Below are 220,469 nucleotides of genomic sequence, written 5' to 3' on the forward strand. Positions count from 1 at the left end.
TCTAACCTTATCTGTTCTTTTAGAAATTCTATTTTGTCCCGGAGTTCCTTTTGGGGATCAACAACAGGGCATGTCAAAGCGGGCGCAATGGGAGTGTTGGGTTCTGGAAGATAAGGAGGCGGACATTGAACTACGGGTGGCCAATCAGGATTGCGATATCTGGTTGCCTCCTCAAGATTGGTCCAGTCAGCCTCCCCCGGACCGTTCTGTGGGAAGGGGGGGTTTCTGAAGTGTCGGAGGGAAGGATACAAGGCTGGTTCCTCCTTAACAGGCGGGGCGGGGTTAGAGGCAGGGGCTGAAAGAGCGGGGGCGGAAGCTGAGGAGCGCCGAAGCTTTTCTTTAAAAGGCTTGGAAGAGGCAGAGCCCGCCTGTAAGCCCTCATCAATAACATTTTGTTTTTCCTTGTCTAAGTCATCGTCGCTATCAAAAGACATCAAGTCTTCTCCTTCATCCTTTGAAGGAGTCCCGTCCCGCAGGGGCTCGGGCCTCGGCGCCATCTTGGCGTCCCGCAGGGTATTTACAAACTCCTCACTCCGAGGGAGAGTGATCGACCCTTCCTCCGATCGGAGAGCTATCTCCCCGACCTGGATGGCTTGAGCCACCACCGGATCTTTGGTTTTCTGAGAGATAATGTCATTAATAAGATTCCAATAAGAAAATGCAGTGATCGGGACCTTTCCTGGTCCGCAAGTAGCATAATAATCCTTAAGGGCCTCCCCTACTCTTTTCCATCACCTCTTGTCAATGGTACCCTCGGCGGGAAACCAAGGGCAGAGATCTCTAATATAATCAAAAAATTTCAGCAATTGTTTAACTGTAACCTTTACCCCTCGTGCCTGTAATGTCTCCTTGAGACCTTGCACGAACAATTCGTGCTGACTAATGCCCTGTCCCATAATCGCTGCTCAACTTACCGAGGTGCGAAAAAGACGGCAGGTCTACGTCAATTGCAAGCCTCTCCTGTGCTGAGTGTGCTCTTTGTTCCTCAATCTTAATCTTAGGGCCCCTGAGCAGCGTCCTTCACTGGATCCCCCGTTCTCTGGCCGCACGTTGGGCGCCACTTGTCCCGGCCCGCGGGTAAGTCAACGGAGACCCTAGAGGGGGAGCGAGGATGAGAGGGGACAGGGGACACGAGAGATGGAGACAAGACAGGTTTCTGATCAAGTCTCGTTTATTGCGGAAGCTGCTACAACATATATACCTTAGAGCGAGAGGGGAGGAGTAAGAGGAGGGCACTGGGGCTACTTCCTTGTTGCCGGGTAGATCTGCAACAAGCCCGGGCATGTCCGTAATAGGCACTCAAGAGTTCTAGCGGGGGGGGGGGGGGGGGGGGCAAGGCCCCCCACAGCCAGGGATTTAGCTCAGTAGTTCCACCCCCTGCCTCGCAAGCGCAAGGTCCCGAGTTGGATCTCCTATACCAAGGGGAAAAAATGGACTTGAACTAAAACAAATCTCAAAGGCCTATAATTACATTTGCAGTAAACATGGACTTAATGCAAGATAACACTACTACAATAGGTGTTAATATTTGGTCAACTAATGGTTTACACATATGCTAAATACATTCTTTTCTTCTTCAAACAAGAACTAGGAACACATTAGTAGAAATCTACGTCAAAAGAAGAAATTACACTAGTATTGGTAACAAGGATCACGAAGTATGTGTGTCAAGTTGAAAACATGAATTTTAAAAGCTAGTCCATTAAGGAAATGTTGAGGAATGGATAAAACGGTATCTTGGAAAGATAATGAGGACTAATGCGCAAACAATGAGGTTGCATCTCTCAAGGATGACCCTGTATTGTGTGCGGGGGGGTCGCTGGGCCGCGCTGTGATCTCCAGTTCTCTCCTCTCTGGGGTTCCCGACCCCAGCGCTTCTCTTCGCGTGCGAGGGCGATCGTCTAAAGCCCTGCAATACAGCGAGAAGACGGCTCCACCACAAAGCGCGGGACCGGGACCGCGCAGCCCCGTCCTTCTCGGCGCGGCTTCCGAGCTTCCGGGTCCCCTCCCCCGGAGGGGCGGGCTTCCCGCCTCCCGCCGCAGTCCTCACGCAGGTCCGCAGACACACTAGAAAAGGGAGCGGCTTCCGCGCTCCACCAACTCTGTCAGGGCCATGTCTGGACGCGGTAAGGGTGGGAAGGGCCTGGGTAAGGGTGGCGCTAAGCGCCACCGCAAGGTGCTGCGCGACAACATCCAGGGCATCACCAAACCCGCCATTCGCCGCCTGGCCCGGCGCGGCGGCGTCAAGCGCATCTCTGGTCTCATCTATGAGGAGACGCGCGGGGTGCTGAAGGTCTTCCTAGAGAACGTGATCCGCGACGCCGTCACCTACACGGAGCACGCCAAGCGGAAGACGGTCACTGCCATGGACGTGGTCTACGCGCTCAAGCGCCAGGGCCGCACGCTCTACGGCTTCGGCGGCTGAGCGCTCGCCCGCCCGTGACCCTTCTCTGCGCGCGCAGTCAAAGGCTCTTCTCAGGGCCGCCACCTTTTCCCAGAGGAGCTGTGACACTGCGCGGGGTCAAGCCCGCCCTTCGTCTTTATCTCGCTTCCCAGCAGCATCTGATGCTCGCGCATTGCGGTATCGGAGCTGCATGGCCGCCTCGGCTTGCGGCGTGGCCTCGTTACCGCACTTGGGTATTGGGGTCTGGATTCGTCTCCGGTGAGAAGCTCGCTGCAGGGCGGGCGGCACTTGCATGTGACTCGGAAGTCAGGTGGACAATGTAGAGGGTAGCGCCTTAATCTGCAGTACTAAAACTTTAATGATGCAGATTAAAGTGTCTCTGGTGCAGAATGGAACAGGGGTTAAGAAATTGAGCCACAAAGGTCAAAATTCAAAGGAGCCTCACGTACCCTTGAAGGGAAGGGAGTCTTCATCTTCGAGAAATCGAAACTGAAAACAGGTAGGTACTGAAGAGATGTCTGACTTCATGTATGTGGGCATTTGAAAGTGGTTTTAGATAACTGCAAAAGTTTATTCGTATTAAATGAAAGTTTTAAAATCTGGTAATTAGATTTTCAGTTCGCTGATTTAACGAACACCATTGACTTGTCTTAGTTTCGGAACACGACTCCGAGCTTGGCCAAGAGTCCAGCTTGACGAAGTCAGACGAGCCCACAGCCTGGAGCCGGCTCTGAAATGGAGCCCTCAGGAAGTACCTTTCAGACCTCCGGTTTCTGGATGTGGAAGGGCCTGACTTCAACAATCACGACTCCTCATTCCAAAGACGACCGAATAGGAGAGGTCGTACCCACGTGGTCAACCCTGTCCCAGCTTGCCTGGGAGGCACCACATTCTCTATGCTGATTCAATGCTAAAACTCCTTTTGTGGAGGAGTGGGAGATTTTTCTTTCGTGCTTATCCATTATTTTTGCAACATCACATACCGTCTTGTGATAACTTTGCATTGATTTATTGAAGAGTGTTTGCACTTGATTACAAAGGAAACAAACGTAGTATGTTGTACATAATTTAAATATTTCTTTTTGTCGGGAATGGTGGTGCAAGTCAGAAATCCCAGCATTTTGGGAGGCTGAGGCAGGATTGCAAATTTGACCCCAGCCTGGGCCATTTAGTGACATAAACAATCTTACCATAAAATATTAAAACAGGGTTGAGGGTGTAGCTCTGAAGGCCTTGGGTTCTATCCACAGTACTACAAAATGTGTAAATTAGAAACTTATAGTTGGTTTTTAAAGTTTGTTGGCACACTTGTGACAATAATCGCATTCATCATAGGGAAATTGTATGTAATACATCAATTTTTTTTTACCCCATTTCCCTCCGGTCCCTTCAACCCTCATTCCCCTGTACCTTTACAAAACCTTGTTTCTAATATTTTCATATTTGTCTTAGAAATCTGATTTGTGCTTATATGCTGACATAATGGAACAAAACTTTTGATATTACCCTTTCCAGTTCAAGGACCATATTTTGAGAAACTTGAACCGTTAAAGTTATAGCTAAACTATTCTGGGGATTTCCTCAATGACCATAGAGCACACATTTTTTCCTCATTTTAGAAGACATGCTTAATATTTATAATTAGTCATATGCAATTTTAAGAATTGTTCTGTTGTATGAGGAAAGAGAAAAATTAAAAATAGGAAACTATCCATAAATTAACCAGGTAAATGTTAATATACACGTTTACCAATTTTAAAGGTAGATTAGAACAGTAGGGTGGTGCACTCCTGTAATCCCAGGACTCAGAAGGGTGAGGCCAGAGGGTCACTGAGTTGAAGGCCAGCCTGGTCTGCACAGCAAGACCCTGCATCAGGAACAAAAAACATGAATAGAACATACTTAGGTTCATAGTAAAGATTAGCATAAAAATAGCAAGACATTGGGTTAGCACAGCCGGTGTTGCACCTGGGTGTCAGTACCCTTGTTATCTGGCATTAACACAGCAAACACATTACGGGACAGAGGAGATGCAGGAAGGCATGGGAGTCTGGTCAGTGTCCTTACGGTGGGCAGTGTGGGAGACCTGATGAAGGGTTGATTATAATTTTTTTGGTACCAGGGGTTGAACTGGGGTCCTTGTGCTTGTGCAACATATGGCGAAACCACTGAGCTAAACCCCTGGCCCTTTTGAAGCATTTTTTAAAAAGACCTTGTGCTAAGCACAGGTCAGAAGCAGCAAACGAACTTTTTTAAGAAAGCACCAGACTGCAGACTCAGCCACAACAAATTTAAGATGGTGGATGTGGACTTCTTCACCAAAGATCAATGAAACCAGAATTACTTGGTAAAGATTGAATAAAGTGCTGTTATTGTGGCTGAAGTTCTTTTACTGTCTTCTTAACATGCCTTTTAGTTGCTATCCTTTCCCAATTGACTCCTCAAATTTTACAAAAATATTAAATGTCCTCTAATATTTTGTAGGAGTGCTTAAGAATGACTTTGTAAACAGCATGATAGTGCACACCTGGAACCTCAGCACCCAGGATGCTGAGGCAGCAAGATTACCACCATTTTGAAGTCAACCTGACTACACCCCGTGGTGTCGAGGCCAGAACTGAAGAACAAGACTCAAAAAAAAAAAAGGGATGATGGTAGAAAAGATGTGATGTGATATATATGGATAGGGCCTGTACACAAGAAGACAAGAATGACTGGCTATCATGTAAAATGTTAAGTCTCACGACTTTTTTTTAGTAATGTGGTTATTAACAGATCTTGCTCAAAACATGTGTCTTTTGCACAGTTACAAAATTAAAACGTGTGTTTAAACAGACTAAAGGATGAAGGACCAGGCGACAGGTAATACTCACGAGGCACTGCTACGCAGGGTAAAACTGTTTACACCGAGGGCTTTGGCGCAGCTGGCAACTGCGGATGTCCGCCTGAGGCTGGGAGCCCTTTGCGGGGCTGTTCCGGAGGCTCGAGTTGAGCAGGGGCCGTGGTCAGTCTGTCCTCCAATAGGCTGGGTACCTGCCCGGTCCAGGCTCTGAGTCCCCCTTAACTGCCTTAGTAACTGCACCCGGAGAGAAGAAGACAGAGCGAGAGGCACAGTGTGTGCGCACTGTGTGCCGTGGACTCAGCCCTGTGGGCCCAGTCATCCTAGCATTTTTCTTGGGTCTGAGTTTTCTGCACCAAGGGAGCGCTTGCCGGAAGTGTCCTTAGAGGCTGCCGGCCAGAGCGACTCCCATAGGAGATGACGCCAGAGAGAGGAATCCCCACACTCAGGCCAGTGGTAGGGGGCACTGAGCTGGACACTGCCAGTTTATATTGTGAGTTGAATTGTGAAAAAGGAGAAAGATAAGGTTACTATCAACTCAGTGCTGTAGTTTTAAAATAAAAGATGGCAGGGAGGGTGAACATCAGGAGTTCTAGTTTGGGCACCTTAGTCTTGGTCTCTCAAACACGCATGGGAAGAAAAAGGCCCAGCTGGCTCCACATCTGAGGTCTGGCAGGGAAACCTAGTGGGAGAGGGATGCAGGGAGTCACTGGTGCACAGGTGATTTCTGAGGCCTGCTGGCTGAGGCCTTGGGGTGGCGAGTGCAGAGATGGGAGCAGTACAATCAGGCTGTGCAGAGGCACAAGTGAGAGCTGCAGCGCCAGTCAGGCAGGGCCAGGCGAAGAACAGCGAAGAAATGGTAGGGTGGTCGGGGATGTAGCGCAGTGTTTCCGGTGCCTGACTCTCGAGCACAAGGTCCCGAGTTCGATCCCGGGTACCAAAAAAGAAATGGTCGGGGCAACTGTGCCAGGGTCCCAGGGGCCAAGCAAAAGGAAGATGAAGACTGGTACGGGCCGCTACACACGTGGTTCGTTCTGTGTTCTGGTAAAAAGCAACTACCATGAAGGCAGCAGAACTTTTTCTTTGGCGGAATCCTCATGCCAATACAGTGCTTGAAGCACATTAACTATGTTTAAGTATCAATGAATAAGCGACTAAATTAGCTTCCCAGTCCGGGTCAATGGAGCTCTCTCAACTATCCGTTTGAACGTTGTTTCACCGCTGCAGAGTCCTGAACATGCAGCGAAACCCGCAAATCCTGTGTTAGAATGCACAGTAACTCCCAAGACACCTTTTCCCATTAGGATCTAGAGAAAAGGCTTTTTATTCATTAGTGTCAGCATTTGCAGTACAGCTGGCGAGGAAAGCCAGGCGATTCTCTTTGGTCTTAATCTTGACTCCAACCAATAAAAGCAGCAGCGTTTCTAGCAAGATCTTCTTACCTAACAGCCTCTACTTGTTAACCCTAAATAAGGGTTCGTTTAAATCTGATCTTGGGAGAAATACAGGAATGTGGATGGGGGCACATAGCCCGGCAAAACAATGAAGAATGATCCAGCCTTCGTCCCTTCATGCGCGTCAGAGCTGTGGGTCTATGGCCTGAGCTTGTTCTCACCAGATTCTACTCCAGATTAAGCAAGGACCCAGTCACTGACATGTAAGCCTGTTTCTCTCCTGATTTTGACATAGTGTTACGTGAGACAGATGCTTGGTGCACATGAGGGCCAGGCTTCTTAAATTAGTTCTGCACAGGTGAGGCAGGGATGAGATATACAGGAAACGCTAGGGTAAATTAAACCACGTGTTGACCCAGGAAAATGCGGGGCACTAGGTCACGGAAGAGCAAGAAGGGGTTCTACCCTGAGCAAAGCAAATCAGCAAGAGGCTCCTGTGTACTCCGGGGACCGTAACTTTTTGCTTTCGTTTATTCTCAGGCATCTACGGGACCTTTTCCTCATTGGCGGGAAGACAGGCAAAACTACCCAAGCAGTCAGGGGGAGCGGAAACCCTGGGGCGACTTTGCAAGACGGTTACGCCCCCGTGACGTAGAGGATCAAAGACTCCTTTCTCTCACAGTGGAAAGTGGCTTCCCGTTAGTACCATCCAAGGAAAGAGATTTGTCACACTATTCTTACACAGGCTTTACAAGTACACACGTCCCTCCTAGTAGAAAAACAATTTTCCACTAGTTAGTTCCGGGACAGCGACAAGAAGACCACTTGCCTACGAAGACGAAGGGCGGGCTTGAGCCCGCGCAGTGTCACAGCTCCTCCGGGAAGAGGTGGCGGCCCTGAGAAGGGCCTTTGACTGCGCGCGCAGAGAAGGGTCACGGGCGGGCGAGCGCTCAGCCGCCGAAGCCGTAGAGCGTGCGGCCCTGACGCTTGAGCGCGTAGACCACGTCCATGGCAGTGACCGTCTTCCGCTTGGCGTGCTCCGTGTAGGTGACGGCGTCGCGGATCACGTTCTCCAGGAAGACCTTCAGCACCCCGCGCGTCTCCTCATAGATGAGACCAGAGATGCGCTTGACGCCGCCGCGCCGGGCCAGGCGGCGAATGGCGGGTTTGGTGATGCCCTGGATGTTGTCGCGCAGCACCTTGCGGTGGCGCTTAGCGCCACCCTTACCCAGGCCCTTCCCACCCTTACCGCGTCCAGACATGGCCCTGACAGAGTTGGTGGAGCGCGGAAGCCGCTCCCTTTTCTAGTGTGTCTGCGGACCTGCGTGAGGACTGCGGCGGGAGGCGGGAGGCGGGAAGCCCGCCCCTCCGGGGGAGGGGACCCGGAAGCTCGGAAGCCGCGCCGAGAAGGACGGGGCTGCGCGGTCCCGGTCCCGCGCTTTGTGGTGGAGCCGTCTTCTCGCTGTATTGCAGGGCTTTAGACGATCGCCCTCGCACGCGAAGAGAAGCGCTGGGGTCGGGAACCCCAGAGAGGAGAGAAGCGGAGGTCACGGCTGAGGCTGGGATGGGATGGGCTGGCGAGGGAAGTCTGTCCCGGAAGGCGGACCCGCCTGGCGCGGGCGACCCCTTCATTACCTAGTTTAGGTTTGTTTTTTATACGTGAAATATTCCTACGCATCACAAACATGGGGGAAACTAGTTCTTTTAATACTAGTGTTCCCCTCCTCGCCCGAGCGTGTGCTTCTCCTAATGAGTTTCCAAATGGAGAAAAATCCTTACGTTGTAAAAACAAAGCGTGGTGGAAAGAATAAAGGGAGGGTCAGTTTCAGGTTTTTCTGCTAGTGTGAGTTACGTTAACATAGGACAGATTAACAGGAAGACGAAGTTTGGCTACTTATGTAAGTGGTTATGAGCTCCATGAAAATGAGATTCTTGGAATCAGGTGATTGGGACACCCCGAGTTCCAGAAAGGAGAGTGAGGTCCTGGACACTGAGGGCAGAAGGAAGCTGAGCAGAAATTTTGAGCAGAGGTCACCTGGTCATATTATGCAGATAAGTGTCACGCGACACAAGTTGCTTTTGTGTATCTTTCTGTTCAGATTTCTTCGCTGAGGAAGAATTCTTTTTTAAGTAAATTTCCTTTGTAAAAGGAATTTATATTTTATAAAGTCATGGGTAAATTAGAGATTGTGATGGCTATTTCTCAGTTTCCATTAACTCAAAATAATATGCGGAGGGCTTATTTTGGAGGTGACACTGTGCACTTCTTCAGTGTTCTAACAGTTAAAACTGAGGGTTCAATGACCACATTAAATCGTCCATTGCTGATCAGGCCCAAAACCCCAGTCACATCATACCAGGTTAGTAAAGCCAATATTTTAACACAAGCAACCGAAATAATAACCACAATGGATCAAAGTTTAGATGTGTTCATTACAGAGCCAACAAATGCACCCTCAAGAGAAAGGCTCGAGCCTCAGAAAGGCGCATGCGTTGTCCTGGGCACTTCAGCGCTCTGGTGCTAGACCTCAGCCCTTCAAGGAGTCCTTGTCTTCCTGCAAAGAGTTGGACTCCCAGGTCACACAAGTTGTTTTATGATTCCAGAAGGTAGTTAATATTTAGTAGCATCAGTAACATTAATTTATTTTGCAATGGAAGTCAATTTTTATTGAAAAGTATTAATATGTAACAATTCGTTACAATAAATGTGCTTGTGAGAATTTTAACTGAGTTTATTCATCAGACTGCAAATAAATTACAATAGTATAAATTTACACCTAACTGAACTTGCTCAGTACCGATAGTCCATTCCCCTACAGGAGTGTGAAAGTTCAATGCAGAGGCACAGAATGCTGTTAACACTGGAAGACAAGGCCAACTTAAACTTTTTTAAAAAATCAATGAAACAGTGTAAAACACTGTTCAAAATTCATTACAAAAAAAGAAAAGGAACAAATTTCTGTTCAGTCACAGCCCGGGGACCTCTCCTCCCTCCATGTGGCTCTCACCACAGCCTCAGCCCAGGTCTGGGCCCACGGTCTGCCCTCCCCAGGGAGCTGCTCCCAGGCTTGGACAGAGACTCTGCTCTTCTGCCTCCTTGTGCCACATGACTGAGGTTATCCCACAGGTTTTCTAGTCTTCAGATGCACTGAGAATGGCGAAGAGCGATAAACCCTGTCACACATGCGAGGTCAGCTTCCCAGTTTCTACCAAAACCGCACGCTACCCACCTCCTTGTGGTACCTCCAGGGTACTCAGGAGTCTGCCAGCCTTTGGGAAGCTCAGGCGGAGCAGTAAGCAGCTGAGAGAAAGCTGGCACACACAGACCTGGGAGGTGTGCAGATCAAGAACGCTAGGCTGTGCCCTCCCTATGCCGACCACACTCTTATCAGACAACCTTAGAAAGCACCAGAAGGAACAGTGGCTGCCCCACCTGCTGCTGCATCCTCGGCAGGTCCTGGGCTGCCCAGGCAGTGTAAGAATAACTGCAATTGGAGCAGCCGACTGTCAGCTGCCAGATGAGAGAAGGTGGCCAGTTGGTCGTAGAAATACTGTATCTAATTGTTCAAAAAAGACAGGTGCAGAAGTCTGGACTTCTTTTGTTTGTTTTTTGGTACCAGGAATCAAACTTAGGACCTCCCACTTTCCAGGCAGACACTGCACCACTGAGCTACATCCCCAGCCCCTGTAATTCCTTTGTAAAGGAACCCTGATGTTCACACAAGTGGATCACAAAAATCCATGTGGGAACCACATTGCTGGATGTCAGTGCATTCCAAACTGCCCTGAGGAGGAATGTCCTCCAAGAATACATGCTACTAACCTCCTAGGCCTTCCGTGTCACAGCAAAATGACACTACTGAGATGGAGCAAGGCACGAGGTGCCCTGCTAGGGAAAAGCAGGTGCTCAGCAGCCTGGTTCGCAGCCCAGGTCCCTCCCACCTGTGAACAGGACATTGCATAGCACCCAAGAAAGGGTTCACAGAACAGCAATTGGTCACCATAGCAACCACAACAGTGTTGTGGTTGTGTTTAGATGTCCTCCCAATGCCTCATGCACTCATAGGTGGGAGTTTTGGGATGTGGCAGGATCTAGGGTGTATGATGCTGGGATTAAGGGTGTGTGATTACTAAATTAGTCCATTGATTGCTCTAGCATAATTCTGGATGCAGATAATGGGAAGGCCCACCCTCGGTGCTACCCTGCGTGTAGGTGGACCATCTGAAAGGCTGGTGCCCCTCAGGCCTGCTGCTAGTCAGAGCCATTCTGATACTCCAACCTCCTAGTTGCTAGGAGCCTGGCCAGCCTGACCCTCTGGAGCCCAATGTCTCTGGAGGGAGTAGATTGTCAAGCATGCTGTGGCAGCACCCGGGGAGGGCCGTCAAGGCCATTGTGGTAGTCATTCAGCTACAGGAGACAGCATTCCCTTAGTGTGAAAGAAGCTAGCTGGGTTAGCACCCATTATCTATAAGTTTTTGGCTACGGGTGCCATGCCAGTCCCTGTGCAGTAACCCATCTCAATGGGAGCCAAGCCACCAGGAGAAGATCTGCTCGTGCAAGATCTCAGCCATCAGTGAGGCAGTGGGACCTACTCACCCATCCATTAACAGACCCATGTGCCCCTTAGGCACAGATCCCAGGAGACCCTGAATGGCTCTCTGTCCTTAGCCTCAAGAATGCCTTCTTTTCTATCCCTGTGGATCCTAACTACCCCGTAAGTGTTCAAATTTGAATAGGAGGACCCCCAAACAGGACTTCGCCAACAGTATACTTGGACTGTCTTGCCCAGGGCTTTAGGGAAAGGCCACACTTGTTTGCAAGGGCTTTAGCTCAAGTCCTGAGAGACCTCAGCTTCAAAAGTGGAGGTCTATTGCAGTTTGTTGATGACCTCCTCATTTATACCCCCCCAAGGAGCTATCTGATAAGAACACCCTACTCAATTTTCTAGCCAAACGGGGTTATAAGGTGTCTCAACACAAGGGCCAGATTTCTGAACAAAACATGCCATACTGGGGTATGTCTGAACTTCAGGACAAAGACATTTGTCCTCAGAGAACAGAGGCAGCTTGCTGCCTGGGTTCTCCCGTCTAAACAGCAACTGAGGGATTTCTTGGGAATGGCAGGTGTCTGCGGCACAGGGATACCCCATTTTGGAGTGTTAGTCAAACCACCATATGAGGCAACTCGAGGACCAGAAACTGAACCCCTAAAATGGACTGCAGCTATTCAAGTGGCTTCTAAAGCCTTAAAACAGGCCTTGATGTAGGCTCAGCTTTAGGAATCCCAGATCTGACTAAGCCTTTTTCTTTCTCTCTTTCTGGCTGAGGGACAGGGAGTAGCCATGGAAGATGTAACTCATCATCTAGGCCAGGAAAACCAGCCAGCTGCCTACTTTTCCAAGCAACTGGATGGAGTAGAATAGGGCTACCAGTACAGCACCCTTAGTCCAGGGAGCTTCTAAGATAATTTCAGGACAAAAGAGTTAGTTCTAACCCCACATCAAGTTAAGGCTCTGTCAGAACTCAACGGACATTTGTGGATGACTGGAGAAAGGCTCACTAGATATCAGGCCATTCTCATTGAAAACCCAGATGTTCCCCTTCAGTCTTGTGCTGTTGAAAATCCTGCCATGCTTCTCCCAATCAACCAACACAAAGAGCATGAGTGCGAACACACCATTACCCCAAATTATGCCTGCTAGAAGAAAGGAAAAGAAGAAACGGAGGCCTGAGCTCCGCAGGACAGGCTTATTGCAGAGCAAACGTGACAGGGACCACGCTGGCACTGAGAGCAGACCAGCTGCTCTGTACAGGTTATGGGGTCATCTGTAAGGTTGTAGCAGCAAAGTGGCAGCCCGAACATACAGACAGGGCGTCCAGGAGAGTGGAAGACACACCCAGAAGTTTTGGAGGCAAAGTGTACAGTTTTATTTTTATCGCCAGCGGGTCAGTCTGGGACTGTCACAAAGAGACTGATCCCCCTTTGGGGCTGAGCAGAGCAGGTTATACTCTTGGGAGGGGCAGGGGCGGGCTCGCGGGACTTGAGCACTTTCTATTGGTTACATGTTGGGAGCAATGCTACATAATTTGGGGGAAAAATCATTTGATTAGCCGGGAATTTAGCTCACTGGTGCCGCCGCCTGCCCCACATATGCAAGGACCTGAGTTTGATCCCGGTACCAAAACAAAAAAAAATCATTTGATTAGGCCTAGTTCTCCTGCCTACAGGCCAGCTAGGGCATTTCGAGACATAATTGCATTTTGGCCTCTGGTCACAACTGAGACCTCAATGATCCGGTGATGCTGTGATGCTGTGATGCTCTAGGACCAGATTACACCAGCTGAAGACATCCTGGGAGGAACAAAGTCTTCATCTACTCAGTTCCTCATTGTTCTTGGATTTCCGTGGACCCCCAGTCATCTGTTACATTTGTTCCTCCTGGTGTACTGAATAAAAGCTGCAGTAAGCTGGGGGCTGTCCTCTTTGCCGCCCAGAGCAGCACTGATCAGGCCCAAAGCCCAGCTTCTTCTCCAAGTCTCATCTTTTCTACCTTTCCTGCATAATAAGTTAATTTGCCTTGTGCTGCTGTGGCTCGCAGGAGATGAGGACTCACTGCAGAGGTCCTAGTAATGTCCCCTTCCCTGTTCCCGACAGTTACACAGAGCACAGTTCCTCCGGGCCCAGCAAATTCCTCGGTTATCAGACATTACAGACCCAAGCTCAGTGCACAGAACCACATCCCATTTACATTTGGCGGGAGGTAGAAGTAATAAAACCTAGAATAAAGAAAATTCCTGAGATGCTTGAGAGGGTGTCCGGAAGCCTGAACACGTTGAGGGAATGGGGGAAAACTTCCACCAGTAGGTTTGGCTTTAACTGCAGAGAAACACATTCCCCGGTCAGGGTCACAGGGAGAGAGGCTGAGGCTTCCGGCCAGGAAATAGGCTCGAGAGGGCACAAGCAGAGATGGTGGCCCGAGGATGGGGCTCGGGGAAGCGCGGGAGCAGTGGCTACATCAGTAGCAGGGCTGTCTCTGCTGTGAGTCCCAGGGTGCTGCTGAGCTGGAGGGGGGCAGTGAGCTCTACAATTACATAAGGACAGTGGCAGCGCCTCTTCCTGAACTGCTTCCTGCTGAGTAGGGGTGTGATTGTTGGGGTTTCTGCTGGACCAGAGGGAGCCCCACTGATGTGGTCTTTGGCCACTGCCTGTGACATGGCCGCAGTCCTGTTGGTGAGAAATCTCCCAAAAAGGTTGAGTAGGCATAGCAACAATAAATCGGCGAGCAGAAAGAGGAGACAGGCACTAGCGAGGAAGAGTCCAAGATGGGCTAGTGGACTTCATGAATCCCATGAGCTCTGCTGGGACACCTGCTGTACTGCCTGCACCCTGCTGTACTGTCCCACTTATCTGGAATAAAAGTACAGCATGTTTGTGAAGCACAGGGCCTGTGCCTCCCTGGGCAGACTTTTCCTGGGGGCAGTGGATCCAGGCCCTTTTATCACTGCTCCCATCTGCTCTATCACTGGGAGTTTGGCAGTGTCTAGGTGAGGATTAAACTTTGCCTAGCGAGTAAGGCACATATGGGCACAGCATGAGCACGAGAATGGAAAGGCGGACTGGAGGAAACATGTCCAGACACTCCTTAAGGGGTTGGAAGGGCTATGGTGACCCGTGTCCTGGCCACACCACCCGAATGTTTCACAGCGATCTTCAGTGTCACTGTGCCCTGACTCCTCCAGGCGGAACAGAGACAGGAGCCCTATAACAGGCTGCTCTGGCCACTGCAGCCTCCCTACTGTCCTGGTCTCTGCAGCTCCTCCTGCTGCTGTCGGTGTTAAAGACAGGCCGCGGAAGACTAAAAGCCTTGTCCCTAACTTGCTGCACACATCAACCCCCAAAGGCCACAGAATCACCTAAGGTAATTCAGATGCTCTATGAAGAAATTCACTTTAACACTTACGACTTTAAGACTGCATACATTACACAGTGTGTTAGTTTTTTGAGACAGGGTCTTGCTGTGCAGTTTAGGCTGGCCTTGAACTCACTATGCAGCGCAGGCTGGCATCCAACTCTCCGGGAGTCCTCCTGCCTCAGCCTCCCAAGTGTTGGGATTACAGGCGTGTGTCACCACTCCCAGCTACACAGTGCATTAGTGACATACTGTAAAATACGCTTCCACTCCTTTGGTTTTGCATCAGTCACTGCAGGTAGGTTGAGCATGCTTCGTTTTTGTGTTTTACATGCATTCAACAAGCTATAAATCAGAAGACTGACATTCCCTTCGTATCGTTACAGTCAGCTAAAAATTTGCCTGCAGCCCACAGGATAGGATTTGCTTCAAGATCAACCCACAGTTGGTTGGAGACAAAGGGCACAGGGACCTGGCAGCAGGACGCGGTCGTTTCCAGCCAACGGTCCCGAGCGTCAGGGCGTCTGGTTGGCTGCGCGGGGCCCTCAGGCAGCGCCGGCTGCGAAACCTCGGTGCTGGGGTTAAGTCCCTAAAACCCGGACTTGCGGGGACCGGCACTGAGGGCGCAGCGCGTCCCTGAGCCCGCGCAGGGCCAGCGGCCGGGTGAGGGAGGGCGGCTGGGCAGGGAGCAGTGAGCAGATGCATCTGCCGCGGCCTTGGCGAGTCGTGTAGCCGCCCCGTGGCCTCCAGGAGTCGGGCGGCAGCAGGCTGGGCCGCGGCCGCACAAGGGAGCCTCGCAGGGCACGCGGGCTCAGCAGCCGGCAGCAGGGCGCGCAGGGCGCGCAGGGCGCAGCGGACGCGGAGCTGGGCCAGGAGCCCGCCGGAAGGCGGGGTTCGTCCCGGAGCCCTTGAGGAGAACACTCAGGAGCTGCGGGAAACCGGCGCGGTGACCCATTCTGCTGGCTGTTGCGTGGGGGACCCTGAAGATCCAGGATGGGAACAGCGCTCGAGACCTCAGGAGCGCCCGGTCCCAGGCCCGGCCTGGGGGGAGGCGGGCAGCTTGCGGCGGACCTGTGGCCGCTGGGAGGGGGTGGACCGCGGCAGCCACGCAGAGCTGTACCAGGTGGATCGGGTCGGCGGAGGGCGGAGGGACACGAAGGGTCACCGGTCTCCCCACTGTCCTTGCCGCTCGGCTGCCTCCAACCTTTAGTTACCTCGAGCGGCTTAAGCGCCGGAGTCTGCACCTACACATGGACGACTCTTTCCCTTAAAACCTAGAGCCCAGCCGGGAGTGTTGGCACTCGCCTGTAATCCCAGCACTGGGGAGGCTGAGGCAGGAGGATTGCGAAAGTTAGAGACCAGCCTGGGCTCCGTAGTTCAAGGCCAGCCTAAACACAGAGAGATCCTAATCCAAAAACACAAACAACCCCCCCCCCCCCCAAATTTACAGGCTTCTGTTCAATTTCTTCCTAGTTGAATTTTCAATTTAGGTATTATATAATATACTGTTTACCTTTACTCATGAGAATTTTTACTAGTGTGAAATTATCAATTTATTGGCCTTTTATTTTATTTATTTTTGGAGTTTTTGAGACAGAGTCTCACCATGTAGCCCAGACTGGCTTCAAACTCATAGTGGTCCTCCTGCCTCAGCCTCCCAAGTGCTGGGATTACAGGTGTGTGCGCCACCACACCAGGGTATTGATTATTTTTAATGAGATCATCATCGAGTTAAGAGTCTATGAGGTTGCAATAGATAATAAAGTTCAATCTTTCCCCCTAGAGACTTTGTAAAAGATTGAAGAAGATATATCACAAATCTAATAAGGGAAAACACTGTTGTGTTTTTACTTCCCCAAGAGAAATTAAGGGGAATTAATCTAGAAACAAAAAGTTTAAATAATGCTTTCATAAATCTCCTGCCACTCAAATTGAATTTTATCTCTTACAAAAATAACTTCCGGGATTTAGCTCAGTGGTTCCTGCCTGCCTTGCAAGCACAAGGTGCCAAGTTCAATCCCCGTACCAAAAAAAAAACCCCAAAACAAAAACAACTTCCATAATAAAGTGACAGTATTACTTATAAGAGTTCTTCGGGTACTAATTGCAATTACAAACATGTATTTTATCAAAATTTTTGGACAGTTTTGTGTTGTGAGCGGACAAGGAGGCCACTGGAGCCCAGAGTTCGGCCACTCTCCGACTCCGGGGAACCAGAGGGACCCGGCATGTCTGCCCAGCAAAGATCCCGAGTCGCGCCATCTCCGGAGAGCAAGGTTTACTGAGCATTTATCGCCTTCGCAGCCAGACAGGGAAGCGAACCCACGGCCTAAACTGGAAGCGGATGTGACGCCGACCGCACAGGACCCTTCTTCCACCTGGATGGCGCTTGTGAGAGCTTGGGCCAGGGCCAGCGCTGGAGCTGGCGGCGATCCGGAGAGAGGATGGCGGGAACCAGAGGGGGCGTCCTGGCAGCAGTGATGACCACAGCAGGCCGGCACCTCTGGGAAGAGCAGTGCCCAGGCAGAACCACAAGCACTGAGCCAGAGCACTGAGCCTAGGAGCAGCCCCGGGGCTTCGTCTTTTGTGCTGTGGGGAGTTCGGTGCAAACATGTGCTCATCTTATACTGTGCACAAATAACATGTGCTAATCCTGTGGTAGTAACAATATATTCTTTAGAAAACGTATTTTTATAAGTTTCTTGGAAGGGTTCACAGGAGAAGTGTTTTGGTACGAAGACCGCATAGTTGTCACGCTGTGGCCATCACACACAGGTCCACCGTGGTATGGTTATCACAAGCTAGTTTACTCCGAAGGTAACGTTAGAGCCAGGCAGAAGCAGAAGATGGTGTCTGTCCTGCTCACATCAGTTTTATTTCTATTTGTAAAAACCTTTATTTTTCTGATAATATAGACAGTTCAAGTGTCAGTTGAAGAGCAGATGCTTTATCCCAGGAGAGCGAATCCTAATTGTATCATCATCATCAGTAACAATTTTTCATAAAGTTGGAAAGAACTCATAGACTATCCTTGAAGCTCCATCGTTTACTGGATCCTTCCCATCAAAGCAATTTTTAAAAATTTATGTGAATGAATAATGCAGATGACTTTGTGGTTTTGTCTTTTGAGATGGGGGTCTCACTTTGTACTTCAGGCTGGTCTCAAATCAAGGCAATCCTTCTGCCTCAGCTCCAGAGTGCTGGGATTACAGGCCTAGGCTTCCACGCCCGGCTAATGCAGATGACTTTGAGTGAACAATTTGATAATTAGATTTACTGAAATCAAACTGAGTAGCCCAGGCTGGCCTCCAACTTCTGGCCATCCTCCTGCCTCAGCCTCTCAAGTGCTGGGATTACAGGCATGGGCCACCATATTTGGCTAAAAATTTTTTTAAGAGTAGGAAAATTTACTGGGAAATAGGAATGAGTAATAGGAATGAAGAATAGGAATAGGGAATAAGGATGGGGAATAAGGATAGCTCCTGAGATAAAAGGAAAGGGTCTCAAATGGGTCCTGCACATACAATGTTAAGGTAAAGAATATGATTTACAGAGCCCACTGTTCCTAACACAATCCTAATACAACCCCAGACACCACACGTAACTGTCACAGCCTATACAACTTATTCTTTGGCAAAACAATTTTCCTGGGAGACAGGTCTTTTCTATCTGGAGCAGCTATTACCGAGGTGCTTGGTATAGCACCAGTGCCCAGGATGACCTTGGGTTAACGTACTTCCAGTGGCTAATTCCCATCACAAATTGTCTACACTTTGAGTTTACCTTTGAAATTTAAACCTGACTAGAAAAATGACAGTAATTGTCACTGGCTATTTCCTGTTTGCTAATCTCAGACTGGTTAAAAGCCTAGGTACTTCCAGGTACTGCAGTTTAACAGTGTGGCACAGCAACTCTCAATGATAAAATCGGTGGCTCTGAAAAGAGCCTTTTGGTTTAACAGAGAATTTGAGCTTCCAAGTCCTGCGGACCTCATTTGCCCTTGGTCTTGTGGTGGCTCTCGGTCTTCTTGGGCAGCAGCACGGCCTGGATGTTGGGCAGCACGCCGCCCTGCGCGATCGTCACCTTGCCCAGCAGCTTGTTGAGCTCCTCGTCGTTGCGGATGGCCAGCTGCAGGTGACGCGGGATGATGCGCGTCTTCTTGTTGTCGCGCGCCGCGTTGCCCGCCAGCTCCAGGATCTCGGCCGTCAGGTACTCCAGCACGGCCGCCAGGTACACCGGGGCGCCGGCGCCCACGCGCTCGGCGTAGTTGCCCTTGCGCAGCAGGCGGTGCACGCGCCCCACAGGGAACTGCAGCCCGGCGCGGGACGAACGCGTCTTCGCCTTGGCGCGAGCCTTGCCGCCCTGCTTGCCGCGTCCAGACATTTCCTAAAGCCCAGCGGCGGAGTCACTCACCAGCGTCCCGAGAGGGACAGAAAGCGCTCTTTATGGCGTCGTCCGGGGGCGAAAAGGCAGCGCTGCGATTGGCCACTTTTCATTTTCGATTAGACCAATGGAAGGCGGCCGTGCGGGCCGCGGACGGTCAACGGGCGAGCCTGGATTGTGACGTCACAGAAGCACAATCACCAATCGCCGCAGACCTTCTCCGCGCCTCATTTACGTATCGCCCTCTAGATAAGGCAGCGCGGGTTGGCTGGCTCCTCATTGCTCTCCTTCTCGGTCCGAGATGCCGGAACCCTCGAAGTCGGTGCCGGTCCCGAAAAAGGGGTCGAAGAAGGCGGTGACCAGGGTGCAGAAGAAGGACGGCAAGAAGCGCAAGCGCAGCCGCAAGGAGAGCTACTCGGTGTACGTGTATAAGGTGCTGAAGCAGGTGCACCCAGACACGGGCATCTCGTCCAAAGCCATGGGCATCATGAACTCTTTCGTGAATGACATCTTTGAGCGCATCGCGGGCGAGGCGTCGCGCTTGGCGCACTACAACAAGCGCTCGACCATCACGTCGCGGGAGATCCAGACGGCCGTGCGGCTGCTGCTGCCTGGCGAGCTGGCGAAGCACGCCGTGTCGGAGGGCACCAAGGCCGTCACCAAGTACACCAGCTCCAAGTGAGCCCGCTAGTGAGTCTCACGCTGCCCACAAAGGCTCTTTTCAGAGCCACCCACTCTTTCTGAAGACAGCTGGCACTCACTTCTACTTTGCGAAGTCAAGGCTTTTGGCAAATGTGCCTTAAGGTGATGAAAACTCCACAGGGCCCAGAATAGAGTTGCTGTTGAGGTCCGGAAGGACTCAGAGCAGCCCCTGGGCAGATGTGAAAGGTGTTCTGGCCACTGGTAGGGAAAGGCAGGAAGGGCAAGGGGCAGCGCTACCCCCAGGACTGCCTTCTCGAAATCAGGACGGTAGGAATTGCAAAACTCACCAAGTGAGGTTCTGAAATAAAACGCACAGTTGTAGACGTTTCTTTAACTGGGCGGCTTAAGTGAAACCGTCTTCAGTTACTGCTAAATTAATCTTAAGGTTTTCTTTCAGCAACAGGAATTGTACAAGCCTCAAGTGCCAGGTTAGAAGGGCCAACATTTCCGCCATCAGCATGGTATCAGGCAGGAGGGGAGCAGAGCTACAGTGAGTGCGGAGCTGCAGGTCTTCAGGAGTCACAACAGCGCCTAACGTCGGAGCTTAAGGGAGACCTCTGCATGTATATTAACGTAAGCCACTGTGAGGCAGTTCTCAATACAGGCCCTGCTTCGTGCTGTAGGCCTTGAAACCTGACCCCCGTGTGGCGACGTTAGGAAGCGGAGCTTTCGAGGGTTTAGAGGGCTCATAAAAGAGGGCCTGCTCTTGCAGAAAACGGAGGAGCAAGAAGTCTGCCTCTGGGGAGTGGAGCGGTCCCTTGGCCGATTCTGAATGTGCTGGCTCCTTGATCTTGCGTTTCCCAGCCTCTAAAGCAATACGAATTTTCTGTTATTCATAAGCCACCTGGTATATTTTGTAATAGCAGTCCCAACAGTTTTAATATGCACAAAACTCCAAACTGTGCAGGCGAGAAGGAATTTAACCCCTCCGGTCAAACGCGGACGGCCTCTAAAGGGCAATTGTAGCAGCAGTTTCAGGGGAGCGGGTCTTACCCTCACAGAACTTTGCGAACGATGTACCTTATTATATTCTCTCATTTTTAAAACTACTAGGTTCTGAAATTGTATTAGTAAATATTATTAGAAAGCTCAGTTCTCGGGACATACTTTACAGGAAGTAGAAAAAAAGGCTGAAGAAGATTTTGTTTATTAACAAGAAAATGGGGGGCAGGTCAAGTCCAACTGAGATTTAGTTAGCTTTCACTTCCGGGTTGCCCCTTCTCAGATGTGCACATTGGTTTATTGTCAAGAATAAGCGTAGTCTTGGTCTGTTGTTGTTATTTTCATATATTTATCTAGATTCAATTTCTACCGTACAAGGGTTTTCCTAATTTTTAAAAATATTAACCTCATGTTTCCCTACGAGAACTGACCAGTCTGCTCCTCCGCTATTGCTGAGTAATTCGTGGAATTGAAGGCTGAAAAACCTTAAGGACTGTCTTGGTCCATTTACACTGTTATCACAGAATGTCTGACACTGGATAATTTATAAGGAACAGCCTCATTTTCTCACAGTTCTGGAGGCTGAAGAACAGAATCAAGGCCCAGCAGTTCCATATCTGGCGAATCCTGCTCTGTGCTGTGTCCTTGATGAGGGGAAAGGGCAGAAGTCGTCCCCGCCCTGCCTCCACCCAGCCTTCAGAGGGGCTTAATCCATCTGAGACCACAGTTCCCTCGGCCTAAGCACCCAGGCCCCACATGGTTGCTTTGGGGATTAAGTCTTCATTGCCTGAACCCGGGGGCCACATGCAGATCCGAGCAAGCAAGGTGCTGCAGACCTGACTCCCCCTTGGCCTCTCTTCCTCGGCAGTGTTTCCTTGAGCTTCCGTTTTATGAACAGGAAGTACTGACGCAGTACTGGCACTACTATGGCCTGAGTGTATGTCCCAGAAGTTCCTGTGTTGAAACCTAATCCCCAGTGTGGTGGTGTTAGGAGTGCATCCAAGGAATGTGTTCAGGATACCAAAATTTACAAGAAAGAGTAGAGAAACTAGACATTGCCATTATAGGGGGAAATGTGCCTGGCCTGAGAAGTGACCGCAAGTTATTAATCAGAAGTTGCTTTAGTGAACTAAAAAACCAAAGAATGTAAAGGAGCCCGATTACTAGGGAACATTTCCATAATTCTGTAATGGGATTATAACCCATCTCATTGATGATCACCACTCATCAGTTTCCCTTCACTTCTTAGAATCTCTTTCTAGATTTGAACCATACCAGACACATCCCCATGCACATATCTTCACTAATTATTGGAATTGTACTTTATTTTATGCCATTTTATATTTGACTTAATGATTTATTAATATCTGAGAAAAATTTGAGGCTTAGAAAATATTTGAAAGGTTGCCTCTATGTTATTCCTGCTCGTGTTGTTTGTTTGTTTGTTGCGATAAGGTCTTGCTATGTAGCCCTGGCTGACCTCAAACTCAGGGCAAAACTGCCTCAGCCTCCCAAGTGCTGGGATTACAGGCGTGTGCCACCGTGCCTGGCTACCTGCTCCTATGCCGACCAAGTTTTATTTCTTTACCCTCTTGTCAAATTCTGGAATAGAACCCCATTTGAGGGCCATAACCCTAAATTCATGGGTGACGCCCCTAAAAGGCACTTAGACCTGGGAAGTTTAGCCCCGTTCAGCTTCTCGAATATGTCTCCATGGACGAAGCCCACAGCCTCGGAATTTTGAAAGATTCTGTCGTTTTTGAGCACCGCCTTGCAGGTGGGAAGGAAGAGATGAAGACCACGATCTGCCGGGCGAGGACTGCACCCCCACCTCCTGCGCTCCAGGTCGCTGGGAGCTGGAAGATTTAGACGCTGATTCCTGGGCGAAAACCAGAACAGCGACCTGAGGACCGGAGCCAGCGAAGCGGTCGCACCGACACAGAGGCGCAAAGGTTCTGGCCGCTGCGTGACCGGCAGGCGGGTGCGGAGTCCTCCCCGGCTCCTTTTCGGAGGAGCGCGGAGGCTCCGCCCAGCTGCATGGGGAAGTTGTACGAATGGGAAACGGCATCGGAAATGGAGGAATAGGGACCTGCATTGCGGGAAAGGCGGTCTGGTGGGACTTACAGGGTGTCCTTGGGGCATCTTATTCCTCAACATCTACTTAATGTTTCGGACTCGTCCACATCTCTCTCCCGCAGACCCCGGGGCCGACACCTGAGACAAACACCATTTCTGAAGACACACCAAGTTCGCGAATGAACTCGTGAGAAGTCTGAACACTGATGTTCACGGCCGCATTACTTGGGGTGGTAAAAACGGGACCGCCCTGTGGGCAGCACAGAGAGGACTCGGGTGGAAGTCCTGTTTCTGGAGTCGTGTGTCCCGGCCCGCGGGTACGTCAACGGAGACCCTAGAGGGGGAGTGAGAATGACAAGGGACAAGAGACACGAGAGATGGAGACAAGACAGGTTTCTGATCAAGTCTCGTTTATTGCGGAAGCTGCTACAGCATATGTACCGTAGGGCTAGAGGGAGGGAGCAAGGGGAGGGTACTGGGGCTACTTCCTTGTTGCCTGGTAGACTTGCAGCAGGCCCAGACATGTCCATAAAAGGCACTCAAGAGTTCGGGGGGGGGGGGCAAGGCCCCCCACAGGTCCTCCCTTTAAAATTATAACTATAGTAGAAAGGCGTCAGGAGAGCCAAGCCTGTGGGGGCTGAGCCTGTCTTGGGTCAGAGCGACATACGTGTCTGCACTGTGTACCTTACCCGTCATGGGTTAACCAGAGAATCAAGGCTCTGGCACCTGTCTTAGGCGGTGCACGAGGGCTCTCTCATTGCATGGCACGCTTGCTCAGTTGCCCGTCATTGGCTTGCCAGCCCACTCACCAGGTGGGGCGAGAACACTTCGCCACGGCAAGGACCTAATTGACGGTCTGGCATTCGTCCTGGTCAGCCATTGCCAATCTATGATAGTGGACCTGTATGGGCGCTGTTTTTATTGTCTCTATCTGGGCTCTAAGAAAGGCCATGATTTTGTTGTATATTATGGGCCCCAAAGAAATAAGCAGAAGTAGGCCCAATAAGGGTCCCAGCAAAGGGAGAAGATAAGGGAGGAAACCATTGAGGCCAGTCCAGAGGGGATTTTGAGCGAATTCTTGTCATCGTCTGTTTAGATCTTCCTGAAGTTTGCAAAATTTCCCCTGACGATCCCAGATTTATTGGCATAGAAACAGCAATGTTCTTTTAGGGCTATGCAAATCCCCCCTTGTTCTGCCGTGAGGAGGTCCAGGCCCCTTCTATTTTGAAGGACCACCTCAGCCAAAGAATCAATCTGATCTTGTAAATCTGTAAGAGTGTTGGAGAGAGCTTGAACATCATTAATCAACTGGTTGGATAATTTGGCATAGGAGTGTAACGCCACTCCGACGCCAGCAGAGCCAGTGGCAAGGGCGCCGGACACCCCTAGCCCCACGAGCAAGGGGACCAGTGAGACGGCCCTTTTATGTCGCCCAGCGATATAGTCAAAGCTGGGCAAGGGCACTGGCTCATCTCCAGGAATGAGGGCGATGTCCGGGAGGACAGTCGCCACCACGCACAGCCCAGTCCAATTAGTGGGGAGGGAGGTGAACGCCAAGCTCCCTCCACAGACGAGCACGTGACCCGGGGCAGGGCAAATGGCGGCAGAGCCATTAAGCGTTACAGAGCAGAGAGAGAAATTTTGGACTCCGACAGGTATATCAAAGCTATCGTTGAGGCCCGAACTTAGATAACAAACTGAAGCATTGAACTGTACTGGCTGGACCCTGAAGGGCAGAGAAAAACTGCAATTGTAACTAGAGCTGTTGGCATAGTCAGTTTGGTCGACAACTGGCAAGGCGAGGGGCAGGGGTGTGCCAAGGGTCAAGCATAGCCAACAATCCGCAGCAAAGGCTGGGTTGGATGTATTGATCAATTGATAAGTGGCCTCTAAGACACTCAGGGTTTGGACGTCAGGGTCTGGGCCTCGAGGTTTGGGAAGGGCCAGTGGATGATAATTTAGGGAGGGGTACATCCCTTGGATGATAGTTTTGAGCTGTTTTTGTACTCGCTCTTCCCTGAGCTGATCTGAAGGCCCGCCACCATCAGATATATGAATTGGGGCCTGTGGCGGCCAGCAGACATCTTTGCTGGGACTGCCGCTGCAGGAGGCTTGGCCAAATTTAGGATATCCAGTGGGACTGGAAAAGTCCCAGTCACCCCCGACGGAGCCCCTGTAAGTTCTTTGTAGAACAGCAGTTAGATATATTTTTCCATCGGAATGTGCACATTGTTGGACTTCAGTATAACAGGTAGAATGCATCTCTGTGGCCATGGCACAGCCGATAGGGCATGGCCCTGGTTTGTCATTGATTGTTAGTATGACTTTAGGCTTAGTGACACAATCCCATTTTTGGTTATATCCTCCCGTTATCGAGGCCTCATAAACCAAGTAGGCAGTCTTGCTGCCACAATCAGTACTACGGGTGTAACTTGTGGGTACGGGCCCGCCAGAACCCCCGGCACAGTCACAGGGGTTACCATACAGGGCAATGAGCAGTTGTTCCTTGTTAACTGGTTGAAATCTGCTTTCTGCTGTCGGTGTCAGGAGCAGCAACAGGCCATGTAACAGAATCAGGGATGTCATCTTTTTTAACCTGTAAGCAAAATTTTGTCCTGCGATGTAAGCAAGGCTGGGCTGTAGATAAGAGAATTAGGCTAACCTGATTAAGCTTTTGAAGATGACCAATGTGGACATATTACAATAACATATTTAGAACTTAACCAATGTAAACATTTTGTAATAACATATTCAGTGCTTAAATATCAAGGATAACCAATGTGATCAATTTATAACATATTTAGACAATATTTGTTGTGATGTGTCTCCCATAAGATTATAATATAAAATTTACTAGGGGGTCCCTTTAATGAATTAAGACCAGAATAATCATTTTTTGGGTGGCCACTTCTATATTCATCAAAGGGAGTCCCCATAGTCTCTAATCATTTTGACAAGCAATTAAGAATATATATATCTTTTTATTTTACAACTATTTATTGCAATTCGATTATTGCATGTAGGTGACAATACAGATTACTTTTATAAAATAAATCTCAGTGGCACTTTAATCAATTAGCAACCTGGGAAGGAAGGCATGCCTTTAATTTAATAACATTTATCTGTAAGCCAATTTAACGATAGGCGAATATCTTTTGAAAAGGAAGGAAAAGAAATATTGAGCTCAACTGTATGAACACAAACAACAGACAACAGACAAACATATGAGACAGTTTATAAAATTAGGGTGCACTCAAATATAACTGGCCAAATTGAATTATACTATCCTCTTTATGATTATTAGATTATAATTATAGGCGCCATTGTTAACTGGTTGAAATTGGACAATGTTAGGTCATCGGTATCATCAATACGCTTATCAATTTGTTTCACTAAGCGTTCTGGAAGCCACCTGGCCGACTTCATTTCCTTGGAGTAAACACACACTGACCCTCGGCCCCAGATGAGTACGGGGTCAGGCCCATGCCATGAGTGGTCCAGGGGGTCTCTCCACATCACAGAGGCAAATTGTTTTTGCATCTCTGGTTGCCAGAAACGGTTAGCTGCGGATAATCCCTTAGCATCCAAATTTAAAAAGTTAAGAATAAATAGTGCATGTGATATTAGGTTTCTGGGTGACCCCTTGATAGGGTACCATTCCCCCCTTTTTATTTTATCTAATGTAATTTTGAGTGTGAGGTTGGCTCGTTTTATAATGCCTTGTCCTTGTGGATTATATGGGATTCCCGTTATGTGTGTTATATCTAATTGTTTGTAAAACAGGATTATGATATCTGGCTGCCTCCTCCTCAAGATTGGCCCAGTCAGCCTCCCCCGGATCGTTCTGTGGCAAGGGGGGGTGTCTGAGGTGGCGGAGGGAAGGGTACAAGGTCGGTTCCTCTTTCACTGGCGGGGCGGGGTTAGAGGCAGGGACTGAAAGGGCGGAGGTGGAAGCTGAGGAGCGCCGAAGCTTTTCCTTAAAAGGCTTGGATGAGGCAGAGCCCGCCTGTAAATCCTCATTGGTTGCATTTTTTTTGCCTGACTCATCGTCACTATCAAAAGACATCAAGTCTTCTTCCTCACTCTTTGAGGAAGTCCCGTCCCGCAGGGCCTCGGGGCCATCTTGGCATCTCGGGGGGTATTTACATACTCCTCACTCCGAGGGAGAGTGACCGACCCTTCCTCTGATCGGAGAGCTGTCTCCCTGACCTGGATGGCTTGAGCCACCACCGGATCTCTGGTTTTTTGGGAGATAATTTCATCAATAAGATTCCAATAAGAAAATGCAGTAATCGGGACCTTTCCTGGTCCACAAGTAGCATAACAATCTTCAAGGGCCTCCCCTACTCTTTTCCATCTCCTCTCGTCGATGGTACCCTCGGCGGGAAACCAAGGGCAGAGATCTCTAATATAATCAAAATATTTTAACAACTGTTTGACTGTAACCTTTACCCCTCGTGCCTGTAAAGTTTTTTTAAGACCTTCTACAAACAACTCATGTTGGCTAATCTCCTGTCCCATAATCGCTGCTCAACTCACCAAGGTGTAGGAAAGACGGCAGGTTCACATCAAACACAATCCTCTTTTTTCTATTTTATTTGTCACTTCTATTTTATTGGGCCCCCGAGCAGCGTTCTTCACTGGATCCCCCGTTCTCGGGCCCCACGTTGGGCGCCACTTGTCCCGGCCCACGGGTAAGTCAATGGAGACCCTAGAGGGGGAGTGAGAATGACAAGGGACAAGAGACACGAGAGATGGAGACAAGACAGGTTTCTGATTAAGTCTCGTTTATTGTGGAAGCTGCTACAGCATATGTACCGTAGGGCTAGAGGGGAGGAACAAGGCGAGGGTACTGGGGCTATTTCCTTGTTGCCGGGTAGACTTGCAGCAGGCCCAGACATGTCCGTAAAAGGCACTCAAGAGTTCTAGCGGGGCGGGGGGGCAAGGCCCCCCACAGTCGTGGTCTCCGTCGCGGGGCTTCCAGCGCCTCCCACCCGACCCGCAGGAGAACCGTGGTGTCAGCGCAAGTGCGCCTCGGACCCAGCTCCTACACATCTCCACACAGCCCTCTAGGGGGCGGCAGGGATGCACTGAAAACAATTGTTCTAACGCGAGATCCGAGGGTAGAGCCGCGAGATGAACATTTGTCAGAAGAAAAACTCACCGAGGATTCGTGCTTGCCGGCCCCATGGTGTAATGGTTAGCACTCTGGACTTTGAATCCAGCGATCCGAGTTCAAATCTCGGTGGGACCTTGCTGACATTTTTCCACTTTTCCTTCAAAACCCACGCGTCCCGCTCTAATCCAGCCGCACACGCCCGCAGCCCCGTCACCATCCCGGCCCCGAGGCTGGCGGCGAGGTATGCATAGATTCCCCCGGCTAGGGGGAAAGAATGTATTTGTTTTAAAATCCCGTTTTTTGGAAGAATGTTCACATTGTGTGTGCTATGACTCGAGATCAGGTGTGGCGCTTTGCTTCAAACTGCTGGTAGCAACCCAGGGCACGCACCCCTGAGGTCCCAGCGCCAGGCCTCACCTTTCTCGGGCATCTCCGCTCTCGGAACGGTTGCCCGAGCCCGCACGCATCTCCCCTGGTCACCATTCCTGCCACACTGTAGGCAGCACCCCAGAAAGGTAAAGTTATTGCACTGATTCATTTTGCCCTCTCGTCACTGTCTTCTCCGGAACACTCCCTCCTCCTCCCCGAGTCCCCGATCTCCATCACTGACTTAGACCTCCGGTTCTTTTCCTGACCTGGGCTCGGGACCCCGTCTGTGTTCGCCCCACGCCCTAAACCCCTGCCCACACCGCCTCATGTGTCCACTGCTCGTTCAGTAAGCTCCCTGTCTACACACCGAGCTCTCTGGGGTGCGGGGACCCTGGGTCCCGGCCGCCTTGCCGGTCTGGGCCCCGCCTTGCCTGGCGCCCGCGGACGCTTTCTGAGCGCACGAACCGGCCCGAGCGAAGGACAGCTCGTGCCCGCGTCTAGTTCAAATCCTTGTCCTCTGCTTCTTTCTGGATTATTTTCACTCTTTCCTTCAGGGACTGCAAGTCTACATCACCCAAAGAGCAAGTCTTTGCCAGAGACTGCAGCAGAGGTCTTCGAGGAGGCGGATCTCGGCTGTGCCTCGTCCTGGGGAGTCTGCTGCGTACCCGCAGGCCGGGAGGGAAGGATGCGATCGGACTGCGCGCTTTGCCCCCGGGGAAGGAAGGCTCCTTTGGCTCCACCGAGGCCCGCGGTCCTGCGGGGCCCTGCGCCCGGGCTCTGTTTTCCCGCCGCTGTGGGAAGCCGCACGACGCGGGTCTGCCTCTGGGTGGCGCCAACCACGCGCTCGCAATCGAGTGGGAGGTTTCGGAGGGCGGCGGGTCCGAGGACTTCCGCCGGGCCTTCCCGCGCCTCCTCCCTCCCGTGCACCTTCTCCGGTCTGCCGGGGTTTGGCGCTCGGGCCTTCCCGTAGACCAGTCTGACCCAGCCCCGAGGGTTTACTGCCCTCCCCGTGGACTCCTGGAATTGGGGCCTTTGCAATCAGGTTTGCAGCGAGCGTGGTTAGGGGCGGGGGCGCGGCCGTCCGCCGGTCGGCGCTGGGTCCTCCGGCGGGAGATTCCGAACACGAACACGAGGAATCCGAAGCGCGGGGTAGGTCGTGGGCGAGACGCGACGCGGGGGCTGATTGTGCGCGTGTACGCGCGTGTACTTGAGTGTGTGCTCGCGCGTGTGCCTGTGTACACGTGTGCACTTGAGTCCCCACGCGGGTCCCCAGTGAACGCCCCTGAAGGGCGCGTGAGAGGCGGTGTCCTTTAGCGCTCCTCTGGGAGGGGGGGGTCCCCTTCCCGCCCCTGTGCCAGCGTCGCACCCAGGGCAGCCGGATCCTGCAGCCCAGTTCTCCAGGCACATTTACTTCAGGTTTCCGTAAACGCCAGCGTCTCCCCTGTGACTACGGTGAAATCTCTCCACCTGCGTCCTCCAAAGCCCCAAGTGCCCCTAGTGAGAGCTAGCTTTCGGGGGCGGAGGATTTGAGGCAGACGGGAGAAAAGGCCTCGGGTCCCTCGCCCTGGCGCGACGGTGGCGGCGGCGGCGCTGGCTTTGGCCGCTGTGAGGCCCGGGGACTGGGCAGGCCCAGAGCACCCGCCCCTGGGCCCACTGGGGGAGATAGGGGGACAGGGCGGGTCCTGCGCCTGCAGGTCGGCGTGGTGCTCAATTCTGCCCAGTGCGAAGGGTGTTCGGGCCTGCGGCCAGGTCGGCAAAGAATTTAGGGAAAGAAAGCAGGGGGAGGGCCCCGGGGCCCCAGGGCCTCATGGTGTAATAGCACTCTGGACTCTGAATCCAGTGATCCAAGTTCAAATCTCAATGGGACCTTGTACGGCTGTTTTGGTTCAGTTCCACCTCTCCACAAAGTGCTGGTGATCTGCCTGCCAGTCCTGGCAAGTTTTTATCTGCAGACAGGGCTGGGGACAGAGCTCGGTGGTACTGTGCCCGCTTAGCATGCAGGAGACCCTGGGCTCCGTGCCCGGCACTGATAATAATTAGTAATAATAAACTGTCTGTCTGCAGACTTATGAGCCAAATTGGAAGCAGACAAGGAATGCCTGCCCCTTTCACTAGGGATACATTCCCAACAAAATATTGTTTTTCTTAAGCTATACAAGTACTTATCAAAAATTAGTCACCTTTTATTGATTGTATACTACTGCATATTAAATTTGAAACCAGCTCAAATCAGAAGCCCTTAAAATACACATACTGGCCATAACTAAAAGTAATGTCTTGTTGTTTTTACACCCAGGCTAACCAATCACAGGCTTTAAGCATAAGCATGTAATACATTGGGGTAAAATCATATGCAGATATGGAATAGAAATACCGTTGAAAGAAAAGCATTCATGAATTTTTTCAACTGTTAAATATAACTATCGAAGTGTATTTTTAAAAGGTGTCAAATTACTTTTGGATCCCAAAGGACAGAATTCATTGAGAGTTCGAATGTTTTCTAATGTTCAAATGCTCTCATATGCTGGCAAATGTATTCTTTGGAACAACTGAAATTTGTGAAGAAGCCTTTTAGAAGACCATTGGAAAACAGTATGTGAGAACACGAAAGTGTGACAGTCCATAGAGTTTCTACAGAAGTGGACAGTGTGAGGGCATTGTTCTCAATCCATTCCATGCTGGAACAGAGCACAGCGCCTCCTCCTCAGCCCGGCTCAGGCCCCTGAGTTTCTACATTTCAAGCGCTTTTTCCTGTGAAGCTGTGGACATCTGCTGTGCATATTTAGTTTTTGCAGGCACTCTCTGAAGCATATTTTATCAAGCTTTTGTTGCTTTTTATTATGCAAAAGTTTCCAAATGAGTATGCTTTCTTCCAAATTATATTTTGTATTAAATCACTCATCTATCTGGAACTTGACTTCGGGTTTTAAAATCACCTTTGCCTATGAACTGAAATACTAGCTTTCCATGTGTACTTTATTCATTCTCCGACTTTATCTGTTTCTTTCTGCAGACATATGGCAATGCTGTCTTCTGACCGGACTTCTGTAATACACCTTAGAGCGCTAGATCATTTTCCCAGAGGAAAAATGTATTTGACATTTTGGGTCCCAGGGGAAGAAGCAGAGAAAGGACGCTGGAGATGCAAATTTTTCATTTCATGATTTCAATCTCACAAATATGAGTAGAGAAATCCAAGGAGCTGGGCTCCAGTCCCGGGACCATTCCTACAGTAACGCTGCCGGCACTGAGTAAGCTCCCGAGCGCCCCTTGGTGAATTAGGCAGGCTTCCTCAAGATCCAGAAAATAACAACAGGTCTCAAAAGGGCTTCATTTGTCCCAGATGTGTAGTGTGTGAAAGTCTTTCAACACCAAAGGTGAGATCTGCCCCTGAGGAAGTCGAGGCTGATTCACAAACGCGGCGCTCAAAAGACTGTGTGCCCTGCGCTTCGGCTGGCAGCAGCTTGGCAGAGGCCGTCTCTGCATGTCCTGGAGCCGTGGAGCCCACAGGCCTTCCCGGGACCCCACTGGCAGAGCGGGAACAGGGCAGCCAGGAGGGAGCTCGTGCCTGAAAGCGAAGGAGCTGGGTGCTGGTGGACGAGCTCTTCTCTGTTGGCCCTTGGTGGTGGTGATGACCTAGCACAGTGAGCAGGTCCCGCGTGCATCCTGCGACCTGTGTGTGAGGTCTCAAGAATGTCCGCCGTGGACACCGACGCTGGACAACTTCTGGTGCTGAGTGGGAGTGAGATGAGACCTCTGCCGTTAGCAGCCCAGGAGCACCGCTGAGCGCAGAGTGGAAGTGCGGGCTTTCTCCAGGGGCCAGGAATGCAGAGACCAGACCATTTTTCTCCGCAATGAATTCTATCCCATCTTCAGAACCAGGTCCCCCTCTTTTGGGGACACACAGGTAGAATGAGGGTTATTTGGGAACAACCAGAGCAGACAGGCTGCGGACAAAAGGTCAAACTCAGCCATCTTGGGTTCAGGTGCAAATCACAGGTGGTTCAAGGCCGCCTTCCCAGCACGGGCTTCTGACTCACGTCCTGACCCGGGCACTGGGTTGCTCAGCGGGGCCTGCAGAGAACTCGGCCTCGGGACAGACCCTGCACTTGCGTCCTGCGGTGGAGGATGAGGGGTCCACTGCACAAGCCCTGAGCCCGTGTGCAAATGCCAGAGGGCAGCTGGGGTGGCGAGGCCCACAGGTGAAGGGCTGCGTCTCAGGGTGGGGAAGTGGGGCTGAGGGGCACTCGCCATGCTGTGGTGGGGATTGAGGACGATGCAGAGCTGGGCAGCTGTGCTTGAAGACCAGTGTGAGGACGGAGGGTGGACACTGAGCCCCTCTGCCTGGGCCTGCTCCTGTCCAGCAGGCTGCACTCACAGATCTGCTTTGGTCAAGGGCCTGCCCTCTCCTTGCATTAAATATCTGCCATTGACCCTGGAACTCTCCTCTCCCCATGGCTTAGAATTCATTATTGCCTTTAATTATATTAGCTTTCAATTTAGCCCCTGTCTAGCAGGATCTCTCGCTAGGACTCTCGACTCTCCCTGGTATAACAGCCGCATCCGCCTGCCTGGCATAACCTCACCCAGCCCTAAATCAGAGATGCCCCGCTCCTTTCCATGGGGAGCAGCACTTAGACACCAGTGCTGAGAGGCTCCGTGTGATAATTGCTCCTATGACACCCGCTTCTTGGTCTTTTTGATGGAAAGACCTAGGAAGTGCAGGTGTGTGTGCCCCTGTCACTGTCAGCGAGCACGGACACCACCTGCTCACAAGCACGTACATATCGTGGGACTCCGAGCTCATATCTAAACACCAAGTCCACCCCACCTTCATGGCGTTCTTCCCTGCATTCCCCTGTTCTGTATTTATGGGGCCCCCCACCCCTTCCATACCAAGACCTGGAGCTCCAACCACAGCAGCAGATTTCCTCACCTGCTCTGCCCTATGCAGAGGACTGTAATATCAATCATGCCCAAGGCAGGCTGTGAAGAGTTAGCACTGCAGTTGGCTAGTTTATAGAAGTGAGTCTGGCGGAAGGCTATGAGCCGAGGTCAGAGTAACTCGCACCCAGAGTCTGTTCCCACAACTAAAACCTTCAGACTAGAAGGACAGTGTTCCAATTACAACCATATATTTGGTCCATTCTATTCCTAATTCGAGAATGCTTTGTCTTGTCCTTTATGAGCCTTGTTTACATTAATTTCCATAGAAACCACAGCCACCTTTACCCCATTTGATTACCAGTAAAAGTCAGTGCCTGGGACGGGCCAGGGCCTTTGTCGGTCGCACCGGCACCGGTCGTCCTGGCACCCGCTTTCTCTCTCCTAGTTCTGTCTCTCAGTGTATTCTTTTTCTCAGGCCTGCATCACACACTGGGCAGGTGGGGACTGGAACCTGACTACAGGGGTCTCTGGCAGCCCTAGATTGCCCCTGCCATAGTTTCAGGATTGCTTTGCCCATCTATTACCGAAAAACATCCACTAAAAAGAAGTCGGCATTTGTTTACAGTTCTCCAGCCCCACCCACACCCCTCGACCCAGCATGAGGCAAACTGTGCTATACTCTGAGCACGGATCGTGTGCTTCCTCTTCATGTGTCGAAGGTGTGGAGTAGAACTGAGTTCCTTTGCCGTAGTTTGCTTTCAGTAGTTTTTTGTCAATTGAATACTAACTTTTGAAAATGTAGAACATTCACATGGCTTCAAAAGTTAAAGACAAAGCCAGGTGTGGTGGCACAAGCTTGTAAGGTTGAGGTTGAGCACTTCTGCGGCTGAGGCAGGAGGATCACACGTGAGTTGGAGGGCAGCCTGTGCTACATAGTGAGTTGAAGGCCTGCCTGTCTCAAAAACAAAACAAACCAAAAAGCTAAAGACATAGCAAAAAGTATACTCAAAGAAATGTGCTTCCCACAGCCCTCTTTTTTCAAAACTGCTACCATCTTTTTAGGTAACCAGCTTCAATATTTTCTGGTTTATCTTTGTTATATTTCCTTTTCAGAAAGAAAAAACAGGTAAAGTATAGTTTTTCTATTTTCCTTTCTTGGAAAAAATCCTGTAATATTCATCTCCCCCCCCCCCATCAATATCAACCAATGCCCTGTTTCTGGAATTTAAAGTTAGCTAAAAGGCTTGTAAGGGGTAAGGAGGCAAAATAAGGTGTAAAAGGCTTCAGGGACTTCCAAACAAGGTTATTTTCAATCGCAAAGTAAAAGAATAAAACAGTTCCATCTCGAGCACATTTGTATTAACGTGTTTCCTTTTGCTTTTTTGTACTGGAAATTCCCATTGCTTAGGGGAGTTTACATTTTCTTATCAAACTATAGACACCCATTAAAAAGTGATAGGTCTCCCACTACCCCAGGAGCTATTATGTATAGTAGCTGCCCCCTTCCTATCGTGCCTTGCCCCCTCCCCTGTGTGACGTCATGCCAAGATGGTTGCTCCCACCGAAGAATAAACCCTTCATCCCAGCATGCCCCTGTTCCCGCCTAGACAGTAACCTAATACTCGCTCACCTTCTACCACCTAGTGACCTCATGGGCTCCATTCCCTAGTCACTATCTCACTCAACCCCGCCTCAGCCCCTACAAACCCCACCCCAGTCTCCGTAAAAGACTCTCCCTGCCCCGGCCATATTGCTTTTGTCTCTGTTCAGAAACAGCTCGGCAGATCTATTCCCCTAATAAAGGCTTGTTGTGGCTTGGTCTCGTCTTGGTCTTCGGCCCTTTTACCTGACAAAAAGTATTCTGATTAGTAATGTTCTCTTAACTTCTTTGTACATATGTCTGTTAGACTTCCATTTTCTTTCTGAGTTTCTCCGTGGAATCCGGATGCACAAAGCATTCAAGTATTCCCATGTTCTCCACCACTGGCTTCATGTTTTTCTCATCGGGCTCGCAGTGTGGAGAGAAGAGGTTGAAAGGGTCTCCAGCCACGATAGCCAGCGTGCGGTAGAGGAGAATTCGCCCCAGAATTCGTGGCCGGGAACCGGAAGTGAATTCAGTAATACTGGAAGAGGAAGCAACACGGGAGAGAGTAGCGGGAGGCCCCACTGCAACAGATGGAAGAGATCCGCTGCTGGTAGCCAAGTCTCGAGCGAAAGCCTCCAGAGCGGAAGAAAACTACGAGGCGCCCTTCGCGTCCGGATGTATTCTACTCAGTAGGGTGGGCTGGTCTGTTAGATGTAAGGTGGGGTTGTCATCTTCTCTTCCCAGTGAAACTGGCCTCTCTGAAGTGGGTGAAGAGGGACTTACAAGAAGGGAAAAAGAAAAATGCCAAGAACGTTTCTAAAAGTGAAGTCCAGCCACAGAGATTCCAGATAAAACTTCAGTTCTCAAAACACAAACTAGCAGAGGATGGTTTCGATCCATCGACCTCTGGGTTATGGGCCCAGCACGCTTCCGCTGCGCCACTCTGCTGCTGACTGAGAGCCTTTGCTTTTCTCCTTTGTCTCGGAAAACGTCAGTTGTTTGCTCGCCTACGTGTCCCAGTCCCCGCCTCTCCGATCCAACGTCTCCCGGGGCCGGCCTCTTCCGGCGCAGCCAGACTCGCGGCAGGAGCTCCGCGCGTTCGTGTCTGGATCGATGACCGGTGGCGCGCGAGGAAACACCCAAGAAAGCTGTCAGGGCCAGATAGCCGCATCGGGCCGGAGGCCCTGCCGGGGACAGCGGCTGCTACCTCATGGGGTCAGCGCGGCGTGGTTAGTCTGAGTGCGCATGCGCACGGGGCAGCCCGCGCCTCCCGCCGGCCGGGAAGCGGCGGTGGCTGCAGAGGAAGAGCTGGGAAGGGTTCGGTCAGGATCCTGGGGAATCCAGGCCGCATCCCTGCGGCTCCGGGTCAGCGTTCTCCACCTCGCCGTCGCCTGCCTGTCCACCCCGTGGGTAGAGCCTACTCTGTGGCCCTGCCGCGTGCGGCTCGGTCACCGGGCCCAGGGCCAGGCGTCCGGACTTGGTCCGTCCTTGCTCGGTGCCTCCAGGGCGCCCCTCGTGCCTGGCGTTCCTCAGCGATAGAGGACGCTCCACTGTGCCTCCTATCTGGGCGTGGCGGGGCACACGGAGGCCCCTCCCACGCCGTGTTCTCCTACCCATAACTGCTGGCTTTAGTGACAAACCCTGGGCCTTGACCTGTTCAGATGGCATCCGGGCTCCTGAGCATGCGGAGTCTCGGTGGTGGCTGAGGCAGGGTGCTGCCCGGGAAGGCTGGTCACCCGCAGTGTGTGTCCACAGCAGTGAGGGCTCCTGCTGGCCGTGGGGCTGGGCAAAAGTCCCACAGTGTCCAGCTGCCAAGCTCGGTCCGCCCAGTTCTGGGGGATTGTCCCAGTTGTCCTCTTGGTGCACAAGCCTGGAGGTGACAAGACTCACTGTTTTTGATGGCAACAGCAGCTTCTGAGTACAGAAGAGTAATTCCTTGATCCCGGGACTGCTGGGCCGTGGTGGCTGTGCTGGTGCACCCAAATCCCAGATGAGGTGATTTGGGCAGCAGCTGCCACTTCCAAACACCTGGCATCTCCGATTCACACTGCAGGTTTGCCTTGCTGCTTGGCTCGAGGTTGTTCATGGACACACGGCTTCTCGGCCAGTCCACATGAGGGACAGGTACACTGGACTGGCGGCCAGTGTCTGCCAGACTGGAGCCCCAGACAGGGTGGGCTTAGTCCAGTTGGCCAAGTGAAAGTGTTACTTTTTAGTAATGAAAGAACTTGAGAAAACTCCAAGTGTATAGTACGTGAATTCACAGAGCTTGTGGGCTAGGGGTTATTATGTTATAGGCATAGAGTTTCAGTGTAGGATGATTAAAAATTCCAGGAGATGGTTTGTGGTCATGGTTGCACAAAAATGTAAATATATTTAATGCTACTGAATTATATAATTAAAAATAGATAAGCTGATGTTATGGCTGTGTCTAGATGTCCCCCTAAAACATCATGTCATAGGTGGAGCTTTTCAGAGGTGGCTGGATCTAGGGTGTGTGATGGTGGGATTAAGGGTGTGTGATTACTAAATCAGCCCACTGATTGGTTTGGCACCACCTTAATCCCAGTATCCTAGAGAGAGTATAAAGGGGCCAGAAAGAAGCTGCCAACGTTGCTTGTTGGTTTTGTTGTCTTCTGTGTGCAGTGAACTGTTTCTCCTCTGGGTCACCCCTCTGCCATGTGCCACTCTGTTAATGTGTATTTTACCACAATAAAAAAGGAAGAAAATCAGCACACTTGTGCATGCGTGCACACACACACACACACTCACACACACACACACTGGAAACCTGGCCTAATCTGATATAGTCCTCTCCTTCATGTTTCTAAGTGGTAAAGAAAGCTTTTCTTCCCATAACAAACAGAGGAACACCTGAGACTAAGATGCAACATGTGAAGTAGCCTTCACGTGAATGTGCCACACAGCAAGAGAAGAGGTAAATTCGACTAAGAGCAAAGCTTGTGCTCAGGCAGGCAAGGAGGACAGCAGGACCCGATGGCTGCGAAGGGGGTGGTAGGACAGGGACCAGCGACACAGAAAGGGCGGTGTCCTGCATGCATTGAGGACCACGGAGTTGAAGCCGAGTTGCATTCACATGGGTTTTGGATTTCTGTGAGGGAGGAGCCACACTCAGGACAGCCCAGCAGTCAGCAGCCAAGGCAGGTGGGACCAGGACAGCTAGCAGTGGCTGGGCAAGTAGCGGGGAGAGGCGAGTGAGGGTGAGCAGAGAGATTCACAGTTGGGGGAAACTGAGTCCTAGCCAGGAAGAACCATGACTTACCTCACTGAGAAAAGGGGAGGAAACATGAATTGGCTATTGTGCCCTCCTGTTATTCATTTTTTTTCAAATTTTAGGAGAAAACAGATACTTTTCTAATTTTCCTGAAGGCTCTGTATTTGTGCCGTCAAGACCCAACAACCAACATTTGAAAATCCCCGCTGTGGCTGACATCTCCAGCCTGGCAGTGTCAGCTGGGTTCACTGCATTCTTATGAATGTTTCCTGGAACCTCACGAAGGCTCACTCATGAGGCAGGTGGTCAGTTCAGCCATCCTCAAGGAAACCAGGGAGAGGTGTGTCCTCCCTTGGACTCAGGGAGCACAGTGAAAGTGGGATTTGTGCACACACAGAGGAACTAGTTCCTTCCCAGGAATGACCAGAGGCTATCATTGTCCAAATCAGTGCGTGCTGGGGAACAGAATTCAGTTTTCTGTTATTAGCAAGGGAAGACATAGCCATGAAAAACACTTTAAGATGTCACAAGTAGTGTGCATGAAGTCCCTTCTCTATTCACTGGGCTTGGACAGAATTATTTCAGATTAAGGTGAGTACCAGAAGCACCCGTTAAGTTCAGGAGCAACAAAAGCAGAGACATCCTGGGCTGTGAGTCCCTACAAAGCTCCGTCCTGTGCCCTCCAGGGAGAGGGTTGGAGGTGGTGGTTGGTGACAGCTAAGGATGACGATGAGGACAAACACCTCTTTTCACACTGATGGTTCCTGCAGGAAGGCATTTTGACCATTACATTTGGTACAAATGCCTGGTTTTCCTGTTTCTTGTCTGTATTAGCCCTCCCAACCCAAACGTTTCAATCTCTAAAGAAAAAGAGAAAAGGCAATGTACAAGTAACCCTGAACACTGAATGTATTTTCAGTTTATTTGCAAAACAAAATCAGCCATACTCACGACATTAACACCAGGCCTAAATATCCTCTTCTACACTTACAGGATGAAGGCAACTTCATCATTGATAAAAGCATCGGGGGCTGGTGAGGAAGGGAAGAAAGCCCAGATGTCGACCTAGGCTGGTGAGGGTGAGGGAGTCTCTGATGTTATCCGGTTGACCAAAGCAACACTGAATGGTTATGAAAGGGCATATGGGGCAAAAGCACACAAGCTCTAGAATGTAGGGTTAAAGATCAGGGAAACACGGCTGGGGCAAAAGCATATAGGTACCAGGATGTACGGGTAAAGGTTTGAGAAGCTGCTAGATTCAGCCTATGTCCTTCCCCCTGCCCAATAAATTGCTCATATCAACCTGAACAATGTCACATAGCAGGCCTCCTCATTCCTTGACACAACTGCTTCTTGTAATGTAAATAAAAGCCAGAGTTCTTGGATTGGCACTGCTTCTTGAAGACCTCCTCCTTCTAGGGCTCTCTGCTTGGACTCAGTCCCATCTCTGAGTAATATGTTCATCCTCTGTGCTGCCACAGTCATACACTGCAACAATTATTCCCCATGATCTTCCTCTTTTCATAATAAACAGGAGCTGAAGAGCTGCCTCACATAGCATGGTGGCTGTGAGTTCCAATGTTCCTTGCTGGCTTGGGTAACCTCTGATCCTGAACCTGCTCAAATGTAAACCTCAGGGACAAGGACAGATCTTGACTAAAAAGATTTGGAAAAAACAGACAGTAACACTCAAAATAAAGGCCACCACCATTGCTCTCTGTCAGGCACTGTGAGAAACACTGCAGAGATGAATTTGTGACACCAAGGTAGAGGCCTAGCCACCTCCACTTTCCACACAGGGACAGTCGCAGGGACACCAGTAGCTCGCCTCAGACCACACACACAATGAGCACCAGGCAGGACAAGAATTGTACCCAGGTAGCTTGGCACCAAGGAACCCAGGACACTCTATCCTGCTGGTGGAGGAGAAAGGCCCTCTATGTGCCCCCCGCCACCCCACGTTTTGACTCTGGCATTATTTATTGTCGGTTGTCCGCCCCAAGGGTGAGGACTGTGTGGCCTGGTCCTTTTTCCTCCTGAGCTCCCTGGGCACACAGAGTCTGGTGCCTGGCATATTGCTCATGGCTCACCTTAACAATAATATTTTACAGATCATTGTTGCTGCTGGTGGTCTGGTCCTCACTCACCAGCCAGACAGCACAGGCTTTCCTTGGATGGCTCCCCACAGCATCCCCACCGCCCTGCTTGCCCATCAGCAGGCAGGAGGTGCTCTGTTCCCACACTCGTGGGAGGGAGAACATGGACCCCAGGGGAAACCCCACATAGACTTTGCCTGGGCGGCCTGGGAGCCCAGTGCCAGCCTGTGCAGGGTTATGTCACAGACTCTGGTCTTGAGACCTGTGCTTGCCCTAGGTGCAGCGCCCCCAGAAGTGGACATCGAGGTCACCTCCTGTCCTTGCTCCGCCACACACATAGCCCTGTGGAGAGCCCAGGCCACTTCCCGGTAGCCGTGGACACCAAACCCTCTCCTCTCCCCACTTCTCCACCTGCTGCAGGTTTTCTTGCTCAGCATTTGCAAGGAAACGCTGGAGACAGCGGAGTCCTGCCGGCGTCAGAACACCGGAAAGCAGGAAATCCACACCACAAGGCGACCTCCTGCGAAAAGCACGGCTGTGCCCTGGCGCGGAACTGTACAGTGCACAGTGCGTCGGGACTCACAGGGCACCCAGAAATGCGTGCGATTTTCATGATCAATAAGAACACGACAAGAAGGAAGGAAAAAGGAAGGTCCCAAGGCTACGGGGCATGTAAGCTCCGAGCCTGCAGGCGGCGGTGGAGACAAAGCTGTGTTCGTGGGTGGGTGGCGCTGGCGTCCGCCCCTCAAGAAGGACCCGGATTCGGATCAGCGGGAGAAGCGGCCTCTGCCCTCTGCTTGCTGTGCGGGACGCTGGCAGCTGCCCAGGGCTGGAGCCCGCGTGGCTTCTACTCACCCGTGACGTCAGCTGCTGTGATCGCCTGGTGCCAGGGACCCGCGGGGCCGCGGGGCCCCACGCAGACCGGCGGACCGGGAGCCACGCGAGGGCCTCCAGGTGACTGGCGGGAACACCCAGGAGCCGGTCTGGTCGCGGGAAAGCCTTCAGCCGGCGCAGGCGCAACTCTGACAGGCGAGGCCTGGAGCCCGGTGGGCACTGCCCTGCGCAGACCCCAGGGAGGACGTCTAGTCAGACTCCGCTCTTTAACCTAAGATCTATGGGTTATGGGGAAGGGTCACTCCAGCACACTTTAAAGTTTACGACTAATATTTCATAATTAAACTGATTATTTAGGCTGGAGGACGTTTTCTTCATATTATAATTATTGGTGCTTTTTTTGGAGAGAGAGTTTTGCTGTATAGTCCAAACTGACCTAGAACTCGAAGCGATCATCCTGCCTGAGCCTCCTGAGTGCTGGGATTACAGGTTTGCCCCACCACACCTGGCATTATTGGCATTTAAACATAGAATACTTTGATCATTTGAAATATACCCAACATATTATAAATAGAAAAAAATAGATCCCAACAGCATTTATAGAAAAATATGCATGATCGAACTGGGCACAGTGGCACTCACTTGTCATCCCAGCACTGGGAGGCTGAAGCAGGAGGATCTCAAGTTCCAGCCCAGCCTAGGTGATTTAGTAACTTAGCAAGACCCTGTCTCAAAATAAAAAATTTAAAGAAGAACTGGGGATGTAGCTCACTGAAAAGGCTCTGGGTTCAACCCCCAGTACCATAGATAGATAAGTTTAAAGGTTGGGTTCTTTCATGTATTGAAAAATTTTGCTTTTTTTGAACCTAAATTTTCCATAGTTTATCTTCTAATGTAATATAATCTTTTATTTTCAGTATTTTTACCCCATCCTGTTTTCCCGCTAATAAGATATTGATTAACCATATTTATGAATTTCTTTCTGTTCTAGGGAGCAGAAGGCTCTATTTTTTGTAAGAATTCTTCTGGATTGGATTGTCATTGTAGTTACTTGTTGCACAAAACTAAACCCTAAAACAAATATAAATTGGAAAATAAATCCGTACTTACAAAGGTATAAAATACTGGGAAACATACTTAAAGATGGCAAATACATTTAAAGATTACTTTATGGATTCATGAGTATGAACACTAATATTTGGCATTAATTCTGTACCTGTGTTCATGTTATAATTAACCACTGAGAAATGCATTTTATTGTGCTAAAAAGTACAGACAGGTATATTTTTTCCCTCAACTCACCCAGGTTCTTGCATTTTCATATTTAAATCCCAAAGGTAAAGGGGGGAGGGGGAAATCCCCGCCCCGCCTGGGACTCAGCTATCAGGTGAGAAAGCGCCTTTGTCGGGCGGTAGTTTCCGTAGTGTAGTGGTTATCACGTTCGCCTAACACGCGAAAGGTCCCCGGTTCGAAACCGGGCGGAAACACTCCCTTTACTTTCGCTTTTTTCACCCTCTTCTGATTCCAAGGATCACAGCTCCGCGGAGAGCCCAGCAGACAAGCACCGTCTTTATTCTCTAGCTCTGCCCCAGCAGGGTGTGACCAGAGCACCCCTTCCTGTCCCGGGCCTCGGGACCATCGCCCGGAGGCTGACGGTGACGGTTCGGAGGTCCCTGTCACACTGTCCCCTCCGCTGGCCTTGGCCCGGGCGAGGGTCCTGGACGCAGTGCTTGAGGGACTGGGCGGGCGTGCAGGGCGTGCACCGTGCTTCTACGGCTCTCTGCCGGCCACGGCCCAGCCCAAGTGGGTCCGGGAGCTGGGGCAGGGAGTGGTTCAGATCGAAGTCCAGATTACAGTACTGGGGGAGGGCTGTTCTGGGAACGGAGCAAGAGGGTGTTTGGAGACAGGGAGAGGGTCAGGGCCAGGGCCAGTGTCAAGACCAGGTCGGGGCCAGGGACAGGCCCCAGGCCTCCATCCCTCTCTCTGCTGCGCTCCCAGAAATCCCAACGGAGCTGTGGAGTTTGCAAGTCTGGGCCGGGAATGCGACCACTGAAGATCTGGCGTGGCATCCAGGGGCGGCAGGGCCAAGGTCTCCTTCGGTGGCAGCTCAGACTCCGCCCCTCATGACCTCATCACACCCAAAAGTGCCGGACTTCACTGTGGCAATTAAATTTCAGCAAACGTCCAAACCATGGCAACTCCTGTAGCCCGAAGCCACCAAAATCATCTGCTAGTTACCCACTAATATTACACTTGCTAAAAGAACACCAGTTGACCAGCACAGGAACTATTCGCAAGAACAAAGCAGAGATTCCTGAAAAATTGTTGCAAGGTCACAATAGACAAATATATGGTACAATCTTTGGATTTCAGAAAGACATAACATTGGCCTCCTATGTGGGGAAGAAAAACAAAGTAGTATTGACTGTCAACATTACACCGTGATGATAAAACCAATTGTGAAGCCCCTTCCGCTGATCTGTGCTGTGACTCTGCTCTTCCTTGTAAAAGCCTGTAAACACGATGGGGAAGAGTCTCCTAGAGAGAAACGAAGCTTTGCTTTCCTAGCTCAGCCGACATTAGACTTGGGGTCGGCCGGGCGTCGGCGGACCGCAGTGGGAATTTCCAGAGCGCCGCGTGAACTCTGCCGATCCCTGCATCGAGCGGAGGCCCTGAGCTGGAGGGCGGCTGCGGCTGCGATCGCGGGCGGGTGTGAGCGGTCTGCCACCCGCCGAATCCCATACTCCGCTGGGGCCGTGTGTCTACGTAGTGAGGCTCCTAGAAATCAAGCACTCAACAGCTCCCAGGCGATGATGCCACCTAAACTGGGCGTGCTTGGGATGGATTTAAAAGTGCAATTGGGATGCAGCTCAGTGGGAAGTCCGTGGGTTTCATCCTCGGTACCTCAAAAAAAATTTTTTTTTGATTTTTAAAATTAAAAACTGCAATTTCAGGCCCGCACTCAGCAGCTCGCCCACAAAGTGCCATGACTTGAGGTTCTTGGGAACCGATCCTGGCTAACCCGGAAGTCTTGATTAGGCCGCCTGGAAAAGACCCACTCAGGCTGTGGTTTCCGTAGTGTAGTGGTTATCACGTTCGCCTCACACGCGAAAGGTCCCCGGTTCGAAACCGGGCGGAAACATCCCTCTTTTGCCTGTCGCACTGAGCTCCCGCGACTCCCTAGCCACACGGAGGCTTGGTCCCCAGGCTGGGGCGCTCTGTGGATTCCCCTAGAGCCCACCATTCCCCGTGCCAAGGCTTTTTGCAGTCCCTGACCACCACCACTTTCGGTTTAAGGTGCTGTTCCAGTACCGGCTGTGGGTAAACAATCTCCCAGCCGGACCTGGCGGCGACCTGCTCGTCCCCGAGGCCCAGACCCGGGGCGAGCTCTGCCGTCGGTGGTTTGAAATTCTTTTTTTTTTTTTTTGTTAAACAAGGAGCGTCTTCCTTTGGCTCTGCGCCCGTAAAGGACAGCGCATGAGCACCTCCTCCCGGGTGCTCCCTGCAGCGGGTCCCCGATCTCACTGCCCCTTAGCGGAGGCAGCAGAGCGCCGGGGCGCGCAGCTCGGAGAGTAGGCGCGCGCAGAGCTGAGAGCCCCACGCGCGGGAGAGCAGCAGCCAGGACACCGTCGCCCGGGAGGCGGTCCCGGACCTCAGCCCCTCCTGGCCTCCTCGGGTTTCCCTCAGCCCCTTGCATCCCCTTCCGTGCTGTCCCAGAGCTCAGGATGGAGAAAAAGGTCCTCACAGCGAGTGTCCTTCTTGCCTTCTTTGCGAATTGTATTAAAAGCAAAAATGTTAAACGACTCTGGTTCTTAGGAAATGTGTGAAGTAGGAAGATGTAGAAAGTTACAGTTCAATCCTGTTTGAGGGCCTCTGTCAATGACTTTGCGAATTCCCGGGCCTCACGCTACCACTGAGCCGCACTCCAGCTCCCTAGCTAATTTCTAAAAATTTCTAATCCTAATTTTTGCTATTTTCCATCACTACAAAGTGCCTCTGCCACTAGAGGTCGAAGTGCTTCCTTAGCCTGAGGAGCATAACACTAATTTTGTCATACAAGCACATAAATGTGGGTCAATGGGACCCATGTTTATTCTTTACAATATTTCTATAGATGAATTATTAATTTTAATTGTATGAGTTTTATTATATTAAACAATGAGTACTTAACAGGAAAAAATATTACAAAAATAAAGTATTGAATTTTTAATATTTGTTGAGTGTTTATAAAAAAGCTTGAAAATTTTCAACATCAAATGTTTTTTGGTGTACAAAGTCCAAAAAAGGACAACATAAATAAATTCTTACATGAATTACAATGAAAATACCAACAGCACTTTCCAAAAAAAGTAATCTCTACTTGAATTATCACACCTAAGGCAGCCTGCACACATGACAACACATTCCATGCACACACATCGCTTACACTGACAGCACACGTTTTGCTTTCCTGCCATTTTTGTAGGACATATTTGACATCTCACTGGTCTTGCTGTTTTGTCAGAAAGTTCTTATATTATACACCGTGTAGTTAACAGGTACATAGAATATCAATAAACTAAACTATTAAATTCTTAATATACACTGTGTTTAGCATAGACATTACCATTTTCACAGCTGTATACTTGCTTAAAAATACCTAAAAGATAATATCAGAAATAAATTTCCATATGAACTACAATGAAAATATCAGTAGACATATTCTATGACAAAATACTCCATGTCAAAAATAAGCTTTGCTTCAGGTGTCACACCCAAGGCAGTCCTCACACATGACAACTGTATGTTCCATGTACAAGTATTGCTCACATGATACCATGTATGTTTTTCTGTCCTTTCTTGTAGGACCCAGTTTGCATATTTTTAATTTTTCTGTTGTTGTAGTAGTATTGGAGCAGCTCAGTGCTACAGCCAAGTGTTGTAGCTCAGTGTCACAGCTAAGCACCTCAGCTCAGAGGCATGGCTGAGTGTTACACCTCAGAGCTGCAGCCAGATGCCACAGCTCTGAAGGCACAGCTGAGCTTTACAGCAAAGTATCCCTGCTACGGAACACAGCCCCGAGACACACTTTACACCTCAGTATTGCAGCTCTGGGTCACAGCTCTTGTAATCTGAAGACTGGAGAATTGATGGTCAGTTGAAGAGGTGGGGAAAAAACCTTTTATTACACCAGTAAGCCCCCAGTGGGCTCAGAGGAGTCTGAGCACTCCACCAGAAATGAGAGCCTCCTTATATAGGAATCTACAGGGTAGTCGAGCATGTGCAAAGAAGCAGAGGGGCGGAGCTACAGAACATTCCTGAAGCAGGGGGTGGAGCTACAGAATATTTTTGAGAGGGGGTGGAGCTTAACAGAACCTTCTTGTGAGGGGACAGAGTTTAACAGAATCTTCCTCAAAGGTCACGCAGTTCACACAGCCACAAACCATTTTGATACATCAGCACAAACTTACATTTCCAAAACAAAACATTCTGTGAAGAAAAATATATGGAGGCAAGGCAAGGGCCTGTCTTATTTTATAGCACTTCACTGTCAGTAGGAGCCAGAGACTCCTGCAGTAAGTCTCTAGTTCCCACCTGCCCAGTGTGTGATGCAAGGGTGAAGAAAATCTTGAGACAGAGTTAAAGAGAAAGCGTGAACTGGGACAGCCAATGTTCCTTTGGCAAAAGGCACTGGCCTGTCCCTTCCACCGAATTTTATTATTTATTAATCAGGGTAAAGGTGAACGTATAGATGTGCAGTACAGGCAATTACCATGGAAACTAATGCAGGCAAAGCTTTAAAGAGAGGTCAAAGCATTTTCAAATTAGAAGCAAGACAGACAAAATATGTGGTTGTAATTAGAGCACTGTCCTTCAGGCTATGAAGGGACTAAGGTGGGAATGGAGTTTGGGTGCGGTTCCTCGGACCTCAGCTCCACCTGTTATCTTGTGTCAGCCCCGCAGCTTCCTGGGCCATACTCTGGTCTCGGCTGTGGCCGTCAGCGGGGAGGTCATGCTGACCTGCGCGCTACTGCATTGCTCATTAAATACTTCAGTGAGTCACACAGCTTCAGTCAGACTTGCTTCTTAAAGGAAACCAATTGAAGGATTTAACTCTGTGCAGCCTGCACTGCTTACAGCATATTTTGGGCATAATCAATACTGGGGCTCTGGCAAGTAGATCTTTGTGATGCTGCACCTGCCTGTTCGCCTGCCAGCTCACAATTGTGCTCCACAAGTTTTTTGCTTAGTTCCCTGGGCAGAAACATTTTGGTTTTTTTTCCTCTGCTGTAAACGAACTCTTATGAGTTCCAGTTCCAATCCTCTAAGAAAATTTCACCATGGTATTTTGTGCTTGTTATTTTCTTTGTAAATTATCAAACTATTTATGCCACACATGTTTAGGATTGAGTAAAACACAACCAATGGGCAATGTTTTGTGCCTTGAGTGACATTATAGTCACCACATGACTCATAACATCTACTCTGCCTTTGATTTTGTTGTAGAAAGCTTCCATCTCGGGCTTCCATTTTTGTCAAGATTTCCCTATCAAGAGTTTTATCATGGTGCAATGTTGACATCAGCAGCACCAGGGTTTTTTTCTAATAAATTTTATTTTATATTATTCCATTTCTTCCCTCACCAGTTTGTATTTCTTTGCCATATATGAGGCGAATATAAATCTTTCTGAAACCCAAAGATTGTACTATACAATTCTCTGCTTTGAAATTACAACATTTCATTTGGAATTTCTGCTTTGTTCCTGAGTACAGTTCCAACGATGGTCAACTTGTGCTCTGTTAGCAAATGTAACATCAATTAGAAACTGGTAAACCTATTGGTGAATGTCACATTCTGATTAGTTTGGGAGATGGGAGCAGTAAGTCTGTTCACAACATTATTCTGTTTATTACTATACAAATAAGGACCCAATGGCTGAGTTCCAGGATAAATTTATAAACTGAAAGCATAATAAGTCTTTGATCTATAAGAACATAAATTTTTATCCCATGTTTTGACCCATTGCTTTTCCATGTATTTTATACTCCTGCGATTACTATGAGAAAATCTTGCTAAGTACAGCAGACCTAGGAATACTTTCAGTTCAGCTAGTGAGGTGTTCTTAATAAATACATTTTAAAATATTTCTATTGGTACTTAAAGTACCTTTTACTTGTATTTCAGCCTTTGCATATTTCATAGCATCTTGTAGTATTTTGTCTGTTACAATTTCCAACATTCAATGGCAGTGCTGGCATTTTGACCAATAGATTTCACCCCAGCCAAAATCCCCGTTATATTTTTGGATCTAGATCTAACATTGGATTATTCCATTTGGTTGTGTGACTATTTTGCACCATTTCAACTAGTCAAGTATGCACTCACATTGCTCTTTTCTTCATCATCCAAATCACGGAGGTCTGCATTCCCTGTGACTGTATCAGTCAATTCTTGTTCCATTTTACTGTCACAGGAACTTTGGCTCACATGGCCAACATCAAAGTCATTGTCATACACCAACCCTACTCTTCTGTTATGAAAATATATATTTCTCCATAATGAATCATTTTCATCATCCATGCATGAGTAATCTGGTGATTCAATTTTGACCTCCGCCAAAACTTGCAAATCTGGTTTTTCATGTGCCATTTTACTGAAGTGGGATATTTCTACCAGAAAAATCAAAAGAAAACCTTTTTTAAAAATTCTGGAGTGGCATGGGTCTAGTGGATCCTCGGTGATGCTTGGATAAGCATACACAAAACCAGTTAAACGGAGGATATCGCGTTTCACCACTTTTGCACATGTGTACACACTTTGTCCTATCAGGTTAGGTATAAATCCAAGGAGTTACCCAATGAAAAGTCCTTGCTGGAACTTGAACCCAGGACCTCCTGTTTACTAGACAGGTACTTTAACAAAGTAAGCCATGGAGCCCTATATACATTATCCCTTTGTAATATATTATTTTATTAAATTTCATTCCTCAGCCTGTCACTGTTTATTTCAGAGTTTTCTTTAGAATATGACAGAAAGATCCACCTGGGCCTCAGTCGGAATCAGAGACTGTTCTCCCTGCCAAATGAACACAGGGTTTGGACAAGAACACAACTATACTTTGAGGACACTACCAGGTGACCTGCGCTGGCCAGCAGGAAGGGATCTCACTGAGAATCAACACATCTCAGCCTCTCATAAGCTCTCATTCCATCTGTTCATTCAATGGGTGAGAAACAGGGATTTTATCACCTTTTCCTCTTACTTTTGCCCAACAATGGTTCTGCCTCTCCCATGTGCAGAATAAACACTTCCTCTCCATGTCCAATTCCTTTCTAATATCACCTCCACATCCAGGATGACATCACCTAAATCAGACAAAGTGTAGATCAGGCTCGCACAGTTCCTTGGGTAAGAATTGTTGAATAAGACTCTTCTTAATTCAGACATCTAGACCTTATAACATAACTGGCCCAGGAGGCATAATGTAACTTCTGCCACTCAACCACACTCGAGGTGCATGGCCCACAGCAACTGTGCATTCTGGCGGCTCAGGCTGCATGTCCACCACCCTCTGGAATCTTGGTGCCACTCTGTGTCATCTATCCTTTTAAGAAGACACTTCTGGCTACTTGTAGCTCAGCCTTTCTCTTAGCATACTTCCCTTCCCTCAGTAATCTGAGGGATGGAAGGTAAGAAAGGCCTCTTCATTTCACGCTACTCTCCATCCCTTCTAGTCCACACTGTCAGAGTTCAAGCACTGTAATTTTTCTTTAAAAACATGAGACTTTATGAAAGTTGTTGGAGTTATTCCCTGTGTCCTTAATTCAGTGGTACTGCCTAGCTCTCTGTGAATTCCTCCTCACTGTGCTGAAGCCTAACAGTCTTGCACAATAGCTAGCATATTTAGATTCTCCTCATTTATCCCCGCCTTTTTTCAATGAAAGGAAAACACTTTATTTGCAAACAGGAAAAGGAAGGGAGAGAAAGGAGAAGACAGATAGCAACCCTGATAGGAAAGAATCAGGGTAGGAGCTCTGGAAAGATGGAGGACTTATTTCCCTTTTCTTGGAGATCACAGCCCTGAAACAATAGTAGGAAAATGTCGAAAAACAGTTATTTCACATACTATTATGTCCAGTATCTTCCCCTCTTGTTAAGAAAAGTATAGAATAATATAAAATAACTGCCTGCCTCATTTTGTTTCTGTAATTTGCTTCACTTGCTTGTTTCACTTTTCAGAATAGCAATACCAGATGCTTTGTGGTTAACAACAAGTTTGTGGGCATGAGATAAGCAAATGCCTGCAACATTGTCTAACTGCAAACTCCACCCAAGTGAGGCCAGATGTCCACACCAAGATAACAGTCACCATGCCTCATGAGCAAAATTACATGTAGACCCTAATCTTTCTGTAAACCACAGGACTAGAATTGTATAAATGTAAGCCACCAATATAACTCCGGGCCAGTCCTTAAAGACATGTTCCTATGGGGCTGGCCTGTTAACAAATAAATTTTGTTGTTTTACCCCTGCTCCTCTGTCTCCTGTGAGTTTTTTGGTTACTCCCAGAAAAATCTACCACATTTGGTGCATTGGCCGGGAAACTGAAAACTACTCACGACCCTTGTTTGGTTGGTCACTTCAGACTCTGATGGAGGGAGATATGGCCTCCTGACCCTCCGGGTTGGGTGGCACCCCTTGGATCTGATTAGTCATTGGCCCTCTGGAGGCCTAGGACACCACCTTACTGCCAGTGGTAAGGACGAACCCATCTAAGGAGACCAAGAGGCAGGGGCAATGGTGACAATGGACACGGTAGGCCCCTGGGACCAGACCCTAGATTCTCTACTTTGTAATTGTGCTGACTTCATTCATTTGTTAAAGGGGCCTGATCACCCCCACTGGGTATTGTATCCCATTTGGTGGACATTGTCCACAATTTGACTTTGCTCTGATATTCTCTACCTTAGGAGGTCCCAGGGTGGGAATGTTTAATCTCTGAGTAATTGTGTGTGAATGTGTGAATGATGGTGAGCAGACAGTGGAAACAATGAACTGTCTCACCTGTGCCACAAGACTTAAGGCAGGGCACCTTGGTGCTTAAAGATCCCTCAAAGTCTCAGGCTTGATTGGGCCTCATCTGTGAACTGTGGATGAGTCTAAAAAAGACCAGATGGAAAACTGTTGTGATTAGTAAAATTCCTGAATGCCTGGATGGTCCTTAAAGTGCAAGTCATGCAGTCAGACAGGCACCTGAGTGGGTCACTTATGAGTGGCCACCCCTTTTTGTTTGTCTTGTGTCTCCATACAAGGGTACCCATACACACACCAACACCCTGATCGGCTAATCGTGGGGACAGGAACATTTAGTCCTACTGTTTTGGAATGCATGCTTAAGAATTTTAAGAAAGGGGCCAGGGATTTAGCTCAGTGGTTTCGCCACCTTCTGTGCATGCGCAAGGACCCAAGTTCGATCCTCGGTACCAAAAAAAAACAAAAAAAAAACAAAAACGAATTTTAAGAAAGGTTCTACTGGAAATTATGTTATTAAGATGAAACCCCAAAACTTAGAGTCTTCTGTGAGTTAGAATGGTCCAAGCTTTGCGTAGCTGGGCCTACTGAGAGATCACTAGATAAGGGTCTCGTCTGGTCTGCCTGGCTAACAGTCACCGCCCCTGGACAGGAACATCCAGATCAATTTCCCTATATTGATTTATGGCTCAACTTGTGCCACAGAATGCCTCCTTGGCTTCATATGTGCGCCCTGGAAGCAAAAAACAATATCCTGGTCCTCCGTTAGAAAGGGGACGATACTGAAAAAAACCCGATCCTTTCAGACCTGGACCAAGAGAATTTAGACTTTCCTGCTCCTTACCCGACTGACCCAGCCCTTCCCTGGGCCCCTATGACATCAGCACCGACCCCTGCGGCTCCAGCCTCGGCCTCTCCTGATTCAACCCAGCCGCTCCAAGACCCAGGTACCCCAAGATGAGGCAAATAAAAACAATGGAACCTAAGGAATGTGTCAAAAATAGCATCCAGACAGCTCAACAGAAAAAGTTATCTCCCTTGAGACTTTAACTGGACCTTCATGGCTTGGAGCCTTGCACACCGAGCCTGGGAGCCTCTCAAGCTTCTGCTCCACAGCAATCAGCACCTGATGGAACTGTTTAGTTTCCATTTTAAAACAACTGCCTGACAAATCTGCTGTCTTTCACACCAGGGACTCGCCTCTCTCAAAAACATAACATCGTTACAGACAAATCCTAGGGCTCCCCTCTGGAGGAGGTCGAGCTGCCTCCCTCCCCTTTTGAGTTGCTAAATTCACAGATGTGGAGGAGGTGGGGACAAAAACAGGAGAACTGCTTGGCTTTAGAGCACCAGAGGGTGCATGCTGTGGTCAGACTCAGGATCAAATAGGGCTTAGGCTCAAATTGGAAAAAACTAAAAAGAGAAAACAAGTAATGGATTGAAAACAGCTAAGAAATCTCTGAAGACCATGAGGCAAAATAATGAAAAAAACACAAACAAGCAAACAAACACTCTTGGCTTTACAAGCCAAGGTTGATGCTATGGTATCAGCCTGATGCTGCTGCAAAGGTCTGGAATCCAAAACAAAGCCAAAAAAACTACAACTGTGCTCTACCAGATATAAAGAGATTTTGCAAAAATAATCAAGTTACTAATTTTAACTAATTGATAAATGTATCTTAGTTTCAGTTTCAGTTGATGTTTATTTGGTGTGCTTAAAATATTTCTTGTACATTGCAAATTCTTTGATTGTAATTATAGGGTTAATTTGCTCTTTTCTCTACCTTGTTGATAAAAAACTCAAGGTTACTACCATTCTATTGGCAGCCAACCAAATTTAAAGTGCAACAATCTAAGAACAAACGAGGGACACTTTAAAATTTTAACAGCTAAAGACAAGTTTATGATAAAAAGTCTATAGTAAATGAGATAAAAAAATTTAAAAGCTATAAATAAAAGAGATATAATTTTGATATAAAAATTTTGTATGTTTGTCTTGTTAGAAAAATAAAAAGAGATATACAAGACCAGAAGTCCTAGGTATATCAAAAAGATATGCAGAAGTGATTTATCAAAAATATGTATGTTTGTTAGTTTCAAGTTTGTTATAACAAGTTTAAATATGGTTACATTGGTTGTCATCAAAGGGTTAAATTCTAAATATGTTACTATAATATGTGTGCATTGCTCATCTTCAAAGGGTTTAAGAGCCAACAGGTTACAAGATGACCTCCTCCTTTACAGTAAGTCAAAAAAAAAAAAAAAAAAAAAAGACTGTTGGGAAGGGACCAAGGCCCTCCTCAAGTTCCTGCAAGACATGGGATGTAAAATCTCATGGAAAAAAGGCTCAAATTTGTCAGACCAAAGTGTGATATTTGAGATTTAACTTACAAAAGGACAAAGGAGGCTAGGTCCAGAGAAAAAGAAAGTCATTTGTTCTCTTCCAAGACCCACAACCAAAAAAAAAGCTCTGAGAATTCCTCAGAACGGCAGGATTCTGCAGAATCTGAGTCCTGGGGTTCATGGAGAAAACAAAGTCGCTATATGAGAGGCTAAAGGCAAGGGAAAAAAACATTCCAACTTAAAATGGAACGCTAAACAAGATTCATCCTTCAGAGAACTGAAAAAGGCTTTAGGCAAAACTCCTGAATGTCATCAGACCCTTCAACTTGCTTTTAGATTTAAAAAATCATGTTGCCTTAGGGGTCTTAACTCAGAAGATGGGCCCTTAGGAAAGATCTATTGCTTACCTCTCAAAAGCTTTAGACCCCATGGCAAGAGGATGGCCTCCCTGTTTATGAGCTGTGGCTGCTGTAGTCATAGTAATAAAAGAAGCTGACAAATTGACTTCAGGGCAAGAACTAACTGTGCATACTTCTCATTCAATAATGGAGTTATTAAATAGTAAAGGCCAGAATTGGCTCTCCCATAGCCGCATCACTCAATACCAGGCACTGCTATATGAGGATCCTTGCCTGACCATGACAGCTGTAAAAGCTTTAAATCCTACAATTTACCTGCCCTCTGAAATAGGCCCACCTGACCATGACTACCTGATGACTGTTAATAAAGCCTGTGCTAGCCGACCAGACTTTCAGATGACTCCCCTGACTGATGCTGAGTGCACCCTTCTTACAGATAGAAATAGCTCAATTAGGGAAAAATTTTGCCACTCCGGGTATGCAATGGCAGCCACCGAAGAGGTGTTCCTATCCAGACCTCTTCCAACAGGATGGTTGGCACAAAGGACCAAACTATGGACATTGATTCAGGCACTCAGATGGTTAAAAGAAAAGTCAATATATACTGATTCCAGATATGCTTTTGCTACCATACATGCCCATGGTATGCTGTACACAGAGAGAGGATTGCTTAAGACAGAAAAAAAAAACAAGTTAAAAATAAAAAAATCCTACAGCTCCTTGATGCAGTTTAGGAGCCTCTAAAGGTAGCTGTCATACATTACAGAGGCCATCAAAAAAATGAAAGATTCCGTTACTCTTGGGAACTCAAAGGCAAAAAGTCTCCTTTTAAAGATATACAAAGAGACTTCACAGAAGCAGAGGCTACTGATATCTATTAGTTTCTACTCAGGGTGGATTGAAGCTTTCCCCACTAAGAAAAAGCCCAAGAAGTATGCAGGGTCCTTCTAAGAGAAATCATTCCAAGATATGGACTCCCTCTGACCATCAGCAGTGACAATGGTAAAAATAGGAAAGATGAACAGAACTATTAAGTTAGCTCTCAGTAAGTATTGCCTAGAGACCCAGGCCCCTTGGATAAATCTCTTACCCCTTACTTTGATAAAAATTAAAAATGTGCCTAACAAGGGAAAGTTCTCCCCATTTGAGATCCTGTTTGGAAGGCCATCACCTTTGATTAAAAGCCTTAGGGGAAATACACACAAAATAGGAAGTCTAATGCTTAACCAGCATCTTGAGGCTCTATGACAGGCTTTTCATCAACTACACAAATATTATGGGGAAAGGAATAATATTCCCATGGACACTGCTGGTCATTTATTTGAGCCAGGGGACCAAATTTATATAAAAGACTGAAAAAAGGACTTCCTCACCCCAGTGTTAAAAGGGCCTTATGTTATTGTTATGACAACTCCCACAACAGTAAAATTTACAAAAATCCAGCCTTGGTGGGCCAGGGATTTAGCTCAGTGGTTCCACCACCTGCCTCACAAACTGAAAATCCAGGTTCGATCCCCAGTACCAAAAAAAAAAAAAATCCAGCCTTGGGTCCATCATTCAAGAATCAAGAAATTTCATCCAGGAGACTCCTGAATGTGGCAGCCAGATCCAACAAACCTGCTAAAGGTGACTCTGCTGAGACAGTGCTCTCAAAGCCCTGCTCCTGTCACTCGGGAAGCTGACAGGTCAACACATGGCTGAAGAAATTAAAGGAGACAAGGCTCTCAAAAGCCCTGCTGCCAGGCTGAAGTATGGCTAAAAGCTCATGAATAGTTGCACCACTTTGTTGACTGGGACTGTCCTTCTCATTATTGTTGTTGTTTAGTTTTATTATTGTTTTGTTATTATTGCTGTGTGTTTAGTTCTAACTGGGTTCCTCTTTGGCATTGCTCTGAGTGCCAGTGCCCCAAAAGACTGGAGCACTTGCCACAAATGCTGGCTTGCTATCACACATTGATGTACCATCCCACTTTTCTGTGTTCTCATATGTTTAAGGTAAATACAAGACATTGGAACTTTGAACTGAGTATGTACAAGCCTAAAGATTCAAAGTTTGATGCCCAAACCAAACTAAGGTAATTAAATGAAAACCCAAAGGGCATCCCCTGCCCATTACATTTGATGGATGCCCACACCAGCCCTACAGCTGGCCAGAAGTGATAGATTGTGGAGGACATAGTAAAGAATGACAATACTGTACAATAAGGTCAGAAGGACAAACAAAAATGACTATAAAGTTCCAAAGACAACAAAAGACTTAAATAAAAAAGAACATACAATCCCCAAATTGCTATACTTGTAAAAAACAAAACAAAACAAACAAACAGAGTGTAACCCACTGAAAATAGTTATACCTAAATAACTAAAATGACAGGTTAATTCACTAACAGATGTAATGCTACAAAATAAAAGAGCCCTCAATTTATAAACTGCTAAGTATAAAAAAACTTGCCTTTATCCAGGAAAAAATATTGTTATTATACAAATCAATCAGGAGTAGTCAGAAAATCCATGATCCAACTAAAAGAGGGATTAAATCTGATAAAAATTAAGTATGGTTCCCAGGATACTAATTCCTGGTAAAATTGACAGTTCACTAAATAAAAAACATGGTTGGGGCCCTAATGGGACCCAAAATGGCTAAAGGGTCATTGACTAAAACTTAGCACTGGATTGGGAGGCTGGTGACAATCAATAACATCCACCGGCTCCTATTAACAACAGACCCGTAACTAGCCTCTGATAGCTGGATCTGTGCCCCCTTAAGCCAAATGTCATACCAGCCTCTCGGTATTACAGTGAGTAACACTATGGTTGGGGACCTGACCCTAGGGGCCTCAGCCCTGCTAATTAAAAAACCTACTGAGGCCACAGATAACAATACTGCCTTCTTAAAAACAAACTACACCTAAATGGTACCTGTGAATGTACAAATACCATTGTGTACAGGGATAATGATGTTTCTACTCCTGAAGGGACCTTCTTTGTTTGTGGAGATGGAGTTTATAAAGTTTCTCCCCCCAAATCCATGGACTCTGTGCCTTAGGAATTTTAATTCCCAGGTTGTCAGTCTGTGCCCTGACTGACATGACAAAAGTACTTCTAAAAATTGACACAATCAGAGGTTTCAAGAAGAAGAAAAAGGGACTCTATTGTTGTGTCCATAATAACAGGATTAGCCATTACTAAAAGCCTTGCCCTAGGGGAAACAGCTCTTGGTCTAGGACAACAACAGTACCTGACTTTAGGAAAAAAAGTAAAATAAGTCTGGAGGAGGTAAGTGCCTCTATCCTCACACTCCAAGGGCAAATTAACTCCTTGGCAGACATGATGTTACAAAGTAGAAGGGCACTGGATTTACTAACTGCAAGACATGGGGGAACTTGCTTATACCTAGAAAGGAATGTTGTTACTATACTAATGAGTCTAAAATAGTAATAAAATCTATGGATAAAATTAAAAAGAGGTTAGACAAAATGAGAAAATAATTTGACACTAAAAATTCAAGTTCATGAGGCAACTGGGCCCTATCTAAATGGAAACCATGGTTAGGAGTCCTTGCTGGACCAGTACTCACTTTGCTAGCCTTAGCTACAATAGGCCCCTGCGTTATTTATTGGATAACCAAGCTCATCACACAAAAAATAAACTCTATCCAGAACTACCAGATGTTAATCTCCACAAGATACGTAGAGTGCAGGGACATTAGTAATGTCAATGATGAAGAATAACCATGAATCAAAACAAATGGGGGAATGTTAAGAAAAGTAAAAAAAAATATAAAATAACTGCCTGCCTCATTCTGCTTCTGTAACTTGCTTCACTTGTTTGTTTTGCTTTTCAGAATAGTAATACCAGATGCTTTACCATTAACCACAAGTTTGTGGGCAGGAGATAAGAAAATGCCTGCAACAGTGCCTAACCGCAACCCCCACCCAAGTAAGGCCAGATGTCCACACCAAGATAACAGTCACCATGCCCCATGAGCAAAAGTACACATAGACCCTAAGCTTTCTGTAAACCGCATGACCAGAATTGTATATATGTAAGCCACCAATGTAACTCCGGGTTAGTCCTTGAAGACATGTTCCTGTGGGGCTGGCCTGCCAACAAATAAATTTTGTTGTTTTACCCCTGCTCCTCTGTCTCCTGTGAGTTTTTCAGTTACTCCCAGCAAAATCCACAACACTCTAAACAACAATTCCCATAGCAATAAATCCTTTACTAGCAGAAGTAGAAACCTATATCTTCCAACTGCAAAACCTCTTCCAATTTCAGGAGATCACAAATGAGGCTGTGGTTAACCTCCTCGGATGTGTGCTTTGTACTTGTCTAAGATTTGAGGCAGGGGAGAGGCTTGGGCAAAAGTCACATGCTCATCAGAGCAGAGTAGCTCTTGCACAACGTGCACATGCTCCATTTGAACTAGAACCCTGGAATTAAACTCCCCTGGCAGGACACTAGGTTTCTTACTTCACTGCTTCTGCAATAACTGATTCAGCTTTAAATGTTGCCAATGTAATAGGAGTGATCTCTTTTTACTCTTTACTTCTGCAATGCCTAAGCGTCTGTACAATGTTCTGTAGTCTGTACATATTTCTCTTCCCTAATTTCCTGTTCTAGCCTTTGTCCATTTCCTTTTGACCTTGTAGATTTTCTTGGTTTCTTGTTACAATAGATATTTATAGACATAAAGCCCTCGCCAGTTTTAGATAATTCAAACATATCCTGTTATCTATATATTTTTGTGACTTTTATTTTACATATTCTTGATTTTAATGTAAGCAAATACATCTTTTTTACATTATTATTTGTGCTTTTGAAATTTTAAAAAAGTTCTCTGCTGCCTGGCACATAAGGATAATTTCTTTCATGTATTTCTCGTATGTAGATGGCAAAAGTTTTACTTTCACTTGTAGATATTTCCACTCTCTAGAAAAGCATCGGGGGTTTTTTTGTTGTTGCTGTTTTTTGGTTTTTTGTACCAGGGATCAAACTCAGGACCTTGTGCTTCCAAAGCAGGAGGTGAAACCACTGAGCTAAATCCCCGGCCCAAAGCATCACTTTTAAACTTCCTGGCTGATGGGTTCTGCTGTGTGGTCCATGTTAAGAACACAGCAATGGAACATTCTGAGAATGCTGGTGTCTGTGTGCTCTCGGAGTCTGTCTCTGAACGTCCCTGCGGAAACGTCCGGCCAGTCACCTCGAAGACATCCTAAGCAGGTTCCTGCCCCAGCTGGAAGACCAGACTTTCCTATGGCGGTTGGCGGAAGCAGGACTCGCCCTGGCCTGTCCACTATGCCAGACACAGAACTGTCACTGGACAGGATCCAGGGAGGTTCACAAAGCAGGGTAAGGAACCTAGACCCACACGTTTGCAGGTTTGCTGGCTCCCATCGCAGAAAAATAATGTTCAGGACTGGCAGTGTTGGGCAATCTTCACAAAATCTTTGTAAATAGGGAGCGATAAAGGGGTCGAAGGGAGGTCAGGGGAATGGGGAAAAATAAGAACCAAGAGAGATTATGTAAAGGCGCAAATTTCCAATGATGAATGTCATTATATTGTTTACCTAAAATGTACCGATAAAATTAATTTTTAAAATAGAATAAAATAAACATTCACTATAGTTTTTAAAAGTATTGGGCAGAATTTTTGAAGTACACACTCGTGTACTTCCTGGAACTGGGGACGTTTATATGTCTCTCGAGCGGTGGGAATCTATGAAAGATGCGGCCCCTTCCCAAGGTTAGTGCCCCATTTTACAAGTATGGGCCCAAGTTTTTTGTTGTTGCTGTTGCTGTTGTTATTTTAAGATGGATAATTTAAACCTTCTTTGAATTCCTTCAGCCTGTTCCTGTATCTTAGGATCAGGTTCCTGCTCTTTACTTTCTCAATTAAACCAACTTTTGGACTTGCAGTATCCTTAAGGAATTTCGGGCTTGATAGGTTGGGAAGAAAGGGAGCCTACGTTGATAATTTAACCAAGGGAGTGTGGATAAGGCTCGCCACGAGTGAGTTCGACTGGCTCCAGGGTGTTGCAGTCTTCCTAAAGGCACAAGTTTTACTTACGACTTTCCTTGTCTCCTTTCTAAAGTTCTTACGACTTTCCTCCTATCTTCACCTCTTCTGTCGGACCTCAGAACCTTGGTCCGCTCAGGATGAAGCCAGAGCCAGACACCGCAGCGACACCAGGGCCGCGGGTCCGTGGCTCTGCACGGCGGGGTGGCCCTGGACGCGGACCCCGTCCGGAGCATCCCGAGGGCGGGCCGGGCTCCCTTCTCTGCTGGAGGCCTCCGAAAGCTGTCCCGACTCTGCGGTCTTTCGCCCCGGGAACGGGAACGCAGCCTACTCCCCCGCCCCCGCTTCGGGGCGTCCCCTGCAGGCCGCGGGCTCCCGTCCGGCGCTGTATTCTGGGGCTCTTGGGCTCCCAGCTGCGCCCCCCAGTCGCCCCCCCCCCCCAGCGTCGCCTCCCCGAGCGCCCTGCGGTGGCTCCCGCCGCGCTTCGCTCCAACCGTGCTCGGCGAGATGAAGAGCCTCGTGACCCACTTTGGATCTCGTTCGTGAGGATCCCTGCGGCCCGGGCTCCGGGCTCCGCGCGTGCGAGGCCTGAGGCGGGGGTGCGAGCGGGTCCTGTGGAGGGCGCTGGGCTGAGCAAAAGCGTCTGCAACTGAAGTCACGGTCGCCACTTGGAGCTGCGGTGTCCCCAGGGACCCCGAACTTCTCCGGGACGCGCTCGTCTGGTCCAGGGTCCCCGCGTCCCGACTTCGGGGCGCAGTGGCGGGTGCGGACCTTGAGGAGCCGGGAGCGCGGGACGCGGACGCGGACGCGGAAGGGCACGGGAACGGGGACTGAAGAGAAAAACAGCGCTTTCTCCAGAACACAAGGCAGCGAGGAGGCCCGGAAAACGCTCTCAGAAAGCGGTAGTTTCTCTGTCCGCCTCCGCCTCCTCCTGCTCCTCGTCTCGTAACGCAATTCCGTGGAAGGGGAGATTCGCGCTTCCCCGCGCTCAGCACAAAATGGAGATGATTGCGCAAGAACCTCGGGTACCGGGATGGCCGAGTGGTTAAGGCGTTGGACTTAAGATCCAATGGGCTAGTGCCCGCGTGGGTTCGAACCCCACTCTCGGTACACTTGCTTTTCTCTCTGCGCTCGGCCCCAACACGCTACCAACCTTGAAAGCCACGTGATTGATTACGTTCCTGTTTGCCCATCGTTTTGCGTAAACATTTTATTGGGGGGGGGTACCGGAGATCGAACTCGGGTCCTTCCGCTTGCAAGGCAGGCGCAGAAACCATGCGTAAACACTTTAAATCTGAACAAGCTACTTCTGCGAGTCATTTCCTAGCTCAGTCCTCGCAGATGGCCAGTGTGCGGCAAACCACCCTCGTGGCCCAAGGAGTTGTTCGCCCGCCAGGCGTCTCAATTCCAAGACCGCCGCACCTCCGAGGACCCCCTCGTCGCTTCCGGAGGCTCGAACTCATAAAAGCCTGGCTCCACCGGGGACACCAGCGCGGGGAGGACGGCCCAGCCCTCCTCAGCAGAGTTTCTGGCTGTGTCTGAAACGGGAGCAGGCCCCTGGGGGAGGGTTTGTTTGCACGGCCTTGGTTGTGTTGTGCAGCGTCTGTGACAATCCGAGCCTCTTCGAGAGTTGAGGCTGGGATGCGGCTCAGGGGTCAAGCTCTTACCGAGCATGTACAGGCCCTGGTTTGATCCTCCATATTAAAAAAAAGATTGCAATTAGCCATCTATTATCTTTTAGTAGGAATGTTCAAGAAATAACATTAAGTTATAAATGAGGGCACAGCAATGTTTGTGTGGAATGTTAGCTCCTTTTTGAAATGTACACACAGCACAAGTGTACATGCAGCAAGATGAGGTTGATAGTGTCCACCTCGGGGAAGTGGGGGAAATACACACACGCGCAGTTACTTAGCCATATTTTGCAAACTTTTGATGATAGTCCTCTATAATACAATACCTGTACAGAAAAAAAGGGGAGAAGCTAAATTCAGAAATAGTAAAAGAAAAAATGAACAATCTTTTGGATCTTATGTCAAAAGACATATCCAGCACAATTGGGAAAGTAAAATGAACTAAAGTGTGAAATCCTTCCCAATAGTTTTTGTTTGGGGTTTGGTTTTGTTTGGGGTGCTGAGGATGGAAGCCCAGGCCTCATGTGTGCTAGGTAAGTATTCTGCCTTTGAATTATACCCCTCCCTCTTTCTATTTTTTAAAAAATATTTCCACGCTGTCTTATTTTATTTATTATTTTAGTACCGGGGATCAAACTCGGGACTTTGTGCTTACAAGGCAGGCGCTGGAACCACTGAACTAAATCCCCAGCCCCTTTATTTTATATTTTTGAGACAGTCTCCCTATGTACTCCGGGCTAGCCTTGAACTCACAGTGATCCGCATGCCTCAGCCTCCTGAGTGCTGAGATCACAGGTGTGCGCAACCACGTCTGGCCCGTGTCTTCTTCTAAGCATACTGTATTGATATTTTAATCCTTGTTTCCTTTGTTCTTCCGTTCGAAGGCAGTCCCTCCCCACCACGCACACATCCTTGCCCCTTCATTCTCTGTGATCCTGTCTGTGAGGCTTAGTCCTGGTCTCCGCCCAGCCTGCCCAGCAAATACGCACGGATCTGCCCCGACTGCCGCCCTTGCCTCAGAGATCGAGGAGTCCTCAGGTTCATGGACTCGCGTTCTTAGGCGCAGCCAGGAAGCACGCAGGGCGCTCAGGAGAGAACCCTCCAAGGGTCTGCCTCTGAGCCTCCCGAGAACCGCGTTGAGGGCCTGGAGCGGGAGCGGATGCAGTAGGAAAACCTCGTTATAAACGCACGCGCTCAGACGCGTGCCCCGAGCCCAAGGTCTAGCGCGCGTCACTGCGAGCCAAGCTAACGGAAGGTGGAAAACACCGGTCTACATTTTGGCCCATAAAGAGGTTGCAAGAAAGCGTGGAAGACACGATTACAGAGTGAGACCCTGGAAACCATCCCAAAAACCGCGACCCGAGCGGCGGGCAGAGCGAGGCCCAGGCCAGGAGTCTTCAAGGCGACGAGCGCTCTGGACACCGTAAGTGACAGCAGGAACCGGGAGAGAACGCTTCAGGGTTAGGGAGGAGGAAGGGGCAGTCCGGAGCCCCCGGCCCACAGAGCGGTGTGGACGGCCCCGCCCCAGCCGGCAGCCGGGAGGAGGAGGAGGAGGGCAGGGAGGCCGAGGCGGGCGGAGACGCGGATTTCCGGAGCCGAACTGGGGTCAGAGTTCATCCTGCGTCCGCGGGGACCCGCGTGACACCCACGCGCCGGCCGTGTCACTTCTCAGCTTTCTTTGGCACCCGACACAAGGGCAGCTGTTGTGGCTTTTCTTACTGCTCCAGAAGCAAGGAGAAACTGTGTCCAGAACAAAGTCGAGTGACTAAAATCATGTCAGCTCCTTGTGCCTGGCCAGCAGTTGGCCCTGGGTTCCAGCCCCAGCAGCGCCACAGCAAACGGCCAAATGGAACCCAAGTTCCTTAAGCGCAAAACAGAAAGTAACTAGGGCCCTTCTGCGTGAGAAAGAAAAAAAGTAAGAGTCAAGATGAATACGTACATGTGTCTGCGAAAGCCAAGCAGGTGCATAGGCAGAGAATTTAAGGATTCAGATAATTTAAGAAGACCTTAGAAATACATATTTTAAACTATGTAGCTTTCGTGCAGGAATAAATGTTGCGTGCATCCAAGCAAGATCTGTGTCATTCTTAAACTTTTCTTTCTTCTTTTTAAATATTACTGTCTTTAACTAGAAGCATCTCTCGGTGGAATGAAATAATCAAAGAACTCGGTATTTCACTCCAAGAAACCTCCCTCAGAGACAGGAACTGCGCAGCCTGGTCGGTGGGGACAGACAGGGTGGCCCGAGGGGTCCCCCTACAGTAACCAGGAAGAACAAAATGACATATAGAGCTAGTCCGTACGGGGATCGAACCCTCAATCCTGGCGTTATTAGTACCACGCTCTAACCCACTGAACTAACCGGCCACCTTAACGAGTCTTTCTACCCTTCAGACCCTGTTGGTTTCCCGTCTCTCGAGCGAGAGAACGCTGCTTCCTCTGCGGATCTAAGATCCAGGCCCGGCCCCTCCTCTGCTACGGTGCTGCTCCTCGAGGCCTGGAACGGTTTGCCCGGTTCCTGGTTGGGAACTCTCGGCAACGACTGACAGGCGGCGCTGGTCTCCACGCTAGACGCGGGCACGCGTGGGCAGAGCGCTCGAAGGTGGTGGCCACTCATTCCCCGCGGATCCGATTCCCTAGAGCATGGTCTACACTCATCCCTAAAATGGAAAGCTCTCCGCGTTCTATGGAGGTAGCTGAGTTTTTTGTTTTCAAGTCAGGTGATACTAATTTCCAGAATTGTTGCTTTGTAGAGTGCAAAATCATGTTCAAAGAGCCCACAACGATCTGCTGTCTCAGGGCTGGCTCCGTGGCTTAGCTGGTTAAAGCGCCTGTCTAGTAAACAGGAGATCCTGGGTTCAAATCCCAGCGGGGCCTGTAGGGTGGTAGTCTGGTGTCCCTTTTGAAATTCTGTCTGGTGCAACGTGTCAGCCCTGATGAAATCTGTCTTGCTGTTTGAGAACAAGGAATGGAAAAAGAACAGCTTTAGAAATAGACCCTTTCAGGTGTTTCACTATTGAAAAGAAATCATTTCTGCTACCTCACCAGCTGCAACGCATTTGGAATAAAGTTGGCACTTAATGTTTTTATCATGGACCAGCAAATGGATAACTGGTGGTTTCTAATTTTCATTGCCTTGTACACGTATACTTCTATCAATAGCTTTGAGGAACGATGCACAGTGCCTAGAAAAAGTTAAAAAGAAAGGACTAGGATTGGGAAGTTTGAAGTCAGAAATGATGTTTTGTATTTTGCTGTTAGCACATGTTTTATCTTCTGTTTCTTTGGACATTCTAAGGTATATCTTCAAATTATGTGTCAGACACACAACACTCACTGTACCGTCACAATGATGCGTACAAAATTTTTCAAGCAATGGATTGCATCTCAAACAGCTTCTTGCTCCTTACCATAATCGCTCAACAGATTGCTCAGTCTCTGTTGAGCATGTGGGAGGTCGGGGCGCTGGATATAATGTAACATAATGTAATGTAATAGAATATAATGTAGTAACATCACTCAGCCCCGAACTACTAGGTGATGAAGGTGCTTTCCTTTATCAAACAATTTTCAAACAAAGCCTAGACTTCTACCGTTGTGTCTTTGGTTAAAGGACTTCTCCATAATCAAATACTATTTCTTTCCCGACTTACATATTGTTTATTCAAACAGAGCCTGGTTTCTCAGGGACCACATGCCATTTGGGCTGTGGTCCCCAGGCAGTGAGGTGCTTTTTGTGATTTAAAGTGGGCCTAGAGTCACCTGAGGCTAGTTATGTGGTTCTTTCTCCTTCAGGCCCAAGTATTAATTCCAAATATTGGCACTGGATAAACTTGGGTGAGATGATTTTGATGTCCCTAAAAAAGTGAACAGTAAGGCACAGCTATGAGGGAAAATGTTGAGGAGAGAGAAATGGTGGTAATACTTGGAGGTATTTTCACCTGTGTTCAGGCAAGGAGCCTTAGGTGAGTGAGGTGAACTTGGCAACAAAGCTACAGAAAGCTGCAAACGCTCCCACTCGGCAGGCTGTGGAGGTCTCCCGGCACCTCTGTCCCCGCTCCCTGCCCTGCTTCCTCCTTGGCTCTGAGACTGCGGCCAAAGCTGTCACCCCATTTGCACACGGGCATCGCTCAAAGCTGGGCATCCCCCATTGCACAGACAGCTCAGTCCACAGTGAACCGTGACCACATGAGGAAGATGCCAGTCCCAGGACTGGTAAGGAAGGAGTTGATCCTTCCAGCACCTCTCAGAATTTCTTCATCCAGCGTATGGCCCTTGGCAGCCTGTCTGGAGCTGACACCCTCCCAACCGTGTCTACATGAAGTCTCTGCCAAGCCTCAAACTCATATTTCTGTTTCTGCCAGCGACCCCTGTAGTCAGGTTCCAGTCCCCACCTGCCCAATGTGTGATGCAGGCCTGAGAAAAAGAATACACTGAGAGACAGAACTAGGAGAGAGAAAGCGGGCGCCAGGACGACCGGTGCCGGTGCGACCGACAAAGGCCCTGGCCAGTCCCAGGCACTGACTTTCATTGGCAATCAATTGGGGTAAAGGTGAGCTACGTGCAGTTTCTGTGGAAATTAATGTAAACAAGGCTCCTAAAGGACAAGACAAAGCATCCTCAAATTAGCAACCGAATAGACAAAATGTATGGCTGTAATTAGAACACTGTCCTCCTAGTCTGAAGGTTTTAGTTGTGGGAACAGAATTTGGGTTCGAGTTACTCTGCCCTCGGCAGGACCTTGCAAGGCAGGCATGGTACCAGGGTCACTTCTACAAACACGTGAATTGTGAGGCTAGGTCTTCACAGCCTGCCTGGGGCATGGCCAGTGTTAGGGTCCTCTGCACGCTTGCGCTTGGGTTTCCTGCAGGCATCCCTACCAAGGCCCACCGCAGACTGAACTCCAACATTCCGGTCAGAAACTGGGTTGCACTGGTCTCCTCCATGTCTGCCCCTGGGATCCTGCAGTCTGCTGGTCTCCCTGCAGCCTGTGTGTGGGCCTCTCCCCATCCTTCTCTTCTCCCTATTTGGGCCATCAGCATTCATCACGGCAACCTCACAACAACCTGCTGCTGTTCCTGCCGCCTGCAAGAGTGGGAGTCTCCATCCACCTCAGATCCACGGAGGCTGACTTCACCTACAGAACATCATTTGTGTGCATTCCCATCGCACTTTTACTTCACTTGGGGTTTATTTAGAAATGTAGTGTTTATCCTTCCAAAACCTGAGAATGTTTTACCTGTCTTTGTGTTATTGACTTCCACTTTGTGTTGTCAGAAATCATATTTTGTAATGATTTTAATCCTTTAAAATTTATCGAGACTTGTGTTATAGCCCTATTTTGGTGAATTCTCCACACACATTTGAAAATAATGTGTATTCTGCAGCATTTGGATGTGAATATAAATGCCACCTAGGTCAGATTGGTGGTTAATAGCCATGCTTCGAGTTTACTATATTCCTAGTTGTTTCCTCTTTCGGCTGCTCATCAGCTAGTCAGAGGTGTCTAAAATCGCCAACCATGATGCTGGTGATTCTTATTCTTGGTTTTAATTTTCTTCATATAAGAATGAATGTCTTCCTGTGGAATTGGTCATTTCATCATTATGTAATGCTCCTCCTCGTCTGGGGTCTTGCGTTTTGCCTGGACTTCTACTCGGATATATCAATGTATCTCTGCCAGCTTTCTCACCAGGGTGTGCTCTTGGCATGTCCTTGTCCATCTCTGCTATTTTTAGTGTGCCTCTGGAAGAAAAACAGTGGCCCTGTTTCTTTTTATTTCACTTACTGTCTAGCCTGACAATCTCTGCCTTTTAATGGCTTAACACATTTACGTTGGACACACTTATTTATGATTGGATTTAAGCCCAGCGGTGTATCTGTTCTTCCTTGCTTTGTTTGTCCCTGAAGGAACTTACCTGTTTCTTTTGTTCCTTCACCCCTCCTTTGAATTAATATTTATTAGTCAATTTTAATTTTTCACTACCTAAAATGTAATATCTTTCCTCGGCAGTTGCTTTTAAAATGTTTTTCTTTATCTTCGGCTTCAACCATACCGATGTAGTTTCGAGTAGTTGTAATTTTCTTTGTGTTTCTCTTAGCTGGTGTTTGCTGAGGGAGTTGATTCTTCCTTCCCCATGGGTCCGCACGTGTCAGGTTGTGTATCTTAATGCAGGTCAATCACTGCTGACTGAAGGCTAATGCCCAACCTCTCCAGTTTCTGCCCAGCCCTGGAGCTCGCATTTACCGCCCTGACCTCAGGTCTCTGGATCCTCCACTCCCTTGTTTCCGCTCCAACCCCTCTCCGACCTTCCTCCTTGCATCCATCCAGGCTCGGCGCAGTCTCTTTCCTCCCGGAAGGCTTCCTCCTCGGGGACCGGGAGTCTCCAAAGGCGCTCTGCACCCTGGACAACAGCACCACAGGCATATTTTTCTGAAGGAAAAAGTAAATTAGTTTCTCCGCCATTGACGTCAAAGAAAATTTATTTCTATCATGAGAGGGAAGCAGACCTGCTAGGTGGTTTCCGTGGTGTAGTGGTTATCACGTTCGCCTAACACGCGAAAGGTCCCCGGTTCGAAACCGGGCGGAAACACTCTGCCGGAGGTTTTTGCTCCATCTGAGACTCTCGTGGCGATGTCCGCGTCCTGTAACCGGACTTGCCTGCGCCTTTTAGGAGTTTGAAGCGGGGACTGTCCCGGCGTCGCGGCACGGAGATCTGTGTGATGTCCCCAGACCCGTCCTCGTGGTCCGCACCCCGGGACCTGCTCCTGAATTACACAAGAGGCCAGCTGGGGTCTGGAAGGGTCCGCCGGCTGACGGGCTGTCTGGCCGAGGGATGGCTCAGCGCCGGCGGTCGCAGCGGCCCTGAAGTGAGCCGCGGGACGGGCTCGGACCCCACGCCGCGAGTCCAGCCGCGCTCGGGTCGGAGGCCCTGTCACCTCCTCACCCCACTCGGGGACGTGGTCTTTCTCCAGAGCCAGCACCAAGCGATCGCAGGATGACAGCCTGGGCCTCAGGATGGGACCCAAAATGCAGACGTGCCCAAGGTCAGCTTCACCACTAGCGGCTAAAAACTCACGACCCTCGGAGAGAGAGCGAACCCTCCAGAACCGATTCAAGGAAGCCGGATGACGTCCGCAGGGGTGAAGTCGCACTGACCTCAGAGTCGGGGTGTCGGAGCAGGACTGGGGGCAGAAGAGCACGTCTGCACCTCACGCTCCGCAGGATTTACATGCCGCAACGCCCATCACACACAACCGCCTGAAGCGTGCAGGGCGTGAGCTCCCAGCTCCCAGCCTCGGTCTCTGCCGCCTGTGCCCCAGGATGGAGCTCGGGTCTGGGGTCTGCACCGTCCCCCTCTCCCCAAGAGGCTTTGCAAATAAGGTCCCTCCTGGCTGGGAAGCCTGGTGCTTCCTTCTTCTGGTTGTCTCTTCTCTCGATTCTTCTCAGCCAAACTACTCTTTCTTCAGGAAAGGCCTCCTGGCTCCCTACGCGGACCCCTTTGTTCCTTCCCTTGGGACACCGGGTGGGGACTGGATGAAGTCTGTCCGAAGGTGCCCGGGCTGGCACTGTCTGTGCTCGGTCACCAGCGCACACACTGCACCTTGCACAACACCTCACATGCAACAGGCCCCCGTGGATCCTGGTAAACGCAGGTCTAAGCCCTGAGCTGAAGCTCCTCACCGGGTGAGCAGCAGGAAGTGCCCGAGGTCCAGACGGAAGTACTCCTGGCTGTTGTTCTTTAGTACCCTACTGGACTGATGCTGTTGAATTCTCAAATTCCCAAACGTCTTACCTTTGCAATTCCCATTTCATGCATTTTAAATTAATAATGGGAAATAAATCACTAGAACAACAGTAACAGCTGCCATTTGCTTCTAGCTTGATTAAATCAAGTGTTTAGCAATTTTTCAAACATAAGCTAACAAAGCAAGCCAGGAGTCAGTGCTGTTGTTGTTCAGTCATTTATCTACTGTACCGACTCAGAGGCTGAGCAGTGGAGGCCTCATGACCTGAACGAGCTGAGAGCTCTCAAGCTATAGGATTTGCAGCAAGTACTTGTACTCCCATGTGTCAGAGCTGAAGGGTCTGCTAGTGCAGTTTTCTGGGACAGAAGGGACAGACACAGGGGTGTGAAGGTGACTTCACAGTGGAGGGAGAGGCAGAGGAAGTCCATTTCTAGAGATGAATAGGACACGGAGTAGCAGGAGAAAACCCTGTGCGGCTGTTGGTTCTGCCCCCCCACCCCGAAGGAAAAGGGGGAACCACAATTCAGGGGAAAAGAAGGGCTGGGAATTTCACCTCCCAGAATGAGTACCAGCAATGTTGCCCACTGGGGCCACATCCTGAGCTTGTTGCCCAGGAGCATCAGAAAAGGGCATGAGAAAAGCCCTGGTGAGGTGCAGGTCCTCTGGGTGGAGGGTGCCCGGTTTAGCAAACAGAACCACTCTTCCCTGCCACTGTCACTACAGCCCAATCCCACCTCCACCCTGGCCTCCCTCCACCTGCTTCCTGGCCCTGAGGCACCTCGGGGAGCCCAGATAGGTCCTAACACAGGTGTCCACTTCCACTTTCTGTTGTGATCTGGGGAGCTCAGTGGGCTCCCTGGATCTTATCTCCTCATGTAAGGTGACATAAGGGAGTGCGTTTTGTGTATTTCCAACACATACTTGCGGCATCTCATCCACCTGCTAGACCCTCTTGTGGGTTCTAGGAATCTAGCAGTAAGCAAGGTCCCTGCGCTCATGAAGTCCTGCCTTTTCACGTGGAGCCAGACAATGCTCCAGTGTTATTTGCTATGTTTAAAAATGGTTAGGGCCAGGGATTTAGCTCAGTGCTTCTGGCGCCTGCTGCACAAGTGCAAGGTCCTGAGTTCGACCCCCAGTACCAAAAAAAAAAAAATGATTATAAGTGATATGGTGGAAAACCAAAAAATGGGAGGAAAGGTGCTAGAATGAGGGAAATTAATTTTAGATATAATTGTGTTTCACTGATCAGGTGATACTTGATAAAATATTGGGTAAGGGACTGAACCATACATATATTAAAGCAAGGGTTTTCCAAGCAGAGGGAGCGTTCGTGCAAAGGCCCTGAGGCAACAACACACTTAGTGTCTACAAGGATGTCCAAATAAGAACTAGAAGCCCGTGATACCAGCTGTGGTTGGAAACCCAAGTCAAGAACCCCAGCATCGACTCAGATGAAAGGAGATGCTGATTGTTGACCAAAGCCATACCACAAGTCTGTTAAGTCCAAGGGTTACACTGGTGAGAAGTTTGTCACATCTGGGTATATTCTGAAGGCAGAACAAAGAGAATTCCCTCATGCTTGCAGAATGGGGGAAATCTAAAGTCACAGGTGTTGCCTCACTGTGATTGTCTTGTCTTGGCTGTGTCTCTATGTCCCCCAAACCCTGTTGTGGTCATAGGTGGGGCTTTTCAGAGGTGGCTGAGTCTAGGTCATGTGACGCTGGGATTAGGAGTGCGTGATTACTGAATTAGTCCGCTGATTGGAATTGCCATAGTGCTGGGTGGCACCACCCGAAAGGCAGGTGGCCTCGTGGGATGAACAGGAAGGGCAGGCTGTTTCCCGCCTTCCGCCTGCCACACCGTGGACCCTCTCTGCCACGGCCTCTGCTGCGTCTCCCTGCCTTGGGGCTTCGTGGAGGATGCTCCGTGTTGGTCTCAACCCATCAAGGACACTACTGCTCAGCAGGGCTGTGATGGCCGAGTGGTTAAGGCGTTGGACTCGAAATCCAATGGGGACTCCCCGCGCAGGTTCAAATCCTGCTCACAGCGGTTGCGTTTTATATCTGGATCCCAAAGTTTACTGTTGCGACTTAATTTCACCCGCGCGCAAAACCCGCTAGGCTCATTTCCTACATTCCACCTGACCGCTTCAGGGGGCGCCAGCGAGCCTGTCCTGTCGCTCGGATGGGTACCGGGAACCTAGGGCCCTGGTCCGATCCCATCCAGCCCGATTTCTCCTTCCACAGAAGCCCAGATAATGGATGTGCTGAGATGAAGTGGCTAAGTCCAGGGTCTGACCTCGGCCAAAGAGAAACAAGAACTTCCTTTGGGATTCCTCCAAGCAGGGTCAGAGGGCGACTTTCAGTGCTTGGATCTCAGGTGCTGTGAAACCCAAATAGGAAGGATTTTCTTTTATTATTATTTTTTTTTGGTACCGGGGTTCGAACTTGGGTTCTTGCGCTTGCAGGGAAGGCGGCGGAACCACTGAGCTAAATCCCTGGCCCGGAAGGATTTTCTTCTAAAGCAAGAGATTTATTGGTACATTTTAGATACACATAATGATAACATTCATCATAGGGAATTTGTAGCTGCACATGATATATTTTGCTTCTTTTTTTCCCATTCTCCCCCCTCCCTTCAACCCCCTTCTGCAAATAGGAGGGATTTAGCGACACCCTGGGTCCCAGGCGTTCTTGAGAGCACGGGAGGCGATCGAGGCACAGGGTGGATCCACGCGGCTTCCGGCCGACCTGGCAAACCCACAGGAAGCCTGGTCTCAGGCGGGGACGAAGCTCCTTCCAGCACCTGTGCATTTCCACTGTTTTGCCTGATTGAATAGCTGAGAAAAAAGCCAATGAAATTCAGGTGCGGGCAGATGATTGATCTGGAAAATGAACAAAGAGCTCAAAACGCGGAGTAAAAAGAGCAGGCAGAAATCCTACTTGGAAGGGATGAATATTCACCTATCACACAAATGATGTCTCAGAGACAAAATCGGTCTTTGTTTTCTTTTTCATTTGTTTTGGGTTGTTTTTCTTTTTTAGACTGGGTCTCTCTATGCAATTCAGGCTGGCCTTGAACTCTCAGTGATCCTCCTGCCTCAGCCTCCCGAATGCTGGGATTTCAGGAGTGCGCCACCGCGCCCAGCCTGGTCATGGTTTCTAGAGCAGGTTTTGATTGTCCCTGCCCAAGTTACACCTTCTTCCCGTCCGCCACAGTACGAACACGAATCAGCGCTGAAACAGCGGCACTCGCACGCTCCTTTCCGGGCGTGGGCCGGTGGCGCAATGGATAACGCACCTGAGTCGGATCAGAAGGGCCCAGGCTCGACTTCCGGCTGGCTCGCAAAGCCCACGTTTAGCTTCCTCAGTCTGTGGAACCGATCTCCGCAGAGCTCACTGACCTCGTGGTGGTGCTGCCTTCGGAGTCGAGTTGCTCCCCAAGCACCGAGAACCGTCAGGCGACCGCTCTTTCCACCGCCCGCTCTCCTGGGCTCGAGAAGGGAGCTGGGTGGGAGACGAGATGGAGAAGCCCCGACGCCGAAGGAGCTCGAGGCCGCGGCTCTCCCACCGTCTGTTCCCCGAGGAGTCCTTCCCGCCGGAGCCCTGCCTCTGGGGGTCTGCGGGCTCCGGGTGGAGGCAGCACCGGCCCGGAGGGTGCGGGTAGAGAGGGCACGGGCCCTGTACACCGCGGCGTCCACTCCGCGCGCTAAATAATACAGGCAGGCGGTGCCACCAAAAAGCATGCGGCGGATTCCCGCCTTCTCTCATTCGCCCTGCCGAGCACGCGCCCGCGGGCCCCTATGCCGCTTGTTTTTGTTTGGTTTTCTTTAAACGAAAGTAAGCAGGACTCTAGTTTGACGGAGGAAAAGTTTAAATTAATTTCAGGTGAGGAACAGTTGCGTCGTGGTTTGCTTGAGTGGGAAGGGTGTATCCGGGTGCCTGGGGTCTAAAATAAAACTTTAAGTGGCCCGTACGGGGATCGAACCCGCGACCTTGGCGTTATTAGCACCCCGCTCTAACCAACTGAGCTAACCGGCCAGCCACCTGCCGCCTGTTAAGGTGATCTAGAAGTCTTGTTCCGATCAAAGCAGGCTCTTGTACACGCCCTTACGGAGGGACCTTTCCAGCCCAACCTGATACCGTCACCAGGGAGGCCGAGCCGTTCTGGCCTCGGATCCGGCCCCGAAGGTCCGCGGGCACCCGCGTAGAATGAGGCCGAGTCCCCAGCGCGGGGCCGGGGCTGTGAATTCCTAAGTCCTCCTGTCCCACGGGGGACAGCCTCCCCAAGCACCTGCGACGCGTCTGTGTGTCCCGACACGGCCGGGCTCCGCGGCGACCCTGACGTTCTGCGCCCAAGAGGGGCGGGGCGGCCCACGGGGAAACTGAGTCCGCGCCCGCCTCCTCATCCCCGCTCCCGCAGTGCCCCTGCACGGCACGGCGGCGCCCGGGACCCGGCCCTCGCGCGTGGCCCTGTCCTCCTCCACAGGTGGGGGCCGGCGGGACCGAGCCCTCGGCCGGGACCACCCGCGCGCCCATCCCCTTCCGCACGCCTCGGGGGAGGGCGCGGCCACGGGCGCTCTGGGCTGCGCGACAGGAGGACAGCCGCTCGCCCGGGTGTTGATCCGCGCTCCGACCCTCCTGGGGACCGCAAAGGCCGCGCCCCGGGACGGGTTTAGGAGCGACGCCCCGTGCAGCTGTCAGGCCTCCCACCCGTTACTGCCTCGACGGGCGTGCCACGGCCTGGGTTCGGCGAGCGCGTGTTCGCTTATTTTAAAGCGTGTGTTGGAGGGAATGGGGCTGTAGCCCAGGCCTCGCGCATGCTGGACGAGCGCCGCACCCCGCCAGGCGCCGCGGGAACCGCGTCCACACTCCGGGAAAGGCGAGGCTTCAGGGAGGACGCGGCCCCTGACTTACAAATGGCACTGTGGACTTCCACATCTGCAGATGGGTGTTACTTACTGGCACCGGTGAGTCGGCTGCTCTCTCAGTCTGTGCTGCGAACACAGAGGTTAAAGCTACGCAAAAGGGAAGAGAGGACCTCGTTGCCGAAACCCGGGATCGAACCAGGGACCTTTAGATCTTCAGTCTAACGCTCTCCCAACTGAGCTATTTCGGCTGAGTTGGCAACTACTTTTTGTCTTGTCGTGTAGTTCAAAACAATGTTTTCTTAGTAGTCCTATTTGTCTTGGGCTCCTAGAAAATGTAAGAAATCTGTCTGGCTTTTGCAACACTTTGCCCTTTCAAAAATGATTATATCAACGAGGTAAAGGTTTTTGTTTTTTTTTAAATCAGGCAATAGGTAGATGAGACCCAAAGTGTCCTGAGTAGAATGGGAAGAGAAAACAAAACCCACACAGAGGAAGAAGAAACGGTTCCTCAGGATGCGCGTGGTGTAGCCCTGGGGTCCGGTGGCAGCGCGCACCCTCGTGGGCTGGGCGGTGACAGGGCGCCCTCCGCTTCCTGGAAGCCCCGCCCTCCTGCCGCCCCTGCCGCGAGTACTTAATTCTTTTTTAACTTTATGTACGTTGATTCAAATATACTCTACATTCGTATGCGCCTGCAAAGATTGTCTCTGAGATTCGTCTTTTTTTTTACCCATAAGACCTTTTCATCGGCTCCCAACTTAACCATTCTAGCGTTGGTGAGCATTTGCGCTGCTTCCAGCTCAGGTTATGATGAAAAGCCCTGCCCTGAGCTGCTTGGGCTGTAGATAGATGATAGGTAGATAACAGACAGATGACGGAGAGATAAGAGATGAATAGATAATACATAGATATGGCCCAACAATCCCGTCTGTCTGTCTATATAGATTTAGATGCTGTTAAAGCATCTGTTTCCAAAACAGATGCTCCAGTTTATAAGGCCAACAGCCCTGCCTCAGGGTTCTGACTGGGTCACAGCCCACCCAACACTTGGTATTGCCAGTCGTTTTAATTTCTCCTATGAGGCCCGGGATGTAATGATCACTCCATGATTTCAACTTGTATTTTGTATCTTTCTGTGGGCATCTGAGTTGATTGACAGCTTTATTGATTTGTAGGAGTTCAATAGATATCGGGAAAACAAATCCTTTGTCAGTTAGGAATATGCATTGCAAACATCTTCTCTCAGTTGTGAAATGCCTTTAGTTCTCCTAATTTTGCATTTTCAGGTTTTGAATTTTAATGAAGTCCAATTTATAAATCTTTATGGTTTGTGCTTTTATATTGTATTTCAGAAATAATTGTCGACATCAAAGTCCCGAAGCTATTCCCTGATGTTGGCTTCTAGAAGCTCTTGCCCATGTACATCTGGAACATGTACCTGGCGTGACTCAGTGATCTAGTTCATTTTTCATCGTGACTTTAATCAACCCAGCATTATTTACTAAGAAGTCCATTCCTTCCCAGTGGCTTTCAATGTTTCCTATGTTACAAAACAGGGAACCGTATCTGTGTGTGTTTCCTCTCTTGCCAGGTTGGTTTACACATCTATTTTTACACCAATACCGCAGTTTTAATTCTGTAAACTTAAAGATAAGTAATAATATCTGTTAATATAAGGTCTCTAGTTTTGTTTTGCTTACTTCATATTGCTTTGACTATCCTAGGTTTTAAAACTTATTCAATATAAATTTTAGAGTCATCATCAATTTCTAGCCCTCATAAGCCTCTCTCCAATTACAAATTTAAAATTCTGCCAGTGTCACTGAGGAGCCGGGTGCTGACCCAGCAAGGGTCACCAGCCCCTCATCCCTTGGCTAGACTGTGAGCTCTCAAGAGGGGGCAGCCTTTGGGGTCGGGGGCTTAGGGTGGAAACTCATGGAACCCTGCGAATCTGTGGGAAGGTGGGGCTCAACATACAGGTAGAAGGCGACGGCCCACTCAGTAGGGGAGGTGACAGAGCTGGAGCCCACCCACAGGGAAAGGCTCACTACCCAGGTGGAAAGGGGCGGTCTGCTCACAGCCAAAGAAGGCCCACTGGCGGAGGGAGGGGTGGCCGGGCCCGTGTCCAGGGGCTGTGGCCTGGGGTTTCTGGGCCTCTAAGGAAATTTGGAATTTCTGACTAGGTGTTGCCAGGGAGGGGCAGCAGCACGTGGAGGCCGGTGCTGTGGGTGGTGAAAGACTTTACCAAAAGTCAAGAAATACAGGAAAGCGAGGAGTTTATTGCTGCCCTGCGAGAGAGCAGCGGGTAAGGCCAAGAGTGAACCAAGCTGACGGGGTGGCAGGCTGGGACTTCTATGCCTGATTTTAACCCAGGAGGGGTCTGCAGCCACAGCAAGGTCGCTGGCAGAGCTCACGGTGTCCAGTGTCCGTCCCGGTCCGAGGACAGTGGGCGTTGCTGGGAGACTGAGAGACGTTTCCTCCCACCCGGTCCAGTGCTGGGGGCGTATGAGAGTCAGCCCTTCCAGGTAAAACTAATGAACCAAAGGGTGAGGATCTACATGTTTGTTCTCGAGAGGGACTTGGGTGGGAGGAAATGGTGTCTTTCTGTTCTGTTTTGTTTTGTTTTTGACGAGTCGCACTCTGTAGTTCAGGCTGTCCTTGAGCTCGCTGTGCAGCCCAAGCTGGCCTCAAACTCACAGCCATCCTCCTGTCTCAGCCTCCCAGAGTGCGGGGATTGCAAGCAGGCACTACCACATCTGACAGTTTGTATATCTGCTTTACCTGCGATAGATAAATCCATTAAACGAGCTTATTCCTGCTAATCACTGATATTTGGGTTTTACAAATACAATTAAGTCATATGTAATAAGTGGAGCTTTTACTTCTCTCTTTCTAGTCCTTAAACTTTCTTTCACCAGGAAGCCAGGCCCTGACGCAGGGAGGATCGGGACCCTGCCTTCCTTGGTCCTCAATTCCTTGTGCCCTCGATGAAAGAATTCAGTCACGACACCCAGCTGTGCAGAAGTCTCATGGAATCCACAGTAATGCAGCAATAGAGAGAGTTGTGCCTTCCGAGCACAAAGGTGGGCCATGCTGCAAAGGCTTCTGCACCAAGCTCAAGTTTGGATATTTTTTAGGCACCCAAGAGTTACTCTTTGGGTCTGGGGCACTGGGAAAATTATGATGCTCATCAACATTACTTAGAACTTGCTTTAGAACTGCAAAATGTCTCCTTGCCCTTTTTGGGTGGTCAGTGACTCCTCAGGGGCTCTAATCATATAGGAAGCTCACAGAGATAATTTCTTAATGTAAGCTGTAGGCAACAGGGGAAGGGGACGTTACCAGAACTTCTGCAGTGAGTCCTAGTCTCCTGTGAGCCATGGCAGCACACGGCGAATTACAGGAAAGGTAGACAAATGAGACTGAGAAGAAGCTGAGCTTTGGGTCTGATCAGTGCTGCTCTGGGCGGCAGAGACAAAAACCCCCCTAACTTGCAGCACCTTTTATTCAGCACATGGGGAAACAAAAGTAACAAGTGAAATATAGAGTTCAGTACTTCACATTGGGATAAACAAGGTGTAACAAAAGGCTGGGGGGCTGTGGAAATCTAAGAACAATGAGGAACTATGCAGATGAAGATTTGGTTCCTCTCTGGCGTCTCCTGTCTCCCGCAGGTGTGGTCTTGTCCTGGAGATTGCAGCATCCGGGGATCACTGAGGTCTCAGTTGTGACCAGAGGCCAAAATGCAATTATGTCTGGAATGTCCTAGCTGGGCTGTAGGCAGCAGAACTAGGCCTACTCAAATGATTTTTCCCTAGAATTATGTAGCATTGCTCCCAACAGTAAGCCAGGTCCTGGCCAAAGGCAGGAAGTCTTTAAAAACATCTCCTGCCCGTAGGGATGGTGCATGCCTGACATCCCAGCTCTTGGAAGGCTGAAGCAGGACAATCACAGTGAGTTAGAGCCCGGCCTGGGCTCCAAAATGAGTTCAAAGCCAACCTGGCCTGCATAGCAAGACTCTGTCTTGAGAGAGAGAGAAAAGAAAGAAAAAGCGAGCCTCTCCCCTCTTGCTGTCCTTGGGCTGTTGCTATGGCACCCAGGAACGCTGTGCGGCTTCTCTGGGGTTAGGTGGCCAGGGGGTCGGGTCCAGGTCTGTGCCCAACGAGGAGCCCTGAAAGCCACTGTGCTCTGTGGCATCGCTTTTGGTCTGAGAGCTAAGAAATGATGAGAAACATGTTGCACATTGACATCTTTGTTTCCCTGCTTAACTATGTGCCGATTTGGAGCCCTGCCCCCCTTTGTCCTCAGGCCTAACATCCCCCCTCAAGTTGGGACCCTAAAATCACTTAGGGTGTTGGGGCACACAGTCTTGGCTACTTCCTGCTGAAGGGCATGGAGGGGAGGAAGCTGGGGTCCTTACTCCTGCTGACCTCCGGGCCAGAGGCCAGGGGAGGGTGCCATGCAGGTGGCTGGGTCAGAGGCGTACAGGGCGGTCTGGAGACAGATTGACTGTAAATAGGGAGACACAGGTTTTTTACTACATATGGCCCACATGGAAGGGTTCTGAGAACAAATACAGTAAAGGGTATGACCCATTTTCACCAAACCCACCCAGGAACCAAGGCCGTTTCATTTTCCCACAGCTAGTGTGGAGCCAGAGTGACTCCATTTTGGAGCTGTCTCCTTTGTTCTCTCAAATTTGTGCTTATCCACTCAAAATTCCTAAGTTTATTACCCAGCCATCTGTGTACTCAGGAAAGACATTCCGGACACACTATCTATAAGGTAAACAGTTAATGGCTAACTGCCCACAAAAGATAGATGTGACCATTAGTCAGTGGATCTGCTAACCATCAGCTTATGACAGTCGACCACTAACCTTTGCCCCCTTCTCCCTTGCAAAAATCTATACATAACCCCCTTAACCCCCCCTAAGCCTAACCAATCAAAACCCTACACTTCATATGTATTGAATATTAACCAATCACCTGGCTACTAATAACCAAAGCTTGTTGTATTCTCAATAAAAACCCTGCTAGTTTTGAGGCTCGGGGCTCTCAATCTCGATCCGCTGCGTCGGTGACAATTGAGAGTCCCTGCTTAAGCTTAAATAAACGACCCTAGTGTGCTTACATCGAAAACGGTCTCCTGGTGGTCTTTGGGACATCGCGATCTGGACACAACATTTGGGGGCTCGTCCGGGATCCCAAGACCTTCAGGACTCCCGTACCGGAGGGTCAACGCCGGCTGGTGAGTGTTTTCTTTGTGCTTGTAAAGTCTGGGCCTATTTTCTGGAAAGGTCGGCAGACGGTCTAGGCGGACGCGCTGCAAGGGCCGCCGACCCGGAATCCTGGAAGACGTTCCGGATTCCACTGGTGGGGACGGAGTGCCCCAAGAGTACGGGTCAGTGAGACTCCTGGAGGGACGGTGCGGGTCGCTCCCGCGGCACGGCAGGAGGCCGTCGTCCCATTTGCATTGCCTCCGATCGCGCGGAGGACGGTTTTGTCTCACCTTGTGCTTCTCTGTTGCGTTTGTGTGTCTGTTTGTGCTGACTTGGACCGAGACGATGGGACAGACTGTGACTACCCCTCTTTCCCTTGTAACAGACCATTTCAAAGAAGTTAGGGAGAGCGCTCATAACTTAAGTTTAGAAATTAAGAAGACTAAGTTCATCACCCTCTGTGGCTCAGAGTGGCCCTCCCTCGGGGTAGGATGGCCCCCCGAGGGAACTTTTGATTTGCAGATAATTCGCAGAGTTCGTAAAGCCATCCTCCCCCCCGATCAGATACCATACATCGCCGTTTGGAAATTTCTGATTTCTAACCCGCCCCCATGGGTTAAGCTCTTTTTGCCTTCACAGCAGCAGCAACCAGAGTTAATCCTGACGGCCAAAGAAAAGGCTCCTAAAAAGCGCGCGGATAAAAAACAAACCAAAACCAAGCCAACCGCGCCACTTTACCCTGTCCTCCAGGGAGGGACCGAAGAAGATCTTATATTTCCTCCCCCCTATTCCCTCCCCTTTCTTCCGCCACAGCAGGCTGGAGGAGGTGACCCAGCCCCAGCCGGGGCTGGGGAGCCCGCCCCGGGCGCCGCCGACAACCGTGATGGTCCCGCCCAAAATACTCGTCACCGGCGCGCCGCCTCGCCGGCAGGACCGGCAGATTCAACTGTCTGCCCGCTGCGAACAATAGGACCCCCTGATGAACATGAAAACCAGCCTCATCATTACTGGCCCTTTGCTACCAGTGATCTTTATAATTGGCGCCGACAACATGCCAATTTCTCTGATAACCCTAGAGATTTGATTAACCTGTTAGAAACTGTTTTGTTTACCCATCAGCCCACTTGGGATGACTGTCAACAGCTTCTGCAGGTCCTGTTCACCACTGAGGAACGAGAGAGAATCCAAAATGAGGCCAGAAAATTGGTTCCTGGTGACAGTGGTCAGCCCACCACCAATGCAGACACCATCAACACTTCTTTTCCTCTGTCCCGACCTAACTGGGACTTCAACACGGCAGAAGGTAAGGAGAGACTTCGAGTCTATCGCCAGACTTTATTAAGAGGTCTCAGAGCAGCGGCGAGGAAGCCTACAAATTTGGCTAAGGTAGGGGATGTACAACAAAAGTTAGATGAAAGCCCTGCTGCTTTCCTAAAAAAAAATTCAGGAAGCTTTTCGTAGGTACACTCCTATGGACCCAGAAGCAATTGAGACAAAGGCAGCTGTAATAATACATTTTGTCAACCAGGCGGCGCCAGACATTAAGAAAAAGTTACAGAAAATAGATAGGTTAAGAGAAAAGAGTATTCAGGACTTAGTGGCAGTGGCAGAGAAAGTATATAACAATAGAAAAACCGCAGAGGAAAAACGAAAAAAAGCTGATGACCGCCAGACCCGAAACTTAGCTCGGATCCTTCTGGCTGCCACTGCGGGAGAACAAAAGGAACGTGAACGTAGACTAAGAAAGATTGTGGTGAAAGAAAAAAACAAAGAAAGACGCAGAGAGCGCCCCCAGTTGGGAAAAAATCAATGTGCTCATTGCAAAGAGTATGGACACTGGGCCAGAGACTGTCCCAAAAAGAAACAACAGAAAGGACGCCCCAAGGCCCCTATCCTGGCTATGGATGAATTAAATGATTAGGGGGGACGGGGTTCGGCACCCCTCCCCGAGCCCAGGGTAACCCTAAAAGTGGAGGGGAGACCTATCGAGTTCCTAGTGGATACAGGGGCTCAACATTCAGTCCTACTTAAACCATGTGGCCATGTTTCTGATAAGACCTCCTGGGTTCAAGGAGCTACAGACATGAAAAAGTATTCATGGACAACCCAAAAAAAACAGTAGACTTGGGAATGGGCCAAGTAACCCACTCATTTATGATTATACCAGACTGCCCCTACCCCTTATTAAAAAGAGACTTACTGACTAAATTAGGGGCTCAAATTCATTTCCAACCCGGGGGCACAAAAGTCCTTAATCAAGAGGGAAGGCCCATTCAGGTACTAACCATAAACCTAAAAGATAAATATCTGCTACATCAGAAGAGGGCCCCTCCTGATCCTGACATAGAACAATGGCTCATCATGTTCCCACAAGCATGGGCAGAGACTGGAGACATGGGGTTAGCTACACACAGAGCACCAGTGTTTGTAGAAATAAAACCTGGGGCAGATCCTGTACAAGTTCGCCAATATCCTATGCCCCTAGAGGCCCAGAAAGAAATAACTCCACACATCAGGAGGTTGCTTGCTCAGGAGATTCTTAGGCCTTGTCAATCAGCCTGGAACACCCCCTTGTTGCCAGTGCGAAAACCTCATTCTAATGACTATTGGCCAGTGCAGGATCTCCGGAAAGTAAACAAGAGGGTTATGGACATCCACCCCACAGTGCCTAATCCATACACCCTTTTGAGTTCACTTCCCCCAAGCCATCGATGGTACACAGTCTTGGATCTCAAAGATGCTTTTTTTAGCCTTCCACTGGCACCTAAAAGCCAACACATCTTTGCGTTTAAATGGAGTGATCCAGAACAAGACATCAACGGACAGCTGACGTGGACCCGATTACCTCAAAGATTCAAAAACTCTCCCACCATCTTCGACGAGGCCCTACATGAAGACCTGGGTGAGTTTCGCCTCCAGAACCCCCAACTAACTCTGTTACAATATGTAGATGACCTCCTCATAGCAGCTAAAACGCGAGAAGACTGCCTAAGTGAAACCAAGAGACTCTTGATAGTCATAAGAGAACTGGGGTACCGGGCGTCCGCCAAAAAGGCCCAGATCTACAAACCCGAGATAAGCTACTTGGGGTACGTGCTTAAAAAAGGGCAGAGATGGCTGTCGGATGCTAGAAAAGAGACAGTTCTTAAGATACCCACACCAGATTCTCCTCGGAAAGTCAGAGAGTTCTTGGGATCGGCGGGCTTCTGCCGCCTATGGATACCGGGGTTCACAGAGCTCGCAAGGCCCCTTTATGAGACAACCAAAGACAATCAGGCTTTTCAATGGACAGAAAAGCTACAAAAATCTTTCGATCAAATTAAAACAGCCTTGCTGACGGCACCGGCCTTGGGCTTGCCTGATATTACTAAGCCATTCCACCTTTACATTGATAAAAACAAAGGAGTCGCTAAGGGCGTCCTGATCCAGTATCTAGGGCCATGGCGCCGCCCAGTGGCGTACTTATCAAAAAGACTTGATCCAGTTGCGTCAGGATGGCCCCCGTGCCTAAGAATGATTGCAACAGTAGTTCTAATGGTCAAAGACGCTGACAAGTTGACATTAGGCCAAGAACTATGCGTGACCACCCCTCACGCCATTGAGGGAGTCCTAAAACAGCCTCCGGATCGATGGCTCAGTAATGCTCGCCTGACCCACTACCAGAGCTTACTCCTAAATCCAACCCGAGTTGTCTTTCAGGCCCCGGCTGCTTTAAACCCAGCCACACTGTTGCCAGACCCGAACTTAGAGGCTCCGCTTCACGACTGCACAGACATCCTGGCCCAGGTACACAGAATTCGAACAGATCTGAGTGACCAACCATGGCCAGATGCAGACAACACCTGGTACACTGATGAGAACAGCTTTGTTCGTGATGGCCGCAGGTATGCAGGAACAGCAGTGGTGACAGAGACTGAGGTCATTTGGGCAGAACCATTGCCCACCGGGACCTCAGCACAACGGGCAGAGCTCGTAGCCCTGACCAAGACATTGACTTTAGGACGGGGCCTAAAGTTAAATGTATACACAGATAGCCGGTATGCCTTTGCCACTGCACACGTCCATGGGGCCATCTACAAAGAAAGGGGACTCTTGACAGCTAAAAGAAAGACTATTAAAAACAAAGAAGAGATCCTTGCCCTCTTAACAGCCCTCTGGCTACCGAAAAAATTAGCCATTATCCATTGCCCAGGACACCAAAAAGGCGACACTCCAATTGCCAGAGAAAATAATTTAACTGACCAGACAGCCCGAAAAATAGCCTTAAAGATTAATCTGACACTGGCCACTCAGCTGCCCGATCCGAGAAGTGCAGCCCTACCAGAAAAACCCCAGTACACTGAAAAAGATTTAAATTGGATAAAACAATTACCTATGCCTCAGTGCCTCAACGGGTGGTAGAAATCTTCTGATTATAAAGTCATCTTGCCTAAAGCGCTGGGAGAACAAGTTCTCTCCAAGATGCACCGGACCACCCACATGGACACTCGAAAAATGCAAGATCTCCTGAGACATGCTGAAATTAAGATCCGTGATGCTAATTCTAAAATTGAACATATTGTTGCTACCTGCAAAGCCTGTCAATTGACAAATGCCACCCACAATAGGGCCAACCCAGAAAATAGGCTGAGGAGAAGCCGACCTGGAGCCTATTGGAAATTAGACTTCACCAAGGTAAAACCTGGAAGGTATGGTTATAAATACTTGTTAGTTTTTGTAGACACTTTTTCAGGATAGACAGAAGCGTTTCCTACCAAACACGAGACAGCACAAAGTGTGACTAAAAAGCTGCTAAAAGACATCCTGCCAAGGTACGGTTTTCCAGTAATGCTAGGATCAGATAATGGACCCGCCTTCATTTCCAAGGTGAGTCAAACCTTAACACAGGTGTTGGGGACAGATTGAAAATTACATTGTGCATACAGACCCCAAAGCTCAAGACAGGTAAAAAGGATAAATAGAACCTTAAAAGAGACCTTAACTAAATTAACCTTAGAGACTGGCGGTGACTGGGTGACTCTCCTTCCCTTCGCCCTTTATAGGGTGCACAATTCACCCTATAAAATGGGGTTGACCCCCTTTGAAATCATGTTTGGAATTCCCCCTCCCATTATCCCCAACCTTCACTCAAATGTACTTGTTGAATTTGATGACCAAAAGTTGTTACTTTCTTTAAAAAGCCTCCAAAGTGTACACAAAGACATCTGGCCTAAGTTAGAAGCCTTATACCAGACCGGACCACCTCCTGAGCCCCATCGCTACCGACCTGGAGACTGGGTCTTCGTTCGGAGACACCGGCAGAAAGACCTTGAGCCCCGTTGGAAAGGACCCTACGTCACAGTCCTGACCACGCCCACTGCTCTCAAGGTCGACGGGATTGCTTCGTGGGTACACTACACCCACGTTTGCCCTGCAGATCCTCACACTGTCCTAGAAGACTTCGTTCCATCATGGCAGGTGTCCAGAGACCAAGACAGTCCCCTCAAACTCAAGCTACGTCGTCGACGATCGTGATTATGGTAACTGTACTTTTGACACCGACACTAGGAGGACAAAACCCATATGCTCCCTTAAATTTAACCTGGATGATCATTAGTACGTCTACGGACAACATTGTTAATAGTTCATCCGAAGTGGCTCCACCACTTACCTGGTGGCCAGACCTAGACTTTGACCTGTGTTCGCTCGCCACAGGGACTTAGAACACTGGAAACTGGAAAATCGGGCCTAGAGGAGAGCCAATATGTAAAAAAGACATAGGCCAATGTAATACTAATAAAACATCCCTGCCCATGGCTCCAGTACCCATGGCCCCTCCTAGACTTGACCCTGGGTGTAGCCATTCTCTTGATAAAAACATCCTACAAAGCACCCCCTTTTATGTTTGTCCGAGAAAAAGGCGCACACAGTCTCAGATAAACAAGTGCGGGGGACCTGACCAGTTCTATTGTGCCAAATGGGGATGTGAGTCCAAGGGCACCGTCTCCTGGGCCCCGCCTGTCAAAGACGATTTTATTTCTTTAAAAAGAGTCCCTGGGCCCCCTGGCCTGCAGACAAATCAAAAGGGTGGTAATTTCTTAGTTCTTAGTGGCCCCTGTACCGGGTTCCTCTGTAACCCGGTCAGACTTTCATTCACGGATTCAGGTAAAAGGTACACTAAATGAAAAACAGGCCAGACTTGGGGACTCCGTCTATATCAAGATGGTTATGATACCGGGTTGTTATTCACTATAAAACTGAAGGCAGAGCCGCTCACCATAGGGTCTCCCCAATTGATAGGGCCAAACTTGGCGCTAGCTCCAATAGCCCCTTTCAGACCTATTAAGCCCCCTCCCCCAAAAAGCTCGCCTATGTCACCAAAACCAAACGCCTCCGTACGGCCATCAGACTTAACCTCCGCTTCCACATCCCCGCCCTTGATTCAAATGATCACCCAGATTGATAAAGTCGATCATAACCGGGACCAGGACCCCCTTTGGGAACTGATGGTTCACACCTTTAAAGCCCTAAATGCATCTAGGCCAGACCTCACTCAGTCCTGCTGGCTATGTTATGATACTAAGCCCCCATACTATAAAGCAGTAGCTTATCTAGACAATTTCACTAAGTCAGACAGCCCGACTCAATGTAAATGGCAACAAAAAGGGACAGCTAGGCTGACCCTACAATCAGTAACTGGGCAAAGAACTTGTGTCGACAGTGTCCCAGCCTCCCACCAACACCTTTGTAACAAAACCGTCCTTAGACCTAGGCCTAAATATCTCATTCCCCCTTATGACGGGTGGTGGGCCTGTTCCTCTGGACTTACCCCTTGTGTACATGGGCTAGTGTTAAAACAAACAAGAGATTTCTGTGTACTTGTACAATTAGTCCCCCGGTTGTTATATCACTCAGAAAAAGACATCCCCAGCCGCCTGGCTAAAACCCAGGTCAGAGTTAAGCGAGAACCTGTAACGGCCATTACTTTGACCGTTCTCTTAGGATTAGGACTAGCTGGGACAGGAACGGGAGTTTCATCGCTACTAATACACAATAAATATTATAATGACTTAAGGACAGCCATAGATATAGATATTGAAAGGCTAAAAAGCTCCATCTCCCACCTCCAAGAGTCTTTAACTTCACTAGCAGAGGTAGTCCTCCAAAACCGAAGGGGGCTGGACTTAATTTTCCTTCAACAAGGAAGACTCTGTGTTACACTAGGTAAAGAATGCTGTTTCTATATAGATCATTCAGGAGTAGTCAAAGAATCCATGGCTAAAGTTAGAAAAGATATCGCCAAACGTAAACAAAAAAGAGAACAATCTCAAACCTGGTTCGAATCTTGGTTTAATTCTTCCCCTTGGCTCACTACCCTAATTTCTACCCTGTTGGGCCCCTTGCTTATCGTGTTGCTACTATTAACCTTTAGACCTTGCATACTTAATAGACTAGTTTCGTTCATTAAAAAGCGAATTAACGCTGTTCAGTTAATGGTACTCAGGTCCCAATACCAGCCAATACCTATTGATTTGACAGAATTAACCCCCAGAGGCCCATGATTGGCCCTCTACAGCACCCTGAGAAGGGGGGAATGTGGAGCCAGAGTGACTCCATTTTGGAGCTGTCTCCTTTGTTCTCTCAAATTTGTGCTTATCCACTCAAAATTCCTAAGTTTATTACCCAGCCATCTGTGTACTCAGGAAAGACATTCCGGACACACTATCTATAAGGTAAACAGTTAATGGCTAACTGCCCACAAAAGATAGATGTGACCATTAGTCAGTGGATCTGCTAACCATCAGCTTATGACAGTCGACCACTAACCTTTGCCCCCTTCTCCCTTGCAAAAATCTATACATAACCCCCTTAACCCCCCCTAAGCCTAACCAATCAAAACCCTACACTTCATATGTATTGAATATTAACCAATCACCTGGCTACTAATAACCAAAGCTTGTTGTATTCTCAATAAAAACCCTGCTAGTTTTGAGGCTCGGGGCTCTCAATCTCGATCCGCTGCGTCGGTGACAATTGAGAGTCCCTGCTTAAGCTTAAATAAACGACCCTCGTGTGCTTACATCGAAAACGGTCTCCTGGTGGTCTTTGGGACATCGCGATCTGGACACAACACTAGGACTGGGATCAGGCATGGCCTAGACTTCTGCTGTTTTAAACTCTACAAGGCAGATTAGGGCCAAAGAGCCCATCTGAAACAGTTCAACCAGGGGGTGCGGGTGATGCATTTTTGTACCTGGTGGGGGAGCAGGGAGGTGCCCCGTTTTCTCCACCTGGAGCCTGGGGATCCGAGTCCACATCTGGGCGGTGAGGGTGAGGGTGAGGGTTAGCTGCGGGCCCTCCTGCTGGGCTCCCTGCTCTTCCTGTAACTGATGCGGAACTCGGACGCCTGCCCTGCTACTACACACTATGCAGTTTGTATCCTGTCAAGTATCCGAGGACGGGCGCCTGACAGTCCTTTCCCAAAGCACGAACTGGCCTGAGCCGTCTAATATGCACCAAGTGCTTACAGCAGCCTGTCGGCCCAGAAACCAGGCGTCACCACTTCTCCATGCAGAAACAAAAGCGAGTGGCCTGATGACATTAGTGGAGCTGCTACCATTTGTCTTTTGTGTGCGTGTGTCCAAAAGCAGCATTACTCCTCGAAGTGACAGAAGAGAACAAAAATGCAAGAGCCTAGGAACACATGCTGGCACACAATGCTACACGAGTCCAGGGGAGAGACAGCAAGCCGCAGGCTTCACAACACAACTGCCTGAAACTTCACACTGACTCCACATTGCTTCACCAGAGGCAGGCATGAAGTCCGCATGTGTGGGAACAATTCCAAGCCCACCAGCCCCGGTAGCAGGTCATGAACACCAGGAAAACACAGGTTCATAGCCTCAGCCTGACAGTGGAAACCTGGAAATCTAACCTCAACACTCCAGGAACTAGCCTTCCCAGTGTCAGCACCAAAGAGTCACACTGAGAAGCCCGGCCCGATGCATGAGAAACCTGACCCTCACTTCCTTGGTTCTAGGTTCTTTGGGCCCTTGGTGAAAGAATTCAGTCCAGATGCATAGTCAGCTATGCAAAAATATAGGTGAAATTTACTGTAAAATAGGTAGAGTTACACGTTCAAGAGCGAAGGCGGGCAGCACCAGGAATGCATCCAAGTGACTCTGGATGTGTTTCCACACACATAAGAGTTACTCCCAGAGCTCGGATGATTAGCACACTGGTGGACATCTTCACTTAGAGGTTACTTTGGAGTTACGAAGTGTTGTCCTATCTTTTTTAGAAGCCCTCTCAGAGGCTTTAATCATGTAAGAAACTTACAAGACAAAATGTGAGAAAGATTTTTTTTTTTTTGGAACCAGGGATGGAACTCGGGACCTTGAGGCAGGCAGCAGCACCACTGAGCTAAATCCCTGGCAGAAACATGTTTTTATTTAAACCAGACCAGCCCAAGGCAGTGATAGAGAAAATTGGAACTATAAGTTAGTTATTAAGGTAGCTGAAGTAGAATAAGTAATATGTTCCTTTAAGATTTACCTTTCCCATAACTCTTATTGTTTAAAGTGATGGCTAACTGAACCTTTGACCTGTAACCTAGCTGTAGATAACATTTAACCTGGAGAAAAGCAAAGTAGAAATGTTTGGGTAGTTTACAATGTATGTGTTTTAAGCACCATCTGTTTGTTATATGTCTGTGACTTTAACCATTAACAGAAACTAGTTGTAAAAGAGAAACAGAAATTTTACTAAGGCCACCAGGAATGAGGTAATGGCTAAAAGAAGATATAAAAGGAAATGTTAAAACAAAGAACAGCGCGGACATTGATCAGATGAGTTTCTGGCAGTCCCGCCTTGGTGGCAAGTAAAGGCTTTGTTTTTTTACCCAACTTCTGTGTCTCCATACATTTCTTTCCTTGATTCTGGAACAGCAGGAGGATCTGTAAAGAACATCTTCCTGGAGATCCCAGGGCTGCAGGCCATGGTGGTCAGGAACGCTGTGTGACTTCTGGAAACAGACAGCCAGGGTCCAGGAATTAGAAGGAATGTGCAGTACATAACCTGTGGCTGGGTGTGGTGGCACACACCTGTAATCCCAGCACTCAGGAGGCTGAGGCAGGAGGATCACCTGGAGTTTGAGGCCAGCCTGGGCTACATAGTGAGCTCCAAGCCAGCCTGAACTGCATAGCAAGTCCCTGTCTCAATAAAAAAGAGTCACTGTGCTCTGTGGGGTCTCCTTGGGACTGGGATCTAGGAAATGAATATGACTGTATATATTCAAATCCACAGTCAGCTGCCTCCAAGGCAAGGGACATCAGAGAGGAGAAACAGACTGTGGCAGGTGGACAGCAGGCAGCAGCAGCGGGCCTGCCTTTCTGTTTTAGTCCATCCAGGCTACAACCCTTTTTGGTGGCCCCACCCATTTCCAGGGCAGGGCTTCCCATTGCCCACCCAGAACTATGCCAGACCAATTGTGGACTAATCCAGTTATCTCGCCCCTAATCTGTGCTCACACCTTAGATCCAGCCACCTCCTAAAAGCCCTGCCTGTAAGCGCACCGGCTTCAGAGGACATGGAGATATGAGCCATAACATCATCGGATGGGTCTGAGGAGGTTCCCCAGGTGAGGTCCCCAGGGGATCTCGACTCACCCGAGACCCCCGGGTCGGTGTGGCTCACTGACCTCGGTCACAGAGTGGGGATTCCTGGGTGAGTCAGTGAGAGGCGGAGAAAGGCTGATGGGGGGAATTAAAGCCCACACTTGATGAACAACATAGTGTGGGCCCGCAAGAGAGGTGCATTTTAGGGTGGAGCTCTGAATGTTTATGTGCGTGTGGGGTGGAAATTTATGGAATTTGTGAATCTATACAAAGGTCCAGGCTCAAACCCCAGGAGAAAATCAATGGCCCACCCACAGATAGGAAGATAATGGCTCAGAGGACAGGTGACCGGTGTGGGCCTGCTCCACTGGATTTCCAAAGGTGGCTGATCTCAGATGTTTGCCTAAAGACATTCTTTGAACTCTCTGAATCTTTCTTAATTCTAAGATCAAGTTTTTGCCCTTTCTTTTATTTGTGTATTTAGGTGTTTGGAGTTTTGCTATGTAGTCCAGGCTGGCCTTGAACTCTCTATGTCGCCCGGGGAAAAGCAAGGGATGAGAAAGGAGTCCAAACTCGAGGCTCAAGCACCGGGATCTAAGCATCTGGGTGTGCGCCTCGGGATTCTTGTCCTCTGGCTGTGGCTGGAAACTGCTGAAAATCACACAAGTCCTCCTCCGCAGACTGGCTGAATTATAAGAGAAGTGGAACACCCGACTCCAAAGGCGTCTACACACGGCAGGGCAGCGATGGAGGAAGATGGAGGGGTCTTTGAGGTGGGAGGGGCTTTGGGGGGCTTCAGTGGAGCTGGGGACACGGACCCCCTGATGTGTGTGTGTGTGCGCGCGCTTATTCGTGTCACTGGCGATGGAACCCAGGGAGTGCCGAGGCGAGTCCCACCCCTTCTTAAAATTCTTGTGTTGAGATGAGCTCTCCATATGTTGCCAGGCTGGGCTCAAACATGCAATTCTCCTGCCTCAGCCTCCAGAGGAGCATCCACATCAGTCTTCCTTATTAGTGGAAGGGGTCTCCCTACTTCCAGCAGAAGTGATCCTCTAGTGCCAGTGGAAATGTACAATCCACTGGACAAGGGCCAAGCACGTCCCCCAAAGAGGAGACAGGGCGGCCAGGTGTGATGTTGCATGCTTGTAATCCCAGAACTCAGGGGGCTGAGGCAGGAGAGTGCCAGCCTGGGCTACCTAGTAAGCTCAAGGCCAGCAGGAACTACCTAGCAAGATCCTGTCTGAAAAAGAAGGAGAGGAGGAGGAAGAGGGAGAAGGAGGAAGAGGAGGAAGAAAGAAAAGAAGATGAAGGAGAAGAAAGAAGAAACAGGACCCCGGACGCAGCAACGCCCACAGAGCAGTGTGTAGACTCCTGTCACCAGAAGTGACGCCAGAGTCAGCCGGACACAGACTGGGCAGTCAGACAAGTCCTCGGGAGCTGTCGGGTGCTCTTGGAGGTAACCCTTCGGATGGGTGAGCTAAGATGTTTTGCCTGAAAACATTCTCTGTTTCTTCATCTTCAGGTCAAGCTCCTGCCCATTACCTTATCAACTAGGTTAATTTATGGACTTAGGGTATCTTTAAGGGATTTGGGAGTGCTGGGCCCAGGGAGTAAATATATAGACATGGATAACATTGGGTAACTTTGATTATGCCATAGATGTACAGTTTCCATCGCTTCTCGGCCTTTTGGCTAAGATCAAGTGTAGATGTACAGTTTCCTATCTATTGATTAACTGACTGATTGATTGGAGACAGGCTCTCTCTAGGTAGGGCAGGCTGCTCTCCAACTTGAGAGCCTCCTGCCTCAGCCTCCCAGGTGCTGGGATCACAGACAGGCACCACCACACATGGGAAGGCCTGCATTTTCCTTGTCTCTCTTCTACCTGATCTTTGTTTCCCATCTCCTACCTTAGATGTGCACTGGCAAAGCCAGCAGTGTCTGCCTCCCAACCCTGACGTTGCTGCTGAACTTTGCGATGCCTACAGAATGAAGCCCATTCTCCTCAGGCCCCTCCCTAGTCCTCTCTCTGCTCTGGTAATAAACTGAGTCACAGCAGGACCCTCAAGGTGGGGTGCACACTGCAGCCGGGAGAAGCCACACTACAGTTCAAAAGAGCTTGCCTCATTTATTCTTGGAAACTGGGGACAGGCAGGCCTGGGTGTTGCGGGTGAGGGACAGTCGGGAGGGCTGTGAAGCTGGCTTAGACGGATCCGAGAAAGATTGATTCTGCATTCAATGCCAGGCTCAGGGTGCTGGAAAGGGAGCTCATGTGGTGCTTGGCTGAGTCGTGCCCACTGTTAGCAGACTGATGGAGCTGAGGTCCCTCGGTTTGATGTAGAGGAACGAACGCAAAGGCTTAGAGAAACCAGATGTTACTGTGTGGCTTCGGCCTCACAGCCATCACTGAGCGGGGGACCTTGAGATGAACCATTCACGACGCTGAGCATCTGTGAGGGTCCCTGTGTGGCTCTGTGTCCGGGGCTCACAGCAGGAACATGATGGGATCAGGGGTGACAGCAGGCAGCCTCCAGGGGGATGGCGAGTGTTGCCACTGCACAGGCTGACAGGGCGCCCCTCGGGCTGGTGAGGCCGCAGGTCTGACCCTGGCGGTGTGGAGCCTTCGCTGTGCCTGGGCGTGTGGAGCTCATGCCTCCCCGTCGTGCACAGGACACTCTCCTTTCAAGACAGCTCTTGGCCTGCTGCCGGGCCACAGAATCGGGGCCACCAAGGCCCCATGACCTCAACTGCCCATCCCGAGGCGGGCGATCTGACTAGACCACTGCTGCCAGCGGCTATGTTATCTGGCCGGAGCGGGGCCTGAAGGCAAAGGAAGTTGCATCGAGAAGAGGCCCTGGGGCCCGTGGTCCCTACGCCTCCCACACGGCTTCCTCTCCCCCGCCTGCGTCGCGGCCTCCCTGGGGCTTCCTGTCATCAGGACAGAAGCGGCCAGGACTCAGCAGGTCTCCAGCGGGTTCTGTCTGGCACGCAGGAGCCGCTTGAAAGTAGCGCCCCCTGCCTGGGAGGTCCGGAAGGACAGCGAAGGGGAGGAACGTCAGTGGACAGTGTCAGCTGTGTGCGGCCGGCCACCGCCTGCCTGTGAGTTCAGGCCAGCTCATGGCTAAGGCCAGCATTTGGCTGAATGGGCGGGGACTTGGGAGGAAAATGGTTAGGAAGTTGGTGACAAAGGCCTCTGGGAGAGCAGTATGGGTCTAGACCCCGCTGAGTGAAGAGCAGGAGTGATTCTGTGCCTCGTGGAAATGCTCACTGAGGGAGACCTCCGAAGAGGAGCCAGTCAGGGGGTATCCTGTCCCACGGATGCCAGTCTCCTCGAGCACCCCGCCATCGCCATGGCTCATGAACACAGTGGCTTTGGCGGCACAGATGGGCGTCCACTCGCCAGGCTGCTTGCCTGCAGCCACAGCTAAATGCCCACTCCGCCGGCTGCACAAACCAACCTGAGCTCCTGCGGAGGACATTCCTTGGGCAGAGTGGCCTGCAGCCTGGTGGCAGGCAGACTGTACCCCAGAAGGGGGAAAGTATCGTCCTTCCTGAGGCAGACACTTCCTCGAGGTGTAGTTTGAACTTCCCTGCAATGCTTCTGCCATAACAACCGCTGATGGACTTGCAAAATGCCAATTGCACAGCACTGGGGCCGGAAGGGACTCGAGCACCACACGGGAAGCGTGGCCAAGGCCCCAGGCTCAAGGACTGCCGTGGTCTCACGGCCCTCACCACCCTGAGGCAGTGGCTTGATGGACTCATGGAAGGGCCTTCTGAGGACACAGTCACAGTGTCCGCATCCTGGGGCCCCGTGTGGCAGGTAGCACAGCCCTGTGCTCCCATGATAGCAGTCACAGGCCCAGGAGTCAAGCGGTGGACATGGGGGGAGTCAAGTGGCACTCTTACGTCTGTCCCTCCTGACCTGCTGGAAGGGTCGACTTCTGTTCTTGTGCTCATGGGCACGGCCGTCTGCACCTGAGGAAGGAAGGCAGCCTCCTCACGAGGATTCTACCAAACTGCAGTCAGCACCACAATGCCTCGTGGCTCCTCACGCCTGGGAGTTCAAGGCCAAGCAGAGGGCTCCGGTGACACCGAGGAGCCTTGTGCCACAGCAGGGAGAGGCCCGCCGACTCCTGCACAGTGAGGACAGGGATCCCCCAGGCCCGGCACTCCTGGTGTTACCGCCCCACGGCTAAGGTCCAGGGAAAGTGCAACGGCCCAATCTGGGCAGGACCAGGGATGGTCCCGGCCCAGGGGGAATGGAGGTGCCACCGCCCACAACCGAGGAACCGAGCCCCTCTGAGGTGCTTGCTGAGGGCCAAGGGGTCTCACGGGTGGCACAGGAAGGCTGTTCTCAGTGCATGTAGAACCCCAAGACCAGCGGTGTGTGCCGGGCTGAGAAGGGATGGATTTGTGGTGCGGAATTTTACGAGGCACCTCCACTGGGTTGCGGGATACTCAGCCGGCCAAGGCGGGGTGTGGGAAGGGCTTCTGAGCCAGCAGGGTTTGAAGCAGGGAACCGGAAAGAAGCGGGCGCGGGGCGGACCCCGGGGCTCCGTCACCCGGGCCTCTGCGCCTGGGGCTGACGCCGCTCGCCCGCCCCGCGCAGGCGGCTGTGTCGGGAGACGGGGGCGGGAGGCGACAGGACCAGGGCGAGGGCGAGGGCCGAGCGCTGAGGGAGCCGGCGGCGCAGCTGGCCAGGGCCCCGGTCTCGGCCGAGCGGCGGCGCGGTCTCCACAAGGGGCCGTTGTTCTGCGCGAAACCAGGAAGCGACGCCCGGCGCGGCGCTGCTGGGGGACACGGGCCTCTCTCCCCGTCTGGCTTCGCGGAGGAGCGCGGGCTGCGCTCGGCCGAGCCAGGCGCCCCGGGACTGGGGCAGGGCCTTCCGAGAAGCCGCGGGCTCCGGAGGAGCCGCAGCCCACTTGCCTCCTGCTCTGAATTTCCTCCCCACGCTTGGAACGGACCCCATGTCTCCTCCGCACAGGAACCGGCGCTCCGTGTGTGGAAAATGAAACCTCGCCAGACTCTTCTCTAAGGAAAAGACTCGGCCGCTGCCGGCCTGAAGCCGCGAAGGGAAGAAAACATGCTCCAGGTGAGGCTCGAACTCACAACCTCGGCATCACCCGCACATATACTGCTGTATAAGTACCGCGCGCTAACCGATTGCGCCACTGGAGCATGCTTTCCCGCGCCCGCCGCGCGCGCTCTACAGCCGAGGGGCGGCGCGGGGCGGGGCGGCCGGGCCTTGCTGCAGGGCTGCGGCGCCTCGGTGCCCGGGTCCCCAACCCTCCCGCGCCAGCAGCAGCCCGGCGGCAGCGCCGCAGTCTGGCACCGTGGGCAGGCCGAGGCCGCGCGCCTCTCACCCTGCGCACTGGCCACCGCCGTGCATTTCCGGGCCTCCACGTCCAAGGCCGCCCGGGCTCCTCGGTCCAGGTGCAGCACACAGGTTCTGTCGAATCATCTCTGCGTCAGGAGCACCGTGTGGTGCCGACTCCACCACAAGGCACCTAGCGGGACTGAGTGGTGCACAGGTCTGAAGTGGCACCCGAGGCGAGGACCAGTCAGAAGCAGGCAGGCTGCGGGTGACACCGCGACACCAGAGAAGTTCCTACCTTCCCGCCGCGGCCCCGCGGGAGAGGCCCGGCCCTGGCGGAACAGCTAGAGCTGACTCACTGGGCCGGAGCCACTGTAGCGCCTGGGAGGGCTCACCACGCTGCAGGGTGGGGGTGTGAATGTTCAGGCCCTCCAGGTGCATCCTGGAACTCCGCCCAGCCCTCGATCCTGGCCTTGGGCTGCTCAGCCTCCAGGCTGCAAGATGGGGGTTGCTGTTCCTCCTGGTACAGCAGCCCCCGTGGGCGAGGACAGGCGGCCAGACCCTGACCCGAGCCATGTCTGTGGCCCCGGGGACAGTGCTCACAGCGTGAGGCTGGACCCAGAGCCGAAAAGCCACCAGGGGAGTAATAAGTCTCTTCTTCGCCGGGGTCTCACTGTGGCCCCAGGCTGGCCTTGAACTTATGGTGATCCTCCTGCCTCAGCCTCTCTGGTGCTGGGATTACAGGCATGCGCCACCACTTGGAGAAACTGTTCTTTAAGCATGAGATCCTGAGAGACTCCCAGTGTGTGATTGGATATGAAATGGCTCTCACCAAGGAGGGCAGCAGCGGCTCATACAGCCTTCATAAGCACACGTCTGTGGTGCTGCAGAAGAAAGCGGATTGCAAGTTAATGTTACGAGCTCTTGGTGTTGGCAGTAACAAGGGGGCCGTGGATGAGTTTGGAAGGTGACATGTTGGGAACTGAGCGGAGGAGGCACTGTCCCAACACCACGCTCAGGCAGAGACCAAATGCACCTCATGGCTCCCCTCAGACTTGGAGACGGTGCTGCTCCGTGTGGACCGCAGGCCTCAGTGCAGACACAGGAATCCCGGAGCGAGACGTCCCCACGCCTGCTGGGAGCGAGAGGAGGAGCAGCCCCGGAGGGGCCTGGACTCCGAGGCAGCTCCCACGGCCTCGCAGGTGTACGAGCAAGAACGCTGGGGCGTCCAAGGCCCCCGGGGCCCGACACTGAGAGGGCACAGGGAAGGGTTTCCCTCATCTGCACCACCCGTTGCTCTTGGCATCTGGTTAAATTCCTTCCCTGCACCCTGCATACCCAAGCCCCTGGGTTCATCATACTTGGGGGTGCTCAATTTCTTGAACCTGTAGGTTTATGTCTTTTGGCATTTTCTTCTCTTTTTTGTGGTACTGGGAATTGAACTCAGGACCTTCCACTTGCCAGGCAGGCACAGCACAATGAGCCAAATTCCCAGCCCCTTCTTTTGCCAAATTTGATAAATTTTCACCTATTATTAATTGAATATATTCATCATTAGATTTATTTTTTTTCTTTTCCTTCTGGAGCTATAATGCTCTGAACTCACATCGTTATACTCCTACAGTCACCTGAGGCTCTGTTTCACTTTTCAGTTTACTTATTTTGCTTGTCTTTGTCCTTGCTTTTTGAGACCAGGTCTCACTGCGTAGCCCAGTCTGGCCTGGGCCTCTCCCTCTTCCTGCTTCAGCCTGCCGAGTAGCTGGGACTACAGCCAAGAGCCACCATGCCTGGCCACAGTTGTCTTTCTGCTGTTCCCATTGGATAATTTCTATTGTTTTATCTTCAAGTTCACCAATTCCTTTTTCTATCTTCTGCGCCCTGCTGTTGAGTCCATCCATCGATATTTATTCTTTGTTATTATATTTTTCAGTCCAGAATTTTCATTTAGCTTTTCTATTTCCATGGTAAGACAATCTTTTCATTTATTTCAAGCACATTTTTAATTGCTCATTGAAACACTTTTTCTGGCAGCTCTTTCTAATAATTTCAACATCTGTGTGATCTGGGTGTTGGTTTTGTGGACTGTGTGTTCTCATTTAAGCTTTATGCTTGGTACGAGGGGTGCTTCCCACTGCCATCTTGGAAGTGTGGAGCCATGGGTGAGCCCAGGTCTGCAGCCTGGACTGCAGCCTCCTCAGGAGAGGGGTTCAGATCCCCGCTAGATCTTGGCTGCTCACCCTGGCTGGAGGCTTGTTAAAGCTGGCTGGTGCAGGCAGGGTGTGCAGGCGGGTGTGCAGGCAGGGTGTGCAGGTGCGCACCTGTAATCCCAGCACTTGAGAAGCTGAGGCAGGAAGATCACCATGAGTTCAAGGCCAGGCCAGCCTGAACTACATAGTGAGAGTGAGACCCTGTCTCAAAAGAAAAAAATAAAGGAGTTTGCCAGGGGTCACAGAATACAGAAAAGAGAGGAGTTTGGTGATCCACTGAGCAGGGGTCGAGTCCACACCTGGGGTGACACGCTGGGACTTCTATACCTGATTTTAACTCAGGAAGGGTCTGGAGCCGTCGGCAGGGTCGCTGGCAGAGGTCACAGTGTCCAGTGTCCATCCTAGTCTAAGGACAGCCGGCGTTGCTGGAAGACTGAATAACGTTTCCTCCCACCGGGTCCAGTGCCTGTGGCGTTTCGAGAATCAGCCCTTCAGGGTAAAACTAATGAACCAATGGGTAAGGACCAACTACTTCGAGTGGTCACGGGATCCGGGCCACGGTCGGCACGGAAGGAGGGACCAGTGTCTTCTGGGCTGCCCGGCTGTTTGGCTGGAGCGAGGCCCCGGCCCGTGCGTGGCTGTGGGGAGATAGCTCCGCTCCCCTGCAGCTGGCCCTTTCTGTGGGCCGTGGGGACTCTGGGAACTGAGCAGCACCTCCACGGAGGCCTGGAGGTCCGAGGTCCCTCAGGGCTCTGCCTCCTGGGGAACTGGCAGGGCTTGCAGGGTGACTGCGCTGCAGAGCCCAGGTGCCACCTGGCTTTGCGCCCCTGCCAGGCTGCCCTTTCCTGAGTCAGGGTTCACAAGAGTGGGCGCTGTTCCGCCAGTGTCCCAGGTCTGGTGGCCTCTCCAGCACTGCCTGGGCCATGTGGGATCCCAGGGAACCCAGCACCGTGCCGTCTTCAGGTCTCTCCCAGCCACATCCTTCCTTCCTGGGCACACCGGACTCCGTGCCCAGGGTTCCCACCTGTGCTGGGCCAAGAGGGAGGCGAAGGTGTCTCCATTCCACCTCGGACCTGAAACAGAAGCCATCTGCCTCATTTCACTCTATTCTTTTTATATTTTCTTCTCCATCAACCCACAAGAGTTTATTCTGAGAGTGAATTCTAGAAATCTGAGTATCAGCAAATTAGCAGTTTGTATATTTGAGCTCAGTCATCATGAAGTAAAGATGGGTATTCCAACGTCAGGATGTGTGTGTGTGTGTGTGTGTGTGTGTGTGTGTGTGCACGCAAAGTGACACGCTCCTGTGATCCGAGCACTTAGGGAGCTGAGGCAGGAAGATTGCCGAAAGTTCAAGGCCAACCTGAACTAAGCAGCCAGTACATTAGGACTGTGTACTGAGTGACTGCTTGAGGGACCCAGTCATCCTGGTCACCATCAGCAGTGTGTCCTACACAGACACATTCGGTGGTCTCTTGTAACACTCTCTCTCTCTCTCTATTTAAAATTACAAAATAAGAACAAAACACTACACTTAAGAATAAGCAGATGACAAAAATTTTTAAAAGCCCATTTCCCCAAAAGGATGTCAAACCAATGAAAGTCTACAGTACTGACAGGGGTTTATTTTGTTCAGTGTGTTGCCTTTTTAAAATAACCAATGATCCTATGAAATTAATAGCATTTTAACCAATTGTCTTAGTTACTTGCTGAGACAAAATACCCGACACCCAAAGTTAAAGGAGGAAAGGTTTATTTGCTCACAGTTTGTAGAGATGGGTGGGTGGCATGGCAGAGGGGGATCACAGGGGAGAAATAGTTCATGGCAGGCAGAAGGCACCAAATGACCTTACCAGCTTCTTTTTGCTTCTCTTTATACTCTAGGCTACTGGGTTTAGGGCGTGCCAAACCAATCAGTGCACTGATTTAGTGATCACCCGCCCTTAATCCCCATGTCACTCACTCTACAGCCAGCTACCTCTGAAAAGCCCCACCTATGACCGCATGAGGCTTGGGGTACTTCAGCCTTAACGGGGGCTTAGCTCCAACTCAAAAGAATTAATTTTAGTAAGAAGGGACGGATGTGACCTCACTTTGTACTAGCTAGTATGCAGCGTATGCTACATAAAGATGTGTGAATGATAAGAAAAAGCAGCTCTGGTCTAGATTGAAGGGGAAGTGATGCTTGACTTGAATTCTGGAGGAACTCAGAAGGCGGGGAGGAGCATGAGGTTTCCAGAGGACTTGGAGCAACTACAGGCCTAGGTTGCCGCAGGCAGCTGCTCCAGCTGTGTTGCTGGGAATGAATCGCCAGTGCCTGCCCTGATTCTTCAGTGCTTTAAAGTGGAATTTTCAACGCTGGTGCCATAAAGTGTGTCCGATTGTTCTGAGATCCAAAGCACATTTTTGAGGAGTTCACTCGTGTCTTAAGGGCATTATCCTATCATTAATTATTTAGTACAAATGCGGTGGCAGGCAAGCCCATCACGCCTTACTCCATGAGCTAGGTTGCTGGCTTTAGCAGTTGGTGTAAGCGACTCACTTTTGTGGATGTTTCAGAGGCAGCACAGTTCCGAGTGTGAGGAGGTGAGTTGAGATCGGGAGGCCTGGTGTCCCCATGTAGGTAGGGTCTTTATCAGGGTTGCGCTCCCTTCTTTATTTTTCTGCATCAGTTGCCTTTGGTTCCTCGGCTTGTAGGCGAGCTTTAGGCCTCCCGCCTCTCGCAGTATTTGCAAACACAGGCAATAAGTGCGTGAGCTGCGGCTGCCTTTCTGAACTTGCGGGTTTGCCCGGCGCGTTCTCCCCTCGGTGGGCGTGGCCCGTCCGCTGCGGGGCTCCAGGTGTCCAATCAAGTGTGACGCCTGAACGCAGCGCGCTCCGCGTCCCTCGGGTAGGGGTGACAAAACCCCAAGTACAGCACGGTAACGTGAGGCCACGGTGCTAAGCAGTCGGTACTCTAGGTTGCAAGTGACCAAAGAAGTTCGTTTGGAAGATGCATTTACTAGCCATAGTCTTGTGCTACTAATTGCGTTAGTTGGCTCTTCAAGGATTCCTATGGCTGAATTTCGGGGATCACCAACAGCTCAGAGAGCGCAACAGCTTTATTTTCCTGTTTTTCTACTTTTACAAATAACCTGTTTCTCTCTTCTTGGAAGACTGGGTAAAACAGAAGCACTCATACTTCCAAATTACAAAGCACTTCGTACAAGGCCCCAGTGAGACTTGAACTCACGACCCCTGGTTTACGAGACCAGTGCTCTCACCCCTGAGCTACGGAGCCTTCCTACGCCTGTTTATCCTTATGCATTTAAGTATAATTTTGGGAGAGGGTGTTGGCGTCCAGGTGGTTTGCTGGTCCCCCTCGCTGCTCCTCAGCGCGGGGCCGGGCCGGGCGCGGGGCTCGGCTGGCGGGAGAGGCGAGGCCCATGAGGCCCTAAGTGCAGCCGGCATCCCGGCAGATCCAGGGTGCACGCGGGACCGAGTCGCAGACCCTCGGGACGGGGCATCCCTGGGCACGGGGGGAATGAAGGCCTCCGCGTCTCGTGCTCCAGCGTGGACGCCGGGACATTCCGGGATCCGGTCCACGCCGAGAAGCTGGGATTGGTCCGATTCTGAGGTTCCCAGGTGGCCGGCGGGTCCCCCGACTGCAGCTCAACGGAGAGAAGCGCGGGTGGGAAGGCGGGGTCTGCGCTGGACGCGCGCGGCTGCCTCGACCCTCGGACCCCGGGGCGCGCAGCTGTGAGGACGCCGCGCTCCCCCGGGGATCTGCGCGCGCGGGTTCTGCGCGACCACTGTGCCATCCGCGTGAGCCGACTGGGGCGTCCTCGGGGGTCTCCGGGACCAGCCCTTCGCGGCCACTCGGGACAAAGGCAGAGCCCGGCGACAGACGCCGCTTTCTCAGGAGTCCCTCGGGCCTCTCTGTGCTCACCGCCTTGATGTTAACGCGCGCCCAGTGTCGCTGCGAGCTTCCGGGCCCGGCCTGGCTCCCCGCTGCGGACCTCACCTCGGGCCGCGTCCAGCGAGGGCTTCGCCGGCAGCACCGGCGCGGGGGAAGAGCGCTGTCCTGACCTCCCTCTCAGAGGCGGCGCCTTCCGCAGGGGGCCGCCGGGCGGACTTGCGTGTGCGACGTCCGGCGCGGGAAGGTAGAGCTGACCTCCAGTTTTTTATGAGACGCCTCCTCTTTCACCAAGGGTTTCTCAGGCCAGACTCAAGAATCACAGAAGACTCTTCAGAGGGTGTCCGGTAATCTCGACGCTAGAGAGGCAGAGGCAGGAGGATCTCTACCAGTTTCCGGCCAGGCTGCGCTACATAGTTCAAGACCAGCCTGAACTACTTATTGAGCCCCTCTCTCAACAAACAAGAAAGATGGGGGAGTTGTGAGAAGACAGCGATGAAGGAGAAAAGAGCAAAGATGGAAGAGAGAAGCTCACCATGGTGGCTCATGCCTGTAATCGCAGCACTCTGGAAGGCTGAGGCAGGAGAATCACAAGCTCCTGCAGTGTGAGCAATTTAATGACTTAGCCAGACTGCCTCAAAATGAAAAAGTAAAAGGGGCTAGGGATGTGGCTTGGTGTGAAGGCTCCAGGTAGAATTCAGAGAGAGAATTGGGAGTGGACCAGCAGCCTGTTCCTATGCCCGGTACTCCCCCCACACACACACCAGTCTGTGGGCAATGCCCCAAAGACGCTTTGACCCCGTTGCCATCCACCAGGCTCAGGTCTCCGGCTGCAAATCTGGATTTTAGAAAACAGCCCATGTTCCACCTTTCATCTTATGAACACCACACAATATGCTACAGGTCTGTGTGCGCGTGTGTGGTAGGTGTGTATTGGGTACAAGTATACAAAGGTGTGCGGCCCATACTCCCCATAAGGACAACCACAAAGCTCTTCAGATGTTTAAGGGGGCACCGTGGTTAGCACGCTGGAGTGGGCTGACAGTGGGGCCCAGCCAGGGCCTGTCCAGCACGCACAGGTGGGGTCCCTCTCTAGCGCTGGAGTGATGGTGGTGGTAACGCTGGTAATGGTGATGCTGGTGTTGCCGGTGATGCTGATGGGAAACCCCACAGAACACACTGACGGACAACATGCGAATTTCAAGGCATCATCTCAGCATTAACCATATGTACATAGATCTTAGTAGAAAATTATGAAACAGGTCAGTTGCAATTCCATAACCACCTTACATTTTTTCATCTTACATTTTGAAAATATCTATTTTCAAGTGTTTAATTCATATTCAGAGGTTTGCATTTACATATGCATGGACTTTAACTGTAACACAAAATCCCAACACGTGCGTTTACCAAAGTGCACATTGTAAATTTTGCATATTGCAATTTCACCGTTCGTATGAAGAGGGTTCATTAAAAAGTAAAATCTTCCAGGTGTGGTGGTACACCCTGCGATCCCAGCACTTGGGAGGCTGAGGCAGGAGAATTGCTGGGCCACATAGTTCAAGGCCAGCCTGAGATACACCAAGAAACTTTGTCTAAAAGAAAGGGGGACCAGAGGGGGGTTGAGTACAGCTGGCAGGGAGGCCGGGGCTCCTGGGGAGTGTGGGATCTCCAGCGTCCCGAGTCCCGATCTCCCTACCCTTGAGCACGGCCCGGCTCTGCAGTGACCCGGCAGTGACCCCGCGCTCCCTGCGTGTCCACTTTGCGGTCCGCGGCAGCTACTGTCACTAAGCCATCACTAGCCCCGGGATAGAGCTTGGTAGCTGAGACCCCTTGTCACTAACTTCCAGGTGTCAGGATGGCCGAGTGGTCTAAGGCGCCAGACTCAAGCTCTGCTTCCCGTCCCGGGGTTTCTGGTCTCCAAGTGGAGGCGTGGGTTCGAATCCCACTTCTGACACATATTTTTTTCCCCTCCCTTTTCTTTCCTGCCGGGATGGGTTCACCTCAAGTCTCTTCCTGGCCACCGGCCGGGACCCTTGGATCCAGCCCTGCGAACACCCTCGCTGCGCAGAGAGGCGCTTCCCGAGCTCGAACCCTCGACCGACAAAAGCTTCGAGTTGGGGGCCCGGGACCCCCCGCGCTTTCCTCCAGAAGCCGGCGCCGCCTCGGCTCAGGGTCAAGGAGGTGGAGGCCAGGCGGACAGGAGTCGCCCCTCCTCAGTGGGTCCGGGCGCCATGGACACCCACGGGGTCACGCGGAGCCCCCACAGGTCACCAGGCGACCTAAAGGCGGCCAGGCTCGTGGGCTGCAAAACTCAGGACGCAGAAGCACACGGATTGACCGGTTTCCCAAGGACAGTGCGCTCCCGCGGGGCGGAGTAGACATCCGAGAACGCCTGGCGGCGGAGACGGGCGGACGGGGCAGGGAGCCGGGGACACGACCTTCTGGTGACTCATTTAACTGCGAGCGGGGTCGGGGACGAGCTCCGCCCCACCCGGAGCTCCTCCTGCCTCGCCCTCGGCCCAGCCGGGGCCTCACGCGCGGCCCCGAGAGTGGATCCGAGCTCTCCACGCCGGGCGTCACTCTTCCTCGAGTTCTCCTCCCGGGACGGCACAACCTTCCCTCGCGGGCCTTCTGCCCTTTGAAAGCACGCAGGGTGCATTCCGAGGTAGGCGGGCGCCCAAGAAGGAAAACAGAATAGAAACCTGCGCGTTTGTGCTCTCCGGCGCCGCCACCGGCGCAGCGGGTGCCGACCCGGGTCGGGGGCAAGCGGCCGCCAGGAGGGGCGGGGCCGAGAGGCCGGCGTCGCCTTGCAAAAGCAGCTGTGGGAAAGGACGGGGCGCAGGGGGAGGCGGCCGGCAGCCACGGACCGCAGGGAGCGCAGCTCGGAGCCCCAGCGCCGCCCCACCCGAGTCGCGGGGCGGGACCTGGGGGGCAGACGTGGCCCCGCCAGTGCGGCGACCGCAGCTGTGGCCCGGGTGGCGACGCGTGGGTCCCCCTCGCCGAGGCCGGAGGGCGCACCCCGTCTTCCGGGCGTCCCTGCTGCTGTCCCGGCGCCCGGCTCTTCGCACGCGGGTTCAGCTCGGGCGTTTCTCTCCCGCGTCCGCAGAGCCTCTCGCCTCTCGGCCTCGCTACGCCCTGGAAAGCGGGTGTTTCCCGGGCTCAGCAGCGTGCAGGCCCGCCGGGCGGAGCCCACACTGCGCTGCGCCCTGTGCCCGGGAAGTCGCTCGACCTCCGTCCCGAGGGCCCGGAGCCAGGGGCGGGGCGTTCGCAGCAAGGGTTTGGAGGGCGGGGGAGACGCGAGGGAGCAGAGGGAGCCGGGGCGGGGCGGGGCGGGGCGGGGCGGGCCCGCCTCTGCCGGGTTCTTCTCCGCCCAGCGTGAACAGCAGCCGCTCTCCCGCTTCCCCCTCCCCACCCGCTCTCGTTTTGGGTTGGGTTTGCCTCATCCCTAGGTTTCCAGCACCGCGCGGGGCCGTCCTCGGGGACCGTCCCTGCCGAGTGGACGACCCGCTCTCCCAAGAACGGGCGTTTTCGCAGCCTGGGGCCCAGTGGTGATCTACGAGTCATTCTATACCACGCATTAAGAGCCGCAACATGGAGCCTGGACAGCTCAGTCGGTAGAGTATCAGACTTTTAATCTGAGGGTCCAGGGTTCAAGCCCCTGTTCAGGCGACTGTTGGAACTTTTGTGTCAGGTCTGGGTCAGTGCGACTTTCAAAGCCCTTCCCGAGGCGGCAAACCTGCTTAGTGAGCGACATGGTAATTAGGGTCTTCCTCAGCGCCCAAGGAAAGACATCTTGCAGCCAAACGACCTTTGCGTGTCTTTCTCTGTGTCCCCGAAATCATTTGCCTACCTTCCAATGGTGGGAACCTCTGTCCCAGCACGTCCTGAAATCGTCCCTTTGTCTCTGCTCAGTTTCCGTAAAGTGCTGAGATTAGCCAGGAATGGTGGTCCAAACCTGTAATCTAACACTGGGAGGCTGAGGCAGGAGGATTGCAAGTGTGAACCCACCCTGAGCAGTTGAACAAGATCCTGTCAAAACAAGAAATGAAGAAGGGCTGGGCTCATCAACTAAGGAATGGATAAAAGAGATATGGGCTTTTTACACAGTGGAGTACCGCCCTGCCCTAAAGAAGGATGAGCTTCAGACGTTTACAGCTAAATGGATGGACGCACTTGTTGAAATGCCATACCGATGGTCTCTGGTGCGGGAAACTGAATGTGGAAGTAAGGACTGGGATGTAGAATGGATGTTGGGAATTGGGGGAAAAGTGCTCAAGTGGGAAGGGAAAGGGGAGGAGTGAGGGAAAAAGGAAGGGAGGGACAAGGAAAAGGTGAAAATGGAAGGAAAAATGGAAGCAGCTTTGTACATAGGGAGGGGAGAAGGTTTGAGGGGGAAGAAGGGATAAAATAAAATAAAATTTGTTAAAGAAAAAAAGAAGCAGCGCTGGGCTGTAGCCGAGCATGAAGGCCCGGGTCCCGTCCCCTGATTTGTGTGCGCAGACATGTTTGTCACTCATGCTGCTGCGTGCTGCTCAGTGAGGCCGGGCACTGCACACCCCACGTCCCAGGTGCACGGCTTCTGGCTGGATGGAGAGAAGCAGAAAGAAGAAGGAGGCAGCTCCATACCCACCCTGCCCGGTGCTGGCATCTGATTCCTGAAGGACAAATTCCCCCTGGTTCGGGCTCTTCCTCAAGGCTGAGGAGCGGCCTGGAGAGATTTCCCCCATCACCATGCTGGGCTGCTGTCCAGTTCTTGGTCTGAACAAAGGCTTGAGCAGCAGCAGGACCAAGGATTCTCTTGAAAGAGAAAAGACAAGCTCCACCCACAGAGCTCTTCTGGGCCTGTGAGAACTCGGGCACCACCGAGGGGACCAGTTTGAGGGTTTTCAGGCCACAGGTCTGGGCCTGGCCTGGGGCCAGGTCTGAGGTGTGACTCCGCCCCTCCATCCACTGGTGCAGTTCTTGATCTTTTATGGCCCTTGTGATACAGGGGAAGAGATGCAACTCCCAAACCTGCTAGATACCCAAAGCTCAAGCTCCTGTTTTCTAAAATTGAAGAATGAAGTCTAGGAACAACAGGTTCAGAGTAGGAAAAATGTATTGAGAGAGATAGCTTCTTTTTTAAGGGAGACAGGGGGACTGAAAAGCGGGTTGCCCGCTCACCCTGTTTCTCACAGGGGTTTTATGGGACAAAGCCTTGAGGTGAGGCGGTTCAAGGTGGAACAAAACTATAGTCAAACAATAAGATTACAAGTATAGTCGCTTAGGTAACATTGATTAAATGGGGGTCAAATAGGCAAGCAGGTCTCGTGGCCTGGCGAAAAAGGATTTTCAGTAAGGGTGGGTCAGGGATCATCCCAGGAAGGGCTGGGCTAAGACCTTCGCCCCCACCCAGGTGGTCTGCCTATGTAGAACGCCAGTCACTGCTGTTCATCCCTAGGGCAAGCACTCGGGGTGGTAGTTTCCTCCTTTACCATGCTGGCCTTCAGTGACTGTCTTGATTGTCCTCCACGTTGGCTCCTCCTGGCTGGCCCTGTCTAACTGTCTACGAGATATCTAATTAATTTACCTATCTGCAATACTGGGAGGAACCCCGGAGTCCAAAGCCCGCAGAGGACTCCAACCCGCATAGCCAGTGACGTGGTAATTGGGGTCCTAGTGGGCCAGGTCCCGAAGACCGCAGGGCGCATGCCTGGGCATCTCCTGTGCAGCTGAGCTACCCGGTTGTCTTTTCCAGTGTGCTTGGCCCCGGGCACTCTGCTCCTGGACAGATGTTCACCTCAGAAGGCCGAGCCTGCCCTGGAATGCCCGCTCCAGCTCGGCCCTCACTTCTTTCCCATGTTTCCTTGGTTCCTGAGGCCTCAGGTCCCGAGGACAGCGGCTCTCCCGTCCTCCCAGGCTGCAGGCCTCATCCTGTTGCCCATCTGCCCCACCTGTGTCCTCGGCTCTTCCGTGTGCTCTTGCTGTTACAGCTCCTGTGCACTTCCACACAACTGTGCAGCCAGTTTGCCAAGGGAGGCCTCAGAAGACACCTTTAATTTAGTTGGAATTATATTTAATACAAAGACCGGTTTGGGAGGAAATGACATCTCTGAGACACTCATTTTCCTATCTGTAAACATGACCTATCTTCCCATTCCTGTAAGACTTTCATGTCTACTCTGAAAACAGGCTATTTCTCCATCCTCCTGTTCTGCTGTTGTCAGGAATTCTGGGATTTTTGTTATGACTGCCTCTGTGGCTGCACGTGGTTAAGAGCTCAGCCCTCCTCTCCCTTAGGCCACCCCTTTGTTCCGGAGCCTGAGAAGCACCATGTAGGCCTGTGCGCTCTCCGGTCTCCCTGCCCACTCACCCACAACCATCTCCATCCGTGTTTCCCAACTCTGAGAGTTTGCTTTGGTGCAGTTAGTCAAGCTTAGGCATTGACACTTTGTCTTTCAATCTCCAATGTCTGCTCGATAGGGTGGCCCACACCTGTCATCCCAGCACTTAAGAGGCTGAGGCAGGAGGATCGCTGAGTTTGAGGCCAGCCTGGGGTACACAGTGAATTCAAAGCCAACCTGAACTACAAAGTGAGACCCTGTCTCAGAAATAAAATAATAAAGTTCTGTGTCTACCCAGACCTTCATAACACCTTTACTTGAAAATAGGGTCTCTGCAGATGTACTTTGTAGAGATGAGGCCACCCATACTGCGTTTGGGGGCCTGAGTCCAGGGACTGGCCTCTTCATAAGAACGAGGAGGGCACTTGGATGCAGAGAAGTCTGGGTAACCCCCAGGCGAAGGTTCAGGGGCCCGGCTGCCAGCCCCAGAGCCACCAGAAGCAAGGCCAGCTCTCCCCTGAGCCTTACAGAAGACTCCCTGCTGACCCCTGGGTTTCAAACTCCTGGGCGAGAGACAATGAGATTCTCCTGCTTGAAGCCACCCACTTTGCAGCAAAGCCTTATGGCTGCTCTCAGAAGCCTACTGCTGCTCTCTTAGTACATGTACCCATTTCCCTAAGGACCTCAGGGTTAGGAACATTCCTAAGAATGGGATTTCTAGCCTAGTGGCAAAGTGCCAGCTAGAATATACAGCCCTAGGGTCTACAGCTCAACACAGGTAGTGCAGGAGAGTGGAAGACACACCCAGAAGTTTTGGAGGCAAAGTGTACAGTGTAGGGGACAGGGGAAGGGGACGTTACCAGAACCTCTGCAGTGAGTCCTGCTCTCCTGCAAGCCACGGCAGCACACGGCGAATTACAGGAAAGGTAGGAAAATGAGACTGAGAAGAAGCTGAGCTTTGGGTCTGATCAGTGCTGCTCTAGGCGGCAAAGACAAAAACCCCTATCTTGCAGCACCTTTTATTTAGTACATCAGGAGAAACAAATGTAACAAATGAATATGTAGATTTCAGCATCATATTGGGATGAACAAGGTGTAACAAAAGACTGGGTGGAGGTGGTGGAAATCTAAGAACAATGAGGAACTATGCAGATGAAGATTTAGTTCCTCCCAGGAGCTACACAGATGAAGATTTGGCTCCTCCCAGGGCGTCTCCCACAGGTGTGGTCTTGTCCTGGAGCATTACAGCATCATGGGATCATTGAGATCTTCCTTGTGACCTGAGGCCAAAATGGAAGTATGTCTTGGAGTGTTATTGCTGGCCTGTAGGCAGGAGAACTAGGCCTACTCAAATGATTTTTCCCTAGAATTATGTAGCATTGCTCCCAACAGTACTGTTCCATCTTTATCATCAGCAGGTCAGCCTGGGACTGTCACAAAGAGACTGATCCCCCTTTGGGGCTGAGCAGAGCAGGTTATACTCTCGGGAGGGGCAGGGCCAGGCTTGCAGGAGTTGAGCACTGTGCATTGGTTACCTAGGGCACAAGTCATCTGGGCCCAGCAAATTCCCGGGTTATCAGACATTACAGACAGCAAGCTCAGTGCACAGAGCCACATCCCATTTACGTTTGTCGGGAGGTAGAAGTAATAAAACTTTTTAAGAACAGAAAATTCCTGAGATGTTTGAGAGGAAGTGTCAGGCCGGGCAGGCCGGATATGTTGACGGGATGGGTAAACCTCTTAGTCAGTAAGTCCAGCTTTAACTGCAAAAAAGCATGTTCCCCATTCACTAGGACTAAAATGCATACCAAGTCTGCAAAATCTAAGGCCTAGATTTTGTTTTCTGGTTATAGAAAGCACCCACATCCTAGAACACTTTACTAAGACTTTATTGCTTATGCAGTTAAAAACACAGTGATTGAGCTATAGAAGTGTCCTGTACCTGGTCCCAGGTTACTCTGTCCAGAGCTTCCCCAGACTGTTGGGAAATGGGACACCACTAGGCAGGGGCAGGCTCCACAGAGATGGCACCTCCCAGAAGCTTAGAGCTGGCAGAGGGCTGGCTGCAAGAAGGCTGGCTGCAAGAGGGCCCAGGAGTGTAGGCTTAAACCAGGGCCCAGGGGCAACATTCCCTGAGGCAAATCAAGCCCCAGCCCCTCTGGGGTCTCCAGACCAAAGGCCGGGTGTAGGAAGAAGCACTGTGGAGGGCAGAGGCTCCAGGCACTGCTGGAGATGGGCAAGCTTGGCAGAGTGGCCTGGGAATGAATGGTGGTATAATTTGTGACAACTGGGTAAGGCCTAGATTTTAAAAATCAAATCTTACCTTTATTCCAAGTGGAAATTTATATATATTATATATTTAAAATATGCTCCAGGGGTCATGGTGCAGGCCTGTGATCCCAGCACTAAGGAGACTGACGCAAGAGGATTCCAAATTGGAGCCCAGCCTGGACTACACAGAAGATCCTGTTTCAAAGACAAGCAATGGCAAGCTGAAACAGGAAGGGCATCCCAGGGTCAGGGGTAGCTGAGGTAAATCTACAGAGAGGGAGGTTAGGAAAGCCTAATGGGTTTTTTCTTGTTAATGAACATTTCTTTGTTAGTTATGGCCTAAAAAGTATTTACAGGGATGGTCATAAACTTTTGAGAAGTTATTTTAGATTTGTGAAATAACACAGGGAAGCTGTTTCAGGGATTCTTATCACTGTTCTCAACCTGAAGATATTTGAGTTTCCAGAGAATTATCTCGAAGTCCTTCAGCTAGCTTCCTCACAGAGCAGTTTGCATGTTTTCCCCGTTAGTACGGTGGTGCGTATCCCTGCCTGTCACGCGGGAGACCGGGGTTCGATCCCCCAGCGGGGAGGCCACCCAGTGGTGCTTTTGTGCGGATCACTAGCAGCCTTCGGGCTTTGTCCCCCACTGTAACTCCGTCATTTTGCTCCCGAGCGCCAGATCGAGGTCAGGACCTTGGCTCAGGTCTCTGCGCCCTGCGTGGGGCCGGACAGAAAGGCGAGGGAATCCGCGCGAGAAACCGCGAGCTCGTCAGGACCTGGGGTCCCCACGGCCTGGCCTCAGCTCATGCTCCTTCCTTCCGCACCTGTTAGTTAAAAAACTGAGTAAAACCCTGTTCTTCAGGTAAAGGAACAGGTCGAGAGAATCCAAAGAAGGCTTAAACTGACCGTCGGGGGAAGCAGGGGCCCCTCCCTTTGTCCCGCAGGACGCCGGGACCCGGGGCCCTCCCGGAGCCCCACCCCGCGGGAAGCGCACTGCCAGGCCAGCCGGGGCCCCGGAAGCCTTCCTCCTCCTCCTCCTCCTCCTCATTTCCAATAAGACTCCCCAGCCCACCTCTTTGCGCCATGACTTCATTCTTCAAGGTTTGCAGAACCTCGAGCCGGTACTCAGCATCAGCACGACCGTCGAAATGAGGAACACGGTCGTAAAGCAAATGCAGTTCTTGCTCCACGCGTGCAGTATGCCCTGGATGAAAGTCTTGACTTTTTTATCCAAAAAACATTTAAAAGTTTACAAAAATCATGATACTATCCAAAGAAAAACAAAAATTCCAGAATTTTTATAGATGAAGCACAAAATAGGTGGTTAACTCAGTTTCAAAATATGTGGGGAATTTAGTTCACCGACTGCAGTTTGCAGAGTGCGTGTATTAGTTGCTTTTCCATTGATGGGACGAAATACCTGGTGTACACCATTTAAAAGAGAAGAGGTTGGGCCGGGGATTTAGCTCAGTGGTTTCGCCGCCTGCTGCGCAACCGCAAAGATCCGAATTCAATCCCCGGTACCAAAAAAAAAAAAAAAGAGAGAAGAGGTTTATTTTATCTCACGGTTTCAGTTTTCCAACAGTGGCTAGCTGGCTCCAGGCAGGACACCCTGATGGGAGGGCTGGTGGAGGAGCTGCTAAACCCGGGGCCAGAAGCCAAAGAGGGGAAGGGCCAGGACCCAGTCCCCACTTCAGGTCACTGCCAGGGCCGCCTCCTCGGACGAGTGTAGAAGGATCCCAGCACGAGCCTCCGAACAGAGAGACTTTGGGGGCATTTAGATCAAAACCCCAGCGGCAGGCAAGCTTTTGTGTCCTGGGAACTTGTCTAGGACTTGGAGAATTCTGAGGTATCAGGAACAGATGCCACCGCTCTGAGAGTCTAGAAGCCAGTAAGTCCGACCCAAACTGTATCTCACCCTCCAGGGTAAAGGAATTCTCCAACACCACGAAAAGGAGTATAAAAGTGGTATAAGGCCGGGTAATTAAATCACACTTTTTTTGTAGAGCTGTTTTCCTAGTCAAAGGACACACCCAAACAGGGACTTGAACTCTGAGAATCCAATGCTCTACTGAGTAAGCTATCCAGGGGCTAAGGTTATAGACTCTTAGTACTCTTTTAAGAAAATCATAATGGGGTCAGGGATTTAGCTCAGTGGTTTTGCTGCCTGCCTTGCAAGGGCAAGGACCCAAGTTTGATCCCCGGTACCAAAAAGAAAAAGATAAACAAGAACATCATAATGTAAATTTTGTCATGAAGATGTAGTAACTTGAATGTATAAAACCCTTTACTATTTAGAATATTTCTATTAATGAATTATTGACTTCAATTTTATGAGTTTTATTACATTAAACAATGGGCACTTAACAGGACAAAATATCAAAAAATAAAAATACTTTCTAGTATTTATTGAGTATTCGTAAAAAAGCATCAAAATTTTCACATCAGTTGTGTACTTCCTTACAAAACCTAAAAGATAATATCAGAAGTAAATTCCTATATGAACTACAATGAAAATACCAATAGAACTCTACAGCAAAAGTAAGCTTCGCTTCGATTGTCACCCAAGGCAGTCCTCACACAGGACAACTGCATGTTCCATGCACACATCTCACTTACACTGACAGCACATGTGCTTGGCTCTGCTTTCCTGTGTGGCAGACCATTCTTGTCAGCTCTATTCTCTTCCTGTTTTGTCAGAAGCTTCCAACTATATTGTACAACATGCACTTAGTAGAGAAATAAGATATCAATGAAATAAAATATCAAATATGTAATGAGTGCTTGGAATGGACATCAGCATTTTCACATCGGCTGTGTACTTGCTTACAAAACCTAAGAGATAACTTCAGAAATAAAAAGAGCTACAGTGTAAACACAAAGAAAAGTCTACCACAGAAATAATCATCTTTGCTTCAACTGTCGCATCCAAGGCAGTCCTCACACAAGAAAACTGCATGTTCCATACACAAGTATCGCTTACATGATAGCATGTGTGTTTTGTTTTCCTGTCCTTTCCTGCAGGGCACAGTTGACATCCTTTTGGTTTTCCTGTTGCCAAAGTAGCTCTTGGTGATGCTGCACCTGCCTGTTCACCTGTCAGCTCACCACTGTGTTCCACGATTTTTTTGCTTGGTTCCCTGGACAAAAACACTTTGTTTTTCCTCTGCTGTAAATGATCTCTTATGAGTTCCAGTCCCAATCCTCTGAGAAAATTTCTCCGTGGTATTTTGCACTTGTTATTTTCTTTGTAAACTATCAAACTATTTATGCAACACATGTTTAGGAATGAGTAAAACAAAACCATTGGCCAATGCTTTGTGTTTTGAGTGGCTTCATAGTCGCTGCATAACTCCTCATCAACATCTGCTCTGCCTTTGGTTTTTTTGTAGAAAGCCTCCATCTCAGGCTTCTGTTTTGTCAAGGTTTCCCTATCAATATTTCCACCATGGTGCAGTGTTGACATCAGCAGTAACAGTTTGCTTTTCTTTGCCATATATGAGGCCAATGTAAATCTTTCTGAAATCCAGAGATTGTACTATACAATTCTCTGCTTTGAAATTGCAACATTTCATTTGGAATTTCTGCTTTGTTCCTAAGTACAGTTCCTATATTCATCAACTCGTGTTCCATTAGCAAATGTAACATTGACAGGAAACTGGTAAACCTATTGTTGAATATCTCATTCTGATTAGTTTGGGAGATGGGAGCAGCAAGTCTGTTCACAGCATCATTTGGTTTATTACTATATGAATAAAAGCCTATGTCTGGGCCGGAGATTTAGCTCAGTGGTGCCACACCTGCCTCCCAAGTGCAAGGTCCTGAGTGTGATCCCCAGTACTGGAAAAAAAAGAACCTGATCCTGAGTTCTAGGATAGATTTCTAAACTGAAAGCATAAGTCCTTGATCTACAAGAGCATAAATTTTTATGCCATATTTTGACCCTTTGACCCATCGCTTTTCCATAAGTCTTTTACATTCCTTCAGGTACCGTAAGAAATCCCTGACAAGTACAGCAGACCTATGAATACTTTCAGTTCAGCTAGTGAGATATCATAATAAATACATTTTTAATATGGCTACTGGTACATAAAGAATGTTTTACTTGTATTTCAGCCTTTGTGTATTTCACAGCATCTTGTAGCATTTCATCTGTTACAATTTCCAGCACTGAATGGCAGTGCTGGCATTCAGTCCAATAGGTTTCATCCTCTACCAAGATCCTCACTAGATCCTCAGATCTAGATCTAACATCAGATTGTTCCATTTGGTGGTGTGACCATTTTTGTAGCATTTTAACGAGTCAAATATGCACTCACATTGCTTTTTTCGTCTTCATCTGTATCATGGAGGTCTGCATTCCCTGTCTGTATCAGTGATTCTTGCTCCATTTCACTGCCACAGGAACTTCGGCTCACATGGCCAGTGTCAGAGTCATCATCATCTTTATCATCCGTGCATGTGATGATTCACTTTCTTGGGGTTTTGTTGTTATTGTTTGTTCCTGGGATAAAACTCGACCTGTTGGCGGAACCACTGAGCTAAATCTCTGGCCCCAGGGATTCACTTTTGATCTCATCCAATACTTACAAATCTGGTTTCTCATGTGCCACTGTACTGAATTTCACTACTTCTACCAGAAAAAAATCAAAAGAAAGCTTTTTTAAAAAAATAAAACAAACCCTACATGCACAAATTTAGCAATAAGCATTTCCTGGGTAAAACTCACCAGCTGTTGCTTTGGCGCTTATTTGTCATTTGTCTGCCAGGTGGGTAATGCACAGATGGGTCCCCCCCAGGGGCAGTTACTGTGAGTCACACCCACATTTCATTATTATAAAATACATATTTTCATAATGAGTGGTTTGAGTGTATTTTGCCCCGTGCTATCCTCAGGTTAGCATAGACAAAACTTGTTAGATGGAGCATTATCTGGGTAAAAATCCCGGTTTGACACTTTTGCACACATGCAGACCCTTTGCTGTTCATCATACCAAGTGGGTAAACGTGAAGATGGCTTCCTGTATGTCCCCAGCACAGCTACTGAGATGCACAGCCAGCTATTATGCTAAAGTACAAATTTACAGTAGAAGAGTATGGAATGGGTTGTTGTAACCCAATGTTATATCCTTTTTATTAAATAATTTAGTTTCACTCATAATTTAGCACACTGAGAAGGGCTGGAGTTTCTGGGATTATCAGGGTTGTTAAAAGCGTGTCTGTCTTCTGGGTTACTTTCTGAAAAGATCATTTAAATGTTGTGGCAAATCGAAATGATCTTTCAGAGACAGGAGAGTTGGGTAAAATAAAAAAGAAGTTTATTGCCAGGCAATGGACAGCCTCAGGAAACGAGTCCTTCTAGGCTGACCACGAGTTAAGAAAATTTCTCTTTTATATTCCGTTTACAGAGTAAGAAGTTCAAGTTTCGGTTACACAGCTGCGTGGCAAGAGAGCAAGGGACTTTCCATAGCTTTAAGGTTGGGGGCTTACATAAACAGTTTCAAGGCTGTTCTCTTATCTTTCCAGGAATAGGCTGCCCCATCTAAGGGAAAGGCCCACCCTGTGTTTTTGAAACAGGGACAGGTTGACACAGACGGAGTTTTGCACAAAGCACAAAAACAACATATTTGTGCTATATTACTATTTTAAGCTGGCTTATAGTTCATGGACAGATGTGCTACAGTAATTATTCATTTCAAGTTATGTTTGGCAGCTCTTTCCATTTCATAACCTCACCCTGGACTTTCATTGAATACTCAAGCCAATTACCGTGCAAAACTCCAGGGAAATTAAGATTATCCCAAGAATCAATTACAAGGAAGGGTTCATCAGGTCATTAGGTTCATTAGTCTGGGCAGAGAGGCCCTGGAGACAGCAAGTGCAGGAACGGGGAGGGACAGATCATTTTTAGGAGCACTGAGAATAATCCTCCGAGAATCAAAGATGCAAAAGCACAGGAAGCTTGTGCTGCGCGCGGGGCGGGGGGCCTCGGCCTCGGGGCCCGGGAGGCGAGGGCCGCTCCTCTCTGCTTCGCCTCCAGGGTTCATCTGAGCCCCAGCTCCTCCGCTGACCCTGGACCAGTTAGTTCCGGACCGCGCGCCTTCGGGATCCCATCCTGAGCGGATACACGCTGAGGAGCACCCGTGGCGAGAGGCGGCGGGGAGAAAAGTCCACACCAAAGGTGGCGCGGGAGAGGAGGAGCGCCTCGCCCTGTCCTTTCGGGGTCAGCGCTGAAGCTTTGCTCCACGGCACTCGCGGCCCGCCTGCCGTCTGCGCGGGGGGTGCGAGCCTCCCTGGGGTCCCGCGGCCCTGCCCACGCGAGCGGCTTTTGTAACTGCAGAATCCGAGCCGCTCACGCTTCGATCGCGCTGGTCAAACGCCGTCGGAAAAGCCTCCACCTGCCTTCCGTCCCTGGCCTCGCCACAGTTCTCCCTCGGCCGCCGCCCGCGGGCTGCTCTGGGTGACGCGGGCGCGCTCTGTGGGCCATTTAAAAATGTGTTTGCACCGAGACTTTTCCTTGTGCCCTCCCTCCTCATCTGTTAGCTTTGCTGGGCGGCACCGGGGGTGTGGCTGCGTCCCGTGAAGGAAGCAGGAGGCACCTCGGCCCAGCGCCACCTGTCACGGGCGTCCTTGCCGGCCGCTCTTCCCCGCCCAAGGTTAAGGGTTCCGGGTGCTACAGTAACTCCAGAGGCAGAAAAGCAGAGACCAGGCCGGTGCCGCCTCCCCTCAGCCCTAGCCCGGGCAAGTGGGAGCCTGTGACGCGCAGTCGCAGATCACCCCGCGGTACCCCGCATGGACGTCCTCGCGTGGGAGGTCCGTGATCCTCGCGAGTGACACCGCCCCTCGCTTCCTGTTCAGGACCCTGTGACCCGCGCTCTCCGCACCGTCGGGGTCAGCAGGAGCAAGCTTCGGAGGAGGGAGGACGAGAGAAGAAGCCGCCGGGGAGAAGGGAGGCCCGCGAGCCCGCGTCCCGGGCAGCCAGGTCCCGCCCCAGGCCGCAGCTCCGCCCTGCTCCCGTCCTGCCTGCCGAGTGGACCTCGGAGTGCACGCGGGGCGGGTGACAGCGGAGATCTTGCGCAGCTCCACCCCAGGCGTCAGGATGGCTGAGAGGTCCAAGGAGCCAGCCTCCATTTCTGCTTCCTGTGCCGAGGTTCTAGTCTCCACGTGGAGGCGTGGGTTCAAATCCCACTCTGACATTGCTGTTCTTTGCTCGGCGCCTGTCGCGCTTCCTCGTAGGGCCGGTCAGGTGCGGTGACTGGGCCAAGCGGACATGGGCGCCCCTGCCTCGGCCTCGCCTCCAGTGCTCTCGGTCGTGCTGGCTGAGCTGCTCTGTGTGGACTCGGGCCTCCCTGCAGACTCCTGTTGAGCTTCTTTATTCAGCTTCGTGCGTGCAGTCTGGAGTTGTCAGGCTGTTGCTTATTCTATTTTAAATAAAAAATGAATTTTTTCCTTTGGTTTTCACAGGGTCTTGCTTTGTGTAGCCCAGACTGGCCTGGAACTCACCACGATCCTCCTGCTTCAGCCTCCTGAGTGCTGGGATTATAGGTGTGCACCACCACGCCTGGCTAATTTTTAAATTTTCATGAGTAAAGAAAAAAGATCGAGTACACGTTTGCAGTGCATGACGCTCTCCATCGCCGCGGGGAGCTGGTGCACGTGCGTGGTGCATCTGAATGCTTTTCCTTCCCGTTCCTCTCCTCCCCTCCCTTCTTCCCTCACTTTGTCCCCTACCCATTTGCAAAGGCTGTCAAAGGTGAAATCGCTGGGACACACAAGCTTCAGCATCGCATGATTTCTCCTCCACGGTGCTAGTAGGCTCTGCGGTAGGCTCTAGGCTGCTCAGTGTGGGATGCAAGGCTGAAGAAAAACTCAGAAGAAAAAAGTAGGAGGGCGTGAGATTTAGCTCAGTGGCACTGTGCCTGCCTTTCAAGCACTGAGTTCAATCCCCGGTACCAGAACAAGTGCTGGCTCCATAGCAAAGACCCTGGTCAGTCTCAAGCACTGATTTTTACTGTTCATCAGTTGGGGTAAAGGTGAACTACCTGCAAGGGCAGGACTACATGTACAGATACTCTGTCCACGAGGTTTCTGTAGAAACCACTGCAACCAAGGCCTTAAAGGGAAGAGAAAAAGCATTTTCAAATTAGAAGCAAGACAGACAAAATACATGGTTGTAATTAGAGCACTGTCCTTCAGGCTATGAAGGGACTGATTGTGGGAATGGAATTTTGCCACGGCCCTCGAGGCTAAGGGGTTCAAGGAGTGAGAAACATGGTGAGAGATTAAGAAGCTTAAGGACTAAGACAAAGAAGACAAAGACAACAGGAAAGTTTACTTTGCTGAGGCCACGTGGAAACTGATGAGACAGAAAGCTTGGCTTGCGTCCTCATCACCTTTATTTATAGTGTAGGTAAGGAAACAGAAAGGGGATGCCGGATTGGAACAGGGAGAATGGCTAGGGTCTGCAGGAGTGGCAGACAGGTGGGAAGGAAAACAGTCCTCTTCTCCGCCTGGCCTTTCTCCACCACACCCTTCATGGGAGGAGGCGAGTGAGTCCGACGAGATCTACAGCGCCTCCCTCCCAGCAGAATTTGGGTGAGATTACTCTGACCTCAGCTCCACCTGTTATCTTGTATCAGGCCCACAGCTTCATAGGCCGTACTCTGGCCTCAGCTGTGGCCATCATCGGGGAGGTCTTGTTGGCCTGCTCACCCAGCAGTGCTCATGAGAGGCTTCTGTGAGTCACGTGTCTGTGAGTCCTGTAGCTTCAGTCAGACTGGCTTCTTAAAGTAAGCCAATCGAGGGGTTTAACTCTTTGCAGCCTGCACTGCTGACAGCATTCTTTGGGCATAATCAATATTGCAGCTCCCGGCAATATGGGAAACTCAAAGTATAAATAATGTAAAGAGCAAAATAAATGACAGCTAATAGGAGACAGGCAGATCGTCTGCCGCAGACCAGCTGCAGTCGATGTAGGGTAGGAAGGGGAGATATCCTGGGCCGGAGATGAGAAAGAACCTCCACGAGCAATGTTCAGGTTCCCTCTGAGAAGTCTCAGGGTCTGATTTATTTTTATATCTTTAAGCAATAGCTGGGAGGCATTGGGCGGAACATGTTTACATTTTAAGTTGCCTTAGCAATTTCTATTGAAGTAAAGGTTATTTTTTTTGTTAAACAAAGTACAATTCCTCTAAGCTGTGTCATTTCATTGAACATCATGAATACATATTTAAAGATTACAATTGTCCCCTTATTTACCCACACCTAAACAGAACAGAAAGTAATTTAATCAAAATCTTTATATCAGCAAGGGTACAAGCAAGATTTAATCAAGTGTCAAACTTGTGGTTGACAGCTGGCCCTTGAGAAACTGCACAGTGGTTAATATAGTTTGCTATTAGCGCTCTATTTTACTTTACCTCTATTCATCTTAACTAAGTGTCATTTAGGTTCATAGTCCATGAGCAGGAGATATTTACAGCTTGAGTAACTTGTCTCCTTAATGCATTTACCTGTCTTAATGTTCTATTTCCCATTTTCCACTATTTCTTACATCTAAAGTGTGTCCTTCCAATCTCTTCGTAAGACTCCTTTAGTAAAAAGAATGTCAGCAATAAGAGGGGGAGTCATAATAGTGGGGAAACAGAGGGGGTTTCAGGAGAGGTTTCTTTAGAAGTGGATGTGGCAATAGAACTAAGAGAAGCTGGAATTTGGGACTTGTGAGCCAGATCAGATTTCAATATATCATTACCAATGTGCCTCATGGAGAATTTGTTGTGAGTCACAAGCACAATGACTCCTGTGATCAGAGTAACAATTATAAACATTATGGCATGAAAAAAATAAAATATGAGGGTGCGATGTGTTCCACCCTTTCTTCCCCAGCTGGAACTTTGTCAAGCAGCAGTGGAGGTCGGTGGGGCTTCGCCAGTCGTCAGGTCTTATTTCCTGAGTTCACTGGGATTTGGTTGCTGTGTCCTCTGGTCATCGGTGAGGGCTCAGGGTTGACAACCGAGTGGCTATGTCTGCCCCTCCATCCCGTCCTGGCCTCCTGGCTCAGTCCTGGAGTCCCCAGGCAATGTCCCCCCCCCATTCAATGCCTGGGGGTGGCGACACCTCCCCCCCCCCCAGGGCTCTGGAAAACCTGGCCTCACTGCCTCAGGCCCTCGGAGTTGTTGTCCTCTCTTGAGTCCCAACGACCTATGGCCTAGGCTGCGAGGCACTGACACCCTGGCCAGAGGGGGACTGCTGGGTCTCCACCTCCAGCCTCTGCCCCTTGCCGTGACACAATGCAGTCACCCATGGAAGTAAAGCACATTTTCAAAGTGTAAAACAAAAACAAAACAACAAAACAGATAAACACAACATGAGCAGAACAGAGACGGGTCAGGCGTAGGCGTGTTGGCGGGCTGGGTGAGACTTTCACGGGCCCTGGACCGCGTGGGCGGCCTTGGCCGGCGCCGATTGAGCCACATCCCGGCCCAGGGCGGCCACCGTCCGCGCGCCTCCTCTGGCCCAGGCAGCTGCGTCCTCGAGGCCCTCTCAAGATGCGGGGGGACAGCACTCATGCCTTCTGTCGTCCCGCTGGGAGGGCTGCTCGCCGCTCCGCTTCCCAGAAGGCGGGTGTGAAATCAGGGCCCTCGTGCCCCACCTGTCTGGCTGCCGCCCAGCGACATTTTCAGCGGTGTCAGTTGAGACCTGCTGTGTACAGTGACCGCTCCCCACAAGGAATGCCATGTGCTGCAAACACCCGCTCATGCAAATTTTTAAAATAAAAATAAACAATGTCCCTCTTGGATTTGCGGCTTCTGTTTTCCTGAATAATAGGCCTTGCCTGCTTTCATCGACTAGCTGATTCACGCAGTGCTTACTTTGCCTCTGGTTGAGTTGGCTTTTACCCAGACCACCCGCTGTTTGCTACCCTTCCACGGCAATCACCTAGCAGCCTCAGCCTGGCTCAGCCCTCAGGTCCAGCTGTAGGTGGCTCATCGAGCGGAGGCAGAGGTTGACCAGCTGAACTCACAGGAGCCCTGGTGCAGACACTGCTGGCAGGGAGGCTTGACCGTCCCTTCTCAAACAGAAGGGCCTTTCCGGGGGCCTCGGCTGGGGCCAGGGGATGCAGAGGCCCAGATCTCAGACAGGAGATGTTTATAGCACAAAGGCGCAGCTCGTGCTGTGGAACACATGGGCATCGCTGCTACCGTGGGTCCAGTCCACCACGGGGCAGAGGGCGCGGGGCGTACCTGTGCGCGCTCGCTCCTAGGACGCACTGTGCAGTGTCCTCTGGTAAAAACGGATTGCTCTTCACCATCCATGATTTCTAGAAGGTGCACAGGACGCCTGTGAAGAGGCCGAAGGTGGAAGGACTGTGGGTGGGCAGCTTGCTCCTACAGCGGGGCGGAGCGCTCTCAGCGACCACTATTTTCCACGGACACTAGCGCCAAGCACCGTCGGAAGACAGGGAAGGGCCGAGCAGGCCCCCAGTTCAACAGCACACAGAAGTGGGATTACAAGCGTCAAGCGTTTCCCACCAGGCGCGGGTCGGTGTTCTTTTAATCCCAGTTTTTATTTGTGTTGTTTTTGCTTTCGTTTCACAAGCTCTTAGGCAAAAACACCTGTGACTCTGGTGGGACTCGAACCTACAACCTTTGAATCTCTCAATGCTCACTAGAAGTCCAACGCGCTATCCATTGCGCCGCAGAGCCTGCCAGTATTTCTGGGTAACTATTAACGTTCTTTGTTATTTCTCCGCTTATCTGTGTAACAATGTGTAACAATGCATTCCATTCCAGTCGCCATGAAAATTCATGAAAAAGAAGACGAGAGACGAAAGACCCACGCGCGACGAGTTTCTGAGCCTTCAGAGGGCGATTATCCCTTGGGTCCCTGGTATGAGGAAGAGATTGGCTGAGGATCAAGAAACACGTCCAAGCTGAATGTCCAGATCTAGGTCCCAGTGCTGTGGACTTTCCAGACCCGTCTGGCCCTTGCGTGTCCCGGTAACAGTGCGCGTCTGTGTCCGGTTTAGCAGGAGGTGCACTGAGCAAATGACTCGAGGGGCGAGTCCAGGAGCTTCGGGGCCTCCTGGGTTTCCCGGCGCGGGGTCCTCCTGGCGATTGCTGGGCCCGCCGTCCAACAAACAGCTGCTCCCCTGGGACACGCGTGGCGTCAGTGGACAGTACATGGGCGCCTTTTCTCGTGGACCGAGGGTTGGAGACTCCAGGCCAGGGACAGGTGAAGAGAGGGCCCGAGTCGGGGCAAGGGAGGCGCAGGCTCCTGTGACCCCGTGGCCGCGGCCGAAGTGGGTCAGTACCCACTCTCCCCGGCGGAGACCGAGATCCCAGAGTCGGGAGCCGGACACCACCGGCCGCCCCATGCGAGTCAACAGTCACCAGTGGCGGCGTGGAGACTGCACCCAGCAAGGTCGGAAACCAGAGAGGTGAGAGGTGACTGCAGGAAAGCGAGTTCTGATCTGACCTGAAGATTGCGCCGGGCAGGAAAGGCCCTGCGCGCCGAGCCCGAGCCCGATGGTGCGTGTCCAGGGCACAACCCGGTCCCCACCCCGCCCCAAGGCTCCAACCGGTTACCAGGACCGCAGCGCCCTCTGGCTCGGTGCCGGGGATGGGGAAGAAGGAGGGACGGGAAGGACCGGGGACTCAGGGCCGCAAACCCCAGCCGGCTGGGCCCGGCGCGCAAGGCTCCTGCCCTCGAGTCACTGGCAAATGCAGACGGGGAGCCCGCAGGGTCCTACCTCGCCCTCCGCACCCCACCGCCCCCCTAGCGTGCTCTGCCGGGACCCCTCCCCTCCCCTGCCTTTCTGCCTGGCTTCCGGTGGCCCGTGGGGAGGAGGGGAAAGGGTGGAAGGTGACAGGTGTGCGCAGAGCGGGCTGCGGGGCGCGGACCGAGAGACCTCTGCAGGGCGGCCTCGTCCACCGCTCGCTCGCGTTCCGGAACGCAGTGGCTCCCCCTGCTTAGGAGCCTCGAGACTTTCCTTTTGCTACTGGGAATTAAACCCAGGGCCCCGGCCCTGAGCTACAACCCCAGCCGGGTCTTGCTAAATCACTTAAGTTGCCCAAGCAGGGCCCAAACTTGCAATCCTCCTGCCTCAGCCTCCCAGAGCGGTCGGATTGCAGGTCTGTGCCACTGCACCCAGCTGAGGACTGTTTGAAAGACGTAGGCGTCGTCTGTTAGACGCCTCCCTGCTCAGGCGGTCGTTAGAAGGGAGCTTGTGTCGCTTCTGTCTGTGAGGTTGGGGCTGTCAACAGCTGAGGGACCGAGGGACGGAGCCACAAGGCTCGGCGCCCCGCGGTCCCCGATTTGCGCATTTCTGTAGCTGGCTGCGAACTTCGGCTGGACTAGAGAGCAAGGGCGCCTTCTGCGAATTATGGCTGTAAGTAAAATCCAGCCGAACTCATACTGACGCCCGAATTTAAAGCTGGGGCTTCCAGGTCCCTAAGTCCCCGCGCCGAGCCGGGTGGGAAGAGGTGCGGGGCGTCAGGCTGAGAGGGGCGCAGGGTCCTCACACCCTGACCTCTTCCCGCCCCTCCCGCTGTGCCTGGGGCCTCGGGGCCCGGCCTGGGGCGGGGCGAGTGCGCGGTGACCCAGGACGCGAGGCAGAGCGGCTGTGGCTTAGAATTAACTGCCCGGCTCACCTAAGGCGCCGGGAGAGGTAAGAACCCAGCGCCAGCACAGCGGAAGCCCGCGATTGCCAGGAGAAAAGCACACCGGAAGCGCTGTTGGTCTGGGAGAGAGCGTGCTTAGCGTGTGTGAGGCCCTGGGCTGCTCTCCAGCACCGCAAAAACAAAGAACAAACAAATAGAAACAAAACAACCGTGAACCTATATATTCACAGAGGGAGACGGGGTCTCACTGTGGGCCCAGTAGTAGCGCAGAGATCTGAAACTCTTGGAGACCCTCCCGCCTCAGCTTCCCCAGTGCTAGGATCACAGGCGTGCGCCCCCACCCCCGTGGCAGTGTTTCTTCAGTTCATTAATCCAATTGATCTTCTCTGGGTAATCATCTGATCTTAAATTAGATATAGCATATAGGTTTTTTTGGAAAAAAGACTTTCTCAGTGATACTTGGATTAAATAGAACAGTGAAGAAATATTTACTCCTTCTGGTTGAATATAATGTGTTACATGAAAGTGATCAGTTAACCTTTCTCAAGATGCACCAGATTCAGCACAGAGGGAAAAACAAATCAGGCCGTCTACTGTTTCATATTTTGAAGAAAGCAGCCAGGGTCCCAGTGGTCATGGACCAGCTCTCTGCGCCTATGTTTCCTCTTTGGCCGCCTGGACACTGCGGGTCCCTGGCATTTGGAAAACTTCACACGGGAGAGGAGGCAATGGGCGCCGGTTCTGGGGTCCAGGAGTGCGGACCGAAGGCCAGGATGGGGCCAGCCTTGCCCTCCTCCCGGGGGCGTTACGTCCTCCCCGAGACCCGGTCCCCTCTGGGCTGAAACCCAGGAGAAGGCCCACTCCAGCTGGACAGCGTGGACCCGGGCCCACCAGAGGGCCTCCATTCCCAGTGCAGAACCAGACTGGTCCCAAGGAAGCAGCCGCAATGGGTGGGCCCAGGTTGCTCCAGGCAAAGATGGTGGCCGGGGACCTCTGTGTCCCAGCGCATGGCAGACAGAGAGCACGAGGCCACGCACACCATGAAACTCCTTCCTACTTTGGGAAAGGAGAAAGGGTAGTTGTAGTCATGGCCGAGTGGTTAAGGTGATGGACTAGAAACCCACCGGGGTCTTTTAGCCTGGTGAGGCAGAAGAGGTCACTGTCAGGAGGTTGCAGTACCTGTCTCCTACTTCTGCTTCCATGACTCTTTCTAGTCCCGTTCCCAGCCTGAGAGGAAGGCTTGTACAACCGGTGAGACCAGACTTTAGCCTGCAGCCTGGGTACGTGTTCAAGCCTTTAACCGTTAGGATGTAACATTGGGTTACAACAACCCATCCCGTACTTTTCTGTAGGGAGCAGGGAGAGGGGTCATTACTAGAACCTCTGCAGTGAGTCCTTGCCTCCTGCGAGCCACGGCAGCACAAGGCGAATTAACTTACTACACATTAAAGGTACAAAAAATGAGACTTGGAGAAGAAGCTGAGCTTTGGGGCTGATCGGTGCTGCTCTGGGCAGCAAAGATGAAAGCCTCCAAGCTTGTGGCACCTTTTATTCAGTACAACTGGAGAAACAAATGACTCAGGACAGAGAATTCAGTACATAGGGAGAAACAGATGTAACAGATGACTGGAGAGCAGCGGAATTTCTAGATCAATGAGGAACTATGCAGATGAAGATTTTGTTCCTCCCAGGATGTCTTCAGCTGGTGCCATCTTGTCCTGGAGAATCACAGCATCACCGGACCATTGAAGTCTCAGTTGTGACCAGAGGCCAAAATGGAATTATGTCTCGAAATGCCATAGCTGGCCTGTAGACAGGAGAACTAGGCCTAATCAAATGATTTTCCCTAAAATTATGTAGAATTGCGGCTGACACTTTTCTACTGAAAATCTGTAGTTTTGTATAATAGTAGCCGTCTGTGCCTGAGGGATACAAGACCCCATCTTTGTGTTTAACCGCTTGGTTTGACAAACAGCAAGCTGAATGCAAATGTGCAAGTGGCAAACCGGGACTTTTACTGACATAATGCTCTCTTTAACAGATTTCCCTATGTTTACCCAAGCATTATGGGAGGAGGGTAAAGTACATCCACATCATTCTTCTGTTATGTAAACTTATACTTTACCATGATGGGATGTGGATGTGGCTCACATTAGCTAGGTGTGGGGACAGTAGGAACCCAGCTGTGGAGTCTTCCACTGGCCAGATGAACCACAGAGTGTGTATAGGAGATTAAAAGCAGCAATACGTGTGCATTTAGGATTTGTTTTTTTGTTTAGTTTTGTTTTTTGGTACTGGGGATTAGGATTTGTTTTTTAAAAAGTTTTCTTTTGATTTTTTTCTGGGAGAAGTAGCCCAATTCCATATGACACATGAAAAACCAGATTTGCACATTTTGGAGGAGATTGAAAGTGAATAATCAGGTGACTCATGCATGATGTTGGCCATGTGAGCCAAAGTTCCTGTGATAGTGAAATGGAGCAAGAATCAACCAATACAGACATAGAATGAAGACCTCTCTGATTGAGATGATGAAGAAAACAGCAATGCTAGTATATATTTGGCTATTCAAAATGGTCACACCATTTTGGTCCATTTGGTCAACCAAATGGAATGATCCAATGTTAGGACTGGATTCAAAAATATAGTGAGGATATTGGCAGTGGTGAAACCTGTTGAACAGAATGCAGCACTGCCATTCAATGCTAGAAGTTGCAACAGTTGAAATGCTACAAGATATGAAATACACAAATAATGAAATACAAGTATAACATTCTCTATGCATCAGTAGCCATACTCAGAAATGTGTTTATTATGACACCTCACTAGCTGAACTGAAAGGATACATAGGTCTGCTGTACTAACAGGGCTTTCTCATGGTAATCATAGCAATGTAAAAGACTTATGGATGTAAGACTTATGGGCATGGGCTTGAGGTCTGTGGAATAACTATGACACTGAGGAGATTTTGTTTCCTTCAAAATTGCCTGAGGTTTGTTGACAAAACTGTCCACCAAGAAGAAAAAGAACTGATAATCTTGCTACTATTCTCTCATTGTTTGAGTTTGTTTCAAAAGGTCAAGCAATTTCTTTGTTTCTAACTGTACTAAAACCTCCACAAAACTGAAGCCCGAGATGGTAACTTTTAACAACAAAACCAAAGGTGGAGTAGATGTTATGGATGAGTTATAATGTCACTTGAAACACAAAGCATTGGACATTGGTTCTTTTACTCAGTCATAAACATGTGTGGCATGAATAGTTTGATAGTTTACAAAGAAAATAACAAGTGCAAAATAACACAGAGAAACTTTCCTAGAGGATTGGGACTGGAACTCATAAGAGATCATTTACAGGAGAGGAAGAACAAAGTGTTTCTGCCCAGGGAATGATGTAAAGAAATTGTGGAGCACACAGGTGAGCTGACAGGGGAACAGGCAGGTGCAGCATCACAGAGACCATGACAACAGGAAAACCAAAAAGATATCAACTGTGCCCTACAAGAGTGGACAAGAAAACTAAACATGTGTGCTTTCACAATAAGTGATACTTATACGTGGAACATGCAGTTTTCATGTGTGAAAACTGCCTTGGGTGTAACAGTTGAAGCAAAGATCATTTCTGTGGTAGACATTTTATTTGTATTTACATTGCAGTTCACATAGGAATTTATTTCTGCTGTTATTTTTTAGCTTTTGTAAGCAAGTAAACAGTTGATGTTGAAAATATTGATGCTCATTTGCATATTTGATATTTTGTTTTATTGATATTTTATTTTCCTGATAAGTGCACATTGTATAACATAGTAGAAAGCTCCTGACAAAAGAGGAAGGCAAGAGAGGTGACAAGAATGGCCTGCTACGCAGGAAAGGAAAGCTAAGCACATGTGTTACCTGTGTAAGCGAGACGTGTCCATGGTACATGCAGTTCTCATATGGGAAGGTATGATAATTGAAGTAAAGGTTATTTTTGTTGTAGAGTTCTATTGGTGTTTTCACTGTAATTCATACAGAAATTTATGGGGTTTTTTAGACTTTGTATACCAAAAAGCAGTCAATGTTGAAAATTTTGATCTTTTTTCAGCACTTGAGAAGTATTAAAAATCTAGTAATTTATTTTTTGTTATTTTTCCTGCTAAGTATTCATTATTTAATATAATAAAGCTCATAAAATGGAAATTAATAATGCACCCATAGAAATACTCTAAAGAATAAACGTGGGTATTATACACCCACAACAATGCACCTCTGTGACGAAAGTGGGGATATGCCCTTCTTGAGCAATGGGCCTTCAACTACACAGGCCATGTGGCTGCTGTGGAGCACAGTGACAGCTGGGCCATCCCCAGCCCTGTTTGCCCTGTCAGGATGCAGAATAGAACCACCTACTTCCCTGGATCTCTGAGTACTGAAGTGAATCCTGGTGCCAGGCCTCACGCTCCATCTGTTGCTCCCAGTTAACGTGGGGAGCGCGTGTTGAGCCCTGCAGGCTTCTGTGATGGCAAAATGAATGAGATTACCTGAGGCTTTACTTGGCAGGGCGACTCGAGTGGGTGTTAAGCATCTGGTTCCTGTGATTTGTGTCAGTCCCAGAGGCTGTGTATTGTGTGGGTTCCATGGTGTAATGGTTAGCACTCTGGACTCTGAATTCAGTGATCTGAGTTCAAATCTCGGTGGTACCTTACTTTTGTATTCATATCCCCCCCCCCCCCACTTTCCCTTTTCCTTGGGACATCTCTGCCAGCTCCTCCTCTTCATTCTGGTCCACATCTTGTTGCTTTCTTCTGGACTAAAATTCTCAGTGTCTGAATCTACTGTTTGTTTCTTCCAGTCATTTATGAAGCATTCAGAAATATTTTTTATACGTGAACGCGATGGAGAGGGCAGGGCGTGCTGATAACAGATTCTGAAGGAGAATGCGGTATCTATCCGTTTTGCCCACTGTAACAGGACAACTTTGCAGCTCTTTATTTTTACAGCTTTCTTCTATTACGTGGGGGCATAGCTACAATCTCTCCATCTCCCCAGCCAAGACAGCCTTTTGTCCCTTCCTCAGATCAGTCTTGCACCCCAAACTCACATTCTATCTGTTGAAAAAGTCCTTTTCAGGACTGGATGTCCAGAGGCTCAGCAGGCTGGTATGTGAGACGCAGGGCGAGGACAGGCGACCCCTGAACCTGCTCGGAGATTACTTGACCCTGCGCTCGAGGGCAGCAAGGTCCGAGTCACGCTGGCCCAGACCTGGCCGCGTCCCCACGCAGGTCGAGCCAGGGAAGGGAGGTCGCTGTCGGTCGTGGTGCGCGGCCCAAGGCAGCGAGTTCTGGACACCAGGTTAGGTGAGGCAGAAAACGTAGTCGGCAGGACTCGAACCTGCGCGGGGAGACCCCAATGGATTTCAAGTCCATCGCCTTAACCACTCGGCCACGACTACCTGCTTTTCTGTAAAGATGAGGTGAAAAAGCAGCGGATGCGTGGACTCGGCGCCCGGCCTGGCCACAGCGCGGCGAGTCCTACCCTGCGGATCCACGCAGAGAAGCCCCCGAGCGCCCCGAGCACGCAAGGGCGGGAGGAGGAGCCGGCTGCGCGATCCGCTGCTGTCCTCGGCCTAAATCAGGAAGCCCTCCCTGGCACCGGACCGCCCTTCTCGCCACGCGGGGCGCCAGCCCTAGGGGGTGTCGCCCGGACCCAGGACGCGCGCTGGGCGGGGAGCAGAGGGGACAGCTTCGCCCCACCCACCTCCGAAACGCGCAAAAGGTTGAAGTAAGCGAACGTCATCACAGCTAACATCATGGGCGACCTCGTGCGTGGGAGCCGTGGGTGGTGTCCAGTGGGTCACGACGGGATTCTCGGTCACAGACTGCGCCTGCGGGTCCGGGATGGATCGGAGTTGCTGGAGCGCTGTCCGAGGGAAATAATCGTGCCGGAGGAAATATGCACTGCACAAAACCCTCATCTTAAATTATGATCATGAAAAGCAGAGATTAAAAGTACATTTTTGGTTCCATCTGTCTGATAAAATCGCAAAGCCACTAGAAAGAACATGGCGAGCGACAACAATTGCTCAGGGGAAATATTTGTGATACAGTGTTATTGAGAGCAGGATGTAATAGCAGAGGCGGAAAGTTTTTGTACGTAGAATTCTGGGGTGGTCGGAAAAGGAACATTCTAAAATGTTGCCAGTGCTGATTTCAGGACTGTGGAATTATGTGTCAGTGTTTGGTTTTTTACAGTGTGAATAAATCACTGTTATCCAAATACAGTATTATAAATAAACAGCTATATTTTGAGGGTTTTTGAAAGCAAGCTAAATAAAGTGCAGCACAACTATTTATCCTGAGTGCGCACTCATTCCATGTGTAGTCGTGGCCGAGTGGTTAAGGCGATGGACTAGAAATCCATTGGGGTCTCCCCGCGTAGGTTCGAATCCTGCCGACTACGGTTCCTTCTCTTGGAAAGCCCTCAAGGGTCTGTCTTTTCCTTTTTATGGCTTCATTTTTTAAAAAAGAAACTAACCACCGTGCTTCCCAAAGCAACGTGGAAAAATTATAATTCTTTTTGGTTTTAAGTAATTCGAGCACATTCCTTTTTCTTCCAACTACAGCCCAAGAGTAGGCGATCCTTTTCACGTTTTTTGCTATCAAAACCTGCTTTGAAAGGCATCCTTCCGTGAAGGGAAGTTTGGCAGTGTGTCCGTCTCCACAGAGCCGTTCCCTCATCCGGGCCGTCCTCGCTCAGGTCGGAAAAGAAACGTGGGGGAACGCGGGGTCCGATCCTCGAGAAGCTCCCCTCCCTCCGGCCTGGTCCCAGGCTCCTTCCAGCTCCCGGGAGCCAACACCCCAGCCCTGCTGAGAACAGAGAAACGCGAAGAGCCAGCTTGACTGGGACCTCAGCGGGTGTGGACGCTCCTGGGGCCTCCTCATTTACAGGGCTGTGACTGAGAGGCTGCGATTCAGAGACGGTTTTTCCCCCGCAGCCTCAAGCTTAGCGTCACTTTGGCGAGCTGGAGCCTTGTCAGTTAGATCAAGCAACGCGGAAGAGCGTTCAAGATGCGGGCGCCCTGCTCGTCCCCCGTCTTCCCAGCCTGACCGCCCTGGTAGTAACTTTCACAAGTGTGTGTTTGGGGTCAGGGCCTCTTGCTGCGCCAGGGGCAGGTTTCTCTGGACAGCTTCTCCACTCCCTGGACAAGTGAAAAGCTTTTCTGACAACTTCCTGGCAGTGGAGGGGGACAGAGACTTGCCAGGGTTCTGTGTGGGAAAACGCATAGAGTACGTGGGCTTTCGAACCATTCGCTGTAGATAAAATCTGCACAAACCGTGGCTCCAAACTTTAGGTCACAGGACGAGACATCCTGTGTGCTGATGAGGTCTAGAGCCGCACCAGGTGCAGCCAGAGGTTGGAGAATCCTCAAGGCCTTACACTACAGGGAGGGGCAGGGACCTGCTCCTGTGTAGCTGCCAACACAGCCCTGTTATCCCCTGTTATCGTACAAGAACTGGCCTGGGGGAATGACAGGATGCTCCTCGAGAGACCTAGTGAGCCACAGCAAAGGAGCTGAGGCCTTGTTCAGGGCAGCTGCCACCTTGGAGCTTGTCTGCCCTCATATCTGAAGGGTCTTCTCTCCCTCTCTGAAAACTATCATTTGCAGTGAACTCCCCCCAGATCTGTACGATGGCCTCTGGGTCTTGTCTGAAATCTTTCTCCAAAGACACGAAGAGTTGAGGCAAGTTGCCAGTTCCTTGCTGCGTGGAGTCTGCTGCCCAGTTCAAATCTACACTCAGGACTAAACCCGTGTGCAAAGCTTTATTGGAAATGGTTATGCTCAAGTATACTTCTGATGTTCACAGGCAAAAGCGGCCACATTCATAACTAGAGAAACAACTGTCAGGCCCTGCGTGGCCATGCACTAATCCCATTGCCAACTTATTCCCCTCCCGCAGCGCTCAGCACCCACAAGCTACTGCCTGCCTGGTGGGCAACCCTCCACGGGACTTTCTCCCAACAGCCTCCGCAGCCTCCCTCCACCCAGAAATGGAAGTTCGCACACTCCATGTGTGCCACGAGTGCGTCCTCTTAGTGTCTTTGTGCTACGGGCCACAAGCTGTCCCCACCCTCCTTGCATGACTGATTTCTGTTTGTAGAGTATTCCCAGGAAGCGCTAATCCACCAGGTCAAGGACTATGCTTGTTTTGATTACTTTTCCTTCTGGAGCACCAAGCACAACACTTGGCCTAACACAAGAGCATTAACATTATCTGTAGAAACAATGACCTCCTCAGAGCTCCTAATGTAACATTTAGTTCACAGTAAGCACCGAGCTCAGATTTCTTAATTGAATCTGCTGACTGTTTCAATGCAAATTCTGATCTCAATCCCCTTCCACTTCTAGGTTACATTCCTTTTAGAACAGCTGTAAACTACTGTACCCACCTCCCCAGTATAGGACACAGGCCTGAGGGAAAAAAATACACTAAGAGACAGAACTAAGAGAGAGAAGTGGGGGCCAGGACGACCAATGCTGGTGCAATGGACAAAGGCCCTGGCCCATCCCGGGCACCTTTATTGGCAATCAATTGGGGTAAAGGTGAGCTACGAGTGATTTCTACAGAAATTAATGTAAACAAGGCTCATAAAGGACAACTCAAAGCATTCTCAAATTAGGAACAGAATGAATAAGATATATGGTTTTAATTAAAACATTTTCCTTCTAGTCTGGAGGTTTTAGTTGTGGGATCGGAATCTGGGTGCGAGTTACTCTGACCTCGGCACACAGGCTTCAGCCAGACTCCTGTCTATGAACAAGCCGATTAAAAAAAGAAATTAAAAAAAATAAACAAGCTGATTGTGGGGCTAACTCTTCACAGCCTGCTTTGGGCATGGCTGGTGTTTCGGTCCTCTGCAGTAAACAGGTCAGAAAGTGGCTGCCAAGAGGGCCATGAAGTGGGTGGGTCTCAAGAGGCAGTTAGTTCAGTTACTGAAGGAGAGCAAATTATTCCTCGAATTTTGCAAGCTCTGGTTTTACCACTTCCATTGGATAAATTCCCTTCTTAATACACATTCTTTGTCTGTGCTCATGTGAGATGTAGAATAATGCTTCCTCTGCTAGATCCTGCATTTAGGTGTTAGTCACGTAGACCAGAGGCTGGCCTGAATAGGAAGGTGCTCACTGTAAGTGTATTGGGTGGAATTAAACTAAAATTCACTGTAAGGCTAGGGATTTAGCTCCGTGGCACCGTGCCTGCCTTGTAAGCACAAGGTCCTGAGTTTGATCCCTGGTACCAAATAAATACATAAATAAAAAAAACACATGCAGCTTCAAAAGTGAGCCTTCTGTTTTCTTCCCCAAGACAGCTGGCGCAAGAGTAACGCACAGGCCCGGCCTGCAGACATCAAGTGCGTAACTAGAGGCGGGATGAAACCGCAGCCCTGAGGACCTCCCTGCCTTCTGTAGTTTATCTCCTTATCACCTTATGACTTTGGGACAGATCACTCTGAGCTCTGTACATAGGCATGCCAGTCCCTCGGAGAGGTGCCATTATCACGGCTGTTAGGCTACATATGCCTAGCAGTGGTGGCAGACCTATACACACGTTATGTTTTTCAAGACAAAAGATGTTAATGTATGAGTTGTTTTTTGTAAACTAAAACCTGTGTTCCGGTTTAATTGCAGTGGTGGCGCTTTACAATAAATAAGTGGGTTTTGGGTGGCAGTTGGACACCTGTTTCTGAAGGGTTTGCCATCGCTGGCCCAGCCTCTCTCCTCCCCCTTCAAGACCGAGCATACCACGTCGAGTGACAGGTTTTCAGGGCTTGCAGGGACATCCAATTGCCAGCTTTTACACTGTCCATTTTCAGACTCTCTGGAGAGGCCTACAAGTCTCCAGCCATTGTCCTAAAGCTGCAGCCACCTCGGATTCCAGGAAAAGCAGCTGGGACCACCCATGGTGAGGTCACCCCTGCATGCTCCATGACAGGCGCCTAGGAATGGACCACTGTCCTGCAGAAGCCAGGACTGAGACCGTGACCAGCTGACTGAAGGGCCGCGATGCTAGTCCGCTCCATCACGGGTCACTGACCACCATGTCTGCTCTTTCCTCTTCCTCCTGTTTCCCTTTGTCAGAGCTGCACCCCTCAGCTCTCAGCTCCTCACACTAAAGTCCCTTCCCAGTTTCTCTGGTTCCCTTGCAGAGTATCAGCTTTTAAAAACTCCCACTCCTTGGGAGGCCTTTCCTCTGTCTCCCTCCAAGTGGATGAACGACCAAGTTGTTTCAAGAGGATGTGACAGATCTTGGGAGGGCAGGGAGTGATGTTTTCCTCTGACAACCCAGGGACAGCTATCCACTACATCACACGGGATCGAATTCCATGTGTAGCGTACGTTTTTACCAAGTAGCACAGCCAGCTGAATATTGGGACTGTCTCCTTTCTTTTCTTTGTTTTATTTTTGTTTTGTTTTGTTTGAGACAGGGTCTTGCTACGCAGTTCAGCCTGGCCTGGAACACATTATTTAGCCCAGGCTGGGCTCAAACTCATGGCGATCCTCCTGTCTCAGCCTCCCTAGCTGGGATTACATACAGGTGGGTCCCACCATGCCGCCTTCCATAGGTCAGATATCTGCAACACGGAAAGTCACCTCTGCGCGGCCACGAGACCCACTGAGCTCTACCTAGGTGGGTCAGAGTCTGAGGACGCCTGTGGCTCCTCACGGTGTAGCGACCTTTTGCTTCTCCCGCCCCCGTGGGACACCAGGCTCTCCGCCAGGGAACGGAGCCCCGCGCCTGGGAACCGCGTCCCGGCCCAGGCAGAACCCCGAGGATCCCGAGGCGCGGGAGCGCGCTCGAGCCTTCCTTCCTCCGTGGGCGAGCGCGGATGGCCGGGGTCTGCTTTCCTCCGTGGGCGCGGCCGGGGGTCTCGTCCTGGCCCGCCTGGCCCCTGCTCCCGTCCCCGCCCCGCCTGTCCTTTCCGGCGGGCGCTTCCCCCTCTCCTTCTTGGCCGGGGAAGCTCCAGAACCCCCGCTCGCCGGTCCCGTCCCGCCGCTGTCCCCACTCGGGGGGGGGGGGCGACCGCGTCGCTCCGCCGGGGACTCGGCGCAGCGGCTGGGAGGGCGCGCGGACCAAGATGAGAGCAGCGCCCCTACTCGCCCAGCAGCAGAGTGGCGCAGCGGAAGCGTGCTGGGCCCATAACCCAGAGGTCGATGGATCGAAACCATCCTCTGCTAAATATGTTTTGCCGCCTCCCCCGGCCAGGCGCCCGAGGACGTCCCTCGAGCAGCTGATCCGCCATCCCGGCCGGACCACGCGGGGAGTCCGGGAGCGAACCTTAGGTGACCTATGTATATGTCAAGGCCCACGTTTTCTCCCACAGGATTGATGGCTTCAGGCCCAGCGGATCTTCCTGACTGAGCTTCAGAACTCTGCTCTTCTGCGTCTCTCTAGTTTTATCCCGTACCTGGCAATTACTTTTTTTTTCTTCTCGATGCCGGGATTGAGCCCTGGGCCTTGGCACTGAGCTACATCCCCAGCCCTTTTGGTTTTTATTTGAGACAGGGCCTCGCTAAGTCACTACGTTCCCCCGGCATCCTCCTGCCTCAGCCTCCCAGACTGCGGGTATTACGGGCTCACACCGCGGCACCGCTTTGCAGGAGACACGGAGCCAAACGGAAATTTCTATAATTAGATAAGAAGCTGAGCTGGATCTGGCGGGATGCCTCCTTGCAAAGAACGACTGTCTCAAAGTCTGGCTCCTTCTCCACGGATGAACCCACACATTAGAAAGTATATTTAAAGAAAAACTCTAAATAAATAAATAATAAAAAAGAAAAATTCTGACTTTATGACGTCACTCAAAAGACCTTTGTGCTGTTATTCAAGCTCTTGTCCTTCGTCCTCAGAATGGGGAGGACTCGGAGGGCCTAGGGAACAGGAATCGTCCTTCGTCCTCAGGATAAGTGGGAGGACCCGAGGGAGATCTTCTGCCGCGGGGTCACACCTGAAACCCCAGGGTTACCGGACAGTTTAACAACTCTTTAACCTGGAAGAGGACTGCTCCGCACCAGTCCGCTAAAGATGTCCCGCAATCCAGCAGCGTATTTGAGAAGGTGTGGGTGGGTCACGCTTCTTCGCGTGATTTTCATCTCCAAAACAGCAAAGCCGCAACCGCCGTAGTCGGCAGGATTCGAACCTGCGCGGGGAGACCCCAATGGATTTCTAGTCCATCGCCTTAACCACTCGGCCACGACTACACGGATGCCAACCTCCCCAAAGAGGACAGTTTTGTGACGGCTAGCTCTTCCTAAAAGCACAAACCACGCGCCGGGAGGCCTTGCGTTTGTAACCCGTTTTTCCTACGGGTTTCGGGCGCTCAGATGTCGATCTCAGTCGCACCGAATTGGCGAGCAGCGGCTCACTCTCCGAACCGGAAAGGCTGGAGTTGGGCGAGACCAGCTTTCTGCGCTCCCCGTTTCTGCGGGGGACCGGAGCTGCAGCCCCCAAAGGGGCGCTCACTGCGGCCGCGCGAGGAGGTTGGGAACGCAGAGCCCCCGAGTTTTGAACTAAATACAGGAAGAGCCGCAGAGTGGGAAGTTCTACAAGTAAGAAGCTGAGTGAGACGCGCTCCTCTGCGAGGGCGAGCTCCAAGACGCCTCTCACAGGAAACGGCCGAGAGCAGTGCATAGAGTTTGCTATTAATGGCATAAAATAGAGCGAGAAATTATGTATGTGCATGTTGATTAACTTAAAAAGTCACACCAAACCTGTGGGTAGAAAGTGAATAGATGGGGCTGGGGATGGAGCTCAGTGGTTCCGGTGCCTCCTTGCAAGCACCAGGTCCCGAGTTCAGTCCCTGGTACCCCTCCCCCCAACAGAATTTTAAAAGAAAGAAAGTGAACAGGTGGAACACACGAGATTTAAGTGTCCACAAGATGGCCTTCACTACAACTCGAACTGTATTATACTTGTTATTTACTTGTAGATTTTCCTTTCTTCTTGATGCGTGCCCCGAAGTGGAATTGCTGGGTCCTCTGGTCACCCTGGGTTTAATAGTTTCAGAAACTGCTAATCTTCTCAGAGTCAGAGTTTACATCTCGCCTCTGTTTTGGGTAGTGAGGATTGATGCTCTGTATCGCTGCTCTGCAAACGTGGAGAAAACACAAAGTTTGAAGACGCTTCTTGTGACTGGGCACAACAGCACGAACAAGCGAGATCTGTAATTTCGAGGTGGATGGAACTCGAGATGTTGATGGGAAAAAGCGGTCTTTCCATGTACAAGAGGAACTAGATTTTAGGTGTTTCCTATTTATTCTCAGAAGGTAGTGAAATATGAAAGAAAGAGAGAAACATAGGTGTGGCATTTCTCCGAGGAGAAGACCAGGCAAAGCCTCAAAAGCACCTTGCTAGGACAGACACATTCCTGATTCAGCCTGAACAACAAGAGATTTAGGACGCAGACGCGAGCCGGGTGAGCTCTAGTAAGGCCTCCTTTGCTGGTGCCGAGCCTGGCTTTCCCTGGGAGACAGCTTGGGCTCCCGGGTGTCAAACCTGCATAGAGGGAAGAGTTTGTTTCATGCCCAAGTATATTTTTCATAGTCTCTATGTATTTCCCAAGACAGCAAAATGGAGCTAGCAAGTATTCTTCCTATTCCACGGTTGATACGCTAGTAAGAAAGAGGTAAGGGAAAGGAAGAAAGCAAAGAAGGAGAAAGAAAGTGAGGTTCTTAACCTGTCCATGGCGTGTAAAGTAAAGCTTGTTCACACACGCCTGGCGAGATGCCCCGACACAAATCTAGCGCTTGTGGAAGGTGTGTCTGGGAGCTCGCAAGCTTGGGTGCTGGGCAGGCCGGGCAGAGGCCTCCCTCGCCGTGGCCTGCGTGTCACATCGCCCGGCTGTCCTGTTTCTCCGTGCCGGAGCTGTAACTGCACACAGTTGCTGAGCAAATGCAAACCCTGAAATGCAACAGGCTGGGTAATTAGCGTCAGCCTCAGAAATCAGGAAGCCTGGGTGCCCACGGGAGCTCTGTGAGCAGCTGCTTTCTCCACTCGAGTTAGGGACCTGAGAGCGAGGTGCGGTGTGGACCCACAGAGGGAAGCTGCTGTTTAACACCGGAATGCGCTGCGATCCGGACTCCTGCGCTCGCCGGAACTCTGGGATCTCCCCAAGCAGCCCCAGGCTGTGCAATGCACCTTTCTGGTCCAGCCGGTGACCTTGGATCCCAGTGCCGATGAGGACCCTGGAACCTGTGGGCTCACTGGGTGTCACTCCAATGCTGGGGATGGGTGCGGCTCCCACTTCCGATCTCTCATGAATGGGGTACTGCAGAGCAGGACATTCTGTGTTTCTGTAAGACTAACAGCGGCAGCAACAGTGACATCAAAGATTCTTAAGATACAGAAGCAGAGAGTGATGTTTGAACTGGGCACCTCCCCTGAGACTGGCTGGTGCCGGCATGCAGGCATTGACAGAAATGCTGGTGGAAGTCGAGGTGTGTGGTGGGCTGGTCAGTCAGCGCCCTGGTTTTCATTATGCCCCGTGGCTCAAGCAGACACACGGAAGAAGCGGACTGGGGACAGCAAACCTGCAGGGCCTGAGCGATGCCCAGGAAGCCGAGTGGCAGCTTCTGGGGTGAAGGGTGACCCAGTTCTGACCACCCAGGGAGGAGGACAGGTTCCGCGGCCCCAAGGGGTGGACCAGGCACTGCCCTGGGGTCAGCAGCTACACAAGGCCGCCGATATCGGTGCCTGGACTCCACAACAAGCCAGCTCGGTGTGATGAAGTCAGCTCCTTACAGGATAACAGGCAAGATTTGCTTTACTGAATTTTGTTAATTGTGTAGTGATTTGCTTTTAGATTCACACGGTCTCAGCTGTCACTTGCTGAGGACGACACGACAGAGGTGAACCACACAGGGCCACCTGCCTTCTCTACAGAGCTCTCCAAACAGGGCCTGCTAGAGGCTGAGTCTCATCTGGGGGAAAAGAAAACCTCAGTCAGGCCCTCAGGGTCCTCAGGAAAGGCGCCTGTACTCTTTCCAGAGGAGAGGGGAGGGGAGGCACCATAGTAGTCAGCAGGATTCACACCTGCGCGGGGACACCCTGTGGGTTTCTAGTTCATTACCTTAGCCACTCGGCTGCAACCACATGAAGAACAGCTAGCTTCTTGGGATAAGTAGTTTCGTGAACGTCAGCCTTTCCCAGGGCCACGTTTTCTACGGTGAGGTCAACATCAACGTCTCCTACCGCCTGGCCATGGCTGTGCCATGACTTGCAGGAGGCAAGGGCCTTCCAGGCCCCAGGCCGCACCATGTCGGAGGGTCTAGATGTACCCGGGAAGGGATGGGCCACTTCTGTCTGCGATACCCAGGGAACTAGGGGGAGGGAGGAGAAACCCTTTATTACCACATGGAAAGCCTGGGATCGCCTCTAAGTGAGACACGAAAACAACAAGAAAAAAAGCAGCAGCAGCTTCATTTTACTGGAGGTGGCAGGGATGTGTCTTCGAATTAGACAAAGGACACTTCCTGTCTGTGACCCCCATTTACAGGTTTGGCATTGCTGCCCCCTCCCTCTCCCCTGGGTAAAACTGTTCCCAGGCTTGCATCCTGCAGCCTCCTCTTCCACCGGTCCTTCCAGCCCTCCCAGCATTACCCCGACACACACTGGCACACATGGCTCACCCTGCCCGAGTTCACGATGATTTTCAGCCTCACACTCCGCCTTGCAGACACTCAAGGAGGAAGCTCAATTTTTGTCTTAGTGGAAATGAACTTGTACAAGGTCCAGGCTCTGATCCCAGCTTCCTCTGGCTGGAAGATAGGACTGAGCGCCAGCTCTGTCACTCTCAGCATGATTTTGAGTTAGTCACCATCTCGATTGTTTTCTCATCCCTCGAAGTAAAGATATAATGGTTTAGTATGTTTCAAGAAGCATTTAGGATTTAAAAATCCTTGGCATAGAGCAGCATCCATATGAAGTGCTGGATTTTAAAAATTCATCTTGCTAGAAAGGGAAATAGTGATTTCATTTTTCCTGAAGTAAAAGAAACACAGCAACATCCGCAGCTCCACTGTGTTCGGCTCTATGATGTCACAGTGCCCAGAGTGACACGGGGACACAGAATCCCAGCACTCCCCGCCAAGGTCACCACTATCTTCAAATGTAAGGATTAATTTGCCTTTTCCAATGCTATATAATATTTTCATACTCAAACATTTTTAAAAGTTCTTATGGCCTAAGAGCTGACAGAATTCAAAATCAAATTCATGTTACGTACAACTCTGGGTTTCTCATGAAAGTAAATGAATGAACTGCTACAGTCACACAGGAGAGTATCATACAGCAGGTAACACATGAATGAATCAAGGGTGGCTGTGTGCAACAAAAGTGACAATTAGCTTTAGCAACGTAATATCAAAGGAAGAAAGCAGGCTCTATGATTATGTGCAGCCTGATACCTTGCCTGTGAAATAAAAGTGCACAATTTTTAATAGCTGACCTCAAGGGAAGGACAGCACTTTGAGCTTCTCGTGACACCCCTGCTTCTCTGTCATTCCTTACGTTGTGACAAATCCATACACTCACCTGGACTTGCCAGAGGAGACACTTAGTATCACAAAGAGATGATCACAGAGACGTTCTTACAGTGCAAGCTTAAGGGCCAATGACTGCTATGGAAATTTGCAGCATTGACAGCAATTCTGTGTGGTGAGTCAATGTCCTAGAAGTGACTAAGGAACACCATGGAAGTTTACTTATTGTGCTGATGGGACCTTTTTCTGTGGGGACCCAGAAGTATTTAAATACCCGAGAGAGCTCAAGCAATGCTTGATTTATGGACACATGTTCATATCTTCATTTCTCGGTGGAAGATGAACACTTATGAATTCTGGCGATTGTACCTAACAGGCATCATAAAAGAGCTCATTCTCTCAGTGAAATTTCTCCCTTGTCTTATCTTTTGCCAAGGGCAGTGTTCAGCTCAACTCATTTTTGAGTGCGGGAATCTCTGGGGTGGGTCTCCAGCACCAGGATTCCTGGACAATCATCCTGAAGACTTCATTTTTAAGGAGGGGGGGAAAAAAAACCCCTTAGGTTCCACCGAGATTTGAACTCGGATCGCTGGATTCAGAGTCCAGAGTGCTAACCATTACACCATGGAACCCCACACACACAAGCGGCTCGCGCTCCAGCCTGATGGGACATCTGTCTTCGATCGCGTCTGCGCCGCCTTCCCGGTGAAAACCCAAGCGCACGTCCGGCCCGCGCAGGTGCTGCCCGGGCCCGGCCCGCGCAGGTGCTGCCCGGGCCCGGCCTGCAGTGCGGACGCGGGACGCGGACCTGGGGTCGTGGGCGGTCTGCGTCCCCGCCCCCACGCCGGCCAGAGCTGGGATCCAGATCGTCCGAGCGGCGGGCCGTGGGGGTCAGTGCGTCGACCGACCGAGGCCCCTGCATGGAGGCGGCGGGTTCCGCGGCGAGCACCCTGCGGTCCGAGGCGACAGCGCCCTGTCTGCCGCCCCAGGACGGCCTCGGACGAGGAGTCACCTGTGCGCGCTTGCCTGCCCCCTGCCCGGGCCGTGGCCCCGACGGCCGCCCACCGAGGGCTGCACCCCCAGGACGCCGCCACGGGCGACAGTAGACCCGCGGGACTGCGCCACGCGTGGGACACGAGCGTCCCCAAGGGTCGGGGCTTGTGCCAGATCGGGGTCTCCGAAAAAAAATAGTAATCATATGCATCTGCGATGGCCAAAGCAAAAAATGTCAGCAACAATAGATTAAATAGTGTTGGATTAGAACCCAAATCAGAAAATAAATACCCATGGTTCCCTATGGCACGGAATAGGTAAGAAATGGGGGAAGGGACCCTGGGGGACTGAGTAAAATGCCGAGTGGACCCAAGGCTTCAAGACCATTCCGCAGCCTGGGCCCTGCAGCTCCCGGGGTGGCACCCGGCCCCGCCTCAGGAACCCGGCGGCCTCTGGGGTCAGTTCCGCTCCTCCACCGGGGCCGCCGAGGACCGCATCACGGCGGTAAAAGTGACACAAAAGAAATCCCTCAACAGCCAGAACCAGTGCCCCAGGTCAACATGGCGGTGAGAAGCCAGGGCAGGGCCTTGGTGTACGGGGGTGGAAATACAGCCGACTCGGCTTTCCACCCCCAACCACCCCAGCCGACCGAGGAAGACCCCTGCCAGGTCCAGTCCGGGGACACAAAACACCGCTCTTCAAAACTGCCAGGGTCGCTGAAGCCAGGGAAAGCAGCAAGGGCTGGCGCGCAGAGCACACGGTGCCTAAACATACTCTGAACAGGGCTGGAGCAGGAAAAGGAAGCCAGGAGCAGACCGGAGATCGGGGCAGGGGCATCTGCCAGCAGCGGTGACACAGACCTGCCTGGTTCTTGTAACGAGGACCCCGAGCTGACGCGCAGCGTGGTAACCGGAGGATGTGTGGGAATGGCCAGCCAGCTTTCTGGGAATGAGAGCGAAGATGTGGCCAGATGAGGCCCCTCCAGAGTGGGCGCCGGGGCGACGGCCGTGCCAGGGGCACACCTGGGGCGGCCGACAGCTGTGCGGAGGGTCCCTGGAGTGCGGGAGGCGCTCCTGGGCCGTGGGGGCCGCTGTGCTCAGTTCTGCCCTTGCCCTGGAGACAGCGGCCTACAGCCAGGGACGCTGAGTGACAGCGTGAACTAAACCCCGACCCAGGGAGGCTGGGCCGTGGCTGGGAGTGGAAGCCCAATGCGAGTGACAGTGGCACAGGTGCTCTTTAGGGAGCTGTGGCCTGAACTTCTCGCCTGGGATGGAGGCGAAGCAGAGCGTGGACTGGATGTCTGGACGGTGATGCCATAGGCAGGACAGTGCTGGGGCAGTGTGACTCGGGGCTCAGGGGTCACAGGCCATGGGTCAGGGGTCACAGGTCACAGGCAGTGCCAGAGCTCTGGCCAGAGTGGCAAGGTTGTCTGCTTTGGGGCCAAGGTGTCTGCTTCCAGCTGTGAGTGTCACTGAACAATGCAGGTGACATCAGGACATCAGGATCACGTGGGCCAAGACCCAGGCTGGGTCCACATTAGGAAGATGCTGGCTTTGGTCTCCGGAGCTGCTCCGTGTCTTCTTGTTCACTCACCTTGTTATTCATTTCCCCCAATGAAATGCTGATGGGAAGTTCCTCTCTCATTCCCAAGATCATGAAGTCATTCAAGTAGTAGTTCACTCCTGGAGACCCCTGCAGCCAGGTTCCAGTCCCCACCTGCCCAGTACACGACACAGGCCTGAGAAAAAGAATACACTAAGAGAGAGAAAGCGGGGCCCAGGATGACCAGTGCCGGTGCAACCAACAAAGGCCCTGGCCAGTCCCAGGCACTGACTTTCATTGGGAATCAATCGGGGTAAAGGCAGGTGTGGTTTCTATGGAAACTGATGTAAACAAGGTTCATAAAGGACAAGACAAAGCATTCCTGAATTAGGAACAGAATGGACCAAATATATGGCTGTAATTGGAACGTTGTCCTTCTAGTCTGGAGGTTTTAGTTATGGGATTGGAGTCTGGGTGCGAGTTACCCTGACCTCGGCACATAGGCTTCAGCCAGACTCACGTCTATAAACAAGCCGACTGCAGGGCTAACTTCACAGCCTGCCTCGGGCACAACCAGCATCATGGTCCTCTGTGGGTCACACCGTGTTTTCTTACTCAGGATCTGAGGTGGCTGCAGCCCCGTCTCCTGAAGATGCTCTTCACCCCACGAGGGCTGTGCACACTCTCGGCATCACACTGCAGGGTACAGTGGTCCTGACTTGTGCTTTGAGGTGTGAATTCTGCTCCCCTCAGCAGGTCAGTGCACCTGTTCTCAGCTCCCAGCGCCGCGGCCTGCCTGAGCCTGTCTGTGGGTGGATTCCCACTGGGCCCAGGCCAGGCCAGGGTTGGAGCGGGTGTGACCGCATGCCAGCAGCTGCCCTTGCGCTAGAGTAACTCAGCATGGGGACCTTAATGTGTTCTGTTTAATGCAGCTCCGTGCTGTTCAAAAGGGAAGCACAGCCCTAACCCCGCCACATGTGTGCATTGCTTCACGGCTTCTGCTCGGACTTTGGCGAAAGGGATGTCGGGCTTTGGGCCTCACCTCCTAACTGCTCATTTCTTTATCAGCGCCGTCATCAGTCTGCACGACTCCCAACTGAGACCAAACCAACCAAGCTGGTTCCCTGGTGTTTCCTGTTTGGTTTCCTGTTTCATCTCTACCCAGTGACGGTCCTGTTGGCAAAGCTGCACCTGCCTGGCACTCAGTTGCCCTTCGTCAGAAGGGACAGCAGTGCCCGGAGCTGGGAGGCTGGAAGTCTGTTACCTAAGTTACCTAAGCCCGATTATGTCCTGGGGAGGGAGGGGGCAGACTTCACTTGATGGCTGGCGGAAATCCACCTGACATCCCGACCCCGGGAAGTCATGCAGAGTCGGAAACTGTAGGTCAGCTCAGTCGGTGGGGACTGTCACTCCAGGCCCTGTCTTCTGAGCCCCGAACCCTGCTGCCCAGCCTGGGTGCGGCTGCTGGGCTTTGCTCCATGGTTGGCACAGAGATTGCTGAAACAGACAGACCTGTGATTTCCTCTCTAGCAACATCCATGCCAGGCTTTAGCTAGAAGATCGTGCTGGGCTCCAGAGATGACTGGGGGTGCAATGTAGGGAGCAGGGAAGGGGCGTTACCAGAACCTCTGCAGCAAGTCCTGCTCTCCTGTGAGCCCCGGCAGCACATGGGGAATGACAGGAAAGGTAGGAAAATGAGACGGAGAAGAAGCTGAGCTTTGGGTCTGATCAGTGCTGCTCTGGGCGGCAAAGAAAAATGTCCCCAGCTTATCACACCTTTTATTCAGTACTCAGTACATCGGGAGAAACAGATGTAAGAGATGACTTGCAGAGAGTTCAGTATATCCTGTGTAAACAAGATGTATCAATCCAAGAACAAGGAGGAACTGAGTAGGTGTTTGTTCCTCCCAGGACGTTTTCAGCTCCCAGGATGTTTCTTGTCCTGGAGAATCACAGACAGCATCACCGGATCATTGAGGTCTCAGTTGTGACCGGAGGCCAAAACGGAATTATGTCTCGGAATGCCATAGCTGGGCTGTAGGCAGGAGAACCAGGCTAACCAAATGATTTTACCCTGAAATTATGGAGCATTGCTCCCGACAGTGCGATTTACTCTTTCTCCTCTGTGGAAATGTGTGCAGATGTTAGCTCTTCCTTGATGTCCTCAGACCTCGCAGTGAAGACACAGTGCTGCTGTGTCAGGAGGCACAGGCTGAGCCTCACACTCGCAGAGGGTGGTGCAGTGACTAAGGGTGGCCTGGTCCCCTCTGCCTGGATCCTTGGGGAAGAAGGAAGTTGAGCACAGAGGCCCGGGAGACCGGGGAGGGAGAAACCAGACCTCGGGCCTGAGCTTGGGTTCAGCCTCACAGCTGTGCCAAGACAAATTGCTGTCCTCCGAGCCGCCCAGGCTGCGGTGTTGTTCGTATGCATTATCCTCGGATCCTGATCTCGTCCCCTTTCCTTCTTGATGTTTTTCTCCTCTGTTATGAAAGAGCCTTGATTTGAAGTAACAATTTTAGTATCTAAAAAGCAAAAATTTGCTTTATTTTCTCTACTTTTCTTTTTTCTTTTTTGGCATTTAAAGTTCTCATTCTTGTTTCTTCTGAGCTACATCCTTCCTTTTTTTTTTTTGAGACTGGGTCTTTCTAGGTCACTAAATTGCCCTGGCTGGGCTGGAACTTGGGATCCTCCTGCCTCAGCCTCTCAGAGTGCTGGGATTACAGATGTGCACCACTATGCCTGACTTTTCCTTCAAACTCTTTAAAGTTTAATTTACTAGATTTTTTAAATAGTTTATTGAAATGAAAGCTTAGATCAATACATTTGAATTTTTGTTATTTTAATGTATGCATTTGGAATTTAAAATTAAGTATTAAGCATTATTTTAGTTTCATACGACAAGGTGAGATGTATCTTATTTTCATTATCATTTAAGTTAAAAACAGTTTATAGTTTCAAAATTTGGGGGGCCATGAAATTGTTTCACATTGTATTATTGAATTTTGTAATAGTCAGGAATTTTTCATTTATCTTGTTGATATTTATTATTTTGTGCTCAGAGACCACAAACTCTGTGGTATCAGTCTTTTGAAACTGGCTTCCCCAGTGGCACTGCACCTGCCTCGCAAGCGCAAGGTCCTGAGTTTGATCCCTGGTACTGCAAAAAACAAAAAACAAACAAAAACTGGCTTCCCACATGCCGAAGATTAAACCTAGACCCATCTCTCTCACCATGTACTAAACTAAAATAGAAATGGATCAAACATTTAAATATTAAAACAGAAACACTAAATCTTCTGGAAAATAGAATAGGAAGAATTCTTGAAGACATTGGTGTAGGCAAAGCCTTTATGAACAAAACCCCGACTGCACAGGAAATATCACAAAGAATCAATAAATGAGATTTCATCTATTAAAAAGCTTTTGTACAACAAAGGAAACCACAAAAGAGTGGAGACAACGGACAGAATGGGAAAAAAAAATTACCAGCTACTTCTCAGACAAAGGACTAATATCTAGAATATATAAAGAACTCAAAAAGTTCAGAACCTCCCAAATTTAAAGACCCAACCCAAACTTGGGCATCTGAGATGAGCAGATATTTCTCAGAAGAAGGAGTACAAAAGGCAAATAAATATATGAAAAAGTGCTCAACATCACTGGTCATTTGAGAAATGCAGATGAAAACAACACTGAGATTCCACCTCACCCCAGAAAGAATGGCTGCTATCTTGAAATCAACCAATAACAAATGCTGGTGGGGCTGTGGGGAAGGAGGAACCCCACTCCACTGCTGGTGGGAGTGTAAATTGGTACAACCACTATGGAAATCAGTATGGAGATTCCTCAAAAAACTAAAACTGGAGGTTCTATTTGACCCAGCTATTCCCCTTCTAGGTATCTTCCCAAGAAAAGCATTTTAAAAACATTTTTTAAAAAAGAATTAAAAGCATCAACTCACAGTGATATATGCCTGCCCATGCTTGTAGAGCATAACTGATAATAGCTAAATCTTGGAAACAGTCCAGATGCTCACCAACAGATGAATAGATAAAGAAAGTGTGGTATTACAATGGAGTACTACTCTGCCATAAAGAAGGATAAACTTGAGTCATTTGTAGGAAAATGGAATGCACCTCTAAACCATAATCTGCTCTTGAAATAAATTTCTGGTGAAATAAATCAGACACACAGATTTAAGTATTGCATGCTCTTCTTATATGAGAAACCAAAAAGGTCAAACAAGGAGCATGATGGAGATATCCAGAAATAGGAAGAACATGTTTACATGAGAAGGGAGACAGGGAGGCGGACGGGAGGGAAAGGGCGGGAAAGGGGAAGAGGGAATAGGAAGGAAAAATTGAGACAAAGCTTTTTCAAATGAGGAGGGGAGGGGAATGAGGAAACAGAAGAATCAAGATGTACTAGGTACAAGTACAAACTCCCTAAGAGTGACAAATATGTACTAATAAAAAATATGCAGTTAAAAAATTCATTAGCAATAATTGTTCTATGAAATATCTTTTAGAAAGAAACATAGCTATTTGCAGTTGGGATTAACCCCACTACCTGAAATTTCTCTGTTACTAAAATTTTATTTTAGGGTCAGGAATGTAGCTCAGTGGCACCGCATCTGCCTGGCAATTGCAAGGTCCTGAGTTTGATCCCTAGTCCTGCAAAATAAATAATGAAAATAAAAATAATAAAGTTTTGTCTCTTCATCTCATTAGTTATTTCGGTAGAAGTGTTAAAATATTCAGCTATGATTCTGGACTTTTGTATTTGTCCAGTCACTTCTCAGGTTTTTGCTGTCTACACTTTGATGTTATTGTTACATGCATACAAATACAGCATTACAATATCTTCCTAATAAGGGGACTCTTGAGGCTATAAAACAGTCTATTTCCAGTAGTGTTTCTTTGTTAAAGTCTGCAATACATGAAATGAATGTCATTAAAGTGATTCTGGCTCACGTTATTATACGTGTTCTGAAATGTCTTTTCCATGCTTATACTTTAATCTTTTATTGTATATGTGATAGTTCACTGTTCATTGCTGCAGTGAAATAACTGGATCAGGCCAGCCCTTCTTGGGAGCCATTCTACGTAATTTTGGGGAAAAATCATTTTATAATTAAATTATGATCAGGGCTGTCTGAAGCCTCAGTGGTCCTGAGAGGCCATGATGCTCCAAGGCAAGATTACATCAGCTGAAGACATCCTGGTTCCTTGAACACCGAGTAGCAACACAAAAAGAGAGGCTTCACCTGGGGAGGGACAAATTCCCTATCACCTTAACTCATCCCACCTGCTGTGGTAAGAACTTCCGCTCATCTCACCATCCTCATCAACACAAGCTCCTCATCGACCTAAGATCCTCATCAGCACAAGATCCTCATGGTCATAGGATTGCTGCCGCCCTCTGAGACATCTGCTATTCCCTATGAACCCAATACACAGTGGCAAGCTCAGAGAGCCTTTGTCTTTGCCCGCTAGGAGGCCCTGACCTCCCGGACTCCCCGGAAGCCTCTGTTGTCCTTCTTCCTTTAGACCTCACCGCCCCCTTTCTAGGAGGATTGATCGACCTCCCATAGACCTAAGGAAGAGAAGAGGCTTGTGTAGCTCACAGACCTGGGGAGTCAAGTTGAGGGCGCAGCTGTGGCTCAGCTCTGTGGAGGGCACCATGGCGGCTGCTGTCACAGGGCAAGAACACAGCAGGGAGGAAGAGGCCAGCACCCAGCAGGAGGCCGGATGACCATCCAGGGGTGGGCAGTTCGGAACAAGTCACTGTGGAGCAGGCTCGGCAATTCCAGAGCTACCTTGGGCCCTTTGGAAGGCTTGTACCCTCCACCCTGTGACCTTAGGACCCCACTGGGCCCCCCTGAAGTCCCAGACCTGCCGAGAACCCATGGCACAAGGAGCAGGCGCCCCCGCATGAGCCCTGAGGTCACCTCACACCACACCCACACCGCAGGAGCAGCCATGTGATACAGCTTGGGGAAAATTATTCCCATATGACAATCTGTCTTTTAATTGAAATAGTGTATTTGCAGTCAGAACAATTGTTTAGTTGAATTTAGGATTACTATCTTCCCATTTTAATTTTGGCAATAGTTTTGTGGTTTTTATACTTTCTATAAGTGAAAGTGTAAAATCTGAACTTTTTTGTTTTTCTTGCTTATTAAGGCCTGTTTCTAAAACTATGAAATGCTTCACAAATTTGCATGCTATCTTTGTGGAAGAGCCACACTAATCTCTGCAGAGTCAGTACTGGTAAAGTGAGTCCCCGTGTCTTTTTTTTTTTTTTTTGGTACCTGGGATCAAACTCGGGACTTTGCGCTTGTGAGGCAAGTGGCAAAACCACTGAGCTAAATCCCTGGCCCCCGTATCTTCTTGGGGGTAACATGGCATCTATAGGATTCATCGAGGTCACGGTATGGGTGTTCTTTATAATAGTTGTATACTATTCTGGTGTATATGTACACAATTTATACTTCCATTCTACCAGTGATGAATATTTAGGCAGTTTCAAATTTACTATATAAAAATTAAATTGTTATGAATCTTCCTTTACATGCTGATTTTTTTTTTTTTTTGGTACTGGTATTCGAACTCAGGTCCTTGCGCTTAGCGAAGCAGGCGGTATAACCACTGAGCTAAATCCCCAGCCCTTTCTTTGTCTTTTTTTTTTTTTTTTTTTTTTTTCTTTACATGCTGCTCAACCAAGTGGTGGAATTCTGGATCATACGAAATGTTTAGTTTTTATAATTATGGTGAAAATATTTTTCAAAGTGGTTATCCCAATTTATACTATTTGCATGTGAAAGTGTACTAACATCTGAATTAGAATTTGAACCTTTTTGATGTATGTGTAGTGCTATCTATTTTTGGTTTTAATTTGGATTCCTCTAATGACTAATGATTGTTGCCTGGCTTTTCATATGTTTATTGAGCATTGGGGAGTCTCATTTGCAAATTATCAAGTCTGTAGCCCCTTTTCAAATTAGGTTGCCTATTAATTCTTGCTGACTTGGGAGAGTTCTTTACATATCTATCTGGAGGTTAGTCATTTGACAGCTACATATAGATATGTAGATGTAGATGTTGCAAAGGCCTTCTCCATTCCATGGGTGTGTCTCTCACTTTCAACGGTGTTTATTTCAGCCAATATATCTTGAATTTAAAATAAATCAAGTTCAACTACTTATTTTATGGTTCAGGTTCTTTAATTCTGTTTGAGAAATCTTAGTCTTGTCCAAGTTTAGGAAGGTATTCTACCATGCTCTCCTGTAGAAACTTGGCTGATTTTTCCATCATACAAGATCTATCTTGGAATAATTTCATTTATAATGTGTAGAAGTCAAGGCTTGTTCTTTTTATTTTTTATTTTTTATTTTTTGGTACTGGGGATCAAACTTGGGACCTTGGGACCTTGGGTTCGCGAGGCAGGTGGTGGAACCACTGAGCTAAATCCCCGGCCCTCAAGGCCTGTTCTTTATGTAAAATAAATGTTCCAGTATCATTTACCAAAATATGCCATCTTTGACTGAATTGACTTATGAATTATTTTGAAAATTGACAGCATAACTCTTCATTCTTAGTTTATCTTCTACAATACTGACTGTTCAAGTTTCTTTGCACTTCTAAATATGTAGTTGATTTCCAAACTATTTGTTGGGATTTAGTTAGTTATTTTAAAAACTGGGTCTCACTATGTAGTTCAGGCTGGCCTTGAATTCACTATGTAGCCCAGGCTGGCCTCAAACTCATAGTGATCCTCCTGACTCAGCCTCCCAAGTGCTGAGATTACAGGCATATGCCACCACATCTGGCAACTTGTTGGGATTTTGATTGGGATTTTATTGAGTTTATTAATCGATTTAGGGAGAAATAACACCATTGAATCTTTCAAAGTATATAGCTGGTACATTATTTCACATATTAAGGGGTTCTTTAACTTATCCCAGCAATGTTTCATAGTTTTTAGAGTGGATTTCTTACACATTTTTATTAGATTTGTATCTTATCTAATGTCTCTAAGGCTGAAAAAATGCAACTATTTAAATTTCACTTTCACTTGCTTGTGCTAGTATCTTAATTGATAATTTGTATACTGGCCACGAAATCAGCTCCATACCACACTCAGTCAATAATTTCAATAGTTTTAGACTCTTCCCAGTCTTGTATCTTCATAAGCAGGTATCTTCCAGTAACGAAGGCTCCACTTTCCAGCATCAGTACTACTTTTGTCTTTTTTACCGCGCCCCGTCGCACCCTGCACAGACTGGCCCTGGCAGGGGCTTCGCGTGGAGTTTTCTCGGACCGCAGTCCGACCGCCCCGGGGCGTCCTCGGAGTGGCTCAGTCCCCGCCCGCGCCGCGCCCGAGCCGAGCCGAGCGGCTGGAGAAGGCTGAAGTGCTTTTCATTAAAGGGACAAATTGCGTCCCCTCCTAGGGCATATTCTATTTAGCCAGTGTTTTAACTGTAAAAAACACGCCTGGCCGGGTTTGCTCCTCGTGCTCAGTCGCGGCGCCCCGAGCTCCGCCTGGCCGGGGAGCGCGCGCCTCTGGTTGCTAAAGCTGAGCTCCGCGACTCCTCAGCTCGGTCCTTCCGCAGGGAGGACTCGCGGGCTGGAGCCCGGTTCCTGGACACACCGGAGTGGGGTCACTCGTGCTTTAGCAAAACGAGATACCTCCTCCCCGTCGGGGAATCGAACCCCGGTCTCCCGCGTGACAGGCGGGGATACTCACCACTATACTAACGAGGAACCGATGCCAAACTTCTCTCAAGGCCGCCTCATGAGGATCCCGTCGGCTCCATCCGCACTCCGTCCAAAAGGGGGCGCCCTGCAGGGTGGGTTCCGAGCCCAGACCGTACTGAGCGGGGAGCAGCCACCGGCGGCCAGGTCAAGGTCGAAGTCTGAAGCCCGCGGGGAAGGAGGGTCGCGCAGGGCGAGGGAGCCCCGCGCAAAAGCTCCGTAGTCGGCAGGACTCGAACCTGCGCGGGGAGACCCCAATGGATTTCTAGTCCACCGCCTTAACCACTCGGCCACGACTACGCGGCACCACGGGGCGTCTGCGCGGGGAAGCTCGAGTCCCGCGCCCACGCGGCCCGGCCCGCGCCAGCTGCTCGTGGGAGGCCGCTCGGCCCCGTCCGCGCTGCGGGATCGCGAGTCCCCGCCGGCTGCCCGGGAACAGAGATCACGGGGAAGGGCGCTTGTCCACCTGAGAAAGAGGAAAAGACCGGAGAAGGGGAAATCGCCTGGCCCTAAAACGACGAAGGGGAAAGGAGGAGGAGGAGAGGACCGGGGGACGAAGAGTTAGGTTTTCTAAGCAAGCTCAGGGCGGATCCTGGGGAGTCCGGGCACCCGGGCGCAGAGCCGAGCTGCGAAGCGCGACCGCGCCGCGGAAGCTGCTCCGCTTCTCGCGCACCGCACACCTCGGCCGTGGTGCGTGCATTTTACCTCCTGTCGCCTGTGTCGGCCGCATTAGCCGGTCATTCGGAACGCTGGCTTTGAAGCTGCACAGCGGTGAAACGTCAGAAACCTTCCGCGTTTAAAAACTCGGCAAAATCGGGCCAAGTGATGTCTGTGAGCTAAACTACCTGCTTGCTTCTGGGTAGCAGTGAACCGGGACTGGCCGCAGCTGCAGTCTTCTGTTTCTCGATTGAAATAAAAACCTCGAAGGGAAGAGTCAGAATTCAGTTGTAAAACTTTCCAGTCACTACGCCAGACCTAAATGGGAAACATCTCCACCCGCCGTGAAAAGGGGACGAACTGCTCTGCCGTCCAGCGCTGGAAAGCAAGAGCAGAACGGGGCGGGAAGCAGGCGAGCGCCGGAGCACCCTCAGGCGCCCCTGCGCGGGCGTGGCTGAAGGGTTTCGGGCGTGCAGCGCCTCTGCCTTTCCTCAGCATTTCTCCCCTCTGGTCCTCTCTCCTCGTGCGTTTTACTGTAAAGAGCAACGGAGAAGCAGGCTGCGCATTCGTCTCCTCAGCTCGGTGTTCCGCTTCTTCTCCTACAGTAGCCAAGTGGCGCCCAACTACAGAGGCGACTCGCCAAGGCCACTGTTCCTGCAGTCCCTAAGACCCTGTGCTTCGCTTCCTTCTGAGACCTTACCAGAAGCACGGTTAGTGTCCCCATATTTTAAAATTAATAGGCTTTATTTGTCGCACAGTTTTAGGTTTCTAGAAAAATTGAGCGGAAAGTGCAGAGTTCCAAGGTGTTCCCTTCCTCTGGTCCCCCCTCTTCTTCCCTATTATTAGCACCCAAATGCGGTGCATTTATTAAAGCGGGTAAGCCAATACTGATAAGCGAATATGAGCTGAAGACCGCAGTGTACCTTAGCGTTCGCTGTGGTGCTGCACCAGCTGTGGGTGTTGGATGGGGTCACACACCCCCCACACCGTCCCACATGGAAGAGTTTCACCGCCCCAACAGCCCCTGGGCTCCACCTCGCCGGCTGTCCTCCCTCCCCCAAATCCCTGGCAACCACTCAGTTTTAGTGTCTCTGTAGTTTTGGCGCTTCTGGAATGTTAATAGGTGGAATCATACAATGCGTGGCCTCTTTCCAATGTCTGCTTTCACTTAGTTACAAGCATTTAATGTCCCACCATGTCTTTTGTAGCTTGATACCTTATTTTTGTTCATTGCTGAATAATAGCGCCCTGTTCATCTGCACCACAGTGCATCCATTCGTGTCTCGAAGGATGTGTTGGTTGTCTTTGTGCTTGGGGAATTAAATATCTGTGTGCAGATTTTGTGACCATCAATTTTCAATTCCTTTGGGTAAACGCCAAGAGACAAAGTTGATGGATGCTAGGTAAGAGCGTGTTTCATTTTGTCAGGAATTGTCACCCCATCCTCCACAGTGGCTGCATCGTTTGCATTTCCATCAACTGAAGCCAAAGTTCCTGTTGCTCCACATCCTCATTGGCATTTGGTGTTGCCAGTGTACTGGATTTCGGGGACTCTGAAAGGTGTGCAGTGGCCTCTCATTGCTGTTTAAATTTACATTTCCTCGGTGGCGTATGGCTTGGAGCGTCTTTCCATATGCTGATGTACCATCTGTGGATTATCTTTGCTAAGGTGTCAAAGTTTTTGTTGTTTTTTAAATTTTTTGTCACATCAGGAGTTGAACCTCGGGCCTTATGCACGCTGGGCAAGCACTCTTCCTCTAAACTACACACCCAGCCACTGGCTCTTTCTTAATTGGTTGTTATTGTTGATTTTAAGAATTCTTTTAATATTTGGTTTTATTTTTTGATGCCAGGGATCAAATCCAGGGGCTTATGCATGGTAAGCACATGCTGTACCACTGAGCTATACCTCTAACCTCAAGAGATCTTTTTGTATTTTGTATCATTACTTAGGCAGATAAGTGTTTTGCAGCCCAGTCTGTGGGTTTTTCATTCTCTTAAACATTCATAAATATATCTTGGGACCTTGCGCTTGTGAGGCAGGCGACCGAACCACTGAGCTAAATCCCTGGCCCAAACATTCATATTTTTAAACCAATATTCTCTTCACGAGCCTGTTATTCTCTAGGCTAACTGAAGCTTTCTCTCTCACATTCCTCACTTTCCTCCGAACCATCACCAAAATTGTCTTCGATGTCCGTCCACATTTCTTTCTTTTCAAGACACACTAGGCTTTTAAAAATCATACACCTCAAAATCTTTCCAGCTTCTACTCACAAATTCCAAAATCACTTTCATGTTTTTAGGTTATTTGTACCAAATACCTATGTTAGTTTCCTAGGGTTGCCATAACCTATTGCCACGAACAAATGCACTGACCAAGCGAAGGAATTTGAAGAGGTGTTATTTAGAATTATTTCAATTCTAAGATTTATTTCTGAGGTCACTATGTATAGATTACTTGCTGATACAAAATTCTTGGGTCACAGACATTTCCCCTGAAATTCTGCAGTTATTATTTCACTTCCTCAGCTTCTAGTGTAACAAAAGGGAGATAGAAGTATCTTGACTTTTGAATTTCATAGTGTTTGGGGGGGGGGGCGCTGGTTGTATGGCCTTTTCTCCCTCCTTGTTCTAAATTTTGACAATGTACGTGTGGTCCTCTCTCCTTCGTGAAATGTTTTAACATGCAGCTGTGTTGCAGAGTTTATTTTTAGAGATTGAGCGCTTAGGAACCAGATTACTAACATTCAAGTCCTAGCTTCCCCCTCTGCTGCCTATGTGACCTTGGGCAAGCTAGGCAATTTATTCGTGACTCAGATTCGTTAGAGGTAAAGTAGAAATAACAGAGACGTATCTTCAGGTTGTTTTGAGAATTCAGTCGGTTACTATATGCAAAGCTCCTGAACACTGAGGGCAGAGTGTTAAACGGCAGCTAATTTTTATCTGGTCTCTTTTGTGATTGACAGTTCCTATCTATTGCTGACTCTTATTCTGCTTCATCTCTTAAATAATGGAAAAGTCTTTAAGACTATCCTGCACAGGATCGATCACTTTCCAACACTGATTCGTTCTCTGGTGTGACTTTCATTGGTGCCGCTGTGTTCCTTCCTGACCCCTGTCCAGTGTCTTCCGGCTACCGAGTCCTCTCGCAGCTCTTCTCCGTTCTACTCAGGCCTTGCCTTCCGGTGCTCCCTGCACCTCTTCTCCAGTTCCCACAATACTTCGTTTCTGAAATCTCATAAGAGTTCCAAACCTTGTTCCTTTACCTGTAGCATGAAAAGGGATAACGACCTGCATTTTTAAAACGACAAAGCAACAAAACACAAATTACAACGCAGGTAAGGTCATGAAAGTACAGCGGCTTCGGGAATTGCCCGCTGAGTGTTAAAGTACAGGCGTACGACCAGCCTCCTCCAAGTCAGGGCCGAAGGCCACAGCGCCCGCCTCGGCGGAAGTGGCTGACTGGCGCGGAGCGACGCCCATGCGCCGGGGCCTCTGGGAAATGTAGTCCAGGGTTATCGCGCGGTGCATCCTGGGAACTGTAGTCCGAGCCCTCCGTGGGGCAGTGCCTTGGCATGACCGGAAGTGGCCATGATGCCTCCTGTGGGCGTGGACGGAGGCCGCGCTCGGGCAGTCCCGCGGCTCGGCCCTGGGTTAGCTCTGGCGACCGTCTCGGCGCTCGCGGGCGGGGGATCGCAGCGTGTGGATGGCTGTGGGTGGTAGGGCGCCTAGGCGTCACCATGGCAACCGATGCCCTCCCCCGGGCGCGTGACGTCACACTCCCCCGGCGGCACGTGACGTGGCGCTGCGGGAGGAAGTCGGGGGTCCGGGCCGGAGGCGCCCCGTGCCGCCGGAGCGCGGGCGGTCCCGCCCCGGCCCGCGCGCTTTGTTCTTTGTTCTGGTCCAGGCGAGGGTGGCGCCCGGCCGGCCCGCCGACAGATACCTCCCGCCACGCGCGGCAACAGGTGTGCCCGCTGGTGTCGCCTCGAGCGCGGGTGGCTGGCCAGGTATCGCAGCGTCCACTAGCGCGCCGGGCCGCGATGAGCGCCTGACATGGAAGGTACGGGGCGCGGGCGGGCGCGCGGAGCGTGGGACGGGGAGGACCGAGGGGGCCGCCCTGGCTGCGGCCGCGCAGCGAGCTTGGCCGGGCAGCGGAGGAGGCCGCGGCGTGGCCGTGCCCAGGCGGTGGTGTTAGGGGCGGAGACCCGGACGCGGGCTCATTTTCCCGGCTTCCAGTTGGAGAACGGAGAGGAGCTAGGACTCGAACGGCTCTGATTCCCCTCGTGACTTCTTGTTTGAGAAGAGTCTTGGTAACCATCTCTTCAGTGTAAGGATCCGTTTTGAAAATACTCTGGCCGTTGGCCATCTTTCACGCCCGTGCATTAAACTCGCCATATTGGGTGCAGACAGCTGCCTTTTGGCGTTTTCTTCCTGTTCCTTGTGTTGAAGCGTTGTGTCGAGCTCAGTTCTCGCTGGGTCAAAGCCCAAGGACCGATCTCTCTTTCTCCTCGCTGCCCGCCTTTGAGACTGCAGCAGTCGCGACTCTCCCTGCTACCGGCCTGGGATCCGCGATGCTCCACGCGCGTGTCCAGGGCCGACCACTCCTGCTTGGCAGCGTCTCCTTAGCACTGCAGGAACTGAGACGCAACAGCTCTGTGGATGTGCTTTGAAAGAAGCCTGAAAGGATAGCGGATTGCGGAAAGATCACCTACACTTCTGCTGCTTGGCATGAAAATTTATTTGCTTTAAAAAGATCAGAATCATATACTGCACTGAACTAGATTCATGGCGTTCTTGTGTAATGGAGTTGTTATTGTTCTTAATGTCTGGAGTTTGTGTTTAGGATTACCTAATTTTTTTGGTCAAGTCTTCCGAATCCCATGGAACAGCTCAGGTGGATGAAGCGCCGTGATGTGTGGCTATGGGCTTCTCTCTGCACTGCCAGTCTTAACATTCCTTAGTTCAACTGTGCAGTCCAGTTGGGTTTAACCTGTTACCATGTAGTCCTTTTTCTTGTACTTCTTAAATAATGGCATTAAAAGTTAACATTGTTCATGTAGGTTTGAGCTATCATTTATATTTGCCCTTTTTTGCTCTTCCTGACATTTTATAATGTTCTTTCTTTTTTTTTGGTACCGGGGATCGAACTCGGGACCTATAATGTTCTTTTAAATTCTAAGTTCCTCAGATTTAAATTGGCCAAAATGATTTTATGAAGTCTTTGTTTTCCCTTTCTTTTTGGGGATATTTCACAGTTGTATACTAACTGAGCACTTATGGTGCCCGGCATTCAGCGGATTTCTGTAACTGTCATTGTTAGTGGTTATTTTTGTTTCTGCTACTTGGAATTGAAAGCGTCTTGCTAGAGATGTTTCTCTTGGTTCAGTTTCCCAAAATTTTGGTTCGGCACCTGTCTATGTGCAACAATTCCTTTCACTGCAGAAAACTCCATAGGGGCGGGGATTTAGCTCAGTGGTTCCACCGCCTGCCTTGCAAGCGCAAGGACCCGAGTTTGATCCCCGGTACCAAAAAAAGAAAACTACAAGATAACATCTTCATTTTTCTCCTCAAGATTTCTGTTACAAAACTTTTTTTTAGTTCCTGGACAAAATCGGGAGTAATACTTTTCTTCATTGCTTCCTGTTCTTTTTGAGGGATAACATCTTTAAAATAAGATTCTCTCTTTTTTAAAAAATTCTGTTTTGATACAGGGAAGATAAGAGTCTTGATTCATACAGATTTTAAACAAAATGAAACGTCATCCCTCTCCAGACAGATGAAGCCTTCATCCCCTCCAGCTTTGTCCCCTGCCAGTGTGGCCATTCTCCCTCCTTTGGGTTCATCTGGAGTTGCTGGCAGACTCACACTCAGGACTACTGCAGCACGCATATCCAGTCTTCCTGTTTCTGTCAGGTTACTTTCCATAAATTTTGCCCAGCCCTCTTTTAACCAACGCTGGTTTGAAACCCACAGCAGGCCTAGAGGGTCTTTCAGGAATTTGAATCTTGGGGCTAGAATAAGGTGCTGAGGGTCTCTGATAGTTTCCCAACAGATTGCCCTGGGCACCCCGATGGTGCTGTCCAAATCTCTGAAGGGGCTTGGGTCCTGCATGTTTGATTGCTTGGCTTTCCCTTTTATTCTTTACACCTCCCACTATCCTTAGATTTGATCCCTTCTCTCTTTTCTAAAAGTTTTATAGTTTCAAGGTCTTATTTCAGTTTGCACTTCATCGTAACAATTGTGGGTTATACCTACTTCTATTCATTTGTCAGTAATACTGGAGCTCTGTCCTGTGTGTTTGGGGGCAGCATCCCATTGCATGAATATGCCACAGGCTGCTTATGCCTCCTTCTATCAGAGACATTGAGCTTTCAGTTTGGCACTGTAAATCAACCTGCTGTGAATATTCTTGTACAAGGCTTTTTGTGGACATAAGCACTTCTGTGTTATGTGCATGGGAGTAGAATTGCTGTTACAAGTGTAGACTTAGTGTGTACTTCTGCCCAATTTTCTTTTCTTTTTTTTGGTACCGGGGAATCAAACTCGGGTCCTTGAGCTTGCGAGGCAGGTGGTGGCACTACTGAGCTAAATCCCCAGCCCCTTCCACCCAATTTTCTTAAGCCCTTTTTCATCAGTTTATAAACCATGGCAATGCACATAAGTTCCAGTTGCTCTGTATTCTTGCCAGCAGTTGGTACTGACCAGGCCTGTTTAATTCGAGACATTCTGGTGGGTGGGTAGTATAAATAGCAAATGTTGTTGTGACATTTAATTTACATTAATAGCAGTTTTCAAAAGACCTGTGAAGTCTTGGAAAGTAATATGCAGAGAAAGTGAACAGAAATAGTTTGCTTCTGAGAAATAAATATCGAGCTGTATTATCCAAATGGCCAATGAAATATCTAAGGATGAAACTGAGTCCTGAAGCAGTCTTTTCCCTCCAGAGCCTGCCAAGGAAGGTCCTAAGGCCCCAGTTAACAGCTTGTGTCACTGGGGTTTTTTTCCTTTTTAAAATTCTGAATTAAATGTGAAGGAAAACTGTAACTTCTGTTACTTCCAAATAGAAAAGTGAGTGAGTCTTATGGATTGGTGGGAACAGCTCATTTGCACCAATTCACTGCGACTTCTTTTTCCTCCTCTAGGTCTGTCCTCTGCCAATTCTGCCCTTCTCCAGGGGGGATGTCCCCTCTTCCCTGTGGCTAAGTTTCAGGTGAGTTGAGCTTTCGCGAAACGCCCTGTTGCCTCGAGTAGTAAGCGTATCTTTGCGTGGGGCACACGTGTCCCCAAACCGATGCTGGTGTTTTATCTGCTCTCACCGTCTGAGATCTCGTCCCCAGTTCGGCCTCTCCAGCCTTTCCTGCTCGCCCGTGCTTGGCATCTTGCTGTGCTGCAGGGACGGCAGAGCAAAAGAACTCAGTTCTTCACCAAATAGACCAAAATCACCACTAGAAACAAAGCAGGTAAATGAAAGAAAGGCAAGAGGAGTATTGTGGGAATGAGATGGAAAATGTGAGGGTTTGAAGCCTAGCGGAGGGCATGGGTTTGTGTGGCACTCAGGATGGGAGACGTTCACATGTCTGGACAGCAAGGTGGGGTGGGCGTGCGCTGTGGAGGATACTAGCACCAGAGGTCCCCAGCAAGCGTGGCGGGAGTCCACGGGGTCCAGGACAGTTCCTTGGAGATAGTTGATTTTGGCAAGTGGTAAACAAATGCCGAAGGTCAGCATATGAAAGGCTTTGCAGGTCTGGATGGTGAAGTTGAAGAAGGCTTTCCTCTGTAGGCCATTCGTGAGTCATTAAGAGTTTGTAGTGGAAAAGTGACTGATAATCTTCCAGAAAAACAGCTGTGGGAGAATTTAGACAAGAAAGGTAACATTTGCTACCCTGGCCATAATGAACCTTAGCCCTCCGTTAAGCAGGCGCTTTCTTCTTAGTCTTATTCTACCTGCTTCCTTTCTTTTCCACACTTTTAATCTCCTGTGAAAGAAATTCTCAATTCTTCCTGCTTTGAGCTTAAGCTCTTTTAGTAGTACTTGATCTTTTACTGATGTGTGCATCAGTCAGTGCTTAGAAGAGCTTTTGGGCGGGCATAGCTCCTCAAAAGACTGCAGGTGCTCTGAATCAGATTTCACGTAGGACAGAGAAATATGATTGGCCAACAGTGGCTGCCCACATAGTCAAGTGTAGAAGAGTGTAAGAGACCTATCCGCACACTAGAGATGCGAAGGATCTAGCCGAAGGCCTGGAGCCCATGGCAATGTCCCGTGTGAGTCTGCATTAGGAGGCTGAAGGATCCGAGATAGAAGGCTGAGGGCTCTGTGCTGGGAGGTGGAAGAGTTGGTACTAGAAGCTAAGTCTGCTCTGGAAAGCCGGTGTTGGAAGCTAAAGAATCTGCTGTTAAAGCCAGGAGACAATGCCCAAGGCAAAGGCGAAGACCAGAGCTCCTGTGAGGAAAATCAGCTGCAACAAAGCTCTTCCAAGGGAAATCAGCTGAAATCCTTCCCTCCAGTTCTCCTTTTCTACCGTTCCAACAACTGTCTTCCTTAAAGTGGCCTTGATGCCCAGAATCCTGCTGACTCAACTCAGCTGAGCGTGCCCCACTCGGGTTGCCAAGTTAATCAGTTAACTACCACCAGGTGTAGTGAGTGCAGTTGCTGCACATGGTCACAGTGTACACAGTCGGCCTGCAGTGTCCTGGGGGACACCAAAGTTGGCGGCTGCTCAAGTCCTGCATGAAGTGGGACTGCTGCGCGTCCTCTGTGTACACCAGGTCGTGTCTGGGGTGCTTGAAACACTTCGTCCCGGAAGGCGGGATCACTACTGCAAGGACCAGACCAAGGCAAGGGAGCACGGGCGAGGAAAATGTGCAGGCTCAGTTCTGTCTGCCCACCCCACGGCTGTACCTGGATGCGCTCAAGTGAACCCACAGATGCAGGATCCGTGGGTGCCAGTGCCAGCCGAGTTCTGATCAGAAATGACGTGCTGTGTGCAGATCAGGCAAAGCGCATACTTTTATTACTTTTAGGATTTGAATCCTTTCACATTTATTGAGATTTTTTTTACCTTTTTTTTTGCCTAGAATTAGTGCATCTTATAAGTGATCAGTGAGCACTTGACATTGCTGTTGCCGGTAAAGGGTGCCATAGGGTGTTGGTTCCCTCCTGCTGTTCTAATCAATCACGCAAGCCTCGTTGGTTTCAAACTGAGTTCACTCTCACAGTCGCGAGGGCAGCAGTCCATGGTGTGTCAGGACCGGCTCCTCTGTGCCTGCTCCTGGCTGCTCAGCCTCGTGGGCTTCGAGTGCCTGCCCCGGGTCCTTCCGCTGCCTGCCCCTTCCCGGCCCCCACGCCTCTTCTTCCTCCTCCTCGGAGACCCCCTCCTCCCCCATGGGAGGACTCTTGTGACTGCGCTGGTCCCACCGTGTGAACCAGGACACCTTCCCCTTCTCAACGCTGTTAACTTGATCACCTTGCAAAGTCAAGGGTGTCAGAGGTTAGATACGGAAATGTGGGATGGACATTTTCTGTAAACCAGGTAGCAGGTCAAGTTGGTAGTTTTGTTCAGGTCTTTTCTATCCCTATTGATTTTCTGTCTACTTTATCAATTGCTATGAGAGACATATTGAAATCTTGGAATGTTTTGATTTGTCTCTTTTTCCTTGCCGTTCTGTTTTTGCTGCCTATATTTTGAAGCTTTGTTATTAGTTACATAATAGGATTGTTACCGCCTCTTAATCAGTTGATCCCTTTATTGTTGAGTTAACTTTTTTTATGTCTAGTAATAGCATTTGCTTTTAAATTTCCATTGATATTTGATTAGGGTCAGCATGGTCTTTTTTCATTCTTTTGCTTTTAGTTACTTGTATCTCTGTATTTAAAGTGAGTTACTTATCAGTTTTGCTTTTTTTTAGTGCTGGATTTTTAACCCAGGGCCTTGTATATCCTAAGCATGTGCTGATCTACCTCTAGCTGTGCTCTGAACCTCTGTGTTTTGCTTTTTAAAATCCAGTCTGGAGGCCAGGGATTTAGCTCGGTGGTTCTGCTGCCTGCCTCACAAGCGCAAGGTCCCCAGTTCAAACCCCGGTACCAAAAAATAAAATCCAGTCTGGAGCTGGGTGTGGAGGCACACATATGTAATCCCAGCACTCAGGAGGCTGAGGCAGGAGAATCACCACAAGTTCGAGGCCAGCCCAGGCTACATAATGAGTTCAAGGCTGGTCTGAAATACATGGCGAGACCTTGTCTCAAAAAAAACAACAAAAACAAAACAAAACAAAACAAAACAAAAATCTAATCTTGATCCAGATATCCCTGGAATTTGGCAACCCTGAGCAGACCAGGTGTCTGATAGACACTGCCCTCACAGGCGTCTAAAGTATGCTGTCCTGTTCTTAGTGTTATCGGGCAGTTCCTTCAGAATGGCTCGCCAATTAGACGTATTCCAAGTCCTTCTTGGCTCAAACAGAGAAGTGAATGAGAGAAGCCAAAAACAGTGCCAAAGTTTATTTGTTTTGTTTTTTTTGGTACCAGCGATCAAACTCAGGAGCTTGCATTTGCAAGGCAAGCGGTGGCACCACTGACCTGAAGCCCCAGCCCAAAGTTTATTTGAAACATGAGGGGTAAAGGCGCTAGGCAAGCATGTGACCACTGAGCCACCCCCACCGCCGCTGCCCCTTTGTACATTTCTACGTGGTTATGTCTGTGTCTCCGTGTTACAGTGCTACCTCCGAATTTCAGGCTTACGCAACTTTTTGTCTGTCTTTTATTCTGCTGTTTTACTTTAGCCCTTTCTCTCAAATGTAATCAATCTTTAAGGCAACAGGAATTTTTGTGTATGTCATGAAGTGAAGACCTTGCCTTAATTTTTTTGCCAAGAGTCAGTTGTTATGATACAGTTCGGTGCTGAACCCACTGTATCTTTTTAGTTTTGTTTTGTTTTTTCTTATTTTTTTTGGTACCAGGGATTGAACTTGGGTCCTTGCACTTTCGAGGCAAGTGACAGAGCCACTGAGCTAAATCCCCGGCCCTGAACCCATTACATCTTAATTAACTTTGAAGTTGTTTAATCCCCTTCATCTCTCAGAAGCAGGGTCTGTATCTGACCCCCCACATTATTTTATTGAGTTTTATCCCATGACAGGGTACTCTGCTTTAATCACTGTATTTTTTGGTATATTTTGAAGCCTATCAGAGCAAGTCCCCTTACCCTTTCCATTCCTTCAAAACAAATCTGCTGTTCTTGCAGATTATGTTGGTAAACAACTCACTGATGAAAGCAGTTCCCCTGTAAGTGCGTGGTGTGTCTGAACACAGCAGAGGTGGTGCTGTGCTGCCTGCATGGTCAGTGCTGAGGTCCGTTTGTTTGGGTGTTTGTTTTTTGTGGTACCGGGGATCGAACATGGGTCCTTGCACTTGCGCAGCAGGTGGCGAAGCCACTGACCTAAATCCCCGGCCCTATGCTGAGGTTCGTGCTGGAGCTTCAATCCACTCTCCACATGGAGCATTCCCCTCTGAACCTCCTTAGAATACTGGAGCACTGCTAGGGTGAGATGCTGCTCTGATACTTGTTACGGAGGAGGACACAGCGACATAAGTTTCTAGACCTAGATCCTGTAGCCCGCCTCACGTCGGTCAGCAGTGCTGACTTCCTCTCTCCCAAGGCCCAGCAGATATGCTTGGTGTTTCAGGAATCCGTGACCTTTAAGGATGTGGTAGTGGACTTCACCCAGGAAGAATGGAAGCAGCTGGACCCTGGACAGAGAGATTTGTTCAGGGACGTGACACTGGAAAACTACACACACCTGGTCTCCATAGGTAAGGATGGCTCCCCCGTTAAGGGCCGGGTGTGGAGGACTCAGCTTCTCCCTCTGCTTAGATGTGCTTTGCCCTTAGGAACTAACAAGTTTTATTCTTGGAGATTTTGAAATAGTTTCTAGTTTTCTAATAGGCAGGGGAACAAACTCATACTTTTCCTGAGCCTAGTAAGGTCCCAGATCATAATGCCCTGGCCAGGGCTGGGAAGTGATGACACTGGAGCCCGACGCGCTTCTTCTCCTGGCAGTTGGCCCGCGCGTGTGTCCTCTGGCACTGACTTCGGACGTGGCCCTTGCCGCAGACTAGGTCTGTTGTTTTTCCTCCCCCGAGCAGGACTGCAAGTTTCCAAACCTGACGTAATTTCCCAGTTGGAGCAAGGGACAGAGCCGTGGACTGTGGAGCCTGGGCCTGGTGTGGCCGTGGGCGCCTGTGGAGGTGAGTAGTGGGCCAGAGGCCGTTGGCCGTTGGCCGTGACTTCCAGCTGCTGCCTAGTAAGGGGCTTCCTGTCGGAAGTGTAGGCCGCAGGCTTCTCCCACAGCATCTCCTGTGCGGCAGTGAGAGGGAAGCCTTCCAGACGCTCGGGTTTGGGTTTGTCACCTCGCTCGCTGAGTGCGTGTGCTGTCTGCGTCCCTCGCAGAGCCGGCATCCTCCGTGTCTTTCTGAGGCCAGCTTCCTTACTTGGGCTCCCTGTCAGTTCTTCCCACCGCCCTGGACCTTCGCCTCCTACTTAGCGCTCGGTTTTTAGCTCTTTACAGTTTACTCTTCAGGTTCTGCAGGCTCCAGCCCTTCTCGCATCAGTCAGGCATGCACGGGCTGTGCCTCCAAGTGCTTTTCCTCAGCACTGCTAACCTTCCCGTTCCCCACCCAATCTCTTTCTTTCTCAACCAAACTAGACAAAAGTGAGTGAGCTCCCCTCCAGCAGTCCTCATTTGTTATCATCCACACCTTCCTTAATTCAGCTGTAGCTTCTGATTCTGTTGCTTTGCCATCATTGTCTGTCAACTTATGAGACCTTTCTTCTAAATCATCAGTGTCCATGCTGCACAAAGTAACGTCTTCAGGGACCTGACGCCGGAATAGGAATAATCCAGGCACTAGAAGGGGCTGCATCTGCAGAGTCGTGGGGGACACACGCCATGTTTAAATGTGAGAAATGCTAGGTTGACTAAAATTGTAGTAGTTTTCTTCCTGGAGTTTACTCTGCTCGCTTCTCGGCCTTTTGTCCCAGATCAAATGTGGAGTTCACTCTCCTTTTTTACAGTTTTTCTTCCTTCTAAAATGGGCGTTCTGAATTCCCGTCAGGGCTCACCAAGGGGACGAACTCTTCCCCTCACCTCTCTCCTTGAGGGCTGTCGTCCCCCCTCCCACCCGCTGCCCCATTGTCTCTCCCTTCCTTCCCTTTTTCCCCTGCCTTTCTCTGTGAAGATTTTTTTTAAAAACATGATTTAGAAAACTTCATATTTTTATTAAGAGTTTTATAAACTGGTGGTTACAATTAATTTTTGGAAAAGCGGGTTGTCAAGTTTTATTACAAATTAAAAATGAAGTTTCAAAAATTCCAGCTTGGGCCTGGGATTTAGCTCAGTGGCACTGCGCCTGCCTCACAAGCACAAGGTCCTGAATTTGATCCCCGGTGCCACCAAAAAAAAAAAAAATTCCAGCTTAACCAGAGAGAAAACAATTTTAAAGCATTTAAATGTGTATTGAAAAAACGCAGGCCTTCCAACAAACATTTTAGTCACTGCCAAACAGATTCAGTAAGGCAGAGACGATGAGCACCTCACGATGCGTCCATGAGGTGGACGGTTCGGCCCGTCTGGTCTGTGGACAGAAGGCGAACTCCAGGCGCTTAGCTTCATTCTTCGGTTTCCTTTTTCTTGCTGGAGCTGAGCCGATGATGGTTGTCTTGGGAAGTCCGCCCTTAGTCCTGCCTCCTTTCCCATTTGGAGCGGGTGGAGTCTCAGCTGATGGCTGGCCGCTGTGGTCTTTTTGTAGAGTGCTGTGCAGCTGGGTGGACACCTCCACAGGCCGTGGAAGCCGCCGCAGTGCCTGTGCCCTGGCTTCGTCTCCTCACAGGCTTGTCCTCTTCGCTGCCGTCCCGCCTGGGCTGCCTTGGCGACCCCCCTGCGGTGTCTGTCTGTTGTCCTAATGTTGTCCTGCCTCGCTGGTCTGCCTTGTTTTCTTGCAGCCTGGCTGTCAGCACCCGAGGTTGCTCCCCAGGCTCTGGGTGCTGGAGTATTGGGTCAGCGCCCACAGACTTCGTGAGTGAGTGGGGGCTGCGTTCTGAGCAGGTGGGGATGCTCAGCATGGTCTTCTGGAGCTTCCTCCAGCTCTTCCCACTTCGTCCTGGCCCCTTCTCCAGGTTCCTGAGTGGAGGACGTGACAGCTTGCATGATGTAGGTCTTGATCTGCACCGGGGTCCTTCAGCTGAGACCCTCGGTGGTGTCGGGATCGGCCACCTCCACGGGCTTCCCCTTCTCACCATCAGACTCCATGTCCTCGCAGGCTGCACTGCTTCTGGGAGTTCCTTCCGGTTCTCTGCTGGGCGCGCGCAGACCTCCCTTGGTGTCATTTGAGTGATGACGGCACCCGCAGTCATGCCCTGAAGAGCTGACCATTCCTGAGCTTGTGTCCCATCGGTCCTGCCCTTGCTGCAGAAACTGTGCAGGCCACACCTACCTCTGCATGGAGTGGGCGTGGGGGCGGGGGGCAGCTCTGGCCGCCGCAGTCATGGTGCTGGCTGACAGCTCTCAGCCTGGAGAGGCGCAGGTTCCTGGTCACCAGTGAAGCGGAAGTGCTGTTTTATTTTCTTTTATTTTCTTTATATATTTATTGGTACATTTTAGGTATACAATACATTTACATTTATCATTGGGTGTTTGTACTTGAACATGGTGTATCTTAGTTTTTGTTTTTTTTTTTTTTAATATATGGAAGTGCTGTTTTAAGCCCGGCGTCTGCCATCTGACTCCCCACCGCTTCTAGCGTCGGCTCTCTGGCTCCCTTGTCATAGCGGCTCTCTGGTCCTGACTGCTTTCTTTCCTTCTGTTTCTCTTGTTTTGTGTGTCTGGGGCTAGGCGGCTTTCTTTCCATCCCTCCAGCGTCCTTTCCCACTGCTCTCCTCTCACCTACGTGTTGTGGCTTCCCGTACTCCTTTCTTTCCTCTTTGAGCTGGTTTTTCCCGTCTACCCTTGAACATGCTGGTTGTTTTGCTGCATGAGTGTCTTCGGTCTCACAAACGCTGCTACAGTCTTGAGCTCCATTTCTTCCCAATGTCAGAAGCCTGGACTTCACCTGGCCGGGCGTCTCTCCACTTCAGTCACTCCATCTGCCCCTTACTGCTGCCCACCCAGTGGCCGCAGCCTCCGCAGTGCTCCTGCTGACGCCCTGGGCTCAGCCAAGGCTCTCCTGTTGTCTGCAAACCGTGGCTCTTGGGTTTTTGCTTGTTGTTTGTTACTAAGGAATCTCAGCTCTACTCTTAGCCATTTCTGGGGTTGCCTTTTTAATAACTGTCACTTTAGATGCAGCTCCCTTACTTGTTCATAGAGGTTATTAAGGAAGGTAGATAAGCACTCTCTCAACACCTTCACAGTTTGTTTATTGTCATCCTTTACTCCTCTCTTCCCATATCACAGAGCTGTATATTCGAAAACACTCAGAATTTCCTGTGGGCTTCAGTTTCAGTTTCATAAGCTCAGTCCCACAATCACATTTTTTGTTTTTCTTGACCGGAGAACACTGATATTTTATTTTCTTTCAGACTGGGAACCAAGATGTGAAAACAGTGCCTCTCCTCCAGAAGTGGACATTGCTGAAGGGGAGCAGCTTTCAGAGGCACTAGAGGAAAAACTCAGAAGGGAGGGTCCTTGGAATCCCAGCATCTTAGATGCTTGGAAGTCTGAAGGCAATCTAGGGAGGCAGCAGATGCCGCCAAGGAAGAAACTGCAGGTCACTGAAAAGACGGCACCTGTGTGGGAGAGAGGCCCTGCGAATACCGAATTCGAGAAAAGCAGTGTGCACTCACACGCTGTAACGCAGCGGGAAACATCCCCAGGACAGACCTCTGCTAAGACAGGCGTCAAGCAGAATTCACCTCCAGTTAAAAAAGAGAAATCTTGTAAATGCAATGAATGTGGTAAAGCTTTCAACTATTGTTCAGCTCTTATTCGCCACCAGCGAACACATACTGGAGAAAAACCCTACAAATGTAACGAATGTGAAAAGGCTTTCAGCCGAAGTGAAAACCTTATAAACCATCAAAGAATCCATACTGGAGACAAACCGTACAAATGTGAGCAGTGTGGGAAGGGTTTCATTGAAGGACCCTCACTTACCCAACATCAGAGAATCCACACTGGAGAAAAACCCTATAAGTGTGACGAGTGTGGGAAAGCCTTCAGCCAGAGGACCCACCTTGTGCAGCACCAGAGAATCCACACTGGGGAGAAGCCGTATACTTGTAACGAGTGTGGGAAGGCGTTCAGCCAGAGAGGCCACTTCATGGAGCATCAGAAAATCCACACAGGAGAAAAGCCTTTTAAATGCGATGAGTGTGATAAAACCTTCACCCGGAGCACACACCTTACCCAACACCAAAAAATCCATACTGGCGAGAAAACCTACAAATGCAACGAGTGTGGGAAGGCCTTCAACGGGCCCTCCACATTCATCCGGCACCACATGATTCACACTGGGGAGAAGCCCTATGAGTGCAGCGAGTGTGGGAAAGCCTTCAGCCAGCACTCGAACCTCACTCAGCACCAAAAGACCCACACCGGGGAGAAGCCCTACGATTGTGCAGAATGTGGGAAATCTTTTAGTTACTGGTCATCCCTTGCCCAGCATCTGAAAATTCATACTGGAGAAAAACCTTACAAATGCAACGAATGTGGAAAGGCCTTCAGCTACTGCTCCTCCCTCACCCAGCATCGGAGAATCCACACCCGAGAAAAACCCTTTGAGTGCAGTGAGTGTGGAAAGGCCTTCAGTTATCTCTCCAACCTGAATCAGCATCAGAAAACACACACCCAGGAGAAAGCCTACGAGTGTAAGGAGTGTGGGAAAGCCTTCATTCGGAGTTCCTCTCTCGCCAAGCATGAGAGAATCCACACTGGGGAGAAACCCTACCAGTGTCACGAGTGCGGGAAAACCTTTAGCTATGGCTCATCCCTTATTCAGCACAGGAAGATCCATACCGGGGAGAGGCCATACAAGTGCAACGAGTGTGGGCGGGCCTTCAACCAGAACATACACCTCACGCAGCACAAGAGGATCCACACAGGAGCGAAGCCTTACGCATGTGCAGAGTGTGGGAAGGCCTTCCGGCACTGTTCATCTCTTGCTCAGCACCAGAAAACCCACACAGAGGAAAAGCCCTACCAGTGCGGTAAATGTGACAAGACGTTCAGCCAGAGCTCCCACCTGACGCAGCACCAGCGCATCCACACTGGAGAGAAGCCCTACAAGTGCAGCGAGTGCAACAGAGCCTTCAGCCGGAGCACGCATCTGACAGAACACCAGAACACGCACAGCGGGCAGAAGCCATACACCTGCAGCGAGTGCCGGAAGACCTTCAGCCAGAGCGCGTACCTTGCCCAGCACCAGAGGGTCCACTCTGGGGAGAAGCCCTTCGGCTGTGCCGGCTGCGGGAAAGCCTTCCGGTACCGCTCGGCGCTCAACAAGCACCAGAGGCTGCACCCTGGTGTCTGCCTGTCCTAGGGGCCCCAAGATCCTGAGGAAGCAGAGTGGACAGAGTGACCGCTGAACTTTCACCATCACGCTGGGATGGAAAGTACGATGGGTTGAACTGATGGATTGTTACTCAAACAACTTGGTGACATAAACTCAACTATTTTACGTGGAATGAAGGATTTGAATAGATGATTTCAAAGGTAGTTAGTGTTTTATACTCAGTTTTGTACATTCACAATATATTCTTAAATGGTTTTGCTACACATCACATTCTGCGTGTTGCATCTGAACCTGTGTGTTTATGCATGGTTTGTGCTTCAGTAATGAGGGGGTGCCTGCTCCTGTTCTCGTGCACCTGAGTTGTTTAGGGAACTGGTTTGTAATAAAACGTTATTAAATGCCCTCCAATTCAGTTACCCATAATAGCCTAACTCGGCATGAGCATTAAAACTGGAGCCAGGTGCCATGGCCTATGTCTGTAGTCCCAACTTAGGAGGCTAAGGCAGGAGTTTCTGGGCATTATAGTGAGACTCTGTCTCAGGAAACAAGACAAAAACTTTATAGTATTGCCTCTTCTTGTATGTTATTTAGCATTCAAGGAGTTCATTACAACTGCAGAAGTTTGCTTCCACAGCTTATAGCAGTGTATTTAACCCTGGCTACCCATGGCAGTCGCTGGGTCTTAGTTTGGCTGCTGCAACAAAATCCCATAAACGAGATAGGATGTAAACAACTCAGATTTATTCCTCACAGTTGAAGCCGGAAGGTCCAGGGTCTCGGCCCTCGCACATCTGCTGCCAGGTGAGGGACTTCCTGCGTGCACACCGCTGTGGCCTCATGTTTATATGGTGGAAACCGACTCTCTTGTATCTTTTTGTAGTGCTAGGGATTGAACCCATACCCTTCACACTGAGCCACAATCCCCAACCCCATTTTATATTTTTACTTTGAGACAGGGTCTTGCTAAGTCGTTGAGTTATCCAGCCTGGGCTCACCACCTCGTGATCTTCCTGTCTCAGCCTCCCAAAGTGCTAGGGTTACAGGCATGTGCCACCGCACTCAGCTCAAGTGATGTGGTTTGGAGTGTCATCCTTTTTTGCAGTTGGGTTTTCAAAAGCCCTGGGAGGTAGGACCGGTTGCTTCTTCACCAGAGCACAAAAGCTAAATCAGTGTAGGGTCAGGGTCATTCCGTTTTCTGCCTGTCAGAAGCAGGTGTCGGCGCCTGTGACACCTGAGAGCTGTATCCTGCCATCTGCAGCACTGGTGGAGGCCTCCCTCAGGAACAGACACAGGTCTAGCCGCGCGATGAGCCCCTCGTGATCTCTGCAGACGCAGCCCAGTCACTTGCCACCTTGCCTCTCTGAAGCATGGTGATAGTTTCTCAGCCTGACCCCACACGTAGACAGCCCTGAGACAGCACAGGAGCTGATCGTTATTTACATGACAAGTTTTTCTACAGAGGAGTTCGGGGGAGGGAGCCATACAGGTTTCCAAACGCAGTGCTTTTCAGTTATATGAATGCTCAGTGACCTGCTTTGGAATTTCATCACCTCAGCTGAAAGTGCCAGGCAGTAAAGAACAGAATTTAGGAAGTAATGTGGCCATGTATGTCTTGGGACCTTTTTCGTTCATAACTTTAAACAGCTTTAAAGACACATTACCTAGGTATTTCTTAATTTCTCAAGGTGTCTTTCTTTAGGAATTAGGGTTACCCCACTGCCATAGCCACAGGATGGAGGTTTAGGAATGGATACCAAGTCACAGGCCAGGCTTTGCTGGGCCTCTGAGCCTCCTCCACGCTGTGGAGAAAAAACAGTGTCTGCATCCAGAGGAACAATGCTCCTGTGAGTGTGTCAGAGGAGGTGCCAGGATGCCTGCAGGCCACAGTGGAAGACTTGTGCCATTCCCCTTCTTGTCTGAAGAAATAGAACTTGTGTGGAAATTTGTCACTGACCCTGAAAGATAACACTTGGTTCCACTATCTCTTTACCTCCTCATCGATCCTGTCAGGTCAGACTCAGGACCCAAACTGTGTAATCATCGCATAAGTTAATTACACTTGAAAAAAAGCCTTTCACGCCTCCCTCTGTTTGCGTTGTTTTCCCACACTTTGAAAATGCAGGCTTGGAAAGTGCAGCCCGCTAAGCCGCATCCCGGGCCACAGCTGTTTCTCTCAAAGCAGGTGGATTTGACTTGCTCTTGCGCAGGCGTGTGAGTGTCCTCGATGATGAGCTCAGGTTTTGTCCTTTGTTGCCTGAGATGCCCTTAGCCACACACTCAGCATCTCCTGCCCTGTACCTGTGTGGTAAAAGCAGAAAGGAAGTGATCTTAAATAACTTGTTAGCCAGTCTTTTTTCCTTAATTCTGTAATGTATATGCCAGAAACATAGTACAGTAGGAACAGTTCTTAATATTTATCATACTAAAAAATATATATACTAAGAGCAAAGCAAAATTAAAATCTAAAAGAGGAAGTTGGAAGAAGTTATAATTCAAAAAATAGAGGGATGCAGGCTTAGAAGTCTAGCATTCATTGACAACCTCTGAAATTACAGAGAACTGTTTAGGAGGCAAGGAATTCTCTGCTGCTGACAGAGATTCTAATACCTTCACAGGTAGTCTCTGTATGTTCAGTGTGTAAGCCTGAGTTTATAGACGGCCAGCATTTTCCTCCAGGTCTTACACTGGTAATCTTGACTACCTGCAGATTGTACGTACTGGGCCACCTGACTAGTTTTTGCCAAGCAATTGGGTAAGGAACGCCAGGAAGGGAGAAGATACCACAGCTTCTGACATTCATCCTTAAACATGTAGGCCTTCGCTAAACACTCAGCCACAGCCAGTGCTTGTGAGGCGCCTGAGTTTATTATAGCAGTAGCGCTCTACAGCCAGACAGCGCTGCATTTTGTTCTCAGGACTCACGTCCTGTAACACATGCTGTAAAACGCCAGGCGGTGACAAGCATCGTAGTAAAGCTAGTGAAGGGTGTGAGACCTACCCCAACAGTTGTGCTGGTCAAGCCAGAATGGTTGTGAGAGGCCTTTGTAAAGAAGTGTGCCACGCACAGCTGGAGCAGGTAAGTTGATGGACGACGTAGACATGGGCAGGAGCACCTTCCAGGAGAGGGTCAGTACTCAGAGGTCCCGAGGTAGCAGCATCTGGCAGCTTCGGGAGCACAGGCTGAGCGCAGTGCCTGGTAGATGAGGCGGGCAGCTAGGGCTGTTCCTACAGGGTCTTCTTGGCAGTGGCAAGGATTTAGCATCTTCCTCAGAATGAGATGTCCTGGGCTGGGAGTGGGCAGGGGAGTAACTGATTTCTATTATTTCTGGTCTTCAAAGGGCCACTTGCAGCGCAAGGAAGAAATAATAGGGGCCCAGGGTGCAGGCTGGGATGCAGTTAGGGTGCTGTGGCATCCCGTGCGGGCTAACGGCGACCTAGACGGGCGTCAGGGGCAGGTACCAGGAAGCAGTTGGATTTCAGCTATATACTGAACACACAGAGGACACGGTTTGCTGTTGGTTTGGATGCAAAGGTGAGAGTAGCCAGGAGGATCTAAGGACCTCGGTGGGCAGTTTGAAGATCTGCCATGGATGGGAGTCAGTTCAGCTGTAGAGCTTTTTAATTTATCTTAAAAATAGGACTGGGGATTTAGCTCAGTGGTTCTGCCACCTGCCTCACAAGCACAAGGTCCTGAGTTCCATCCCCAGTACCAAAAAATAAATGTACAAAAAAATAGAAATGTACAAGTTGGAAATACCTGTAAAACTACCTCCAGGCCAAGAAGTGGAGCCCTGCTGTGACCCGGTGGCCCTCTGTGTGTTCACATTACAGCTACCTCTTTCCCAAAGGTCACCGTTGTGGGTTACTTCGGCTTGTTCATCTTTGATCATCCAGTATGCCTTTTCTGTGAGATTCATCGTGCCATTGTATGTCAGCATGGTTTATTTTTGTGCTGTGTAGCAATCATTGTGTGAATGCAGCACTGGTTACCCATTCCACTTCAGACAGGCTTTTAGGTCATGTCCAGTTTGAGGTGGTTACAGATAATCTGAGAACATTCTTGCTCCTGTTTTTCGTGTACATGTGCATCTGTTTCTGTTGGACATGTATCCAGGAGTGAACCTGTGTACAGTGACACACACATTCCACTTTAATATGCGTCGCCAAAGGTTTTTTGGAAGAGTTGCTTCATTTTACATTGCCACCAACCGTGTTTGAGAGTTTCCATTTGCTCCACACCTTCAACAGCATCTTCGTTGTATGTTTAGCTTCAGCTCTCTGGGGAAAGTGTTTTAGACATGTGTTAGACCTCCGAGGACAGGCATCAAGTAGGCTGTTGGAGATGCCAGTCCGCGGTCTGAAGAAGAGGTGCACCACAGAGGTGCACTTTTGGGAGTTTAGATCGAGAGACCCCCTCCCCTAAGCCTCATGTTTTGGACGATGAGGGGATCTTTGGGGTCCCATCCTGGATGTGCTAAATGTGCTGTTGGGAGGTGGAGTCTGGTCAGAAGAGCCAAGGCCTTGGGGTATCTCCCTGCCCCTTCCTCTTTGCTCTCTGCTTCCTGGCTGCCATGACATGAGCAGCTTCCCTCCACTATGCCCTTCCAGTGTGCCATTTTGCCTTTCAACTGTAGACTAGACTGTGAGCCAAAACAAACATCTCCTTGGGTCAGGGATTTAGCTCAGTGGCGCTGACCTGCCTCACAAGCGCAAGGTCCTGAGTTTGATCCCTTGTACCGAAAAAAAAAAAATTAGCAGGGTGAGCCATGTGTGGGGTGAGCAGCACGTGAAATTGGCAGATGATCACCAGGGCATCGTGTCCCAGTGGCGAGCAGGGAGGAGTGTTCAGGAAGAGAGGCTGAGCAGTGGTGTCAGGCACTTGTGAAAGGCTAAGGGAGTGAGTGGAAAATGCCGTAACCAGAAATCTTCCCAAAGAATATGGTGGCTAAGACGGAAGGAGAGCAAGGGACCTTATGGGAAGAGAGATTGTGATGATGCCCTGGAACTTCAACTGGTAGGGGATGAAAGTAGGGACTACTGTGGGCGAGGACGGAGGCGGGCAGACCTAACCCGTAACCCACCGCTCTCACTACCATGGGCTTTGTGTTAAGTTGCAAAGCCTGCCTGAGGCAGCTGTGAGGACTGTCTGCATGGGTAAGAACGCAGGGTAGGGTGTCACTCCAGGTGTGGATGCTGGGGGTGGAAGGGAAAACCAGATCAGAGGAGGAGAGAGTACCAATGACTTGAGAAGCTGGGGCGTTAGGTACATTTACTAAATGCACATTTAAATCACCGAACGTAAGGGTCTGAACAGTCATGGGAAGATGAGGCAGGTGCCATAATCGACAAATGAGGGGGCAACTGTGGGGGAGCAGAGGACTTCGGTGAGGAGAAGCAGTGGGGGTCTGGTTTGCTGGCAGATGACCCAGGGGAGACGGGGTTTGTCAGCAACAGGAAGAGCTCCTACTGCACCCTCCGGGCCCAACCAAGTCAGGTGCAGAATACGCCAGAGAGATTTGAAGGGGGAAAGCAGAAGGTGAAGGAAACCGTCTGCAGGAGGGGCCAGATTGTGGAAAGTGTTGTTTTCAGAGTCTCTGATTTTCCTGGAAATCGTGACAAATGCAGATGAGAAAGTGACAATTTAGGCACATTTTGCATCAAGAGTAGTGCTCACAGAGCCCGGGCAAGCACATCGCACAGTAGAGGAAGGAGAAAGGCAGTAGAAGAGGACACAAGCCCTGGGCATACTGCCTCACACGGTGGGAACCAATTCGTATTTATCACGAGCAATGAATTGAAATGTAAGTAGAGCAAATACGTTACAGGGGACGGTGCTGATACTCCCCATAGTGATGCTACTGAGTTTTATTCATCTATTTTTATGTTACTACAACAAAGCACCCAAGCCTGGATGACTTTATAAAGAAACAGGATTGTTTAGCTCGTACTTCTGTGCGGGGAGAGCACTATCTAGTTCTCTTCCTCCCTCGGACAAAGACAGGGCCCCAAGGGAGGGGAACAGGCGGCATGAGGGCGTGGTGGAGCAAGACCTGGTGGAGAAGAGGGCTGTCTTCCTCTCTGCAACTCCCCATAAAACCATCAAGCACGTCCCACGTACCTTAGCTCTCTCCTGGCTCCGGTTACAGACCAGGCCCTTTACCTCCCCCTCCACTTCTGCCTCCTGGTCTTTTTTCCCCATCAGGAGTTAGAGCGCCACCTGGCCCAGCTTTGTTTCTTTTTGTTCTTTGGTATCTTTGTCTTTGTTTTTCCTTAATCTCCACCGTCATTTCTCTCTCCCTGGACCCTTCAGCCCCACAGGCCATGGCGCTTCTGGAGGTTCAAGGGCCTCATCTGTGATGACTCTGGCCAGCGAAGCCGTGGTGGCACAGGGTGTCTGATGGCAAGAGACGAGGACATGTATGCATCCACTGGCCTCCCTCTTTTATAAAGCCACTGGTGTTCACCCCTGGAGGATCCACTCTCTTGACCTTATTTAGCCCTAATCGACCTCTCCTCTAGACGCTGTTGTCATTTAATTTCTACTTCTAATCTCTCACAATGGAATTAAGTTTCAACACAAAACTTATGAGCTGCACGCTTACTCCATATTCAGATCATAGCACCCTCAGGTAAACTGCAGAATCCAGGCTGGAGAAGGCAGAAAGTGAAACCAGGAAGGCGCTGAGATCAGAGTTTGGGGGCCACAGCAGGAATCATGTGTTAGGAGGCCCGGAGAACTGGAGCACATTTGGCAACCTTGGTTTGATCTACATAAAACAGTTTTATCAGGATCCAAAATATTTTGAGGCACACAGTTCATCTTTGCACTAATTTCACATTTTTCTAAGATATCTCTTTTCCTTCCACACCTGTATTTTCTGAGGATGAATTGGTTTTCCCTATAGATTTGACCATAAAACAAGAATGCAGAGTTTGTTCTGTTTCAGTCTTGGTGACAGTTGCAGTTATTGTTAATTGATAAGTTAGCATTCTGTATTGTACACCAGTCTTGAATGAGTATTGTTAATGGGAATCAGTTCTTTTAATCTCTATTTTCTGGCCACATCTAGGTTTTTTGTTTTTTTTTTTTTTGGTACCGGGGATGGAACTTTGGTCCTTGCGCTTGCACAGCAGGCAGCGAAACCACTGAGCTAAATCCCCGGCCCTCCACATCTAGTTTTTAAAACATGGAACATCATGCTCAATCCCTCCCTACTCTTTCTCAAGACACTTTCAGAACAGTCTTCGAGCCTGCCGTGTGGCCCGTGGAGGTCTTTTATATGGATAGTGAACCTTTTCATACTCTCTTGGTGCATGTGTGGGGTCATCAGTCTTGACATCTGAACCAAATTTTGGGTGGCTTCCCTTGTGGAGTGACCATCCCGCGACCCCAGTCTGAGGCTCTGAATGAGCCCAGCTTAGGTTTTCCACTGGACAGCTTCCTGCACAGGTGTTAGGAATCTAATTGTTTCCATATAGAAATTCTGGCCCACTACAAAATTATCTCACCAATGTGCTGGATTGAAACAAGACGTACTATGAAACCACACACAATTACTTTGCTTCCTGTTTTTGCATTCTGTGTATCTACCAGTGTTGGAGAGCATTGGCAGTTGCTAAAGGTTTAGGAAATATGGCAGAACAAGTTAATATTGATGAAAAAATCAGTCTATTAACTTTTCTCTCTATAAATAGCAATTAAGTTTCAGTGGTGGTACATCTGTGTCCTGGTGATTATAAAGAGTTGCTCCCTGGAAAGATAATTCTGTATAAGAAATAGGTCACAGGAGCTTCTCTTCCTCTGGATTTGTTTCTGTGCAGATGTTCTGGAGAGAGGAGAGAAAGGCGGACCAGCGTGAATGGCCTGACAGTGGGATCAGACCTGGGCTCCGCGCTCCACCGTCTGCTCAGATGGGTTTCCAGAGCGGTGTCCAGCCTGAGAAGGGGCAGACCAGCCCTGAACAGTTCGGAGGACTCGTGCTCCTCTTGGCCTCTGAGAAGTGAGGGCCAAATCTGGAGCCACAGCTCAGAAGGTCAGATGGACCCACTGTTGCCATGGAGACCGGGAACCAAGGGCTGGGCCCACTAGTGAAGGAAGGTATTTTCAGGGGTCTCTTCATGTTTGGCCTCTTATTTTCTTCACTGTACTTGTAGGAAGAGTCTCAGCAAGGAACTGACCACATATTCAAGAAATTTAGTTGGAGAATGTGTAACCAAAGGCGAGTGGACCCCCAACATCTAGCACCTATAGAAACTGTTACCACACTGAGCCCGACAGAGCAAGGGCTTAACTCGCAAACTTGATGGTTAAAACAATAAAGACTTATTCTTGTAGTTCTGAAGTCCAGAAGTCTGAAAATCGGCATCATGGGCCAAAGGAAGGTGTTGGCAACCCCCTGGACAGACCGTTCCCTGCCTGTCTGAGCTGGGGATGCCCAGTCCCCTGGGCTCAAGGGGGCATTGCCCCAGTCTCTGCCTCCACTGCCTCCTCCCCTTTGGTGCCTGACAGGTTCATCTCCCCGTCTCAAGATCCTCAACCACATTGGCAACATTTGTTTTGGATGTGTAAGCTAACATCTACAGGCTCCAGGAATTAGGGTACCCAGACCCACTGGGGGGATAACTCTGACCTTTCCGGTCTTCCACCCTTGGCCACTGAAATTCAGATTACGTCATCTCAAAATAAGCAGCTCTAGCATGTCGACTGTGTTGACTTAAGGCCACTTAAAAATAACAGGCAAGAAGGGCCAGGCATTTAGCTCAGTGGTGCTGTCACCTGCCTCGCAAGTGCAAGGTCCAGAGTTCCATCTCCAGTACCAAAAAAACAGACAAGAAATGGTCACTCTGACCTTTCTTAAAAGCAGGAGATGAAAAAAGAAAAACAGGAGATGAAATTCCCATGTGGAAGATGTCTCCCCTATACCGGAAGGAAAGGCACATTCCTCTCTCTTATCAAGGATGAGGGAAATCTGAGCAATCACTGTTACACTAAACTTCACCTTCTTGTTTATGTCCTCACCAAATTAACTGTTCTAGCCTAAGACCCTTTCCTTGCCATATTTCACAGCTTACTTCTCTTTGTCCCACTCAGTATATAGCTGTCCAACTCTAACTGCTTCTTTGATTCATTTCCTTATGAAGAATCCTATGCTGTTAAAAATGTACTAAATAAATTTGTATGTTTCTCACTGTTGCTGTCTTACATTAATTCTCATGCCCAGCAAATGAGAGCAAGATAAAATTTGCCTCCTTTAGGAGTCTACAGGAATCAGCTTTTTGGGGGCGCCCACAGGGGTAAGCAGTGTCTCGGAGGGCAAACAGGAGGGAACTGGAGAGCAGGTGCTGAGAGGTGCTGTGACCGTTCATCTTGGTTGTCACCTTACTGGCTGAGAAATGCCACGAAACGAGTAAAGCTCACTTCCGGGTGTGTCTGTGAGGTGTCTCCAGAGACAGTTTGCGTGTGGGACAGCAAACTGAGGGAGGAGAGCTTCCCTCGACGTGGGTGGTGCCCTCCAGAAGTCTGCCGGCCTGTATGGAGCAGAAGCAGGTGAAGGAGAAGCCCGTGGCCAGGCTGCCTCTGCTTCTCCTCCACCACGAGCTGAGCAGCTTTCCTCCGTCACCCCTTTCCACCCTGGGGCTCCACCTCCTCACAGTCCCAAAGCTCTGGAACCAGCCCACCATAGACCAACTTGTAAAACCATGAGCCAAAATCAATCTTTCCTCTGTTAAACTGCTTTTCTCATGCATTTTGTTACCACGATGAAAAGCTGAGTAACTCAGGTGTATAAGGAAATGAGGCTCAGTAGGCATGGCCCTCGGGCAATGTGTATCAGTCAGTGGGGCTCTCCTCTACTTAAATATTCACTAAGCCCTCAGTGTGGGAGGGCCTGGCGCTGGAGCGCTGCTGACTGATGTAATCTCAGCTGCACAGGGATTATTAGCAATGTGGTGTGGGAAAGATACACACAAATAGGGTGTGCTGTAAGGACAGAAGGGAGGCAGGCATCATGAGAATGACCCGGGTCAGTGCTGCTGGTCCCCAGGAAAGAGCCTACCTCAGACCAGGCTGGCTCTGCGGAGCAGGCCATGGTCACAATCTCGCTGCTTGACACAGCTCCAGTGACACCGAGACTGTGGCTGAAACCACGACTCCGTCCTTTGCTTTCGCTTTCCGCGGTAGTGGTTCCCTCGGTGCTGTGCTCCCCGGGAGATCACTGGGAGGATAAAAGTCAGTGCTTCAGAAATGGTTACTAGGCCGGGATTACAGGAAGAAATTGTAAGTCCATTTACAGAAAAGCCCCTCACTCCTACCTCCGTGAGTAGTGGGGACGTGACAACCGTATGCCCTGACTGCACAAGGGAAATTGGGACATCAACAAATTCAGGACGCAGTTATGGCTCTTGGGAATGCTGGGTACTTCCAAGGCTCGGACAAATGGTGAGGCCCTGACTACTTTAAGCCCACAAATATTTGCAGCAAAACAGGGATCTCGGTCCATAGAAAATGAAGGAAAGTATGGGCCTGTCCCAACGGCTGAGCCCCCTCCCAATGTAGCTTATAGGTGGAACATTATGATGCCCACCAAAAGGAACAAATTCCATACAACATTTACCCAGATTAGATTTACCCCTGCCATATGACAAATATTGCTTACAAGAGGAGTTAAAGAAAGATGAACAAAAGAAAGGAAAAAATAAGGCGCCTCACTGTCTGGCACCTGGTCACCCTCGGCCAACACCCGCAGGGCACACAACAATGAGATCTGATGAAACTTGGCCTAATGAGGTAGCCTGACCTTTCTAAAAGGCTTCCTGTTCCTCAAATGTAAATCTGATAAATTAACAAGAGTTCACGTAGGACCCGGAGGAGTATTTAGAACTGGGTGGTCTAAAATAGTTTTTTAGATATCAGCTTTTCTTTAACTCTGTTTGAGAACACACTGTGTATGGACCCACGTGCTTACCAAAGCCTTGTGTAACCAAAACATATATAAGTAAAGTGATTTTGGTATAACTCAGACAGACAAGCTGAGCTGCCGACCCTCCACTCTGTGTCTGTCTCATTCTCTCATTGCCTACTCCACGCCTCCTCTCAGGACCTGAGGCCGCTGGAGCTGGACTCCGGCAGCTTTGCAGGGGCTTCCCAGCCCTGCTGTGTTTCCACTACAGCAGAGAGGAGCCCGGTCAATCCTCAGTTCATTGAAAAAGGAAGAGCAGAGAATGGGGTCTCCAACATCTGCAGCTCTGAAGATAGAGGCTCTGACTCCGTAGGTTCTGTTGGTCCATGAATGCACATGTGTGTTCACAGCCACAGTGACAGGCAGCAGAGCGCTCTGTGTACATGATCCAAGAAAGCCAGAGGAACCCAGGGCTCTTGAGGACTCGGCCTCTGAGGTCACACATTGCCACTTCCACTCTTCTCTACTCATTGGAGTGGTCGCTGGGGGAAGAGGTCAGCTCTGTCCTTGAAGGAGGTTCCGGAGAATCTGCAAGCATCTTTGAAATCACTAGCAGACCTGTCTGTGGAACTCGATCCGACAATACTCGTGAGGTGCTTAGAACAGTGCCTGGCTCACAGTCAGGTCTGCCCACGTGAGCTGAGCTGGCACAGGTGTCGCTGCCCATACCCAGGTGGGCCTTCCCACCTGAGGATGAGCAACCAACCCTGCAGGGCTGCTGCTGAGGTGGGAAGGATCTCGCAGCCCACTCCTGCATCAACTCGTGACTCTAGGATTTACATGAAACTTGGGGAAATACTTGCCTTTTCATTCGTCATCCATTTTATGATTTCTTACATTCTCACAAGAGGTCTTGGGGAGTGCTGCCCCCTTCTGCAGATGAGAAAAGCTGGGGCTCAGGACTCATTACACAGCATCACAAACCAGTTAATCATTTACAGAAAATAGAACCCTAGGTTCCTAGGACCCTTTCCCAGGCCACGTCACTTTGTAAAACTCATTTCATTTCCACACGACTAGTGAGTAACTCAGCCTTCGTTTCCCTCAGATGCTGCCTGAGTCGAGGAAGCTTTGCATGCGTGTCTTCCATCAGACAGGGCACTTTGGTCCAGTGGGAGGATATGAGGAGACTTGGCTCTCATCTTGTGCTGCAGACCTTCATTCACTCACTGGGACTAGATACTGTCCCTAAATCCCAAAAGTAGGTACATCTTGATCTTTGTAAAGAAGAAGGGGAAATTAAATAGGTGGATAGTGACTATTTTTGCATGGAAATCCCAAAAGTACCAATTATTTCTCAGGACTTTATTTTTATTTTTCCAGAAGGGAGCACTGAGGAGGTGGAAATGACTGCGTTGTCTCAAATAGATTAGAAGCGGAGAGAAGGCTGGAAAAGCAGACTGTCATGCAAGGGCTTGGCCTGCATTGCAAAGATGTGGCTGACTGCCACAAGGAGAGAGGGAAGGAGCTGTTTCAGAGGTGGGACCAGCAGGGCTAACAACTAACTGTGTCAATAAGGACAGATTTTGAACGAAAGGGGTGGTATACATGCTGAAGTCACTACCCTGTTTGCATTTGGGTGGGAAATTTCTTGCTGGGCCATACTGCACTAGATGTTTAAGGATGCTTAGTATTGATGACTTCTGTCCAATAAATTTGAGTAGCTCTTCCGTTTTGGTAACCACTAAAATGGCCTCTTTGGGTTGAAGATAATACCAAACAAGGTATCAAGTAGAAAAAGTTTAGTCAAGGGTGATGAGTCCTCTTTGGACATTGAATGTTTGGTGCCAATAGAATATTGATGAGTCTGGAGACATCTATAAAATAGCAAGTATGGTCTGGAGCTCTGGAGCAAGGCTGAGGCAGGTAGAGATGGCAGCAGAGATGCAGCCCTGGTACCCAGAGGTCATGATTTAAGCTGCAGCAGGGAGACTAGAGATCCAGAGCACGGATGCTGAAGAGAGAACAGAGAGAATGCATGTACTGAAGAACCCAGAGAACAATCAAAGAAGACTTGAAGCAAATCAGAGCTATGAGGCCACAGCTTTCCTAAGATAGATGAGGACACTCCAAGAATAATAGTGTATAATGTAGCATGTTAACATTTACGCCAGGAAGAAAAATTTAGCAATTAGGGGCTAATGAACTCTTCATAAAATTGAAGTCTTTGAATAGAATAGCAACATGTTTCACAACAGTATTTAAAAATGCTCCCATCCTGTGCTCATCTATCTAGAACACTCAAGTAACCACATTATTTTGTACATCCTTCCAGAGTTTTGTAAAAATATAAGCAACTATAAACACAAATTCTTGTTTCAAATTTTTACACAGTTATAAACCTGGCTTTTTCCACAGAAAACTATATCCTGAACACCTTTCCCGATAGAGTATATTCATACTCATTCTTTTTCATAGCTGTGTATAAGAATTTTAGGGGCAGAGACAGAGATAAAGATTTGGTTTAATTTTATAGAACTGGCTCACATGATTGTAAGGGTCTGGCAAGGTTGAAATCTGCAGGGCAAGCCCAGTAGGTTAGAAATTCAGATGAGTTGATTTTGCAGTCCTGAATCCAAAATTTCTAGAGCAGAACAGTAAGCTGGAAGCTCAGGCAAGATTTCTATATCGCAGTGATGAAGAATTCCTCCTCCTACTGCAAGACTCAGCTTTTGCTCTTAAGGCCTTCAGTTGATTGGGTGAGCCCCCACCCTATTATGGAGAGTCATCAACTCTACTTAAAGTCAACTGACTGTATATTAATTTCGACCACAGGATCTTATCAGAAACATCAGTTTCACAGAACTGGGTGGTACCGCTTAGCCAAGTTGACACATAAATTAACCATCAGAAGATGCATAGTATTTCATTGTATATATGGCAAGAATTTATTTAGCCAACCCCATGATGGAAGACATTTAGGTTATTCTCAATCTTTTGCGATTACAAACTATTCAATGTGTAAGTTTGTATGTATATGTGTCATTTAAAAAATGTGCATACATGTAGTAAGCCCCTAGAAGTGGAATTGGCAGGTCCTGAAGCACATGGGTTTTCAGGTCTGTCAGATATTGCCTTTGTGGGGTTTCTGCCCATACTGGCAACATGAGGCTAAGGCTTGGCCCACGGCCTTGACAAAGACCATGCTGTCAAATTTAGAAATGTTTGCCTACCTGGTTGGTGAAGATGATATCTGTGTGGTTTTTATCTAAGAAGAGATACAGCTGAGTTTCTGGGAGACAGGTTAAATTTAAGGTATGGAGTAAGTGGATGGTAAGGAGAGTAGAGAAAAGGGATTGAAATCTGGCCACAGCGGAAAGAGAATTAGTGTGGAGACTAAAGTAGCAGGTGAGTTTTATAGAGGCTTTTCAATAGTAGAGAATTATTTTCCTAGAACTGTTAGAAGGATAATGAGATGCATCACTATAAAAGGACTGAAAATTGAAAGGGGTATGAGAGCCAGGCACAAGGAGGCAGAAGGAAACGGCATCTCTGGCAAAGCTGTGGAACAGGAGCTCAGTGGTGGATGTGACAAATGTGAAGGACAGAAGGCTGTAGGCGGGAGCAGATGGCAGAGGAGGAGACGGACTTTTGGAACAAGAACTAAAAAGGGAAGGCTTTGATTCACCATCGGGAGGGGAGCACAGGAGCAGATGCTGCACTACCCTCAGGCGTGGGGCTCCTGCCCCCAGATGCCAGGTTCCAGATAAAAGGCAGAATGTTTGAGGGATGACTCATCTACATGAGCAGTGATTCCATAAATACCGAGCAACTGCTCTGTTGGGCACGTTGATGTCACTTAGTCAAGACAGGGTAGAATGGAAGACTAAGCCAGATGGCAAAGTCACTGCGCACCTGACAGACTGGGAGAATGGAAAATGTGAAGGGTTGACAGGGATGTAACTGCCAGATCACTCAGTCACCTGGTGTCTTAAGGGAAATGTGATTTAGAAAACTAGACACACGGCAGTGTGCCAGAGCCTGTGTGGTACCTCCTCAGTCTTGGACTCAGGAAACGAAGACCCTGACTTTACCTTCCTGATAAAGAAGTGCATGTGAAGAGAACACCATCTGGGACCCAGTAAGGAGGCAGGAAGGGTATTCTCGGAGGAGCTGTGATTTATTTAGATTCAGACTGGTTGAGAAGATGAGTCCAGAGAAAGAAATCCCTGCAAACTGTGCCATGACAGTGTAGGTGAAAATTCATTTGGGGCACTGGCCAAGGGTGTTTCGAACAAAAGGCAGGAAGGGATTAGCTGGCTTCCATTCCAATAGGAACACTGGTACACCTTTAAGAAATTATTGCAGAAAATTTCAAACCGTGAACCCAAAATATAATAGCAAATTGCCATGTGTCCTTCACCTAGCCTCAACAGTGATCAATACTTTTCCAATCTTGTTAAGGAACCTCTGCCCTACTCACTTTTTATTCCTGGAGTACTTTAAAGCTCCAGAAGTCCTATCATTTGACCTATTAGTATGTACCTCTTAACTTTTCTTTTTAGTTGTGAAATTAAAAATTTTTGTGCTGCCAAAGATTAAACCTAGACTTATTATCTCTCACCATGCACTAAACTAAAATAGAAATGGATCAAAGAGCTAAATATTAAAACAGAAACAATCTGCTGAAAGAATAGGTAAAACTCTTGAAGATATAAGTGTAGGCAAAGACTTTATGAATAAAACCCCAATCACACAGGAAATACTACAAAGAATCAACAACTGGGATCACATCAAATTAAAAAGCTTTTGCACGGCAAAAGAAACCATCAACAGAGTGAAGAGACAACCCACAGAATGGGAAAAAATTTTACCAGCTATTCTTCAGGTAAAAGGACTAGTATCTAGAATATATAAAGAACTCAAAAAATTAGACCCCCTCCCCAAGATTTTAAAGACCTAGTCCAATAATGAGCATTTGAAATGAATAGACACTTCTCAGGTAAAGTACAGACAGCAAATAAATATATGAAAAAAATGTTCAACATCACAGGTCATTTGAGAAATGCCAATTTTAAAAATGCTGAGATTGTGTCTCACTCCAGAAAGAATGGCTATCATCAAGAAATAAACCAATTAACAAATGCTGGTGAGGATATGGGGAAAAAAGAACCCTTCTCCACTGTTGATGGGAGTGTAAATTGATACAACCACTAGGGAAATCAGTATGGAGATTCCTCAAAAAACTAAAAGTAAAGGTTCCAACTGACCCAGCTACTCCCCTTCTAGGTGTCTTCCCAAGAGTTAAGAGCATCATTCCACAGCAATATAAACACACCCATATTTTTAGCAGCACAATTTGTAATAGCTAAATTTTGGAAAGAGCCGAGATGCCCACAATGGATGAATGGATAAAGAAAATGTGGTTTTATTTATTTATTTTGTGGTACTGGAGATCGAACTCAGGACCTTCCAATTGCGAGGCAGGCACGGCACCACTGAGCTAAATCTCCAGCCCCTAAAATGTGGTTTTGTATACAATGGAGTATCACACTGCCATAAAAGGATAAAGTTGGCCTGGCGATGTAGTCAGTGAGGCTGCACCTTCCTGGCAAGCGTAAGGTCCTGAGTTCAATCCCTAGTTCTGCAAAAAAAAAAAAGATAAAAGTTGGGACATTTCTAGGTAAATAGATGCACTTTGAGAACATAATTTTAAGTGAAATCAGCCACATATGTTTGAACATCACATTGTTCTCTTGTCTGATAAACCCAAAGGGTAAATGAGAACCAAAATGGATGATAGATATTGGGAAGTGGGAAGAAAATATTCAAATACGAAGAGGAACAAAACGTGCAGGGGGGTGGGGGGTGGTGTTAGGGATACAAAAGAGAACGGAAGGCAAATAATAGAAACAAAGTTTTGTGAAGGGAGAGAGGAAAAGGGACTGGAGAGGGGGAGTGGGAAAAAATTAAGATACATTATATGGCTGGGGATTTAGCTCAGGGGCGCCGAGCCTGCCTAGCAAACGCAAGGTCCTGAGTTTGTTCCCCGGAACAACAACAAAAAACACTCCAAAACGAAATATATGTACAGGTACAAATTCCCTATGATGAATGCGATCATTCAAAAGTGGACCGATAAAACTAAATAAATAATAAATACAAAATCTCTTGAGTATATGTTTCCAGTGCACAATTAATTCATCGTGGAGAGCTGGCATGTGTACTTAACACATCTTAAATCCATCCCCTTCCTATCTCCTGGTCACCTCATCATTTGCAAATTTAAATCAGACACACAAATTTAAATATTGCATAGCTTCTCTTACACGAGAAAACAAAGTATAAATAATTCAAAGAGCAAATCAAAGAAAGATAATGGGGAAAAAGCTGATAGACCTTTTTTCTTTTAAACAAGACCATAATGACATGGTTACACCTAATACCATTAACTATTTTATAAAGCTGTTTCAACACTAGCAGACTGAAACATTTGCTAGGGATTCCAAACTAAAATCCTGGTGTTGAAAAAGACGCCAAAGAAATGCTGGTACATGGCATAAGGTTAATCATTAGACACCATTACAAGTTACATTGTAAAAGAATATGAAGAATACTGATATGGGAAGAAAATGCAAGGTGAATGTACCCAGGAAACCTAAGTATGAACGGTAACATTCTACGTGCAGACCTAACATAGATCCTGTGTCTCTCCACAGCCAGGAATCCACACAACCACAGCGAAGACCCTCTCTTTCTTTCTTTTTGTACCGGGGATCGACCTCGGGTCCTTGAACTTGTGAGGCAGGCGGCGGACCCACTGGGCTAAATCCCCGGCCCAGAGATCCTTTTTCTAAGGGCGCTTTCCTTCAGTCTCACATCCCCTAATCCAAAACGCAGATGATTATTGCAGGGTCACAAAATGCATGCTAAGAGAGTAAAATGTGGTGACAGCGTTAAACTTCTTCTCTGAACCGTCGCGTTGTTAGAAAAAGAAAACGCCCAGCAGCCTGGAGGCACACCGCCCGCGACACCGTCAAGCGCTCAGGTCTTCCGCCGGAAGTCTATGACATCATAGAAAGGCGGTGTCGGTCCTAGAAGTACAGGAAAGTGACGTCTGGACGCTGGGCGGCTGCGCACCTGCCTTGTAGCCGGCGTAGGCCGCGGAGGCTTCCGGGACTTGTAGTCGTTGGCGAAAGTGGCACCTCCGACCCGTCCTGGGGCCGGGCGGCGCTTCCGAGGTGCTCCGCGCTGTCCTTCCGAGGCCACCTCCGCTTTGGACTGACCCGAGCCTCCACGCGTCCTCGCCTGCTATTGGGGAGCGTGGGAGCAGGGTCTAATGGCGATGATGAACCCCACGACCTTGGGTGCGAGCCGGAGAGCGGAGCGGAAGCTGCTGGGCCCGGTTCCCCTGCGTGCTCCGCGGGGTGAGGCGAGGGTGCCGCCCACTGGCCACCGCGGCCACACGTGGTTATGGCTTGGGTGTGAGGTGGCGGTTGCAGGTCTGGAGGATAAGACAGGCTCACAGGTTCACAGACGTGAAGTCGATTCTCATCTCATCATCGCGAAGGCGTGTGTTACTGACAGGACATCACCGATGAGGTTATCCCTGATCACCAACAGAACTACCACTTATCCCTCCCTCACACTCTGTGCAAGTCATTAAGCGTCACCAACATTCAGGGAGCAGAAGGGGTGGTTATATAAATTATCTGGAATTTTGTAAGATTTATATTTCTCTGTCCCAGCTCTTACATCAAGCATTTCTCCAGGGAGCCCAGATTCCATTTATTGGTGAATGGTACTAGAAATCAAGATCTGTGTGCTAGGTGTGCTCATGGTTATTGGCTGTCACTGCGTCTAGGCCACAACTAGGTAGGGAACCACCCAAATAAAAGTTGAGAGTGCTTTCAACTGGGAAGAGCATCTTGAACTCTGTATCCACAAGTTCTGTTCAGAAAAACCAGGAATCCAGACGTCTGCCACATAAATCTCAACCATGACAAGCAAGAGAAGCCAGAAGGTACTTCTTAACTAACATACTTTTAACACAGAAATTCCATCGCTGGGCTTTGCTTGGCTTTCTTATCCCTAACAGCAGAAGGTTTTGTCTAAGGGAAAAACACATGGGATGAGAGTGATTTTCAACACTTACTTCACAAGGATACATTTCTGTAGACTGCTGTCGTGTAGTCCTTAAAGGCCATCTTCTCACCTTCAGCACATCAGCACGTGTGGGAGGCATAAGCAGTGGGAGTCGAGTTTGAATAAATGCAAGGCCTATGTGGGAGTAACAGTATGGAGGAGGCAGCATGGGTAGGTGGATCAGATCCCTCAGGACTGTGGGCAGAAAGTAAGACAGGAGCGGCTGGGACTAGCAGTTGCCAGCGACTTGAAAATCATAGATGTGATTTTTTTCCCCTTTGTTTTTAACCATTAGCTAAATCTACACAAGCTTATGGTTTCAAAGTTTAGCTCAAAAGGATATAGCATCCTCTGAGTGAGGTCCACGGCTGAAGTGCAAACTAGTGAGAAGTTGGAAAAACCTCAAAGTCACGACCAAACTAAACGGAGACCTCCACCTGTGGAGGAAACAGGAATCTGCTTCTCTGAAATCGGTCAACGCAGCCCATGTTATTTGTGTAACAACATTGGCCTCTTGGGAACGGTAGGACCAGAAGGACTCCTCTGACAGGACAAGAAGGGTGACAGAGAAGCGGGGGTGGAGAGGGGCAGTAATATTCCTGACGTCTCACATTGTTTCAGTGGCCAAGTTTTACTTCCACCAGTGTCCTCCCCTTGCCCTCTGGCCAGTTCCTGCCTGTCCTTCACATATGAGTTCAGCCATGTCCCATGACCTTTCTGGAAGCTTTTGCTGACTTCTCAAGACGAACTTAGAAGTTTTTGGAATATACCCAGGATTTCTGAAACAATTTCAGTTCTATTAATAGTACTTACTACTGTTGACAGATAGTATACCTATCTCTTGTGTGATCCTTTCCTAAATTTTACCACACTCAAGTGGCCTATCTGTCCATCATCAGGTGAATAAAGAAAATCTATACACAATGGAGTACTACACCAGTATAAAGAAGGTTACATTTGAGTCATTTGTAGGAAATTGGATGTACCTTGAGACCATAATGTTAAGTAAATAAATCAGACACACAAGGTTACATATCATATGGTTTCTCTTATATGAGAAACTCAAAGTATAAATAGTTTAAAAAGCAAAATAAAAGATAATAGAAAGCAGTGGGATAGATCTTTCTCAGCAGGCAAGGGCATCACTCAGTGGAGGGAGGGAGGAAGGAGAAGTAAAAAGCATTAAGATGTGTTATGCACAACTGCCACCATCCTACGAGGAAAGTAATCATCACGTATGCAAACGTACTAATAACAATGAGCCAAAAAATCTTGGCAAGAGTGGATGATGGATGTGCTTGGGCAATAGCAATAGGAGTTGTAGAAACTGCCTCTGTTGTGGATATATTGTGGAGGTGGAGCTGAAAGTTGGGATACAGAATCTGAGGGGAAGAGAGAATTTGTAGATGACAACACAGATGGAGATGTTAATGAGATGTCAGTTGAGATGGGAAAGATGCATTAGGAGCAAGTTTGGAGGGAATATCAGCAGTTCAGTTTTTTAAAAGTCAGGTAGAAGATGCTCCTTAATGAAGCAGTTGTGATGAGTCTGGAATTTGGAAGAGTTTGGAAAACCACCAGAGAGGAACAAGCTTTGCCTGTAGAGTCCATGGCTGGTGGCTGCCAGGAGCAGCTAACACTCAGAATTGAAGATCTGTTACACTAAGGGCTGAGAGCCAGTGGCTTTTTTTTTCTTGCTTCTTTGAGACAGAGTCTCACTATGCAGTTCAGGCTGGATTTGGATTCACTGTGTAGCCTGGGATGGCATCGAACTTGCAGTAATCCTCCTGCCTCAGCCTCCCAAGCACAGGGACTACACACATGTGCCACCATGCCCTGCTGAGACACTAGCTTTTATTTTTGTTGTTCTTGTTTGTTCTTTTTTTGAAGCAAAACATTTATTTATAATTTTAAGATATACTTAATGATAATATTCACCACAGGAATTTGTACCTGTACATGATATATCTTGCTGCTTCTTTTTTTTCTCATTCCTCTCTCCCTTTAACCCCTCTTCCCCTCCTTATTTTTTTGTATATCCTTTTATTGGTACATTTTAGGTATACAATATAATGACATTCATCATTGGAGATTTGCACCTTTACATACTCTCTTGGTTCTAATTTTTTTCCTCTTCCCCTGCCCTCCCTTCAACCCCTCCATCCCTCCCTATTTACAAAGACTTTGTTTCCATTTTTTCATTTTCTCATATTAATCCCATTCCCTTCTATCCTTTCCCCTAGCCCTCCCACTTCCCCTTCCCCTTTTCTTCCTATTTCACATTATCTATTAATCCTTTTAGTCCTTGTATACACTTTCAGTTTCTCACACTAGAGAAACTATTTGGTATTTACACATGTGTGTCATATTTATTTCACTTAAGAGTATGGCCTCAATGTGCATCCATTTAGCTATAAATAAATGTCTCTAATTTCTCATTTTTTATGGCTGAGTAGTACTCCATTTTATTAAAAACCCACATTTTCTTTATCTAGTCTCCAGTTGATGAGCAACTGAGCTGTTTCCAAGCTTTAGCTATTACAAACTGTGCTGCTGTGAACATGGGCACACATATATCTCTGTGGTATGATTCTTTTAATTCTTTGGGAAGATCCCCAGCAGGGGAATAGCGGGGTCAAATGGGACCTCTAGCCCTAGTTCTTTGAGGTATCTCTATACTGATTTCCACAGTGGTTGCACCAGTCTACACTCCCACCAGCAGTGGAGCAGGGTTCCTCTTTCCCCACAGCCCCACCAGCATTTGTTATTGGTTAATTTCTTGATAGCAGCCATTCTTTCTGGGGTGAGGTAGAATCTCAGTGTTGTTTTCATTTGCATCTCACGAATGACCAGTGATGTTGAACATTTTTTCATATGTTTATTTGCCATGTCTACTTCTTTGTGTGAGAAATGTCTGTTCATTTCAGGTGCCCATTTTTGGATTGGGTCTTTAAATTTGGGAGGTCTGATTTTTTTAAGTTCTTTATAGATTCGAGATAGTAGACCTTTGTCTGATTCCCCTCCTTATTTACAAAAGTTTATTTCCATTTTTTCTTCTTTTTCCCTTGTCTCTTCTTTCCTTTTCCCCTCCCACCTTCCTTGTTCCCCTTGTCATCTGAACATTTTCTTCCTATTTCCCAATATCTATTATACATTTTGGTTCTTCTTTACACTTTCAGTTTCTTACACCAGAAAAACAATGCAGTATTTAAACATGTGTGTCTGATTTATCTCACTTAATAGTATGGTCTCAAGGTGCATCTATTTAGTTAGAAATGTCTCAAGCTTTTAAAAGCCAGAGCTGTTATCATCCAGGAAGCTCTGTTTGCCAGGTGAGGATTTCTATCTGACTTGAGCAAGAACCCTCAGCCGATTGGTAACATCGAAGGTGCCTGTATGCTGGTCCTGAAGCAGAGGCAGACATGGGTGAGTGTTGTCATAGGCTCAGGAACCAGCCCATGTCTGATTTCCATCCTAAGTGTGCCTAAGAATCCACACTAGCCAGTCACATTGGTAAGTATGGACTTTCCACAGTTTTTAAATTACAGATGCAAGTTAGATCTATCCTTTTGAAGAATTTCAGTTTATGATGAAAAATGTTATATGTTCTTGAAAAAATGTGGGGATACTACATGTATCAAAGTTCTTTTAGAGGGATAAGAACACTGCAAAAGCAGGACCACACTCAGTTACCTTGGCAGTGTCTTCCTGTTTAATATCTTGCTCTTTCACCAAGAAAAAAACAAATTGAAGGTTTTATCAAATTTGGCAATACTTATGATTGCCCTCCACTGGTTGCTTCCCAGTTGTTTTGTATTTTTGTTTTGTTTTAAAATTTTCTTTGTATCTCTTTGGTCGTTGTTGTTATTGTCTATTTCTTGTTGCCACGTGAGTAGGATAATGACGACAGATTTAACTGCACATGCTGTAAATATTAGGAGCAATCAGTTTTCTTTATTTTCCCTTCTCACAAACTGTACACAATTAAGGATTGTTTTCTTCATGAGATTTACATTCTCAGACCTGAAGAAAACAAGTGTGGGTGAGTTGAGTATGTGGATTTTAAATGTCTATTCAGTTGCCTTTCCAGTGAAGAACCACTTTACAATGCCATTGGATCGTGATTGTCATTTATCTGATTCCTAGATGGAAATCAGCCCAGCATGTGGGGCCTGGATAGCTCAATTGATAGAGTATTAGACTTAATCTGAGGGTTCAATTCCAATCCCTGTCCAGGTGCCAGTTCCAGCTTTGCTAATGTGCAACAACGTTTACCTGTCTAGAGTGAGGATTGTCAGGTCGCTAGCTACTTTCAGCCTTTATCAGTTGCTAAGGTTTTTTCAGAGTCATCTATTCCAAACAGATGATTTTAGCAGTTTGTAAATAATAACTTCCCGAGGAATGGACAGTGCAAAGTTTGTAACCCATGAAATAAAAGGGCACCACCTCTGGAATAGGGTATTTTAAAAATGGAACTTGAAATAACCACGAGAAATGCATTCACCGATGCAAAACACACGGCCTTGGATTTTTAGTCTTCGCCCCTCACAACCGAGCTACTTAGAGGCGCTCTTTCCCCTAATCCGCGGGCACCATCGGATTTTAATGATAAATACGAAGGGCCAGAAGTTACTTGACAAAGGCTGCAGAATGATAAAATATTCAGCCTACCCAGAATGTGTGTTGATGGTGTAGTTGACAGTATAGTGAGTCATATTTTTTCAAAAATACATGTTCTCTGCTGTCTAGTAAAGGATAGTACTCATTCCATTTACGGCTGACATGGTAGTGTACATAGAAAATTTAAGGGGCCATTAAATGTACAGAATGTGTCTAGCAGGAGAAAAGATAATCTTAGCTTATTAAAAAAGAAAGAAAGACAGAAAAAGTAAGGTGAGGATGTAGCTCAGTGGTCCACCATTTAGGCAGCATAGATGAGGCCCTGGCTTCAAGCAGCACGAAGCAAAACCTGAAGTGCGCGTGCAGCGGCAGCCCCGGGAGGGTTGGGCCCGCCCCACAGTTGGCTCCTGAGCCTCCCAGCCCTGGGCCCACGTTCAGAAAGGCCGGCGTCCCCCACGCGGTTCTCTGACGCAGCAGAGCCGAGCCGTCTCTGATACCGCCGTGTGTGACTGTCTTTCACAGCGCGGGGGGCTCAGAAGGGACGGAGAATGAAATCTGGGGGGTGATCGCTGTGTTGTGGTGCTGAGGATCAAACTCAGAGCCTGAGGCATGTAGGCGAGCCCGCCGAGGTCTGAAATTTTAGTGCATTCACTAGAATAGTAACGGGAAATAAAGTCCATGTGGCAAAATATTGTTTGGAGTTCTCCTCCTTCACAAATTCATATATGTAGATATTTGTATATTGTACCGAGCTGTAATTTTATCTCTTTCTGACTCTGGGTTGCAGTAAACAAAGAGAAAGAGAGAGGAAGGATGGAAGGAAGGAAGGAAGGAAAGGGAAAGACATTTTTGAGCAGACTTAATCAGATGGCAGCACCCCCCCCCCAGAGGCGGGGACCCGGGCGGGGTCAAAGGCGAAGGGGGACCGAGGCTCGCCTCCCTCGCATTCAGAATCAGGCTGGGATCTGGCGTCCGGTAAAGGGTCGGGACCAGGGTGCCTGGTTCCTGGCCTTGGCCGGAGGAACCTTCCTCCACCTGCCAGTCACCCCAAGAAGGCCCTGCGTCGGCCGTTGGGCGACAGGAGTCAGGCGACGTCCCCAGTCCCCCGTCCGCGAGGCCTGTGAACCCGGCTCGTCCTGTTTCCGGCTCTGCCCCCGCAGGTAAAGGAGCCCTCGGCCGGCGACCTCCGGGTAGAGAGCAGAGCGCATGCGCGTCTGCACCCTTAAGCTAGAGAAGAAGCAACTGAAAGAGCAGCGAGCAGAGTGGCGCAGCGGAAGCGTGCTGGGCCCATAACCCAGAGGTCGATGGATCGAAACCATCCTCTGCTAGGTTGGTTTTTTTGTGGGGGGGTACCAGGCATCAAACTCGAGCGGCCACCTTGCTAGGTTCTTTTTTATACACTCTGCGCAAAAATGGGTTTGTTTTTTTTTAGTACACGCTGCGCAATAGCAATCCCGTTTCTAGACCCCGTTGGGGCATCCCAAATCGCCCCGAGAGTCCTTGGGATAAATTCTTCTTTCCTATCTTCCTGCGAAATTTCTCTACTCTCCCACCAGTCGAGGGACCCCCTGGGCTGCCTGCCCGTGGTCATTTTGCTCCACGGAGCGCTGACAGCTGCACGCGTGGAAGCTGATCAGACACCACGCGGCGGCTCACGTCCAGGTAGCAACAGAGGCGCCAGGACGGAAGCGGGGAGGCCCGCAGAGCGTGGCGGCCAGGACCCCGGGGTACAGCAGGCGGGCGCGGGGGCGCTCCAGGGCTTGCTTGTCCCGTAAAGTGGTGCGAAGTCTTCCTGGATTTTTCCTGTCCTTTGAGAGTTTGTCCCAGACCGGCCAGGTTTCGGGTTTGTTTATTGTTGTTTTCAAAGTCTCCTTTAAAGCTCTTACGTTAATACTTCACCTGGGTGAGACGAAGCCCCCGGGAGACGCGGCTGTCCTGTGGGACCCCCAAGGCAGGCCCTGCGCGCCCACCTGCTCTCACCCCGGGCCGGCTCCACGGGGCGCGGGACGGGCGGGCAGTGACTCTTCCGCCGGGCAGGGCCTGGCCTGGGACCCACGCCGCCTTCCAGCGCTGCCCACCTCACTCCTAGGCCGGGCAGGGTGCCAGGAAGAGGGCAGCGAGCCTCAGAGCCACCGCGGGGTCTCCCGCAGCCGGGCTGGGAAGAGGACGTGGGCAGGGCCTGGCCGTGCTTCTTAGGCCCCGGCCGAGGACCCTCACAGCTGGGCTCCTGCTCAGTGGCTGAGGGACGGGCGGGGGGTGGGGGGCTTCCCCACTGCAGAGGTGGCTTCTGAAGGACGCAGCCTCCAGACACCGAGTGACTGCGCGGTCACGCCACGTACTGAGATGACACTGTCCCCAGACAGAGGGGGAGGGTGGCCTGAGGGAAGGACTGACGCTGGATTGCGCCCGAGTCACACGGACATTCGTCATTTTTATATATTCATGTTATCTCACAGCTGTATGTTACAAAGAGAAAAAGTTGCCCAGATAAAAATTCCTGAAAGACCCAAGTGGCCCGGACAGTTTTCTATCCACTGCTCTTACAGCGAAAGAGGACTGGTGTGTTTTGGTAGAAAGACTAAATTCTCCAGCCTTCTGAATGACTTGTTCCTCGGATACGCTGTAAAATCACTGACTGAATCATACTCTTAGGCCCCAATATTTTATATAGGTGAGGTTGAAGTTAGAGGCAAACTTCTTTAACACGTGCATTCACATAGGGGCCATAATTCATGTCTCACTGCCAGGCAGCTGTGAACCACCAGCGGTACATGTATGGCTGTCTATTGGGTCGCAGGGGACAGTCCTATGGGGTGCTACAGGCTGGTCAATAGGTCGGTCATGCACGGACGCCAGGGGTTCAAGCCAGCAGGAACGTGTTAGCAGCATACAAAGTCTACCTATCTCTAAAAAATGTTTCAAGCAGTGTTTAGGAAAGTCAGATCTAGACACAATTCAATAAGGGGCATGTAAACATGGTTATGAATGTCTTGGTGCCACTATTTCCGTTTCAGTTTTGTAAAAGTTGTTTAAAAATCCAGTTTCAGAACATAGAGATTATCTGCAGAAACCTGTGGTGCTGAGAACTCTCCCGTTTGCAGGGGAGAGCCTTGTACTGCCGCACAGCCAGGCCCTTCAGAGCCAGGATGCCCTGGAGCCCAGCTTGCCAGCAGTGTCAGCACCAGCTGCCAGTTTAAACCCGCCAGTGATATTTTCCAGCGTTTAGCAGCTTTTCCTCTGTTATCTTCTAATTTCTTTGCCAGTCGTTTTATCATCACTGCAACAGCTTTACTAAACAAAGCTGTGCCATGCCCACTTGCTTCTCAATAAACTCCAGTGTCAGACAGTTGAGCTTGTGCTGCAAATGTCTTACACCAGTTTTAGTAAACAGACACCCTCATAAGTTCTTCAAGGTACTGTCCATTTGCATATGCAGTTTATATAATACCAATATTTGAATTTTCTCCAGTCTCCACAGGCGTTCTTTAAAGAAACTGCTAATTCATGTTGGTATCTTGTCTCCATCTATGAGATGAAACTGACCATCTGCATCCCAGTAGTAATGCACAATTCTGTCCCCATCTCCATGGTAGGAACAGGATCTTTTATTAGACTTCATTTCTATTCCCTCTGGAGGTTTTTGATGACTTTTCACAAAGTCAGCCTCACAAATGGTTGAGCTTCCCTTTGGTCCCATTGTTAAACAGCTGAACTGACAGTTCCTGTGTTCCACTTCCTTTAGCTTCAGAGCTGCACAGCAGTGCTGGCAACCCTATGGCACATGTGCCACAGCAGCTGTTTGTTGTTATTGAAAGCTCTGAAAGGTTTGCCATCCCTGCCCTACACCATTTGTGCAGTCAGCCTTAAATGATCTATATTCATCTCCACTGCAGGAAGCCTGTTGGATGAGTTCCATAAAAGCTTTGAGTTTCTAGTAGCACGTTCTATGGCTGCCTTTCCACCTCAGCCGCCTGGTGTCTCGACAGTACACCATGTAGTGCAGGTGGGCTATTGTTAAGCTGTAACCATGGAATCAACCTCCTGAGACAGTTGCTGCATCTGTTACAGATTGTGGAAGTTCCTCACTGCTGGGCCCTGTGTCTGCCAACAGCTAGAGGCATCCTGCTGCGGATCTACAGCAGCGAGATCCACACTCACGCATGTCAGTAAGCACTGTGTATCTCATTCCTCCGCATTTGCCAGACACGTGGCATGGTCCTCCCCGGATGTTGGCAACATGCACCCAAAGGATCAACCCGAAGACACCACTGTCCACCTCGGGACTGTGTGATACCTTGACCATGACTCCTATGGTGGATTTGGTCTGTTTTGACCTCAGGACAGCTAATAATCCCATAATAACGGTCCGGCATATGATCAAGATGTTCTGTCTCTGTTTGAAACCCAGCAGTCCCATAATGAAGAACACGTCCACGGAGTGTGGCAGGTGATGTTGTGTGTTTTGCACCTAAATCCTTCTCTTCCCAGATGTGAGCATTCGGGGGATTTGTAAATATTTATATATTTTAGACACAAATTCTTTTTCAGATATAAAATTTGAAAGTATGATCTCCATACATTGTCTTTTCACTGTCTTGATAGTGTCCTTTGAGGCACCAAAGTTTTTCCGTTTGATGAAGTCCAGTTTATCTGTTTTTTCCTTTTGTTGCTCAAACTTTAGGTGTCATATCTAAGAACCCTAAATAATGATTTAGCCCTGTCTGCTCTTCTGGGAGATTTGCAGTTTTAGTCTTAGATTAGCCTTTGGCTTAATCTTTTTACCTCTGTGATGTAAGCGTCAAACTTCATTTTTTCATGTGAGCCCAACACACTGCTGAAAAGATGACTCTCTTCCTGTTGAATGGTCTTGAAACTCTTGGCAAACACAGTTGGCCTTAGACCTTTGGAGAGGTCTGGGTCCTCTCAATTACATTCCATCCATCTATGTTTATTCTAACACCAGTACAGTGTTGTTTTAACTTGCTTCTCGGTATGTTTTGAAGCCAGGAACTATGAGTTCTCCCACTTCGTTCTCCTTTTTCAGTGGTTTCATGCAATTTCATGTAAACTTTAGATTCAGCTTTTAATTTCTACAAAGAAGCCGGCTGTGATTCTGATAGGGGCTGCACTGGGCCTGTAGAGCAGAGGGGGTGGATTGCCTGCTTGAAATTAACTACTCTGATTTGTGAACATAAAATATTCTATTTATTATGATTTTCTTTAATTCCCCTCATCAGTATTTGTAGTTTTTCAGAGTGTAAGTTTTGCATTTCTTTCATAAAGACATTCCTAAGTATTTTTATTGGTTTTGATGCTGTCATAAATGGAACTGTGTTCTGATTTTCATTTTTGGCTTGTTTATTTTAAGTACATAGAAGTACAAGTACAATTGAATTTTGTGTTTTGATCTTGTGTCCTGCAACCTTGATGAACTAGTTTAGTAGTTGTAAGAGTTTGAATGGGTCATTTGGGGTGTTCTATACAGAAGATCATATCATCTGCAAATACAGGCAGCAGTTTTACTCTCTCCTCTCCAGTCCAGATGCCTTTTATTTCGCTCTCTTGCTGATTTACTCAAAGCCCCAGGACAGTGCTGACTGGCGCTCAAGGGTGGATCTCCTGCATCACTCCTCATGTTAGGAGGAAAGTGTATAGACTTTCATTAAGTGTGATGTGGCCTCTAACTCTGTGCATGAGTGCTTTATTAGGGTTAAAGAAATTCCCTTCCACTTCTAGTTTGTGGAGAGTTTTTATCATGAAAGAATGTTGGATTTTGTCAAATGCTTTTCTTCAGCTATTGATAAAATCATGTGATTTTTTATTTATTTATTTATTTTTTGGTACTGGGGATCGAACTCAGGTCCTTGTGCTTGCGCAGCAGGTAGTGAAAGCACTGAGCTAAATCCCCGGGCCCTACTTCTTTTCACATGTTGTTAGATGCAGTTTGATAGGGTTTGGGATCCACGTTCACAAGAGACATTCGTCTGTAGTTTTCTTTCCTTGTGCTGGCTTTGGTGTAAGACTTCTGGGTGGCAGGGGAGTTAGCTCAGTGGCACTGTGCCTGCCTCACAAGCGCAAGGTCCCAAGTTTGATCCCTGGTACTGGAAAAGAAAGAATCCTGGTATTGGCCTCGTGGAATTGATGTAAGTTAATTGATAGTTCTTTGAATGTTTGGTGGAATTCAACAGTGAAGCCACCTAGGTTGTATTTCTGTTGCAGGTAGCTTTTTAACTACTAATTCATCTCTGCCTATTCAGATTGTCTATTTCCTCTTGAGTCAGTTTCAGTAGACATTTATAGGAATTTGGTCGTTTCATTTACGTTTTCTAACTTTTGTTCACTTATGGATTAAAGGATCCCCCGTCTTCTCATGGTTTGATAGCACATTTCCTTTTAGTGATAAGTAGCATCGAGCTGCACGGATGTACCACAGTTAGTTTATGTATCCACCTGTGGTCTAGCTTTCCGGTCAGTTGCTGTTTGCATTTGCGATTTCTAATGAACATGTATTGCATACTGCTTTCCATCTAGGGATCCTGGTAGGATATCTCCGTTCAGATCTTTGCTCATTAATTTTAGTTTTTTTACTTATTGTGAATTTTCAACACGTGTCTTGCGAACATTTTCTCCAGTCGGTGGCTTGTGTCCTCTGTCTCGTAACAGAACAGGGATCATGAAATGGCTCAGGGCACGGACTGTCCCGCAGAGGAAGGGTTCAGCCAGGTGCGCAGAGCGGATGTCCTTTTGACCACCTCCGGGGAAGGCGAAGGCGAGGGGGATGGGGTGGAGGAAGAGCCTGGGGCCTGAGCGCCGGGACCGCCCTGTCTCGCGCCCCGAGTCCCCCCCCTTCCGACCCTCGCGCCTGGGTCCAACCCTCTCCCAGCTGGTTCCGAGGACGCTGGGAGCCCAGCGGCAGAACCTCTCGCCGCGACATGGGCGGTGTCCTGGGCCGGCCGCCGGCCTCGCCGCGGTCCCCTCCTGGTCACTGTGACACCCCGGAGGGCCCGGGAGCGCGCTCCCCGCCCCTGTACCGGGTGGGCCGCGTCCAGCAGGTGCTGCGCGCCCAGCAGGTCCTCTGCGCCCACGCCGCCCCACGGCCGCGCCCGGGCCCAGGTCCTGCTCCAGGTCCTTCTTCTCGGGCCGCGGCGGCCAGCGAGGCCAAGCTGCGCCTCCGCCTGTGCCAGGGCCGCGACTCCGCCGCGCGCGCGCTGCCCTCGGCCGGCTTCCTGCGGCGGACCATCTGGTTCCTGCGCCACCCGCGGACCGTGCCCAGCCCCGTGACAGTCAGGATCTGCCCCCCTGAGCGCCCCAGCCATCGGCGCCTGTGATCCTCTGCGCGGGGCCCTCGGAGCCCAAGCTGCTCGCCCAGCACGTTCCCGATGACTCGGACCGGAACGGCGCGCGCACCGCTGCCCGTCCGTCGGCCTTCACGCCCCTGGCGAAGCGGGGCGCCCTCGCCTTCGTGCCCAGGCCCGGGCCCCTACCAGGGCCCCTCGGCGCCGGCGGCCCGCGCTCAACCCCGAAGCCCCCTCGGCGCCAAGAGGAACGCGATCTACAGCTCCTACAGCTCCACCCGGCCCTGCCCGGCGCCCGCCAGGAGAGGCCTCCCCAGGTTTTCACCCGAGATCCCACAGTGGCCGCTGAGAAAGAGAGAAATAGGCCGTCTGCCCCGGTCTGAGAGTCCGCCGGTAGCGCGCAGCGCGTCCTCGGGAACAGCTGGGCTCCCTGGGCCGCACAGTGAGGAGGCCCCGCCTCTGCCGCCCAGTGCTGGGCGCCTGAGACCCCACCTCCCGAGCGCGGCTCCCCCGTCTTTGATGAAGGCTGGACCTCGGGGAGGAAAGCCGGGCAGGAGGAGGCTGAGGCCTCCGCAGACTCCACCCCCGAGGCCTGGCCTGGCACCGGGCCCTCCCCATGCATCGCCCGTCCTCTCCCAGGAACCGCACCCGCTGCTCAGATCCTCAGCTGGGCAGCCTGGACAACAAGTCTTCGGGCTCGCCCATGCCCCGGGGAACGCACGGTCAGAGGCCCCTCCCGCCCACTCTCCGGGCTGCAGGCCCGCAGCTGCTCCCTCCCGGCCCGCGGGTTGCCAGGTCTGCCCCGCCCCCAGACCCATCTGTTGCTGCCCCCTCCTCTCAAAGCACTCCGTTTGGGGTCTGGGGTAGCGGGCTAGCCCAGCGCCCCACCTTTCTGCACCCGCACCTCTCCCTGCAACTTCTGCTGCCTCCTGGTAAGGCCAGTTTTGGGGGCCCGATCTGGCAGTCAGACTGCAGGCTCAGGTTCTCCCTGTGCCCAGCAGCAGGCGTCTTGACGCCCGCGCTCAGGCCCGGCCCGGCGGCCTGCCGCCCTTAGCCCTACCCTACGCCTGCCGCAGCTGCCGCCTCGCGCCCGAAGGCCCTTGCCGCAGCTCTGGTCGCCCCTGGCCGGATCCCGTCCACCTCTCCAGCCGGCACAAGCCGAGACCCTGCGGCCCGGCCGCCTCGGGATTCCAGTAGAGTGTCCCTGGGTTGCTGCCACACCCGGCTTCTCCCCAGACCCCGGCTTCGTTTTCTCACCCCAGCAGCCTCCTTCCAGGCCCGCTGTGCCCAGAGCCACTGTTGGCAGCCAGGTTCCTAGTGCTGTCCAGGTCGTCCCTGTCCGGGGTGTTGGCGATTTAGAAGCACGGGGAGCCCTGTGTCCCCCGCAGCCCTTTTGCACTCCCACCTGCCTACACTGCCCCTCAGCCCCTCGAGCCTGACTGTTTCCCCAGGTGACGCTCCCCAGCCTGCATTTGGGGCCACAGATGGGCAGAGACAAGGTGTCCCCCAGGCAGCTCTTGCCTCAAGCTTCGGTGGCCCTCTCCTTTCTGGGAACTGAGCAGTGGTGCCCCAGCCCCCGGGCTGGACCAGCCCTCAGCATTTCCGCGCAGGCGGCCCTCGGGGGCGGGGTGCTCTCCGCCTTTGCCTCGCAGGTCCTTGCCAGCAGCCCTCTAGGCTCTGCCTTTGACTGAGAGAGTCCAGGCCCTGGCCTTCAGGTTGCCACCCAGAGCCACCTGAGGGGACCCAGGGGCCCAGTGTTTGGCAGCATGGCCCCTCGACCTTTTGCCTTTGGCGGATCAGTGACCCCCATGGAGTTGGAGGAGCCTGGGGTCACTGTGGCCACCAGCAGAGGTGGCCACTCTCTCTCTGGGGCTCTCGGAGTGGGAGGAACAGCGCCCAGTGGGGTCAGCAGGCCCCGCACCACCTGGGAGAGAGGCCGGGGCCAGAACCCTCGGGGCCTTCCCAGCCAGGCCTTGCCTTCCTCCTCAGGGAGAGCCAGTTCCTCTTCCCGGAACCCTGCTGCCGCCCCCTGTGCGGGCAGCAGCGGTCTCCCGGCAACCTCTGCCCCTCCTCAGGGCTTCGTGGGCCGGGATCCTCTCAGGTCTCCATCCCGTTTGTTTTCCATCGGTACAAATCCACAAAGCCCAAGGAGTCGGGAGCGAGGGCGTTCACCAGAACCAGAAGTAGTGACTTTCCTCTTCAGAGCACGGGTAGGGCCCCGGTGTCGCTGTGGAGAGCCAGTTGCTCCCTTCCTCTAAATCCTCTGAATGTCCTCAGTTCCAAAGGGAAAGCGCTGGGTGTCCCCTGGGGCCCCGACCCACACCCTCGAGGCCGAGGCCGGCACAGGACCAGCAGTCACTGACTGGAGAGGCAGTGACTCCCCCTCCTGGGTGCTGGTGTCTTGGGGACAAGGACCAGATTCTCCCTAAATCTCAGCTTTCATTTGGCCCTAGAAAGGGTTCCCTGTCTTTGGTCCTTCGGGGTGCGCCCTTCTCAGTTCCTCGCTCCTTGCTCCTCATTGGGTTCTTCAGGAGCTCTGGGGGTTTGACCTCCAGGCAGCTTTTCCTGGAAGACCAGTGGGAGCCCCAGGGTCTGCTCTTGTTGGGCTCCTCCTCCTCTGTGCTGTTTTTCTCTTTACCTCGATGGGGCAACAGCCCAGCCCCATGAGCCCCTGCCAGCTTAATCTGTGAGCTCGGCCTGTCGGACCCCAGAACCTTTCCTCATCCCAAGAAAGGGGTGCATTGGGCCGGTCTCCTTGTGGGCTTGGAGCAGGCCGGGGACTTGCTGGTCACCTCCTCCTGCCGACCACACTCCAGGACGCAGATGCAGAGACCTGCTCTCCAACCCCTGGTGGATACTGAGGTGCATCTGGAGCTTTCCTTTGGGCTCCACTTTGAGAGGTGGCTTCTCCTCTGTGGGGCACAGTGGGGCCAGGGTGGGGGCCAGGGAGGTGGCACCGTGCCGCTGCTCCTGCACTGCTGGTCTGACCGCTCTGGGACAGCCACAAGCCAAACACTCATTCAGTGACCTCATCAGATGGCCCCTCTCCTCAGCCAAGTGGGCAATGCGAAAGGCCTTGGCCCGCAGAGAGCAGGAAAAGGGGCAGAGCAGGTGCCTGGCTGGGGCGGTGACATCTCCTGCACTCTTCTACCATCCTGACCCTCTCCAAAAGGTGAGAGTTAAAAATAAATATCCCGTCTCCTATTTTATGAATGTCTTGGAAGAAGCCTAACTAGAAATACATGCGATAGTAAATTGAATGGTAAAATAAAAACAAATTGTTGAAATAAACCTGTGATGTAGGAATTACTGTGGAACTCATATGGACGTGGGAGCAGAGAGATGTTAAGAAACTCACCCATGCCAGTCCAGTTCACAAAAGCTAGCTTTGGGATTTAAACTCTAGTGACTCCACTTGTCCCCCCTTGCTGCACAGAGCCAAGGGTAGAACTCCGTGCCAGGTGCGTCTGGCTCTAAATATCTGAGTTGCTCCTTAGGCCTTCCACACCCAGGATAGCTGACAAGCAAGGAAGGAGTGTCAGACCCCTGCGGCCCTCCTGACGGCTCTGGGCCATGGGACTTGCCTTCCCTAGGATGCTCAGAGGGGAGCTACGGCTTAGTTAAGTATGGGACCTGTAAGTATGGTAGTGACCCGAACACATTAAAAGACACACGGCCATTAATCCCCCTCTAAATATTCTGCCTCACTTTGAACACACTTATTCTATCATTCTTGTCACTTTCTCAAGCAGTTCTGGAAGTCTTTCGTGTCTTTAGAGGTTTGATGAAAAATATGGTGACTGCTGCTGGCGAGGGTCACCCAGTGAAAAGGTGAACTCAGAAACATGGCACTGTGTCCTCATCTGCCTTAGACACCAGATCTGGCACTGTGTAACTGCTGGCTTTTCCCTAAAATCAAAATGAGCATTAAAGGTAAACTGGATTACTTCAGGATATTGAGGCGGTCAGGATGGTACAACTAAAGGCGCTCATGAAAGAGGACTTCAGAACTGCTCCAGAAAGTGGCGAGAACAATGGGATAAATGTGGCTGAAGAGAGCAGGGATGTGTTGAGAGGGGTTGATGGCAACACGACTGTTGAAAATTTACTTTTTTTCTTTTACTGTAAGAAAATTTTAAACATCACCAACTTGATTTCTTGTGTGACTAACACTGACCAAGAAAGACAAAAACAGCATCTTCATGCTTAGATTGTCACAAAAAAGGAAGCCTTTTTCTGGGATGGCAGACAGAAACATCACTAAGAAAATCACTGGCAGATGCTCAAGGCTTCTCTAAAGTGCTCTACCACTATAGAGCGAGCCCCCGACCCATCCTTCCTTCCAATATCTGCCCTTCTCACTTCAAAAGAAAGGCACACCGCCTCCTTCTTATTTGGGAAGAGGTGGCAAATTTACCATTGATTTCCAGTGGATCAGCATGTTTTCTAGCAAATGGAATACATGAAAATCTCCAGCCTGTTATGGTTTTATATTTTCTTTGCATTGGAAGGAAAAGTATTTGTACTTCGCTCTGAGGGCTGTGTTACATGTATGCTTGGCAGGCATCTTCAGCTCATGCCACGCCTCTATTCCATTCCATGATTCTTAAAATATAGATCAGACTAATGGGAATGCTTCATGAGCTCTTCTTTAAAGCAACGTGGCAGTAATTATAAAGGCATAATTTTATCTCCACATACATACACTAGATTTATGTGTAAATCTACATATAAATCTAAATTATGGAAAAAACAAATAAATTAAATATAAATTGTAGGAAGTGGAATGCATTAAATTTTTTAAAGTTTATGCAGTGGGGGTCCATGGACAAACTTGGGTGAGATAGGAAGAGGAAGGCCTAGTGTTCTTTTTTTTTTTTTTTTTTTGGTACCGGGGATCAAACTCGGGTCCTTGTGCTTGCGCAGCAGGTGGCAAAACCACTGATCTAAATCCCAGACCCAGGCCTAGTGTTCTTGATTGATATAGGGGAGTAGATGTAACTCCCAAACCTGCTAGGCATCTGAAGCACGAGTTCGTGTTCTCTAAAATCGAAGAATGACTGCTAGGAACAACAGAGGTTAAGAGTAGAAAAAATTTATTGAGAGAAAAATAGCTTCTGTCTAAGAGGGACAGAAGGGAGACTGGAAAATGAGTTGCCTGCCCACCCTATGTTTCAAAGAAGTTTTATACGGCAAAGCCATGTGGTGAGGCGGGTACAAAGTGGGACAAAACTATAAGACCCAATGGAAATTTACAAGGTGGGCATGAGGTGGGACAAAACTATGACCAACCAGTAAGATTACAAGTACAGTCACCCAGGTAATACTGATTAAATGAGGACATCTAGACACAAGCCATATATCATAGATAGGTAAGTTAATTAGAGATCCCGTAGGCAGTTAGACGGGGCTGCCCTCAAGGCACCAGCCCTCCGGGAGCCAACACAGACAGGAGCCAACCTGGAGAACAACTGAGGCGTTCACTGATTAGCATTATAAAAAAGAAGAGGCACTACTTCCCCCAGGGATAGCAGTGATTGATATTTTATTTATTTATTTATTTATTTATTTATTTATTTTTTAGTGATTGATATTTTAAATGGGAAATTCCTTGTGACTTGTCTTCCCATTGGATCCCCATTTAATCAGTATTACCTGGGTGACTGTACTTGTAATCTTATTGATTGGTCATGGTTTTGTCCCACCTCATGCCCACCTTGTAAATTTCCATTGGGTCTTATAGTTCTGTCCCACTTTGTACCTGCCTCACCACATGGCTTTGCTGTATAAAACATCTTTGAAACGGGGGGTGGGCGAGCAACCCACTTTCCAGTCCCCCTTCTGTCTCTCTTAGGCAGAAGCTTTCTTTCTCCCAATAAATTTTTCTACTCTTAACCCCTGTTGTTCCTAGCATCCATTCTTTGATTTCAGAGAATACAAAGTCGCGTTTTGGATATCTACTAGGTTTGGGAGTTGCATCTCTTCCCCTATATCACTGGGATGGGAGATTGGTTGGACACCTACAGTATATTGTTGTGGCAAATCTTCGAGTCGAAATGATCTTACAGAGACCAGGAGAGTTGGGTAAAATAAGAAAGAAGTTTATTGCCAGGCAATGGCCAGTCCCAAGAAAGAGTCCTTATAGACTGACCCTGAGTTCAGATAATTTTTCCTTTAGGTACCTTTTACAGAGTAAAGAGTTCAAGTAGCTGTCAAAACAGTGAGGGACTTTTTATGGCTTTAAGGTGGGGGCTTACATAAACAATCTCAAGGCTGTTTTCTTATCTCTCCGGGAACAGGCTGTCTCACTTGAGGGGAAGGGCCACCCAGTATTTTTTAAAGTGGGGACAGGTTAACGCAGACGGGGTCTTTGCAACAGCCTACACAGAGCACAAAAACAACGTATTTTACAGTTCACGGACAGATGTGCTACAGTAATTATTCATTCCAAGTTATGTTTGGCAGCTTCTTCCACTTCAACATGACAGAGTGCTGTGCAGCAGACTGAACAGGGAAGAAAGAGGTCTGTTAACTGATAAGGAGCAATTTCCAGGTGAAGTTGTTAAATTAAGAAAAAGCAAAGTGCAAAAGACCGTATTACTTTGTAAGATGCAAGAAAGAAGGGGAAATAATAAACATACACATAGAAAGATTAATCAGAAAGCAATAGTTAATTGCTAAGGGGGCAGTGCTGGGGGTGGGGGACAAGAGGGTGGAACAGATACGGGAACCGAAGTGACACCTTTTTTTTTTTTTTGGTATGGAAAGAGGAAAAACTGAAAGCAAAGTGAAAGAAATGACCTTCAATTATGTTTCAATACGGAAGAACGAATCAAATTATTTTTAGCACAGTATCTGTAGCAGGGTGAGAACTACAAGCAAATCCTGGACTCTAATTGATTTTTCCTTTGTCATATGACAAAACAATTTTGAAATATTGTAGTGTATTATGAAACAGAGCACATGAGCAACTATATTGATGTTGTTTCAGCCAGGGCTCTCACTGAGGGGGGAGGGACATACCCATAAGAGATGAGAAGGAAGTCAGGGACAGATCAGAGCTAAACATTTCATTGTGAACTGATGATTACTAAAGTGCACATGTGTGCATCCGTGTGTGTGTGTGTGTGTGTGCGCGCGCACAGAGCTGGGTGTACATTTGTTGTGTGTGTGTATTCACAGGCAGGTATTTCCTAGATAGTTTTGCTAAAAGGTCCTAGAAGCAAAGATACACAGGGGCAGTGAGCACAGCTGGACCTGGATATGGTCTCTAAAGTCACTCAGGCCACCTTTGAAGATAGCTGACTGAGGGGCTGGTACAGGGTGGATGAAGTTGAGCCTGGAACAACTGGTTATGGCTGAAGTTCAATACATCCAAAGACCATGACAGCATAAAATCACAAGGAATCCCACCTCATCGGGCTCCCTCCTTTCCCTCTCAGGTCAGGAATCACTGCTGTCTGTGTGGTTCTTGCCATGGGAGTAGGTCTGACTCAGTACATCTAAATTACACATTTACTGCTTCCAGTGGCTAGGTGTGTGCTGGGGGAGCTGATATCAAGGACTAAGGAGAATGCTGAATCCTATAGGAAGTGGAGAATGCTTTTTGTAAAGGCTGTTACTGAATCAGCTAGAAGATTGGAATACAAATGAGGGATTTATTTAGTAATATATCAAATTAAATATGTCAGACTGATAATTATACTGTGGTTTTATAAGAATATCTTTACTTTTAGACAATAGTTAAGAGCAAATGATCATCATATAACTTAAACTTAAGTGATTATACTTTTATCAGGATTTGCCTATTTATTCTCTATGGGTATCTTTGTACTTTTATTCTTGCGTATTTCTCATAAGTTTGAAATTAACTTTCAAGTGAAAAGTTTAAAAGCTTTTTAATGCAAATTTGAAAAATAGTATAATGAGCATTCAATTCCTATCAGCCAGCCTGGGCAAAGTAGCAATATTTTGTCAATGTTTCCTCCATCACTCTTCCATACCAACTAGTATTTTAAAGCAAATGAAGACAGGAGAGTCCAAAGCACTCTGTAGTGACAATAAACAAAGAAAGATAAGAATTACTTGGCCCGGAGTGAAAGGAGAGGAAGGTAATTTGCAAACTGCTGTCCATTCTTGGAGCCAGGCCTTGACCCAGACATCACAGGGAGGAGCCCTCTGCCTGCAGGCAGCCAGGAGCAGGAAGCAGTAAATCTGTAATTTAGATTTTCTGAGTCAGACTAACTTCCATCCCATCTGGGAGAGCCCTACCTGAAGGCCGGGGAAAGAGAAAGAGAGAAAGCACTCAGGGGTGATTTCCAGACCTGTAGAAGAAAGGAAAGGCATCCTCTGCAGGGAGGAAGCCCAACCCACGTGAGCAGAGCACAGTGGATTAGCAGTGCGTCGCCTCCTCCCCCGGGAAACCGTGCCCTCTCCGGGGACCCCAGCTGCGGGCCAGGCCGAGAGCCGCTGGGGACCCGGGGCGGTCACCGGTCTTCTGTTGCCAGAGGACTCCACGCGGGGACGGGCAGGCGGGCGGGCAGCACGTGCCGTGGCCCCTCGAGGGCAGTGTCGCTGGTCGCGTCCGCGGCCCAGGAGACGCGGTGGACCAGGCTCCCGGGCTATCAGCTCACTTCCTCCTGCGCCACCTCCTCAGGCCCAGCTGTCCGCACCGCCTCTAGACACTGCTCCCGTTTCCTCAGCATTTGGGGGGTTCTCCCTTTTCCTCTAAGAAATAGAGGAGAAAGAGCCCTTTGTGGATGACTCAAGACACTAGCCGGGGAAGAAACACGAGAAACTCATAAAGGAAACCACGGGCCTGTAGAGACTCGAACTCGGGACTCTGGGTTCAGGGTCCACAGCGCTGAGCAGTAACCCCTGGCACCCCGGAGCTGGGAGGACTTCAGGGCTGGGGCTGGGGTTGGGGTGCAGTGAGGTGAGGGTCAAACAGCCCCTTTCCGTGAGGACCAAGTCCGGTCGCTGCCTCGTAAGGCCAAGGTCCGGACCACGGCGGCGAGGGCCCCTGTCCAGCCCTCTGTTGAGTCCTCCGCCCCGCCTCCCTGTCTCCTGGGAGTCTGAAGAGGCTGTCTCCGCCGACCCCGACCCTCTAGGTCGCTGCACGAGGCTGGGGGCGGGGGGGCTCGGGCCAGCCCGCGGGGCCCCTCCCCACTCATCCCCCCGCGCCCGAGACTCGGGAGTCGCTGCTGCTGAACCCTGAAATCAGCGCGCCTGGAGCAGGGGCTGGAGGGCCCAGCGGCTCTGGGTGCGCTGCTGGGGAGAGCGATGGGAAGGGGCCCGCACCCCACGCCTGCCCGGGACCAGCCGGGGCGTGAGCCAGACACAGGGGTGAGGCCCGCACTCAAGGCGGACGGCAGGCAGGGTGGGCACGCAGCAGCTAGTGGGGCGCTCACGGGAGGCTGGGGCGGCCGTTCCCGAGGAGACCAGCTCCAGGCTCTCAGCTGTCAGCCTGTTGTGGATTTTGCTGGGAGTAACCGAAAAACTCACAGGAGACTGAGGAGCAGGGGTAAAAACAACAAAATTTATTTGCTAGCAGGCCAGCCTCACAGGAACACGCCTTCAAGGCCGGACCCCAGGACACAGTGGAGGCTTACATTTATACTTTAAACTAGGTCTGGTCATGGGATTTACAGAAGCTTAGGGTCTACGTGTACTTTTGCTCGAGAGGCATGGTGACTGTTATCTTGGTGTGGACATCGGGCCTCACTTGGGTGGGGGTTGCGGTTAGGCACTGTTGCAGGCATTTGCTTATCTCCTGCCCACAAACTTGTGGTTAATGCGAAGCATCTGGTATTGCTATTCTGAGAAGTGAAAGAAGCAAGCGAAGTAAGTTACAGAAGCAGAACCAGGCAGGCAATTGTTCTATGTTATTTTATACTTTCCTTAACAAGCCAACCTGAGTCCCGACAGGGCAGACCCGAAGGAAGTAATTATTCCTCTACCCCAGCAGGGCTTCCTGACGATCTGAGGAGTCTGGTTTCACGACTAATTTGGATGGAGAATTTTAAATTAAACTTTTTAGATCTTGCAGGTGACCTTGTCAACTCATTTATGTATGTAGTCGGGGTCCCCGTGCTTGGAGCCCCCACCTTGGGTCCCCCAGTCCTTGGTCCTGGAGGAAAGAGGAGTAACACTGGGGAGATGTGATCTCTTGGGGACCAGAAAAAGTTCGGCTGTGCATTAAGGAAAAACAAGGGTGGCAGATGCGAAAGGTTTCAAAATGTTGAAATAATTAATGCCTGCTCTTGACCAGTTAAAGATTGAATTATGGAAGTAGTGAGCAAAACATATTTCCCCCGTAGGGGATTGAACCCGTGACCTTGGTGTTACTAGCACCACACTCTAAGCAACTGAGCTAAGCGGCCCATTAGGAGGACCCTTTTCCCCCCTTAATATAAAGATTTCTGAACTACCCTTAACCAGGACGGGACTCCATGGAAAGATTTGAAGTTTTGAAGATCTCCTTAACCTCGTGTGGCGGCCAGACAGCTCCGTTTCGCCGGGCCCAAGGTTGCCTCCCTGTCGACGCTCGCACTGCCGCCGGAGGGGCTGCTCGCTCCCTGGGCCCGGCAGCTGCGCAGCCCGGTTCTCTCCGCAGCCCGCGGGCTGGGAGCGTTAGGTGTGGCGAAGAAGGTCAGGGAAAAGGAAGCGGAGCTGTTCCCGCCCGGTTTCGAACGGGGCACCTTTTGCGGGTAAGGGGAACATGATGACCACTGCCCCACGGAAACGCGCAAAGAGCGTTCCAGGCCCCAGGTGCGTGGCGCGGATGATCTCCCCCGGGAAGAGAGCGGGGCTCTGACTTCCGCGCTCGCCAGCCGTCTCAGGAGGCCCGGGTGAAGCTCGAAGCTCGGGCCGCCGCGTAAGGAAACGGCCGTGGCCTCCTGAGGTCTGCGGAGCGGCCCCACGCGGGTGGACGCAGCCTTCCAGAATTCTTCTTTTGCTTAAAAGCTTGGATTTTAACCTTAGCAATCATTGCTCTCAGCTGTTTGACAAATACCCGGGTACGAATGCCGAAAGTCGGGGCTCTTTCAGGTACCACTGCCATCCCACCGAACTGGAGGATTTCCCCGGGACAGCGCTCCACCCGCGGAAGGAGCACATGGGACAGTAGGAGGTGGCAGGCGGGGATCAGAAGCGCAAAGCCGAAAAGCCGAATAGCTTGCCCAGAAGGGCAAAGCACACAAGCATCAGTGAGTCAGCCTTCAGCGTGAGCCCCTTAGGCCACGTTGCTTCTTATCCCAGCTGAGGAGGACTTTCACCTCTTCCATACACTGCACAAAATGGCAAGCCAAGAATGGGTAAAGATTTTTTTTGGTACCGGGGTTCGAACTCCGGACATCATGCTTGCCAGGCAGGCGCTGTGCCACTGAGGTAAATCCCAAGATGTGGTTTTTTAATACAATGGAGTACTACTCTGCCATAAAGAAGGATGACTTGAGACATTTATAGCTAAATGGATGCCCTTTGAGACCATACTCTTAAGTGAGAGAAATCGGACACAACATGTGTAAATACTTCGTTGTTTCTTTGGTGTGAGAAATCGAAAGTGGAAATAAGGACTAAAATGTGCTGAAGACCCCTGCAGGTAGGTTCCAGTACCCACCTGCCCAGTGTGTGACACAGGCCTGAGAAAAAGAATACACTAAGAGAGAGAAAGCGGGGCCCAGGATGACCAGTGCCGGTGCAACTGACAAAGGCCCTGGCCAGTCCCAGGCACTGACTTTTATCGGCAATCAATTGGGGTAAAGGTGAGCTATGTACAGTTTCTATAAAAATTAATGTAAAAAAGGCTCAGAAAGGACAAGACAAAGCATTCTCGAATTAGAAACAGAATAGACAAGATATATAGCTGTAATTGGAACGTTGTCCTTCTAGTCTGGAGGTTTTAGTTGTGGGAACGGACTCTGGGTGCAGTTACTCTGACCTCAGCACGTAGGCTTCAGCCGTACTCACGTCTATAAACTAGCAGACTGCGGGGCTAACTCTCCACAGTCTGCTTTGGGCATAATCAGTATTACCGTCCTCTGCAAAAATGTATCATAGATATTGGGAAATGGGAAGAAAATGTTCAAATGGGAAGGGGAACAAGGCGGGGAGGGACAAAGGAAGGAAGGGACAAGAAAAAAGTGAAAAATAGAAGGGAAAAATGGAAACAAAGCTGTTGCATATAGGGAAGGGAGGCGGCCTGGGGAAGGGATGGGAAAAGAAGACGCAGGGTGTATCATGTACAGCTGCAAATTCCCAGTGACGAGTGTTACCATTATGTGTATCTAAAATGTTCCAGTAAAGGATTTGGGGGAAAAAAAATCAAGCCAGCTGTCAAGGCTGCAGTGATCTGTTTCAATTTTATAATTTAAATACTTTAAGTGTTTCTTTTTTTTTTTTTGAGACAGAGTCTCCTCAAGTGCATTCCAGGCTGGCCTTTAACTCCCCACCGATCGGTAGCACAGGGAATCTCAAATTCTTGATCTAAACTCGAACTCAAGACCTAAACCTCCCGAGTGCTGGGATTACTGACGTGCTCCACCATACCCGGCTAAAAATTTTAGCATGTGGTTTTCTTGGTGAAATACGATTTGTACGATAAAATTGCTTCTGTTTTTATCATTTCGGTGTCTGTGCTTTTATCTACTGTATGATTTCAATCTACAAACTAGTAAAGATTTTAATCCTTTTAGTGAGTTATTCTTTTTTTTTTTTTTTTTTTTTGTAGCCCAGGCTGGCCTCGAACTCACAGCGATCCTCTTGCCCCAGCCTCCACAGGAGTTATTCTTTTGGCAAAATGAAAATACATAGATAATTTTCTTTAGTGCGCTGACGTTATTTTCCTTTTGTACATTAACACATGTTAGTGATTGTTGTGCCCAGATTACGAAGTCCCAAAGACCACCAGGAGGCCGTTTCCGATGTAAGCACACGAGGGTCATTTATTCAAGCTTAAGCAGGGACTCTCAATTGTCACCGACACAGCGGATCGAGATTGAGAGCCCCGAGTTCCAAATTAGCAGGGTTTTTATAGAGGTTACAGCAAGCTTCGGTCATTAGCAGCCATATGATTGGTTAACATTTAGCAAGTATGAAGTGTAGAATTTTGATTGGCTAGGCTCATTGGGGGTTGAAGGGGATTACGTACAGGTTTTTACAAGAAAAATGGGGACAAAGGTTAGTGGTCTACTGTCACGTACTGATGGTCGTAGACATCTTGACTCATGGTCATGACCACCTTGTGTGGATAGTCAGCACGTGAACAGATTGTCCTATAGATAGTGGGCCCGGGACACTTGTTTCTAGGGCAAACAGGTGGCTGAGTCATGAGCTTAGGAATCTTGAGTTACAGATCATGTCTTTTGTCCCAGATTAAGCACATTTAATCATTAATTTGAAAGAACAAAGGAGACTGCTCCATTTTGGACAAAATGGAGTCATTCTGGTCTCACATTAGCAAAATGGAGTCACTTTTGGTCTCACATGATGATCCATCTCCACTGTAAGTGAGTAAAGGAGACAAAGTTCGGATGCTGAACTGACTGCAAACTGTCATTTAAATTTCAAACTTTACAAAACAACACTCCCAGGAAGATGTGCAGCTTAAAGGAAGAGCAATCTTTGAATGCTACCTAGGTTATTCAAAGAAAAAAAATTGGTCCTTTTTGTTGCCATTCTACTATGAAATTGTAGGTTAACATAAATTATAGCAAGTATAATGGCATGGCCTTCTGTTTCCCAAGATCTACACTGTACTCTGGGCTTGATCTGCTCCTTTTCTTTGAAATCAAACCTTGAGAGCCGGGGAATATCCTGCCTGATGCTTGGGCTCTCCTGTGTTTGCACATAGGTGGTGGAGTTTCCTTATTATTCGTCTTAACTGACAAGGAAATGCGCCTTGGGTGAAAAAGATCTTAAAGGAAAAAAACATTAAAATGTATTGGGCTCGGAGCGCCCGGAGCGGTTGTCCTGCTCGGGGAGGGGTCGGTGACCCGGAAGAGGGAGCTCCGTGGGGCGGTGGTCGGCAGCGGCCCCTCACGCCAGGAGGCCCGGCCGCCGCAGACAGCCACTTTCCAAAGAAAGAAAAAGAAAGGAAGGAAGTTCACTTTATCGAGAAATACAAACATTTGCTTAAATCCGTGGAGCTTTCTCTGGGTTTGTAAGGTTAAAAAGAAAAGCTTTTCCTGGTTATCGGGACGGCAGCATCTGGGGCCCTAGCGCTGGAAAAGGGAGGGCGCCTGATTTGACCGAGGCCGGTTGGGCAGAGGAGCAAAGGCGGGGTAAGGAACCTCGAGTCCTGGCTTCCAGGTTTGTGCCTTTAAGCCTCTCTCTCTCTCTCTCTCTCTCTCTCTCTCTCTCTGTCTGTCTCTGTCTCTCTGTCTCTCTCAGTCTCTCTCTCTGTGTCTCTGTCTCTCTCTGTCTCTCTGTCTCTGTCTCTCTCCCTCTCTCCGTCTCTCTGTCTGTCTCTCTCCCTCTCTCTGCCTCTCTCTCTCTCTGTCTCTCTGTCTCTCTCAGTCTCTCTCTGTCTCTGTCTCTCTCTGTCTTTCTGTCTCTCTCTGTCTCTCTGTCTGTCTCTCTCCCTCTCTCTCCCTCTCTCTGTCTCTCTGTCTCTCTCTCTGTCTCTCTCTCCCTCTCTCTCCCTCTTTCTGTCTCTCTCTGTCTCTCTCTCTGTCTCTCTCTGTCTCTCTCTCCCTCTCTCTCTCTCTCTTTCTGTCTCTCTCTCTCTCCCTCCCTCGTAAAGCACTTTCTATATTTTGAGATGCAGTGTCTGTTTCATCACTTCATAACTAATCTAAATTTCTTTGGTTAATAAACCAGTTCCTAGTTTCTGACATTTGGTGTCAGACACAATTTTAGGATGTGTTTCTTGATGGAATTTTCGCCTCTTCTTGCCTTTATTTTTTTACATGCTTTTATCTGTTGTATGCTGTGTCACACAATTTTGCTGATTCACTCCTTTGTAAATTATATTTTATTTACAGTAGGAAAAAACAATGTAATTCTTACAAATAAACCTTTCCACATACTTTATCTATTTATTATTTATTTTAAATAATAAGGACTATCCATTACCACACATCACCAGTTCGGACATAAGTATATCAGGAATATGGGGACGGTAAACAGATCCCAGAATCAGTGAAAGCTCCCAGGTCCACCATGAAGACGTGTGCACACCGGAAGTCTTGGAGATGACAGGTGTGATGTTCCAAAATGTCAGATCTGCTCTCATTTGGAAGTTCAAGGCAATGATGCGTTATGTGTATTGATAGGATTAAAGATTGATGATCCCTGGTCTTACCCCATCCTGAACCAGCGGCTTCTGGTGTCTCCTTTTAAGTTGTGATATGAAGAATTGTGGTGCAATGGATAACGCGTCTGACTACGGACCAGAAAATTCCAGGTTCGACTCCTGGCTGGCTTGGTCCTTTTTATCCACCCATGCCCTGTTGTTTTTATTTGAATTTGAACCTTGTTTAAATTGTTTTAATGGATACTGAAGCGAACACTGAAGTCTTTCGGGTGGCGGGGACTGTGAAATGTCCCCTGTACTTTTCTGAGGCCACCCGAGGTACGAGCTCTTGGCGGGCACAGGGTTCCGGGCCACCAAAGGCGCAGGGCAAGACAGAGAAGTAGCTGAAATCTTTATGAAGAGGGCAGCGAGCGCCGGCTTAGTTAGCGCAGTTGGTTAGAGTGTGGTGCTAAGAACACAGTTGTGGGTTCAACCCAGCACTGGCCAGCGTGGTATTTTTCTCCTCCTCCCAGCGATCCGCCAACTACGGTCGGGGAAGCAGCTCCCACCCTGTAAGGGCCGGGTGATCTCCAGCTCTTCAGAACCTCCAGACTTACGCTGTCATTTCTCCCAGACCCCAGACCACCCAGCCCAGCGCTCCAGGTCCCCAAGCTCAGCTTTTCCAGAAGGATTCGTCCCTTCCCGCAGGGGCGAGATGGGCAGAATCGGTGACAGCCACTGCGAAGCCTCGCTGGAGGAGAAATGCACCCCCTCCTCCCCCGACCGAGATGCAGAGGAGTCGGCTGCCGCGGGCCGGGCAGCCCTGAGCGGGAGCGCGGGTCTCCCCTCGGACCCGCCGGGCTGGCGGGAGCGCGCGTGCGCCCTGCGGTGCCCGCGGGAGCCTCGCGCCTGCGCTTTCGGGGCGTCGCGCCCCAGGCTCGCGGGCTCCACCCGAAAGTGCTGCGGTTTTCGCTAGTTTATCTGCAACGCGACTATTGCGACAACACAAAAGCAAAACAGTCTAGCTGATGAAAATTCTTCCAAAAATGAAAAAAATTTAACACTACTCTCTAAGCTGAATATAGTCTCAAACTAGCACTTGAGGATACAAATAAAAATACCAACACATTTTGTCAGAAATCTAAAAATAAAAACAAACGGACAAAAATAAGAGGAAAGTGAAAGTTTGCCGAGCTCAGAAAAAGAATTCAGAAAAATGAAAAATCACATAAAAAATGAAGAGTTCCAGAGAGTCAAAGTAGAATAGATTAAAATATGTGTTTAATGATGAGAATAAGAGCTATATAAAAATCAGGGCCGGGAATTTAGCTCAGTGGTTTTGCCGCCTGCTATGCAAGCGCAAAGACCCGAGTTTGATCCCCGGTACCAAAAAAAAAAAAAAAAAAAAAAAAAAAATCAGATCCGCATTAAAGTAGAAAAAAAAGTATAAACGAATTATATACCTAGTCTAGCTAATCTTTTAAAAATGTTTTTCAGAAAAACATTTATTGGTACATTTTATATATATAGAATGGTAACATTCATCATAGCGAATTTGTATCAGTACGTGATGTATCTTGCTTCTTTTTTTCTCCACCCCTGAGAATATTTACGGTTTCTGCTAATGGAAGCAATCAAAATAGGGCAACATTTTCTGCATGACTCAGTTTCCCAAAGGGACAGCCTACGCCGCACGCCCACCATTGTCCCTGGCCGGGTGAGGGTGTCCCTCGCTCTGAAGAGGGGACTGGAGCCAGGCCCCAGCCGCTTCGATCCGTTGCAGTCTCGTGGAGACACGGGGGACTCAAACCCCAGGAGGGGACCCAGACCCCAGCGGCCCTCATTCGTGTAGGACAAGAACACAGCTGCGCCAGCCGAGCCGAACACTCCCCGACCCCGCGCTCTCCCGACCAGGTGACCAGCAGGGACAAGGGGAGCATTTATTCTCTTTTAAGGTTTAACATATACCAAAAAGTTTTTCAAGACAAAACGGAAAGTTATTTATCTCTCGCTATTCTCCACTTCTCTAAGAGCCTGCACCCTTGCTCCATTTCCCTTCGAAAGGGTCTCCCAGCTCTTACAAGTTACAGCACTTCTTTAAGATGTAACAGGCGACTGAATCTAACCGCTCTGGAGACTCGCGAGTAAGACTGGTTCACCGTCCGCGGTTCAGGATCAGTGCGTGAGCAAAAACTTCAGTGGCCCATGCGGGGCTTGAACTCGCGACTCTGGCATTGTTAGCATTACACTCTAACCAACTGAGCGAAGGAGCCACGGGGAAGGGAAAACACCTCTTCTTCTATCCAAAGTGTGAAGTCTAAACCACATCCAACCCAGGGAAGGGGAAGGAGCGGAAGCTGCAGGAGGAGGGGAAGGGCCGGGGAGAGCGAGGAGACGGAGACGAGACTGTGCGCTTCCCGCCGGGGCTCGTTTGTCTGGTTGCGGACCCCGAGATCGCTTGCTGTGCCTGCGTATGAGCGGACTCTGGGCAGGCGTGCGCTGGCTCGGCAGGCGTGCGCTGGCTCGGCTCGCGTCCCTCTCTGTGCACATGCGCACACCTTAGGTCCGCGGGCTGTGCGCAGAGTGCACTGAGCGCCCTGCGGACACGAGGCCTCCGGGATTCCGATCCCACCTCACGGAGCTCTTCGTCCCAAGGCTGGCTGGGGCTGGGGATTTAGCTCAGTGGTTCCGCCGCCTGCCTCACAAGCATAAGGTCCCGAGTTCGGTCCCCGGTGCCATTAAGAAAAAAAAAGGAACAAAATCCCACTGGAGAAGTCACCTACCCTCTCTACATCACCTTCTTCTTTTTGGTACAGGGGATCGAACTCGGGACCTTATGCAGTGATTTTGCAAAATCACTGAGCTAAATCCCCGGCCACCTCTCTTCTTTTCTTAATTCTACCTAATTGTAAATGTGTGCTCTTTAATCTACTTCACCAGTATACTTCCCCTCTACTCTGTTTCTATTTATTCAAAATTTATTTTTAAGTTACACATATAAATGAGATCATAGCGTATTTTTCTTCAATCTGGTGTATTTCACTTAGCACAATATTCATTAGGGTTTTTGTTTGTTTTGTTCCCTGTTGTTGCAAATGGCAGCATCTCCTTTGTAAAGGCCCCATCACAATTTCTTTATTCATTTGCTGAAGAATATTTACGTTGTTTCCATACCTTGGCTATAGTGAATAACACTGCAATAACTGCGGGAGAGCAGATATCTCCACAAAGTGCTGATTTCATTTCCTTTGTGTCAATACCCAGCCAAAGGGTTAGGGGCCCCTATGGTGGCTGGGTTTGTACTTTTGGAGGATCTTTCATACTGTTTCCTGTAAGGGCTGTACCGACTGACATGGTCGCCAATGATGTTTTCCCTGTTCTCTGCACCAACACTTGCTACCTCCTGCAATTTGGGTAACAGCCATCCCAACAGGAAGTTGGTTTGATTGGCATTTCTCTGATTAGTGATGTTGGCAACTGCCAGAACCCGCAATATTGGTTATGTGCAAAGTGTGCTGTAAGCAGTGCAGGCTGTAAAGAGTTAACCCCTCGACTGACTTTAAGAAGCGAGTCTTACTGAAGCTGTGTGACTCACAGAAGCATCTCATAGGCTCTGCCTGGCGCACAGGTCACCATGACCTGCACGCTGATGGCCTCCTTGAGGCCAGAGTACGGCCTAGGAAGCTGCGGGCCTGACACAAGATAACAGGTGGAGCTGAGGTCCGAGTAACCGCACCCAAACTGCGTTCCCACCTTAGTGCCTTCATAGCCTGAAGGACAGTGCTCTAATTACAACCACATATTTTGTCTGTCTTGCTTCTGATTTGAAAATGCTTTGACTTCTCTTTAAAGCTTTGCCTCCATTGGTTTCCATGGTGATTACATGTACTGCACATCTATACACATATTGCACCTTTACTCTGATTAATAAATAATAAAATTCAGTAGGTGAGACAGAGGAGAGAGCCTTTTGGCAAAGGAGCATTGGCCGTTCCAGTTCAAACTTTCTTTGTCACTGTCTTAAGTTTTTCTTCAACCTCTCAGCACACTGGGCAGGTGGGCAATAGAAACTTACTGCCGGAGTCTCTAACAGGCAACATTTCTGGTACCTGTTGGCCATTTATATATCTCCTTTGCAAAAATGTCTATTCAGGGCCTTGCTTACTTTTTTTTTTTTTGCTTACTTTGAAATTGGATTATAAAATTTATTTTTGATACTGAATTTGTAAGTTCCTTATCTGTTTTATGGGTTGTGCCTGTGTTGTGTAGAAAAGTTTGGGCTGGTGGAGTCTCACCTGCTTGTTTTTTGCTTCTAAGGGTGCTGTATGTCTTCCCAGGCCCTGAAGTGGTGGTTTCAGAGTTTTATCCAGTTTCACGGTACCTTTTTGGCAGTGGATTCGTTGGCTTCCTCCTGCTGTCAAGCGAGTCCCCACTGGATGTTAGTTCTGCCTCTACTTGACCTTTGTATAAACAGAAACAGACCATGTCTGGTCCTGTGCTTGGCTTCTTTTGCTCAACTTAATAATTCAGAGATTTATCTGACTTCACACTTTCCAGTGGTTCACTTTTTGTTATTGCTAAGCAGCAGTTTATTTTATGACTATATCATACCTTCTTGGGCTGGGGATTTAGCTCAGTGGTGCCACTGCCTGCCTTGCAAGTGCAAGGTTCCGAGTTCAATCCCCCTGGCAAAAAAACCAGAAATCAAGTTACTACGCCTTCTTTTCCCATTTATCTCAGATACCTTTGCATTGTTTCCAGTTTTTAGCTATTGTGAATAAAGCTGTTATAAACATCTTATACTATCTTATCACAGATGCATGAATTTATTATCTTGGGAGATTGTCTAGGACAAGGCCTGTTGGTCACAGGCCCAGCAGACTGTGTGTTTTTCTCTCTAGCAACAGTGGGGTATTCCACCTCCTCACCACTTGAACTTGTCAGAGGTTTTGCTTGCTTGCTTGCTTGTAATTCTTTTGGGTATAAAGTAATATTTCATGTGGATTTTGTTATAAATGGCGCATGACAGGCCATTCGAACACAGGCTGTATGGAAAAAGGCTGGATTTATTCTGTTCGGATGCAGACAGGGCT

At 49.6% G+C, this 220,469-nt stretch overlaps 7 protein-coding genes, 3 long non-coding RNA genes, 24 other non-coding genes and 2 pseudogenes across 39 annotated transcripts; 20 read left to right on the top strand and 16 right to left on the bottom strand.

The window, feature by feature from the left end:
- Window positions 1-2,081: 2,081 nt before the first annotated feature.
- LOC101711652 (histone H4) lies at window positions 2,082-2,533 on the top strand. Its single transcript, XM_004847814.3, has one exon. The coding sequence runs from the start codon at window positions 2,114-2,116 to the stop codon at window positions 2,423-2,425; it is 312 nt and encodes a 103-aa protein (XP_004847871.1). The 5' UTR covers window positions 2,082-2,113; the 3' UTR covers window positions 2,426-2,533.
- Window positions 2,534-7,525: 4,992 nt separating this feature from the next.
- Window positions 7,526-7,907, bottom strand: LOC147826148 (histone H4). Its single transcript, XM_087181125.1, has one exon. The coding sequence runs from the start codon at window positions 7,897-7,899 to the stop codon at window positions 7,588-7,590; it is 312 nt and encodes a 103-aa protein (XP_087037251.1). The 5' UTR covers window positions 7,900-7,907; the 3' UTR covers window positions 7,526-7,587.
- A 10,556-nt stretch (window positions 7,908-18,463) lies between these two features.
- Window positions 18,464-18,979, bottom strand: LOC101710558 (histone H2A type 1-J). Its single transcript, XM_087181123.1, has one exon. It carries the CDS (start codon window positions 18,928-18,930, stop codon window positions 18,538-18,540), a length of 393 nt encoding a protein of 130 aa, XP_087037249.1. The 5' UTR covers window positions 18,931-18,979; the 3' UTR covers window positions 18,464-18,537.
- Window positions 18,980-19,195: 216 nt separating this feature from the next.
- LOC101710922 (histone H2B type 1-N-like) lies at window positions 19,196-20,559 on the top strand. The gene has a single exon (XM_087181124.1). The coding sequence runs from the start codon at window positions 19,232-19,234 to the stop codon at window positions 19,610-19,612; it is 381 nt and encodes a 126-aa protein (XP_087037250.1). The 5' UTR covers window positions 19,196-19,231; the 3' UTR covers window positions 19,613-20,559.
- A 6,049-nt stretch (window positions 20,560-26,608) lies between these two features.
- LOC106009619 (uncharacterized) lies at window positions 26,609-44,985 on the top strand. 2 transcript variants are annotated; one of them, XR_015439068.1, is made up of 3 exons: window positions 27,430-29,287; window positions 31,152-40,895; window positions 41,767-44,985. It is a non-coding gene; the product is annotated as an uncharacterized LOC106009619 (long non-coding RNA). The 2 variants fall into 2 exon arrangements; XR_015439067.1 differs by having other exon boundaries at window positions 26,609-29,287; window positions 31,152-44,578.
- On the top strand, window positions 27,833-27,904 carry Trnaq-uug (transfer RNA glutamine (anticodon UUG)). The gene has a single exon. It is a non-coding gene; the product is annotated as a tRNA-Gln (tRNA).
- Window positions 35,487-35,558, bottom strand: Trnam-cau (transfer RNA methionine (anticodon CAU)). Its single transcript has one exon. It is a non-coding gene; the product is annotated as a tRNA-Met (tRNA).
- Window positions 42,190-42,262, top strand: Trnav-aac (transfer RNA valine (anticodon AAC)). The gene has a single exon. It is a non-coding gene; the product is annotated as a tRNA-Val (tRNA).
- Trnav-cac (transfer RNA valine (anticodon CAC)) lies at window positions 43,845-43,917 on the top strand. Its single transcript has one exon. It is a non-coding gene; the product is annotated as a tRNA-Val (tRNA).
- A 15,550-nt stretch (window positions 44,986-60,535) lies between the features above and the next one.
- On the top strand, window positions 60,536-60,618 carry Trnal-uaa (transfer RNA leucine (anticodon UAA)). The gene has a single exon. It is a non-coding gene; the product is annotated as a tRNA-Leu (tRNA).
- Window positions 60,619-63,945: 3,327 nt separating this feature from the next.
- On the top strand, window positions 63,946-64,019 carry Trnat-agu (transfer RNA threonine (anticodon AGU)). The gene has a single exon. It is a non-coding gene; the product is annotated as a tRNA-Thr (tRNA).
- A 3,643-nt stretch (window positions 64,020-67,662) lies between these two features.
- Trnav-aac (transfer RNA valine (anticodon AAC)) lies at window positions 67,663-67,735 on the top strand. Its single transcript has one exon. It is a non-coding gene; the product is annotated as a tRNA-Val (tRNA).
- A 3,123-nt stretch (window positions 67,736-70,858) lies between these two features.
- Window positions 70,859-70,940, top strand: Trnas-cga (transfer RNA serine (anticodon CGA)). The gene has a single exon. It is a non-coding gene; the product is annotated as a tRNA-Ser (tRNA).
- Window positions 70,941-72,857: 1,917 nt separating this feature from the next.
- Window positions 72,858-72,931, bottom strand: Trnai-aau (transfer RNA isoleucine (anticodon AAU)). The gene has a single exon. It is a non-coding gene; the product is annotated as a tRNA-Ile (tRNA).
- Window positions 72,932-73,936: 1,005 nt separating this feature from the next.
- On the bottom strand, window positions 73,937-74,009 carry Trnaf-gaa (transfer RNA phenylalanine (anticodon GAA)). The gene has a single exon. It is a non-coding gene; the product is annotated as a tRNA-Phe (tRNA).
- Window positions 74,010-78,175: 4,166 nt separating this feature from the next.
- Window positions 78,176-87,047, top strand: LOC147826149 (uncharacterized). The gene is made up of 2 exons (XM_087181108.1): window positions 78,176-80,282; window positions 81,730-87,047. Exons 1-2 carry the CDS (start codon window positions 79,325-79,327, stop codon window positions 81,807-81,809), a joined length of 1,038 nt encoding a protein of 345 aa, XP_087037234.1. The 5' UTR covers window positions 78,176-79,324; the 3' UTR covers window positions 81,810-87,047.
- A 4,199-nt stretch (window positions 87,048-91,246) lies between these two features.
- LOC147826150 (U2 spliceosomal RNA) lies at window positions 91,247-91,379 on the top strand (annotated as a pseudogene).
- A 3,282-nt stretch (window positions 91,380-94,661) lies between these two features.
- Trnai-uau (transfer RNA isoleucine (anticodon UAU)) lies at window positions 94,662-94,755 on the bottom strand. Its single transcript has 2 exons — window positions 94,718-94,755; window positions 94,662-94,697 (listed from the first exon to the last, which is right to left on the bottom strand). It is a non-coding gene; the product is annotated as a tRNA-Ile (tRNA).
- Window positions 94,756-100,305: 5,550 nt separating this feature from the next.
- Window positions 100,306-100,378, bottom strand: Trnat-cgu (transfer RNA threonine (anticodon CGU)). The gene has a single exon. It is a non-coding gene; the product is annotated as a tRNA-Thr (tRNA).
- A 2,467-nt stretch (window positions 100,379-102,845) lies between these two features.
- Trnal-caa (transfer RNA leucine (anticodon CAA)) lies at window positions 102,846-102,950 on the top strand. The gene is made up of 2 exons: window positions 102,846-102,883; window positions 102,905-102,950. It is a non-coding gene; the product is annotated as a tRNA-Leu (tRNA).
- A 1,642-nt stretch (window positions 102,951-104,592) lies between these two features.
- On the top strand, window positions 104,593-104,665 carry Trnak-uuu (transfer RNA lysine (anticodon UUU)). Its single transcript has one exon. It is a non-coding gene; the product is annotated as a tRNA-Lys (tRNA).
- Window positions 104,666-121,210: 16,545 nt separating this feature from the next.
- Window positions 121,211-121,297, bottom strand: Trnar-ucu (transfer RNA arginine (anticodon UCU)). The gene is given in 2 exon segments: window positions 121,211-121,246; window positions 121,261-121,297. It is a non-coding gene; the product is annotated as a tRNA-Arg (tRNA).
- Window positions 121,298-127,823: 6,526 nt separating this feature from the next.
- Window positions 127,824-127,895, top strand: Trnaq-cug (transfer RNA glutamine (anticodon CUG)). The gene has a single exon. It is a non-coding gene; the product is annotated as a tRNA-Gln (tRNA).
- Window positions 127,896-128,562: 667 nt separating this feature from the next.
- On the bottom strand, window positions 128,563-128,644 carry Trnas-uga (transfer RNA serine (anticodon UGA)). The gene has a single exon. It is a non-coding gene; the product is annotated as a tRNA-Ser (tRNA).
- Window positions 128,645-129,569: 925 nt separating this feature from the next.
- Window positions 129,570-129,651, top strand: Trnas-aga (transfer RNA serine (anticodon AGA)). Its single transcript has one exon. It is a non-coding gene; the product is annotated as a tRNA-Ser (tRNA).
- Window positions 129,652-134,356: 4,705 nt separating this feature from the next.
- Window positions 134,357-134,428, top strand: Trnam-cau (transfer RNA methionine (anticodon CAU)). The gene has a single exon. It is a non-coding gene; the product is annotated as a tRNA-Met (tRNA).
- A 941-nt stretch (window positions 134,429-135,369) lies between these two features.
- On the bottom strand, window positions 135,370-135,451 carry Trnas-aga (transfer RNA serine (anticodon AGA)). The gene has a single exon. It is a non-coding gene; the product is annotated as a tRNA-Ser (tRNA).
- Window positions 135,452-137,994: 2,543 nt separating this feature from the next.
- Window positions 137,995-139,781, bottom strand: LOC110349810 (uncharacterized). The gene is made up of 3 exons (XR_002396095.2): window positions 138,878-139,781; window positions 138,319-138,568; window positions 137,995-138,169 (listed from the first exon to the last, which is right to left on the bottom strand). It is a non-coding gene; the product is annotated as an uncharacterized LOC110349810 (long non-coding RNA).
- A 508-nt stretch (window positions 139,782-140,289) lies between these two features.
- Trnaq-cug (transfer RNA glutamine (anticodon CUG)) lies at window positions 140,290-140,361 on the bottom strand. The gene has a single exon. It is a non-coding gene; the product is annotated as a tRNA-Gln (tRNA).
- Window positions 140,362-150,957: 10,596 nt separating this feature from the next.
- Window positions 150,958-151,029, bottom strand: Trnad-guc (transfer RNA aspartic acid (anticodon GUC)). Its single transcript has one exon. It is a non-coding gene; the product is annotated as a tRNA-Asp (tRNA).
- A 209-nt stretch (window positions 151,030-151,238) lies between these two features.
- On the bottom strand, window positions 151,239-151,320 carry Trnas-aga (transfer RNA serine (anticodon AGA)). The gene has a single exon. It is a non-coding gene; the product is annotated as a tRNA-Ser (tRNA).
- A 3,975-nt stretch (window positions 151,321-155,295) lies between these two features.
- Znf184 (zinc finger protein 184) lies at window positions 155,296-178,374 on the top strand. Of its 5 annotated transcripts, XR_015439055.1 has the most exons (7): window positions 156,025-156,574; window positions 158,823-158,890; window positions 159,018-159,140; window positions 163,366-163,492; window positions 163,826-163,927; window positions 167,253-169,383; window positions 177,005-178,374. XR_015439055.1 is itself a non-coding variant. In XM_004847808.4 (6 exons), exons 1-6 carry the CDS (start codon window positions 155,734-155,736, stop codon window positions 169,208-169,210), a joined length of 2,385 nt encoding a protein of 794 aa, XP_004847865.1. In that variant the 5' UTR covers window positions 155,296-155,733; the 3' UTR covers window positions 169,211-169,591. The 5 variants fall into 5 exon arrangements, 4 of the variants coding, with proteins under 4 accessions (XP_004847865.1, XP_021116436.1, XP_087037216.1 ...); XM_004847808.4 differs by lacking the exons at window positions 156,025-156,574; window positions 177,005-178,374 and adding an exon at window positions 155,296-155,740 and having other exon boundaries at window positions 167,253-169,591; XM_087181090.1 differs by lacking the exon at window positions 177,005-178,374 and having other exon boundaries at window positions 167,253-169,591.
- Window positions 169,938-187,516, bottom strand: LOC110349812 (uncharacterized). Its single transcript, XR_002396098.2, has 3 exons — window positions 186,773-187,516; window positions 179,239-179,397; window positions 169,938-171,481 (listed from the first exon to the last, which is right to left on the bottom strand). It is a non-coding gene; the product is annotated as an uncharacterized LOC110349812 (long non-coding RNA).
- Window positions 187,517-194,102: 6,586 nt separating this feature from the next.
- On the top strand, window positions 194,103-194,174 carry Trnam-cau (transfer RNA methionine (anticodon CAU)). Its single transcript has one exon. It is a non-coding gene; the product is annotated as a tRNA-Met (tRNA).
- Window positions 194,175-195,247: 1,073 nt separating this feature from the next.
- On the bottom strand, window positions 195,248-196,918 carry LOC101725011 (phosphoacetylglucosamine mutase pseudogene; annotated as a pseudogene).
- Window positions 196,919-199,778: 2,860 nt separating this feature from the next.
- Window positions 199,779-203,850, top strand: LOC101724645 (uncharacterized). The gene is given in 5 exon segments (XM_087182552.1): window positions 199,779-200,148; window positions 200,151-200,508; window positions 200,781-200,936; window positions 201,140-201,334; window positions 201,838-203,850. Coding segments are annotated over 5 exon segments (1,641 nt in total). The 3' UTR covers window positions 202,400-203,850.
- Window positions 203,851-220,469: the final 16,619 nt, after the last annotated feature.

This window comes from Heterocephalus glaber, unplaced genomic scaffold, assembly GCF_053883595.1.
Source record: "Heterocephalus glaber isolate CG9 unplaced genomic scaffold, H.glaber_assembly_v1.0 deba00001472, whole genome shotgun sequence".
Lineage (NCBI taxonomy): Eukaryota > Metazoa > Chordata > Mammalia > Rodentia > Bathyergidae > Heterocephalus > Heterocephalus glaber.

Coding starts and splice junctions, on each gene's coding strand:
- LOC101711652 (XM_004847814.3), top strand. CDS start 2,114: ATGTCTGGACGCGGTAAGGGTGGGAAGGGCCTGGGTAAGGGTGGCGCT.
- LOC101710922 (XM_087181124.1), top strand. CDS start 19,232: ATGCCGGAACCCTCGAAGTCGGTGCCGGTCCCGAAAAAGGGGTCGAAG.
- LOC147826149 (XM_087181108.1), top strand. CDS start 79,325: ATGGGACAGACTGTGACTACCCCTCTTTCCCTTGTAACAGACCATTTC. Junction 80,283..81,729: donor GGACTTCAACACGGCAGAAG/GTAAGGAGAGAC, acceptor TGCTTTTTTTAG/CCTTCCACTGGCACCTAAAA.
- LOC101710558 (XM_087181123.1), bottom strand. CDS start 18,930: ATGTCTGGACGCGGCAAGCAGGGCGGCAAGGCTCGCGCCAAGGCGAAG.
- LOC147826148 (XM_087181125.1), bottom strand. CDS start 7,899: ATGTCTGGACGCGGTAAGGGTGGGAAGGGCCTGGGTAAGGGTGGCGCT.
- Znf184 (XM_087181090.1), top strand. CDS start 156,466: ATGGCGTTCTTGTGTAATGGAGTTGTTATTGTTCTTAATGTCTGGAGT. Junction 163,493..163,825: donor CACACACCTGGTCTCCATAG/GTAAGGATGGCT, acceptor TCCCCCGAGCAG/GACTGCAAGTTTCCAAACCT. Junction 163,928..167,252: donor GGCCGTGGGCGCCTGTGGAG/GTGAGTAGTGGG, acceptor ATTTTCTTTCAG/ACTGGGAACCAAGATGTGAA.